Genomic DNA, 243,793 nt, shown 5'->3' with positions numbered 1-243,793 from the left:
AAGAATGTTTGCAACCAAACAGTTGCCGATAGCCATTAGCTTCCATAGTAGGCTATGGAAAAAAATACTATAGTATGGAATACAGTGGTGAGTAAATAATGGCAGAATTTTCATTTTTGGGTAACTTAAGGCCCAAAAAATGAAAATTCTGTCATTAATTACTCACCCTCATGTTGTTCCAAACTCGTAAGTCTTTTCGTTCATCTGATTAAGTTGATTATGTTCTGGGGTACTTTCCAAAATGGCAAAGACGGTAACTCGGGTAGAAGAATTGTTGAATAAATTATGTTATTATTGTTTTCTTTGCACACAAAAAGTATTCTCATAGCTTCGTAAAATTACGGTTGATAGCACATGGACTATTTTACCAATGTCCTTGCTACATTTCTGGACCCGGGAACATTGCAGTTGCATTGCTGTTTATGGAGGGTCAGAGAGCTCTCAGATTTGATAAAAAATATCTTAATTGGTGTTCTGAATATGAACTAAGGTCTTACGTGTAATTAACAATAGAAGTTTCATTTTTTTGGTGAACTAACCCTTTAACAGTTTTAATAGGAGAAAGAACTACAATCATTACGAATGACACTGATAATGATGGATAATATAAAACTTGATTTAACGAGGTTGATATATAGCCTATAAAACATATTTTCAATAAACCATACCATCCATTAGCAACCTCATAGCTCACAGTACATCTTAGAGGTTTATCAATTCCCCCTATAAAAATGAATGGGATTTTACTTTTGCAACTTTTGCACTCTATGGGGCACAATGTTATTTTGGACCCCATTGACATTCATGTATGGAACTAATAGTTTTGTATTCCACAGAAGTAAGATCTATAGAATTGATTGTAATGAACTGGAACTCAAATAAATTCAAATACCCCCAATAAATGTCATTTTTAACAATAAAGAGGAAAGTTTATATAGGCAAACACTGAATATGAACTTGGCATCATTGTGTGGAAGTTAAAAAAAAGTTTTTAAGGCCTTACTTAACCTCAGATTGTTTACTGCAGTCGCTGTTCAGCAAACATGCTGAAGATTCTAACAGATTTTAAAGAGATCCGACAGTTGAGTTAATCTGAAAAGTTTTAGGAGGGTTGAGATGAAAGACAAGGGGGCTGAATCCCCCCTAAAACTGCCCTAGCAATGCCTGTGGCTGGAAAACATCAACTGCTCAGAGCTGCTGATGCTGCTGGGCTAGAATAACTACTGCTCATGTCAACACAGTATTCAACTAAAAGCGCCTTTGGCTAGTACTTGACATCTACCCACAAGTAATCAGTGATGTGTCAAGGCTGGATCCTACATACATTAACTTGATGAATCAACAGAGCACAGATGTAGAAATAACTGCCTTTAATGCTAAGTGATACTGTGCTGCATTCATTCCCATTCCCAGACAGATTATTAATATTTTAAGACTAATACTCAAACATCAAAAGAGCAGTAGATTTTTAACAGAATACAGTGATATTCAACAGATTTGAACCACCAAAGAAAGGCCTTGGGAAGGTAACAGATACATGTGATGGGTAAAATAACGACCGTCTGAACATATATACAAACAGTAATTTCATTCAAATTATGACGTACATATAGTGTAACTACAAATAAATGTCTAAGGCAAAGAAAGCTACATTTACAGCAGCTCCAACGAACACTAGTAAATAAGCAGCAGCAATGTGAATAACAGAGAATTAATGCAAGCGGTAAAGAATATGTGCAAATCTGGAAAGAGTGTTAAAAAGAAACCCCAATTAGTGGTGTGTGAGCATGAAAGCATACTGAGATCTACTGTACACAGCGTAGAGTTTGAAATCTACACTGGCGAAGAGCCATTACGCACTGTAGTTCATTTATATATTATCTGAAATCCATTTTCACTTAATGTGTGCTGATATTATACATCAAATTAACATCCTGAAGCTATGTTCTTTTGATGGAAGGAATGAAAGACTTTGGTCCAAAGCAAATAAATACATAAATGAATGCCAATTTATAATTTAGCAGGCATAGGTGACTTCTAATGGTATCATGGTGTTATTGGAGATCATTTACAACTCAATCACAGCAGCTGACTACCACTAGAGTTTGGCACGTGAGCTAGTTCAGTTAAGACACTCTCTCAGGCCTCGGCTCCACCTAGGGGAGTGGAGGTCAGCAGGTGGGCGGCTCTAGTGTGGATGATAGGCAGACCTAACTGGTGGAGTCTCCCGTTCACTCCTGTCCATAATGAAGACATTCACAGTGATTGGCTGGATTGGTGCCAACCATCGCCTTCATTAGTTTTCCGTCCCTGTTGCGGCCTCTTGGCTGTCTTCTGTGGGCTTGTCAACTGAAATACAAACACAATATAATCAAACATTTCATAAATTAGATTTCCTTAAATGCATTGTATCTGATGCTACAAGACTGACATCACACTATGTAAGCAATCTGAATTTCAAAATGGTTTAAACTGCATTTGAAATTAAATAATAAAATGTACAACATTTTTTTATGGACTCTACCATTGAAAAATTTCAGGTCAATAAGATCTTTGAAAGAAATTAATACATTTAGTCAGCACAGATACATTACACTGATCAAAATGACAGTAAAGGCAGTAAAAATTCTGTTTCAAATAAATGCTGTTCTTTAGAGCTTTCTATTTATCACAGAATCCTGAAAAATGTAGCACGGTTTCCACAAAAATAATAAGCAGCACCACTGTCTTTAACATTGATAAGAAGTGTTTCTTGAGCATCAAATCAGCATATTAGATTGATTTCTGAAGGATCATGTGATGCTCAAATTCAGCATTGCCATGATAGAAATCATTTACATTTTAAGATATATTATAACAGAAAGGAGTTATTTTATATTGTACTAATATTTAATTTTTTTATTGTATTTTTGAAAAAAAAATGCAGCCTTGCTGAGCATAAGAGACTTCTTTCACGTAAAATCACGTAAAAAAAATTAACTGTACACTGCATCTTGCATCGGTTACCATAAAGAACTATTTCCACCTGATTTATCCCCCTTATAAATAGTTTTGTTTTTAAGTATTAAGGTGGATTCAGTGATGTTAAATAATACTTTTGACTTGAATAAAACCAGTTAATTTAGATGTTAACATTTTTAGGTTACCATTTTTTCAGTGTTGTGCATAAATTAATTTAAAGTTTTAAGTATCGCATATAGTATGACAAAGTTTTGTGTCATTTAAAATAAAATAAATCTAAATCTATTAAAATAAAAAGTAAAGTCATGATGTTTCAAGACAGTAAGCCAGTGTTTTGAGAATAAAGATATAACGTCACAAGTAGTAGCTATAGTAAAATTTATTGCTATAAATTTTGAGAAAAAATAAATAAATGATCAGATTAAAGAGAATAACGGTAAACTTAAATGGGACATTCTTATAATGGTTAACATGAGCTTACTTGCAGCCTGGGCCTGTTTGTCTCTAGAGTCGTCTGTAGGGCTCAGATCATCAGGAGGCCAGCGCAGTTCCCCGCTCTCCACCTCCCCGCTCTCAGTGGGTTCAACCACGATGGATGGCAAGCGTTTGGAAAGCTTTGGGAACCGTTCATGGGAGTCTGGGAAGATCTGTAACACAGAGGCCACAAGAGGCCACAGTACATGACCGTTCAGTGTGCTAAAATGTATCTTAAAGTCTGAAAGTTCTCAAAATGCCCTGACAGCTTTCAAGAAGCAGCATGATTTGACCTTTACTTCCTCCATTAAAGATCTAAGGACCTCATTAAACCATACTTTTGGAAGCAGTAGTTTTAATTTTAGCATTTTACCTCACAGAACGTCGTTTGATTTGTGCTTAACACAAAAAAGGAAAGAAAAATGTAATATTTCATGATACATTCATGATATGTTTTATCTATGCTTAGAAATATTTACTGGAAAACAAAACAAAAATGCCAATCAAAAAGAGTTTTTAAGGCAGGCTTTTATTAGGTCAATCTGTTTTAACCTTGGAAGCATTCAGCACTAAAGCCTACTTGAAACTTTTAGCGCATACCCCTTATAAGCAATCAGAGCGAACAATTATTATTATTATTAGTTTTTTTTTTTGTGGGCAATCACTTATGAGTAAATATATGTTTACAAATGCTCCCCTCCAGCGGTTCCATCAAAAACTCCTTGATGGGTTTTTATTAATGATGTGTTTGGCATTCACCTCACGTCTTGTGTGAGTCCTAATGCCTTGTTTAGAGTTCATGAGAGCAGGATGTGACTCACGTTGTGTATGATTATTTCTCCACAATTGCACTGAAGTGTGAACAAGAGCGTCTTGAGTGTGTGTCCGTGTGTTTGCAACATGTGGGCTATCAAGTGAGACATGAATTTTCTAAAAGCATCTGTACCAACAACAGTAGAAAAGGGTGTGCATTGCATGTTGGTTTACAAGCACAGAAAGAGCTTACATGACAGAGTGAATTACAGATTCAGACAGGGTTCATTCAGCCAGCATATAATGGCACTGCTCATCCTGTGGTAAAGAAAGGGTAATGATGATCGTTCTCTGAAAAGATTGTGACCTTTCGAGTCTCTCTTGAGTGTCTGAGCGGAATCTGAATTCATCCAGCAGGCTGTATGAACGAGCAGGCATCTGATTGGCTTTTCGTAGCGATGTGAGCAAAATGTAAGGGACTCCAATCAGGCTGAAATTACAGAGGAAAAGCTCCAAATAGATCCACGGAGACCCATCGCAGTCATCCATCAGGTAACCAGAAAAACACTCAGCATATATGTGTGTGACTTTCACTTAAAACTTAGAATGTAGCGCATATTCAGTGTTAGGGGTAACGCATTGCAAGTAACGCAAGTTAGTAATCAGATTAATTTTTTTGCAAGTAACTAGTAAAGTAATGCATTGCTTTTAAATTTACAAGAAAATATATGAATTACTTTTTCAAATATGTAACACAGTTACTTTGTTTTCCCATTTATTCACTGACAGCTCTTCTGTCTCTGTGTTGAGACTTGAGAGATATCAGGAGTGAGGTGCAGAGGCACTTCCTTCAGGCTGAGGCTTAATAATTTCACTTTTGGTGTGAAAAGGCCTTTACAGTTGCCAGAAATATAACTTTTGGGTTTTTTATTATTAAAAATAAATAAGCAAGCCCAGACCAGGTGACAAAATTTAACATAAAAGTAATGTAATGTATTACTTTCCATAAAAAGTAACTAAGGAACACGATTAGTAACTTTTTTATGGAGTAACGCAATATTGTAACACATTACTTTTACAAGTAATATTCCCCAACACTGTCTGTATTACATTCATACTGCACTCATTCATTGTGTTTTTTTCCCCGAGGCTAGCACATTTTTAAAAATGTTTTAAATGGGAGCGTTGTTTTGATGCTGAGTAGGGGTGGGAGAAAAATAAACGATTCTCCGATGCATCGTGATTCTCTCTTCAACGATTCTGAATCGATTCTGAGCTTGCTGTACTTAAATAATGATTAAATGAAAATGTATTGTAGCTACTTAAAAGTGAAATAAAAACTAAGTTACTGTACTTAAATGTTAAGTACGATACATTTTCATTTCATCTTTAAGTACAGTTTTTTAACATTTAAGTACAGTACAGTTTTCATAATTAAGTTTTTTATTTACCTGGAAGTAAGCACAGTGCATTGTTAATGTTCAAACTGTGTATTTACAATGTTTTAAGAGTCTGGCAATAATAAATATTCTTATTAGGAATAAAACTGACTTATTTTTTTAAAACTGTGCATAGTGCTACTGCACTTTAATGTTGGTCATAATGGTGGTACTTGGAAAGCCAAATATTTTCTGAGCTGGTACTTGGTATAAAAAGTTTGAGAACCACTGTTCTAGAACATACAGTTTATTGGTTGCAAAGTAATTAAATAAAAATTTTCAAAAATCATTTAAAATAAGTCAAACCAATAGTTCATGTCCAAGCATTCCCGTTGTCTTTCTATTTTAGCAAATAGCAATTTCATGTATTCAGAGGATCACTATCTGTATTAAATCCCTGTATTTGTAGTCAAAATGACCAGCTACTGTATATATATATTATCTTTTACATGTTTTTGTGTTTCATTAGCCTTGTTCCTCTTGAATAAATCACTGATATGAATTTCAAGAGAGCATCCAGCCAGATGACCGAGAAAAGCACAACCCACCTGAAAAGAGATGTTCTCCTCCTCAGACGTGCCGCTCACACTGTAGTCTCCCACCGCAGAGTCACAGCTGTTCATCACCTCCGTCATGCTGCCCAGTGACACCTACAATAAGTCAGGAGGAAGTGCATTTACACTCTAATAGTCACAGCGTCGCTCGGTCCACTCATTTGCCTATGAATGTGGGAGAGACTGATTCAGATGAGCCACCTGCAATAACCACAGCTGGGTTATTTTCTCATCTATGAAAAGATCCTGCCAAAACCATCCAGCCAATCCATGCACATGCACCTACCATGATTTTATGCAGAGCAAGTCTATACATAGTTTGTTATTCAAATCAGCTCTTCTACCATTTTCGAAGGAAATTACTTTCACACTCATCAGCTAAAATCAAGAGCGAGGATACATTCAGTGGGTCGCAATAATATCAAGGCTGTTCTCCAATTCATTCTAAATGCAAAACTCATCTAGGAGATGAAAATTGAATGGTGCTGAGCATCCAGTTGTGTGAAGTATATGAAGTTATTAAAATTTGTTCCCATATTAAAAACTCAGATAAACAGCTTTTCTGTTTTTGTTTAAAGAACCAATAAATAAGGTAAACCAAACAAATGTCACTTTTCAAATCTTACACTGTAACAACATAATATCTTATACATAATATCAATTTTAAATATAACTTTTGTTTGGTGTAACCTAAAGTAATCAAGTTTGTTCAGACATATTAAATGATATCTCTGACTTCAGTAAAATCGGTTACTGAAGATGTAAGCACATAAAGTACATTTTGAAGTTATCTGACAAAACATTTTTATAGTATAACAAATTGAATCTGTTTGGTAGAGCAGCATTCCAGACAGTGTTATTTACTAATACTAGTATGTATTCATTTTATGAATGAGCTTTTATTATTTTTATTTTCATATTTTTATGCTTTAATTCTAAATTTAGTTTAAATTTGAGAAATTTTGTTGTGTCCTTATGCCATTTTTATTTGTTATTTATAAAAATGTTTAAAAATTTATAAAATATTTATTATTTTAGCTTCAATTAATTTTTTTTATTTCAGTTTTAGTACGTCATTTTAAACTATTTATTTATTTATCTAAGCTTTATTTAATAGTTTTAGTTTAGTTTAGTTTTTTTAACAATGACACTTTATGGACAGACTGGGGATTTTTCATCGACTCTTTCTGCAGGTTACATTAGTATGCCAGTAGATGGTGACCAGTCACTGTATTTATGAGTAATTTATCATTCACTCAAATGATTTGTTCAGAAACACTGATTCATTCAGGAATGAAACAACTAGCTGTATTCATGAACAGTGTTGTGCAAGTTACTTCCAAACTGTAATACATTACAGATTACTTGTTACTGTTATTTAAACGTAATGCCTTACCTTACAATATTACTGTCTCAGAATTGTAATGCATTACATGACTCCTGTACTACTTATGAGTTACTTTCACCAAAATATCTACAGAAGTAGAACTTAACATTCTAAAATGACAAAATGTACTAGAGCCCTGCCCTAATGGCAAAGTGTTTATATTTCGTTCCGGCTTTTTATTAAGTTAATTTAGAAAAAACGTTTGGTGCATTTTTTGTTCATTAAATACGTTTTTTGTTTCTTAAAGTAATGACCAAGTGGCCAGCAGCAGACCGGCAGGCTGATCATAGCTTATGCTTGATAAATTTAGCCTTCTCAAATCATCACGACTTGCCTAAATCTATAGATATACTAAAACAGTTCAAGCATATAACAATATTTAAATGTTAAACCTAGATAAATGTGCGCTGCATCCAGTAGTTTGTGCAGAGAGTAGCTAAAGCGCAGGACATGGAGGCGCCAGCGCAATCAATTGGATTTTTTTTTTCAATGGAGACAACTTACGCCATAATTTTTGCTCATAAAGGTAAGAGTAATACATCATTCGTAACTGTAAAGGGTCTACTTTTATTTGTGTGCACACAATATCAACAAAACATCGTGCTTTTATCTTGAACAGAAGCGATTCACGAAAAGGAACCGAAAGACAGGGAATACATGCCTCAAAGACATGATAAATATATCTATAGAAAGCTTTAAATTACTACTTAACGAAATAAATAAAAACGAAAACTATTTAATATTATCGTTATCCCTGAAGATGCACTTCTCTCTAAAGGCGCGTCTAACAAGGAGATGGCAAATCCTTACTATTTCCCGCGGACACATTCATGATAATTACTTTTGCTGGGGCTTTTGCTTTATTGGTGTATTTGAAGCAGAACTCTTCAGCTGTGCTGATGGCTCGCTGCTGCTGCCGGACTCTAAACACCGTCGAGCCTTGAACTGTTTTAGTATATCAATAGATTTTATTTTAGGCAAGTCGTGATGATTTGAGAAGGCTCACTGTCTGCCGCTGGCCGCTTGGTCGTTACTTTAAAAAACAAAAACGTAGGACTTATTACTATATTTAACGAACAAAAATGCTCCAAACGTTTCTCTAAATTAACTTAATAAAAAAACGAAACGAAATATAATCATTTTGCCATTACATACAAAACTGAACTATTTTAATAGCCGAAACAGTGGTATAAACTGTTTTGGGAGAAGGGGAAAAAAAGACGGGCTCGGGTCGGTAATTCTGATAAGCTGTTGGACGTGGGCCGGGCTAGGGCCTGAGCGTCTCGGGCCAGTGGGCCTAAATTTGAGGCCCGTGCAGGGCTCTAGTCTCTGGCTGCCAGCCAGCGAAGTTGAGCGAACGCAGATTTTAATTTAGCAGCTGATGATGTGCCTCACTGAATGATCTAATCACACTGGTGTGATCGTTTATTAAATATAAAAAATATTATTCGGCTATTTTCTTTTTGTGTGTGTCTTTTGGATGCTGCATTCAAAATCCACTTGCCTCAAAAATCTGAGGGGGCACAGTTGAAACCGCGTTCTGGGAGTAGTGGTATTTCGACTGGGCCCCCCTCTGGTTCAGTGCCCTGGGCAGGTGCCCAGTAGGCCCGTGTGTTAATCCGTCCCTGCGTCGAGCCGCTCTTGACAGTCGCGGCAGCACGGACTCATGTTGTTTCCACCAGCGCGGCTAAAATATAAAAGATAAGGAGAAGCCTAAAACAGGCCCGAGGACCGGCCCGTATCTGAACTATGACGTGAATACTGGCCCGAAGCCCGGGCCTAGGGACATAAAAAAGTCGGAGCCCGACTTTAAATTTAAAAACATAAAATAAATTTAAAAATGGGGGCTAAAAGTGTGTTGTAACGCAAGCGTTACTGAACATGTAGCCTACCGAGTAAAATATTACTGAAAATTGATTACTAATGCCTTACACTACTGCGTTACATCAAAAAGTAATACGTTACTGTAATGCATTACTTTTGTAACGTGTTACTCCCAACACTGTTCATGAAGGAGTCAGTGAATTATTCACTCAAATAATTTGTTCATAAAAACTTTCATTAAGGAGCAAAAAAAAAATCAGTGTGTCTTGCTCAAAGAAGCTTTGTTTGAAAAAAAAATTAACTGGCGAAGCGAAAATAGCTAAAGTGACTGTCAATATTGCGTCTAAGGGGATGTTTAAATGGCAACAGCATTTTAGGGGCCTAAAAATGCAAACTTTTGAAAATGGGTTTTAAAGGGATCATATGATGCGATTTCAAGTTTTCCTTTCTATATGGAGTGTTACAAGCTGTTCATGCATAGATATGATCCCAAAAGTTGCAAAGACTAAAGTCTCAAACCCAAAGAGATATTTATAAAGTTTATAAAAGTTAAGACTTGTCCACGCCCTCCTAAAACGGCTCATTTAAACATGGCCCCGCATCTACGTCACTGTGTGGGACGATTTGCATAACACTGCCCAAATGTATACGCAAAGAAAGAGGGTGTGATTTTTATTCTCGCTGTAGTATTGGTGCTGCCGCCGGCACCATGTCCTGGAGATGCTGTGTTTCGTTGTGAAAGCGAAACTACTTTGTTTGGGCTTCCAAAAGAGGACAGAACTACTTTTACGGAGAACTGTTTCCTGAACCTGGGAGAGTAGCCTACAATGGCAGCTGTGCACAAAGGCTGTTTCTATAAAGTGGGGCAATTCCAACTTTGAAAGGACAGTCTGGCTCTTCTGACTCACAGCCTGTAAGTATGTTTTGATATTTAAAGAATTTGCCACTGACTATTCAAACGAGAGTTTTGAGCAGTGTAGAGTAGTGCTTGTCATTTCTCCGATCACAAATGCAGACATGGTAATGTTTACAGTAAAAAGACAGTATAAGTCATAATAATCAGTAATTATGTCCCCACTGGATGCAACAAATGCCTCGTTTATAATGGGTTTTATTGTTTTGGTCTCGTCGCGCCGGGACACGGTATCACAGTATGGTAAGGAGGCGTAACATTTCCGTCTCATGCTTGAGGTATTCTGCCAATCACACACTGGATAGCTGGCCAATCAGAGCACAACTCGTTTCTCAGAACGATGAGCTTTGTAAAAATCGACGAGTTTCAGAAAGGCGAGGAGCAACAATAATGTACAGTATGTATAGGTTTGTGAACAGGTGCATAGTGTTTCTTCATCAACTACTAGCCTGGCATGCATAATACAGCACTTTAAGTAGTTTTCACAGATCCGTGTGAAAGGGGAACGTTTTGACAGCATTGTTGACTGCACACTAAACTTTTCAAAAACACAACTGAAAAAAGATTTTAGTACATTGTTGTCATGTAAATGTACCCTAAAATGTAAGATATTGAGTATGAACTTTATTGAGCAGTATTATGCCAACACTCTCACTCATGTGATACTGCTTAAATAATACACAGGATAGACTGGATACATTTACATGAAGCTTACATGAGTACGGTTGGCTTGCATAATCTATCTACCGCATGATCTGTCTAATGTGACGTGGAGCAGCTGGTGGTCCTGAAGGCTGATTCCTCAGCCCTCCGCGTGCCACATATGCACACCGTCCTGTGTGAATGACGAAGGCTGGGTGACTAACATGGCCCTTTACCGTGAAAACGTGTATTAGCACACATGGTATTTGTTTGATAAAGAATCAGATTTTGGTATTTAGTTGTAGCATTATTATTAAATACTGCAAAAAAGATGCTTACAATGCTGCTCGTTCACAACATTGCACATTCACACAACAAACCTGCTTTTTTAATCTGATGACATGCATACTATCACCTGATCATTTGCATGGATAAAAGTAGTATCCAGGCTTAGCTGATCTGATATAAGGCTGTGAAGAGACCACAATGATGCTTCTTATGCTTTGATGTAATGAGATACAGCAAAGCTCTAAAGGTGACATGAAATGAGAGAGTCATTCACTACAGATCAGCCATTTTAAAGATATTTTTGTTTTATCTGAGAAACCAAAGGTCTCGGTAGAGAGGATATTATACTGTCATTATCATTGTAGTTTACCCTTGATTCCATTTGGGAACTGGGTGGCTCAACTGAATCAAAGGACGAGGGATACAGCGGAAAAACTGGGGGGGTTGAGCAGATGAAAGAAAGTAGAAATAAGCAGTACTATAAAAGAAAAGGATTAAAGGACGGTGAAAATGAAACAATGAAGAAATAAACCATTAGGACCGAAGAACGACGCCTATACGCCTGATAAAACAGACTCACAAGCTACAGTCTTACACACTGCCATCAAAGATCACAGCAGTTCAAAGTCAGACCATATAAAATCAACCCCAAATAAATAAATATTTTTTTTTACTAAAAGCCCCATTCAGATTAATTAGCAGCACACAGATGCTGGATGACAGACAGATAAAGAAACTAAGCTGTTTATGTTCTCTGCCTTTAATGCTGGTTGAAAATGGACTGATTATTCATGCTCGCTATTATGTTGATGGTGACCAGCACAAACGCAGCTCACTCCCCAGACCCTTGTTAGCATACAGGCTTTTTCACTGGTGAAAGTGAGCGACAAAGACAAAAGGGGCTTGAGTGAGGGATCAAAGGGCTGTGCGTGTGCTTGGTGCCATTTAGAGTGAGACAAAGCGCAGTGGAAGACCGGCTTTGTAGGCGGCCACACAAGGACTTCATATGCTCATCAAAATATTTTCAGACGGGCAACACTGAAAAACAGTGCAGGTGTTATTGTTGGACATTGCACTTTTGAGTATCTGTAGTTTTAAAGAAAACCCATGCTCAGTAAACTCCTGGGGGAGTGCATGGATGTTAGTTACAAATGCTATTTTCTACTTTTCTACCATTTAAAGGTGTCTCGCTGTGCATGGCTCTGTGTTTCTGTGAAAAATAGAGATGGTATCTGAATAATTTAATATGACTGGGTGCAACGACAGACCTCACCCCCTTCCTGGTCACATGGAAAATCTTACTCAAATCTAGGCAAATGACCGATACTGAACTGACTGGAGCTACAGTCAGCTTGGAACATTAGCAAAACTCTCTTAACCAAATGGTACCATCACAAACCACGTGCAAAACACACTTCAAAACATGCTATCTTTATAATAATTGACTATTGAGAACAATACAACAGCAAAAGCCGGAGATCGATTGCAAAACAAGTCATTTTATGTAACAAAAACACATGTGAAATTGGAAAAATAGATCAATGAATAAAGCACTGAAAAGACAGTGCTAGAATACTGCCAATAGAAATGATCAAACGTTAAAAAGACATTATATATCTGCTTATCTGCCCCTGAGAATTGCATAATGTAGCTATTAAATGAGTTTTACAAGGCTTCAAGTTGACTTTTTCACCTAAAAATGTAACATCTGACTAAATGTACTGACCCTGAAGTTATTCCAAACCCATATGGCTTTATTTCTTCTGTGGAACACCAAAGGAGACCCTCAGTCACCATTCAGTTTTATTGCACCTTTTTCCATACATTGAAAGTGAACGGTGAGACTAAGACTTATATTCGTTTTGTGTTTTAAATTAGCATAAATACTGCTAATTTACTATCTTAATGCAACTAGTTTCCTGAAAGAGTGTTGTTATGCACAAATTAGGCTATATCAAGGCCAGAGTCTCTTTTAATAATATTATTTATTTTTTATTTATTTATTTAGTCATTTAGCAGACGCTTTTATCCAAAGCGACTTACAAATGAGGACATAAGAAGAAATCAAAACCAACAAAAGAGCGACAACGTGCAAGTGCTATTACAAGTCTCAGTTAGCCTAACGCAGTACAGATAAATATTATTATTATTAATTTTTATTTATTTATTTTTAATAAAAAGACAGATAGTATTACATAATATTAAAAATATTAATAGCACCATTAAAGTGTATTTTATTATTTTTATTTTTATTACCTTTTCTATGAATCCAATTCCTCCGCCAGAATATAGTCCCTCGTGTAACAGAAAGTTATTATGCAACAAAATAACGATCCACGATCGGTGCTGCGCAGTGATATCCTGCACAGGTATTGACCAATCAGCATCCAGACCGGAACTATTCGTTGTTGTTATATCACTTTTTCCAACAAATAATTAGATTGGCCTACCTGAAAGGTGTCAGGTAAAAAAGATTATGTTACTGATTTCAGGGATACTCCTGTAACTTGTAGCCTAATCACTGCCAGGTTACATTTCAGAAACAAAATTACGTAGCACGGGAGAAAGAATGAGTTTAGAAAGGCGTGAGGGTGAGTAAATGACAGAACTATTCCTTTATTAATATAAAAATGATGGTAATGCATACTAATGGTAATGGTAACAGAAATAGGAATAGTAGGCTATCCTACTCTTGATAGTTATTTTAATTAGCGCACATCATTTGTCACAGCATATAGGGTTGAAATGAGTTACATGCATTAAAAAGCTGAGTAATCCTGAATTTCCGTTTCGTTCTCTAAATTCTTGCCTTAGTGCCAGAAACTTGCAGGCTAATTTACATGCGATAAACCTATTCGAACTTACTTAATCAGTCGCACAATGCAATGCATCTTTCTCAAGAGCATGAAACTAAATGCACTAAATGCTGGTGGTTTATCTTTTGAGTGTGCCTCAGGCAGTTTGAGTTCAAGCTCAAGCGCGCATTGTGCACGGTATTTGTACAGCTGGTGTGTAAAGTGCCCATACCTGTAGCCTTCCGAAGTGTTGGCACTCCGCGTAAAGCCCGTGACTGCTGCTCTTTCCAGTGGATGTGCGTCCTATAGACTCAAGTCAGATTCTCCCAGACTGAAGCGCTGCTACTGTTACCTCAGATAGCGACTGTAATTTCATGCGCACTCACCCGAGTCACAAGAGCACGACTGTGTGTGAGTGTGTGTGTGTGAGAGAGAGAGAGAGAGAGAGAGAGAGAGAGTGAGAGACATCTCTGGCATCCTCACGATGGTTTTAAGATGCAGATAGTTTAGTGTAGTTTACTATTATTGTACATTTTCCATAATTCAGATAGTAGATACCCCAGCTAAAATATGAATTGATGTATAGGGATCATAATATGAGATTGTGAAATGTTGAATGTTCTCTAACAATCTGTCCATGTCCAACAATCTCTTTGAAAGTAAATGGTCACCTATTCACATAGGCCTATAACCTCTCCAATTCAAGAATGATTTATTCTCAACCATGCATTTTTAATAAAAAAAATGGAACTTGTTAATATAGTATATTGATCTTGTTACCAGGGGTGTAAACTACAATATTAAAATAAAGCCTACTATAAATATGCCAACATTAACTGATTCTATGAACAAAATTATTAACAAAAATTGTAAGGGCCATAGATCAAGTAAAAGATTATTTTTTATAGAATACACTTTAGTATATTTTTTATTGACATAATATTATAAATCAAATATTTGTAGCCTACTTTTATTTTTAATTAAATGGCATTTCTCCTCACAATTTTATATTAGTCACTACAACAGTGACCCAAAAGCAATGCTTCACTGAAATTGGACAAACATGACTTAGTTTATAAACTATTTTATTCAGAAATCTAGCATCTATAAAATTAAGTGTTGATGAATTTAATGTTGTAACAGTTTCAGGGTGATATAATCATTGTGATATAATCACAACATTATGATTTAATAGGTTGCTTTACAAATTTTGTGCATCGAAAAGGAGTCTTGTGTCTTGAAAAATCTTTCCTCTCTTGAATACAGTTCAAGATTCAAGATTCAAGATTGATTATTTTAACAGCTCTATTTTTGTAGCGTTTGAGGTAGATGTCCTGCAGAGAGGGGATGTCCTGCAGTCAAACTTATGTTCATGAAATCTGTAATTCTTCCAAATAAAAGAAAAGAAAAAGGAAACATTTTCTGCTAGGACATTATCTGGTAATTCTACAGACTTTTCCAGTAACCTTAAAACACAATGCAATGTAAAATTCAAAATACATGTAAAACACCTGTAAAAAAAAATAAATACCTGTAAAAAAGAAAGTTTTTGTGGATTTTTTTTACAGTGTTGTATTATGTTGACTGACTACTGTCTGCATAATTGTTCCCTGTTATTATTTATCACGTGAAACTGTATTTACAAGTTATGGAGAATGACATATAGTAAATAAGTAGTTAAAAAAAGATAAGAATTGATTTAACTGATCTTAATCACAGCTGCCAAGCCATTAAACAATGCAAATCCAATACATACCCATGCTGTCTTATCATAAATGAGATTTTGTCTTGTCTTCTCTTCTCAGAAATTAATCTATATGACTATTCATGATTGTAGTTTCAATGAGTTGAACATAAACAGTCAAATACTATGTATAATTGTCACCATAATGATTAATAGTTATAACCAGACAATAATAATACATTTTGAAATAAAAAAGAAAGTCTTATGAGCAGGAAATAACTATCAGTTATGTGGGAATTGACTGTGAGAGATGCATTGTCTGGGGTATTTAAAGTAGTTTGCAAGTGATTGTGTTAGTGATATAAAAAGTCTTGACCTGTGGAGTTCACACACTCTCTTAACTATTAGGCTGGTATCTTACGCTGACATTTCTGTGTCAAATTACATCGAGTGAAGGAACGCACAGCGTGATGGAAAACAGGGCGAGAAGTCGAATGCCAGAGGTGCATTTTCTCACCTTCCTATTGGCTCAACCCTGATTCTGATGATGATGTCACTGCAAGTAATGGGTGAAAGGATACGCTGTCATTCATATAGAGATCATCTCACAACCGGATCCAGCAAAACCTAGACCTCAGTGTCTTGGCAGGCAGATTTTTCCAGTGGCTCTGTAACTTGACAAGGAAAGGTATCCATTTTGACACATATACCTCTGTGCATGTTAATTTTTAAACACAGAGTCAGTGTCAGTTCAGTGCAATGATCTTATACTGTGGCAAAGATAAGAAAGTATTTGTATTTTTTTTTAGTGATCACCAAAAATTTTGAACTCTAATTCTGACGGCACCCATTCACTGCAGAGGATCCATTGGTGAGCAAGTGATGTAATGCCAAAATTCTCCAAATCTGTTGTTCAGATGAAGAAACAAACTCATCATAGCCTGAGGGTGAATATATTTTCAGTAAATCTTCATTTTTGGGTGAACTATTTCTTTAATACTGCGATTAACAACAAACAAATGTTGACCTAAGATTTGACATCCAGAAATTTTTATCTTTCTGCTTCAAAATCGTGCTTTAGCTCACTAAAATATATGGCACTTGTTTGATATTTTGTTATACAAGACACAAGACATTCCTACAGTTTTAAGTATTCAGATACTTTGGCCACTGTATGTTCTGACATTTATTTTTCATTAAAAATACTAGACCAGTTTCTTTAGTCTCACATCAAAGGCAAACTGAAATGCAATTTCCACAGAGAGTTCAAGAGGTTCAGGCCCAGGACCGAGAAACCGACTTGCAGACTTTGCCGACTAGCAGAGTAATTGAGATGTAGAGCTCCTCCTCTCCTCTTCTTACCTCTTCACTTTATACGACTGCTGTGTCTCTTTGAATGAAGAGCTCTGAACTCTGCATGTGTGGAGGAGTGTAATAGACTGACCTTTCAGTGATTTTGCCATCTTGTATAAATTCACTTCAGGGCTGTTTTCTGACATTCTCTATTCATTCAACCAATTAGCACTTCATGCATCTGCCTACTCTCCCTCAGCTTTGTGGGAGCCTCAGATTGAAAGCTTCTCTGAGGAAAATAAGAAATTAACTGAAATTTCTTTCAATATCCAGATGTCCTCTGGCTGAAGAGGAATCTCTAACATCAGGCCGTAATGTTAAATTTGATTTAAGTATAAATAAAAATCTTACCGATAGTGTGCTGAGTGGCTTTTCAACATTGGAATAATTATCCACTCTATATCATCTTCATATAGCACTACATACATTATACCAGTCAAACGTCTGAAAGCACTTTACTGTATTTTGTGTGGTGTTAATATTCTTTTGATCAAAAGACTGGAAACTAATTTCAAGCATTTAAGCTTATGCTTGAATTTATAAAGATCAATTGTGCCATATGAATTTCAAAAAAATTGAATGCTAGTGTATGTTGAATGCATGGCATGTCAAGGAAGGAAGATTGTACCAGTAATCTTTTCAGTGAATCCTCACTCATGCAGTGTTTGCAATACACTGTTAAAGGGGAAAAGTGATGGTAAACATCTTTACTAAAGCATTAAATCAGCTCATGACTTTAAAAGCAGTTTCTAACTTTTATGTGCATTAATGTTTCCCAGATAGACTCAGCCAGTGGGCAATCCCACAACATGAATGAATGAATCCGTCACGCTGCTTGTGCAGCAGCAGATGCGAAGACCTGGTGCTCCCTCTGCTGCACAATGCATGTAACAAAGATAAAAATGAATGTATGCATGTCTTATGTCAAATGCAAAATGACAGAGTTTAATGTGATTTTCTAAACATGAACTTGAACCTTTTTATATAACCCCTAGACCTCCAGATCCAGAGTTCCAGTGTGACACAAAAACAACTGCAACTTACTTCGGCTGTCTGATGGTTTTATATATTAGAAGGGCTTTCTTCTGCGAATCCTTATCGCTTGGCAACAGAAGCTGTTAGGCTTGAGGGTGATTGGAGGAGAGGGACGCAAGGTAAAGCGTGACATTCAGGAACCAGTGAATGAGTCCATTCCCCCCACCTTCCATCAGTCAGAACGGATTGAGAGAATGGAGGAGACCAGACCAGAAAAGGGAAAAACGCAGTGTTCAAATAAACTCTACAGGGTATGCTTTTCTCCTAGCTCATGTGTCCCCAAAAACACCCCAGGGCACCAAAATGTAGGTAAAAGGCAGAAATTACTGTTGAGGCGGTAAAAATAATCCGTCCTGACACTTACAAGCTCCCACAGAGATTTGAAGCCCTCTGCTTATAAAATATTGAACAGCTTCTAACACAATTCTGTCTAACACAAAGCCGTCTGCAATTCATCTCAGAGAAAAAAAGCTCAATAGGAGGTGCAAATAGGCCACGACTTTAGGGGAACTCGTGGCCTAATGGTTAGAGAGTCGGACTCGTAATCCAAAGGTTGCGGGTTCGAGTCTCGGGCCGGCAGGGATTGTAGGTGGGGGAGTGAATAACCAACACTCTCTCCACCCTCAATACCACGACTGAGGTGCCCTTGAGCAAGGCACTGAACCCCCAACTGCTCCCCGGGCGCCGCAGCATAAATGGCTGCCCACTGCTCCGGGTGTGTGTTCACGGTGTGTGTGTGTGCACGATGGATGGGTTAAATGCAGAGCACGAATTCCGAGTATGGGTCACCATACTTGGCAGTATGTCACTTCACTTCACTTCGCAAAGAAAGACTGCAGGGAATGATAACATGTCTACTTGTTCTCACCAGCAGAGGTCAATGTTTTCAAAGCATTCACATGTGATCGATCTGCAGCAGCTGGGTTTGAATGGATATATGAATGTTATTTGCATAAACCAATCAACCACTTTTTGTATCATTTGAGGCCAGTTGACTTTTACAGTGCTTTGTTTTTGGAATGATGAATTTTGCCATATATTTCTATGAGAGGACACCATCAAACTGATGTTTAACTGATTCTATTTGGATATTTGAATAAGTACTTTACAAATAAAGTGTGAGTGTCTAAGTGCATGTTTTTAAAAAGGTATTTTTTCACACTTCAGATTATCATTATTAGATTATCATTATAATACAAAACATATAGCAAAGTATCACATAGCACATAAAAATTGCCATTTTCTCAAGGATTGTAACCTGTACATCGGAAACCTGTACTGTGGGTGAAAAAAAACACACTTGAACTTCAGAAGTCAGGCATCTAAAAAAAATATCTCAGAAAGACCTAATTGTGAATATATTTCCAAATGCAATCAAATTTGCAGATTTGTGGAAATAATAAAGTAGTGAAATTATCTTGAATTTTTAAAAATTATAAATATGATATATATATATATATATATATATATATATATATATATATAATATGATTTTATATACAATTGCACACACACACACATATATATAATTATATAATCAAATTATATTGCAAATATAATCAATGATAAAAAAGTTGTGAAAATATTGAAATATTAAGTAATTCAATATAATACAACAGAATATTAAACTATTATATAATATTAATCATATTAAACATTATTAATAATATAATATTATTATCATTTGAAATCTCCTAGTGTTACATTAAAAAGAAAAAGAAAAACAACAACTGAAAAACATAAATTGACCTGCAATTACAATACAACAGAAAACTACACAAGAACAGCAGTTACATTTGTGGAACAATAAAATATAACAAAATATTAAATATTTCAATATGTCACAATGTTAAACTATTATATAATATAAATCGTGTTATATTAAATATTATTAATAATACATACATACAAACATATATATATATATATTATACCAAATAACAATTAAACAGGTGTGTCTGTATATCCTGCCATGAAATTTAATATTATCATCGGAAAACAATTATTATTATTTGTTTTACAAAATTGCTATTATTATTACTAAAGTTTGTAATCTCTCACTTTTGTTGCTTAACTGAGTTTTTCAGTCTGGTGAGTGAGAGACTCCTGATGAGGTCAGTGCTAGCTGCCTCCCGGTGTCAATCAAACAATGGCGTCATATATCCCCAGCACTTCCGGTGCGGGTGGGCGGGGCACCGCTATCCCGGTCTGGATTCTTCACTCGGGAGCGCGAGACGAGCTGAACGCGAATGCAGCCATATTCGGCTTCACCGAGAAGCACACCGGCAGCGCAGGCTTACACGCAAGGATTCGCCTACTTAGAAAAAGCACCCAGTCCCGGTTTTCGGAGGGCGTATTTATGTAGGTTAAAGGCGCGTGTAGTTCTTCATTAGGGAGTTTATTATTGAAGATTTCCACTTGAGCGGAATGAGCGTCCAGTCATCCTGAGATTCGACGGGAGAAAAAGCCCGACACATCCCGCAAAGTGGAAAGTACAGATTTGTCCGGATTAAGGCAAATGGAGCCGACAGGGCCTCGGGAGTGAGGAGGGGGTGGAGACGCTGGAAGCCAGCGGACAACAACGGGGTTAGGCGCATTAGGTCTTCGTTTATCTGAACACAATGTTGGGCACATTTTGCTAGCTGGCTAGCTGGATGGCTGGCTAGCAGTTGGAGTCTGGGACTTCCGAGCTCCACACATATCAGCCAGATAAATACTATTTGTACATATTTATAACGCTAATCCCCGTTAAATTAATTCGACAAGAGTTGTTTTATCCTTTCTGGCTCTGGGAGTGGTAGCCAGGCCGCTAAATTGGTAGAAAATGTCTGCGAAGGTGCGCCTGAAGAAGTTGGAGCAGTTGCTGCTGGATGGCCATCAGAAAAACGACAAGTCATTGAGTGTGGAGACACTGCTGGATATTCTCATATGTTTATACAACGAGTGCAGCAGCTCGCCCTTAAAACGGGAAAAACACGTGACGGAGTTTTTGGAATGGGGTAAGTTGATGTATTTGAGTGTACTGACTGCATTAGGGAATATAAATCAGTGCGTGTCCCTTTAAGACCTGTTTATCCGTTATTACATTTGCCTTAATCGCCCAGCTGACTTCAGGCTATTGTCAAAATTGCTTGCTCTTGGGATTCCTGGCCTCGTTGTTTGGACAATACTTCTTGACATGTAGCTGTTCCACCTTTAATATTTATTTATACGTGTTTATGCATAGTATTGGCGAAATGGTGTAAAGTAGATACTGCTATTGAAGTTGCTGCTCTAACTTTTTAGACATATATATATATATATATATATATATATATATATATATATATATATATATATATATATATATTGTACCCAAAAAGTAAGATTAAATTCTGATCGCTTGTAATGTAGACTAGTAATGACTGCTTACATACCATGCATATATACATATCAGTTGTTACTCTATATCTTCAAAAAATATGTATTAATCAGATGATATGTAAATGCTGTTTCATTAACAAAAGTCTGTGGTATAATATTGAGGCAGAACATGACATAAGGATAATCAAGTAAACCTAAATTGCTTCAGTCCAGTAAATCTTCATCTTAAAATGTATTTGTGTCAATATAGGCTGTTCTTATGCTTACTTCATAAAAATTCTTAAAGGATTCACAGCAGAAAGACGTGAAGCACATCCTGAAGGTGGATGCTTTTACTATTATACTAACAAGTTTTGCTCATGTTGAAGATATAGAGACCTTAGAAATTCCTCAAGTATGACACAGTAGGCTTTATAGGGTTAATCAGATATTACTGGTAAATGTCAAACAAGTTGGACTTTGTTTTCAAGGGCAGTGTAAATGTTTCCCTTTATAAAGTCTGGGGACGTTGATTCCTGTTGATGTTCTTGCATTTATGGTACATTAGCTGTTGGTATTGCCATTACCATTTGCATGAGGGTGATGCTCATTAATTAGTCTGACAGGATTGTCTTTCAGTCATTGTGATCTTTAAGAGTCTGTTGCTTTCTAGTAGAGTTCAGTTTAAAATGTAAACAGGACTGCAGTAGGTGGGATGCCCCTTTTGGGCTCTTCCTGGTCCTGTTGATTAAGGTTGGCCTTCACAGTGAGTGGATTCTCTGTTCTGGGTGTTGGGTTGACGTCAGTAATGAGATTACACCCCAGCGTGCCTGTTCATCTAAAGACCTCCACTGTCCTCGTGCCACCTCACATCCCATCACTGTGAGTGAGCCATAGTATGACCCAATTTCCAGGAGTCTTAAACTCCTCTGTTCTTGTCTTACTATAACACTGGTAGGCCACTCGCTTTCTTATGGCGCCCTTGATTGTGGAGGTTAATGATTTACGTGGCGGATGTTATGCTGGCGCCGGTTAAACACCAGCAGTGCACTAACGTCATTGTAAAGTGCAGTATTGGCAGAGTGGTAGCTCTCAATACGTGCTTTCCATTTAATAAAGTGCTGCTCAAGTGAAGATCTTAGCATAGCCACTTTTAAATGTGGAATTGCTGTAAAATTGACAGTTTATCTTTTCCAGTAAATGCACCATATCTGCCGTTCGCTCATGGTTTTCTGTCTTTTAACTTTTATCGGCTTTGTATTTCTGCTGCTGACATGTCAACTCCAAACTGGTGTTAAATCTCTGTGATGTTTGCTAGAAGTGAATGATAAACTGCCTTGGTGGAAATATGGTAAGATAAGAGAAGCTTTAGCTGTAGTCTGTTGACTGAATTCTTCATCCGCTGATAGAGAGAAGCTTTGTTTCAGCATCTGTCTAATTTGATGGCATTTAGATAATCACATTTTTTGACTTCCACTGCAATCATAGAGTAATTGCATCAGCTCCTTCAAAACTTTCAGATTGACTGAAATACTCTGACTTCAGACTGCTTGTTTAAGAGTGTCCTGACCTTATATGTGCTTGAACGCATCATTTTATGGCTGCTTACAGAATTTGTAATTTGTAGCATGAATACAGAACCTTTCTTTCGGTGTTATTAGTGATGAGACAATATTTGGCCATTTTGAGAATATTGGCTGTTAAAGACACCATGAAATCAGAATATTGCGGTGTTTATTATAAATGATTCATTCATGCACATCACTATTTTTTCTCATGTATGCAGTTAGCAAACAACAACCATACAATCAATTTCCGCTGGATTAAATAAAGTCCTGCACTACTTTTGTTTTCTCGTTCAAGAAGTTGTTTCATTCAGAAATAGTTACAATTGGAAAGAAAAGATGACAGTTTGAGCTTTATGCCAGCTTGAAGTCATGGCACACCTAACCAACAAACAAGAATTAAGAGGCATCGGAAGCTGATTATGAATATGAATATTATTCATAAGTTTCTTTATTCCAGATAGCCATGTTGTTATGAAAGTATACACTTATTGGAATGCTCAATATCTGCACTTGTTTGCTAAGCTGATCAGCCAGTCAGAGTGATCTGTCTCACTGAATGGCCAACACCAAATGGCCAAAAAGCTGCCAGTGGGCCAACTAGTGCCAACAATGCGAAATACACCACAAAAACTGAACTCGCATCAGGGCCGACAGCTTTCTTGGGTAGTGCGCCAACATAAAGCGTCATTGCACTTTGGGCGTCCCAAGTTTGTATCCTGGCTGGTGGACCTTTCTCCCTCTCTCTCTCTCTCTCTCTCTCTCTCTCTCTCTCTCTTCCCCACTTTGCTTCCTGTCTGTCAAATGTCCTATTATAATAAAGGCAAAAAACACCAAAAAGAAATCTTAAAAAACCCTGAACTGACAGACTCAACGACATCCTGACATTCGACAATGGCTGACCATTCGTTTGGTATGTCATAGCCTTAAAAATTCCAATTGATCTGTAAATGTTCAGTTTTTAAACAATTTATTGGTCACACATTATTTTAAGGTGATGTTATTGCAGTGCTATTACACAAATAAGGATGGAGTTATATTAATCAACAACATCGGCCACGCTCCTTTATAGTTGTATCTGCCACTGAAAAACTCATATCGGTGGACTACTAGTCACAACTTGTTAAGTGAGCTGATTGATCGTCATTTTAACAATGGATGCTGTTAATACATGACCTTTAAATTAAGAAAGGTATTAAATGTACAGAAAAGTCTAAAAAGTCAGAAAAGTATTCCAAAGGTTTCAGAGGCATAAAACACGCTTTTGATTTTTTTTTTTCCAGAATAAGTAACATGCTTAACTTTTGCCATTCACAAAAAAATTTGTGTTCGAGATCCCTACGGGATCCGCACCTCATTATCGCTGACAGACATATTGACCGCACCTCACATTCTGCTATTGACCGGATCTGTTAGTTCACAGTCCATCTAGTCTCACAGGGGCACCTTTCCAAGAAAGGACGAGCTCTGACTGGAGAAATTCCTCCTCAGTGTTGCACAAGAAATCCTAATGAAGCTGAATTAGTGTACATGAATCCATTTTGTTATGTGTAAGAGCCTGACAGGAAGTCAAGCTTGGCTAGTTCTTGAATTTATTGCATGCTCCTAATAACTGAGTTTATAATATTGCTCTCTTGCAGAAGTATGAGTAGACCACTTATTAATCTTTGCAATGTCTTTCTCCATTGCTCGATTCCTGTGCATGTGAGCTCTCAAACACAGCGTAACGCTATGAGCTGGCTTGCCAAGGTCATTGGTGACAGAGAGAGCGGTATGCAGGTGTTTATGCCTGACTTCCTCCTTGACAGCAGACTGAAGACTAATTAAAGGAGAGGATTAAACAGAATAAACACATTGGCTAGTATTTACCCTCCTTGGCAGGTTTTAGCATGAACTGTCAATGTTGTTGCAGTTGCTAGATGCACAGAATTGCACTGCTCCATCTCCCACAGTGTTGCTAGCATGCAATTTGAGATCGTGTATTATATTTGCCTGCTTTGTTACAAATGAATGGCATATATGCTTGAGGCACATAAAACAGTGTTTATTTGGGCCAAATTTGGAATAGCACAATTTTGAAGTTTAATTTTCTCACCTTAAACAAAACATTCTTAGTTGTTTTTTTTATGCATTTGTCAGATGCTTTTATCTAAAGTAGGGATGCAGGGCTCTACAGTGCGACCAATTCAGTCTGTGTGCGAATATGAAAAAATATTTAGGAGCACCAGTGTGACTGACCCGATCAGCATATTTGTGTTTGCGCTGAGTGAGCTTTAAAGGTTTCTAACGTACTTACGTGTTTTTGCAGCGTTGAGTAATGCATCCCAATTATCCAATTATAACAAAAAAAGTGTAGAGCGTAAATAAGAGATTCATTGTGCAGTGTAAGGAGCTTCGTCGATTATAATGGAGTTTTGTGAGTTCGTGATGAACTAAGATGAGTGACAGCTTATTATTAAGGGAGTTTGCAAATGGGATATTGATTTAATACAACAGTTCTTTAAACAACAAGTTAATATTAAGTGACTTATATTGTCTGACTACAACACTATTGCCTTATTTTGCTCTGTATAATTACAAAATAGAGTTCTATATAACTCTATATAGTTATATAGAAACGAAAATAGTTTCAAACAAAATCCCTTCCAAGCCGCTGCACATCTCCATTCAGACACAGCGGTGTTTAGTTTATGAATGAACTGCGTTTAAATGAATCTAGTGAGTTAATGATTAAATTACCCATTCATAAAGACAGTCATGTGCTTCATTCCTGAATGAATCAGCTGTTCGAACGAATCAATTAAATGAATGATTCAGTGATCAAATCAGTGACATACCGCCACCTACTGGCAGTTTTAGTTAAATTTTTAATGTGTCTTTTCTGTTATTTAAATCATTTAATATTTCTACATTCGAAATTGTATATTTAAAACATTAAATGCATGAATTTATGAATTTAATTGCACTTATGCAACCTCTGAGCCTCATTGAACATCTGAAAATACACCTACAAGCCACTTGTGTGTTCTTCTGTGCCACCTCTGTAGTACAAATTTATTCCTTAAATACTGATTTCATTTGATTGGTATCTTATTCTACTTCTTATTCTACTTGTTTTTATTCTGTTGTTTTAATTAGAAATGATAAAAAGCTTATAAATATATTTTTAATTTGAAATAAAAGATGACATACTTTTAATAAAGTTAGAAAAATGCCATTACAAAGGTAAAAACAAAATTCCCAGTAAATCACTTTGAGTTAAATATCACCTCGTAATGGGAAGGTTCATTTTTGATCAGAATTTGATTATTGATTTGATTTGATTATTGATTTGATTTAAGGTGCTCCTAAATTTTTGACAGTGCTCCTAAATTCTTTAAATTAGGAGCACAAGCGCTCCTAAAAAGAAAAGTAAGCGTAGACCCCTGGGATGCACTGAATGGTTTTTAAAATTTGTCTAAATAAATGGAAAATAAATACTTAAACCATTTGTTTAAATGCTGTGAGTTAAAGCGTCATGACATTATAATCTACAGAAGGAAAAGTGGATATTAATTTTGTTTCCTAAAATATATTGAATAGATATATTTTTAATAGATATTTTAATAATACATATAGTTGTTTTTTATATATCTTAACTGACTTCTATTGCATATTTAATTCTGAAGTTATTTCTCATATTTATATATTAGAATGGCCATTGCTGCCAATAAATGGTATTATAACACAATCTATAACATTTAGCAAATCTCACAATTAATCTTGATTCCATACAGTACATTATAATGTTGTGATGCTGAAATTCACTTGTGGAATTTAAAAGATTGGATTTAATATAATTTCTTTTTCATTAATTCAGACAAAATTACTGAAAAAAAAAAAGATCTGTGTGCTCTCTGGGAATTGAACTTGTGGCCTTGGCGATGCCAGTCATGCTTTAGCAGTTGAGTTACAGGAAACACCCAGAACCTCGGCCTACTCCCAGTGTTTGTACACAAACATCCCTGCGCCGGTGTGTTCTCCCTACTGTCCTAATGAAGCTGCAAAGCAGGTTATGCCTCTCTATTGTATTTCACCCCTTCAATATAGGGAGTGGGGCTTGTAAACAGTACCTGGCTTCCCAGCTGACATCTGCTCGTGGGAACAGCACCGGTCCTCTCGCCTTAAACATCATAGACTCTTGAAGTATGCTTATAGTATATAAGCATACTATGTCCCAACAGGGGCTTTAAACAGACGATACTCCCCTCATGAGCCTGCTTTTCAAAAAGAGGAATCTTCAAAGTGTCTTCAACATGGCAACGGGGGAAAATGTACCCTCTTGATGAAGGAATCGTCTTGTTTGTTGCTGTGTACAGCAGACGTGCACTTGTCCTTATTTACAGCAGCTGCTGCCTTATTCCTGCAGGTTTTTGACTAGCCTACTTTCACAACAAGCAGCAAATAATCTAATAAGAAACTGCAGCGACTGGAGAGACTGTTTGAAACTCCTAGCCAGAGAGAAGGTGGAAAGCTGTGGGCCCTGCCATGTAAGCTCGGATTGAGTCGTGTAAGCTTGGGTTTTGGCCCTGTGCTCTGTTTACAGGCGCTCTTTGCAGCTTTGCAACTCTTTAAGTCTTGCACCTGCTGATATTTTCTCTCTGCCTCGTTTAAGACATTCCTGGTTGCCGTCCTGACACGCTCATAGTTTTAATGACCTTGCCAAGCATTTTTCTTTGCTTTTATGATATGTTGAATATCATTATCCTCATTAATGGGAATATCCTCGCGTAGAGCTGAACTGTAAAGTTTGTTGATCTTTTTTTGGTACTTTCTATAGTGTTGCCTAATTTAGACCCTCATAATGTTGTACATTAAACTGCTACTCTTCACAGCAAGATCAGCAGTTATATGCTAATTAGGCAGACAACTATTCATAGTTTGAGATGGTTAATTTTATTGTTCATGCTTCCAGATGTTCACAGATGGTTATTATGAAGTGCACATTTAAAATTATTATTTTTTTTTTAAATACACATTTTATGTGTATTTCAAACTATGCTATTGAAAAGTTTGATTTTGGTAAGATGTTATACTTAAAAAAAATTAAAAATTAAAATACAGTTAAAACCTGAAATGCTGTGAACTAGTATTACAATTAAAATAAATGTTTATTATTTGAACATATTGTAAAATGTGATTTTATTCCAGTGATGGTAAAGCTGAAACATTTTATATTATCAATGTTGAAAACAGTTGCTGCTTAATATATGTGTGGAAACTCGGATGCACATTTTTTTTCAGGATTCATTGATGATTAGTGGAGTTCAAAAGAGGCAACATTTAAACATTTATATGAAATAGAAATGTTTTGTAACTTCATAAATGGCTTTGCTGTCACTTTTGGTCAAATTAATTTGTCCTTCAAATCACCTGTCTGGTTTTCATTTAAAAAGGCAAAACGTACTGAAACGGCAAAGCAAAAGGTAACAGTTTAATGGTCCACTTTCTTACTCTGTCTGTGAGACATCTCAGACAGTTTCACCCCCTGTATGTCCTGAGAAGGCACATCCTTATTAATTGGGCCAAACAAACCAATTCGTCCAGCCCTGGGTTATGCTTCACTAACAACAGGAGAAAATCAGCAAGCTGCAACTCCCATTACATTGGAAATGTCTGGTATGTCCTCTGTCCAAAACGAGTCCTTTTGCCGCCTGTTAAGTGGCCAAATGGTCTTTACTGTGTGAGGAATCTCACTTTTCACAGCACAGGCCACCCTGAATTGTTGCGTACCACTCTGATATGTACTCGGCGTGCTTTAGGTGCAGAGTCAGGACAGGGCTTGTGTAAGGAATGTCTTTCAAAACAAATGCTGTTCACTCCCGATCTTTACAGATGTGCAGACCGCGACGCCAGGGATTTGAACGCATTGTAATCCACCGCACAGATTGCAGGATGAACATTTTCAAGGGTCGTACGTCATCGTGAATTCGCTGTCCCTTAGGACTTGAAGTCACCTGACCCAAAGTGGTGGCTGAACTGAAGAGAATTCCAGTCATTCCTGCTAATATCCTCCCCCAACACAAGGCATGTGTGGGCGATCTCCCCTCCCCCTCCTCTGCTTTCGGCCGACGGGCGCAAGCATGACACAGATTAGCCTGTAAATCCTGCCCTATAGGCATGAGGCCTCTACTTCACGTTGTGATGTTCCTTACAATTGCGCTTATAGCACAAGTTGTACTAGAAAATCAACCAAGTTTTTATTTTTTACGATCTAATTGAGGGTGAAGGGGAATGCAGAGCACGGTCTTCTCTTTTCCAGATTTAGAACGGTCATGCCCAAACAACTCCAATAAATGTCTTCTCGTCTCCTCCTTCAAGCTTTTTTGACTCGCCCAGAGAGATGATCTGCTGTTTTAGTCATAACCCCAAAGCACGTTCTCGCACTCCCTCTCCGAATTTCGCAATAATATGGCATGGACAGGATCCTCATTAGTTGAAGTGCCAACCCCTGAGGACATTTTAACTCCAGATGAATGTTTGTCTTTTATTCCTGCTCTTTTTTACATGTTGCAGATGCACTGTTCCTGTCAGCTTATTTCTAAGCACGCTTTGCACTTCAGGAGAATAAAAGCCGCTCCATTGAAAACTTGACTTCAAAATGAGTCAATACAGTCATCGTTCCCTCGTTCTCAGGTTTCACCTCTTTGCATCAGTTTTCGGCGAAGACTGTGGGATCAGTTTTTACGGTTGAGGTTTGCTAGGACTGAAGAACATATTTGATTGATTTGTCCATTGGAGGTTTGCATGCATGCAGCATTTTGTCTAGGCAAGAATTTCAAGCGACACACCTAGTCTTGTTTGATGGATGTGACTTTTGTAAATGTCTGCCCCAACAGCTGAAGACGCAAGTAAAGAATGACACAGAGGCTCCGTCCCTGAAACACGCTGCATTGTCTGTGTGGAAGTCACTGACCCATTCATGCCAATGGTGGTGACTGTTACCATCAGTCCAACTGTGGTGGGAGGCCACTTTTTTTTCCCCCTTCTACATCTTTATTATTGTGTAACGGCAGCTGAATTCTGGTTCAATGTCCATATAAGGATTTCAGCGGCTTTTGCTGGATCAGTTACGACAATAAATGTTGTAATCTTGATGACAGTGTTGTTTTAACTTTCAGTAGTGCTAAAATAAATAACTTTGCATCAAACGATCTTAGTATCAGCAGCTATTCTGGTTTTCTGCTGTTGGATGATAACGTTTGTGTGTAGTTATTTGCTCTCTGTTCACACTGATTAAATCAAGAGCCGTATTGTGTTATCCTTACTCTGGTAGGTGTGACTGATAAATCTGTACTTTGTATTAAAAGTAGTACTAGGCCTGTGACTAGGCCTCTTGTAATCTTTACATAATCACCTCATTATGACTGTTGAAGAAAACTATAATTATTTGATAGAATTCACTATGCATTTGTAATCCTTCATATTTTGCCATCCAAAAGGTACAATTTTAAATGATTTTATCTTATTTGTGCATAAGTCTACATAATGTAACACTTAAAAAAATATGAAAATATATTATAATATATTAGATAAAAATATATATTAAAATATAAAGAATACAATGTAAAATGTGCTTTCATTAATTGATGATAAAATGCACTATGCAATTTTCTTTGTTGATTTGATTAGTTATTGCAACATTAGTTGAACATTAGTTTTTTTGTTCCTATGCAGTGTGAACTTTAGGATCAAAAGGCTTTATTTTATTTCTGATTCACACATCTGCACTGCATAAATCTATGTCTTTTAATGTGTTTTCGATACACCCTACAGTGACATCAAATCAATACATCTGGTTAAAGTTACTATTTTAGGTTTCTGACTCTGTACTCTACACTCATCTGGCAGCTCCTCTGAGGAAGGATGATGGTAATCGTTCTTATATTGAACTTTCTCAGTGTCATATCTTATTTTAACCCACAAAAGGAGAAGTTGTGGACAGGGTCATAAGGGGAAGTTGTTTTTTTGGTTTGTTCTGCAGAAATCTGAGCTGACCTGAAGACAGAAGATGCTAATTGTATAAGATCAAGTGTGGATTTTTAATAGATTATTATTATTATTATAAGCATAAAAGAAGCATCAACCTTTTACCACAAGAGTAAGATTTCACTCTGATTTACTGGAGGAAGCATATGATGGGTAAAAAACACAAATCGGTGTATGAACCATAAAAATCATAAATACTAGAAATGTATAGCTGTTTAAAATGTATAAGTGTATTCTAAACACTCATGTCTTCCTGCCTGTGTGGGTTTAATTTAGGAAATGATTGCATATATTTGACTGTCTTAAGATGATGTGATAAAGAGCTGTTTTACAACAATTTCTCATCGCTTATGTCTTTGATTTTTTTATTTATTTTTTTTAATTAAATGATTAAAACTGTTTTATAAAGCTTTCCCCTCTTGTTTTATCTCAAATTACAGGACAGTGTGGGATAATAGACAGGCGGTCTTAGTGAAAGGCTTCTACAGGAAACGTCTGTGCATCTGTTTTTGTGTCATTTTCAGAGAAAATCTGAACCTGAAAGACAAGCCTAATGTTAAGTGTTTTTTTTTTCCAGAAATTGTATATGAGGAAATATATGATTCCCCTGAAGGCAGTCTTGAAGGAGATGTTGGTCGTAAACCCATGATAACCTCTCTGCCATCTAACTTGTCTCCATATCTAGTAGGGATGGGCGATATCTTATCGTTTGCGATATACCGTTGAAAATTCTCCTCACGATAAAAATTTGTCTCCTCACGATAATAACGATAAGTCTAGTTGATGACGTAGTTTTGTACGCGCCCGATTCACTGTTCACGTGCGGAGTGAAAACAAGCATGGCGGAAGGCGGACGTGAGGCTGACAGTGCGTTCACACCGGACGCGACTTGCGCGAATAAATCGCGCTATTCGCGCGTGGTTGGACGCGTGAACATTTTGGGTTTACTCGCTTCATTCGCGCGTGAAATTCACTGCACAAGAGATGCGAATTCGCGTCAGGGGCGGGGCTTCTGCCAGGCGCACATGTATGACTGCCACAGAGAGCATAATATAGAATTTCGCTCTAAACGCTCAATTCGCGCTGCGTCATTCGCGCGAATTGCGCGGCAGGATGTCTATTCGCGTCTTTGCATTGACTTAACCTGTTAACCCGCATCGGCCCGCGGGCGGGCCGGAAGGGCGTGGTCGGGCGTGGTCGGACTTTTTATTACCTTTGTTTTAGAACAATATTCAATCAATTATCATTAACTATATATCATTTGAAAGCTAAAACACTCAAGATTAACGATGTGAGCTTGTTTTTGAAATCAATACACCAGAGAGGAAAGGGTTAACAGAAATGCTGAAAGACCGGCCATTTAAAATGAACAAAGCGAACCGCAGTACTCACGTTTGATCGCCAATAGCGCTGGTCAGCTCAGACTTTTCCAAGACACACCAGCATACATTTCAAGAGAAGGGTCCACTCTTCAAAATGCATCCACTTTTTAATCAAAAACAACGAAAAAATAGGGGAAAACACGATAGATCCTCCTTTGTTTACATAAGCGATTCGAGTTATAGTTATCGATAGCGTCCATTTTCCAATAAATATCGATTATAATTCGTATTCCAGCTTTGAAACGCCATCTATTTCCAGCAGAATCGTCTCTTCCGAGTAAGAATAGCCCTCCCTCGTCTCTCTCCTTCAATCGCAGGAGCTGTTATAACCCGGGACAGTAAGCGCGTCCGTGAATGGGTCAGCGAGGTGTCAATCCGGACACATCACAATAGGGGTGTTTGAACCCAGCCAATGCCTCGCCAGCACAGTTTTGATGGATGGAAGTGTTAGCCAACCACAAGGACGTTTAAAGTGATTGACAGTTTGAATAGTTTACGTAAGATTGTTTAGAGAATAGCTCGGCGTATTGTCCGTGTGTTTTCGTGCGCTCTCGGGTTACGCATGAAGCGTACACATAATGGCGTCGCAGCGCTACACAGACTGGCTATCAGCGAACAGATGTTGTCCAAAGCTCACATCTGAATCTCTCCATCATGGATCTTCGACTTGAGAAGTGTTTCTGTGGCGTTTGGTGGTGTTTTGGAGGACGTGGGGAGAAAAATGGCTAATTTAGTAGCCGAATACGCGCTGAGATCGCTGGGAAGCGTGGATAGCATTAGCACGTAAGTGTCTCCACCCTCCTCTTGAATGTTTATGTGTCTTTATCATGTATTTGCAGCTTTTGTTTCATGTTAGCTGTTTTAGATTCTAAAAATGACAACGGAGAGGGATAATATGAGGGGATTACATGAGTTTTGTTCGTGTGGGTGGGTGGGTGTGTTTGTTTGTGGGTATGTCCCGGTTATTGTGTGTGTGTGCGTGCGCGCGTGTGTGTGTGTGTGTACAAAATGTAAACAGTGTTGCAAGTTTGATTTGTTTTGCTTACACACTTTCTCACTCTTTTTCTCTCACTCTTCCCTGTCTTTTCAGAGGTCTGGTGAATCCAGATGGTCAGAAAAAAACCATTTTAGTGGCTGCTAGAGCGTCTTCCTCCACTGTAAATACTGTAAATAGTTTTTTTTTTTTATTATTTAGTAATATTAGTAATAGTAATCTATTACTATATTAGTAAAATAGTAATATTCATAATATTCACCATATAAAATAAATAAAAAATACAAATGTTGTAAAAACAATGTATTTTGCATGTTTTGTGTTTTCACTAGTTCAAAAATGATCAAATCTGTTTTGGTTCACTGTTTTCATTATTGGAATTGTTCAGAATAAAGACTGTTTAGTTATGTTCAAATTCTGAAATAGTTTTGTGTTTTTTTGTGGTTTCATTGGTAGAGCAGTTCTGAATTGATATACATATGTAGTATGCAGTGTCTTATGGAGTCTCTAAATAGCATTTTTGAAAGGATTCCTAGACTTTTCTTGAAATAAAATATCCAAATGACTTTTCCAAAGCTTTTCTTGAAATGAAATACCATAAAGATGTACTTTCTGTAAGTCTTTACCTATAAAAAATTTATTATTTCATATTTTATTTCAGGAAATATTTAGGCGTTTTTTTTTCAAAAATGCCATTTGTAGACTAACCAAATGACTAAATGAGTCAGCACTACAAATGCTGTTCAGAAATAGTTTTTTATTGTGTGTTTTGGTGGGCAGAGCAGTTCTGAATTGATATACATATATGTATTATGTAGTTTTGACTCATTTGGACATTTGTTTACAAAGTGTCTATTTGGGGTCTCCAAATGGCTTTTTTGAAAGGACGCCTAGATTTTTTTTAAATAAAAGCTTACAGAAACTACATTTTTGGGAGTATCATCCTCAAATTTGAATCAAAACATGGTCAGATGTTCAGCTTTATCTTTATGGTGTTTTCAGGCCTTTGGCATGAAAGTCTCATCCATTTTTCCCTTAGTGAGCTTCATTAAAACATATCGCGAGTCAATTTCATGTATATTTTACCTTGTTTTACTCTATTGCTATACTAATTTTGAGTTATTATGACTCTAGAGTAACAAAGGATCAAGTGTCTAGTTTCAAACAACACCAGATTTTTAAATATAGACCTTAGGGTTCAAGAGCTACAGACATTTTTATTTGGTTATATCGTTTTTTACAAAATGCTCAAAAATAGGGGCGCAGGGTAACAGGTTAACATGTAAATCATTCGCGCTTAACGCTTCAGTCGCGTCTGGTGTGAACGCACCATGAGGAGGAGCTTGTTGTTACGCGAGGAGCTACCTCCACAATTTGCAACTGGTTTGGTTACAGAAAATCAGATGAGGAGCAAACTACCGTAATATGCAAAGTGTACAGAAAAATGGTGGTTACAAAGAGTGGAAAAACGTCCAATTTGAATTTGACATAAAAGATGCCATACTTTTAATAGTTAGAAAAATGCCATTACAAAGGTAAAAACAAAAGTTTCAAGTTAATTGCATTAATAATACTATATGAAATAATCTTAATCTTTAAAACTTAATTTATATATATATATATATATATATATATATATATATATATATATATATATATATATATATATATATATATATGTGTGTGTTTATATGTATAAATATATATATATATTATCGTCATTTGTATCGTTATCGCAATAATTACCTGAAATTATCGTGATAAATTTTTTAGGCCATATCGCCCATCCCTAATATCTAGATGAAAAACATCACCCCAGGCCACCTCTAAACTAGGTGAGCCATGAGCCGGTGTGATGATCCAGCCACGCGTCCAGCACTGGTCTGCGTGGCGGTGAGTCTCTCAGCAGGAAGCTGCCAGTAAATGGCTGTTTTGGTGGGGGCTGGGAGTGTGTGGCAGCTGGTGCAGGATAATGGATTAACCCAGGGCGAGGCCCTGATGCTTTTACCTCCTGCAACCAGCCAAACCGTCTAGCAGCCATCAGTCCCTCCGCGGCTGTCTCAGGATGACTTCCTCATCAATGTTTAATAGGCCATTTAATGGCGGTCAGGCTTGCTCACTGATTGGGCCCATCAATAGGGCACTCTTCATGATATTGACAACACCACAGTGAGTACTCCAAGAATTGTCTGAGATGATCTTCATTGATCTTCATTTGGTTCGTAATGTCTTCAGTCTTTGCTCTTTTAGTGAAAAATTAAGAGGTGTTTTTGGTCAAGCTCTCATTTTTATTCGACGTATCAAGCTATTTCCAGTAAACGTATGCATAACGTTGCAAAAGATTTCAAAGAATTCTTACAAAACTGGATCACAATTCCCACAAATGTTAAGCAGCGCAACACATCATCTGATGAAGAGCGTTTAAGCTCGAAACGTCACCTGTGGTGAGAACACAATTAAATACTTCTATATCTCTGGAGGTGTGGTGTGCCTACTTTGATGTTCTCGTCCCCATTCTTGTGTGGTGGAGCACCCACATTGAGCGCTTTTGGCCTAATTGATGTGCACTCTTGGACTGTTTTTTGTTTAACATTAGCTATGTTTCCATCCAAAGTTATGAATTAAACTTATGCGCAAAATTGGAATATTGCATAAAACATTTGTGAATAAAGTACCATTTCCATCAAGCGATTTGGAAGAGAACAAAATTGTCACTTTCTGATTATTTTTCACTAAACATCATGAAGAAAAATTTAATTTGCTGCAGTAGGAGAAGGTACTTTTATATAATAATTTTTGTATACAATAAATTACGAGCAAGAAATGCGGTCATGTTATCTTATTTTTGGAGCCTGCTGTTTATGAACGCAGTTCTGGGAGTTAATTATATAAAGAAGCACTTTGACGGACGCTCAAACAATTTATAATGACAACTAGCATTTCAGATGCTGCGCCATGACATGGTCCAGTTCTATGCTGTCCCATGGCAAAGGCTTATCTGTTTTGATGCGCATTAAGGAATTTATTCTGTAAAATTGTTTCCATTGTAGCGCATATGTTTATTTATTTTTTTCAATGCGCATTTTTAGAATTTATGCACATTTGCCATTTCTATCCAGCATTTTTTTATGCGATATCCCAAAATGTGCTTAAAAATGGGTCGATTGAAATGGATAATAAGAAATGTTTCTTGAGCAGAAAATCAGCATATTACAATGATTTCTGAAGGATCATGTGACACTAAAGACTGGAGTAATGATGCTGAAAATCACAGGAATGAATGGGCTTTATTAAATATATTAAAATGGAAAATAGCTATAATACTTTAAATTGTATTGCTGCTACAGTGACTTGGAGAGAATGAGACTTATTTGAAAAATATCACAGTAATAAAGTTATTACTTATTCATATGTCTAATAGCGACTCGCCACAATATTCACTCTTTATTTAAGCTTTTATTTTTTATTTATTTATGTTGAAAACTACAGCATTTTAATATCAGCCATTAATCAGCTCTAATATGAAAATAATTATTGTCTTCTGTATAATATCGGTACATTCCTAGTGCCCCACTAATTTCCCTGGTTTTTCAGTGCCTTTTTAACTGATGGTTTCTTGATTCCCTATTTTTCTAGTTTTAATTTTAATTGAAATGATCCAGCTTAGTCATTGTTCAAAAGGGTCATAATGTGTCAGTGGAATATTTCAGACTTGTCCAGTGAAAGTTTACACTGGGACTATGGTTGCTGTCATGCCAGAGCATGATCCAGGAAAGGTCTTTGAAGTTCAGCCTTGTCCTTGGCCAAGTGGCTTGAGCAGAGGATTACTGTAAACGTCTCTCATTCAGTCCAATTGATCAGGGTTAAAGTCATGAACCCACTTGAAAAATCACTGTTGTGCCAGTGTTTTTTCTCTCTTCCAGACTGTAATTGTGTTCCATTAAAGTCTAGTTTGGATTTTTAATGTGTCCCCCGGTGATCATTCCTTAAATGCTTGTTCAAAGCTACGGCACAGACTTGCTGTTGCATTTTAAGTATTCGACCTAGTTTTTCTTTGAAGGAAAGATGAGTTAGAAGTGATAATCTGTAGCTATGGATGTAGCTCAGAAGGGTTGTGTTCTTGGGGACCTGTGCCTCATGATGATAGCAGCCTCCATTTTCTGCTCCCTGGCTCCTGTCTGCGGTCTCGGAGTTAATATTGTTACTCACCGGGTAAAGCTTCATCTTCAGCAGCCACTGGATCCCTAGCAGTGCATGCTGGATTATTTTATTATAATTCACACCAACACATATTAGTTATACTTTGCATTAATTGTGAGAATCATAGGTTTAACCTTGTTTTATGTATGCTAGTCTATGGCACACTTGTTAAGATGCTCACCAGGCTAATCAATTAATAAAATATATGTTGCTAGGGAGAATCAGTGTCTAGAGCAGCACTTTGAGCTCCAGAGCCGATCAGGGTCTCAGAATCTGTCATTTTCAAGTGTCTGGTTCAGTGAAGAGTGTGTGGATGTTCAAAACCAGGAAAATGAGACGCAAATATATACTGAAAGCATCTTCACGTCACAAAGCTGTGACTATTTTATATCTCTGAACACTTTTGCTGTTCAAAAGTTTTGATCTGTAAGATTTTGTAATTTTTTTGAAAGGAGTCTTGCATGCTCACCAAGGCAAAATTTCTTAATCAAAAATAAAACTAAATTAAAAACGATAAAAGTTGTGAAATTATAAGTTTAAATAAAACTTGTTAATTTTTTAAAATGATTTTTTTTTAATGTGATGGCAAAGCTGAGTTTGCATTACTTCAGTGTTACATGATCCTTCATAAATCATTCTAATATGCTGATCTGGTATTGTAACAACAAAAATTACACACTTCATCTTTAATTATATTTAATTATATACAGTCATGGCTAGAAATATCGGCACCCTTGCAATTCTGTCAGATAATGCAACACTTCTCTCAGAAAATTGTTCCAATTGCAAATGTTTTGGTATTCACATGCTTATTGTTTTTGTTTGCACTGCAACAATACAAAAAAACAAAAGTAGAAAAGTCAAACATGGATAAAATTTCACACAGAACTCAAAAATGGACTGGACAAAATTATTGGCACCTTGTCAAAATTGTAAGTAATAATTGCTTTTCAAGCATGTGATGCTCCTGTAATTTGTATTTAGAGACACCTGTGCCAAGTAACAAGTTTGGAAATAGGCTCATTTTATAACTCTTTTATAACTTTATAACAGTTGAGTTTTATCGTTTTTGAATCCATTCAGCCGATCTCCGGGTCTGGCGGTAGCACTTTTAGCTTAGCTTAGCATAGATCATTGAATCGGATTAGACCATTAGCATTTGGTCATCAAAAATGACCAAAGAGTTTCGATAATTTTCCTATTTAAAACTTGACACTTCTGTAGTTACATTGTGTACTAAGACCGACGTAAAATGAAAAGTTGCTATTTTCTAGGCTGATATTGCTAGGAACTATACTCTCATTCCGGCGTAATAATCAAGGAACTTTGCTGCCGTAGCATGGGTGCAAGCAGGCGCAATGATATTACGCTGCACCTGAAAGTAGTCCCCAGCTATATCATAGGCTACTGAGTTGGGCAACGCATTCTTGATTCTTCCGTTTTCTCTCTCTCTAATGCTGATACACATATTTGGTACATAATGGCATTTTTCATGACTACACTAACCAATGGCTTGGTAATAAACATATTTTGTCGTCCCCTGATCGTAGTGTGGCCTCTCTAGCTCTGTGTTGTGACCTGGTGGGTATGGCAGAACAGTGTGGGCTGTGTTATCCTGAGCTGGAGAAAAGCGTTCGCTCCCTATTGCTCACTCTGAACAATAGTCTTATCTCATCAGTTGCAAAAAATCACTTCGATGAATGACTCCGTTAGTTGTGAATGTAAAACTAATATTGTCCTGTTGGTCCGACTGCTCTGGTGTCATATGCTTATTGGCTTACAGAGGTGTGCTGTTGGGAAAATTTCCATCCAGAGAGCCACAGTCATTCAAATCGCTGTTTGTTTGGAGGCGAGTGGCTCTACGGTAAGCCAAATTTGAGTGGTCTGATTGATTGATGCAATAAATCAACCCAACTGTAAATAAAGGTTAATGTCCTTGGTGCTGTAAGCATCTTTTGGTGGAAACTATTCCTGTTATTTGTGTGATGGGAAAAGTGTGATACTTTAACGACAATAAAACCACCTTTACAAATTGGACATGCATTAAACTGTGAAAAGGAAAAAAAAATTAAGTTGTAAATAAAGCAGATTATTGGAGTATGTGGAATATGAGTTTGCAAGAAAATACTATTTCAGTTTTTTTCTAATTAAAAATTTCAGTGTTATTGCCATTTCTTTGTAATTATTTGTGAAATTTACTAGCAATTTCTGATTGAAAATTGTTCCGCCACATTTTTTTTCTTTGAATAAGGTCACCCTAGTTAACTTTAGTTATTTAATGCATTAACTAATAAGCAAAGCGTTTGTTACAGTGATTATCAAAAAGTTCATGTTAGCTCAGGTTCATTAAATATGGGAACACTTTAGTTTAGGGACCAATTCTCACTATAGTTGCTTATTTACACTAATATTACCTGCATATTGGCTGTTTATTAGTCCTTGTAAAGCACATATTAATGCCTTATTCTGGTAACAAATGGAGGGAAATGGGTAAAATCCATGGAATAATAAAAAAATGTATTTGTTGTGCCTTTGGATGTCAGAATTGGAATGGAAAATAATTTTTATAAAATATTGTCATCAAAGACAGCATTTGAAGCGAAACGAAGACGTTTAAACGGACAGACGATGAATGAAACCGGCTATGATTACCCTACTTTTAAAGCATAAATTTAAAAGTAGAGTAATCATAGAGAGAATGATGAGTTGATTTTTCTAATCAGAACTGTGAGATTTGGGAATTGCGAGAAAAAATGGTAAAATTTCCTTTTTTTAAATTCTTTGATTCAATGGCTTCCATTAACTGCTCCGTTAAAATGGTCATTTTCTGCCACCAGATAGTCTCTGTCCACAAAAACACATCGTCACTGTTTGCAAACACCAAAATTGGTCATAATTACATATAAGTATTGAGTAATAATTATTAACGTACTGACTTTCAGTTTAGGGTTAGGCTTGTATGATTTACGTTTTAGAAGTATTTTTTTTGTTGTCAAGTTAACTAATGTAGTTATCAAATGGACCCTTGTTGTGAAGTGTTAACAACCAAATTAAAGAAATTTGACAAAATAAGGCAGTGCATTTTCATTTGGCTTTAGTTTTGCTGTGACCCATCATCATTGTTAAATATTTAATTGTGTCATATTGATTGGAGATGCTCCGCTCTGACACACATGGGATAATGCAGTCTATTTTAAACTCATAAAGCTGGAGCTTTTATATGTCAGGTCAGGCGTGTCCTTCATGAAGACATCGTTAAATGATGTGTGTGAAGGTATTAATGAGAGCAGCAGTTACAGTGAGTGTTGTTACAGTGTCCATTGCGTGAGGAGGATGGTTGGCTGCTTCATCCATCACAGTCTAATCTTTGTGCACAGGGCTCCAGTGTCATGTTTAATGGAGCGTGCATTCTTACTGCAACACTCTTCTGGATGTAGGAAGTGATGCAGCGTGGCAGGCAGAGACACTAACACAAAAACTAGTCATTTATATAATTCTCTCTCTAACAATCTAATATATTTAAAAAAATATATAATTCTCTGAGGTCAAAGCTGCAGTTTCAGCATCATTACTCCAGTCTTCTTCAGTGTCATACGATCCTTCAGAAATCATTCTATTATGCTGATTTGCTGCTCAAGAAATATTTCTTATTTTTATCAATGTGAAGTGTTTTTGTGGAAGTTTTTTTTTTTTTTTTTTTTTTTTTTCAGGATGCGTTGCTGATTAGAAATTTTAAAAGAATAGCATTTATTTGAAATAGAAATCTTGTGTAACATTATAAATGTCTCTACTGTCACCGGTAGATCAATATAACGTGTTCTTGCTGAATAAAATTATTAATTAAAAAAATAAAGTTTTACTGACTCCAGACTTCATAGTTTCACTTTTGCCTCTTTGTTTCTGTTGGCCGCAGAAACTTTTCTAGCGGCTTGTTTTCATATTTGTTGTCCTGCAGCTGGTGTTCTGATGTAGCCATAATCATTTAGTATGCAAGCGATGAGAGTTTATTGTAATTGAGAATACATGGACCTGGAGACTTTGAGAAATGCCTCATTATATTTAGGGGGCTGAGAGGATTATCAGATTACATGTATGAAAAACAAAACATACAATTTTGAATATGAAAGGCAGTTTTTGTCCCCAAAGAGTGATTTTAAAAATATTGTGTATGCTTAGTCTATTGTTTTTTGGGCCTGTATGTATGTAATTTATTATTATTATTATTATTATTATTATTATTATTAACAGAATTAGTTTTTTCAACTCATTTTATTTCATTTATTTTCCTGTAACATCATATAAATGATTGTTCAGATTTGTGGGTGCATTTTATGGATCTAATGGTTGGCAGTGGTTGAAAATTGAAATGGAGTTGCTTCAAACTCCTCTAAGATTAATAATCAACAGCAAATACCTCATGCATTCTATTTCCTTACGCTGGGAAGTTATGCATCCTAATTCTCAGAAGATGACAACTTGTATCACACGTTCCCTGAATGGCCCACGCCGTTTGCGTGGTCACTCAGTGGGTTGATACACAGTGGTGCACTACCACCGGTTTATGACTCAACATTATGAGCTTCTGTTGTCAGTGGTGCTGTTAATACTAGTAGCTTCCTAAATGAATTATAATATCGGAATCTTTTCTTTTTTGTTGTTGCTGTCTTGGGAGTGACATACCAGTTCGCTGGCCTTGTGCATGCTGGGCTATAAAGCTGTTGATAGATGCTGGGCCACTTTGAGGGATATTCTCATTAAAAGCAGATGATGTTCTTTCCATGCAGCTCCAAGCGTGCGGTTCCATCTGAACGGCTGAGGCGCAGGCCTGCCGTGTGTTTAGACTTTAGAGCCCTTATGAGTGATAAGTGTCTTTTGTAACTACATGAGACTCAGCGTATGTCCTCATATGGCGAGGCGTTCAGGCTGGCTTAGCCGTGTCTTGGGTGCTCGCCAGGCCCCCAGCGGTGCCTCTTAAAGCAAGGGATGACAGTTTGACAACATGAAATTTAATGCACACCGTTTAGGTTACATTGTTTCTTTAATCTCTGCTGCATTTGATGGAGTCACTGGAGCTCGGCTTGTATACAGATTGTGGTGACATTTTAGATCAAAATCCATAATTTCAGTAGCACGCTTACTTATATGTACTCATATTGCTACTATTGAGATGATCATGTTTGTACTATAGCAGTTTTCTGGCCTTTTTATTTTTTTTTATTTTATACTTAATTTACATTTACATTAAATTAAGCAATACATACACGAATACAGACATTAAAAATAGTACATTTACATAGACATTTACATAAATTAGTTTATTTATTATTTAATTGTTCATGTTCATTTTCCTCATTTCCATTCAGATGTTAATCTTTTGAAAACACTAATTTAATAGGCTAACACTTAAATGTGTATAAAATGAAAAATGAATATCCATTTTCATAAGTATACATTATTCTGTACTAAATTCCCTTGTAACATTTGAAACAACAGATCTTAGTTTTAGTGTTTTTTCCCCCCACAAAATGGTATCAAATTCTAGCTTTGGTCATAGTGCTGTCAAACGATTAAATGCATCCAAAATAAGTTTTTGTTTGCATAATATATGTGTGTGTACTGTGTATATTTATTTAGTATATTTAAATAAACACACATGGTATATATATTTTTTAAATATTTACATGCATATATTTATATTCATATAGTTTATATTATATATTAATATATATAAAATATATACATAACATTTTTCTTAAAATATATATGCATGTGTGTGTATTTATATATATACATAACAAATATACACAGTACACGCTCATATTACGTAAATGAAAACTTTTAATCATTTGATTTGATTTGGCATAATGACATAATTCTAAATTGTAATTATATATTATTACGATCATCTTATTTGTATCTGCCAACATTTTAATATTGGTGCATCGATGTCAAGGATTACTTGGCATGGTTGTGCCAGCCTCTTTGTCCATTGGCCATTTTAAAGATTATTTTTTTTCAAACCATTTCATAACTAATTCTCTCCATCTCTCTTCACAGTGAAGCCATTCACAACCACCGTGAAGGAGATGCGCCTTCACAGAGATGACTTCGAGATGCTCAAAGTGATCGGCAGGGGAGCTTTCGGAGAAGTAAGGAACCTGGCGAACCCTCGCTGGCTTTTCGGCATGTTTAAAAGTGCAGGGAAATCACCTCTGAATCATTGCAGCCTTTGCCATATTGTGTGGTTTGTTTTCGGTATTTCAAAGCTTTGTTTTCATGTCCCAGTTTGTGTGTCCAATGAAAACCCCAAACTATCAGCAAAAGTATTCATGTCCTCCTTAAGCATCTTATCAGCAGCCACAAACCAAAACCCCCTTCCTCTCATCCGAGTTTCCCTTCTCTCCCCCCTGCCAATTCCCCGGGGACCTCGGCCTGGCGTTGGACTGCTATTCTTGGGCCGGCACAAATCTAGGCATTTTAGATGGCTCGTTTGTTTTACACGGGAATGTGCTACTCATTCCTGCAGTAAAACACTTGGACTATTCACTTCACACACAGTGCACTTTTCTTTTTCTATACTACTGTCTTCTATCACTGCTACATTTTCCTTTTTTGCTTTTTCCTCTTCATCCTTTTCACCACAATGGAATTAGATTGCTCTCAGTGGAAAAACCTGTCTCGTGTTATGGCCCTTATATAGTGCTTTTAAGCTTCACTTCAATCAAAAAGTATGTTTGCATGCATGGTTATAATTGAAGTACAGAGTGCAGCAGTCGGGCTCTGGAATTAAAATTCTATTCATTCTCTCCACAAGTGAATTAATAAAAAAAACGTATAAACTGTTTATACTTCACTACTGTGAGTTATTAGGTTGTTTGTCGATGGTATATCGATTAAAAACCTAGTAGCTAAATATTTGTGTTTTAGGGTTAGTTCACCCAAAAATGAAAATTATGTCATTAATTACTCACCCTCATGTCGTTCCAAACCTGTAAGACCTTCGTTCATCTTCAGAACACAAATTAAGATATTTTTGATGGAATCTGAGAGCTCTCTGGCTCTCCGTAGACAGCAAGGATATTACCACGATCAATGCACAGAAACGCAGCAGCGACATCGGTACAATAGTCCAAAAGTGACATCAGGGGTTCAACCATAATTTTACAAAGCTACGAGAATACTTTTTGTGCGCAAAGAAAACAATATTAACGTAATTTATTCAGCAATTCTTCTTCCCGAGTTACCTTCTTCCGCCACTTTGTAGAGTACCCCAGAGCGTAATCAATGTAATGAGCGTTGTTTACGTTCAGAGAGCTCTCTTTTCATCAGAAATATCTTCATTTGTGTTCCGAAGAGGTCTTACGGGTTTGGAACGACATGAGGGTGAGTAATTAATGACAAGATTTTCATTTTTGGGTGAAATTTTCCTTTAAATACAGTCTTTTACCTTTGTCTTTTCAAATACGTTTTTGCTAAAAATTGCTATTGGAAATGTATGGGAAACCAAGGCTGCTAAAGAAGTGGATTCTTCAGTTGCCATCTGCCTGTCCAATTACAATGTGTGATCAGATATTTGAAGAATGAAATGTGTACTTGCTAAACGAAGCCAAGCTACAATCACATTATATAGGTCTGTAAGTCTGACTTGAAAAACAGATTAGTAAGATTTCATCTTTAAAATTACATTTTAAATAAATGAATTATTGATTTAGCACGAAACTTGAAATTCACAGAAATTCACAGTAAGATCGTGTGGCGACCCAGATGATCAGATATTTCTGAATTAGGAGAGAAACATTTTTCTGTGTCACACATTTCTGCTCTGTCATTACAGCTCCCTCGTAAATGAATGTTGTGTCTTTGACTCATTTCCTTGGGAAAATGCATCCAGTGTAAAACTTCTGCTTTTTCTTCTGATGAACGGAAATTAACTCGGCTTGAACAAAAGAATATAGGATGCATCACTGCCTGATTCAGAAGCGGAATAAGACTTTATTTTGGGGAGGTCTGTGGTTAAATTCCTGTGCTCACTTGAATTTAATACTTCCTAGTGTTCATCTAAGCTCTCTGTACAACCAAGTTCTCCTCCTTACCATAGATTCCTGTCAGGAATGTCACTTGTGGCACAGGAAGCAGGGCAGGATGGTGCAGCTTCCAGGAAAGGCTCAGGAAACCAGAACCGTCTCTAAGGAGTGACTTTCGTAAAAATAGTGTTTCACTCCGCATGTAATTTGTGCTGTTCATTGTCCCCTCCTCAGCCACCGAGACCTCAATAACCCTTCCTTCTCAGTCCCTTGGCTTTTTTTTTTTTGTGAGCGTCACGTGGGTCTAATGATGACTCAGACCTTTGGGGGGATTTGCTGTTATCATCAAGCCAGGCTATTGTTAGTGTGTGCTGCAGCTTGTGTCGGTTTCAGAGCACTCAGACTAATGTGTGAACATGGTGCTGCTGTTTTGTTCCCTCTCCCAGCCATTTCCTGTGGTTCTAACGTTACAGGATGTACTTCCAGATAAATATCTTGCATTTCCTGTTTATGATTGATGGCATGGTCCTAGCTGAAGGCCTGGAATTTGGGACTACTTAAAGGAATAGTTCACTCAAAAATGCAAATTACCACACTTTTTTTTTTTAAATCTAATGTCACTGCAAGCTTGACTTTCTAAATTCTGGCAAATAGCAAAGCAGATGTTTAGCAGAGTGTTCAGGCTGCTTTTTTCTGTAAAAATGAGTTACAAAAATAACAAAAAGCACCATTTTCTAACTGTAGTCAGAAAATGAACAGAACAGAAAACAAGTTTTCAGTCTTCAGTATAAAAGTGCCATAAAAGTACCTTTTAAAGTGGTCCATACAACTCTTGCACTATATTCCAAGTTGATGAAGAGCTGAAAAAAATGTAAGAGATAGTTCACCCAAAAATGAAAATTACCCCATGATTCACTCACCCTTAAGCCATCCTAGGTGTATATGACTTTCTTCTTTCAGATGAGTGCAAACAAATTTATATTAAAAAATGTCTCACATAGCTTTATAATGGCAGTGAATGAGGGTCAAGATTTTGAAGCCCAAAAAAGTGCATCCATCCATCATAAAAAGTGCTCTACACAGCTCCAGTGGGTTAATAATGGCCTTTTAAAGCAGATCGATGCGCTTGTGTAAGAAAATATCCATATTTAAAATTTTATAAACCGTAATCTCTAGATTCCGCTAACTGATGTACGTGCGTTCATGAGAGAGTGGCGTTCCAGCAGATGATGTAGCGTAGCATAAGCTCCATTTTAAAAAGTTTTCTAAATAAATGAAATAACTAAAATAATTTTTAGTGCTATATATAGGAATCTAAATTTTTCTTTATGTAAAATATTGATCATACCAACAAATGATCAGCAATACAAGGATGAATTTGCCAAAGTGAATGAGATTTCATAATGCATGATTTCAAGAGATTGTAAATAAAGCTCTCAAGTCATATAGCTACTTTTATGGTGCTTTTTGTCATTTTTGGAACTTGGCTGTCCATCTTGGAAAAGCAAACATCTGGGTTTGTAATGACATGATTGAGAGTATTTGATGCCTGCATTTTTATTTAGACTGTCCCATGAAAGACTTGCTTTTTGTGATAGTCTAGTGTTTGACGCATACTTTAATGGCACTCCTTTTTGCCTCACCTGGGACTAAGAATAATTATTCTGTTGAATAGAACACGAAAGAAAAACATGGAACAGGGAGGGGAATCAAGGAGAACTAGATTGAAGCAGACATTTTTTACATAACGTCACTGAGTCACTACAGGGCAAACAAAACCGCCTGTAATGAGATAAGAGTGAGAGCTCTACGTGTTGAGGATGAGTGCTGATCTCTTTATCTGTTGTATTGAGTGAATCACTCCTGTAAAGAATGATTAGGTCAAAGTACATGGCAAACCCCTGTCCTCAATATTGATTTAAAGAAGATGGTGGCTTCTGTTCTCTAAAGGTATAGGCCTACCAGCACAATTAAGATTGTTTGCAACTACAGATTGAAGATTCAGCCCCACACGCTGGCATTTCTCTGGCAGAAGTCCAGTGTTTTGTTATCGCAGGGCTTCTGATGTCCCTAAAGCATCTTGAATATTGTTATTATTTAGCGTTGACTTGTCCAATATCAAAAAAGTGAACTGTATTTATCTCAAAGAGCCTATGGATACTGATTTTGCTAGAAGTTTGTATTTAAAGCTATGAGACTATCTAGATCAGTGTTTTCAGGCTTTCACAGAACTGATAGTTCAACAAAAAATTACAATTCTGTCATTTACTCACCCTAATATTGTTCAAAATGTGTATGAGAATTGTTGAAAACAGAAGATGATACTTTGAAGGATGTTGGAAACCAAACAGTTGCTGGTAGCCATTGACTTCCATCATTTTTTTTTTTTTTCCCATACTATGTAAGTCGATGGCTGCCAGCACTGTTTGGTTGGGATGGGCTGATGGCCAAGGACCGGTTTGAGAGGTTGTCCAATTCATAGGACTGTCACTTGACTTATTGAGTGATCGTTTAGGCTCATTTCAACGATGTTGTATTCATTGGCCAAATGTTTTTAACATTTGTTCATTCATTTATTTAGAATTGTATTGTTTTGTGAATTTTACTGATGTTAAGTAAAGTTATCTATCTTATATTAATTTGTTGTCTTGGAATTATCAGGTTGAATTGTTTGAAAATTAGAAACCAATTTAATGATCATCTTCCCCATATTCAATAATTTTCCTAGGGATGCTCCGATACTACTTTTTTCAGTACTCGGCTGATACCAATAATTGTTTTTATTATTACTTGCCGATACGGAGTACCGATACTGGTATTTTCATTGTATTTGTACATTTTTTTAAATATTGGGTATAGAAACCAAAAGAATATGTATAATGTTAGTAGGGCTGCCACTAACGACTATTTTTATTTCGATTAATTGGTTAATCTAAACGATTAATTTCCTGCAAAAAAAAAAGCAACAGTTTTACTTACAAATATTTTATTAAACCAAATTAAATCCAAATTTCTATGAAATCCTTTTTTAAACTAAAAGTGAAGTGCATCATAGAGTGCAAGAAGCAAGTGTCCATCTCATAGTCCAAATCACTGAAATCAAAGTTCAGTATTATTGTGTGAGAATGACAACACATCCACGTGTTCTAGTCTAATAATAATAAAATTATCAAAAAACACTTTTTAAAGGAGTATTTACCCGAAATATCATTTACCAGAATTTATTTAGATGAAAAATGTAAATGTACAGTATTTCTGAAAAATACTTTTTTTATATATAAAATCAATGAATTGGAGATGCTTTAAAATTCAATGGAACAATTAAAATGGAATCCAGAAAATAATGGAAAACAGAATTTGCTACAGATAAAACTGTAAAACTCAATTAATTACACAGGCTTTTTGATTAATAAAATTTAAAAAACTGAATTTGGAAATCAAACGGATTTCATAGGGCCCTATAATTATAATATTTTTTGTGGTAATAAAAATAGATTTAAGTGAACAATAGCTTTTAAAATGACTTAAGGTACATATATAATAGCAATGATGCAATAATAATTAGTTCAAAGCAAGAAATCATATGGTTTTATTGAACAAAACTGTTAAAATACATAATGTATTAAAACAATAGAGCTAATGTAGATTACGCGTTACAACAAAGGCCTGCAGGGGCGCCGACGCCTGATGATTATTTTTACACATTACTGTTTAATATTGACCAAGCACCATTTAATTCAAACGTAAACTTAATCTTTAATATTTGGCCATTTCTTTAGGACAGAAATGCTACAGCCGCTGTAATTACATTAATATGTGGACATCAAACCGTGTAAACTCAGAGTGAGGGGTTGAGCTTTTATTTTGAAATCGCGATGTATTCTCCAGTGTATATTTATAAATGATTTGCCTTACAAATCTGATGAAATGGCGTACGTTGCGTTCCCAGATGAACGTTATAATAAACACAAACTCATAACAACATGCAGAGATGAGTATGAGACGCTCCACACATGTAAATGATAACAGTTTCTGTGGAGCTACTGTGAACGAAGCCATTGTGAGATGCACGTGCTTAACCTACACGCATGGAAATAATTAAAGCGCATATACTGTTTGGACTGCATCGCATATAATTATTTAATTAAATCATAGCGTTTTTGAATTCACAATTAGTCGACGATTTTTTTAAATCGACGATTCGCAAAAGCCCTAAATGTTAGTTGGTTAACTTCATTTATTAAATAGATATATCCTTCAGTTATTTTCACACTTAATTATGGCCATTAAAATTTTAACTGTTAATTTTTTGCTCTATGGTACATCATTAATTTAATCGCATTAGAGCTGCTCCATTGCAGGGGCTTAGTACTGTAATCACGTGTTTTGCTGTAATAATGCAGGGAACAACTCATAAGTTTTTCAGAAATATAAGTAGCATTTTTTCATCTGAAATGTGCTGCGATTTATATTCCAAAGCAACTCATGTAATACAGAAACAGTCATGAAGCAAGCAAAACATGCACAACGAGAGGGATAAGTACAGTACAACCTAGCACATTTGCACTGGCTGATAGTTTCACTTTCACCATAAAGACTTGTATGCTTAAAGGTGGGGAAAGCTATTTCTGGAGGCCAATGTTGATATTTGAATTCAGCAAAACAAGCACGCCCCTACCCCAAAAGGGTCTTGCCCCTATTTTGATAGCTCCGCCCCAGACATACGAAACCTACACAACCCAGGCAAGGATTAGTTAAAAATTAAAAATACTATAGAAGTCATTATAATCAGTGATGCTGTCTACACTGGATGCTGCGCGGTTCGACACGTCAAATCCCCGACAAAGAACTGCTGCCGCATTTTAATTATGACGTGCTGACACAAATTTCAAATGAATTTCAACCGTCGATTTATCGCATCCAGTGTGGGCACACTTTAGCTGTTGCGGCGCGCCATGTCCGGTGCAGACACGGTGTTACTCGCCTATCAAGAAGAACCAAAGCAACCTTGGCATCCGATCGCAGGCCTTCCGCTCCTTGAGTTCTCGCCAGCGTTCTGCAGATATCTTCCTCTTTTGGTTTTTTTTATCCGTCATCTCTTTCTGTCTTCCCCTCGGCTCAGCTGTTCACTGAACGCTCTCTCCTCCACATTATGAGTAGACACGCCCCTTACTGCTGATTGGCTAGTTTGGTACTCGGCCCCGACTCAGTTTTCTAAAGCATATTTGAAAAATTACATACCCCACCTTTAAGGTTGAAAATAAATGTTGTTTATAGTGAATGCCCCTATAAATGTTGTTTTATATTTACGATTTAGTTTTAATCCAAATGAAGCGTGTTTGAGCGAACATCAAAGATCACACAACAGAAGTTCTCTCTCTCTCTCTCTCTCTCTCTCTCTCTCTCTCTCTCTCTCTCTCTCTCTCTCCTCTCTCCCTCTCCCTCTCCCTACCGTTAACTCACATAACTTGTGCATTGTTTTACTTGTTTTTGACACATCCGACCGAACTACAAACTTTCCAGTGATGTCTCTGAGAAGGGGATGTTAACTCGACAACCTCGCACATGTGTGCCGCCGCGTGCTCAATCCACTCAGCGTGCTTTGCTTATCAGCTCGCGCACATCAGCTATACAGGCATTAATACTGAATGTTTAACATTTATATTAATTACATACATATACATATATCTTAATCTCTAATAATAACTCCATTCTGCTGTCTGTTGTTCTGTTAATGGTGTTTCTTTGTCTGGACTTATCACATGCGGTGTGGTATCGGGGCATTTCAACGAGTACAGGAGCTCAGTATCGTTACCGATACCAGTATCGGTGCATCCCTAAATTTTCTGGTAAAAGTTTTTTTATTATTATTTTATAATTGTATTAATTTTATTTTTTGCTTTTTATGGTATAATAAAAAATACAGATAAGAAGCAAATCTCCAAATAAAAAAAAAAAAAAAAAAAAATAAAAAAAAAAAAATAAATATATATATATATATATATATATATATATATATATATATATATATATATATATATATATATATATATATATATATATATATATATATATATATATATATATATATATATATATATATATATTTCCAAATTATTTTATTAATTTTAATATTTTTTTCTATTTTCAATATTTCGATAATGTTTAGGGGAAAGTGAAAATGTGGCAATTACAAATTAGGACTATTCATCCGACTGGACCAGTATCACAAATTTGTGTTATTGAGCCCTTACTCGCTCTCTGTGTTGCGCAATTAAGGCCCAAGGCCACTTCTAAATTTTACATTGCGTATTCAGAGTGATGCAACCCCTTCCTTGTCCTCAGGGTTGCACGGTTGCTAAGCACCCATCTCACTGTATAGATCTGTACATCAGAATCTCATCTGAACCCTGACCTTTGATCCCCTAGAACCTTAGCGCTTGCGTACATGATCTCTCCTTTGGACGCGAGTGCGTTGGTGACAATCGCATTGCAGTCTCCACTTTGGTTACCCTCTCCTTCTCCATGTACCTCTCCTGCATTTTCAATCAGGTCAAGCCGACTGCCTTTGTGGAAACGTGTGTCTAAAAAAGGAGAGTGGGAAAGAGGACAGGAGACACTGAGGGAGGAGGAATTGGGGGGTTTCTGAGCACTCAGGGTTCGGTTTGTTTTTGTAATGAGGTCAGTTATCTGCTGCGGTTTGGAGCCTTACAGATAAGAAGCATGTGTGTGATTAAGCCTCTGTTTGAGTTTGTCGTCAAAGTGGACCTTTCAGATACTTTGATTCATGCACAAATACACTCCAGAGGACATCAAAGGGGGTTGAAAAGCGGAGAACAGCAGCAGGGCTCATAATTTACCCTTAGTATGCAAAGTTAGCACTGTGTTCTTTGCTGAAGCAGCACATTGTGCTGTGGGCAGGTATGCGGGTGTGGGTCCACGTGAGGGGAACACTGTTCCTCCGCTGAGGGTAAACACACATCATGTGATGTGTCCCGAGCAGCGAGGCAAAGTACAGGGAAATTCATGACTCCACTTAACATTAGCCGACTGGACGATCACAAATAGCCAGTGGAAAGAAGATAGCAGAATATCATTGGTCACGCACAGAGGTTTATGTTTGAAAGTCATAGGGGAAACAATGAAATCTCACAGAGATGTTTATATTGTAGATTTATGAACAGCTCCTGCCCGGTTTAAAGGATTGTTTTCTACAAACAAAAAGTATTCTCTGTTCCAAACTCTTATGACTTGACTTCTTTAAAAGGAGATGTTTTGAAGAATGTTCATGCAGCTCTTTTTTATAGTGGCTCTCAGGCCTCCTAAGGGAAAAATAAATTATAACAATGGTCCACATGTACACTACAGTTCCCTAGCAAGGATGCATTAAATTGATTGAAACTGACTGCAAAGATATCTTATCATGTTGTGGATGATTTTTATTTCAAATAAATGCTGTTCTTTTGAACGTTCTGTTCATCAAGACTCCTAAAATCTAATGTATCACAGTTTCTACAAAAATATTTTGCATTAAATATGAACTGTTTTTAACTTTAATAAGAGTTAAGTAGCAAATCGGCGTATAATAATGATTTCTGAAAGATCATGTGACACTGAAGTCTGGAGTAATGACTGCTGAAATTTCAGCTTTTTTAAATGCATTTTAAAATATATTAAATACTATTATTAATGCTATGATATTAATACTATCGTCTATCGGCACAACCCCATTAAAATATTCTCTTGTCTTTCACATACAAAATGAAGTAATATGGGTTTGTGATTTAAACAAAAAAAATAATTCACTTTTCATAATTCTTTTTTGAGTGAACGGTTCCTGAATGAGCCTTCATTAAACATGCACTGCTCCTGTCTGTTTTTAAAGCTTTGGTTTTGGATCCTTGGTAACAAGTTAGTTGTTTATTTATGTCAGTCACCAATATCACAGTCTCTCACTGCATTATCACTGCATTCATGTGTCTCCTCCCTGACTGGTGTGTCTTCCTTCAGGCAGGGTGTTTGCTTTCCCCACCCCACATGAATAACATCCAACATGACACTCCTTTCCAATCTGTCCCTGTCCTAATATTGAGTCACTGCCCCTGCAGGGTAGACCTTAGTCACCCTTGACATTTTTTGATGTGCTACAGTCTTATGGCCTACATTAACCAGTTCTTGAGTGCCATCTCTTTTTTAATGCAAAAAGTCAGCAGTCTTGCATCTCAGCTTTTCCTTTTTCTTATTTTCAGAGGCATCAGAGATCAAAAGCATCTCAATCAGAGAGTTTCGTTCCCTGTGGGGTTTCGGTCTAAGTGGGCCACAAATGCATGCAATGAATAAATGAGGGAAATAAAAATGCTCAAATTCACCACAGCCTCTAAAATAATCATGCTGAGTTTTAATTTGTTTGTATGCATTGGCTAAATCCTTATATCATCTGTCTAGGTTGCTGTGGTGAAGATGAAACACACCGAGCGTGTTTATGCCATGAAGATCCTCAACAAGTGGGAGATGCTGAAGAGGGCAGAGGTAAACAGATTTCTGTTCATGGCTCATCATTATTTGTTACAATTTTCAGGGCTTCAAGCTGCAACTAAAGGTGTTGAAAATATATCTAGCATGTGTTCGTTTATGGTTTTATCAGATGAAAGCAAATATGACTAGTGTGTCATCTATGACGTGAATCACAAACAAATGACTCTTATGAACAGGTTCTTTTTAATGAGTCAGTCCAAATGATTCACAAGTCATACTTCCAAGGCACTTTAAATCAGACTCACTCATTCAGTGACTATTTTAGATCCATTACTGTATCCTTAAAATGAACCAGTCATATTAGTTAGTAATTGTTCATCTGACAAAGTGTAATTATCTAAACTGAACAACCAAAAATATCCATCTATATTGAGCAATTCTGTAATTTGGCAACTAAAGCCACGTTGTTTGTAAGAACCAGCGAGTTCCTAGTCTTAGTTTTCCATAAGATCTCCAGTGCGTTTTCCCATATAGTCAGTACCAAGCTACCAAGTCCTAATGGCTCGATGACTGCAATCAAACCCTCTCTACTGAAGTGTATAGGAGTGCAAGGTCATTTTCCTTTCTACTCCAGCTCTTTCTTGCCCCGGTTTCAGCCCAATCAGTCTTGACAGTGCCCACGGGCCTCCCAGAGGCATGTCAGGAGAACTTTTGTCACTTGGGCTTGTCAGTAATCCTCTTTGAGCTTCACTGGGCTCCTTTTATTCCTCTTCACATGTCCAGAGTCCCAATTCAACAGATATAAGATCTAAGACTAACATCTAAAATCGAATGGAATGCCATGTTATATCATCACTGCAGGTGGATGTAGCTTAATTTATTGAATGAGTTACCCATTCATTTCCAAACTAGGGCTGCACAATTAATTGAAAATGAGGGATATAGTAAAAAAAAAATTACTGTTTTTATATAAGGTTGTCAAAGCAAAGTGTTAGGAAATAACAAAAATAGTTTTTGAATGTTTTGATGTAATAAGTCCTCACATCTTATGTAGACTGCGTGTTTCCGGGAAGAGAGGAACGTCCTGGTGAATGGAGACTGCCAGTGGATCACTACCCTGCATTACGCTTTCCAGGATGACAACTACCTGGTGTGTCTCCATCTCTACATACACTTATTCTCATAGGACATAACTGAATGTTAGCTGTCATTTAGTGAGTTGCTAAACCTCAACACTCACAATCTTTTTACACCTACACATCTCGAACATGATATAAATCATAATCTAAATTATTAGCAGTAATGCAATGTTATTTATGTACTAAAGTAATATTTCTTAAGATTTCTGATGACTATATTTGTTAACAGAAATTTTTAAAATAAAAGCTTTCATTTAAATTTTTGTTTGATTTTAGTTTATTTGAATTTACATGATTTTGCAATGAATTATTATTTTAATAATTCTATGTAGCTTTCATCTTATTTCAGTTTTATCCATTTAAATATCCTAACAATTTGAAATTTTACTTAGTTTTTGAACTAATATTAACATATTTTTGTCTTTATTTCAGCTTTAGTTTAAAGAAAACTATTTTGAATAGTTTGTTTTAGTTAACAATAACAACACTGAGTGCATAAATAGCATCCATTTTGGGTGTATTTAATGTAAGCTATCTAGATAAAACCTCTAAGCCATATATAATGTAACTAATCTGTAATTATATGATGTTTAAATAATTATCAGTGAAATGATGGCCATGATGAAAATGTCATGTTTATCAGAGTGACTGATGATTATTTGTAGCTCAACCTCTCAACCTGTAGCGCAGCCCTCAAACACGCTAACACAGAGTACTGGAGGTTAGGGCACAGTGCATTCTGTGTAGTTGTGTGGTAACTATTTGTTAATCATGCTACTCTTTGATATTGTTCAGTTGATATTATGAAGTGCGGAGTCAGTGTTTGTGTAATTGAATGGTGTTGTGTGATAAGGGATGATGATGTTTCCTCCTGCAGTATTTGGTGATGGATTATTATGTGGGAGGTGATCTGCTGACTTTGCTTAGTAAATTTGAGGACCGACTCCCGGAGGACATGTCCAAGTTCTATGTGGCAGAGATGGTGCTCGCTATCCACTCCATCCATCAGCAGCGCTACGTGCACAGGTGACATGATTGTGTGTTTGTGTGTGTGAAGAGAGAATTAAAGAACAAGTGAGAAACAGACACAGACTTGATTCTTAGTTAGCTTTATCCAGCAAGACTTAGTTTACCACAAAGATCATGCTTGTAGGCTGGCACCAAACTAGCATAAACCAACCCAGACGTTTACTTTTATACATTTAGCTAACACTTTTACCCAAAGTGACTCAGCTCATGCATTTCCTGGGAATCGAACCCATGACCTAGGAGTTGGGATACTGGGATATAATCCTGCGCATTCATGCTGGTCTTCTCAGCAGGGTTTTGCTTTGTTCTAGGAGTTTTATAAATTTTTTGATTTACCATTCCCTAAAAGGTTGATCACTTTAAATATCACATAATCCCTTCCTGTCCAAGTGAGCCGTTTATTTAGCCAGAATAAGCTGCAATGTGGGCTGGACTTTGATGCTGATAGTCAAGTTTTTTTTTTATCGCAAGACTAGTTCCAGACAAAACGATATGCCCCAACAAGATATACCCAATGTAGGATTTGAACATGTACTCATAAGCATAGCAGAGTGGTTATTGGCCCTGTGTGAGTAATGTGCTCACTGGAGATCAACAGCACCTCACCCATATGTCCACTCCCACATGAAACATTTAATGAAATGACCGCAGATGGCTGTGGTGTTCTGGGCTGCAGATCTGTTCAGGTTCAGGGGCCTCTTCCTGGATGCTTGTCCTGGACTGCCATCTGGTCCAGCTGAGCCCCCTCTTCCTTCCTTCTGTGGAAGCTTCACCTCTGATACAGTAGCGATATTCAAATGGTAGTTTACCAAAAAATGAACATTTACTCACCCTCACCTTATTTACAACCTATAAAGCAGTGTTTAGCAGAATGTAAACACTGTATGAATAAAATAAAACCGAAATGGTGGTATGGCTTAGTGTGGTTATGGAACTGTTTTAGAGTGAAGCACAGCACTTACACACAAGCAGCTCATGATATCGTATTTTCAGTGTTTCCAAGCATTTCGTTTCACAGTAAATGCTGCTCCAAGCAAACTCTGCATTTGGGTTACTTATAACTTTGAAAATGCAACGTGCCAATAAAAATTCAATGGATCTTATGTTTGAAAATTAAGGAAATGAAGACATAAATATAAGTATTATTTTCCAGTTGATTTTTGTTGTTCTCTATATATTTTTAAATTTTACAGTGAAATTAAGGAGTATTTCTTATTTTGTGTAGTATTTTTCTTTTAGTAATAATACTTAGAATACTACTACTACTAATATTTATAGTCATATAAATATATCTTATAGTCATATTGATGTCAATTCCTATAAAAAAAAATATTAATTTCTTTTTTTCACCCAAATTGTGTGACCCTAGCAAAATGTTCACTCTCTTCTTTTCCCAACAATGGATATGAACGGCTACTGCTGTCAAGCAATATTTTTTTGGCAAAAAACAACCTAAATTTCAGTCTTTTTCTCTAAAATAAAAAAAAACTGTCATATTGCTTCAGAAGACTTGGATTATAGTGCATTAATTAAACTAAAAATGTGATTATTTAAACTACTTCTATGATGTTCCTATGGTGCTTTTTTGGGCTTTTACATCAGTTCCCTTGAGCTTTTATTTTATGAAAAAGGGCAGCATTAACTTGAGGGTGAATTTAATGAAGACATTTTATTCTGAGTCTTTAACTTGATTCCCCCAACCAATCATAACAGCCTTTTAAACACATCGCATCATTCTCACTTATAGTAAACAGCCTGCCGGGCCAAAGCAGCTGACTAAAGTCATGCTAGCGCTAGTAAACACACGTGTGTCCACGGGTACAACCCTTCGTGCTTATACTGACACCCAGTGAGGTTGTGAATGGTGTGGTGTGTGTGTGATGAGTTTTGACACCATGTTTACTCTGTACCCGCTGTGCTCGCCATGGTGCCAGGGCTGTGAATCAGAGGGTACTGTGTGTGTGGCCCAGTCGTCGAGAGACAGGGACTGAGTGTGTGTGAATGGGGGAGGGTGAACAAAGGCAGGCTGTTTACATGGAGAGCAGGGCATGGCTGGGCATGGAGAAACAGCCACCCTGGAGAGCAGCCGCAGGGTGGGTTGCCCACTGGAGTAATAACACCTCACAGCGCAAGGCAGTGTCAGCTGTGTGATGAACGGCGCTGAGTGCCATGTTTTTTTTTTTTTTTTTTTCACCTCTTTCAGAGCCATCTTTATAGAGGTGGTTCTTAACTGGTGGGTAATGACCCAAGAATGAGCCACAGGTCTGTGCTAAATGTGAATAATAATATGAAGCCTGCTAGAGGTGGGCGAGATGATCAAAAGCTTATCACACAATATAAGTAATTTTATTTCATGGTAACGATATATCACAATGTAGTTATTTTTGCTTTAAATAAGGTCTTTATATCATCAAAATTTGATACCATAGAAATTTCATAATTCTTGTCATCAGTGTCAATATCATAAAAAAACTAATACTAGCCAAAAATTTTAAAAAGCTAACTGAAGACAAGTAAACAGTCAGCGATTAAATAAGAATATAATTACAAGCAATAGGACAACAAGAAATGCTACATACTTTGTGTAATCAAATGTATAAAAACACTGCATATTCTCACTGTAAATTAAATATATATTTCTTTTTATGAAAGTTGCAATATTAGACTGCTGTCACTTTAAGAGCTGTCTGGATCCAATATACTATTACACGTGTTTTCTTTCTTTCTGGCTGTTTGCTTTCACTTAATACCTACATTACTGTGTTTGAGGATATTTGCAAATACAAGTGTGTGTATTTATCTGTTCAAGGCTTATAAAGCATCAAAAAATGACTCAGTACGTTCAGTACTCAAACTCATTAAAATAGAAAACAATTTTTTGGAATTGTAATAACTTAACAATTTTTCACTATATTATTGATCAAATAAATGTTTATATATATTTTTTTTTTAGCATTTATAGTCTGTTAATGTTAGTTAATAAAATACAATTCATTGTTTGTTCACAGCATATTAACAAATGTTACCAAAATTTTTTATTTATTTTAAATGCATTACTTGAAATTACAAACAAATAAACAGTCAACAAATGAAACCTTATTGTAAAGTAAAAAAAAAGAGAGATTTATCAGCCATTTAGTATATCTAGCCAAATAAGGCGGATGCCAACCTGAACAGGTTGCGTGATATACCCTCATCCTAAAAAAACAAAACTGCAGATGGTTTAAAAGAAAAATTATATGACCCTAGACTTCATTAAATACAAGTTAACATGCAATGAGAGTAAAATGGTTTCCGCTGACCACACTGAGAGCATGAAACCACAGAAATTTGACAGACATTTAGAAACCAAAATTGTCAGTTTTCCCAGTCATTCTAAGCGATGCTAGTTATTCTACATATTATTGGGGCTATGCTGTTAATTTTAATATTAATAGTTACCAATCTTTCATTTTTAATGGTATTTTTGTGTGCTAAACAATTTGGATTTAGGTCACCACTTGATGTCCAAGGTAAAGTCCTGAAGCAAAGCCGGTTAAGAACCACTGCTTGAGTTATTTCATGCTTAAATGTTGTGTTTCCTGTTCCAACAGGGACATAAAACCAGACAACGTGCTACTGGACATGAACGGTCACATCCGTCTCGCTGACTTCGGCTCCTGTCTGAAGATGATGCAAGATGGCACGGTATGTAAAGAAGGGCTCAACTTTGAACTCAAGTGCCGGATCTAAAACCAGAGTCAGTTTGTCATCCTTGCAGGGTGGTCTCCATCTGTTCGGTGAAAGCTCTGCCCCTGCCCTCTTTTCTCTCTCTCTTCCTGACATTAATAGAGCTGTTTTTGGCCCTGCTGCCCTAGAAGGGGAGGGCTAATTAGAAAGGCCCGTCGCTGCCCACTCTCTGGCTCACAGACTGATGAGTCACCATAGCGCACTGATAACAAGACCAAGGCCAAACAGCTTTTATCTACTGCTCTGTGGGTGTGTGTGTGTTCTCTGTGCCAGCAGCATGTAGAAGGGCAGAGCGGGACTTTAGTTTTTCAGCTGCACATGTGCTGTGTTCCACACCAACTGAGCAGATCCCTGCATATTTGTTGATGTTACTCCTGTATTTAGATGTCGAGTACAGGAGATCTTTGCAATTATTCAAAACAAAAGGAAAATTGTGATCAATTCAGTTATCACCGCTCCACACAAACTCATTTCTGCATGCGCTCTGAGTTTGAGGCACCTACAACATGTTTAAAAATGCAACATGCGCCAACTATCTTCCCAAACTTGAGAACTTGAGGAGTTCTTGTAAACCAGCTGTTGTCAGCATAAAAGAAGCTTTAAAGGCTTCCAGCAGTTTTCGACAGGAAATAAAATCTTGATGGTTTAACATGAAAATGAAGAAATTTAAAATAAAGCATGTAATAAATATGATTACATTAAATAATGTAATAAATATTAGTGTTGTTATTGTGTATATATATGAAAAGTTTTTTTACAGTGAAATATTACATTGCTAATATTTCTTATTTTGTCAGATTAAAAAAAAAACTTTTTATATAAATAAAAATATAATGTAAAATGAAATTAATTATTTTTACTCCCGCAGTTTAAACGTGGGTACCTGCTAGAAGTAAATTGTCTGTTTATAGTCACACTTACATAAAGGTGAGTTTTTGCAAACATTAAAGTAAAAGCCACAAAGCCTTAATTTGTTGTCATGGTGTCTGTAATGTTGCTTGAAGGCATCTTTATGCGTCTCTCAACATCTTTCGGTGTTACCTTAGACAGTCTTTACGTCTTCTCTGCAATTAAACATTCTTTGAAAATAACCGGAGGTCAAGACATGTTTTGAGTGCTTTTGTATGGTACATGTTTTGTGGGCAAGATTGAGCAAGTCTTGGCATGGTGAATATTATGTATCTACACCTTTTATAGTAGTGTTTTTGTGCACTACTAGTTAATGTGTCTATAGCTGTTGTCACTTATTTAAAGTCATCCAGACGTTTGGGGTCTGTAAGATTTTTTTATGGTTTTGAAAGAAGTCTCTTAGGCTCACCCAGACTTAATTTTTTGATAGAATCCAAATCTAAAATATGGATTAAAATATTTTAAAATGTCATTTGTCCCTGTAATGGCAAAGCTAAATTTTCAGCATTATTACTCCAGTCCTTAGTGCCACATGATCCATCAAAAATCATGCCGATTTGCTGCTCAAAAAATATTACTTATTATTCTCAATGTTGAAAACGGTTATCCTGCTCCATATTTGTGTGGAAACAATGATATATTTTTCAAGATTCTTTGAATTGAAAGACATAATGGAAATCTTTCCTGTCACTTTGAAAAAAGTATTAACTTTTTTTATGCAAATGAAGACCTACTCAGCCTTGTTTGTGACCTCACTTCCTGTAATCCGTTGTGCAGGTCCAGTCATCAGTGGCTGTGGGCACCCCAGACTACATCTCCCCTGAGATCCTGCAGGCCATGGAGGACGGCATGGGGAAATACGGGCCGGAGTGTGACTGGTGGTCTCTAGGCGTCTGCATGTATGAGATGCTCTACGGCGAGACGCCCTTCTATGCTGAGTCCCTGGTGGAGACCTACGGGAAGATCATGAACCACGAGGTGAGATGATCTATCATTGTGTTTTTGGTATTTGTCCTGTTTACATGTTCCCCACCACTGAAAAAAAAACACACATTTACAATTACACATTTGCATCTTGAGAAATTAGAAAAAGCATGAACCACAGTGAATCCGTTGATAATGTTTATTTATAGCCAGTAAAAATAAAGCTTAAGCTAATTATCATGACAAATAACATCCCGGCTGTAACTCCTTTGGGATGCATAACATGGTTCATAAAATCAGGACTGCCCTAATTTTATCAGCACATCTGGTCACCCCTGAGTAGTGGCTTAGGGTAGAAAATCTGGTAGTATTGATTTTTAAAGTAAACTGGTCTAATTTGCACTATTTAGGAGCGTTTCCAGTTCCCCTCTCACATCACGGATGTGTCCGAGGAGGCTAAAGACCTGATCCAGCGGCTGATCTGCAGTAGAGAGCGTCGGTTGGGTCAGCACGGCATCGAGGAGTTCAAGAAGCACCCCTTTTTCTCTGGCATCAACTGGGAGAACATTCGCAACACAGAGGCACCGTACATCCCTGACGTCAGCTCTCCCTCAGACACCTCCAACTTTGATGTAGACGATGATGTGCTGAAAAACCCGGTTGGTTTAACTCTTTTGATATTGGGGGGGGGGACATTTTGTCCCGTATAAAATAAGCCTGAAACCTTAAGTATACTAGAGTGCCCACTTGTTTGTATTCAACCATTGAATATTTCTGTTTCCCCCTGCAGGACATCGCTCCCCCAGTATCTCACACAGGTTTCACTGGGCAGCACTTGCCCTTCGTGGGCTTCACCTATACCACAGACAGCTGTTTCTCAGACTGTGGCAGCGTGAGTAGGGTGGCACTGGCAGATGGAGGCGCCGGGGAGGATATCCAGGATGGGGGTCTGCAGGTGGAAGCCTTTGAGAAGAGGATTCGCTGTCTGGAGCAGGAGAAACAGGAGCTCAACCGCAAGCTGCAGGGTAATAAATGTAAACTCCACCTGATATCTAAAGAGAGAAAGAAAGAAAAAAAATTAAATTGTCATCAGTTAGTCAGAAGACTTTTGTTCATCTTTGAAACACAAATGAAGGTGTTTTAAATGAAACCTTAATAGATTTCTGTTTCTCCATTGTGAGTCCATTCCACCGAAACTTCAAAAAGTTCATAAAGACATTGTAAAGGTATTCCATATGAATTGAACATATGAGAATAGAAGTCTGAATTAGTCTGTTCCTTATAAAGTGAAGGTGTTTCTTAATAAGACTTGGATTAAACTGCTTGGTTCATAGGAATTACTTTTGCAATCTCTTTAGGAACTTTTTGAAGCAACAAAAACAAATCTCTCAGGTTTCATATCTTCATTTGTCTTAAAAATGGTTTTAATGGCAGAATCATTTGCCAAAAGAATAATTTTTGGGTGAATTATCACTTTAAGCCCTTGTTATATAATCTATTTGGTGTTAGTAGTTTTGTTTCATTTTGTAAATCGATCAGTGAAATGCATTCTGATTATATACTGATTGTTTGTTCCACCCATGATTTCCTAGAATCCACTCAGGCTGTTCAGTCCCTCCATGGCTCTGGGCGTGGGGCTGGCACACTTGGTCGTGATAAAGAGATTAAAAAACTCAATGAGGAAATCGATCGGCTCAAAAAGAAACTGGCAGGTAATGGGTCTTCCAATCCTTGTCAATGGATATATGACATGATAAAGTCTGTTATGAGTCGTGTCAAAGCACTACGCACACGCCTACATTATAGATTAACTATGATCACACGTTCGTAGAAAAGTGCCGCGATAAGTCAAGATTGCGAGTAAACGCCACTTCCTCTTATTAGAATTTCTTAATTTGATTATTTGGCTGTACATTTGTGTCAGCTAATCAGTCACACCCAAGATAACTCTGAGTAACTTGTCTCTCTCCAGACTCTGATAGGCTGGAGCACCAGCTCGAGGAGGCAGTGACTCTGAGACAGGACTTTGAAAGTTCCTCCACCAAACTAAAGGCCCTGGACAAGCAAGTCAAAGCTCTCAAGCAGGAGAAGGAGGATATCCATAAGGTATGAGTGACTGGAGAGTCGGGTTACCAGTCATTCCTGAATGCAAGAACAGCTTTTTTTTAGCACGAGAAATTATTCCCACATATGTAAATATTACTAAACATTTTCAGTCCTGCATGGAAATCAAAATCAATTGTTTACAAATTTAGTTCCTTAAAAGTTCCATTAAAGGATTAGTTCACTTTTAAAAAAAACTTTTGCTGATAATTTACTCACCCCCATGTCATCCAAGATGTCCATGTCTTTCTTTCTTCAGTCGAAAAGAAATTAAGGTTTTTGATGAAAACATTTCTCCATAAAATGGACTTCATTGGGACCCAAACGGTTCAAGGTCCAAATGACAGTTTCAGTGCAGCTTTAAACGATACCAGACGATGAATAAGGGTCTTATCTAGCGAAACGATCGGTCATTTAAAAAATAAATAAAAAAGTTTAAGTTTCATAAGCACAAATGTGTCTGTTCTGTGATGCGCGTTCGTGATGTCACGTGATACGCAATTACGTGGAAAAGGTCACGGTTGACTTGGGCGGAAGTACCTAGTCAGTGTTTACAAGTGTGCAGAAGGAGGACCATATACACATATTCAAATGTCTTTGTGTCAGTTTATCGTTTAAAATGCCCATTGCGTGTGCGTATTCTTGGGTGTTTTAATATTAAAAAGCCTACTGACTCGGTACTTCCGCCTAAGTCAACCGTGACCTTTTCCACGTAGTAACTGTAGTAACTACACTGATACACAAGTCACACAAGCCTTAAAAATCATTTTTAATTTAATAACTTTTTCAATTTTATTTAATGTCTAATTTTGAATTTAATTTTGAATGATTTATTTGTGCATAAGTTGCTTTCGACCTTGTAATTATTCAAAATTCTAAATCCAGTCAATAACCGTTGGATATAAGTCTGCACTCTGTTATCTCTTTGTCAATAATCGTTCAGGTGTAGCTCAACATAAGAGAGAAAATATTTGCTGCATTGTTACCTTTGTTTGTTTGTTTCACTCAAAGGAAAATGCTGTATGGTTTAAATTCACTAAAATAAATTTATATATAAAAAAAAGCATTTAAGAACAAGAACAGGATCTCAGTTCTCAACTCTGCTGTAAAGGTGTAAAAATCTCTTGAACACCTTCAGTGTCGTCATACTGTGCATGAAACGCATTACATGCTGTAACACATTACGTGACTGCAGACAAAATTGCCAGGTAACAGTTCTCCTGTCCTCGTGCTGAAGATTACATGTCCTCTTCAGCTTTATTCAATCAGGAAGTTCACAAACACTGGCCCGCTTCATCAAGATTAATGTCATCACCCCCTCACACAGGGCAGGTCAAGATTCTCACCGCATATCGCATTTTTAGCTAATCGAATTTGTCGGGCTGATTCACTTGACTCTTGACCCAGAGTCTTGGCTCGTACCCACCAAAGCTCTGCATGGCTGCTTTATAAGAACTATTCCAGCCTGTTTTTTTGTCAAAAATACCTCCAGTAAGATTTCTGTGTGTTAATTTCATATGTGCCGGTTGATATCTTCCTTACGAGCGTGTCTTTTTCTTTTAGCACACAACTCCCAATTCTCTTGATGATTTCTATTTCTCACTCAGCCTCTTTTCAGTCCTTTCTCTCCTTCCACTGCTCCTCTCGCACACTCTTTCAGTGCTATCCTTTTCACATCAACTGATCTCACCCCTCCATCCCATTTCATCTGTTTCTCTTGCTCTCCCTTTCCAGCAACTGGTGGAGTCTCTGGATCGCCTGAAGTCTCAGACCAAGGAGCTGAAGGACGCCCACCAGCAGAGAAAGCTGGCCATGCAGGAGTTCTCGGAGCTGAACGAGCGCATGGCCGAGCTGCGCTCGCAGAAGCAGCGTCTGTCGAGGCAGCTGCGGGATAAGGAGGAGGAGATGGAGGTGGTGATGCAGAAGATCGACGCAATGCGCCAGGACATCCGCAAAACCGAGAAGGCCCGCAAAGAGGTGAGCAGCATGATTGAAGGGGGTCATGCGGCCCCTCTTGTAATGTTATGACTGTTTTGTATCTGTTTTTAAAGTAAATGGAGATGAATTGTCAGGGGCTTTCAATCAGGAAGACGTATTCACACTGCATGTGTCATCCTGGTACTCTGAACCGGTGCTGTGCCGTGTTTATTACTCAGCGTCATCGTGTTAACACCCCCGGGGCTGATGGAGGGCACAGTCAGATGAAAACAAGGCCTTGGAATGCGCCACATTTTTTAAGTTCATCAGTCACGCTCCAGAGAGAGACGGACTCAACAGCTCCAAATCTCCCTAGACGACAGCAGGAATGTCTTCACACCCCTTCCCGCCCCCTCCCGTCCCTGCAGACCAGCCTCGCGGACCCCATGACCTCCTCTGGACCTCAATGACTAACTCGAGCCAGATGGACGACACTGACCGCAGTGCTGACTGCAGCTGGATTGAGACCCTCCCCCATTTATACGCTCTTTTCTTTTATGTTTCTTCTGTTTCACTCCCATGCACAAAGCAGAAGTGTCTTGGGGCGAAAGAAATTGTTGTTCTTAATGTCAGGATCTTTTTAGTGCTCCAAGATGTAGCGTTTCACGGGGTGTGTGCAGTTGAAATTAGGCCAAGATTGAAGGGTTTATGAGAATGTCTATATGAATCCTAGTTTTTTTTTTCCTTCCATATTGATTGTTTTTCTTGTGTGTGTGTGTGTGTGTGTGTGTAATAGCTGGAGTCTCAGCTGGAGGATGCGTGTGCCGAAGCCTCTAAGGAGCGTAAGCTCAGAGAGCACAGTGAAGTCTACTCTAAACAACTGGAGAGCGAGCTGGAGACGCTCAAGGTCAGAGGTCACTCATTCATACACTGCCTCTTTACTGACTTCAGCCAATTTATGAATCTTTTATGGGTGAATCTCACGATAGCATGTCTGGGTCATATTTAACCACAGATTCGCAACAAAATATAAATAGTATAAATTGTTTTAGTAAAATAAATTATTTATTATAATACTTTATTTTATTAAATACTAAAATGAATTATATTATTTTATTTATATATATATAATAGTATATAAAAAAAGTAAAATCCATCACATTAAATCCTACAAGTGTATTTAGGCCTCACATCATTATTTACAGTTTAGAAAATCTGTATTTATTTTTACATTTAATAAAGGTTACATTTAATAGTGTTATTAAAGTATTAGTGTTTTAAAATAATTTTTATGAAGTTTCAGATGACAACAAAGGTAAACTACATTAAAAAAAAAAAAAAAGGTATGATATCGACTGATACAACAAACAAAAAAAACTCTCCCCAGATAACCCATATGGTACAGATATATTGTGCATGCCTAATTTCAAGTAGAATAAGATTTTGTCTGGTTTTTGGATAAAATCTAGCATGTTCTTGACAGCTTCTCTGAGATTCACCATTTTCCTTATCCATCATCTTTTACCTCTCTACTACCTTCCACACTGTTAACCTCATACGTCACCTTGCTTTCCCTCCTGCCTTGCGTAGGATATCCTGTCAGGTTGTTTTTTAGCAGGATGGTCCTTCTTTGTTTTTGTTTTTTCCATCTTTGTGAAAGTCAAGAAAGACTCCTTTGCCTCCTTGCTCACTCTTCTTCCTGTGCTCTCCATTATGTGTCTGTTTGTATGTGGTTGCAGGGCTGTATATTGATTAAAATGAATTGTGTTAAATTAAAGTGTTAATAGCTCAAATATATGTAAATCTCTGCTGTCTCAGGATATTTCTCACTTAGATTTGTTTCTTTCTCAGGTCAAGCAGGGAACGGGTCGTGCCTCAGGTTCCAGTTCAGAGACTCAGCAGGAGCTCACCAAGCTGAAGTCAGAGCTGGATAAGAAGGTGCTCTTCTATGAGGAGGAGCTGGTGAGACGTGATGCCAGCCACACTACAGAGCTGAAGAACCTGAGGAAGGAGCTCCATGACTCTGAGGGTCAACAGCTGTCACTGCACAAAGAGCTGCTGGTGCTCAAAGACAAACTGGAAAAGGCCAAGAGAGAGCGGTAAGCTGCACTGTCACCTGTCCAGGTCGTGGGTTGACACAGATTTGATTCCAGCTAGTGATAGTTGACAATGAGGTTGTCAGCAATGGCTTAAATCTAAGAAAAAAAAATGTATATGCATAAATAAATAAAAATAATAAATACATTTTTTGAAAAAGACTTGCTGTGTGTTTGAACATTTTACAGACAATTTTGAGCACCCAAACCATATTTTTTTCTCCTCTCTTTCCTCATGTTATGCTGTATTTCTTCTTCTTCATTGCATTTCGTTGCCTTGTACCTACATGTGCAATGACAATAAATTGAATCCAATCCAATCCAATTCACTATGAAATTCATGTTTTTAATTGAAAAAACAAAATATCACAATGTAGATTTTACTGCAGCACTGTCTTCAGCCTCATATCGATCACTAATTCCAGAACTATTTCTATACACACAGGCAAACTGAGATGGACGAGTCCATGGGTACGCTGAAGGAGAAGTTTGAACGTGAACGCAACCTTCTGAGTGAAGAAAACCGTAAACTCACTGCAGAAACAGACAGGGTAGGGCACCTTATTTCATATTGCAAGAGGCCACGTTGAGTATCAGTTTTTGGAGTAATATTCAGTCCTTGACTCTCTTCCTGAAATCTCTTCCCCTGCAGCTCTGCAACTTTGTGGACAAGCTGACGGCTCAGAACAGACAGCTGGAGGATGAGCTCCAGGATCTGGGATCGAAGAAAGAGAGTGTAGCACACTGGGAAGCACAGATCGCTGAGATTATCCAATGGTGAGAAAGACTTCCCTCACATTCATTTGTATGTGGCTCCTTTGTAGCCATCAAAAACTACAATTCGCCAAAATAAATGTTCTTGTGTTTCTTCAGTGATGCAATAAAATATATGTCTTGGATTGGTGACATTGTGGACAAATAGCCAAATTAATGACTGTATATATTTTCTAGGGTGAGTGATGAGAAAGATGCACGTGGCTACCTTCAGGCTCTGGCCTCTAAGATGACAGAAGAGTTGGAGTCTCTGCGTAGCTCAAGTCTGGGATCCAGAACGCTGGTAAACATCACTAATTTTGTTTCGATATTAAAAGAGAGGAAGTTACGTTGTTATCTGAGAATAAAAATGTAAGAATTCCAATTTATTTCCAACTATATCTGGAAATACCAGAGCTGCATAATCAAGCTTTCACCACTGAACTCCCAGTTAAACAGCTGATCTGCTGTTGTTCTCCGGTTTTAGTTTATAGGGATTTATAAGGCATCTGTTATGGCTTCAGATTTTGTCAGTGAGTGGAAAGCTCTCTTTCTCGCTCTCTCTCTCTCTCTCTCTCTCTCTCTCTCTCTCTCTCTCTAACTCCTTTGAGCCGTAGCACAGTAACATTAGATTTGCTTTAAATAGCAAATCTAATAGAAATTGATTGAAGGGAAGTGACATGTTAATGTTGTAGGTGTAGGAGGTCACATTTGATTTAATATCCTTTTCTAAGGAGGTTAAAGACTGACTGTAGGAGATTGGTATTAGTGCCTTTCCCTTTTGAAAGGGCTGTTTGTTATTGCCATAGTGGGATCTGCTGATGAAAACTATTGATTCACAACCCTGAAGGTTTGGGTTGAAGCCACTGTCCAAAGATGTGGTCAACATTGCTTATTCTCTTAATTGCAGGGTTGCTATGGGATATGGTACAAATAGAAGTCAATAGACTTTGGCTATTGAAGAAGTTTGCCATAAACTTCCTGTGTTTGGATCATAGAGTTAAAAAATTACAGATTGAATTCATTAAAATGCCATGTTGTGGTTTTTGTTGATTTTCAAAATAATTTATGTAAACAGAATTCAGACATTTCTTGTTGGAGTATGATTTAACATTACTTCCTACTTCCTTGGATGTGTCTCAAGGAATCAAATTAATAGGTCTTAAAATACACAAACGTTCAAAAGTTTGGGGTCAGTAAGATTTTATTAAAATATATCTATATTTTTAATATTTTTTTTTCAGCAAGGATACATTCAATTGGTCAAAATGCTAGAAAAGACATTTGTAATCTTAAAAAGATTTCTATTTAAAAAAAAAAATGCTGTTCTTGAACTGTCAATTCATCAGGAAATTTACACAAATGTTAAAGCACCACAACTGTTTCAACATTGGTGGTAATAAGAAGAAATGTTTATTGAGCAGCAAATCAGCATATTAATATGATTGCTGAAAGACCATGTGACACTGAAAACAGGAGTAATGATGCTGAAAATTCATCTTTGCATCACAGGACTGAATTACGTATTAAAAACTATTAAAATAGAAGAGAAAATTTAGAATTGTTATGATACTCGACAGTATTGCTGTGCAGTATTATATTATTTACAATATTTACTGCATATTTATGATTGAACAAATGCAGCTTTCAAAAACATTAAAACTTTTAAAAACATTCAAATAAAATGTGCTGTCCCCAAACTTTGGTAGTGTATACATTTAAATATTTGTGAGTATTATACACTAAAATCAAGATTTATTATAACATTTTATATAGAGATTTAAAAATATATAGTAATATACTTTTGTGTAAATTTGAATTACTATATCAGCAAGGCCCTGGAGTAAGCATGCCAACCCAGAGGTCAATGGTGGCACCTTGGGTCACCAAGCGGGTGAGTGTATCCATCAAACCTCCAATCAGTGTGGAGAAGTTCCAAAAAAGAAGGCGGTGCACAAGATAGTTTTTTTGGTTATTGGCCAGTCATCTGTCATTCATCTGTCCAGATTACTTAAAAGACGGTTTGCAAACCTCCTTAGGGTTAAAATATTTTTACAACTGAAATTTCAAAGGACAGATGAATGAAAATGCTGCATCAGCTATCCTCATTGCTGATCATAATTCATATAACATGGAAAACATTTCAGATAAGCTCGCTTCCATTGTTCTTATGAGGTCAAGTGTGTATACCCTTAACTTTCCGCTTGCACGCTATTGGATGACATCAAATCAGTCATGCTGAGAAGTCATTAACTCGATAAGCTTAAACAATAGAGTGAGTGCTGCAGTATTAGGTCTAATTGTGAGCATGTTTGAGAGCCGCACTGGAAAATACACGCAGCTCAAATGTAAAGCTGATGAGTTCTGCCAGGAACACTCCCATGAACGCCCTTCGCCACCTCTCAATTTCCATCAGCTGTGAGAGTGCAGTCAGTTCATGTGTTTAATCAATGAAATGGATGTAATCCTCTTCTTTCATTCCTCAATATTCAGCTGTCCTTCAGCCATTAACTGTCTCTTTTTTTTAGTAAATTACTGTCTCGTCGCCACATAGCTCATGGAGACAAATGTTGTCTTGTAGCCACACGTGTAAATAGGGGCGCATTGGTGACAGCTGAGATCAATAGCTATTAAACTGTTGGAGATCTAAGATAAGCCCTCACGAGCCATCGGATTTATGGGAAATGCATCTTAAGGGATTCCATTCCTGTACTAGAGAGGATTTACGGTATCAGTTTTTATGATGCAGTGCATTTTTTCCATGCATGATGCTGTCTCTGTGCTTTTGAAGAGCATCTTGTTTTTATGATCATCACAAAACATTGAGTATATACATCATTGCACTGCTTCTTGACATTGTAGAGGCAGCATTTTGCAGTCCACAGACAACTGCAAAAGTCCCTAAGCAAACATAATATGATCTATCTTTAAATAATAACAGCTTTAAATTAAAATGGTGTAAGCTGATTGATCGCAAAAGTTGTTTTAAGACCTGCTACATCATAATTGAGTATGCAAAGTCTCCTTTTTCTGGCTTCTTTTTAAAACATGCATCTCCTTTCCTTGGCAGGATCCTTTGTGGAAGGTGCGCCGCAGTCAAAAGTTGGACATGTCTGCCCGTCTGGAGCTGCAGTCGGCCTTGGAAGCTGAAATCCGTGCCAAGCAACTGGTTCAGGACGAGCTGCGCAAGGTCAAAGCTGCCAACATCTCTTTCGAGAGGTAAGTCTTTGATTCTGCTATAATAAGCAACCTTTTTTATTTATTTAGGTTGTTGTTCGAAGATTCCTTCTGTTTAAATAAACCGAGCAAATGCTTTTGGGGACAATAGCAGGTAGCCTGGTGCTCGCTGTGTGTGCTGCATGCGACTGGTTCAGTCTTATGTGCATATTACAAAAGGACACGTTATTAGTTAAAATGATCTTACTTTTTGGACTTTCTCGCCTACAGCAAACTGAAGGATACAGAGGCCAAGAACAAAGAGTTGGAGGAACAGCTCGAGAATATGAAGGAGATGGAGGAGAGCCGCTCACGATCAGACAAAGGTGAAAATGATGATACATGTTATGACTTTGCCCTTTATATGCGAGACTTACTTTATACAATAGACTTATTGAGTGTCTATAAACCATGAGGTTGCATATTATCTCATCTTTTTAAGGAACATCTGAAGAGAGCCTTATATAAATGCTGCCATATGACCTAATGTAAGAGCCTGCAATACTGCGCAAGACTGTAGTTCAGCCCTCCTGGATGCAATTCAAGAGAAGAACACGCACACAGCGCTTCAGAGAAAATGCATCCGAACTTGAGCGGCGTTTGGATGAATATGCAAATATATATTGCGCGCTTTCCTCTCAGTGACGAAATGAACACAACAAAAACTGACAGCAGTGTGAAAGCAGTAGTTAAAAATGCATCTAATTACAAAGATGTGGATGTTTGCATGAGCGCTACAGTTGAGTAACGTAACGTTACTCCAGTAAAGTACGGTCACTCCATGTTTATTTATATAGTACTTTATGCAATAGATGGCCTTCGGTGTCGCTTTCAGTTAGAATTACTACTTGTTTTTTCTGTTATAAAGCTGCTCTCCAGTGTGGAGCTAGCTAATGATAAAATATTTTTATTAGTGGGAAAAAAATAATTTCATTAGAGTGATAGTTTGGTTTACAGAGATCAAAGCTTGATCTAGCTAATGATTGGTTATCATAACCCTATAAGGTATTTTAAGACATTTTGTTGTGAATAAAATAGTTTATCCAAACGGTCTTTTCACTTTTACCTTTTATTTTGTTTCTTATCTTTATGACTTACAAAAGGAGATGTTAGGCAGAATTGCAAGTTACTTTTTCATGTAGCTAATTAAATGGTGAGAGAGTGTCTCTGTCATGTCATCTCATTTTTGTGTATAGTGAATTGGTAACGTAACCCTTTACAATAAGGTATCATTTGTTAACATTAGTTAATGTATTAACTAACATGAATGAACAATGCATTTATTACATTTATGAATTAATTTTTGTTAATGCTGGTTAATAAATATACAGTTGTTCATTGTTTGTTCGTTAGTTCACAGTGCATTTACCAATGTTAAAAAAACACAACTTGTGATTTTAATTATGCATTAGTAAATGCTGAAATTAACATTACCTAAGATTAACAAATGCTATAGAAGCATTGTTCATTCTTAGTTCATGTTAACTAATGAACCTTACTGTAAAGTGTTACCAATTAATTGTATAATAATTGTAATTACATAATATGCTTTTCTAAAGCTGAAGTGACCTTTATTTATGTTAGAATATGTATAACTTAATATTTTAACTAATTGCAAAAGCTGAATAATCAATTAAAGTCTGGAATAATCGACGATTAATCGTTCTAATAATCATTCGATTAATCGATTATCAAAATAATTGTTTGTTGCAGTCCTACTCCTAACAATTTTTTTTTACTCAATTGTAGGCCAGAAATTTACTGATTTCCAGGACTCCATCTTTGAGTACTTCAATACCTCTCCCCTTGCCCATGACCTGACATTCAGAGTAAGTGTTTCTGATAGTATCTGGCCATTTGCTACTACATTACATGCATTAACAAGCCATTCTCCATTCATTTCATCATCCTAATGACTTTCTGCCTCAGAAAATCAGAGACCTAATAGAGCTAATAGTTTATCAAAGCGAAAAGGTGACGTCAGTAGTATCCAGATTGAAACATTAGAGTATATACACGTTTATGAATGTCTAGCAGAGACTGGTTCTGATGTCCCTGATCTAGCCTCTGGCATCTGTATTCTTACACTGTCCTTTTTCTTTTTGATTGTTAGTTTGTTGGAATGTGTTGAAACGCATCTAACAGATTTTTCAGCATCTCACGCCATGAGTGCTGCTTTTCACATACCCTCAAACTCAACGCCTTTCGGCAAAATGTACTTTTCTGACGTTAAAATGGGAGATTCATATGATTCGTGCAAATCCTAGGAGAGTTTTCTTTTATTATATGAATGTGTCTCTGAAGGGAACTGACTCTCTTTAGAAAAGTATAGATGGCATTTCCTTTTCATCCTACCTCCATATGATACCTAATAAAGTGGTGTTTATTAGGTATCATATGGAGGTAGGATCACTGGTAGGACAACTCCAAGGGTAATTGCTGTAGTTCTGTTTTTCCATAAGCACCACCTACTGTCAGAAAGAGAATTTGCATTTTCATTCTGCCCGTCTGCTGCTTTTCAGACCAATGTGAAAAATAAATATAGTGATTAATATAATGTATAATAATTTGGCATTTTGACTTTTCTTAATTATCTAAAGGTTTTATTTAGGCCAGTGTCATACCAATAATTTTACTGATATCTCTAAATGAATTTTCCCTCCATTTTAGCCATTAATTATAGCCATTCAACATTACAGTATAATTGAAAGCCATTATTTTTAACACTTAATAGGCTCTGAAAATATATGACTTTTAATTTAAGTCAACTTGAAACCGTCTTCACAAACTATAAATTGTATATGTATAAACTATGAAATATTAATCTCTATTAAAAAATTAATCTTTATTCAAATTACAAAAGTGTATCAGTGACTAGAGGAGAGTGATTTCTCCTTTTTCTTTTGTTCTTTGATTTCCATCAGTGACAGACTTCATCAGGTTTCACTTTAAAAGCAGCGCTATCTCTTTAAAACCTGATGCCTGATTTAGGATTCATTTAAGACCGTGTTTACGAGGTAACTCGCCATAACAGCACATTTTAACATAATTGTGTGCGTTTTTGTCTGCTGAAGCGGCTCTGCAGCGTAACTTATGTGGAAAGTCGAACGCGCAGCATTCAAACTTATCTACTCCATTTGATAATCAACTTCGTCCAGTCTTTGCGCTATTTCTTGCTAGGAGATATGGCCGATAGCACTGTCATTATACTCTAAACTAGAGTTGCGTACATCTCATAATCCCCTCACATGAGCGCTTGTCAACGCTGCCGTCTATTGATGTTGCAAAAGCAAGTCTGGACAAAAGCAAGTGAACTATTGGACTTTTCTGGTGTGAATACACCCTAAGACTTGAGCGATGGATTTACTACAGTCACTGAGTCAGTTCAGTTCATGGCCCATCAAATGGTCCAACATACTTTAATTACCTCATCAGAGACCAAGGCAGCTGGACAATATTGCAAGTCTGATGACCATCTTTCAGGTTAATGAAACCGCTTCCTTATTGCAGTGCATTAAAGTCAGATCAGGTTGACAGATGTAGCCAGTCTGTATTTCTGGGACTCATGGGAATATAGGGAACGACCTAAAGTGAAAGGAAGTTCATAAAGACAAAAGCTGTTACCTGTCATCTTATTTTTGTCCCCCTCAAAAAAAGGACTCTGTCTCCTCCTCATCCGCATCTTCTCTGCTTGCATTTTGGGATGAAGTAAGTTTGCGGAACAAAGCTCCTCCCTCTGTGAACTTTAACCTTAGCAGGAGTGATCTGTCAGCAGACAAAGTGTCTCAATAGTCACATTGTAGTCAATCTTGTGCTTTGTTTGCCTAAATAAAATGGCACTCACATTACTTACTGTATGTTAATCATTCCTGACTCACCATTTAAGGCCAGACATTATTGACCATACAACTTATATTCAGCCTAACCAGCATGCCCCTCAGTTTGTTACACCTATTTTGTCTGCTGACCGTGTTCCTCTGCCATATTGCAACCAGACCCTAGATCCAATTCAGTCTAATTGTAGGTGCTAAAGGTTAGAGACTCACGTTTAGCATCCAGCAGTTAGTATTAACCACCTCCCCACTGCCTTCTAACCTCTTAAACGGCTAATGTGAATAACGTCACTGTCCATTTGTCAAGTCTGCGAATGCACTAAGCCGTTAGTTAACTCTTAGAGCCGCTAAGACCACAAACAACCATAATTTAAATTGAATGGTTAAGGCAACCAGCCATAAAAAAATTAATCGAATGAAACAAAATGAATGAGAGATTATTCAATTGTGGGGGTTGTTTTGCGAATATTTATAACCTAATATAGGTGATGATGGTAAGTATGTGCTTGTCAGCTAATTGAACATGAACGTAATTCTCTGAGGAAAAAGTGATGTCAATGAATCTTAATGATTTGAATTACCTGCCAGTCTTTGTGCATCTTAATTTTTTTGTATCACTCTTAATTGATACTGTTGTGCATTCACATGTTGCATAGATACAGTTAGACCATATCAGTATGCTTTGTTTAACAGTATTGTATTGTGCTTCGTAAGTATTATTTGTGCATAATTTTGGGGCTTAATTGCAGATAATGTTAACACAGGATGGTGTATTAGTGTTTACACATGCATCTTAAGATAAATTAGTTGGCATAGGATTCATTAGGATTCTTTATATATAATTTTATATTAATTTGAAAGAATCTGGAAAAAAAGTATCATGGTTTTCACAATGATTTTAAGCAGCACTGTTTCATCATTGATAAGAAGTTATTCTTGAGAACCAAATTCTGCTTTACCATGATGTTAATGCATCATTTTATTAATAGGTATAAACCTCATGCTCATGACTTTCACGAGTGAGCACATGACTTCTGAATGCTTATTAGTTATGGCTAATATTACATTTCATAAATGTCATCTCAGTCACATTGTGACATTGTTTGCGTGACTTGAATCTATTAGTATAGCTTTTTGAGGAAACTAAAGGATGTTTTAAAGCTTTTGACCTCATCTGCTGCCCATAAAGATACCATGTAAGTGGAATAAATATAGCCCCCAGCAAATGTTCCATACGCATTTTGAGCCGTTTCCCAACTGTGGTCTTTTCCCTCAGACGAGCTCCGTCTGTGATGTGGATGCCACACCCCAGAAGACAGACATCCCTACTTCCTCCCCATCAGTGGTTTCAGAACAGGATGTGAGTGTCCACCTAACACTTCCTATTACATTCTGCTGCTGTCAGACTTCCTGTCTGATACATTGGCCATTGATTTAGTCATTTCCTGAATGGTAATGGATAGGACGAAATTTAAAAAAAATAAAAAATGCTGTAAGGTTTTTTTTTTTTTTTTAAACAGACACAAGTACTCAAACATACTTGTTTGGTATTACACACTTATATATATATATATATATATATATAAATCACACAAATATTATTATTTTGTTAGAATTTGTAGCTTTTATTTATGGAACTGTTGTATTACCCATTTAGGAACCAGTCAAGCCTCAAGCGACCACCCCTGCTGCCCCTTCTCCAAGCTATCAGCCCACACTCATCGCGCCAAAGGTAAAACCACCATATGATGTGTCTGACTCATCATTAGCCTGTGACTTTAGGTCCTTTAAGTCTGTCAGCATATTATTATTGCCTTATCAACATGCATTCGTTACTCTAACTGTTAACTTGTTGTTTATATCAACAGCCTAAAGCTCATCAGCTGAGCATTAAGACTTTCTCCAGCCCGACCCAGTGCACTCACTGTACCTCCCTGATGGTGGGCCAGATCCGACAGGGTTATGCCTGCGAGGGTGAGCTGAGTAGTAATGAAAAATGAGATCAGAGACGGTGGCTTGGGGAAATGATAAGGAGCTTTTGATCTCTTGATGCCAGTTTCACTGAATGTTTGGTAATTCTTTCTCCCTCCCTGAATCTCTTTTAGTATGCTCTTTCATCTGTCACGTGTCCTGTAAAGACAACGCACCCCAGGTTTGCCCCATTCCTCCAGAGCAGGCCAAGAGGCCTCTGGGTATTGATGTGCAGAGGGGCATTGGCACAGCATACAAAGGTTTTGTCAGGGTGAGAATGATAATGTAGTGAAGTTTCTCTTCTTAAGGGTTGAATGATGAAGTGAAGTGTCAATTTTTATCTCACCTGAACACTTGCATTGAACTAGATTGTATTTCCTACTGAATGTTTTACTAAATATACACTGAATTGCAGTGTTGGTTTGCCCTTCTTTCAGATCCCGAAGCCCACAGGAGTGAAGAAGGGCTGGCAGAGGGCATATGCTGTAGTGTGTGACTGTAAGCTCTTCCTCTATGAGATATCAGAAGGGAAGTCCACTCAGCCTGGTGTGATGACCAGTCAGGTCCTCGACTTGAGGTCAGGATTAGTCATGTTCTTAAATCATATGTACTTATATGCTCACCAAGGCTGCATTTATTTGATCAAAAATCAGTAATACTGTGTGAAATATTATTACACTTTCAAACAACAGTTTTATTTTTGAATATATTTTATGATGCAATTTATTCCTATGGTGGCAAAGCTGAATTTTTCCATTTAGCAGCCATTACTCCAGTCTTCAGTCTCATATGATCCTTCAGAAATCATTCTAAGATGATGATTTGAACAAACAGGGGAATATAATATTAAGCAGTATTTTCCTTTTTTTGTGACATTGTTTCTTTCTTTTCCTGACAGAGATGAAGAGTTCTCTGTAAGCTCTGTGTTGGCATCTGATGTGATCCATGCCAGTCGTAAAGACGTTCCCTGCATATTTAGGGTACGCTCCAAAACATGTCCTGTTCCTTAAATGATTCATTGCTATATTTGCCTAATCGTGCATCCTGATCATTAACAGTATTTGCCCTGAACGGCACAGGTTACATCATCCGCTTCGAACTGTCCAGTCCGGCCGGTGCCTCTGCTGGTGTTAGCTGAGAGTGAGGCGGAGAAGAGGAAGTGGGTGGGCATCCTAGAGGGGCTGCAGAACATCCTGGCCAAGAACCGCCTGAAGAATCGTGTGGTGCATGTCTTGCATGAGGCCTACGACAGCAGCCTTCCTGCCATCAAAACTACACTCTCTGCTGCCATCGTAGGTGAGTACAGCGTTATGGAGCCCGTAGTTGGTACTAATCAGTTAAACGAAGCAATGTAATGTTCCACTTTCCCCCATTTTCAGGAGAGCAACAAGCATTTCTTGACACTGTTTACATTCATTTATGATTATCAAAAATGCTTTTTTTGTCCATTATTCCCCTTATTTGACTCTGTGATTTTGGTCAACATTTACTATTTTAAACCATTTCTAATTCTTGTTTAATTATGACCTTGAAATTAGTACTTTAACACTTAATACTTTAAATCTACTTAAGTCAAATTAATTTGTCACACCAGGGGACCATTTAAAAGAAATTGGCGAATGTCAGAAGGTAATTACAAATAGCGAATAACTTCTATTTTAATAATTTTATATAGGTTTTTAACATAATGTTCTTGCAGGGTTATTCTATAAGTAATCATTATTGAATTTCTGTTTTGTCATATGTTTTAATTTCCTCTGAATATATCAATATAAATGCCATTACAGTTGTGCATTTGGACATTATTTTGTCTTTTTATAATATTAATATTTTAAGAATAATATCCAGTATTAATATTTGCAGTCAAATAAAAAAATTGTAGCTAGAGCCCATTTTACCTAGGAGTAACTTTATGAACAAATTTATGAAGGAAAGGACTTTCAATGGAGGGGCAAAAATTGCTCAGTATATATATATATATATATATATATACATATAAAAATCTTCATTGGTTTTGAATAAGAACGAAAGTCTTATGAGTTTGGAACACAATTTTTATTTGAATTTTTGGTTGAACTATCACTTTAAGGGTTGACACATCGTATTCACAAATAATCCATTCACAAATAATATCTTTCCTGCTTTTGTCTCTACAGATCGAGAACGAATTGCGTTGGGGACAGAAGATGGCCTGTTTGTAGTCGAGATCACCAGAGATGGTATGAGTATTCTGTATATCACAGATTTAGTTCTTCAGCATTATTTTCACTATTATTAATTCCCCATGATCCTTTTTTCAGTCATTGTTCGTGCTGCTGACTGTAAAAAAGTCTGCCAGATTGAGCTCATGCCCAAAGAAAAGATGGTGGCCCTGCTTTCTGGCCGTAACCGCCATGTCCATTTATACCCCTGGGCGGCACTGGAGGGTGCGGATGTTAATTTCGATGCCAAGTTGACAGAAACAAAAGGCTGCCAGTCTATCACCATAGGTACCCTACGCCCCGGTGGCTCAGCGTGTCTCCTAGCAGGTGTGAAGCGGCAGGTCATCTGTTACGAAATCACTCGCGTAAAGCCCCATTACCGTAAGCTGTGGGAGGTGCAGGCGCCTGGTACCGCCCAGTGGCTGGGTATTATTCGTGATCGGCTGTGCGTGGGTTACCCGTCGGGCTTCGCTCTGCTGGCCATGCAGGGGGAGTCGTCACCGGTGAGTCTGGTGAGCCCAGGAGATCCCTCGCTAGCCTTTTTGGCCCAGCAACCATTGGATGCGCTGCACGCAATGGAGGTGGGGGCCAATGAACTGCTGCTGTGCTTCAGTCAGCTGGGAGTGTACGTGGATGCAACGGGACGACGCTCTCGAACGCAGGAGCTGATGTGGCCCTCCATACCGCTTGCCTGCAGTAAGTGTTTCTAAAGAGATTGTGTGGGAAGTAAAACCTAATTAGTGAATGTATCTAAGCAACGGTGTGTTTTCAGCCCTCCTGAAATTCCAGTGTTTTTCATGTGTGGACATGGAGGAAGGGAGGAGTAGGAAAGAATAGAGGAGAGATAGCAAAGCGAGGAGATAGAGAAGACCGATGAGAACTAGAGGTTTAAAAGAGGTGCAACAACAAAAAAAAGTGTTCAAGTGTAGTTGCTGAATTGTTTTAAATGTGTAATTCTCATAGATTCTTTACAAAATCTTATGAGTCAGCCTAAAATACAGGTGCCAAGCCAGTGATTCTAGTCAATAAAGATAAGCTAATAATTAGTTTCATGTTATGACCAATAAATGGTCTATACGGTTTTGTCTTAAGTAAATAAAGCTAAAAAAGGAAAATCAATTATTCTAAATGCTACAAGTGAATGTAGGTGTCTCAGCATTATAATGTACACTCAGAAAATGGATATTTATGGATTAAATTTAACAGTGTTATTCCATTCATTAGTGTTTTTATAGGTTAACTTTGAGTGATAGATGAGAAAGTTCATCTCATCTCTATGTAAAAATAGAGGACATGTAATGTGAGTTTAGCCTTAAGTGAATTTATTTGATCGTAACCATTTCAACCTGTAATTTGACATGAAGGAAAAGAAAAGAAACCAAAACTTGAGTAGGCAAACACTGGCTGTTCTCATTAAGGAAATTAGTGCAAGGCTTTATCAAACCGGAAAGCTGTGGCCAATGCCATTAGGGATGTGAGAGGAAAAAATGGGCGGCAGTGAACAAACGTAAGCAGAAAGGTCAAGGGAGCAGATAAGGACAATATTGTAGAATGTAGATATAATGATGTAATGCTTAATATGTAAAACAATCCAATCAATCCATTAAACATCCTGAAATTTAGGACAAGCGTGAGGCCCTCCTAACTTTAAGAAGTTATTTATTTATTTTCAATTAAAAATTATTTATTTATTTTCAGGAATTTGAATTCTGAACTTTTAATTAAATATAATGCAATTATTCTTAAATCTTTTCAACAATACATGATATTTCACTTTTTTTCTCAAGTTAGACAATAAAAAAAATAGTACTTAAAATAATTTTATTCTTAGCACTATTTTGGGAATCTGGCCCCAGATGTTTCAGTCAGAATAGTGAGCAGCTATCCAGCCTCTGATCGGATCGTCAGGCAGTCCTTTGAGAACAGCATCTTGAATGATTTGCCCAGTGCATTCTTCTGATCATGAGCATGAGATCTCAAACCCATATTTGTTATTTTCAGGCTCAAACTTGAACTACCTGACGGTGTACAGTGATTATGGAGTAGATGTGTTTGACGTCCACACCACAGAATGGGTCCAGACCATCTCATTAAGAGGAGTAAGTGAAGGATCCTAATTTTAGGGTTTCTGAAAGCTGTTTCAAATTTAATTGTTTGTATTAATGATTTCAAGCTCATCAGACTTTCAACTGTGTCTGTAGATTCGGCCCCTGAATGTGGAGGGCAGTCTGAACCTATTTGGCTACGAGCAGCCCCGCCTCATCTACTTAAGCAACAACTCCTCAGGTCTGATCCCACACACACGTCACCATATCAACACGCATATCTCCCACACACTGAACCTTGTGTTTGCTTCACTGCTGAGGGCGAGTTTATTTCTTCACTCAATGTTGCCAGAGTCTCTGATTACAATAGTCCACCTGTGAAGAAATGTGTCGTCCATAAAGTGGTGTCAATCACTCCCACCTACACAGACACTGACACACACGTTTATATATACTAGCAAGCCCATACATGCTTAGAGCTCAGCAATGGTGGCGATTTTGATTAATCTCAGTGGCTTGAATTTATTTTAATCTGTTCACTAGAATTTGTTCAGTGGCCCTTACTGCCGATTGCATCATTATGCCAGTATGTGATGACAGTTAACGTTGAATGTTATAAGTCACTGAATTATTCACTCAACCAATTTTTTAAAACACTGCGTTCGTGACTAAACTCTTAAAAAGTGTTGAGCATCATAAGATTTTTTTTTTAATTAGACGTCTTGTTCTATTCTTATTCAGACTCGAAGATGAGCAAGTGGTGGTATTTGTTGAGTACGTTCAATGCTTCTTGACAGCACGCTCTTGAATGCTCTTTTTAGTCATATTTTGATAACTCTCCTCTGTGAAGCACATGCTTGTTTTCCTGCCTTCAGTAAAAAGGGTCTATTGCTTGGAAGATTTTTTTCAAAAACACTGAATGAGTCAATGTGTATAAGTAAATGAGTAAATTTGTTCATGTACAAGATTTGTTTTAAAACACTGAATATGAGTCGCTAGAGGGAAATGAATGACTTATTTACAAGATTTCTTCAAAAACATTGAAAGAATCAGTACATAGAAGTGAATGAAAATGATTTGTTTGAGATTTGTTTGAAAACTCAATGTGAGTCAGTAGATAGAAATGAATAACAAGATTAATTCAGTAACACTGAATCAGTGCATAATGGTGAATGAGAATTTGTTCATTTACAAGATTTGTTTAGAACATTGTGACTCAGTGCATAGAAGTAAACAAGAACTATTTGTTCACTTATGGGATTTGTTCAAAAACACTGAACAAATGAACCAATGATTGAGAATGATTTGGTAGTTTATGAGAGTTGTTTAAAAACACTAAATATGAGTTAGTTGATAGAAATGGATGAAAATGATTTGTTCATTTACAATATTTGTTTAAAAGCTCAATGTGAGTCAGTAGATAGAAATGATTAAGAATTAATTGTTCATTAACAAGATTTATTCAGTAACACTGAATCAGTGCATAGTGGTGAATAGGAATTTGTTCATTTGCAAGATTTATTTAGAAACATTGTATATGAGCCAGTACACAGACGTAAACAAAAACTATTTGTTCACTTTCTGAATTTGTTCAAAAACACTAAATGAATCAGTGAGTGAGAATGAATTGTTCATTTATAAGAATTGTTTAAAAACACTAAAAATGAGTCAGTAGATACAAATTACATGAATGAAATGACTAATTGTTCACTTACAAGATTTGTTCAAAAATACTGAATGAATCAGTACACAGAAGTGAAAATGAATCGTTTGTAAATTTATAGAATTTGTTCAAAAGCTCTGATTTGTTCATAAACAAAACACCGCTAGGTTTCTCCATTAGATCAGCCCAGGTAATGAAATGTACAGCTCCACCCTATGTGGTCCATTTACAATTCACTTCCTGCCCACTTTGGCAGATTGCCCTCTTGATAAAGATGCTTTTGTTTGGTAAACTGGAATGACCTCATTTGTCACACCTCCTCTAGGTCCGCTGCCAACAAGTTCCACAGTATGCTCAGACACAGCGGCTTTAGAGCTCAAAAACCCAGGACTGCCATAGTTTGAGCCACAACCATCTTTCTCAACCTCATTCACACTCTTGTTTCCACAGATGGCTGTGATCTGGCCATCCCTGAGACCTCAGACAACAGCAAGAAGCTGATGGTGAGGACACGCAGCAAGAGGAAGTTCCTTTTTAAAGTACCAGAGGAGGAGCGGCTGCAGCAGAGAAGGTGAGGTGGCTTCAGGAGTAACTCTCTCACACTGCTGCACTCCTGCGCTGCTCCTAATCCATGTGACGTTGTTTCCATTTTCTTCAATAGGGAGATGCTGAGGGATCCTGAAATGAGATCCAAGCTGATCTCCAACCCCACCAACTTCAACCACGTAGCTCACATGGGCCCAGGCGACGGCATGCAGGTCCTCATGGATCTTCCTTTGGTAATGTCTTAAAGCTGGCCATTGGGAGATCAGCTTCAGCTATTTTGAGTTTGTTTAAATGTATAAACACACTTGGTGATAAAAGCTAAGGGCCCCTGCTTGGTAACATACAGTTACTGTTTTAAAATCTGGATGGGACGACCCATCAGCTGAAGATTTTTTTTTTTTTTAAATCCCCATCCTGCCAATACCAGTGTCACCATTGTGCCCTTGAGCCTGGGTTTCTGAAAGGCAGTGTTTCTGAACTCTGCTGCCTGAGTTCCCTCCACACTCTCACACTGGAAGTGTCTCACTAATCTGACATCCAATTCAGGTCATGAAGCCGCTACTAATAAGCCAGTTGCTTGAAGCAGTTGTATCCGCTAAAAGATTCAAAATGTGCCATGCTAGGGGATCCCCAGGAGCAAATTTGAGAAACACTGGTCTAATTACGAAAGGGATCCGAGAACCGCTTTTTATTCCGACCATTTTCATTTTTATTCATACCATGGAGCAGAACATCATTTTACTTTGCTACTATTCAACAGTGTCATAACACCACTAATGAAAATATAACATAAAACATACAGCATTGCAATCTAAATCCTGAATCTAAAAACATGAGTCTTATGAGTCAGTTCTTGTTAGTGAATCAGAACCATATAGTGTGAGCAGCTTAATTCAAACAGTTCCCAAGCAAATGACTCTTATTAACTAATTATTTTTAGTGAATCAAAGACATTGTTCGGCTTGGATTAGTGTAATTATTGTATAGTGACATTGTGTAGTTAAAAAGAGATGTATCTATCTATCTGTCTGTCTATCTCTCTGACTATCTGTCTATTTTTCGTCTGTCTATCTCTGTCTATCTTTCGTCTGTCTATCTCTGTCTATCTATCATCTATGTGTCTGTCTGTCTCTCTGTCTGTTTGTCTGTCTCTGTCATCCATGTATCTGTCTGTCTATCATCTATCTCTCTGTCTGTCTGTCTGTCTCTGTGTAGCTCTCGTCTATCTATCATCTATGTGTCTGTCTGTCTATCTCTGTCTGTTTGTCGGTCTCTGTGTATCTCTCGTCTATCTATCTGTCTATCTGTCTGTCTGTCTATCATCTATCTCTCTGTCTCTGTGTAGCTCTCGTCTATCTATCATCTATGTGTCTGTCTGTCTATCTCTGTCTGTTTGTCTGTCTCTGTGTATCTCTCATCTATCTATCTGTCTATCTATCATCTATGTATCTGTCTGTCTATCTATCATCTATGTATCTGTCTGTCTGTCTATCATCTATCTCTGTCTGTTTGTCTGTCTCTGTGTAGCTCTGGTCTATCTATCTGTCTATCTCTCTGTCTATCTATCATCTATGTGTCTGTCTGTCTATCTATCATCTGTGTGTCTGTCTGTCTATCTCTGTCTGTTTGTCTGTCTCTGTGTAGCTCTCGTCTATCTATCTTTCTCTGTCTATCTATCATCTATCTGTGTGTCTTAAGATTAGCATTATTTAGTAGTAGTTATTATTATTTTTATTTTTATTATTAAGGCCAAATAATGCACCTAAAAAACTCAATTTAAAATGTCGTCTCACAATTTCCAGGAAGACTGATTATGCCATTGTTGCTCTGTAAGTGTTTTTAAGAAGCGTTTCCTAAATGGGAAAACCAGGTAAACTAGATCAATTTAGATTTAGTCTTTCACCTAAATCCAATTTAGTCCCTCAGCTTTGTGCAAAAGATGCTAAATGAGCCATTTAAATCCTGAGTCTGAGAACTTGAGAAGGATATTAAAATCAGATTGGGTCTTGAATGCGCCTCTGGGGTGCAGTTTTGCACAGCTGGGTTTGTGACGGTTTATAGAAGTGCTGTTTGGACACTCCAATAACTTACTGACTCCCAGGGCTTTATTCCTCATCCTAACATCCTTTTCTTACATTTTTTTACTGCACAGCACCAAGTCTTTCCCTTCTCTCTGCATGTTTCTTCTTCTTCAAAGCCAGCCAGCTCCACTCTTCCACCCTCACACCCTTTTCTCTGTCTCTTTTTCCTCTTCACGTCGCTCCTTCTGTTTTCGCTCTGGTCGTGGATTTGCTCTGTCCTCTGGTTGCCGTGGCAGCAGCAGAGCGAGACTCCCTCCCCCTCATCCTCTCGCCACCATGCCCTGATCTCCCCTCCGACCAACTTTGAGCACGTCTATCACATGAGTCCCGTCTCTGCCGGGCTCTATCTGCAGAAAGAGCCTTCTTCCCAGCAGAGCCTACTTCAGTTCTCCTCTTCCTCCTCCTCTCCTTCCACATCCTCCCTGGGAAGGGTAGGCTAGCAACACCCCTCCCCACCCGCTTCCTCTTCCTCCCCGTTCCCCATCCCTCCCCCACCACACCCTCCAGGCCCTCGACTTCCTTTCCTCCCTGTGTTATACCATCCCTGTCCTACTGAACTCTTTGTTCATGCTTGAGTGAAGTGATTTTTTTTTTTTTTTTTTTTTTTTTTGGGTGAAGACCCATTAATGAACGATTTTAGGAGAGTTCACCCCAAAATGAAAATTGTGTCATCATTTTACGCTATCCATTGTCTTCCTTGAAGTCAATGGGGACAGCAACTGTTTGGTGACCTACATTCTTCAAAATATTGTCTGTTGTGTTTAACAGAAGAAAGAAACTCGTACAGGTTTGGAACAACATGAGGGTGAGTAAATGATGATATAATTTTCATTTATGGGTGAACTTTTAAAATCTGTTTGAAAATATATAATCGTATTTTTTTTTTAAAAAAGTGATGTTTCAAGTTAAAAAAATTAAATCAACAGTTTTAACTGTTTGTGTGTGATTTGAATTTTATGCTTGTTGTTGTTGTACTGTTGAGGTGTCAAACTAGCAGTTACATTAAGGCTCTTACCATGAAAGTGGGGCATGATAATAAACATTAAAATACACCACTTTGAAAAGATTGCCACTAAACTGAAACTTCATACTTCAGCATGAGACTAGCGTGATACAATTGCTCCATGCAAAATTATTTCCAGATTAGGGCTGTCACAATATCAGATTTTTACTACACATTTCTTTTGTTTAAAATAATTATATTAAAAAACTATTATTATTATTAATTATTATTGAAAATTTTGGGACAAAAGTTAATCTATCAAATATCTAAGTTTACTTTTCTTTTCTTTTTTGAGTGATGAAATACACAAAAAATAAAAAAAAAAGATTATAGGGAGGCAGAGAACCATAACTGTATATAAAAAAGTATTTTTACAGAATCAAAAAAGCTCCCACACTGTTGTACGGTGTTATTCTAGTTTTGTTCATATACTATTATCATATTTATTTATTTCAGTTTTATTTAATAGTTATTAATAGTTTTATTTAAATTAATAAATGATTACTTGTGCATACTTAAATACTTGTGGCTACAATAAAAACACTGCATCGTTGTTTCTTTTTTTCTTTTTTTTGTGTGTGTTGGAGTGGCAACTAGCTGCGTTATTTGCGATACTATCATAGGTAGTCCTAACATATTAATATATATTTCTTTTTAAACATTACGATTATTGTCAGTGACAGTGTCAGTATATTGTGACAACTCTATTCCAAATAGTGCTCAAAAATGCTGTTGATTGAGGTTGACATACAAAACATTCCTTGAAAAAAAAAAAAAAAGACAAATTGTTGTATTCTCAGGTTTATAGAAAGCATATAAATAATTTGTGCATGAAAAATATTACCCAAACCAAATGTTTGTTCTAATAATAGTTTAAAAGAAAGTCAAAAAGTGTGTGTACATGCCTCTTATTACACAAGTGCATAACTGTGGTGTACTCTATATATGTGTCTGATGACTTGTTCCTCTGCTGCAGAGTGTGATGCCCTCTTCTCAGGACGACCTATCTAAAGACAAGCCCCGGCCTCTGTCCAGCATCTCACGGCAACAGAGGAGTAAGACCCACATCACCCGCACTGCCTCAGGTGGGTGCCGTTCCTTAAATGCAGACAAGCTGATACACACCTAAAATTGTGAAACCGCTCTTCTAAATGCCTGAAATGTATACCTTATTTAAAGGAGGTGGAGATTTTGGAGGAGCAGGGTCATCTCGCAGTATTTCTGATCAAGATCAGGAGTTTGAGAGAGAGGTAAAAACATCTATCATCTACCTTAATGACCTCCCCTGGGATGTCAAATATGGTTTTATTTCATTCACCCCACATTTTGAAGGCTTCTTGAGATACATGATGGATGATTAGAGGAGCTTTGAGGTGCTTTTGGCCGCTCACTGAGTTTTCTTGTGTCCTGATTTTGTGGTCTGTAATAACTGCCCCAGTTCTCACAGTAAAACCTGCTAAAGCTGTAAATTAGTGTTATTTTAGTTGTATACAATTATTTTAGTATTTCAAAGTATATCATGTATTAATATTTATCAATTATATCAGTTTTCATTTTCATTTTAATATAAGATTTAGTAATTGTATGTGCTCATTGTTTTTTCCCCTGTTTAGCTGTCATTCATTTTAATTTAGTATTATGTATATACTATTTTTTTTTTTTTTTTTTTTTAGTAGTTACATTTTTTTTTTTTTAGTTTCGTATAAGAGTCGGTAACTTTGTGCATATTTTGAATGAGCTTTTCTTTTCTTTTTTTCTATTTTTAATTTATTTACAAATTAAATGTATTGCTTTTCCCCAATATTTAAATTTAACAATTTAATTTAAGTAATATTAATACTTAAACTTAATTTGTTTATAATTTAGTAATTTTGTGTTATTTATTTTTTGTTTTGTTTTTTCCTCAATATTCAGCTTTACTATTTATCTTCATTTTTATTTCTGCATTATGTACTCTTAATACTTTAACCATTTTAAAGATTTAATACATTTTTTATTCTATTTTTGTTAAGTAATCATAATTCTTCAACTTGAACTTATTTCAGTTTTTCAGTAATATTTACAATATTTACATTTTATTTCAGCTTTATTTCAGTTGCCAAAAACAGTTGTTTTAGTTAACAATAATAATACTGCTGTAAACACTCACTTGGGCCTAAATGCATGTATACTGTGCAAAATTTTAAAAACCAACTAGACAACAAGCAACTGATCTGTTAATTGTTTCTTTATCCTTTCAGCCCGACTCTGACTCCACCAAACATTCCACCCCCTCCAACAGCTCCAACCCCAGCAGCCCCCCGAGCCCCAACTCTCCCCACCGCAGTCAGCTCACTCTGGACGGCCTGGATCAATCCCTGGACGGCTGAAAACAGACAGCTCCCTGTTTTTTCACCCGCGCACACCCCTAGACACATCCTCCCATATCCATCCGCTCTGCTAGGTCTCACTAAGAAGTGCCAAGACTCTTATAAAAAGTCACCTGCTCATCCACCACAAGGGCCAAAGGTTTACCCCAAATGCTGCTGCTGGGTAGATGCCTCAATCGCCACAAGAGCAGCCTGCTGGCTGTGTGCTGACAGGCATGGGTGAAACCACCAAAAGATAAAAGCCTGCCCCCTGGTGGACATGTCATGGTATTACACTAGCTAGGTCAGATTAGCTGTATGATGGACTTTTATTTTATTTTAAATCTGAATATCATGCCATGCTCCTGCAAGTTTTTTTTTATTTTTTTTATTATTGTTATTTACTTTAGTAAATGAACATGCATTACATCTGCTGTGTCAGAATTGCTTCTGGATTCTTAGATTCCCTTCAAAGTACCGAATTGATGGGAAAAGAGACTTATTATGCTGTTTTTAAATGTATATTATCAGGAACACTCATCAAGGGGGCCGAAGAGAGGAGCGTATCGGGAAGAAAGAAACCGAGGACGATATAGAACTTGGACATTCTTGGACCAGTAACATGATGAAACGTCTCATATGAGCAATAGATCGGTGACAAGAGACTTTGGGGGTTTAAAGCCAAACCAGAGGGCACTTTTATTATGTAATTTCTCTCTCTCTCAAGTTCTGCATTTAAACCAGCCTTTATAATATTCATGTTTTAACTTGGATGTTTCCCACAAAGATATCTAGTTCCGCTTATCACAAAAAAGAAAGCAACAAAAAGGAAGACTTTACATATAGATAAGTGTTTTAATAAAAATACAAAGCAGAACGGCACACAGCTACAACTATTCATAGGATTTCAGTAGTTCCTCTTAAGCTGCTACTGCTGCTTTGTGTGCTCTATTTAAAAATGAAAGTTAAAAAATATATGTGATAAGGTTATCTCACCATAGCCATGCTCTGATTCTGGTTTATGATGTTTGACATGCGAGCAGCCATGTGTGACTGTCACTGTTAAATATGAGTTTGTTGACATGCTTAAGATCCGCAGGCATGGCCGGCATATCCATTATCACTCGAGTGTGCCTTCAGTGCCAACTTTCCTTTCCGTAATAAACTGTCCGCTAAAGCATTTCAGTGGTTTTGACGAGGCTGATGGTAATGTATTATGTTTTCCCCCACCCTTCTGAAACACTGTAAGACACTTGCACACGTTTTTAGTCTAAGGAAATGATTTGTGTGAATGGTTTTTCCTGTACCTCCTTTTCTCCCCATACTTCACTTGTCCGCTTCATCAGATGGAAGTTTATCTTCGGAGCACTACTGCTTTTACTTTAAAAAAAAAAAAAAAAGAATCACAGGTTGAAATCTTTGGAATTATTGACTTGTTAGCCACATAATTTTGAGCAAACAATAAAAGAGTACCTGTTGTGCTTTTGTTTAATTTTTGTGTTTGGGGGAAATGCTTTTCTTATTTGTATCTACATGGAAAGAATTTTTCGTCATTTTGAGTCAAAATGAACTGTGTACACTTCTTATGGGAATAATACTGACGGTTCAGGGTAAATACAAGTGTTTTTAAAATGTATGTTTTTTAAGTTTATTTATTAGATTTAAGTGGTCTGAACAGTTTCTAAGAATTTCATAAACCAAGTTTTAGAACAGTTTCTATTTTAAATGCAAGTAATTTAAGTAATCATTTGAGAATGATTAAGAGTAGATGATTTTTTTTTTTTTTTTTAACAAAAACACATTTTTAATCTCTTAATGGGAAAACTGCATCTAGCTGTTTATTTTCTAACCGATATCACTTTATTATTGGTCAAGAACTGGAATATATTATTTGACGATTTGATACATTGGTATGAAATTAATTGCAATTACGAAATCTTTGGGATGATGCTGTATTTCATTAATTAATTACCTACATATAATACAATACTTTATTAATATTAGATTTGAATATGCAAAATAAAATGGAGACGGATGCAGAGTGTGGGAAATGATGAGCGGCATAAAGTGTAAAGGACTATATATTTAAAATATATAGTAAAATCATATTTGTTCAAAAAGTTGCGTTTTTACATTAGTTTTATTTTTTGTTTTTTATTATTATATAACTAATAAGCTACTGACTAATTTGTAATACATACTATATAACATATCTAAAATATCAGCAGTAAAGAAAAACACTTTGTAGGGCTTTTATTTTGGCGACATGTTAAACACAGGAAGTAGTAGGAAAGAAATCTGACGTTTCATGAGTCGATTTTCACTAATATTTCGAAGGTAAGTCTGCTATAGCGTTGTTATAAAATCATATTGCTGTTTTTGTTTGTTTTGGTCCAAGCAGCAAAATAATATCGATGCGTATGAAATGGATACTTCTTCCAAATGTCAGTCTTCGCGAATCTCAAATGCCACAGTGGCAGCTTTTTAAAGATCCTCAGGGATGTGTCCTGTAGCTGAGAGCTTCTGCCACAGATCACATGAAGCACATTAAGGGACCTGCAGCCCACTGTTTACTGCTATTAGTCTGAATTGTGGATGTTTTTCAGATGTCACGGGCCAAACCGGAGGATGATGAGTACTGGAACAGCTCCAAATTTAAAGCGTTCACATTTGATGATGATGACGATGAGTTTTCACGGGTAAGTTCATTGTGTTTCTATTGAACTCTATGTTTGGTGATGAGTTTTTGGCCGCATATAAAGTCAGCTGGGATCAGGACTTGGCTTTCTGCAGACCAGTCAAGTTCTTCCACACTGACTCAATCAATCATGTATTTTTGAACCGTGCCTTATACACAGAGGCACTGTCATGTTAGAATAGAAAAGGGTCCTGTCCAAACTGTTGCTATAAAATTAGAAGCACACAATTCCCTAGAATATCATTATATGCTTAAGCATTAAGATTTATACTCATAGAAATTACTAAAGTAGTCAAACATGTTCATTAGAAGGGGGTGACCCAGTACTTTTGGCAATATAGTGTATATTAGTGCTGTCAAACGATTAATCGCATCCAAAATAAAAGCTTTTGTTTATGTAATATGAGCGTGTACTGTGTATATTTATTGTTTATATAAATACAAACACATGCATGTATATATTTAAGAAAAATATGTTATGTTTATATATTAAATATATTTATATAGAATATAATTATATAAATGCATATACATGTAAATATTTTCAAAATACATACTGAATGTGTGTTTTTATATATACATAATAAATAAGCACAGTACACATATTATGCAAACAAAAACTTTTATTATATATATATATATACACACATACATAGAGTATATATTTCTTTCACATTGTCCGCACATTTTCTCTAGAACCACTGTGTGACCCACAGTTTAAAAAGCTCTGATTTAGCCTATGTTGTGTTGTTATTTCCCAGCTGAAAGAATCCAAGCGGGCTGTGAACAGCATCCTGGTGTATGATGATGATGATGAGGATGAGGATGATGTTCAGAGAGTTAGCTGGAGTGGGGAACCTGTGGGAAGTATGCAGTCCTTTCTCTGATGTCTATTCGTTTTTTTTACTGTCTGTCCTTCATCTGGATGCTCATCAGTTTTTGTTTGTGTGTAGGCATCTCTTGGTCTGTGAAGGAAACCGCCTCCAGTATCCGCTCAGGCAGCGAGCAGAGCTTTCCCAAAATAGACACTACTCCGTCACTGTCCAAACAGGGGTCTGGATACTCCCTGAGCTCCTTGTTTAAAGGTAATCTATAGTGAAGAGTTCTCGAATGTTTTAGTTCAATCATTTTAGACTCACCAATCTGATTCTGTTTATATTCCTTCAGCAAAGAGTAAACCTTTCCAGTCCTTCTCCGAGTGTAAGTTCAAGTCATAGAAGCATTTAGAATGATTTGGGTCCGTATTCTCATTTGTCTGAATTAAGTGTGTTTGTTCACTCTTTTCTAGCTTTTAGCGACACATCTGTTAGAACATACGCACCTGAGTTGAGAAAGCCCAAGTCAGATGGAAAGGTAATACATATGGACATGTTTATACCACTGTTTAAACATTTGGGGTTGGTAAGATTTTTAATGTTTTTGTTCTTTAAGACTTAATTTATTTGAGCAAAGATACAGTATAATAGTAATATTGTGAAGTATTATTACAATTTAAAATGACTGTTTTGTATTTGAATATATTTTAAAATATTATTTATTCCTGCAATGGCAAAGCTGAATTTTCAGCATAATGTGCTGATTTGATGCTTAAGGAACATTTCTTAATATTTCACAATATTTTTGTGGAAACGGATAGATTTGTTTTGTCAGAATTCTTTGATGGATAGAAAGAATGATCAAAAGAACAGCATTTATTTGAAAATATAACGTTATACAATTTTTTTTACATTCACTTTGACTTAATTGTTGCTGAATTAAAGTATTATTTTCTTTCAGAAATACTTTTGAATGGTAGTGTATGTTTGGCCAAAAGTTTCCACTGTGTAATTTAAGATTTTTTAATTTGTTTTCTAAATGCCATAGGATTTTGTCAGTGACCTGAGTCCTGAGGAAACCGTGAGGAGAATGCAGAAAGGACGGGTAGGGGGCAGCAAAGAGTTTTATATAGAAAGTGTTTTCATTGATAAATACTAGATATACAATGCTAGAAAGGCAGTTTAAAGGTGAAGTCAGGAGGTCTGATATAGCAGAATAAAGCATTTGTTTATTTCTCAATAGCAGTAGGTTCAGGCCTCTTGCTTCCCATTTCACATTTTATAAAATATCCACACACTGGTAAATATCTGCTGTCATATAACAAAATATTAGTCGCATGTTTTTATGTTGCTTGCAAGATGGATTTCATCAGAATATATGGCTACTTTTGAATGGCTGTAATTGAATTATTTCTTTTACAGGCATTCTCCTTAGAAAAGTTCCGCTCTCTGCAAGACAAACTTCTGCTGCTAGATGAAGCAGTTGCTGTTTATGATGGCAATGTCATCACTGCTGTGAGTCACACATTTCTCACATACGCTCTATGACTTTGTGATGATTCATATCAGTAGGAACTGCTTGTTCTTATTAACTGATCTTTTACATTTGTCTCCTGCAGGTCTTGATATATTTAAAAAAGTCATTAAATAAAGGTGAGATGTATTGTGATCTGTCATGGCTCACCAGTTCCTTCTATTTTTTTCAAAATAAGTAAAATATTTTCTAGAAAGTCTTTTTTTTTGTATTTTTTGCAGAAATCCTCTTTCGCGAGTTAATGGCGAGAGATGTGGCTTTGCGTCATTATGTTCATTATTTAAAAGAAATGGGAGAACAAAAGCTTTTGCTTGAATTACTGAAGTAAGTTTGCTGTTTATATACAGTCCCCTCCATAAGTATTGGAACAATAAATACAAAATTGCTCTGTTGGCTGTGGAGTCAAGACATTTGCAAATATGATTAAAAGATGAATATGAGACAAAACTACAGAATGTCACATTTTATTATTAGTCGTTTCAACACATACATGTTTTACCAAATAAAAAGAACAGCACTTTTAGAGTTCATCCCACTCATTGATGTGAGCATAAGTATTGGGACAGTTGAACATAAGGCAGATATAAAAGATTAAAAGCTATTATTTAGTTGCAGATCCCTTGCGCACAATCACAGCAGTGAGTCTGTGACCCATAGACATCACCAGACTCTTGGTCTCATCCTTTGAAATGCTTTTCCCAGCCTTTAATGCAGCCAATTCCAATTATTGCTTGTTTTGGGCAGTTTCTGCCTTTACTCTCCTCTCCAGCTGGTGAAATTCATGTTCAATCGGATTTAAATCTGGAGATTGACTTGGGCAATCTAAGACTTTCCATTTCTTTGACCTTATAAATTCCTTGACTGAACTGGCAGGGTGTTTTGGGTCATTGTCCTGATGCAATATGAAGCACTTCCCAATGAATCTGGTGGCATTTTCTTGAATATTGGTAGGAAAGATGGTTTTGTACCCTTCCAAATTCATTCTGCTGCTGTCATCATACATTAAGTCATCAGTAAAGTTGAGAGGGCCTGTTCCAGAGGCAGCCATGCATGCCCATGCCATGACACCACCTCCATCATGCTTTACAGATGAGGCTGTATGCTTGGGATCATTTGCAGTTCCCTTTTTTTCTCCACATTTGTGCTTTCCCATCACTTAGATAAAGGTTCATCTTTGTCTCATCGGTCCATAAACACAGTTCCAAAACTCTTCTGGCTCACCTTTGTGCTCTTTTGCAAACTCCAATCTTGCCTTTCTATTTTTGGTGCTGGTTGGTGGTTTGTATCTTGCTGTGTAGCATCTGTAATTCTGTGTCAAAGTCTCCTGAGGACAGTAGATTGTCAGAGCATCACCCCAGCTTTCTGGAAGTTGTTGGTGATTTTACAGACACGTCTTTTAGGGTTAATTTTCACAGCTTTTATGATTTGTCTGTCATCAACTGCTGTTGTTTTCTCAGCCGATCAGGTCGTTGTTGGTTGCTGGTAGTTTCCAAACTCTTGATTTCTCCAGGCCCTTTGTTTTTGCTAGAGCTCTAATTGACTTCCTCTTTTCTTTTAGCATCCAAATTGCTTGCTTTTCTCTCAAAGTCAGCTCCCACATCTTCATCCTGGTTTGTGTGTGTCATCAGCGATTGCAGGATTCAGAATGCAGAAGTAATGGATATAACTGATACGACACATTCCCTGCTTTTAATATCTGAAGAATTAATGCAACAGGACACAGCTGATCACTTAGAAAGACCTGTGAGGCAACTGTTCCAATACTTATGCTCACATCAGATAGAGGGATGAAACTCTAAAAGTGCTGATCTTCTTAGCTGGTAAAGCATCTATGTGTCAAATCACCCAATAATAAAATGTGACATTCTGTAGTTTTGTCTCATATTCATCTTTTAATCATGTTTGTAAATGTCTTGACTCCACAGCTAACAGAGCAATTTTGTTTTATTTTTGGGCACTGTATATAACTTCCTCTCTTAGTAAGAAACATGTTAAAAATAGTTGTGTCTACTGCAGTGTTTTTGTGCGAGGGTGGTTGGCATCTCTTCATATATTAGCATTGCTTATTTGAATTGAAGAGCTGGCTTGTTGTGTGTTTTATTGGAATAACTGTCTTTTTCACGTTGGTCACCTGCCTATATTTTAGGGCTCTTGGCAGGACAGAAGATATGGCGGTATGTACTAACTGCACTTACACACTCAACTGTCATTATACTCACAGCTTGCACACACATGACCATATATATTTAACCCTCTATAGCAATGTCATCTCCAGGTCATATGACTAAATTTGTTTTGCTTCAACAAAATGCACCCCCCAATTGAGTCCTTTCTTAAAGAGGAGGGAAGAGCCCAGAATTAACTAATAGAAATGCAATCACTTTCTCTTTTGTGTGTACACATGTCCAGCAGTACCATATTTTTTTCTTGTAAAAAACAAGTAAACCTGTTTTTGTATTAATTTATTTTTTATTTGTCTTCCACTTTAAGTAGAAAAAAGAAACTGTTCATACTTTTACTAAATCATAGAGGGTTAGTGTCAGCAGAAATAAGTGAAAAGAGAAATGTTGTGTTCATGTTCTGATGAACATTCATTGACATTATTTGTCTTAAATGAAAGTGAAAAGAGAGGAAGTTGAACATTCTAATAAAAATTTTGGTAACACTTTCAAATAAGTAGATTTACAATCAATAGAATTGCTAAAGTATTTATTCGTCTTTGTTAACGTTAGTTAATAAAAATACAACTGTTCGCTGTTAGTTCATGTTAGCTCAGGTTCATTAATATTAGCAGATGCAGCTTTTGATTTTACTAATGTATTATTAAATGTTGGAATTAACATTTACAAACGTTAATAAACGCTTTAAATAGTTGTCATTGTTTTCATTTATTAACAGTGTTAACAGGTGGAACCTTATTGTAAAATAATACCAATTTTTTCCTTCTTCAGTAATTTGTAGTAATGTTTCTGTTTGATCACACATATGTTAAACTGGCTTCCCTTGTATCTTCAACAGTTGATGCAATACAAAGAACACTTAAATATTAAGGATGAAGGTCGAAGGAGAGACTTCCTCAAAAGTTGCCTCGGGTAAAGATCTTTCAGAGGAATTGAGTAGAGAGTTCAGATCCATGTCCTGCTGACATTTAACGATCTATGTGATCTCTTTGTTTGTTCTCAGCCTTCCTTTCTCTCAAGACGATGCCACTCACGTTCAAGACCACTATACACTCCTCGAGAGACAAATCATCATAGAGGTGAGAGAGTCCAACCACTAAACTATTGTTTAATATTCCCTTATACACATTTTAGAATAAGAGTCAAAAACCTTTGGCTGGAAGTGTAAGAATATATGAATAACTGAAACAATTTACTGGATAATGTAATACTGTAATATACTACAACTACATAATAATTATGTAATATAATGTAGTACAATAATTTCTGTACTGCTAGCAAATGGAATTGGAATAATAATGCCAAACCCCATCCCAAATGTCACCTGAAGGAAAAAGACACCATGACAGTGCTGAGTCTTTGTATATTAAACAAAGATACAAGTGTTTTAACGTCACAAAAATATGACACAAAAGTTGTCTATTTCTGCCTCACCTTACCATGCTGTTAAAGAGATATTTCCTCTGCACCGCCTCACTCTTCCTCTTTCCTGAGGGTGGTGTGGTAGGTGACGGGTTTCTGTGTATAGAGGATGGACTTCTCTCAAACTGTTACATGCAGATGTTTCCTTAGATTATGAAACAAGTGAAACGTGTGCCCGATTGTTCTTATGGCATAATAGCACATATGATCAAGTGCGTTTCAGTTTGCATCAGTCAGCTGTATAATGTGAATATAGCCTTGTTAGATATTTCTTAAAACATCATTGTCAGGCAAGGTCTTTACTCTTGACATGTGTTTTCTTTTGCACACATTCTGTGGCAGCTACTTATTATGACTCAGTGCAAAAAATAATGTGACTTCTAGGTTACTGCATTGAAAGTTTCTTTTAATAACATGACAATTAAATGTACGGATTTACTGAACAGAAATAGTTTTTGTAACTTGGTTGAACCCTAGACCCGTTTTTCTAACAATGGCAAATTAGTTACCATTGTAATATGTTTTTTCATACAGCCTGTATTACACAAGATTGCGTTGATAAAACAATTTGTAGTGCATTTTCACTGTTTTCCATAATGTTCATAATATTTGGCAAATATAATAAGCTGAGCTCAGAAACGTGACTGTCATTGTTGTATCTGATACAAAGTGCATAGCTTTTCACACTTGCATTATGAGTTTCAAAATCTTTTAATATGATCACTGAGATGAATATGCGGTGCGCAACCACAGGTTGTGTGAAGCAGACCTAAGGCCTAAGTACTTGTCAGATATGAGAAAATGGCTCCCAGCAAAGAATATCCTAATGTTAGGGTTTATCAATTCATTTAATTTGTGTGTTCACTGTATTTTTTTTATAGGCTAGTGACAAGAAGGCAGGTGCAGAAATCTTTAAGAAGTTCCCTAGAAAAGCATCCATCCTTAATATGCCAATCATCACCACATTGTACTACTCCTGCTTTTACCATTACGGAGAGTCGGAGGTACGAGCTCATGCTTCACATATTGTTAAATATTATGTAGACAAACTGAATATTTACAATATATATAATCTAGAAATGTAATATCATCAAGTATTGTCACATGATTCTTCCGAAATCAATCTAATATGCTGATTTACTGCTCAAAAAATAGGGAACACTTTATGGTGTCCTTGTTACATGTACTTACAATTATAATAACAATACATTATGCATAATTACATGCAAGCAACCCTGAGCCAAACCATATGGTAATATTACTCAGTACTTAAATGTATAATTACACTGTAACAAGGACACCTTATAATAAAGTGTAACCAAATATTATCATCAATGTTAAAAATATTTGTGCTGCTTAATATTTTTTTATAAACCGTGATACATTTTAGGATTCTTTTATTAATATAAAGTCCAAAACAGGATTTATTTGAAATAGAAACATTAAATTTAATATTAGAAATGTCTTTACTGTCATTTTTGATCATTTTAATGATCATTTTAATCATTTCCATGTCGCTGCTGAATAATAGTATTAATTTCTTTCCAAAAACTTTAGAAAAGTAATGTATACAGAGCATTTTCATAAATATATACAATTATTGTATTATATCGAGGTTAATTGACTAATTCGTTTTCTTGCATGTATTAATTTCCCACAGTTGCAGAGAGCTTTTAGAAACTTAAGTCACACTTAAAAGCAATCTGAAACTGAACAAGCTTTATTGTTTGATTTTTGAAAGGTTTTTAAATAAATGTCACAATGGTTTTTATGTTTATACATTTTAAAAGTGTTTAAATAATTGTTGGGCAGCTATATTTCAATCATCTTTATTTTCTTCTTCTACAGGGAACTTTTAGCAGCCCTTCGAACATTAGAAAAACTTTCCGGGTAAATCAAATTACTTGTATTTAATTACATTTATATGTAATATTATTGTATATTTTTATTTTAACTTATAGCACCATGAAATAGGGGTGGGCGATATGGGAAAAATATCATATCACGATTTTTTATAGAAATATCACGATTCACGATTTTTATCCCGATTCTTTGTTAGTTTTACTATTTTGGTTTTACAAGTTGTCTGAGCATTACAGCCAAACTAGAAAGACAAAGATGCATGGCAGATATTTAGGCCAAAGTGGGTGAAGATAAAAAATCTTTGTCATTATTTTATTTTTCTTATTAAAAAATAAGAACAAAGATACACATTACAAATACACATAATATACAAATAAAACAAACAGTGCTTTATTTTCAGGTACAATAGGTGTATTTAGCAGGAGCATTCAATGAAATTGAATGAACAAATATAAAAATAAAACACTAGATAGACTGATTCCTAAAGCAACTGTATTAAAGTTTTTCAGTCAAGAATAGGGAGTGATTTTTCTCTTTGTGTTTTGTTGTTTTGTTAACGTTAAATGAATAGTTCCCCCACAAATTAATATTCTGTCATCTGTCTGTCAATTCTGTCATAATGTTGTATTTTTATATCATCATTTACTCAAAAGTTGTTTTAAACCGGAATGAGTTTCTTTCTTGTGCTGAACATTTATAAATGCCATTTTGAAGAAGGTGGAAAACCAAACAGTTGCTGGTCCTCAGTGACTTCCATAGGATTTTTCTTTCCTACTATCAAAGTCAATGTAGACCAGCAACTGTTTGGTTTTCCACTGAGTAAATAATGACAGAAATTCAATTTTAGGGTGAACTATCCCTTTAATGACAGTCGACAGCATGTTTAGTGTCCTGTCCCTTTAAGAGCTGCACGCATCTAATATACAGTACAGGCACGCATCCGTTTCTCTCTTAACGATTTACTTTCATTTTAGAGATAACCAACTCAGTCTGTATGTAAACCTTGTGTGTTTTGACAGTATTAGCGCAAAATATAACTTAGTTGAGTAATCAGGCGCTGTTAGACAGGCGTTTTAGTGCGCGTGCTTCAGGTGTATGCGCTCAGAACAAGCGCACGTCAGACCAGCGCGCGAATTAAACATTTAACCAGCAAGGCTTGTATGCAAATAATGTACTTTTGCGATCGCGAATAAGTGCAGTGTCCTGTCAGAGTAACTCTACTGCTGTATGTCGTGTTGTACAGTACATAGAGAGGGCGGCGCCAGAACTGTATTTGACAATGTGCGCGGTAGCGCGATACTACGATATTTCTTCAAAAGCAGATCGTGGAGACATTTTTATCGTCCACGATCAAAAATCGTCATATCGCACACCCCTACCATGAAAAGTCTGGACACACTAACTCACTCTTTACTATTATTTTTTTTCAATAGGAAAGCCATTAAAACAACGATCAGTCATTAAAATGGAAATAACACAAATTACTAAAAGAACTTTAAACAAATCAGGACTATCATATACTTTAGATTCTTCAAAGTCATCTTGATTATGACTTTTATAGTATAGTTTTCATATTTGTCTACATATTTTGATGTTTCTACAGTCATTAGAAACGAATTAATTCAAGTGTGTCTAGACCAATAGTGTATAAATAGCATATGCACAAGTCTGTAATAACGGTCTGTGTCAAAGACTTTCTAAACTATTCATGTTTGCTGTGGCAGATTTCAGAAAAGCAGTATATTCTCACAGCTCTTGGCGCAAGAGCAAAGTTGAAGTCCTGGTTTGATGTGGATAGTCTGTTCAACACCACAAACTGGCTAGGATACACCAAGAAAAGATCTCCCATTGGCTTTCACAGAGTGGTAGACATCCTGCAGAAGAACAGCGCCCCTGTAAATGTACGTCGGTTTCCATGTTGTAATAAACTTGCTTAGTTTCCTCTCTGCCCATCCCAGCATGCACTTCACTGGGCTTTCCCATGATCTGCAGGTGCTGCAGGAGTATGTGAACCTCATCGACAACCCAGAACTCAAGCTCAGCGTGGCTCTGAAATATAAATGCCATGACGTCGTCATCAATGTGAGTTCATTCTCGAATCACTATGCCAGTGTTTTCTCAGTCTAAATCACTGCCTTTGTTTTGTTCATTCAGACATACAGAGACCTGAAGGACCGGCAGGAACTTGTTGCCTACAGAGAGAAGCTGGAACGAGACTCGCCCGAATACAGGAAGATCCAGGAACTCCTCAATAACGTGGTAAGAGGAAGTGAGCCTCCAATCTTGAGTCATTTTCGGATTTACAGTATAGTATGAGTAGGTCTGAGGAGAAATCTTGAGAAACATCTTACAGTAATTTATCAGTGTCTTCTACAAGTCATTTCATTAGTTGCAATGCAATATTGTGCTTGCATGAAGTAATTTTTGTTCTTTTTTATTTGTTGTTACTTCAGCAAATCAGATGGAAAAACTGACACTTGGATCCTGACACGAGGCAGTGGTGGCCAGATGTGTGTCAGAGCTCTTTCATAGACAATGTTACACAAAGAACACTATGAAGCTGCTTAATATGGAGTTAATCCTAAACAAACACGACCTCACAGCCAAATGTATGTATTCTGTATGATTAAACTGCCAAGTGTCCTTCTGCCAGCTCTACAGGTGAACATTTCTAAAGGGAGGCCATCAGCGGTTGCTGATGATGAACAACATACTCTTTCATCCCTCACACCTTTTTGTTTGCCCGTGTATGAATTTCTGAACATTCCTCACCCTCTCTCTTTATTTTATATTAAAAATAATATGATACTGAATTGTTTATACAGATTTCTGGTAAATATCTGACTGTAGATTTGAATAAGACAAAACAAAGTTGTTTTAACAATACAGAATTGACTCGATTACAGGGTAACCACACAGTTTCTGTAAACGGAGGCTGATTTATAACCACAAATTGAGTGCACAGTAGCAGTATGAGCCAGAAAGTTCCCCCGTTGAGTCATTTTGGATCATAAAGTAAATTGTGCGTCACATAAACTTTTTCATTGGATTTCCTTTTAATAAACCTATACTTTTTTTTTACCTATAATAAACCTATTCCTATACTTTCATGTATATATATAAATATGTGCATACTTTATTCAGCTTAAATTCTGTTGTATTTATACGAGAGCATAATATCCACAGGTGAAGCCATTAATGATAACAGTGGTTTCCAAAAAATAAAATAATCTGGTATTTAAGACAAACAGTAGAAAAACACATTTAGAAACTAAAATCACAAGTGTCATATTTATGAACAAATATAGTTGATTTGCTCACCCCGTTATATTTCAGTTGGATCTACCAAATTCGCACTAACTTTCAAAATTTCAAAAAACATTTATAATGTTACAAAAGATTTGTTAGAGAATATTGGGGGAAAAAAATCATGATTTTCACAGACATATTAAGCTGTTTTCAACATTACTAATGGCAAGAAATGTTTCCTGAGCAGCAAATCAGCATATTAGAATGGTTTCTAAAAGATCAAGTGGCACTGAAGACTGGATTAATGATGCTGAAAGTTCAGTGTTGACAACACAGGGGAAAAAATGACATTTTAAAATATGCTCAATTATAAAACATTTTTTTTTAAATGGCAATGTTTCAGAGCATTTTTTTTTTATTAAATAGTTGGTGAGCAAAAGAAACTTCTTCCTAAATAAATGAATAAAAATTTACCAACCCCAAACTTTTTATTTGTAGTGTATATTTCTGCCAAGCACCAATACTAGGTCCAGATCCAGCCCAAGACAGTCCAGGAACAAACCTGTCTCAAAATAGACAATTTTGTATTGTAGGCTATTAAAATATCTGTACGTTACTGTGGTAATGTGATACAAGAAAACTAATATTTCAATCCTGACACATTGTAGGTTTAATATAGCCTACAAGTATTTAGGCTAATATATGTCCAATAATTCGAGGTATGATCGTGGACCTGAACAACTTTTTGAAACTGATAGACTGTTTCAAATCCTAAAGATAGGCTATGTATCTTTTGAGTGCCCTCGATTCTCTCACCTACACAAACCCGCAACGCGCCGATGGAGCTCAAATACGCGTTCTATTGGCGGATCACTGTGGTTTGCGTCGGAGGTTTCTCCTTTTTCATTCATTTGAAACACCTTATTTGAGTCTGCTGTCACAAAAAGCAGAAGTGTGATGATCACGTGGTCGTGTGTGGTTTGGAGATGTGCACGCGCTGCGCTACTCCACTGTCAGGGTTATGGATGAAGAGTGGACGCATTCTTAACACCATTTAGAGGTAAGAGTCACGCGATTTATACGTTACATTTATAGAAAATATTTTCTTTTACACATTGAGAAGCACCAATGTTTTTGTTGTTTATGTAGAAAACAGGATGTATGTTTGCACATGTGCTATGTGACCTGATTGGCCATGTGTTTTAATTATCTAAAGCAGGAATTTTCAATTTTAACATAAACAACTATTTTCTCTGAAGGGTACAATAATAACTAATATTAATACATTAGCAGATCATTAGTTCGAAAGTTTGCTGATAGTTGAAATTAAAATATCAGTTGGTTTCGTCTCTGCAGATTCACCTCTAACCCTATCTTCAAGGAACCTTATGAGGTTTTAAAAGCAGAAATCTAAAGTGGTAAATGTCATATTTAACAAACAAATACAATAATAATCATTTTTACTTGAGAGGTTTGGTGTGGAATGAGTAGTAAACAAAGCAGTCATGAATATTTAATGAAGATGTCAGTTTCATTTAGACTCATGAACTATATTATTTTTCTGTTCTGATATATTTGAAATGCATCAATAATAAATAAAATGCATTTCAGATAATACATATTTGTATGCCTGGCATCTTCTTGCTGTGGAGCATTATGTTTGAGCTTGTTTCCCCAAATCTGCCTGGAGCGTCTAAAAATAAAGGTCTGAGCATCACCTGTGTCTGGACACTAATGAGATAAAAGATTTCATCTGATCCAAAAGTCACAGTGTCTGTCTTAACACCCGTACAGTGATTTAATGACTATAAGGAGGTCACGGAACACAATGTGGTCTAATGCTGTTCGTATTCTTCTCCACCCTTCACTGTCTTTGTATCCGTGTCTTTCCATCAGTGCCAGTCCAGCTGTTCTTGTTAGTGTCATTATAGGTCAAATTGAGGACTTGCATTATTTACTTGGACAATTCTCTGTAGAGTTTATGTGCAAGGTTAGGGCTTTTTCTCAGTGTGAAAAGCGAGAAATTTGTACAAAAAAGGGAGTGACTCTTAGTCAGCTATATCTGTAGTTTGCATAAACCTATGGGTTGTTTAACTGTCATTACTCTCCTGAACTTTAAAGCATCTTACTCAGTTACTGTGCCTAATGTATTTTGGTCTCATTAACTACGCATGTTAAGGTTATGAAATGTATAGGGTGAGACCGTTATGCTATGATTCATATAATTCATTAAACAGCAAATGTGGTTTCCTCTACACTCTTAAGAAAAATGGTTCTAAACATTACCAGAAAAGGGTTCTTCGGCTTGTAACAATAGCAGAACCCTTTTTAGTGCTAAACAGAACCTTTTTTATAGAGTTCCATACAGAACCATGCTTTGCAAATGCAATATAGGACTTTAATGGTGTTATAAATAACCTTTTAATGATAGTTTTTCATTAATAGTAGTATGTTAATATTATTAATATTAGTATTATTTATTAATATTGGGTTTTTTTACCCCTCTATCTGTCTGGTCTTATATATTACCTATCTAATATCTTACAATATAAGTTTATTGACGTGAAATTGTAGCAAAAATGACAGTGTTCTAACAACAGTTATCAGTAGAATACATTAATGAATGACAATGGATATTGAACATAAATAAATGCTCAAAACAGTATATAACAAAATAGAACATAAAAGTATAAACAAAATAGAACACAAATTAGTGCATTGAAGACCAAGCTCCAGTAAAATATCTTCACAATCCTCTGACGCCTTTAAGTTAATCATCATCTGTAATTTGGTGTGATTGATTGGCAGTTTCTCTATGCAGATGATGAGGTTGTAGCATCTGAAAAATTGAGTTTAGTTATACAATGTGTCTCCTTTCATTTGTTTATGTGAAAACAATTGTTTATGAAGGCCAAAAGTAGTATGTGAGCACTTCACAATGTTAAAAGGAAAAAGTAATATAAAGACATGGGATAGCTGGATATGTTTATGCATAAACCCTAGTAATAAAAATATCTAACAAAATGGATCATAAATTCAATATCTTTGTTACTTGATAGTGAAGAAGAGGAGAATATCCTTAACTGAATAGAGCTGGTCACATGTACGTGTTCTCTCAAACTAAAAAGAGAAAAGACAGAAAAACCAATTAGCATTTGAAAGTTATAATGTATAGAAAATCAGTAATGATGCATCTTAGAGTGTAGCCTCGGTTAGCGTTTCACATTAAAACAATAACCACAACAGCAGCATGTTGTGTGAATTATGTTTTTATTGACATTCACAATCTTAAAAGAAAAAAGTGATAAAAACTCATGGGATAGTTTTAATATTTTTTGTGACTAGGTATGTTTATACATAAACCCAAGTAATAATTTAAAAAGTCTATCAATATGAATTATAAATTCATTGTCTCTTTTACTTAGTGGAGAAGAGGAGAGAAGTTTCCGAAGCTTAGCAGAGCTGCACACACTTAGGCTATGTGACCAAAAACTAAACAAAAAGATAAGAACATGTTTGTTTGGAAACCGGTTACAATTTTAAAGTATTATGTATTTAAATTGAAGAATGAAATCATTTACCTGTTGAGAGTGTGTTGAAAGTCTGTGTAGTTGGATCACTGAACTCCAGAAAATCAGTAATGAAGCGCTTTGACAGTTATAGATTTGAAAAACAAAATGGTGGGAACAAAGAACCCTAAACTCTAACAAAGAACCATTTTGGCATAAAAGGGTTCTTCAGAATGCTATGGTTGTAAATAAAACCATTACTGCATGTAAAGTACCATGTTTTTTTAGAGTATTTTTTTTAGAGTGTAGCATGTTTCCATTCTGATGCACTTGTTTTCCCCCTCTCCCCGAGGATGATGGGGTCTCTATGAATATTTCAGTGGCTGTCTTGTCTAGTTGGGGCAAACGTAGGGAGTGGTACAATGTGCTGTATGGAGATGAAGGGGAGTGGGGATGTTTTACTGTGGATGAGACATGGGAGGAACACTAAAACACTACATACAGTGTCATGCGGTTAGATTGGAAAGTTTTTGCTCCTTATCAGTGGTCACGTCAAAGGGAAACTACTTTTATCTGTGCCAAATTGTCACGTTAGTTGTATAATTCCGTGCCTGTGTGCATGTTGGATGCCTCAAAATGATTTTTGAATCAAAAGTGAAATATTGATTTAAGGTACAAAACCCAGAGAATCATTGCAGAAAAAAGTGGCTTTGACTGGATATTAATTTAGATTCTGATCTTTGACAGATACCAACGTTTTGGCAAATACCACGTAATATACATAAACAAGTGAAGAAAAAAAAAGCTTGGAACTATATATATGTATATATATAAACAGTGGAGGAAATATGTAATCAACACTTGAACAAATGTTTTATTAAGCACATTTCCAGTGCAGCAATTCACATGAAATTTTGACCAGAAATTTTGACTCAAGAAATCTACACAGAGAAAAAATATTGAATATTACAATCCATAAAAAAGTTATATGTAATGAAGTGAAATAGGAGATGAAAAAAGTATTGAACACAAAGAAAAAGCAGTACACCAAGGCAAGACAAAGCAAGACAACAGCTGATTTCACTAATTAGTTCAACCTCCTATTTGTGCAAATTAGAATCAGCCAGGTTATTGCAGGTTAATCAGTTAGAAAAAGCCTTACCCACCTCTGAATGCAAGTATACAAACATCTCATGATGGGTAGAGGCAAAGAGCTGTCCCAAGACCTTCGCAACAAGATTGTTGTGCTGCTTAAAAATGGTAGTGGTTACAGATGGATTTCACAACTCCTAAATGTTCCTGTAAGCACCACTGGGTTCATTATACACAAGTGGAAAGAAAAAAACTCCACCATCAACCTGCCATGCAAAGGAGCTCCTCGAAAGGTTTCTGATCAGGGAGTCAGAAGGTTAATCAGAAGAGTAATCCAAGAGCCAAGGACCACTCGGAAAGAGCTACAGAGAGACTTGGAAGCAGCAGGTACAATTGTCACAGAGAAAACTATAGGCAATGCACTCCACCGCCATGGCCTCCATGCACGCTCATCTCGGAAGGCTCCATTTTTGAAGAAAAGGCATGTTGAAGCTCGTTTGATGTTTGCTACGAAACATTTGGACAACCCTGTGAATTACTGGGAGAATGTAGTCTGGTCAGACGAGACAAAAATGTAATTTTTTGGCAAAAATACCACACGCCATGTTTGGAGGAGAAATGGCTCTGCGTATGACCCTAAAAATACCATACCAACAGTGAAGTTTGGAGGTGGAAGCATTATGGTATGGGGCTGTTTTTCTTCTCATGGCACTGGCAGAATCCATGTTATTGAAGGGAAGATGAATTCAAGATTCGGAACATTCAAGATTTGAAGACAGTCTGTTTAGAAGAATGGCCCAAAATCCCACCTGTGAACGATTAGTTTGTTCATACAGGAAGCGTCTTGAAGCTGTTATTGCAAACAAAGGCTTTTCCACGAAGTATTAAATCTAATCTCAGTTAGTGTGTTCAATACTTTTTTCCTGTGTCATTTCATTTTATTACACACAACTTTTTTTATGGATTGCATTTTTTTTCTCTGTGTAGATTTCTTGAGTTAATACCAACATCTGGTCAAAATTTCATGTGAATTGCTGCACTGGAAATGTGTTTAATAAAATATTTGTTCAAGTGTTTAATACTTATTTCCCCCACTGTATATTTATTTATTTTTTAGACATGCCCAATGTAGTTGTAGTAAAAATGTAGTAAAAATTCAAAACCTATTTGGTCCCACTTTATATTAGATTGCCTTAACTACTATGTACATTTAAATTAATCATTTGATACAATGCATTTATTGTGTACATACATTTTTTACACTGTTACATTTATAATTACACTGTTGACCCATACTTATACCTTAACCCACCCTTAAACCTACCCATACCACCAAACCTGTTCCCAACCTTACTTATATCCCACCTCAATAGCAGCAAAAGTGTTTTTCAATACAATATGACCACAATAAGTACATTGTACTTATTTTTTATGTAAGTACACAGTAGTTAAGGCCACCTAATAGAAAGTGTGACCACATATTCTATTTAACATTTAGTGTGTAGAAATAGGCAAATACCTTTTTGTGTTCTGTTATTTTTATTTTACTTTATTTTTATACGTTGCCATTTTTATTTGTGAAACTCTTCTTTAATTTTTTAATTTTTAATTTTTTAAATGTGTACATTGTCTACAGTTTTAACTGCACCTATACTGTATTTTTTGTTTATTTTTTAAATGTTTTAAAATGTGTACAAGTTTAAACTTTTTTTATTTCATTTAAATTTTACAGAGCCCTACACATGCTGGAGAAAAAAAAAATATTTTGAAATGTGAACATTTTCTACAGTTTTTACTACTGCATACTGTTTTTTGTTTAGCTATTTTTGTTTTGTTTACATAAAATGTATTCACATGACTTATTAACTCATTGACTCATGCCAAATATTTAATTCAATTCCAATTAAAACAATGACCTACTACAATATACCATGGTATTTAAATAAACAAGGGGACAAAATAGTACGAGGTGGCCAGGATTAAACTAAAATTAGGGAAGAAATTCTTAAAACATGGCCACAAATTGAATGTTTTTTTTTTCTTCCAATGTCAAGTGTTGGCTCCCACAATTGTGTTTCACCCCTCATTCTCATTTTTCTCTTTATTTTCCCCCCCAGATATAATGCATGCATCCACTGTGGCACCAAGCATCTTGATGACCACGAACAAGAGTAAGAATGTGACCTGTGAAATATCCTATGAAGATGACCGCGTTCCTCTGATGGTGCTCTACATTGTGGTTTTTATCATCGGCCTGCCAGCCAACCTGGCCACGGTCTACCTCACCCTCCACCAGGTGTGTCGTAAGAACGTCCTTGGCATCTACCTGCTCAGCCTGTCCGTGTGCGACCTCACCTACCTCTTCACACTGCCTTTATGGACAGTGTACGTCAATCAAAACCATGAGTGGCCCTGGAGTTCCTTGGCCTGCAAAGTGACTGGCTTTGTGTTCTTCAACAACATGTACATCAGCATCTTCCTGCTGTGCTGCGTGTCCATCGACCGCTATGTGGCGGTGGTCTACGCCATCGAGTCTCGCGGTCTTCGCCAGAAACGCATCGCAGCTCTTGTGGCATTTTCGATCTACATGGTGGTGGGCTTGGGTCACACGCCCGTCTTCATCATGTCTGAAGGCAATGCTGCCCAAGGAAAACGCCACTGCTTTGAGCCCAGCCAGAGCTCAGCGATAGTTACGGGATTCAGCTACGCTCGTGTTTGCATCGGCTTTTTTATCCCCCTTGCCATCCTGATCTTCACCAATAGAGCCATTCTTGCCAACGTTCAGGCCAGTACTGGACTCCAGCCTCATGAGAAAGAGAAGGTGCGCTACCTGGCTGTGGCTGTGGTGACGTTGTTTTTGATCTGTTTCGCTCCGTACCACATTATCTTGCTGTTGCGCGCCATCACCTTCCACTTCCCCAACCTGCAAGAGGATTGTCACTTTGAACAGCACATCTACACGCCCTACAAAATCTCCTTAGGGTTGTCGACATTCAACAGCGCCTTCAACCCCATTCTCTACGTGCTCTCCAGCAATAATATCCATCAGGAGATCAGAAGAGGCATGGCGTCGTTGTGTAACAAAGTCAGCTTTAGTCAGTGCTCGACGCACAGCAGCCAGCACAACATGCACAGCTCCAAAAGCAACTCAGACCCCGTCCCAACAAAGGGCGGTCAAATGAGGACAACTTGTCCCACTGCATGCTAAAATTTTAGATGCATTGGTCATGTTTTTGCTGATAACTTGGAAGAAAGAGACAAATCAAGGTTGTTGCATGATCAATATAACAAGAACTTGAAGTGCGACAAATCTTGCAAAAAAGGGGAATTTCCTGTTATTACTGTGGTCTTTTCACACCTCCTAATCTACTTCCGTCACAGAATGTTTCTATAACACCCAGTCTGAGCTGCAGCTTCTGAATATCTTGGACTCCTATCTAGAGCACATTCTCCAGATTGTGTTGATAAGCACGAACAGGAAGAGGCAATCTGACCCACTTTTAAAGTGATTCACGTTCACGTTTTGTTTTTGCATGGCCTTTATCTAAAATCAATCATACCAAAATAACTGATACTGTGTATGAAAGAAGTTCACAAAACAAAATATTAGCAGAAATTGAGTATAATTCTCAGAATTTCAGACATAATGTGGGATAACATTCTATTTACTTGCTACTAAGTGCCTCAAAACTGATCACAGATTTGGTGCTACAAACTGGGCAAATTATGGCAAATCCGGTGACCGATTTATTGTTGCAGCTCAGTACTTTGTAAGCATGATTTCTGATTCCAAGTGGACTGGTGAAAATGTGCAGCTTCAATCTCATACAGTGTATCAAGCCAGCCAATCAGATTAGAGCTTACTGTTACGCACTGTCAGAAAATGTTTTGCAAAATTTGTACCTTTAGGGGTACAATGGCTTGTCACTGGGACAGAACCCTCAAAAGGACACCTTTGTACTATACTAAGGTGTTAATATGCACCCTTCAGGGGTAAAGAAGGCCCCAAATTGTGCTGTACCTTAGAGTAGTAACACTTGATGTAGGAATATGTACACTTATGGTACTATTATGAATCCTTTAGGGGTAAATAAGTTGCAAAGGTGTCCCTTTAAGGTACTGTCTCAGTGACAAACCATTGTACTCCTAAAGGTACAATATTTTTGTATGTTTTTTTACTCTGAGAGTGTGGCAAGTGATTGCCTTTTGTGTGCAATAAAGCTTCAAATGGTGGATGGTGTGTTGGCTAATGTCTGAGACTGACTGTTTCAAACAACAGCATCACTTTTTTATGCTCTTACATAATTTACTGTAATACAGATTCAGTGTGTTGTTTTGTAAATTGAATGTCAGTGTTAAACTGCATGCCGTTTAGTGATGACAGTGTTCTTTGGCAAGTTTTTTATGTACAAAAATATTTCCTTAAAATATTTTTGTATGTGTGTGTGTTTTTATAAGATTTTATAATGGACGTGTTTTGCATTATGATTACTTTTGTTTTAATGTTATGAATTCTGGCATGAATTTTAGAACAATGGCTTTTATTAGGTGTAATAAAACTTCTTATTTATATTAAAAAATCTTATTTTGCTTGATTTCCCCATTTGTCCTATTTTCCAAGACCATAATAAATTGCAGTCAAGCTTTTCTCAGTCACCAGTAAATTATGATTGATAATTTGCACATAATGCTACTCTTTTAAGAAACTGTAAATAAACTCAAGCTAGATTACAAGAGAAGCACAACGTTTTTCCTATGAACTTGTCATGGACTAATTATGGTTTTAAGAATATGATAATAAATTACTAAATAAAATATTTCAACAGACACTGAAAAACTTGTTATTGAAAAAAGTGATAATCTGTCATTTCAGCATTAAATATTGAAAACTATTGCTTTCTGAGGTCTGATCATTAAAATTTGGGTTGCTGAAAATCTCTGATGTGTTGACCTATTTGTATGCTCTTTTAAGTACGAGAGATGTGTATAAATAAAAAAAGAAAAATGCCGACTACTGTAAATCTATTTCTGATTACATGTTAATCCAGTGCAATAGTTCAGGATGCTTCCTCCTTCACACTTTTGAGTAAAAAATGCATAAGACATTCTTGGTGTTTTAATGCAAAAGCTAAAAGCCAGACAAACTCATGGTCATCTGGTATGTCTGCCCTCTCCTTCCATTGTAAACATCATGAATAATTAACTCAGTTACCAAGACAGGCTCCTAATTGGCCCTTCCCTCAATTAATAATTAAGCAGCCAGCAGCTGTCCTCAGCCAATAGCAAACAATCATCCCATTGGTGTCCGCCCCTGTTGTGATCCGCTGGGCATTTGTCTGAGATTGACTGCACTCTTAAAAATAAAGTTTCCAAAAGGGTGTTTTCACAGTGATGCAATAGAAAAACCAGTTTTGGTTCCCCAACGAACCTTTCAGTGAACAGTTCTTAAAAGAACCATTTTTTTTAAGTGTGACCCTTTTGTGGAATGAAAAGGTTACATGGATGGTTAAGGTTCTTTGCGGAACCATTGATGCCAATAAAGAACCTTTATTTTTAAGAGTGTGAATGACTAACTGTATGTGTAAATAGCAACTTATCTGCGGTCATGCGTTCATAAATTCCACTTGGCACATCACTCATCACAATCTACAACATTATATTTCACAAAGGGTGTGTTTCTGTGAAATGTGGCTTAGGCCTACACTAATTCACAGAGTAAGACCATTCTTTATCTTAGTCCATAGACGATGTACGGTAAAAATGGCAGTGAATTATTAACTTTGTTTGGCCTACGACTGAGACATTACATTGATCTAGCGACTGTAGTTCTCTTCAAATCTATAACAAATTGATGTGTGTCTGTAATAGTCGGCTAGTCATGATAGACTATTCCTTTAATAAAGCAGTAAGCCCCAAGAAGCCGTGGTTTACAGTGAATTTACAACAGCTGAGGGGTGTTGTTAGGCTTAAAACCCCTTTAGCTGTTATAAATTCACGGCTTCACGGGGCTTATTGCTTTTATAAAACAGTTATTCCATATACTTAGTAAGGTTTCACAAAATAAAACAAAGCAAATAAATGTAATGATATTAATAAAAACAGTATTCTTCCACTAAACAATGTAGTTCCTCAGAAACAGTTGTGGTTGGAAGTGTGTAGGTTTATAGTGTAATTTACAACAGCTTCGAACGTGGCTCAACCAATCAGAATCAAGGACAGGAACTATCCGTTTTATAACTTGTATTTTGGAATGAATGAGCATGTCCTGAAACAGGTACCTCTATGGGAAGTATGGGTCATCATAACGAGAAACAGCTGACTGCTGGAACATCTTTCATTTCAATCCCACGTGATGACATGGCCTCACCCTGAGGTTTGAGTGAGAGATAAAGGGAAAATGTTGATTTAACTTTGCCACTGAAGTATTTAAACAGAAGCTTGACAAAATATTGTAGTATATAAAATAATATGTCTACTAAAAGACATTTTGGTTTCGAAACATTCGTGTTTATTCTCGCGGCTCCATCTACTGGTCATTATGTGAACATGCGAAATTATATGAAAGCTTTTTCATTGATTTTAATGTGTCCCCCTCTCTTGAACCGCAGAAGCCTATATACTCTGTTTTTGATAATACTACAATATTTTATATTACCTTAAATTATATTGTATTGTGAGTGTGACATCACATAGTATACTTTACACAATAGAATGCAATAATACAAGTACTAGAGTACAATACAGATGTATATTAGTATTTTAACTAATGCCCAATAATGTTCCAGTATTTGACAACATCGTTTAAAGGATAAGATGAAAAAGTCTACTTAAAAACAAACTAATCGGGTCTTGTAGTGTCACATACTTAGCCAATAGGGGGGATTATTGTCCCACTTTCACCTTGTAGTCGTGTATGTAATGTTTCTCCACTGTCTAATTTAACACTTATTAAAAAACAGAATTTTACTAGGCAAATCCTGACACTTAAACGCCATGTACCGACATAAACCCAAAACTGACATCATTTTCTCACCCGTTTCACTGCCTGACCTTTTCAGGTCATGTGAGCAGTTATTTGGACCCCATCCCCTAGACGAGGGCCATCCCGGATCCCTTCCTGTTTACTCATTTTATACAACAGATTTTAAATACAACATTGGATAGTCATTTACGGGAGTACTCAGATGATGCATATGTAATTGTTGGATATGTGAGACGTGTGAGAGAAAGGACAGTGCAGAGAAATTATTAGTGACTCAATGTGGGGGGAGGGGGGAGAAAAAAAAGAGAAAAACCCGAAAAACAAAGGAGATGATGTTGGATATCAGTAGGAAGAGGAAGCTTTCACCCTGGTTTCCATCCATCCCGGGAGGATGTTGACATGGCATAGTCCTACAGTTTCTTGGGAGTGCACCCGGACAGCAGGTCAGTCTGGTCAGCTAACAGCTAGAACATAAAGGATCTTAGTCAGCTGTATTTTTTGATAAGGCGTAGGTAACACCTTTCATACACAACATGCTCATTTTTAGTTCTAGACTTGTCATGCCTTGATTTATATTCACTCTTATCCCTTTAGGAGAAAGAGTAATATTATGTATATTTGCACTACTGACACTTAACTATGGCACTGTGTTGTACCTAATGTACATCTTTAACCCTGCAACTTGAAATATTTGGAATCAAAACTCAATCTAACTGCACTGTCTTTTTAGTCATTTCTCCTCTGCACTCGACCCACTCGAGAGGCGCTTATTGACAGATGGTCCGGGCATTACCCGGCATCATGTTTTCACAGCCGACTTTATCTTGGCCTAAAGCCTGGACACACAAAAGGAAAACCAAGTTCATGTGTTAACCCAAACATTTTCTGGGATGATCGCTATGTCTCTATAGCATACAAATAATAAATCAACATTTGTATTGTGATTATATAAAATCAGACTGGAGTTGACAGTTCATTACCCTGTCAAGTTTCTGATACAGACTTCTGTGTTCTTATATGAACTATTTACAGATTTGTAACACCCTACACTTACTGGTAAATGTTTGCCTGGGTGTATTTATAATTTTTTCGGAAAAAGCATTTTTACTGCACAGGCGTGCCTAAAATGATGTTGCTTTTCCTTCCTGTGTCTACGGTCAAAGCCCAGCTGCTGTCATGGTGATTGAGGGGTATTTCCAAATGAGGCAGCATTTTGTCCTGGTGGCTTCTAGCTTTAGGGCTCCATTACCTAATTTTCCTTCTCTAAAACATGGACAGACGTCACATTGTGATCCACTGCTTCTATTTAGTTGTATTTTTAAAGATCAACAAATCACTTGTTAATGAAATGGATAGTTGTACTGCTTATAAAATGATCAGCAAATGCACAAACACTCTAGTGTGAGGAAACGCCATAGTATGGAGGAAGTCAAATCCTGCCATCCAATTTTATTGTTCTCTCAAAGGTAGATCTTTATTGCCCATATGTATTACTGAACCTTGATACCATACTTAATATCAAGTGAAACACTGCCAACCTCTCTAAAAAATGTAATTTAAGGAGTTAAGAGATGTTAAATATTTTTTTTTTCAACTGAACAACTTATTAAAATGTTTTACAGAAGACAAAAGAAAGCATTAATGTTACTACATTGGTCCAGTAACATACCATAGCATTTTTTTAATCTATATGGAGATCTGAAAATACAAACACATTCCACTTACACACACACATGCACATTTAAGCATTAAAGCAATTCAATTTTCTGCAACAAAACATCATATACAGATACACAATTAACAAGACACAAATAAAATTGAGTCAAAATATCAAAAAGGCAGAGATGCAGATATTTTACTAAAAAGACATAATACAAAATAAATATACATAAAATTTAAATTGTTTTGTGACTATCAGATGTCATTGTCCAAAAGCCCTACATATAATCCATAAAGTTTACCAAGAGGCCTGCTTAGATTTCAATTTGATTAAACACTGCTAATGACTCTTTCCCTCAGAACATCAAGTCCCACTGCCCACATCTCATCCTCTTTTCTGCCCCTCTGCGCATCTGCAGTTTCAGTCATCAGCAACTCATTACTGCCTAGATCCACCAAGATCCAGTTCCATTTCTTAACACACGGATTTATCTTAAACACAACAAAGATACAGGAAATGATCCAAATATGGCAGTAAATCTGAGCTCAGAAGTGTCCAATGAAGATTAGCCTCGCATTTGGGAGATTAAGTCATTTGCCAAGCATCTCAAAACAAAAGAGACCACTTTTAAAACCGGACGGGAGAAAAAAGCCTCTCCCAAACATCTTAATGTCTTCACACATTTAAGGCATAATACATAATACATGACTGAAAACAGATACTCCAGATCACAGGCAATCAAAAGAGTACATATATATTGTCATTTACAAGTGATATCTTTTATTAAGGGTTTGCCGTTGGCTCAAACTGTTGAGGTCTGGGTGAGAGCGTTCTTATTGCCCCTCTCCTCCGGTATGAGAGCCGTAGCCGAACAACAGTTGACTACAGAAATGCTAGTCTTATTGTCGAATGTATTGATGCTCATAGTCACAGTTTCATGCTGAGCAATGCTTGAGGAGGTTTTAAGGTCAGGATTAAGGCTGGAAGGATCCGTGCAGCTGTTGATCAGATCATCACCTTGGACCTTCTGCATATGGAAAGTTCCGTGAATTTTCAGCTCAAGAGTGGAGGTGACAGTCTGCATGCACACGACACAGCGGAAGCCTGTCAGCGAGTTGTGCAGGTCTGGGTGCCTCTGACAGTGTTCCAGAAAGTCCTCCTCACTGTGAAGCGGAAGCTTGCAGATGCGGCAGTTGCCGGTGTCCAAGCTCCTGCTGTGGGTGACCTTGTGTTCAGTCAGAGTTAGCAGTGAAGGGAAGCGCTCTCCACAGATGGGGCATTGGCAGTGCTTGGTGGGGCCTAGATGAGTCTGGACGTGCTCCCACAGTGCCATCTCAGTGAAGAAGGTCTTGGAACAGTCTTTGCATTTGTGGCTCCCTTGGATTGCCTCCACTTTGCGCTTGAGAGTGCCACCCTCCCCGGGCTGGATGTGGTGATCTCGCAGCTGGTGGTTGGCGAGCAAGGACTGCATGGTGTAAGAAGCTCCGCACATTTCACAGGCAAACATAGGATCGTTCAGATTCGCCTTCCCTTTGCTTTCGGTGGGAGGGCCGAACAGTGATTCCACCTTACCGTCTCTTATTTCACTATTCACTGGCAGCATTCCAGCGCTGTCCTTGGCAACTGGTTCGGAGACAGGTGGAGGGGTCATGTTGTTACCTTCAGCGTTCTGGCTCTTGGCACGGAGTTTCTCGTGTAAGGGCACCTCGAGGGGAGATCTGGTCTGGGTACATACACAGGGACTGCTTTTGTCGCTATGTGTTGTGATATGACACTGCAACTCAATGTCTGTGGTAAAGGACTCTGCGCAGAAGATGCAACAGTACACCTTGCATTGTTTGTTGAGATGCTTCTGTTTGACATGCAGGTGCAAGTCATGCTCTTGCTTGAAGTCCCATTCACAGGACGTACAGTGGAACGTGGTTCTCTTGTTACTGTGCTCGGAGGCCAGGTGAACCTGAATAGACATCTTGGAATTGAACACCTTCTGGCAGAGGGAACAGCGATAAAACACAATGGTGTGCATCTCGAGTAGATGTCCATGTAAGTCTTTGACACTGGTGAAGGTCTTACTGCAGCTTTCACAGATGTAGAGAGTAGAGGTATTGCTAAAATGAGAAACAGTGTGTTCCTTAAAAGATTCATGGTTTGGGAAATCCTTGAAGCACTCTGGACACCTAAGTTTTGGAAGCATACTCTTCAGGTGGGAACTCAGGTGAGTTTGAAACAGATCCAGATCGTTGTATTTGGCTCCACAATGATCACAGATAAAGTCAGTTGAAGGTAATGCCGGTTTTTTGGCTGGACTCTTGATAGACTGGGGAGACGTTGAACCCATTGTCATCGTTCCATCTTTAAGGTTCATCAAGTTAATGTTCTTATGCGTCTTTTTGATATGCTGCATCAGTTTTAGCTTACTGTTAAACATAGGCAAATTAGTGCAGTACGGACAGAAAATCAAAGACTTCCGTTCTGCTGTTTCTTCCAGATCAAGTTTGAGACAGTGGGTCTGCTGCACGTGATTATCTAGTGTGTCCTTTGTTAGGAATCCTCGGAAGCACTGCGAGCAGAAGAAGACGTTGTTCTCGATTAAAGCCGGGTTGTGTGATTGGCGAACATGCTCTTGAAGGGCATTCAGGTCTTTTAACGAAGTGGGACAGAAGCTACACTGAAGAACCGTTTGAACGGCCGCCGTGATTGCGGCTTCAAGCAAAACGGAGTGGCCTAGCATCACATTAGCCTCTTTTTGGTGCTCCGATATTTCAGATGGAAAAGTCAGAATCTCAGAACTAGAGCTGATCTTGTTTTCCATGTGTTGGGGCTTTGGGTGTGCTCTGGGGTTCATGTGGTTAGGACAATGAACACAATTGTTGAAAGCCTTGAGCTTTTTGGAGATTCCTAAACAACAGTTTGAGTCAAAATGAGACTTTCTCTTTTCTGCAGAAGGAGCTATTGTCCTAAATGCCATCTCTGCAGTATTTGCAGTGGCTGGATTGGACATGTGTGACACCTCACAGGTGCATTCTGCCATTGAGAGGGCAGGCTGATCTTGTGCAGCACAATTTGGAGGTTGTCTTTTCTCAGTGTCCTCCATGTTATTCGGTGGATCATTTGGAAGAGAGAGATGTTGGGAGGACATAACACTACCCTGTTCATATTGATTACTCAAGCCCTGTTTGCAGTTTATGAAGGCCTCACTGCTGTTATCTTTTTGGGATATTTCAAGAGGTACTGAACTGTTGCCAGGCAAAGGAATGTTTGCCTTCCCACACTGACCAAGTCTCTGATGATCTTTACATGTGTCTCCCTTGAATCCAAGGTCACCTCCATCTTCATGGTCAGAGGAGGAAGGACCAGGGGAAAGAGGCAAAGCCAAACAACATGGTTCATCTTTCTCCACATTAGGATTTGCTATAGACAGATAAGAGAGGAAAATATGTTAACAACTTTTGAAAAAACGTTTTTGCTGAAAAACAAAACAACAACAGAAAATACACCATCACTGTTGGGGAGTAACAAACTGAAAATAACTAATTTAGCAGTGCTTCTAAATTAAGTACATTTGCAGTAATTGTCAGATATATACATATCTAATTATATAGTATAATTACAGTATATAATTAAGACATCACCGTTTATATAACGTTAATGTAGTTTGCTATGTTTTATTAAATTGTGGTATAGTTAACTACTTGATAGTTAAATGACAAATGACACCTTCAATTCTAACTAATTTAAATTATGAGTAACGTGTAGCTTCTCAAACACTGTACACTATAACCAAAACTGTTATGTTATAGTTAAGAATTCTACTCTTTTATTTCAGGAGGTCTTGCTGAAGTCTGGTGGGTTAAAATATAATTCAGCCTCATAAGAGCAGATTAAACACCAAAAATATGAATTGGATGCTCTTTTTCACACTTTTTTAGATCTAATTAGCTCGGTATGTGGCCACATAATGAGCAGTCCCACTGTGACTAAAATTGCTGTCAGTGTGAGAGGACCAGATTCACAGTTTGAAAAAATGGAGCGCTGCTACTTTAAAGTACTGAACATGTACAAGAGAAAAAACAAAACCCAAATCATGGTACCAAATTATACACTGAATCAAAGGATTAATGTAACTGCTTTAAATGATAAAACATATTAAAAACATACAAATGTGTCTTCACACGTTTAGCAATTGCAGTTTCATAAATCCAAATTCATTTGTAAAGGCATGATTCATTCTGTAAGTGTGCAGATAGGGAATTGCAAATATACCTAATTCAAAGGTCACTCAAACAGACAGACACACTAAACCCTGAATATAAAACCCTAGAGGTATTTATTCCTTTTAATCTGTCTGTGAAGAGATACAGAGCGATGGATATATTCACAGTTTATCAATGTGAAGGATAATATAAAATGAAAGACAGTGTGGAGGTGTGTACCTGTATCGTAGCAGTATTTCAGCCTCTGTTGGGTGAATGATTCTGCTTGCTGTAGGATTGCACACTTGTGCTCTTTAGCGTCTTCATCCTTCTCTTTTTCAATTCTTTCCCTCTCCTCCTCCTTTTCTTTTCTCCTCTCCCAGGAGCAATGTTTCTTCCCCACTATCATACTATCTTCCTTTGTATTTATCTCTCCTTCTTGACCTGTGGAGTGACTGGTAGTTACAAAGCCATTCACATTTAATGTGCTATATTTATCAGCTAACCAATAATAGCGACAAAATATAACAGTACACTATAGCACCCCTTGCCAAAGGGCAAAGTGTATACAAAGATCAACATTTTGATCTATTTTTCATCCAGCAGGGGAATACTCTGTGCATGTTTGCTCTTTAAATAAAGGGTGCACTGAAGACAAGTACTGTTTGAAATGCTTAACTGTCATTGGTTAAGTTTCATGGTGTCTTAGTTTTTAATAATGTACTATAATAAGTGGAGAAATGAATCATCTCAATAGGGAAAACTAAATAAGCAAATAACTCCTATAAGTGCATAGATAAAGAAAGAGATTCAGAAACCGATCCACACCAAGCTCAGTTCTCATAATTTATACAAAATGCTAATTTGTTCTTTACTCATTCCATTTAGCATCTGTTTTCTGTGATTTCAAGGTGACAAAGTCACATGATGTGATGTGATAACGTTTATTTGCAAACATAAAAACCTCAAACAACTTTAAAACACACATGCTTTTTTATGCTTAGGACTTCCCTTTGACCTTTATCGGTTTTATACCAAGCTAGTAGCCTAATACTTTCCGTGCCCTACTAAATGTAATCCTCACATAAATCTATGGATGTTTACAATTTCATTACAACATTATTTAGTATGTTTATTAAGCCGTTTTCCACATTCAGATTTTACCATCATTGTTGGCACATTTAGTTTTACCACAAATGAGACAACTTTGTTGTTCTAGAAACCCAATACTATCACGGTACATTGATTACCATGATAAATGAATCTTCAAAAAATCAGTATCGATGTGCACCATACAAGAATGATGGAAAACCCCTCTCAATGAAATTAGCCTACTGAAAAACGCAATGAAAGTTCTGCTCAAAACAATTTAGATCCGAAACATTGATCTTCAGCCTAATGATCTGCAAATAATGACAGTCTTGTCAGTCGATTTGTCCCGCGGTCGGATTTCAATCAAGACAACAAGGAAGCGAGTGGTTAAATAAATAAAAAGCCTTTCGTACCTTTCAAAGATCTGGGCTTCGCCTGCTTTCGACGAGACATTGCGAAGGACTTCGGCAGCTGTCAACACAAGCGGATTAAGTTGCTGTCCAGTGTTTGCTAAGGCAGGACAACACAAGCGGCAAACAAGAGCAAATACTTGCGTACTGTTCCGGGGATTGGGATAGCGGGAAAGCACATTAATATGACGGGCAAAGGGGCTCGCCCCCGCCTACAGCAGCGGGATGACTCCATACACGCGCTGCGCCACCGGGGGCTCGCGAGATGCGTAATCACTGTTCACACACACACACACACACACACACACACACACAGTTCTTCTTCTTCTTCTTCTTCTTTGGTGTTTATTGGCGGTTGGCAAACCAACTTGTAGGTGCATTACCGCCACCGACTGGACTGGAGTGTGGACAGGATACATGTTTATAGGATTAACATAATATGATAGATGGGGAACAAAAAAAAAAAAAAAAAAAAAAAAAAAAAAAAAAAAAAAAGAAAATAAATAAAATAAAACAAAAATTAAATAACTGTCTAAATTCTTTTACTTAATTCCGTTTCTTTAATAAACTTAGTAATAATGTCATATATAGCCTTTTCCTTTAGTATACCTATTATTGAAAAATCTTTATGCTCAGCTTTAATTAGTGACTGAATAAAATTATGTCTTTCTTTGTTGTATTTCCTGCAGTGAAGTATTACATGTTCAACTGTCTCTTGCTGACTACAGTGATTACATTCCCCAGTTGGATGTTTGCCGATTTTAAACAGTGTACTATTCAATCCTGTGTGACCTATTCTCAAACGGGTTATTATATTCTCTTCATTTCTGTTCCTGCTCTCTCTCCTCCCAGTACCAACTTGTTGTTGAATATTATATAAGTGTCTTCCTGTTTCAATACCATCCCAGTGTTCCTGCCATATAGATTGTGCATATCTCCTAATGAACACTTTAGCTTCTGCTTTACTTAATGGAACTTGTAAATCTATCTGCTTTAATTTTAAAGTTTGTTTAGCCATAACATCCACCTTCTCATTTCCTACCACACCAACATGAGCAGGAACCCAAATAAATTGAATTGATATACCCATAAGCTTTAAGTTATACAATTTATGGAATATATCATTAATTATATCCATCCTAAAAGATGAGCTACCAGATTTTATGCTTTCCAGTGCTGAGTAGCTATCAGATGCAATAACTATGTTATTCATTTGCTTTTCTTCTGTCCACTGCAGGGCCATTAAAATTGCCAATAGTTCTGTAGCATAAACTGATAAATGATCAGAAACTCTTTTCTTAATGTAAGAATCATTCATTGGAATATACACAGCTGCACCGGCATATCCTGTCTTCGGGTCTTTTGATCCATCCGTAAATAAAAACACTGAATCATGGAAATGTCTCTCAATATACTTCCACACTATATACCACACTGGAAGTTGTTTGGATTGATCCTTTATTTCCTGTTGTATACTGAGGTCAACGGTTGGTAAGGGGAATAACCAGGGAGGGATGGAGGATATTGAGACTGTGTTGCTGTACTGTACTTGATTTAGTCCTATATACCTCGCCTTTGCGTCACCTATCCACCCAAAACTCATAAAATTTGTTACATTATGTTCCCAACAGTCTGTCAATACACTTTTGACAGGATGTAAAACACTTTGTCCCTGGATATTAACCCAATATGCCAACATTAACTTCATTCGTCTTATACCTAAAGGCATTTCTCCCATCTCCACCTGCATAGATGATACCGGCGATGTTTTAAATGATCCACTGCAGATTCTTAGGGCTTGTGCTTGCAGTATATCTAATTGTTTGAGGTTTGTTTCTGCTGCTGACATATAGGCAATGCATCCATAATCAAGGACAGATCTCATGAGTGCCCAGTATATACTCTGTAGGGATGTCCTACTAGCTCCCCACTCCCGTCCTGATAAACACCTAAGAATATTAATAATATTTTTACACTTGTCCTTAATTTTATCCAGATGAATTTTCCATGTAAGTTTTTCATCAAACCAAACTCCTAGAAATCTTATAACTTTAACTTGCTCAAGAGGATTCCCATATAATTTCAAAGAGAGGGGTATGCTTTTAAGTCGCCTTGAGAAACAAATGACCTGCGTTTTTGATACAGATAATTTAAACCCCCATTTATTAGCCCACTTTTCAACTTCCTCTATTGCCTTTTGCATTTTTTTATGAACATATGATATATTGCGACCTCTAGTCCACAAAGCCCCATCATCTGCATATAAAGATTTTCCAATATTCTGTTCAACTTGTGAAAAGATGCCATTAATCATTATGTTGAATATTAATGGACTGCACACACTACCTTGTGGTGTTCCATTCTCCACTGTATGCATTCTAGAGTATTCTTCACCTACTTTAACTTGTATTTTTCTGTCAAATAAAAAGTTCTGAACCCAGTTATATGCTCTACCACTAATTCCTAAAGACTTTAACTTGATTAATAATCCTTCTTTCCAGAGCATATCATATGCCTTTTCCACATCAAAGAAGATAGCTACTACTACTTCTTTGTTTGTCTGTGCTTTCCTAATGTCTGATTCTAGACATAATACAGAGTCCATTGTATTCCTGCCCTTACGGAATCCACTCTGATAAGGAGACAACAGATTTTTACTCTCTAAAAAATATGTTATTCTTTCTGTAATTATTCTTTCCATTGTTTTACATAATTGAGAAGTAAGTGCAATAGGCCTATAACTAGAAGGATCTGATGGGTTTTTTCCAGGTTTAAGAATAGGTACTATTATTGCTTGTTTCCATACTGAAGGGAGTTGACCAGTTTCCCATACTAGGTTAAATAATTTTAGTACTTTTTCCAGTGTATTATCTGTCATATTTGCCAGCATTTTATAACACACTCCATCTCTTCCTGGAGTGGTCTGCCGAGCAGTTTTGATTGCTCTTTTTAACTCAAACATGTTTATAGGCAAATCTAATAAACTATCTGACATCTCATCTTTCTTTACCAAATTAGGATAATTCATTAATGTGTTACTCCTACACTGTTTTGCTTCTTCTGAAAGATTATCTGCGCTATGAACTTTCTTAAATGTTTCTACTAGAAGTTCAGCCTTATCTAAATTGGTGACAGCCATTTTGACTTTGCCTATAATCACTGGTAACTCATAATTCCTTCTAATCCCCCCCATTTTCCTAATCATATTCCATACATCTGACAGATGTACTGTTCTTCCAATACTATCACAGTACTGTTTCCAAAAAATACGCTTTTGTGTTTTTATTGTTTTCCTTACTACTGCCTGGGCGCTTTTATACTGAATCAAAGCCTCCATAGAATGCTGCTTTTTAAGTTTCTTAAATGCTTTATTCCTTACTTTTATAGCTGCTTTACAATCATCATTCCACCAAGGTACATTCTTTACATGTCTTATTCCTGTTGTTTTAGGTATAGTTTGTTCAGCCGACTGAATTATTTCATTAACTAACTTACTATTGAATATATTTACGTCCATCTGGTTTTCTTCTTGCAGAGTCATACATCTATCTTCACAAATTACTCGAAAGACTTCCCAATCTACTTTCTCCAACTTCCATCTAGGACTTCTATTTTCTTTTTCATGACATATTTTTGTACCAACCGTAGTCACTACCGGATAATGATCACTCCCTATTGTAGTATATTTGTTTACATTCCATGTAGTAATCCCTGCAATAACAGAAGACACAAATGTTAGGTCAAGTGCAGTTTCTGTATTTTGTATACTGTTATATCGTGTTCCCTCTCCATTATTAATACACACCAAGTGATTATCATCAATGAATTCTTCAATTATTTGTCCATTCACATCAGTATTATTACTTCCCCATAATGTATTATAGGAATTAAAATCACCACACCACACTACTTTGTCATGCAAATAACCTACAACAGCTTCTAAAATAACTTGACTTAATTTTTCACATGGATTATAATAATTAACAATATCTATACTCCCTCTTTCGGTCCATATCTTAGTTATGATTGATTCATACTCTTTATTTATTTGTTCTACCTTATATTTCATCCCATTTTGTATAAATGTTGCTACTCCTCCTCCTCTGCCAGATTCTCTATCTCTTCTAATTATACTATAACCATTTATTATATAATCCAACTGTGGTTTTAACCATGTTTCCTGAATACATATTACATTAGGTTTCACTGTTAACATATCGATGTATTTCTTAAGCTCTTGGCCATTTGCAATTAGACTCCTTGCATTCCACTGTAGTATGGTCAGTAACATTAAGAAAATCCAACACATGCCTGAGAAGATTGTGTCTCTTCAGTAAGGGAGTCTCTTACGGTCTCCCATTGCAGCCCTTTAACATCTAGATATCTCTCTGCAGATTTAACAATTATTTTAATCCTTTCATTTCTACTTTTTGTCTGTGCAGAGCAATTTATTATTTCTGCCATGAACATTACAAAATCATTCTTTTTCACTATCAAAGTTTCCTCCTTCAATTTATTACATCCTTGACATTTCTTTCCTTGATTAATTTCTTTCCTGATAATTTCTGATTGCTTAACTACTGTCACATTCCCTGAGACTTTCTTTGCAGCTTCTGCATAACTGATTCCCTGAACAACCTTGATTCGTTGCACTTCGGTCTGCCTCTTACTAACTTCACATCCTCTGTAAGCGGCACTGTGTTCCCCCCCACAATTACAACACTTCAGCTTTGTACCCTCCTGGCATTTTCCATACTCATGTTCTCCACTACATTTTCCACATCTCTGCTTTCCCTTGCATACCGCAGCTATATGCCCATATCTCTGACATTTAAAACATCTGATTGGAGGGGGAATATACAATCTTACGTCATAGCACATAAAGCCAATGTACACTTTTTCTGGAAGTTTTTCCTGATCAAAGTTGATCATCACCGATAGACTATCCTGCATATTACCATTTCTGTTAATTTTAAGACGTCTAACTTCATTTACTCTAGCATTTGTTATGTTTCTCTTCACATCATCAACTGATACGTTTACCGGAATCCCAGTAATGACTCCTTTTGTAAATTTCTTGTAAGTCTTGGAACATTCCACTTTCTTTCTGTTGATTATGTTCATTTTGATTGCTTTCCCTTGCTGTTTCTCATCCTTACACACAATCATCAGGGCTCCATTTCTTAGTACTTTAGCACTCTTTATTTCACCTATTTCCTTATTTAACGATTTTGTTAGTTGAATTGGATTCATACCTCCAAACGAGTCCCCTTCGTCCATAAGTTTTGCAAAAATTACATACTCCTCCCTCCGCTTCTCCTCCGTATTTGATCCCCTGTCTGAATCACTTTCATCGGTTTTGTTTTTCCTTTTCTTTTTCCGTTTATTATTCCTAACCGACTCCCAGCTTTCGTATATCCCGCCACCTACTTCCATCTCTCCTAGTTCATTTCCTGATCCGTCACTTCCTTCCACACGCTCCTGTCCATTCACAGTCCAGCTGTTGCCAACCACCCTGGGAATCGACATCTCCCCCTCCTCCATCTTCCGCTCCCACACGCTCTTTCAAACTAGTTTGAGTTCAGGTCAGCGCGGCGAGATTCAGACCGTTTGTGAGTCACTCTAGCCTACCCACACACACAGTTACCCCCAAAAGACATTTTTAGCGTTCAGATGTTGATAGTTTATAGCTCATGATGCTTAAATAGTTCCCAGTTGTGTTTCCCTTAAATATTAACTTTGTCTAGTTTTGTTTTTACTGGAATGCCTCTAATAGTTTGATTTTTGAAGAATTTTATGAGAAATGTTTAAGTTTGTGTTGAAATGCAACTTTTTATTGACACTCGAGAAATCGGAGTTTCAAAAATGGTTGAGATCTCTTCTGAAAGAGACACGTGATATGTCATTTCCTCAGAAACAGAGCCAGTTGTTCATCAAAAAATGAAAATTGACTCACCCTCAGGCCATCCAAGATGTAGATGAGTTTTTCCTTCATCGGAACAGATTTGGAGAAATTTAGCATTACATCACTTGCTCACAATGGATCCTCTGCAGTTGAATGGGTGCCGTCAGAATGAGATTCCAAGCACATGTGGATTACAATAATACACACAATTCCAGTTCAACATCTTGTGAAGTGAAAAGCTGTGTGTTTGTAATAAACAAATCTAAACTTTTCACTTCATAAAACATTAATTGATGGACTGGACTTGTGTTGATCATTGTTATGTTTCAGTACATTTTCAGCCATTTTTAATTTTTTTTTTTTTTTTTTTTTTTTTGGGGTGAAGTATACCTCTATACTTAAAAAAAAAAAAAAAAAAAAAAAAAAAAAAAAAAAAAAAAACATTACATAGAATCTCTTGGATTACAATTTGCAACTAGACGGATGCACTGTTACGTCCTCTAAAGTCAAAAATCTGGGTGTTATATTAGACACTAACTTGTCCTTTGAAAATCATATTTCCCATGTTACAAAAACAGCATTCTTCCATCTTAGAAACATTGCCAAGCTTTGAAACATGCTACCTGTTTCTGATGCAGAAAAGCTAGTTCATGCAGTCATGACCTCTAGACTGGGCTATTGTAATGCACTGCTAGCTGGTTGTCCTGCATCTTCAATAAACAAGCTACAGATAGTCCAACATGCAGCGGCTAGAGTTCTTACCAGGTCAAGAAAATATGATCATATTACCCCAATTTTACAGTCTCTGCACTGGCTACCTATTCAGTTCCGTATCATTTACAAAATATTATTACTTGCCTATAAGGCCCTAAATGGTTTAGCTCCTGCGTACCTAACTCGTCTTCTACCACGCTACAATCCAAGGTCGCAAAACTCTTTTGGTAGTACCTAGGATAGCAAAGTCCACTAAAGGAGGTAGAGCTTTTTCACATTTGGCTCCCAAACTCTGGAATAGCCTTCCTGATGACGTTCGGGGTTCAGATACACTCTCTCTGTTTAAATCTAGATTAAAGACACATCTCTTTAGCCAAGCATTCACATAATGCATCTTATAATCTTGTACTGCAGTTATATCTGATCAAATGTACATTTATTATTATTCTTTAGCTTGGGTTGAACAAATCATTTTTGCTTAGACGGAACAGCAGCTACGCTAATTATGTCTCTATTTGTTTCTCTGTTTCTGATTAACATCCCGTGGTAACTAGGAATTACAGAAGCTTCAGTCTGGATCCAACCCTTAAATGATCTGAGATGACCGAACACCTGAGAAAAGATAATGCCAACCCCTCAGAGGACCTCAGAGGATGCCAACGCTCAGACAACATACAGAATTACCAAATTTTGCCATAAGTTAAATATATTAAGGTTCTGCAGTATATAAATATATTGTGGAAACTTAATTTCCTGTAGAGCTGCTTTGCAACGATTTGTATCGTAAAAAGCGCTATACAAATAAACTTGAACTTGATCCTCTAAACGTGCTTATATAGCCTACTAAAATCCCTTTACATAAAATTAAGATATTCTTGCCTTCTTGAAAAAAAAAAAAGTGGTAGCTGGTCCACATGAAATTTGACTAATTTTATTCAGTTAATTGTTTTTGTTTCTTTTAAATCAAAAAGAATTACACAACCTATCAAATACAAAATGCTCCTTTAACATTCTCAAAATCTATAATATGCCATCAAACATATGGTACTGTCATAATGAAATCATCAGAGGAGCGTCTCCTTTCATAATGACACCTCTGTTTAATTTCTCTGTGGAAACGTTAGTTATGAGCCGCCCCGTTGGATGGGCTTTGCAGTAGGGAACGTTGATTAGAAAGCTGGATCCCTTTGGGAGTCTGCTCTGCAATTGCATGTTTCTAATGAGTTTTGAATTAGCTGCTGAGACACTTGTCTGTGACTGTTTTGTGAATAAAGGAGGGGATGTTGCGATGAAGACACACAACAGCATAGCATGTCGGTCAGGTTCTGAGGTGGTAACATTTTGGGTCACTTATGTATAGTTTGAGTTGACTTTACCATTAAGTATCCATGTAGTGATTTAGACTGCATGTCTTAGGTGACAACATGAATCTACCTCACTCTCAACCTGAATAAGTCGTATAAAGAGCTAGGCCATTTGTGAATATGTGTATAGTTGTAGCTTTAAATAGATGGTATTGACATGCAAAAGCAACCTTTGCGCAAAGGAGATCCTGAAGGAAATAATGTATCAGCCAATCAGAGCATCTCAGGGGAGGAGAGCTGTTAGTTCTGATTCATATCCTCAAGCATGCAGTTGGTTTTATTAGACTGTCCTAGAACAAATTGTTTACAGTGAAACTACTATAATTATTAAAAAAGTCAATTTCCCAAGATTGTTCTTTTGATTGATTCACGTTTGAAAAAACCTGAACAGAGAGAAGCTTGTTTAGTTCTGAGAGGGAGGCAGATGGTTTTTCTTCTGAGGATTAAAGATGAAACATCAGAAATGACAGATAAGTCTTCCACAGAAGTATAGAAACAAATTCACAGTCAGTTTCCAGTATCTCATATCCATATGTTATTCCAGGACCAGTACGGGTATATACACTATCATTTATTTGATCTATAATACAGCAAAAGCCTTAATATTGTGAAATATTTTTACTATTTAAAATAATTGCTTTCTATTTGAATATATTTTAACATGTAATTTATTCCTGTGATCAAAGCAACATTTTCAGCATCATTCCAGTCTTCAGTGTCACATGATCCTTCAGAAATATGCTGATTTGCTGCTCAAGAAACATTTATTATTATTATTATCAATATTTAAAACAGTTGAGTTTTTTTGTATAATTCTTTTATTATACAAAAAATTTGTAGGGGTGGTTATAGAAATGAATACTTTTTATTTAGCAAGGATTCTTAAAATCGAAAAGTGATGATGAAGACATTTAATGTTACAAAATATTTCTATTTCAGATAAATGCTGTTCTTCTGAACTTTCTATTTATCAAAGAAACCAAAAAAAAATGTACTCAAAAGCTATTTTCAACATAATAATAATCATAAATATTTTTTTGTACTGCAAATCAGAATATTAGAATGATTTCTGAAAGATCATGTGACTGGTGTAATGGTGCTAGAAATTCAGCTTTGAAACCCCTTTCAATAAATTCCATTTAAAAATATATTCAAATAGAAAACAGTTATTTTAAATAGTAAAAACTATATTTTAAACTTTTACTGCTTTTGCTTTATTTTGGATCAAATGCAGGCTTGGTGAGCAGAAGAGACTTCTTTAAAAACCTACACAAAGAGTATTAGCTCTTAAAGGGACAGTTTAGCCAAAAAATTCAGCTCACTCTGATGTCATTCAAAACCTGTATGACTACATTTATTTTGTAGCACATAAAAGGAGATGTTTTGAAGAATGTTCACAACGTTCCATAGAATTCAATTCAATTCCATAGAATGAAAGTCCATTGTACAGAAAAGCATGCCCTCTGTTATATAAACGTTTCCATCTGTGACAAAGAAAGTCATAAGGTTGATTTGCTGATTTTCAATTTTTGAGTGTCCCTCAAGAGATTTCATAACACATTCCAACAGAGGGTGCTCATGAGGGGCATGATTATCTACAGTGTATTCAATCTTATGAGCCAATTATCTTTATGAACATTTTACCGCTGCCAATTCAAGAAAATTAAAAAAAAAAGAAAAAGAAAAAGAGTTGGGGCATTTTTAAATCAGGACATCAAGATTAATTATTGTGTGATATTAATGAACTTTGAAGGTTAATTTTTATTAATCAGATAATTACAGAGCCAGCGATGAAGCTGATTGCTAATGATGATGATCCCAGCTCAGTCAGTGAACAAAACTGACTGATCTAGAGAGGATGAGAAATGAAAAAGACTTCACTTCAGTTCTACTCTAGCTGAGGTCAAGGTCAAGCAGTTGTAATAGGGTTGTGTGGTATAAGGTACCTTTAAAAATTTAAATTTTTAAAATTTAAAATGGAAAAAATTAATTACGTGTGTAAAAAAACAAAAACAAAAAAAAGATTTATTTTAAATCACAGGCTGAGCAGCATGTGTAAACCCATGCAGATTTCCACAGTAACACAATATGCAGTAAACATCAGAAAAATCACTCTGAACAGACACTCCCCAATGCACTTTTCCATATGTTCCCCACAACCTGGTCTACTTCAGAACAGACCTAATATGTTATTAGCTAGGTCACACTTGCTCAGAGACCCCTTATGTCCCACACAGGTGACTCCCGTAAGAAATGCTGAGGTTGTGAACGTTAGCGAGCACCACAGAAGGTCCTCATTAGCTTGGTTTGAGGGAATACACAGCTAAGGAATACTAGTGGGTGGGCATTTCTGTCTCTTTGAACACTGCTCCATGGTCTTGGAACACAAACCCCTCTATTCCCAGATGCATCATATTTAGTTTAATGTATTCTTATTTTTTGAATTTAATTAAAAGAAAATTTTTAATAAGGTACGGGAGACTTGTGGCCTGTTCTCTGCAGGTTTACCATGCTCTTGATGAAGCATTGATGAGAGGTTTGGTGGCACCAAAATGGCCTTTGAAGTAGAAGCATGAAAGTGTTGGTATGTACTTGTAGGTATTTGTCAAAGACATCATGCTGTCTTCCATTTGTTTGAAACTATTGAGGACTTGTAATATAACAGTTAAATCAAGTATCTAAATAGCTCTGGAGTGGTCATGTCTTTAATGGCAATTTTTTATTTTCAGCTTCTTTTGGTTAATAACAATTGAAAAAAAAAGAACTAAAATAAAATATCTAGATTTCTAAAATGTCTATATTATTTGTTTAAATGGGCACTGTTTTCTATTATATATACACACATACATACATAGAAACAGAATGGAAGAGAAATTCAAACATATTATACAATTCAGACATTTTATTTGAGAAAGTAAATACACACTTCCATTCCCTTAGAATACTAAGTAATTTTTATTAAACAAAAAAATTATTAATTACAGGGTAACATTTTTAGTAGTCAAAACAAACAAACAAACAAACAAAAATAAATGAATAAATAATAAATTTGTTACTATAAACAATTATTATTCAAAAAAGAAAGAAAAACAGGGGACGCCGTTAAAGAAAGTCACACGAGTTTAGTGCATTGAGAATTACAAGTCCCACCATTCAATGCGCGCTGTTCCTGCGCATGCGCAAATCAAATTCGAAAGCTCCTGTGCTGCGAGTCGAAAGTCACAGGCAAATATTTCACCCTAATTCGTGCGTTTGTTTCTAGTGTGCAGAAATGGCAGCTAGATATGACAGAGCTATAACAGTTTTTTCTCCCGATGGTCACCTGTTTCAGGTGGAATATGCTCAGGAAGCAGTAAAGAAGGGCTCCACAGCTGTAAGTGTGTTTATTTGGTTACATCTGAGCCACAGCTTTAGCGCTGTGGCTAACGGCTACACAAATATACATTCATGACCGATTGACGGATGATTATAGCGAACGAGCGCTGGATACAGGAATAAATATAGTGATAGATTAAGGCTGTTATGAAGCAGCTGGGTCGTTGGCTTTATTTGCAGCGGTTTTCATTGATATGCTACAGCTAAGCGTGACTTGCATGTTGCGGCTAATATTAGCATGGACTATCCTTATGTTAAGCTAGATATATTCTTTGATTTGATCACGTTATGAATTTTAAATACTGCACCAGTACACTCCTACTTTTATTAAAAAGAAATGGGGTTTAATCATTTTGCCGGTTAACTAATCAATGAAATTGCATGTCCAGGTAAACTTCATGTAACGTTAACTGTACTGGGTTTGTTGTAAAAATCACTGTTAAACGATCCTTAAATAATTAAATGCAATTTTAATAGTTTATTTCTGATATTACCTTTTATAGGACTTCTACTGTAACTGTATGATTCATGTAGTTTCATTCTTAAGACAAAAAAATCCGGTAGAGGGCGATGTGCCCATAGTTTAGATTAGATATAATGAATATAAAAGTTGTTTTTGCACAATTATTTTCTTTTCTGTAAACGTTAGAAGTATTCAAATACTAACCCTAACTTTTTATTTATTGAAGGTTGGCATCAGGGGGAAGGATATTGTTGTCCTGGGTGTTGAGAAGAAGTCTGTGGCAAAGCTTCAGGAGGAGAGGACGGTCAGGAAGATCTGTGCTCTAGATGAGCATGTGTGCATGGCCTTTGCAGGCAAGATTTATTCTTCTACATCTGTGCTCTGCTTATAATCAATGTCATGAAGGGATGGTTCTGTCATTGTTTGTCAGTCGCCATTCCCTTTCATTCATGGAAAAAGATCCCTGAAAGTTGTGGCATCAATTGCTTTTCATGTTTTAAGGCTTTCAGCTGCGGCCACTAGATATTTGATTAAAATCTTTGACAGAACAGGTGCATTTGAATAGTTTATAATCTGGACTCTCCGGTGCATATGGGTGATTTGAGCATGCTTTTCCTTGTTACTGTGTTTGTCCAGGTCTGACTGCAGATGCCAGGATCGTCATAAACAGAGCTAGAGTAGAGTGCCAGAGCCACAGACTGACAGTGGAGGACCCTGTTACTGTGGAGTACATCACCCGCTACATCGCCACACTCAAACAGGTGACATCCCTCCCTCCAGTTCACAAACAGGCCATTTATTAGAGTTGTTCACTCACATTGTAATTTACTTAACCCCATGTTGTTCCAGACCTGTATGGCTAAATGTGTTCTGTGGAACACAAAAAAAGATAGAAAAATTATGACTAAATGTTTTTTCTCTGTATGGTGAAAGTCAGTGTTTGGAACCCAGTGTTCTTCAAAATATCATTGTGTTCTGCAGAAAAGATGTCATACAGGTTTTGAATGACATGAGGATTTTTTTCTTATAAAAATGTGATAGCAATTTGAAAATGTTATTATTTTTAAATAACTTTTTGTTCAGTGTTCTTGCTTGTAGGCCTGCACATTTTGGCCCAAAATTGGGGGAAAAAAATCAATAATACATTGACTATGTAGTAATAATAATAATAATAATGTTATTTCATTTTTATTACTGCATAAAATATTAAACCGTTTACTATTAAAATACTGAAAACGTATTTTAGAAAAATTATTTGAATGGAAAAGCTATTTAAAAACACTATACAGTACAACTGTAAAATTACAATTAATTGTGGATATTAATTCATTTTCGAATGTTAAACCATCAAGCTTTTATTTTGGCACTCTTATTTTATCACTCTGAAACACACAGCACATTTAATTAAGTTACAATGACTCATTCTGCTAGATATATATCTCTGTGTATTCATTGTTTTGCTCATGCAATAGCGCTACACTCAAAGCAACGGACGCCGCCCCTTTGGCATCTCAGCCCTGATCGTTGGTTTCGACTATGATGGGACTCCACGTCTATATCAGACGGACCCCTCTGGAACATACCACGCGTGGAAGGTAAAGTGAGAGCCGTTTGTTCCTGTAGCATTCAGGTGTTACTCGTTTTGTGACTCTATTGACCCTCTTCTCACCTGTGTCCTCAGGCAAACGCTATCGGACGCAGTGCAAAGACGGTGAGAGAGTTTTTGGAGAAAAACTACACAGACGAAGCCATCGCGAGTGATAACGATGCCATCAAACTGGCCATCAAAGCCTTACTAGAGGTAAACACAATGTTACCATAATCACATGTATTCAAAACAGACTCTCAAATCATGAAGTTGACAGGATGTAACATGTTTGCGATTGTATATGATCTGTGATACACAGGTTGTGCAATCCGGGGGCAAGAACATCGAGCTGGCTGTGATCCGAAGAAACCAGCCCCTAAAGGTAAAACTTTTGATTTATGATTTTTGTATATTCATCTATTTACAGTTGTCTTGACACAACATTCTTGTCATCCTTCTAATGTTAGAACATTCTTTTCATCTCTCTTTTTTTTTTTTTTACAGATTCTGGAGTCCAAAGAAATCGAGACGCTGGTTGCCGAAATAGAAAAGGAGAAAGAGGAGGAGGCAGAGAAGAAGAAGCAGAAGAAGTCTTCGTAAATCACTCACATGATTGTGTAGCTCCTCTCTTAGTTTTGTTTATACGGGCAGACGCACTTGGCTCAGGCCCACACCGTACCCTCCTCCTCTCATCCATTAAGAGCACAGTCTCTCAGTCTTCTGCTGAACACACAGTATCTGTGAATATGTTTTTGTTCCAGGAAATATTTTTAAAAATCAAAGTAATAAAAGCATGTTCAGGTTTTGGGGTTACCAAGCAAGTCATTTGTCAAGCATGTACTAGTACGACCTGGTCAGTTTTCACACTCAGCTCTTTACCACTGTGGAGAATTCTGGGGGAATGTGCTCTGACTGATGTTTCCTAATAAACTCTTTTGGTTTGTACCAATGGACTGATGTCTTTATATTGATGTGATGAAAACCTAAGCACTCCTTTTATTGTAACAGGTAGCAGTAAATGATTTTAATTTACAATATTATGAGATGTAATTTTACAATTTCATGTGCTTGTTACGATACATACACACACACATATATATATATATATATATAGGCGTTTTAGCAGCCTCCAACCTTATGGGAATAAATTCATACAACTTTTGAATAGTCCCCTGTTGAATGTTGTCTATAAAACATATACCAGTTCTTTTAGAGACGCTGAAGAAGGGAGTCTGCCTCTCCAAAACTGCCCAAAGCGTTTTTTGCCCAGTATTCTTCTTTGTTTAAGTCTTGACATGCTCTGTGCATAGTCATAATCGTAATAGTGATAGCTTCTGCATTCAATAACACTTAGTTTAAAAGTTAATATGCAAAATATGCTTATTTTTTTCAACGTATTTACTTTTGACGGTGGAAGCAAGAGATGCATCCCAACATAAGCATCTCTAAACATGTTGCACATATCAATCCAAAACAACTCCTTGATGCATAAACGTTCCCAGTATTCCAGAATCGCTGAGAGATGAAAATATAGGAGCAGAATCACGGACGTAATATCTGACATGATTACATTTAAACTCTTTATCGGCCAAAAAGGAGTAATTTTCTTAATATTACTTGTGTTGTGTGACAAAATGTACATGTTTATTTCTGACGCCACTTTTACCTCAGTTAACCTCCGCAGGGAGAAGCAGTCCCGTCCGAATGGGGCTTTAGAAACTCAACGGGTTCAAATGTTGTTTACAGTGTTCAGCTGCTCTGCCTGAGAGGAGTTTTGGAACGGGCGGTTTGGGATGGAAAATGACTGTGTGCCCAAGAGTATGAATGGAGACTAGGCCTCAGATAACATTAAAAACATCTTTGTTTTCACGAGCGCACTCATGCATAATAATGACGGGTAAATCACCTCTGTCTTCCTCCATTTGACGTGCTGTCAGAGGGACGGAAACCTAGAACGCACACATACTCTCTGCCTTTGATCTGAGGCAGTTAGCAGCGCATGCAGATGATGATCCAATCAATAATTAATTGAATTGAAGAGCTGCAGTCTGGAACAATTTTACTGCCTGTTCAATGAGTCTAACGAGCATGAAGTGTTCATGCATTAGTCAGCATGCAGGACCGTGAAATACTGATGTCAAACATCCTTGACTGGAAAACCTCAGTCTGAGTCACCGCTAAGTACGTTTACATGCACTTTGTAGGTTCGATTTCAGTCTTTAGTATTACTGAAAAGCTAAAAACCAGCCTAAGCTGGTTGGCTGGTTTAAGCTGGAAGTAGCTGGTTTCAGCTAGTCTCCCAGCCTGGCTGCTTTCCAATTCATTAGCCACCATAGGTAAATAACTGCAAACTACTGCGTTTATGATTACAATAATAACAGATTATGATAACAAATAGTGACCGAAACAATGCCACCTTAAAAATAAGATGGATAGTATGAATGTAGTCCAGACATACTACACCCTTATTGAGTTCAGGGCCATACACACCAAGGGTGAAAGTCATAATTATAAAGTTTTATTGAGCTTTCTAGTTCTGATGAGTGATATTGTTGGAATCACTTTCATAATGTTTTTGGTTTTTTTTTCCAGCTGATTAATGACACAAACATTAAGCAGAATCAGAATCTGACTTTAATGAGCTCAAGTATTTAAAGCGGCAGATGGCATCACAGCAGCATGTGCTTATAATAAACAAAATGTCATGATCCATTGGTAGTTATCGTTATATCAACAAGTATTGCGTCAGACATGTCTTTTTCCTGCCATTCACACGTCCTCTCCCATGGCCTCACAGGATAGTAAAATGTCCATCAGACGTGCAAGTCAGAATAGGAACTAGTAGGTGACCTGGGTACTTTTCGCCTACTGTTTTTTTTCTTCATCCAGCACATATGTTATTCGGGATACAACTGGCTTTGACACGGTGCATGTGTTTCGAAAGAAAAAGGTATTGCACAATTTTTCTAAAAACATCTGATTATAGGCATGTACAAAGCGGAGTCGGAAATATCATAATTATGATTCCGAGCACATGACTAGCCAACAAGTCATATTTATAAATAAATAACCAACTTGGAAGTACAAGTTTCAGCAATAGTTCATCCAAGAATCAAAGTTCTGTCATTAATTACTCACCCTCATGTTGTTCCAAACTCGTAAGACCTTTGTTCATCTTCAAAACACAAATTAAGATACTTTTGATGAAATCTGAGAGCTTCCTGACCCTCCACAGACAGCAAGGGTACTACCACGTCATTTTAGCTGTTTGTCGTGGACCCCGAAGAGAAGAAATTGTTGAATAAAGTCTTTATTTTTATTTTCTTTGCACACAAAAAGTATTCCCGTAGCTTCATAACATTACGGTTGAACCACCGATGTCACATGGACTATTTTAAGGATGTCCTTACTACCTTTCTGGGCCTTGAACATGTCAGTTCTGCTACGGTCTAAGGAGGATCAGAAAGCTTTCGGATTTCATCAAAAATATCTTAATTTGTTTTCAAAGATAAACAAAGGTCTTATGGGTTTGGAACGACGTGAGGGTGAGTAATTAATGACAATTTTCATTTGTGAACTATCCCTTTAATTGAATTGTGACTATGCACAATAGATTTCAGTAGTTCAGTGTTAGCATGTAGCGTGTATGCAACTGAGTCACTAGCACATTGCTTCTGAATTCTAACACTCAAAATGAAAATCACTTGTAAATCACCTACAGGTGTGAATGTAAGTTGACAACTGGGTGAACAAATCTGAGAAAATCTGTTTTAAATTAAGATGAATCAAAAAGTATACATGTTTTTAAATATTTTTTAAACATTTTGTGCTTAAAAATCTTTGTTACATTCACTGAGTTTCCTAATCCTGTATTGGCATGTGAGACTGTGTACCTCTGAATAGCATGCGCTCGCACTCTCTGAGGGGACTGTGAATGCTGCAGGCATATCAATATTTAGCTCCCAGCTTCCCATTCATGATTATTCAGAGGTAATGGAATATTTCAGAATCCTGTACCTGAGGCAAGCACACAGAGTATTTAAGTTTCTGAGGCTGAGGCGAGGCATACATTAAAAGCAGCTCTTTTTGAGAACTTCCATTCACCTTACAAATGCAAAGGCATGCATGACAGTTGACTGGTGATGCTAATGAACCGAGGTAAACTCTAGAATTATGACATTGTTGGTTACCCTTTATTTAACCTCGGTTTAAATCATTTAAGAGTGATGATCGGTCAGCAGCTAATCATGAGACATCCTGCCCCTGATCTGTTGATTTTGGCCCTTGTTATCTTGATCTTGTTGCACAAGAGTTCTTGAGGCTATCTATTGTCCTGTTTCTTTCAGCTTGGGACCCTCTGGCTGTTTGTACTTTCTACTGGTCCGCTCTAGTTCTTGTGTCATGATCTGATTGGTTGGACAGTCTCAAACTGATTTTGGTTGATTTGGGCTCTTAGGAAAAATCCTGGTTTGATTGGTCAGAATTGTTCTCTCGACCAGTGTCTCGCTGTGATTGGTGGATTTGGATGCTTAAGGCTGTATGTGTGTGATTAGTTAGTGGTGTTTTGTTCAGGGCATTCACTGCTCCAGGGGCTTATACACAGACCTCTGTACAATCCCCAAACAATCCCCTAGTGCAGAAAAAGTTCAGCATGATTGCATCAGCAAAAAAAAGGTCATTTGTAAGGAGAATAAATTTAAATATTGGTAATTTGGACAACATACAAAACTGTGCAGGTAAAATATACAAGATCCACACACTGTGTTGCTGCTAATAGTGTGTAAATTTATTCATTTGTGCTTACTTACTAGTCAATATATATAAACAGTTTATTCAGTCATCAAAACAAGGATAGGAACACAGAAATATAACAAAAAGAGTTTCATTTTGAACAATGGTTAAGTATTATGTAATCTAAAGAACTTTTCCAAACACAGCACATACCTCAAAAGTTGTGTTTGTGTGGTTATCTAGCCTAGAAATGCTCTATACAGCATGAGAGTGTGTCTGAATGTGGGATCTTGCTCCATGCAGAAGGTCAGATCTCTCAAAGTCACTCGAATCGGTGCTCGAGTAGCAAACTGCCCACATGAATCTAACAACTGGGCAGACAGACGTAAAGAATAAATTTTTTGAGCCACATGGATCTAAAAATGTTTTTTCTCTTATGAAATAATTCATGATAAAATGATAGCACCTGCTTGATATCATCACAAATTCATAGTGAAAAAGTAGTACACTTCAGTATACTTACACTGATATTACTTTAGTACACTTGTACGCACATTAGTTGCAAATAAATTAAAATTTATTATAGATTAAATTAAATTAATAAAAGTTAAAGTCTGTGCGAACCAGAAGTTGCTGCCGACTTTCAGTATGGTGATGCATTTCCACCTGAAACAGAATATTGAATAGAGGGTGGGGTTTTATTTTTGCACTCCTCCGCTCATCTTTCACTCGCAGCAAACTAACGGTTGGAGGGGTGTGGTTAAGCAAATTCTGCCCGAGCCGTCAAACTGCCGTCATCAGAGCAGGAGCCATTCCGGAGCGGAAGCAAATGATCAGATTTTGATTAAAGATTACTAAAACAATTGTTTTTTTTTCAGAGGATTAACTTGCACGGATTAATTGTTCACCTTAAAGGAACACTCCACTTTTTTAGGAAATAGGCTCATTTTACAACTCCCCTAGAGATAAACATATGAGTTTTACAGTTTTTGAATCCATTCAGCCGATCTCCGGGTCTGGCGGTAGCACTTTTAGCGTAGCTTAGCATAAATCATTGAATTGGATTAGACCATTAGCATCTCGCTGAAAAAATAATAAAATAAAAATTTTAAAGAGTTTCGATAATTTTCCCATTTAAAACTTGACTCTTCTGTAGTTACATCGTGCACTAAGACCGACGGAAAAAAAAAAGTTGTGATTTTCTAGGCTCATATGGCTAGGAGCTATACTCCCGTTCCGGCGTAATAATCAAGGAAATTTGCTGCCGTATTACACAGCGCCTGAAAGTAGTCCCCAGCTATATCATAACTAGTTACCTGGCTGGGGACTACTTTCAGGCGCTGCGTAATATCACTGCACCTGCTGCACCCATGGTACGGCAGCAAATTTCCTTGATTATATATCTACATATATCACTACAGTTAAAATATAATGAAGTAATTTACATTTGCCTTAATATGCTAGTCAGAAAAAATAAAACAATGGTTTAAAATAAAACAAATTGAAATGGTAAAGTGCACTGTTTAAAAAGTTTACTTAAGTGTCTTCTATTAAAAGGTGTGTAAAACTCATTTACGCCTTGGCCTAATTATTTAATTAATATGAGAGTACAGTACAGTTGAAATTACAGGGCTTTTTTAGGGTGCTTTCACACTTGGTTCGATTGTCTGAGTTTGGTTGCTCCCCCCTCCCCCTGCCCCCACTGGACTGCGTTCATGTTTTATTTGGGTCAGAACCACGGTTCGTTTGCGTCATCAGGCTAGCAGCTGTTTACCCCATTGCTTAGTAACGACAGCACAGGAGAAGGTGGCAGAATGCACAACATTGCTCTCTTCACTTGTATATATTTAAACGGTTTGTTTTGTTTTCAAAGCTTCAGTACATAACGGCGCTAACGTCTGTCTTACGAATGTACTGCAAATGCTCTAAAGGATGCTGAAGGCAAACAGAAATGAGATATACAACTCTCTGCTTGCAGCGCGTCAGTCACGCTCGTCAGGAAAGTGAGTGAAACACAAACACATTTTTATCAAATAATATGTAATTAATAGCAGTTCACTTCTGTTATTTGGTGCAATTGCATTCACATCAGAACTGAACTGTACCCCAGGCCACCTTTCTTTAGCAGACTCTGGTACGGTTCGCAGGTGTGCACCCGAGTTCGGAAGACAGCGTTCACATCATCCAAACATATCGAACTCTGGTGTCAATCGAATTCAGGTGCGCACCAAAAGTGCTAGTGTGAAAGCACCCTTAAATATACCTTGAAGTACACTAATCATGCATGACCGATATAATTAAGTGCTTTTTCACAAGGGGAGCTAAAAATAGTTAATTATCCTTTTGAGAAATCATTCAATCAATCAGAATAAACTCACCTTACTTCTGGAACAAGAAATACAGTATAATACAGAGAAACATTTAGGCATATACATAGATATGAACAAATAAATGCTGCTGCAGATAATTTAACTTTGGAAACACAAGGTTGGCGTCTTTTAACCTCCGTTCTTTTTCTGCCAACTGCACTGGCTTTTTATAGAGATACTCATTCTACTACAGAGATGAAACCTCAAAATGAAGCAAACACTAAACTTCCCTAGGCAGAGGCGTTTTTTCTAAAAGGCCTGTGTAATTTAAGCACACAAAAACTCAAAACCATCTTTTCACTTATTAATATCGCTCACTGCCTAAAGGAAAAAAGAATTCACAAATGTAAAAACTAATTAAACTAAGCTAACATAAAATCCTCTAGTCTTTTGTTCAGTCTTTCCTTGTCCTTTTTTTCTCATATATTTTATATAATCACTAACAATACCATCCGGTATATATTACAGGTAAAGTTAAGTCCTTCCCCTTTAGGCATAAACAGTACATTACCATCAAACGTTTGGGGTCGGTAAGTATTTTAACTGTTTTTGAAAGAAGTCCCTTACGCTCAGCAAGGCTGCATTTATTTGTTCAAAAATACAGTAATATTGTGAAATATAATTACAATTTTAAATAACCATTTTCTGTTGAAATATATTTTAAAAGATCATTTATTCCTGTGATGGCAAAGCTGAATTATCAGCATCATTACTCCAGTCTTCAGTGTCACATGATCCTTCAGCAACCATTCTAATAAGCTGATTTGGCATTTTTAATATTAACATTTCTCTTATTATCATCAATGTTGAAAACAGTTGTGCTGATTAATATTGTCTAAACAATTATACATTTTCTTTCAGAAACCTCTGATGAGCAAAGTACAAAAATAAAAAAAAAAACCTTATTATAAATGTCTTTACTGTCATCTTTGCTGAAAAAAAAAAGTACTAACTACTTAAATGGGGATATTCACATTGACTCCATTGTCAGGAAGGCCCAGCAGAGGCTGTACTTTCTTCGCCAGCTGAGGAAGTTCAACCTGCCACAGGACTTACTGAAACAGTTCTACTCTGCCATCATTGAATCCATCCTCTGCACCTCAATAACTGTCTGGTTCAGCTCAGCTACCAAATCTGACCTCAGAAGACTACGGAGGGTAGTCCGGACTGCTGAGCGAATCATTGGTACAACCCTCCCCACTCTCCAAGAACTGTACTTATCCAGAGTGAGCAAAAGGGCTGGTAAAATCACTCTGGACCCCTCACATCCAGCACACAACCTCTTTGAACTGTTACCATCTGGTCGACGCTACAGAGCTCTGAGCACCAGAACGACCAGACACAGGAACAGTTTCTTCCCTCAGTCAATACATCTCATGAACACTCAATAAATAAACGTAGAACACACAACTAATACATTATCCATTCACCACACTCACTTATTTTATTTTCTCATTTCTAATTTGCACATACTTCACCTGTACATACATAGTCGCCTATATTATATATTATATATTGTGTATTTTTTATTTTTTTTGCTGCTTTGTACATTGGTTATTGGCTATTTCCTGTTATTTTGTTTCATTACCTGTGTCCTGTCCTGTTACTGTCTTTCTGTTGCACTGTGGAGCTTCTGTCACTACAACAAATTCCTTGTATGTGTAAACATACTTGGCCAATAAAGCTCATTCTGATTCTGATTCTGATTCTGAAAAGAATCTTACCGACTCAAAATCAATGAACGGCAGAGTATCAACCGATTTTATAGCATGAAAAAGTCAAATCAAAGAGATTGATGTGTTTGGTTGACAGTTAGTGGTGGCCTCAACATACCAATTCCCTTTCTAAAGGAGTTTACTAATATTTAAGTGACATGAGAGCAAATGCGTAATTTCATACAGCCACACAGGAAGACTTGCACATGAACTTAATAAAAACCAAAACAGCTTGTCTAAATACAGCCAGAAATATAAAAATGACCAAATGCTCTGTACTAAAGACTGTTTATATATGTGATTGATTTTGAACACATATGTAAACATTTCCTGCACATCTGCACAGAATGAAGTATTAAGACAGTATACAGGAAAACTCTGAACAGAGGTGACTGTATAGACATGTGCAGGTACCTGGTTGGCCCCTGAGCCGGGAGCCTCCAGAGGTTTCCTCTTACGTGGCCCCAGGGCTGCCAAATTTGCATCTCTGTGCTCCATCTGTGCCAACTCCAACTGCTGCATCTAAACAAGGGCAAAAGAGAGAGAATGTGCGTTTGACAGGCATTCAAAAATAAAATAGATATTTCCATTGGCTCACCCAAATCCACGTGGAATGTTTGTAAAAAAAACAGAAAGCTGTTATTGGTGATGACTCCATTTTAGCACTATTGATTTTACTGATAGACTATGACAAAGAACCCAAGTAGGAGGCCTGTGCAAAAACACACAAACATGTTACGTGCTCTCTAACACACGACTAGATGAGCGTTACCTTGTAAACAGACACACAACTCATCCAGAGGGCTTTCATTACATTCTGTTCCCTGTTTAGCCGCAGGCTTCAATTCCAGACCCAATATTAGACTCAATTAAAATGAGCCCCCAATTAGAGAGCCTTGTCTCCAGGGTATGTGTATGTATGTGTGTGGATTTGTCTATGTGGGGCACAAATGGGACTTTATGAAGAGTATTGATCGTCCTCATTGCTATACAAGGGAGCAGAAGGAATGAAAAACAGGTTGTGGAGGAGGGACGCATGTATTTTTATTAACACCAACATACAGAAATCCTTCTACCTCTTTGGCTCGCTGTTTCAGATGCTGTTGCTCTGGGTCTTCGCTGTTTGTGCGACTCTGCACGCAAATAGAGGGGGGAAAAAAAACAGTAAATTTTAAATGGAGACTGATTCCTGGTGTTTTTCTCCTCTTTTGTTGTGTCTGCTGGTTACCCGAGCAATGCTAAGCAAGGCTTCTCGCTCCTCTTCCTCCCTCCTTTGTTTCTCCAATCTTTCCAGTTGCTCCAGGAACTTCAGCTGAGAGCATGTGTCATTGGTCTGACTATAACGCCAATCATCCTCACCACAGGAGAAACACACCACAGAAAACGGAGCACGACAAGACAAATTTTAGACTGTGGTACGTTGGTTTATACAAGTCAACATGAAACAGCATTACCTACCCATTTTACATCTATATTGCAGTTATTGCCTAAAACAATTACTGTATCCAAAACCACATACTTTGCAGCCTTAAAAAAGTATGTTCTATATGAATCTGGATGTACATTATTGTTATGTTGTCACAGTCATGTGACTTGAGGTATCAGTTGTGTCGCTTCAATATCATTCACAATTGACCGTTCGCAAAGAGCTTGATTGACAGGCGATCTGACCAATCAGAATGTGTAATCCTAAGACCTTGTTTCATATCAGAAGTAACCTGCTCGGTCTTCTCTGTCGGTGTGTTGTCAGTTCCTTTGCAATGTATTTTTCACTGCGTGAGAACGTGTGTAGCAGTGGCGGACTGGCCATATGGAGCACCGGGAGTTTTCCTGGTGGGCCGCCCCTTTGCTTATATGTATACATAAAAAATGAATTGTAGTAAATGTACGTATAGGCTATCCTTCCATCGGCCCAGACGAATGGCCCACGCAGCCCAATTGATAAAAAAAATTCTACTTAATATAGCGTGCTCTGGCTCAGTGCAGCCGCAGTTCAAAAGCGCTCAATGTCAAAATGTTTGAAATAGCCAATCAAATCGAAGGCGGCGGGGATTTACGGTTCACAGACGCTGAGCTACGCGCGACTTGAATGCAAGCTGAGGTAAGCAAGCAGCTAAACATGACAATTCAGCAATATTTGCCAACCATTTACAATAAAAAAAATTCAGGAATGCAAACTACTACTGGCCTTTTCAAATTTCTCAGATTTTAATGCCATTTACGTTATTCGTCAATGTAGCCTACATAATATAGCAGTTTTCAGCAGACATGAGATAAGAGTTAATGTAATATCTCTATATAGGCTTTCTTCCATGATTTCACATGCCTAAGAAAATGTTTAAAGATCTATAAAAATCATGCTCAATCTAAAACATTGTAAATCTGAAGACTTTTGCTTTCGAGTGCTGTGCATTGGAAAGTGATTTATTATAGGCCTAATGAAAATATAATTTGCTAATTAATTCACATGCATTATTTTATATGGTTAAAAGTTTGAAATAAGGCGTTTTATTTATTTGAAAGAATATTACATTTATTCGATCAAAAATACAGTAAAAAACAATAATAGTATCAAATATTACACTTAAATGGTTTTCTATTTAGGATATTTTAAAATAAAATGTATTCCTGTGATCAAAACTGAATTTTCAGCATCATTACTCTTTCAGTGTCCCTTCAGAAATCAGTTTAATGCTGCTTAATTATCAATTATTTGTGATCAATTCTTAATAATGGTTTTTATTATTGGTATATATACACCAATAACCAATCATTTTATTAATCGTTCTGAGTTAAAGAACAGCATTTATTTGAAATATAAGTACTTTGTAATAAGTGTAAATATCTTTACGGTCACTTCAATCAATTTAATGCAACCTTGTTGAAGAAAAATATATATATATTTTAAATCTTACAAGACTGAATGGTATCACATTTTCCACAAAAAATATGAAGCCGCACAACAGTTTTCAACATTCATAATAATCAGAAATGTTTAGAATGCAAATCATCATATTAGAATGATTTCTGAAGGATCATGTGACACTGAAGACTGGAGTAATGATGCTGAAAATTCAGCTTTGATCAGTAATAAATAATTTTTTACTATATATTCTCATAAAAGGCAGCTATTTTAAATTGTAATATTATATATTTCACAGTACTGTTTACTGTATTTTTCATTATCAAAAATTTGTATATACTCTTTTCCACAACTGGAGCTCTATTCCTTAAAATGATAGATGTCAAGCTTCTGCAAAAGGACAAATACTGTATATGATGACAAATAGAAAGGCCCATAGAAACAGTCAGCATTCTGCACTATTCAAGTCTTAGACGATACCAGAGCATTGTGTCATATGGACTGATAATATTGGTATTTAACTTTAGTGATATTAAACTGCCCCCTTAAAAATTATGTACTATTTGCCATATACACCAGGAAAGACAAATTATAAATGTCAGGAATATGCCACTCCTTTATGGTGTGATGTGGTGTGTTGCGGACCGGGTTTGGTGGGCCGCTCTGTGCCAAAAAGTCCAGGGCCACTTTTTGGCCCCAGTCTGCCCCTGGTGTGTAGTGTGAGAGCGGCATTGTTTGTCGGTCATGGCAACAGTAACTAAGGGTGGGCGGGTTTTACGAACGGTCAATTCCTCTCCCATGGCCTCATGGGATACACTAAAAAATAAATTAAAAATGGTGCTATATAGCACTAAAAATGGTTCTTGGCTCATAATCATAGGGGAAACACTTTTGGTGCTATATAGCACCATATCTTCAAAGGTGCTATACAGCACCTTTATCAAATGGTGTTATGTAGAACCATGAGAGGTGCCATATTGCACTGTATTTCAAGAAAAAAGATGCTAAATAGCACCAACAGTGATTCTTTGGCTCGTAAATAACCTTTAAAAGGAGCTTAACAGGTTCTTTGTATGGCAGTGATGCTATAGCACCTTAATCACCCCAAAGAAACACTGAAGAACCATAAAGGAGCTTAACAGGTTCTGTATATGGTAGCGGTGCCAAAGAAGCGGTGAAGAACCACTGAAGCACCAAGATTTGGTGCTATATAGCACCAAAAGTGGTTCCCCTATGATTAGGAGGCAAAGAACCACTTTTAGTGCTATATAGCACCATTTCTTTTGTGTAGTTAAGTGTCCATTTGATGTGCACTTTGGAATCTTAGTGGAGGTAGTAGGTCATCATTTTACATACTGTTCTTTGTGTACTACATAAGGAAGCAAGCATATTAAGATCAAGCCATAGCATAGATTTGACTATTTTTTTGGTGCTGATTCCAAAAACAGCCTATCACACTTTTGTGCATTTCGTAGCACTTTTTCTTTTGACAACCATTTGTAAGGTAAAGAAGTATTTTATTATTCCTTTAAAGGGGTCATATGATGCGATTTCAAGTTTTCCTTTCTATATGGAGTGTTACAAGCTGTTCATGCATAGATAAGATCCCTAAAGTTGCAAAGACTAAAGTCTCAAACCCAAAGAGATATTCTTTATAAAAGTTAAGACTTGTCCACGCCCTCCTAAAATGGCTCATTTAAACACGACCCCACATGTCTACGTCACTGTGTGGGAAGAATTGCATAACACCGCCCAAATGTATACGCAAAGAAAGAGGGTGTCATTTTTATTCTCGCTGTAGTATTGGTGCTGTCGCCGGCGCCATGTCCTGGAGATGCTGTGTTTCATTGTGAAAGCGAAAGTGTGTGTGCAGCGCATTTTACAGAGAACTGTTTCCTGAACCTGGGAGAGTAGCCTACAATGGCAGCTGTGCACAAAGGCTGTTTTTATAAAGTGGGGCAATTCCAACTTTGAAAGGACAGTCTGGCTCTTCTGACTCACAGCCTCCAAGTATGTTTTCACATATAAAGAATTTTCCACTAACTATTCAATAGAGAGTTTTGAGCAGTGTAGAGTTGTGCTTGTTGTTTGTCGTTTCTCCGATCACAAATGCAGACATGGTAATGTTTACGCGGTGCGATGCAACGCGACACGTAAAAAGACAGTACAAGTCATTATAATCAGTAATTATGTCCCCACTGGATGCAACTAATGTCTTGTTTATAATGGGTTTTATTGTTTTTGTCTGGGCGCGCTGGGACACGGAATCACAGTATGGTAAGGGGCCAATCACAAAGAGGTATTCGACCAATCACAACGCACTGGATAGCTGGCCAATCAGAGCACACCTCGCTTCTCAGAACAATGAGCTTTGTAAAAATCGACACTTTTCAGAAAGGCGGAGCTTAGAGGACCAACAATAATGTACCGTATGTGGAAAATACTGTTTTTTGAACCTTAAACCACAAACACATTGCATTACACAAAATAATGTTCTTTTTAGCAACATCATATGACCCCTTTAAAAAAGCCATAAAAACATCTTCCTTCCTCCTTTGATTATTTTGATAAATGCATTAAAGCTGATAAATACCCTCATTTTAAATTCTTATTTTGTGGGGAGAAGAAAAAACAAAAAAAAAACAAAAAAAAAACTGTACATTATGGAAAGTTTCTATTGAATTTTTTTAAGATACAGGGCTATGTTATTATTCCTGCTCATGCAGCCTAGGTGATGTCTTAAATGAACAGTATCTAACAAGTTGTTCTAGAAAGACTGATATAATATCAAATTGCACTGAGCAATGCTGCATGATAAGGATCAATTCTGGTATCTTCTCTGAACCCAAAGTTTTGGTCCCACATTACATTCAGGTGTTTTGAACTATTATATACACGTCAAAATGTAATTTTAGGTACAGTTTACCAGTTGTGTTATTGAACACTTTTGTTGCTATTGAGGTGGATACGGTTAAGGTTAGGGACAGGTTAGGTAGTATGATTAGGTTTAAGGTGTGAGGTAGAGTCAACAGTGTAATTGCAGATGTAAGAAATTGGTTACACTTTATTTTGATATTTAGACTTTAGACATTCTACTATCTATAAGTAACTTTGTAACTACATGTCAATTAATTCTCATTAATTAGCAACTACATGTCTACTAACTCTCAGTAGGGTAGGTTTAGGGTTTGTAGAATAAGTTGACACTTGCAAAGTTTCTCATAGTCGGTATGTTGTGGACCCATCAAAATAAAGTGTTAGAAGATATTAAGCAGACAGTCTACTAATATTCTAATGACTGCTAGTTGACATGTAGTTGCTGCAATATTTAAAGGGCGAAAATGTGCTGTTGGAAAATGTTAAATGGAGTTCAGATAATTCACTTTTAAATTGTAGCTTAACGCATAATCAAATTATCTTAAATATATTAACGTGTCAGATGCGGGACATAGGTACAAATTTGTGAATGGCACATTGAAGTTCTGTGGGCACAGATTGTGTGTGGGCCTGATAATCACAGTGTTCTTCAAGAATCACATGAATGCCCCTCTAATTCAGCATTTGTACAGACCTATTTACTGCCTGACAGAAATGGAGATTGTGTAAAATTAGAGGCAAATGTCTTCATCGAGCTGGCATCCAGCGATTTTGTTGTTTTCCTCCGATGTTTATATTGTATTCACATTTCCATAATGTCAGACATGCTTTGTTCCCGTTGGTCTGTTACGCTTGCCGAGTAGACAGACATCTGCAAACACTCCAATTCCATCTCATTTTTGCCCTTTCTGCTGATGCGGACCGAGTTCCTGCAAGGCCAAGCCTGTCTCTTTCATTTCCACATTTTCTCTTTTCGTCTCCTCCTCCTCCGCACGACTCCCCCTACCTCCTGGCTATTTCCCTCTCTCCGCCTCTGTCGTCGTTTCTCTCCCTTGTTCCGACGCTTTTTTGATCAGTGCAGCAGAGTGGATTCCTGCCACTCTGGCAACTTTGTGCGGCTCGGCAGTCATTAGCATACTGATTAAGCAGAACAGGCTCGTCAGAGATACCACTGATCAAAGACGGAGACTGCACTCGTGTGTCACAACACAGCGCAACATATGCCCAAAAAAAAAATACAGACAGGATGCATGCCGTAGAGGCAGAGCTGAGGGAGGTGAACAGACTTTGACAAACAGAGACGGTGGGAAATGCAATATCACTTTGAGTAAAGACACTGACGTACAACAACAACAAAAAAAAAAAACTGTTAATGCTACAGCTGAGGTCAGTGAAACGGAGGAATACAGCGATCAGGAATGTTAGTTTTAAATCATTTTGCAATATCGAGTTAGTAATTAGCAACTAATTACAGTAGATGAAAAGTAATTTGTTAAAGACTCTTTTGTGTCACATTTTCTCACTCTTAGAGACTCTTTCCTTTCTAAAACCAGCCAAAAATAAGCAAACTGGTTTCGGGTAAGTGGCAAAATCATATTTGACATGCAAGTTAGTAATTGCTATTTAATGCGTGCATTTGAGAAATTACACACACACATATACATATATATCTTTATAGAAAGAAATTAAGTGGGTTGGTTGAAGTTACCGATCTGCAGCACTCGTGACTGAAGGGCTGATGGGAATAAAAAGGGCTCCTCTTGACAGGAGCGGATCACTGATCCCACAAGCTCGGAGCCAGAGGCCAAAATACGAGCATTCTCCTCACTCAGGTTCACACCGGCCATGGAGGCCACATCATTAATGTCATCGTCATCTCTACATGAAAGTCTGTCAAGAAAACGAAAGGACAGGATTTCACTTTTTTGTCTTAAAATGAATATGCTAATCGTATAGCTCATCTAGACATCTTAATCTATAGCGACACTGACTGCCTTCTGTTCACATTCATCCTATAAAGAACCAATATGCACATTCACCCGCTGTGCAGCAGCGAATGGCCGCAAGTCAGAGCTATTACCGGAAAGAGCCCGAGGTGCTGTCCTTGAAGCCGTGTGCCTGTGCTGGAAGGGGCAGCTGGGAAAAGTGTGTTTTAGATGCCTGAAGGATGGACTGCTGCGCAACAGCACCTGTGGGGACAGAATAAAAATACAGATATTTTTATCAGCCTGAAATGAATTGGGACACTTGGAGGTGAAAGAAGCACAAAAGTAATAAAAGCTCACCTAGTCTTTCAGTGTATTGAGCTTTGATCAAAACGACGTTCATGTAATGAGCAATATCACACGAGTAACGGTGCGATATGGCTTTATATAAGCTGATATGGATCTGATATACAGCCATATTGCACCGCTACGAGTGTGATATTGAGTTTATACAACAGATGGGCAGCACAAGTGTGTAAAATACAAAAAAACAAAACAAAAAAAACCCCCTCTTTTCTATGGAACTATTTCCTTCCGCCACAGGTTCAAATCTCAGTTTGACAGTTCTAAATAAAATCTAAATATTGAGAAAATTGCCTTTAAAGTTGTCCAAATTAAGTCATTAGCAACACTTATTACTAATCAAAAATTAATTTATGGTAGGAAATTTACAAAATATCTTCATGGAACATGATTTTTACTTGATATCCTAATGATTTTTGGCATAAAAGAAAAAATTATCATTTTCACCCATACAATGTATTGTTAGCTATTGCTACAAATATCCCTGTGCCTTATGGCAGGTTTTGTGGTCCAGGGTCACAAATAGGCACTGGATAGTTTGCCAGATCTGTTTTGCAAATATGCTATTACAGCTTCAACTGCTCCTGCATTTACCTAATACATATTTAAAAGATCTGCGATCCACTAGCATTGCCTCTGTGAGCGACTGGTACATTGCAATCAACCTATTGGGTACCCCTGATGTAGAGAATTATATGAGAGAGATGGACTGAGCGAGTGTTTTTACCGGCGTTATTTATAAAATTATAGTGGATCTGCCATTACACTCACTGTGAGAAATATTTCAAGCAGAGTGATACAAACGGTGAAATGGTTGGAGATTTGTTCTGAGAACAAAACTGTCACTAGAATATCACACAGCTTGAAAAGGCTCTCAGCCAATAAGATTCAAGGACTGGAAAAAACTGTTGCATAAATATATATGGCTGTTTCATTGATCAGCAGTTTAATGGAAGTGCCTATGTGTTGAGAATTATAATGACCCCCTTGTTAAAATATGAGCAAAGGAGGTTATGATAAACTCTTACATTCAAAAAAACAAAAAAAAAAAAAAACTATTGAAAGTGTGTGTGTGTGTGGGGGGGGGGGGGGGGGGGGGGGGGGTGTTACATTATGAAATAAATATTTTTTCTCCAATACATGTTGGTCAGTTATTAGCACCCTTAGAAATAAAATATGTATAAACTATCCCATACTGTACATGTAAATGACCAGCTATGACTCAGGAATATAAATATGAGGTTAACATTCCCTTAATTATGCATCACAATGAGTAAAACCGAAGAATAGAGTTCGGATGAGCTGCACAAGATTGTTGAACTTTACAAAATAGAAAGTGGCTGTGAGAAAATAGCTAAAGCATCCCATTTCCACCATCAGGGCAATAATTAAGACGATTCAATCAACTGCAGATCTGCCTGGAAGAAGAAATGTGCCTATATCATCCTAATGCACAGTGACGTGTAAAGTTTGAATTGACAGACTCTCCAAAGATCACATCTGGAAAATTGCAGGAATTAGTTGAGTCTTGGTGTCAGAAAGCCTCAAAGAAATGGTTGCCAAATGCTAATGGGACTTCAAACAGGACCTGGAACTGTTTTAACTGCATTTTTTGATCAAATAAACACAGGCCTGATGAGCATAAGGGACTTATTTCAAAAACATTGAACTGACTTCAAACTTTTGAATGGTGAAACTATAGCTTATACCTGCTGGATGAGTATTGGTTTGAATGAGCATCTTTTTAGTTGGAGTTTGGTTTTGTGCAGGTAAGCCCGTCTGAGCTGATGTCAAAGACTGTTTGACGATTGCTCCTTTAGGCTGCTGGATCACCTGACAAGGTAAAAACAAAATCAATACAAAAACAGAATTCCTAAATAAATACAGCAAAGATGCAAAAATTATGCATATGAAAATATTCAAAGAAAGTATGCTGGGTTTAGTCCACCTCAAGGACACTGTTAAAACCATTTTAGACAGGAGCACTTTCTGCAAACCCTCAGAGCACTTTCTGATTCTGAAGTAATCAAAACCTCTAAAGTCTATTCAGGTATATGGGAAATGAGCTTCTGTATTTCACTGGAAATCCATCAAGACGTCCAATAAAATGGTGTTATTAGATTACAGAAAAACAAATCATGACATTATTTGAATATGATAACATGACATTCCTGGTAAGAAATCGGGTAAGACTCATGCATCTTTGTCTCTAGTGTAAAACTAATTTGGCTCTGCTTGGGCTTGTGGGATACTGGTGGTTTTAAGTGAATTAGCCTGTACACCGTGGGCGGTGGTGAGTTAACCGGGAAATGAAGACAAAGTGAAGAGAGGCTGTCATAAAAATGAACCAGTGCGCTGGGAAGGAGGCAGTGTGAAATTAGAGTGTTTCACTCTCACACAAACACACACACAGACAGTCTACCATTACATAAAACATCAAAACGCTGTATTCAGGATCCCCAAACACACATACCTGAATTCCAGACACCATATGGTAGTCTAACTATTGATAGAGAAATCATACATGCAGATTAACATTAAATCAATGCACATACATAATTGTTTCCATGGTGAAAACACCACCACTGAATGATCATTTGTTTTCCTTATTATCAAATTACTCTTCCGTTGTTTCATATAGGCAAACCCCTGAAATCATCATGATAAATTACATTGCCGGGACTAAAAATGGGCCGGGGTTTACCAGCTGAGCCATTCTGGTTGGCTGATTGGGCTTGAGGGAGGAGCTGATGGACAAAGTGGACTTCTGGTTTGCGGCCTTGGTTGGTGCTGAATCTGAGGGCTTGAGTTGGTCGCACTGCTGAATGAAGAGCTGTGAGTTTGGGGTGAGCTGACGGACAGCTGGCAGGCTCCTCTGAAAGAATTAATACATCAGCATCTCTGGTTGTATGTCTCTAATTTAGCTCATACCAAAGAGGTCGTGTCTCATTCATACAGTACATGAGCTATGAAGGTCTGATAATAGATTTCATCTTAAAAATCAGGTCAAAAATGAGGTCAGTACCCTCATATATACCCATATGACTTTGTTGAAGTTGCTGGTAATATCTGAATGAGTTTTAACTGCATTCACCTTCAGGAAAGGCACTAGATATGGCTGAGGGGATGATTTGAGCTCCATATAGAGTTTTTCAGTAAACTCTTTTGCTTCTAGTTTCCCATCCTACATGTAAAGAAGAAAACAAAAGCCCTTTAAAACACAATGTACTGTAATATATTGATTTTAAAAGCAGCAAGTGACATCATACCAGCAGGCCTTTGACAAGAGCTTTGACATTCTGAGCCATGTTGGCCGAGCGAGTGCCGCTCGATGCTAGCTTCATAAGAGTGACCAGAAAGTTTTTACACTTCTTCACATTCTCCAAGGTCTCCTGATGATAAAGAAAATTAAACATTATCAGTTTTGTGATGCACATAGTGAAAATATATAAAAAAATACTGGTATCAGCTAATATTGGATATTTAATTTTAAATATCAAAATGTACTTTTAGTACATTTTTAGCAAACACACATTTTTCATACTGTACATTATAAAGTTGTGATGCCTTAATTCACTTTTTAAACAACTGAATAAAGGTTTAAGTGTTTTTTTTTTAGCTTGTTCAGACCAATAAGAAGTTTTAATAAAGTTTCATTAATAAAAATTTTCTGCCATTTATCGGACATAACATGAAAATAATCTGCTTTTCCATATTAGTCAAATTTACAAAACAGTAGTACACAGTAGTAAACAGAGGAATAACATTGTATTGTTATTTAATAAAAAGTTTTTAAAAGTAGCCTATATGTTTGATCAATTTAGCCTTCTCAAATCATCATGACTCGCATAATGTAAAATCCAATACTACAAAACAGTTCAAGCATATATCACAATGCTAGTTTAAACGTTTAACCTAGACAAATGTGCGCTATTAGGCACATATCCAATTGTTTGTGCGGAGAGTGGAAGCTGAAGCGTGCTTTGCAGGACATGGATAGCCAGCGTGATCACTTATAACAGTGTCAACAAAACGTGCTTTTGTAAAATAAAGAAAACAGGATGTGCTTTCTGCCATCTCTGTCTTGAAAAGGAGCGGTTCACAAAAATTAACCGAAACTCAGTGAATACTTGCCTCAGAGACATGATAAATATATCTATAGAAAGCTTTAAATTACTACTTTAACGAAATAACTCCAATCAAAAACAAACTCTTTAATTAATCAGTAAAGATGCATTTCTCTCTACTATTTTCCCCCGACTTGTGTTGTCAAAAGACCCGGTACTTCGGTACCAAGTCGGTACTAAAAAAATTAAAACATCACGGTACCAGGTGTTTTCAAGTACCGGTGGTACAGAGTACCTGGTCAACCCGGTTCTTGAGGCGTAAGGCCCTATGATATCCGTGATGCAGAAAATGCGGACAGAATCTCGGAATTTACAGTTTAGCACGGAATGTCACAGAATTTGTCAAAGTTTGGATGAATTAATCAAAAGTAGGTCATTACACTTAAATCAAATCGCGACATAGACTATCTGTAAATATTAAGCCGCAAAAGTTGTTCTGCGAGTCTCTCTGTATGAATGAATGGAGCAGACTAGGGGTGTGCGATATGACGATTTTTGATCGTGGACGATAAAAATGTCTCCACGATCTGCTTTTTAAGAAATATCGTAGTATCGTGCTACAGAAAACATATCAAATACAGTTCTGGCGCCTCCGTCTCTACTGTACAACACGACATACAGCAGTTGAGTTACGCTGACAGGACACTGCACTTATTCGCGATCGCAAAAGTACATTATTTGCACACAAGCCTTGCTGGTTAAATGTTTAATTCGCGCGCTGGTCTGACGTGCGCTTTTTCTGAGCGCATACACCTGAAGCACGCACTAAAACGCCTGTCTAACAGCGCGAGCGCCTTATTACTCAACTAAGTTATATTTTGCGCTAATACTGTCAAAACACACAAGGTTTACATACAGACTGAGTTGGTTATCTCTAAAATGAAAGTAAATAGTTAAGAGAGAAACGGACGCGTGCCTGTTTATTAGATGCTTGCAGCTCTTAAAGGGACAGAACACTAAACGTGCTGTCGACTGTCATTAAAGGGATGGTTCACCCTAAAATTTAATTTCTGTCATTATTTACTCACTCACATGTTGTCCCAAACCTCTATTAATTTCTTGTGCTGAACCCAAAATAAGGTATTTTGAAGAATGAGGGTAACCAAACAGTTGCTGGTCCACATTGACTTTGATAGCAGGAAAGAAAAATCCCATGGAAATCACTGAGGACCAGCAACTGTTTGATTTTCCACCTTCTTCAAAATAGCATTTATGTTCAGCAGAAGAAAGAAACTCATTCAGGTTTAAAACAACTTTTGAGTAAATGATGGTATAAAAATACAACATTATGACAGAATTGACAGACAGATGACAGAATATTAATTTTTGGGGGAACTATTCATTTAACGTTAACAAAACAACAAAACGCAAAGAGAAAAATCACTCACTATTCTTGACTGAAAAACTTTAATACAGTTGCTTTAGGAATCAGTCTATCTAGTGTTTTATTTTTATATTTGTTCATTCAATTTCATTGAATGCTCTGCTAAATACACCTATTGTACCTGAAAATAAAGCACTTTTTTTATTATTTGTATATTATGTGTATTTGTAATGTGTATCTTTGTTCTTATTTTTTTATAAGAAAGATAAAATAATGAAAAATATTTTTTATCTTCACCCACTTTGGCCTAAATATCTGCCATGCGTCTTTGTCTTTCTAGTTTGGCTGTAATGCTCAGACAACTTGTAAAACCAAAATAGTAAAACTAACATGACAAAGAATCGTGATAAAATCGTGAATCGTGATATTTCTAAAAAAAAATCGTGATATGATATTTTTCCCATATCGCCCACCCCTAGAGCAGACGCGCGTTTTTTTTTTACTGCATACTCAATGAGGACATGAATATATAAACAACATCTCCAGAACTGCTCTGAGTCACTTCACAAGCATTTTACCATTTAATTCGAGTAAAACCAGCGTTGTATCATATAGCTACACACACACAGAAATGTAAAGGTATTCAAGGCAACCCGTCAAAATAAACGTTTCTTAAAGACATTGTGCCAGAAATATATTACTTATTTAGTAGAATGTATGTGGTACTATTACTACTGTTGAAAACAATTAATAAATCTTTATTTTTAAAGAAATAATCACACAACATTTCTTCCATATTTTAATTTTAACAAAATAAAATGTTTAAATTTCATAAATTAAAAGAAATTAAAATTGGGTGAAACTTGCATACTGTTTTTCATACTTTATTACTTGCGAAAAAAACTTGAAAATTTTACATATAAAGAATGGCATTGATTTTTGTACATTTTATTTTTGTTTGACTTTATTAATAAAAATAGTACGTTTTTTAATTAGCATGTTTTTGTGTTTTGCTTTGGTACCGAGAACCGTGGATTTTCACTGGTATCGGTACCGAATACTGAAACTTTGGTACCGTGACAACACTACCCCCGACACATTCATGGTAATTACTTTTGCCTGTGCTTTGCGGCAAGCTTTAGCCTATTGCGTGCACTTGCCCATGGAACTCTTCTAGCTGCGCTGCTGAAGGCGCACTCGCTGCTGCTGCTGCTGGCGGAGACAATACACTGTGCGAGCTGGTCTCGACAGTTGCTTTCTCGTGCCGTTTAACACCAGCGCGGCAAGTATTTTTCATCATCATAATTTTCTAAAATGTAAAAATAGGGAGAAGCCTAAAACAGGCCCGCATCTGAGCTATGACAGGAAAATTGTCCCGAAGCCCGGCCCTAGGGGCATAAATAAGGGGCTGAAAATGCAGGGCTTTACTTTTTATATCAGAAAGCTCCATATTCTCTTATATAATACTATATGAACCATAAAAGCCTGATGTACCACATATCACTCATAACACATTTTTAAAAAATATATTTTGCATAAAGTTTGTTAAAAAAAATTCTGATGTTGTATCATATGTCAGGCTTTCCAGGATTAGTATTTGTGTACCCGTACACACATAATTTTTAACAAACTTACAGCTGTAAAAGTGACTGGGGTTGATGATGTGTCTGTGCTGGATCTGGCTGGTACATTAGGAGACACCATACGTGGGGCATTACCCTGGGTGGAGAGAGCACCTTTGCCCACAGACTGCAGAGAAATTAAGCATAGACATGATTAGGTAGATGAATGCGATACGGAATGACCTACATTTCTATTTAAATCACTGAGGGAAAGCTAACAATGCATTTCAGTCAACATCTTGCCCTGAAGTCAGAGTATGAATCATTATTTTTGTTTTGTTGTTTGGATCAATAATTGATGCAGCCAAAGTGAGTAATACCTTTACAGCAGAGGTATTAATTATGGTAGTTGCAGTGACAGAATTAGTCCTCTGGTTAAAGGTCCCTAGTGTGCTGCTGTTTGGAGTCATTTGACTGGCTTTGATAACAGGCCCCATGGTAGAGCTGGGCTTTCTGATGGCTGTCCCTTTAACACCGGCTGGTTTAATGATGGTAGCTCCTGTTGTACATGATGGTGTGAAAATAGCAGTCCCTGTAGCGGTGGGTGGATTCTGAATGGCAGTCCCTGTAGTGGGGTTAAGTTTAATATTGGTAGTAGCTGATGCACTGGAAGGTGGGAAAGAAACTCTGATGATTGGTGTAGTGGATACAGTTGCCTGTAAAAAAAAAAAAAAAAAAAAAAAAAAAAAAAAAAAAAAAAAAAAAAAAAAGATAAATGAAATAAAATGGTGCATTTCCATAAATCAAATGCTTGTAAGATATCTTATAGGATGGCTTTTCAAGATTTTGGTATTGTCAGTGACTGCCAAATATGGTTAACTTACTTTGTGAGAGAAGGCTGCTTCATGTTTTCATATGCATACAGATGCATTTATATTACGACAAATAGTAAGCATTAAAGACTGTACATTTTTCAACATAATTAGCTCTTTTCAAAATTAACATATTTTCCCCACAAGACTTTAAAAATATATATATATGGAATTTTCTCTCACAATTCTGACTGTTTTCTCTGTATTCTGACTTCTAATTGTTCGTAATTGTTTTGCCACACATGAAAAAATTAGGTAATTGCTACTTCTCTCACAAATCTAATTTTAATTCACACACATTGTGACCTTATTTCTCGCAATTCTGAGTCTGAAAAATCAAAGTCTGAATTGTGAGATAAAAGTTTATTTATTTTTATACTGAGGCAGAAACGATAATGTAAATGTTATCTAAAAAAAATGTTATCTAAAAAAATTTTTGCATTAAATGTATTTTTTTACACAATTAAAATATTCAAATTAAACTATAATTGAATTATTAAAAAAATATATTTTCCGACAAATGCAAATATTTAAAATATGAATGAATATATAACATTTCAAACAAAGTATTAGTATGACACTTTTCATGATCAAAGATAATTATATAGCCTAATCATACATAAAATCTGGGGGAAAAAAATAAAAAAATTCTCAAAACTGCATATGCATAAAACAAGAAAATTGTCCACTGACCCAATTTTGTCCCTCTGGTGAGACTGTGGGCTAAAAGACCATAATCCAAATATCACGTGTTTATATCACTGGGTCTTTGTTTCTATTCCCAGCATTAAAAATAAGTGACCAAAATAACACACCTGTGAGGATGGGGGTCTAACTATAACAGAGGCATTGGCACTGGCTGGTTTTGGCAACATTCCCTGAGCCTGAGCCAGAGCCTGCTGAGATACCAACATCAACTGCCCGCTGTCACTGCGGATTAACACCATTCCTTCAGAGGCAGGGGAGAGAGAGTAAGACATCGCCAAGACTGATAAGTAGGCTTCATGATTAAGTACAGTATTACAGTTAGAATACCCTAACAGTCCAAGAAATGAAACAGTGGATCCTGAATCCACACATAAAGCTCACCTTGTGGGACCTGGAAGTTGGCCGGCAGCTGCAGTGGCACAGTTTGAGGGGTGCGTGTCATTGGTACACTTTGTGATGGGGTGGAAATCCTTGGCAATGTCACGACTGCCCCTTTGGCCGTGGTCAGTGTGGTGACCCTTGGCTGGCTTATGGCCACAGAGCTTACCGAGACCCTTCCAGACTCAGGAGCCAGTGCCAAACTGGTGGCCCCTGGTCCCTGAGCACTAGACGTCACCACCCTGGCCCCTACAACCACTGGTGTGGTGGATCTGATCTGAGCAGGGCCTGCTATGACCTTTGGAGCAGCTTCAGATGAGGCTGAACTGGAACTCATAACTGTTACAGGCCGCAGACTAGCAGAGTTTGAGGAATCAGCCTGTCTTTGGTTTGGGCTGCTCTCCTTCCCCATTAGAAGCTAAATCTGTTTTCAGAGGTGTTACCATTAGCGTTTGAGTCTGACACCTCTTTTTTCTTGTCTAATACGGTTTGTGAAGTTTCCAGTGGCTCCTCAATTTTGCTCGTCGTCGTTGTTTTCTTCGTTTTCTGTTGGCGCGCGAGACTGATCATTGTCTAATTTGTCTGAACCCGATGTTTCCGACATTATTTAGTCTACTTTGACGATGTATTAAACACAGATTTAGGTAGAATTCGGTAGAGAGGATAAACTTGAAACGTTTTTCCATCTATATGTTCGATTAATCAAATTTATACGTACAAATACGCAGGAGGCACGACTCAAATACAACTTTCGCCATTTTAACAGTTGGAGTTTTTTTATTCATTCGAAAGATTCGAATCATTTGAATTCATCAACACGATTCATGATTCATCGGTTCGTTCGTTGAGTCTTTCTGTACGCTACACAGTTACGCCAGCAGGTGACGACATGTCTTTTGTGTGTGTGATCGAGTCAGTGAATCACTCAACCGATTCGCTAAAAGCTAAATAGTTCATGACAGTTATGATGCTTCGTTCAGTGCTTTTCCAGGGGGCTGTTTCATAAAAGACGCTAAGAAAAGCGGTATTAAAGTCCAAAACATGACTTGAAATAACCTAACAAATCAATCGGGACTAAAGCAGTTTCATAAACTACAATTCAAGTTAACACAATCTCGCTAATTGATCCAGGTTCAATGAGTCAGGGTAATTTGACGTGCACGCTTATTCGTGAACAGCCCTTAATGTCGATCGTGGATTAAATCGATCCACCATGGCAAAAAGGGAATATTTGTGCTGTTTAATGCATTTGAGACATTGTGTTTTCCTCAGTGCATAACTGACACGTCCTTGGCAATGTCACGACTGCCCCTTTGGCCGTGGTCAGTGTGGTGACCCTTGGCTGGCTTATGGCCACAGAGCTTACCGAGACCCTTCCAGACTCAGGAGTCAGTGCCAAACTGGTGGCCCCTGGTCCCTGAGCACTAGACGTCACCACCCTGGCCCCTACAACCACTGGTGTGGTGGACCTGATCTGTGCAGGGCCTGCTATGACCTTATATTCTGACCTTATATAGACACGTATATTCTGCATCTGTATTCTGTAAATGTTAGAAAGTCATGCAAATATATCCATTTTGCAGCCAGGAGTGGGCGGGGCTTACGCGTGCATGCGCGCTACACAGACGGAGCAGGATACAATAATAGCGCAAGAATTCTGAATAAAATTTACATTCTGCGAAAATATTTGTTGTTGGACATTAAATGTGATACGTAGAATTTTAATCCTACATATAAGTGTCTTTTTTTATGATAGCAGTAACTAAATCAAATGTAAGATGCTAATACAGCCATACTCTCTCAAATGAGTTAAATGTGTGTTCCTCTTATCAGTTAAAATGTAGTCTGGTTTCTATTTTTTTTTTTTTTTTTTAATTCAGTGATTTTAACTTTTGATTTCGTGTTTTTAATGCTTTAATACTTTAAAGAGCAATTTTAGATTGTAATGTTTTAATGTTCTAATAACCATAAAAGGTACAGCTGTCATAAAATCAGAGAGAAAGGCTGCATGGCTACACTGTAAAAAATGAATCATGGGTCTTGTAATTTTCATTAAAAAAATTAAGGTGATACTTTAAAATAGTGTGTATATTTCATTAAAGAAATTGTGATTCAGTGTTGTGTAGAAAATATTGAGGACTTTTTACTAATAAAACCAAGAGATGTGTTTTCCTCATTTTTTTTAAAGGAATCTTCAGCAGTTTTGAGGCTTGAATTGAGGAACTGATTAAACTAAAAAAAAAAAAAGGAAAGAAGGCTACCTGTTTATTTTAAGAGAATTAGCTCAATTTTGCGGTTTTATTTTAGAGGTGATTGTTAGTTCTCAGCATGCTTTGCATATAGCTGGATGGAAAGTGAATTTTGAAATTAAATGCTATTTTATGTGTTTTTGAGTGAAGGGAAACATCTATTAATGTTTAATGTTCAGTTATGTTTGACATTTGAGAAGGTTTCTGTTACATTGAAGATTCCATTGTACAGTGCAATAGTTACCATTGAGCAGAAGAGTAGCGCATATGGTTCTGGATACTACACCTCTAAGGCATCAAACCTTGTTCAACGAGTAGTAGCTTTGCTAGTGCTAGTGCAGTACTTTCCAGTATTTCTCAAGTATTTTCCTACTTGAGCTGTTTGGCTGTATACAGTCTTTTAAATGTACAAAATAACTCAGTCAACAAAAACTCAAATTTTGAGAATCAACTTAAAATAAATGAGCACATTTCACTAATTATAATAAATTCATTGTGTCATAGATTAATTAATTTAGGAGATTTTACATGTTTTTTTCAGGTAGATTCCATTAAAAAATCAAGTTGTAAAAACTACTCAAAAATATTAAGTGTAATATTGTTACCATAATTTTTTTAAGTAAATAGCCCATTCCATTTTTTACAGTGTAGAAACTTCTGATCAACTGAATGCACAAGTAGCAACTATGTTAAAATGTTTTCATATATCTTAAAAAAGGTCATTAGCCTACATCTTGGGCACAATACATTAAATACATTTGGTTGTAGCCTATTTTTTATTTATTTGATTATTTAAGGTGTATTTTCTGTATACTTTTATTTTTGGACCGATAATAAATTCAACTGATTGTATGTGAGAGAGTCAGTGGTAATATTGATGCGTTCCTATTGGTCAGTGTTAGAGGAGCTCAGCTTAGCCTGCCCCGGGCCAGGTTAGTTTGCCAGCATAAGTTGCCACAGTGACTGAGCTTGAGCTATGGTAATATTTCTTTCAGAAATAAAATCAAGTAAAAATAAATCAGAATTACTGACATAAGCCTGGCTTATTTGGCAAACTTGTTTCATGAAGCAGTCCCCGGGTCTCGCTGAGATTCAAACATTTTAATGGACTCTTTCATTCAAGGGCGTATTGGTTCAATAGTTCCAATCAATAAAATGCTAACTTGAATACCATTTGGTTTTGAAACAGTCAAGTTATTGAAATGTGCGCGTGGAAGTTAAGTTGATTCACGAACAAAACGTCAATATCAAGAGGACATCTAGCTAGTCGAAGTAGTTTAATACCCGAGCCCATGTCAGCATGTTGCATTCATTTCTTAATGCAAGTTCATTTAATGACAAAAAGGCAAAAGACAATCCCTTGAAACTTGTGCATTCGGTTGAATGCATATTTTCCATGTTAATAAACAACTCTTGGTGATTTTTCAAAACTTTTATTAACAATGTCACATTACATTCTTCTCAAACTTTAATCTCATAGATTATAAACCAGTTTTAAGTGTAACCAGACACTGTAAATTTATGATAAAAAAAAAAAAATCAATCTTCATTTTTTGTGTAGTATTTAAAATAAAAAAATACTGCAATTTACAGCATAAATTCGTCAGATTGGCTTGACAGTTTTGTATTTGAACTTGTCTCTTAAAATGATAAAAATGAAGAACAGTTGGGGATAGAAATATACTTTTTAATGAAATCTTTCAGATCATTCAGTTTCATGACTGCGTTTGACAAAAGAAGGGTTCTTCTAGTCATATGATCCCTCAGAAACCCATAGCTGTGATTTATCCTTTATATGTGTGTGTATTTTTCTAATTAGAGCTGCTATTCCTCTCTGGTGTGATATGCTATTTATGAGAGAAACACTTGAAGATTAGCAACATAAATTATTCATCAAACAGCTTATTAAATAAGTATGGCAGCTGAAATTCTTTACAGGATGTCATATGTAGAGTGTAACATTAGTTTAGCCTCTTCCACACCTAGCTGTCATGGTGAAGACAAATCCAGCAAAAGTGCTGCCTGGCAGTCTTGAAGTTTTCAAATAAACCTTCACACAAAGAATCAAATGGAGACCACTCAGTATAGCCAGAGACGTTCAGATAAAGTTCCCATTTGAATTTCTAAATTATTTTTCCTTATTTGATTTTGTTTATTTAGGGACAGTACCAATGAAAATATGTCTCAGAGACATTACAACATAAATCAAAACATCCCTTATATTCAGTTAAAAATACCATATCCAGTTTATTGTTTGTGAGAGAGGGCAGCTAATCCAGCGGTTCGTGTTTGATTCGAATGACGGAGGTCGTGACCCCACGGTGACTTCGTTTGATCTCTCTCTTCAGAACGTACTCACTGAACTGGGTTGAGTCCACACCACCTCCACAAGAAGCAGCAATCTCAAAACCTCTTTGCTGCAGTCGCTCCAGAACCTGACGAACACAAAAATTCCCAAACACACATTTGGGATCATTATCAATTGGGATTATTAACATCATTATCCTTTCATATTCTACCAGCAGTGCACAATTAATATACAATAGTGTTCAAAAGTTTGGGGTCAGGAAGGTTTTTAATGGTTCTGAATGAAGTCTCTTATATTCACCAAGGCTGCATTTATTTGATTAAATTAATTGATTATTTCTGTGATGGCAAAACTGGATTTTCAGCAGCCATTATTCCAGTCTTCAGTGTCACATGATCCCTCAGAGATTATTCTAAAATGCTGGGGTTTGGTGCTCAAGTCATGGTAAAAATAGTCCGTTGTGCTGCTTAGTTTTTAGTGTCATGTTTGGTCATTTTAATGCATTTAATCAATCAATAAATTCTGACACCAAAAATTTGTGAATGTATTTTTCTTCATACAAATAGTTCAGAAAAATAGTTGAGTCTTTTGGTAAAGACATTGCCTCTGAATCAACATCCTCTTGTCAACCTTGTCAGGCTGTGCTTACAAATGTGTTTTATAATTTTCAAAAATGAAAATTCTGGCATTAATTACTCACCCTCATGTCGTTCCAAACCTGTAAGACTTTCGTTCATCTTCAGAACACATATTAAGATATTATTAAAGAAATCCGAGAGCTTTCTGACCTTCCATAGACAAGGGAACTGGCACGTTCAAGGCCCAAAAAGGTATTAAGGACATCATTAAAATAGTCCATGTGACATCAGTGGTTCAACCGTAATGTTATGAAGCTACGAGAATACTTTTTGTGTGCAAAGAAAACAAAAATAACAACTTTATTCAACAATTTCTTGTCCTCCGTGTCATTTTTCTTTGTGTATTCACAAGAGTACCACGATGCATGCGTGAAGTGCTGCTGATGTAGGAGCTGGCATTCTGACGTAGAACCCGGATGTGCTGCGGCTTGTTTACAAGAAGAGGAAGGCACACGACAAAGAATGACATGGAAGAGTAGAAATTGTTGAATGAAGTCATTATTATTTTTGTTTGCGTTGCACACAAAAAGTATTCTTGTAGCTTCATAACATTACAGTTGAATCACTGATGTCACGTGGACTATTTTAACGATGTTCTTACTACATTTCTGGGCCTTGAATGTGGTAATTGCGTTGCTGTCTATACAGGGTCAGAAAGCTCTCGGATTTTATCAAAAATATCTTAGTTTGTTCTTAAAACAAACTAAGATATTTTTGATAAAATCCGAGAGCTTTCTGACCCTGTATAGACAGCAAGCCTTTTTAAGAAGGGGGACCGGAGGGTGTGTTCCAACTACAGGGGGATCACACTTCTCAGCCTCCCTGGGAAAGTCTATGCCAGGGTACTGGAGAGGAGAATACGGCCGATAGTAGAACCTCGGATTCAGGAGGAACAGTGTGGTTTTCGTCCGGGCCGTGGAACACTGGACCAGCTCTATACCCTCTACAGGGTGCTGGAGGGTTCATGGGAGTTTGCCCAACCAGTCCACATGTGTTTTGTGGATTTGGAGAAGGCATTCGACTGTGTCCCTCGCGGCGGCCTGTGGAGGGTGCTCCGGGAGTATGGGGTCCGGGGTCCTTTACTAAGGGCTGTCCGGTCCCTGTATGACCGAAGCAGGAGCTTGGTTCGCATTGCCGGCAGTAAGTCAGACTTGTTCCCGGTGCATGTTGGACTCCGGCAGGGCTGCCCTTTGTCGCCGGTTCTGTTCATAAGTTTTATGGACAGAATTTCTAGGCGCAGCCAGGGGCCGGAGGGTGTCAGGTTTGGTGACCACACGATTTCGTCTCTGCTTTTTGCAGATGACGTTGTCGTGTTGGCTTCATCAAGCCAGGACCTTCAGCAGGCACTGGGACGGTTTGCAGCCGAGTGTGAAGCGGCTGGGATGAGAATCAGCACCTCCAAATCCGAGGCCATGGTCCTCAGTCGGAAAAGGGTGGTTTGCCCACTTCAGGTTGGTGGAGAGTTCCTGCCTCAAGTGGAGGAGTTTAAGTATCTTGGGGTTTTGTTCACGAGTGAGGGAAGGATGGAACGGGAGATTGACAGACGGATCGGTGCATCTTCTGCAGTAATGCGGTCGATGTACCGGTCTGTCGTGGTGAAGAAAGAGCTGAGCCGCAAGGCGAAGCTCTCGATTTACCGGTCAATCTACGTTCCTACTCTCACCTATGGTCATGAGCTTTGGGTCATGACCGAAAGGACAAGATCCCGGATACAGGCGGCTGAAATGAGCTTTCTCCGCAGGGTGGCTGGGCGATCCCTTAGAGATAGGGTGAGAAGCTCGGTCACTCGGGAGGAGCTCAGAGTAGAGCCGCTGCTCCTTCACATTGAGAGGGGTCAGCTGAGGTGGCTCGGGCATCTGTTCCGGATGCCTCCTGGACGCCTTCCCGGGAAGGTGTTCCGGGCGCGTCCCACTGGGAGGAGACCCCGGGGAAGACCTAGGACACGCTGGAGAGACTATGTCTCCCGGCTGGCCTGGGAACGCCTCGGTGTCCCCCCGGAAGAGCTGGAGGGAGTGTCTAGGGAGAGAGAAGTCTGGGCATCCCTGCTTAGACTGCTGTCCCCGCGACCCGGCCCCGGATAAGCGGAAGAAGATGGATGGATGGATGGATGGATCTTAGTTTGTGTTTCGAAGATGAACAAAGGTATTACTGGTTTAGAAAAAAGAACTTTCAATTTTGGGTGAACTATCCCTTTAAAGATGGTATGTACTATAAACAATCACTGTTTGAAAAGAACAGAGTGAAGACTCTTCAAACTTCTGCATTTATGTCCCACAGAGAGGAAAATGCATCATATGGATTTAGAACTACATGAGTAAATTGTGACAATTTTCATGTTTGTGTGAACTATCCCTTTAATTGATAGTCGTCTTCAGTTAGAAAAACAACACAGCGAAAGTGTTATAAACCATCTGTCCAGCAGCTCTCTCAACCGAACAAAATTAAATACTTAAACCACTTGCTTATTCTGTCTTTCTTTCTGTCTGTTTCTCCCTCTCACTCTCACTGTTTCTTCCAGTCCTTGCAGATATTCGCTCCACAGAACTGTGAGATCACATTCCATTAGTGTGCCTTAAGGATGTCCCTTCCTCTTTTTCTCTCCAGCACTGCGTCACTAAAATTCCCTTCACTCCCTCCTTCCATCTTCAGTTTTCCACCATCTTTCTCTTTCTTGTTCCCCCCCCCCGCCAACCTCTCATTTACAGATCAAAGTTTCTGTCTGTCTGCACTGTGTGACTTTCCATCATGCTTTTGTCCTTCAACCCTCTTTTTCTCTCATTTTTCTTTCCTGTCTTCTGCCTCTACTTTTCTCAATCTCCTGCTTCCATTAGTGTGACGGCAAGTGCCAGGGGCCAAAAGATTTAATAAGCAAACAGGATTAGACAGCCTCTAGACACACACACACACACACACAGTATGAAATGGTTACAGAGCACAGTATAGGAAAAATTGAGTTCATATTGTACATTCATTCCTGGCATGAATTATGGACCAGTGTTTGTAGTTTCTAATGCAAAATCAGTTGACGTTTCTGGATGAAGTTGTTTCAAAAGACTTGCAGATTTCATTTGAAGTGGTTACATGTGGTGTAACCATCAAGTAAAAAAAAAATCTTTACACTGTAGATACATGCAAGTATACACTCCTTGATCATTATTTAAAAGAAAGAAATATAAATAAAAAGTAAAATTTACTTATTAACTTATTCAACTATCATTACAATTTTGTAAAGTGAACAAGCTGAATTAAACATTTTTTCCCTAAGAAAAAAAAAAATGTTTATTGTGTAAAAAACTGAAATAGTAATTTCTTGTAAAACGTACTCTAATAATCTTTATTTACAACTTTGAAAAATATTCAAATTAAAACCCCAATTTTTTTACAGTGTACTTAAGGTTTTCTTTTCAAGAATTTCATTCTTTAAATTACAATTTTTTACTTCATGATGTCAGGACAGCTGTATCACATTTTTGTGTAACATTTTTGACTTTGCATGGCCCGCGAATTCTCCAAAAACAGTAAAAAAGTGGTCAGTACTTCATAAAAATGAATATTTATTATACAAATAAATAAATAATTGGTATTGGCTGGTGTGTGAGTGGTGTTTAAGGTGTCACCCACCTGTACAGAGTTGAGATGGCAGTATCCGTTTAGAGGAAAGCGTATGACGTGAGTGGAATCATGGTTCCAGCCTGCATTGACAGAGTTGCACATGACGTCTCCTATCTCTGGGAAGATGTCCTCGATGAGGGCTTTATCGCCGCTGAGCGTTATCCTCTCTCCCAGCTCGGGGGCCACCCGCACTACCACACACTCACACATGCGTGATGTGTACCTAGAGTCCTGCTCCGAACGCCAGCGCTCCAGCTCAGCCTGCAGAGGCTGCAGCTGGAAATATCGGGCCTCCTCGTATAGCAGAGAGTAGTCCTGCAAACACACAGATACACAGATAGATGGCACAACTGATACTTAAGGAATGATTCACCTAGAAATAAAAATTCAGTCTTTGTTTATGGCTGTTACAGTACTTTTATTTTGTTTTTGGACATCTCCTGATCACTATGAACTGTTGTATGGCAAGAGATGTGTATTGACTGTGTTTCAAGAAAAAAATAACAGCATGGGTTTGGAGCAACATGATGGTTATTGACAGAATGTTAATTTTGCGGTGAACTATTCCTTTATTTTTTTAAACAATCGGACTATAACATCAATAATAATGCATAAGTGTAAGTGTAAGATTTAAATACCTTAAAGTCATCTGGGATGAGCAGTTTTGAGGTCCTGAGGAAGTTTAATATATAGCGGAACATATGTCCATCCCGATCTATAAAATAATGCTGCTTCAGGCTATCCAATACGATGGGCTCCGTGCCATCAAACAAACGACCAATCCTGTGAGAGGAACAGACAGATATTCAAATATTCAGATGTAATCAAACAACAACAATGATTTGCTTTCTTATAAAAGGTTTTTCTCACACACACATTCACTGGTATTCCTATCATTATGGGGACACATTAATGGTTTTTACACTGTGCAAACTGTATTTTCTAGCCCCTTACCCTAAACCTACCCCTCACATAAAACCTTCTGCATTTTTAGATAAAAAAAAAAAAAAAAAAAAATTTTAATTTTCTATGATTTCTAAGCTTCTACACTCATAGGGACCAAAAATGTCTCCACAAGGTCAAAATGTACTGGTATTAATATCCTTGTTGGTCCCCAGAATGTAGGGAATACCAGGTACACACACACACACACACACAATTCTATATAGTCTATTTACAGTTCAAAAATTTGGAGTCAAAACGTTTGTTATGTTTTTGGTCCTCAAGAAACATTTTTTTGTGATTAATTTTTAAAAAGTTTGATATTTTAATGTTAACTTAACGTTTCTGTGAGTTTTAGGATTTTTTTTATGAACAGAAAGTTCAAAAGAACAACATTTATTTTAAAATGACATTTATTGATATACCTGATATGACAGACAGGAAAAGCAAAGTTACCACACCACAGCTCCAAAGGACAAAATCTTTTCCTGTCTGACATTGTTTGTGGTTGAGCACCCGCACTGAGTTTTTGGCCTGTTGGATGTGATTGTAATTGATTGTAATCTTTGTATAACTGATATGATATAAACTGATATGATTTTTTTCATTTTTGATATTTGTATACTTTTCTATTAGTTGTTTTCCCCCCCATGTTTCCCCCACATTTATTTAAGTTCACATTCTAACATACAATCAGTCTGACAGCAGGTTCATGTGCTTCAAGACAGAGGAAGTTATAACATTAAAGGGATATTTCACCCAAAAATTAAAATCATGTAATTAATAATTACTCACACACACTCATGTCGTTCCAAACCCATGCGACCTTCGTTCATCTTCAGAACACAAATTAAGATATATTTGATGAAATCCGAGAAATTTCTGACCCTGCTTAGACAGCAACTTAACTACCACATTCAAGGCCCAGAAAGGTAGTAAGAACATCCTTAAAATACTCCATGTGACATCAGTGATTCAACTGTAATTTTATGATGCTACGAGAATACTTTTTGTGTCCAAAGAAACTGCTTTATTCAACAATTTCTTCTCTTCCATATCAGTCTTCGACATACGTTCATGGGAGTACCACAATGCTACATAAAATTATGGTTGAACCACTGATTTAATCAAAAATATCTGAATTTGTGTTCTGAAGATGAAAGAAGGTCTTGGGGTTTGGAACGATATGAGGATGAGTAATTAATGACAGAATTTTTGGGTGAACTATCATTTTAATAACTGCACTAACCCACAATATTCTTATATACAAATGTTGTCATGTGAAATTAATACATAGTGATCCATTCTACATGTGTTTTAAATGGTCAGTTAAAGGACTAATGTCTCTTAACTACAACAATGGTATTATCAATGTACTGTTTTTTTTTTGCTTGCATTTACATTGAAACAATCTGAGGAAAAATCGTTGTGACTAGGTGCTGCTAGGATGTTCTTGGATTTGATGGAAGTTTGAGAACCACTGTGCTAAAATATTCATTAAAAACAATCATCTGAGTGTGCTCATGTAAATATATGACTGTCCGACAGCAGATGTGACAGTTCTTTCGGTCAGCACAGTCGGCCTGAACTGTAGCCTGCATCTGCATCAGCATCACAGAGGGCATGGCTGGAGGCGGTGACCATCATTGCTCCTGACTACGCAAATGTCATCATACAGCACCCTGCTTCCTGGCTCCATGATGAGTGCGTTGTCATATTGATGTTGTTTGTGATAAAGTAGCCAAAGGGGGAATGGATCACAACTGTCACTGATGCCAATACTCTACTTGACAATTACAAAGGCTTTCCAAGGCCTACCAGACCCATTTGATACTATATGGGAAAATATGTGTTTTTCCTAACCCGGAAACTGTGTGAGACATGTGAGCAGTTGTGAGACAGGATGCTAGTCTGGCTCAAAGCGCTTCAGGCTTCTTTTGGCCTGTGCTCTTATGTTTGACTCAGTCAGCAGCTACAAGACAATAATGCTCTTTGGCATTGCAGAAATATACCGGTCAGTGAGCTAATGAGCACAGACAAGCCGCACACACACACACACACAGAAAACACACACATATAGAGCAAACACACTTCATGAAGGACTTGTGTGTGAACAGACACGTTCAGAGGATGACATGCGTTTTAGAAATTTTAGGCTGACTACCAAACAAATTGGAATACAGTGGAATAAAATGTCATTTTGATTGGTAAAAAGAACACCTTTGAACACCTCCCTCATCTAATACTAAAGCAGTTTGTTTCCAAAATATTAGGAATTTCGATTCCTGGTTCTGGAATCAACTCTAGAATCGATTCCTCACTGTTGCTTTCAATACTTTTTTTGCTTCTTTTCTTTTCTTTCTTTCTTTTAAAGATTGGAGATGTTCACCCAATCTTACTGTGACTACATGAAAGCTTACATCCTTTTAAACTTCCTTGATAATGGATGAAATGTAGTGCTGTCGAACGATTAATCGGGATTAATCACATCCAAAATAAAAGTTTTTGTTCACATAATATGTGTGTGTACTGTGTATATTTATTATGTATATATAAATACACACATGCATGCATTTATTTAAGAAAAATGTTATGGTTATATATTAAATATATTTGGCAGTGGCTATTTGCACTAAGTGTAAATATTGATAGATGCTATTTACACTAAGTGCAAATAGTGATGGATTCTATTTACACTTTGTTAAAATAGCAAGAATTTCTGCTATTTATTAATTAATTTCTGCACCTCAGTATTGTAGTACATTATAAAACAGTACGCAATAATAACGTATTGAGTGTAAATCATAGTTTTAATTCAAATTATTAAATGAATGCCACCTTATTGGGACAATAAAACCCTCCTTACAACTACCCTAACCCTACCCGATACTTTATTTTCAACTTTTTGATTATTTCCTTAAATTTTATTGAAAATAAATGCCTTTCTGATGCGATATGAGATTTGAAAAGGGAGAAAAAAAGTTCGGCAAAAGGCGAGCTCGAACTCGGGTCAATCACGTCTAGCTTGCACCTTACCATCTACGCCACTGAAACTGATGCTGAATTAGCGTCTTCTTTTAGTGTTGACTAACCCAATCACAGGTTTGTAGGCGGAGTTAGTGTAAATAGCCTTTGCCAACAAGACGGGCTATTTGCACTTAGTGTAAATAGACACTCCGAATATATTTATATATAATATAAATTATATGAATAAAATAGGTGCTGATATTAATAATTTGTTGATATATTCATGTTGCGGTGCTCAAAGATCATAAGATTATTTTATTCTTTTTTACTTAAAAAATGAGAAAAACCTAGAAAAAGCCAAAGAAAAACCTAGTTTACCTAGAAAAAAAATGTGTGCATCAGTGTCTGTACAGTGTAAAACTTTAATGTAGGAAACTTATCCAAGATATAGGCATAGGCTAATCATTATTCTTCAGTCGTATGCTTTTCAACATGCAGGATCACAGAATGAAACAACGATAACAAACTTTATTAAGTGAAGCAAATTAAAGGTAATAATCAGCAATATGCTTCATTTAAATGTTTCAGCGTGACTTACAGTACCATGAAAATTAGTGGTTAGAAATAAGTCAAGTTTCTATTCGCAATTCTTTTTGTTTTTGGAATCAGTTCCCGGCCCTATCTATTACACTACGGTGTCCATTTCTATATGGTTTTGTGTCTGTGTGTGAAATTTACCTGGACTCTGGGTATTTGGTTAATGTAGCCAGGCTGCTGGTGTACATGTGACCCCCTACATCAATGTGGACCGGCGCGTTGGCCTTTGTGAGCTGTGCGGGTGTGGGGATGCCAGCTGTACCCAGCGGGGAGACCGGCGAATGCGCCAACATCGGCCGAGTCGACATGCCCACACTGTTGCTGCGATTCTCCTGAGAAAAAAGATAGGTAAGAAGCAATTTCAAGATTAATATTTATGACAGGAGGTCAAATGAGTCAACATGAAGTGGCATTCGAAACCAATTTTACTTGAAAAAAAGTTTATGCATCAGGATTTAATTGGATTGCAAAAAGCGGAACATAGCGATACAGCCTTAAGGAAAATATAGCAAACAAGTTGAACTTTTTGATACATTTATAGAGAGTGAATTTATTCATCAAGATTTGATTAGATCATGAAAATTGGGCATTGAATGGACCAGAATGGAGTCAGGTGGTTGGAAGGGAGGGGTTGAAGAAGTAAAAGGGATTTGTGACGTCAGCAAAAAAAAAAAGAAATTTCTCAGGCCCATGGGCGAAAGCTGAGGGCCTGTTATGGTATGATTTGGGCTGTCGTGCCGTGTCATATTACAAGATAAAAAACATGCCACTGAAGCATTTATTCATTTAACTTAATCCTTAACATTTATTTTTTGGCATTAAAAATGCCTATTTTAATAATATAGTTGGATATAATGCAACATTTACTTTCAGCCCTTCATAGTAAACGTTTGGGCACCACTGGTTTAAATTTTACAAAGGCGAATTTCTTTTTTCTTTGGAATATTATGTCGATGTATTGTACAAAAGGAGCATGCATTACATAAACAGGTGTCAATTTTGATTTCATGTGGACTTGATCTCTGTCACTAGCTGAAACCAAACAGAATCGCAAGCTTCCTGAACACTCCTACAAGCTTACTCAAACTCCCACCATCCATTGTCCAGGAAACAGGTAGTTTGGTGATTCAGACAAAGCATGGTTTTAAAACGCCACGGGGCAACAGTGTTTCTGGGAATCAACTTTTAAATGGCTCGCTTATAGCACTCTCTAAACTAGAAAAGGAAAGTATTTTAACCAAAACAATTGAAGCAGCCTCTTCATTTGGTTAATGTGTCATGAGTGTGGAATGGGAGCACAGCCTTAAATGGCTTACAAAATAAACACAGATAATCATTTCTACCTTGACAGCTACATTACAAAATAAGTTGAAATAATTAAATTGACCCGTTATGGCATTAATGGTGATTTGGCTGTCAGCACTACACAACATTACTGTAGCGCCACTTTCATTAGCATCAGTAGGGGCTCGTTCCATGGGCTTTGTCTGCTTGTGCTGGGAAATAACTGTTTGCTAAATCTCAATGGTCACTCTCTACTGAGGCGCAATGAAACAGCCATGGGCAGAGTTTCCTTTAAAGATGAAAAACTGAAAAAAGTAAACTGTAACATAAGTATACTTGTGTACTTAGTGCACTATCAATGCATTTTTCGCCCAGAGCGGAGTAACAATATCGGAGTCGACTGTCTTACAGAATGAAACATGCTGGGAGAATGAGTACAGCGGACTGGCTTATACAGCGACCTGAAAAACAAGCATTAACCCTTGGTAATACACAGAACATGTGCAAGTAGGTGGTGAGGCGCAGTGGATAAGACACATGCCTTTGGTGTGAGAGACCCGGGTTCGAATCCACTGTGAGACACCAATGTGTCCCTGAGCAAGACACTTAACCCCTAGTTGCTCCAGAGGTGTGCGACCTCTGACATATAGCAATTGTAAGTCGCTTTGGATAAAAGCGTCAGATAAATGTATAAATGTAAATGTAAGTGAACATGTATCCAGACTAGCACATTAAAGCACTAATGATAAACATCTCTGGCACAACTGGGTGTTTTAGCGGGTGCAGTTTTCTAATGGTGGCTGAATGGGGCGTTATGCCTATGGGAAGACTAACTTGGGTCAAAAAGGCATTTTCTTATGCATCACTTAAAAAAAAAAAAAAGTATTTCATTTTCTGACTAATTTTATATTTGCAGTGTAGACAATGAGGAAATGAGAGCATGGGTGGAAAATGTTTGCTTTTATTGATTTGGCTTTTGACAAAAATAAGATTGTACAGTCAACTTTTATACACACGGCCAACACGCATATAAAAAACGTAATATATTTGTGCCTTAAATAACAAAGCTAGTTCAGCGACCTTTGCAGTAAATAGGTACAACCCAATAAAGTTAAAACAAGTATGAACATAACCTATTTATTATTCCACTGTCACGGATGGTGCCGGGAGCCAGAAAAGGGTGAGCTATTGGCTCTGCCATTAGCTAATTAGAAAATGTTGACACCAACTTAAAGTATACTCTGGAATTGTGGATACTCCAAATAAACAAGCAGGGTAGGTTAATTATTGCAGTATAGTGATGTGAGAGAGTTTAAATGGAGCTGAGCTCTTTGCAGTATTTATGGTGAGGAGTAAATGAACATATTGGAATATTTCTGTATATTATTATTAGGCAGAAAGAGAGTTGGTAAGATATAGACAGGTCTATAGAGCTAGTCAAATACATCAGAATAAAAGTGCATGAAAATGTTGCAATGGATATCTATATAATTGCAGAGCTTATTAGTGAGTGATAAATAAATAAACAAACAAATAAATGGCCATACTTCATTGCTTGCTTTTGTATATGAGTATGAATACTTCTATTATAATGTGTCGTCAGCGATTTCTTGAACAGTTGTCAGTGTTATAATTGAGTATTATATAAGCAACATGTGACAGAAGCTACTACAGCGTTGGTTTGATTGGTGTACATACTATCTTTCTAAACTTCAGATGACAAAATAATACATTTGTATACAAAATAGCTTTCAAAGTTTGTGGTTTATATATTTTGATACTTTATGCTTTTTTTTTAAATTGATTTTGAAAGTGACATTTATAATGTTACAAAAGATTCCCATTTCAAATCATTGTTGCTCTTTGGTAAATGCTGTTCTTTGGAACTTTTTATTTATAGAATTCTGAAAAAATTATTGCATCACGGTTTCCATAAAAATATTAAGCAGCTGCAGCACAACTGCTTTAAACATTGATAATAATAAATGTTTCTTGAGCAGCAAATCAGTATATTACAATGATTTCTGAAGGATGATGTGACACTGAAGACTTACGTAATGCTGATATTCCATTACAGGAATACATTCAATTTTAAAATATATTCAAATTAAAATAAAAAACATTAAATATTTCATTATATTACTGTTTTTACAGAATTTTTGATCAAATAAATGCAGCTTTGTGAGCATAAGAGACTTTTGAATAGTGTACTTGTAAATGCAAAATATGTCAAAACAATAAGCCTAAATAATGCATATGACTCAATGGATGCATGAGATAAAAAGTTTCCCAAAGTTTCAAAGCCTCTGACCCAGACTCTTGATTGTTAAGTCATCTCACCACACCTCAGCATGTACAGCAACTGAGGACGATATGAAAGCAAAGACGCACTTTACATCAGTTAATTAGCAAGGAGGATGCATGTTATAATTGGATTTGAATGTGAAATTACCAAGTGTCATAATTGACCTTTCAGATTTTTTTCCAGGATGTTTTCAAGCACTCTCTTCCCCCTCTAGATGTCGCTAATACATACATACCCCAAACTTTTTAAAGAGAGATACATGCTGTGATTTTAATGGATGGCAGCAAATAGAAAAAAAAAAAACCTTGAACATTCATAATGACAATATTGCTGAGATTACATTAAAAAAGCACAGGTATAAACTCTCGAGGATGAATATTTAGGTACTGTAGAGAACTGTTTAATTCTGATCATTAATATAGTGTAATGCAGCTGAAGAACACACTAAACAGCTCATCTCAGGCATTATATTTAGGAGTCAATGTTTTTTGCTGGAGCCCTGCACAGGTGCAGTATTAGCTCATGCCTCCGCAGGCAACGAATGCGTTTATTTTTCACACTCACCTTCATGCTGAAGGGTGAAGAAATCAGTGCTTGTTTTAGTGCAGCCTACTTACAAAGCATAATAATATTCACCAACGTATGAACGAATCGATCTTAATGACATCCCCAAATGGACCACCGCTGGCAATTTGAGCTGCTGCCCCTCGGCAAAGATGGAAAAGATGGACTTGTTTATAAAGACGGGGAGTTAGTTAGAAAAAAGGACGTAATTAAAGGCGTATTAATCTAATAACTGACTTCAAACACACATATTAACTTTATTCCGAAATGAAAACGTACAACTCACTTGCTTTGTGTGGGGACCAAGTGGCACAGATCAAAGTTAAGTTTCATTCTGAAATCACACTTTGTCCCGAGATACACCAGCAGAACAAAATTGGTATTATGAAGAAGTAAATCAGGGATTTGCTGACAAATGTTCCATGCAAAATGACACACACGGATGAGTCAAATTTGACATCCCACGTTGTTGTTTCAAATGATTAATTTGCATAAATAGGCTGGGTGTGAAAACCCAATTGTCCTCTGACTGGTGTGATTGACAGACAGCAGGGCCGCTGGTAAAACTAATCTGAAGCGCTATTCTAAGCGCTTCAAAAACGTTTCGACGTGCTAAAGACATGAAATCACCGTTACCTGTGAGGGCAGCATACGAGGACTCTCTCCGTTGGTTTCGCAACGAGCGGAGACTAGCGCGGTGACAGCCGGAGTGTCCGCGCGCGCGCAAAGTCTTTTCGGCGATGCCCCCGGTTCCGCAACGCTTACCGGACAGACGAGCGTCCGCGGGCGCTTGATCACCTTCTGTGGTTTGAGCTCGAGCTCGGCCTCGCAGCGCAGCACGTGCTGCAGGTGCGCTCCTCCGTTGACCGTTTCCGGAGAGACGCGGAGAGGCGCTAACTTTGACCCTATGCCCGCAATGCCGTTGAGCGTTGCTATGGAGACGGCGCCGATGCAGTGGTTGGTGTAGGTCTTTGACAGTTTGGCGGCACGCGACAGCATCTGCATCCTCGTGCCCAGCAGGTTCTTACCGATGGCTTTATTCTCGTACCACGTCGTGTCGGTCTCGCTGCAGTGATCCCGTGGGCGCTGGAAGAACGCCTTGCAGAGAGGATTGCGCTTTGAGAGGTACTTGACGAAGCTCGCGTAGGGACAGAACTCCGTGGCGGTCTCGTACATGCGGGGCAGGTTGTCGTCGTCCGTGTCTGTTCTTTTCTTCGTCCAGGACGCGGAACGGGACTTGTGGTACGGCCCGAGCGCTTTAAAGTAGACAAACTTGCGTCCGTCCTCGTCCGCGGCCAAACCGAAAGAGTCCTCCTCGAGCTCGCGCTGGTTCTCCCGCCCCCGCGTGCAGAAGTACATGCAAGTCTCGAACCAGACTTTGTTGAGCAGCCCAAACGGAGAGCTGGCGCTGAACACGGCCGACGTGTAGAGCTTTCTCAGGTCGGAGCGCGTGATGGCTTGCTTCTGCACCACGGGACCGGCGCCCTGCTCCTCCAGCTTGCGTATGACCGCGGCGAGCGCGAGGTTGGCGCTGCGCAGCTCGGGGTCTTTGGTGAGGTCCAGCGTGCGGCAGAAGGGGGGCTCGTTCAAGTAGCGGTTGAGCGAGCTCCGGATGCTGATGAGGGAGGACTTGCTGTACAGCTGTCCGCTTTTGGAGCGCGCCTCTGAGTAGAAGGAGCGCAGCACTTTGCAGAGCGCGTGCTTGTCCATGCTCTCAAAGTCCGTACTTTGCGCCTTCTCCGTCAGGTACTCCCGGAAGATTCGCACCGCGTACCGGGTGGCCAGGCGCGTGTTCTCGCTGAGCCTGGAGCGGTGCACGTCTCCCTCGGGTCCCGCGTCCAGAGCGGCGAAAAGCGGGTCCCCCGCCGCCGCTGAGTCGAGCAGGTCCGTGTTGCGCATAAGGACCGCTTCCCCCGTTTCCACGGCAGCAGCGCAGCTGTCGGGCTCCCCGCACTCCTCCCACTCTAACTCGGCTTCCTCTTCTGACACTTCTCCCTCTTCCCCTGTGATCTGGATCTCCTGAATCTCTTCCTCCTCTTCCTCGCCCGAACCTCCGTCTCTCTCCCGTTCCCCCGCCATCGGGTCCGGTTCATCATCGCTACAGCAGTGGTCCCCGCTGCCAGGCATTCTCGCCATATTGCAGTCTGACAGTGTATGAGTCCCGAGGCACTGCGCATGCGCTATATTGGACCGCAGAGCTGAGAGCTTTTTGTGCGTTTTAGTGACCTTCAGCTACGAGAACAGGCACGCGCTCTTAAAGGTGCAGGGAAAGGGGAGCCAAATTGCACAAAATTAAAACACACACACTCACACTTTCGCACTTCAACGGAGAGATAAAGCGAGAGAAAGAGGCAAACGGTCAGCTATACTCTGTATTGGACTGCACCAGAATTAAGCACTAAATTATGCCTTTAATACACCCACACAGACACACACACCTGCTAATTATTAAAGGGCTATGCAGCTCAGGCAGGCTGACTTGATTTGGGAGTTTCCAGTAGCAGCTGTGATCATGTCTAACCCTGAGGCCATCCATACACTTTTGAGTGTGTATATACAGCCTTTTGTGTATGTGTGAGAGGAATAGAGAATGTGACAGATGGGAGGGAGAGAGATGAAGGTGTGATGTGCTAATTGATATTTCTGTGCATGGTAAGAATAATTTCGACACAGCATAAAAGTACACACCGTGGGTTTGTGTGTGCAATGATGGGGAAAAAAAAACACTTGAAAAGGTGAAAACGCACACAAAAGGAACAGTTCATGCAAAAATCAGAACTGTGTCACTACTTTCACACTCAAACCTCATATTATAAATGTAAAAATTATTTTTCAAAGTTGTAAATAAAGATTGTTAGAGTACTTTGTACAAGAAAAAAGCCCTTTAATTTAGTCTTAGCCATTCCTTTTTGTTGTTTGAACAGTTTACTAGCAAGTTTACTAGTTTACTTTCTGACTGAAAATGCACTATTTTTTTGCAGTGTACCTATCATGTACACTTTTTACAATATAATGAAAGTGAACGAGGACTGGTGTTCGTACACATCTTTAAAGTCTTTTGAAGTCATAAAATACCTTTGCAGGTGAAAAAGACTAAATATAAATTGTTATTTACCAAAAATCTTGAGAAGCTCTCATTGGCACATTTATGAGTAATTTCAATAAACCAGTTGATCCAGTTTACAAAATGCACTGACTGGAAGATTTTTAGTCAACAACAACTTAAATTTGTCTATTTGTCCCATAAGGCTACTGTACGGCTTGCAATATAGGACTTGAGTCATATGGACCATTTTATGCTAATTTTATGGTGCTTTTGCATCTATTTTGAAGCTTCAAAATTCATTGTCATTGCATGGAAAAGAGTGAACATCTCAAAACGCTGCCTTTTGTGTTAGGCATTAGGGTGTCTAAATGACGACTGGTAGACTCACCCACAGATTTTCATATTACTTGCTATTTATGATGTGCCACTGTACCGGGACTGTATTTAACTTCTGCTGTTCTGATATGCATTTATGTGCTGTGATTTGCAAATGCAGCTCAGCTGGAGCTCACTGCAGACTTTCTCAGGTTAAAGCAGATTTCCATTTTCCTCTCTTACACTCCTCAGTCTTGCAATAGAGGCTATTGTAATGTAAACAGAGCCCCTCTGAATTGCATCATGGCTTACTCATTTATGCATTGATATTTTCATGTATGAATGATTCTAGAGTACTCAGTATAAAATTGCTTTCGGCCCTGTGGATAAAGAGCCATGCGCCATCTCTAAATCTATATGGCAAAATATGCCAGTTTTCATTTGATTCATTACATTCATCCATTAATACGAGATCATCTTCTATAAGTGACCTTGATCAAGAACACATTCCTAAGTGCTTCTACATTCACGCCTCTCTCCTCTCCCCTGTGTTTGTGTGTCGTGAGAACCCTGAGGCAACTGCTGTCTCAGTATGAACAGCACAGAGCTGAGGTTTGGCTCTGGAGAATAAGGCAGATGTTTGTCTCCGGCGCTGTGCCTCAGAGAGAGGCAACGCATGAGGAAGCGGATTTTAGTGCTCAGTAGGGCTCAAAGCTAGAGGAGGGATGAAAAAAGCTCTATTCATCCATCAGCAAATCAACAGCGATCATCTGACTCATTAACTTTATACGGTCAGAGTCTTTCCACAGTCTTGTGAACATTTCTTTAAGGAAAAGTTATGAGTCAGTGGCAAGTAAGAGTGTCTGCGATGGTTTTGAAAAATGCTTACACTATTTTTAAAAAAGTTTAAATAAAGACCCTAATATATCACATAACGTAACCAATTACAAAAAAAAACATATCTTTTCAAAAGGCATTGAACACATAATTTATAAATGTAATATATTAGAATTTATAATGTACATTATCATTGTATAAATATTATAAATATCATAAATTAGTAATTAAAAAAAGTTTAAATAAAAAAAAAAAATGACCCTAATATGTCACATGGTGTAACCAATTTAAAAAACATATATTTTCAATAAGCATTGAATACATCTTTTATAATATAATGCAATATATTCGAATTTATAATATATATTAGAATTGTATAAATATTTTAAATATAATAAATGACTAACAAAAAGTTTAAATATTTTTAATATATAATTCTATTTTAAAAATGTTATTTATATTACAAGTATCATGAATCACTAATTATAAAAAAGTTATACATATATACAATTTTAAAATATAATTTTATATATATATATATATATTTTTACATCTTTTTTGATAATTTTATACATGTAAAATTATAAGTTTATATGTCTTATTTCATTATATCATGAATTGTCAATGAAGTCACACCACATGACATTTTACAAACTGAATTATCCTTGCCTTGTCATAAAAAGGTCAATTTATTTGATATTTTAAGTTTTATAGACGTTGACACACAGTCATGAGGGTCTGAAGAAGTCCTCTCAATAATATCATTTCCTGTTTTATTTTTTTCTGCATGTTGGTTGCACCACATGATTTTACTCATAAATGAGTTTTTATGCCTTTTTGACTTTATGCAATTAATTACAATTCATTTAAATTGAGAATTTAAAAACGTAAATTTTCTGCATGTAAAAATTGAAGAAAAAAAAAGAGGAAAAACTGAGAATGAGTGTCATGTCAACAGAACTTTGAGAATAAACAAGATGACACTGAACATGCAGACTCAGACTTCTGTTTTGTAGTTAGTTTTAAAGCACACCATGTACGGCCAGACACTAATAGCAGTGTTCTGCTCCTCCAGCACTAAACATTTTGGATGTCTTTCTCAACTAACACACTCGATTGAAGTCTTTGCTCATTAGTAAAGTGCTCCATGACCTGAAAGAGGTCAGTCAAATGAGAAAGACCTCAAACGTGCAGCACCGGAGTTCTCTGGGAGAAACCTGCCATACAGTCCCTCGCTCGAGGCCACAATGCCAATACAACCGGATCGTGATCTCGGTAACTCGAGTCCTCAGGTTACCCCTAGCTAGAACTAAACCAGCCACCTTTGTGTTAGATGCCCAAATCCTTAATCATTAAACTCCCAGCGTTCTTTTCACAGGGCCGAGGTATAACGGCGGACCCGTATCTCATTTCTCTCCTCCACACAGCACACATATATCCCTGTGCGAGGATGAGCCTCCATTTTGAAACGAGAGACCTCTCTTCTTTTGTCTCATTCTGTCATTCCTGCCCACAGGCATGTCACCAGAAACAGCTCTGACATCTCTCAAAGGAAAGAGAAGGAAAGGGAAAAGACAGAGCGAGAGAGCTGGAGCAGAAACGGAAAAAAAGAAACCCTCCTTTCCACATTTTAAATTCTCGTTAGCAGAGCCCATTTCACACCTAGATACCCAATTAGCAATTAGCAAAGCTTTAAAGTGCAGTCCTGAGCCGAGGCCCTGATCCTGGCCTGATTTGTATGCGCTTTGTGCAGATAGCGATAAGAGAGAGGCTGAATACATGTATAGTTTTAAATTTAATTTCATAATCATTTGCATGGCAGGGTAGCCTGCAGGCGAGAGGGAAAATAACATGCCCACTCTTCAAAAGGGGGATCAGGCTCGTTACATGGCTGTGCGGAGGATTGGAGAGGGGCTTTTTATGTGCAGGCAGGTAATTTGTTCCCTGACTAATCTGAAGAGATAGAGAAGTTCAGAGGAAGCACTTTTTAAAAAACAGTGTGAGCGCAGCATCACAAATCGCCTCTACCTCCGAGGCTTGGGAGAGAATGAAAGCGAGCGAGAGAGGAACACCAAGGTGCGATATAGCTGAACCTACTGCTAGAGCCCCGGGCTGCCAAAAAAGAGTAACTACTGAATGTGCGAGTGTGTGTCTGGGTATGTACGGCTTGGAGAGAGATAGAAACCGTCTTTGATCACGCCAGCGTTGTGTGCCATCCGGTATGGGGGAGATGCAAATCGCATCGAGCACCTGTAGTATGTGTCTGTCCTCTTTGGCCGCTGCTTCAGTATATATTCATCAGTCAGTGTGCTGGACAGTGCTATTTTAGCATCAGTGATTTGATAATAATATTTTAAATTTTACATTATTTAATTTTTTTTAAATATTAATAAAAAAATTTAGTTAAACTTTTAGTAATTTTATATTTTTTTTAATTTTCGTACTTAAAAGTTAATGATTGAGAAATTTTGAAAAAAGCATACTTTTGTAATATATATAACAAATTATTATTTTAACACTTTTTTATTTTTTATTTAATGATAAAATAAGTTTACATTTTATGTATTATACATATTATTATTGTATATAAATATCTACAATGTTATTTAGAATAATGTATTAGAATTATAATATATTTACATATATTTCATTCAACATTTTTTTAATGGTTTTATGTTTGAACTAAATTAACCCTTGCACTGGATGGTTCCCATTTAAGTCTGACCATCAGGCTACAGTTAATTTCACATGTTTGTGGCACAAGGGACTCGGAGAGAGACAGTAAGATGGAAAGACTTGCATGACATTCTGCTCTTAATCTTATCCATATTCATGGGCGCATATGCAAAGTATGGATGTGTCGTGAAGCGCTGAAGACAGCGTGAGGATTAGTAACCTGTGTTTGAGGTGATTCCAAGCCCACATTAACATGTTGAATATTCTACAAGAGTGAGTCAGAAAACTCAGCAACTCTGCCCTGTCCGTGGGCAGCAATTCAGCTCGCTGCATGCGATCCGTTGTGTGTGTTCTAGTGGGTGATGGTGTTCTGTACAGGAATGCTTGTGTTCTCTACGAGAACAATTACATTTGTACTTTATGATACCCTACAGTTATACAAGACTCTTTCCAGATTTAACAGATGAGGCTGGTGCCGACTGTGTCGTCCTTACTCGCCAATTCTGTCTGTGCAAAGTTTTCTCAGAAGAACAGGAACCTGTATTTCTATAGAGCTCAAATCTGTCTTGCACATTTCCACCATGACAGTATTGATTAGCATGACATTTTGTGAATATAATGTCAAATTCAGTTTTATTAAATGGTTAGGATGTCAAAAACCTTTCATGAAACAGTAGGTGTACAGGATGACGCATTGGATCCACTGGGATTCTGAAATAGATACTTTGCTGAAGGCAACATGAACTAAAAGGCCCTGAGATTAGAAAAAGGTTGAACAATTATAAAAATGTTCAGAATTCACAGAACAACAGAATTCAGACAACTGTATCAAAACTACTTTTTTTCACCACTTTGACTTCATTTTACCACATTTCAGCAAATCTATCTATCTATCTATCTATCTATCTATCTATCTATCTATCTATCTATCTATCTATCTGTCTGTCTGTCTGTCTATCTATCACTGAAAGAAAGTTACTAAATCTGTCACTGGGATGGTACCCTATGTATCTTTAAGATACTAATATGCACCTTTTAGTGGAAAATAAGATACAACGGTGTACATTTGGAAAAACTACCATCCCAGTTAGAGCTTCTGTACCTTTCTTTCTGAGATAGATGGATGGATGGATGGATGGATGGATGGATAGATGGATAGATGGATAGATAGATAGATATGACTTGATATGACAGATGAATATGGACTTGGGCATGTGTAAGCATACAGCACAAAACACAGAAGCTAAGCCCCCTCTAGTGCACACTAGTATGCCCTATTCGATACCTCACTTGGACAGGTAACCTAATTACACCGTAGCCTATATCTAAAGATTTAAATGCCAGGTGACAGTACCACACACATCCACTTGGACAACAAATGGCAATTCAACGAGCTGGGAGCATGTGGCTGAGGCAACAGAATAGGCTACAACTTAAAGGATATGATACACTGGTCAGTTAATACATTTAAAGCGAATCACGCTTCGATCGGTGCACTTAAAATGCGATACCATTGTAACTCGTGCACGTGCGTCTTGTTCCTCTCTCGCGCGCTCTGAGCGTGCAGCAGCTGAGATGTGTTGTATTATACGACGAGAATGAAGGAATGCTCCACTTTAAACAACGCTGTTAAAAATAACAACCGCCGCGAAACACAAATAAACAAGAAAAACATCCTCAGCACCATTCAAAAAGTGTTACAAATGCGTGAAAACGCATGTCACGGCTTGGTCACGATCAAACCTGCCATTTGGCAACAAAAACCCTTGAATACAAAAGCAGCCGCTGTGTTAAACAACAGATTTTCATAATCGCTTTCCACGTTCGCCTCGCGTTAAAAGAGCGTGCGACTTATCGTAGCGCATCGCGAAACCTAATCGAGGACGCCATTACGATATCAGTCAATTATTCGAGGCTTCGCTACAGAACAGTTTTACATGTGACAATGCACAAACTGCTTCAGGTGTCGTTTTGCGCTGCCATTACACATATCGGGAAGCGACAGGATGTAAACTGGGAGAAGATAAATATTTTTGTCCCAAACGCGCTCATCCTCTGGCACATGCGTACATGCAGCTGCGCTCTGAAGACCCACTGCCTCTCTCTGTAGAAAAAAACCCACAAAGCCCAATCTGGCGCTCCTCACCTGGTACATGGGACATCCAGCGACGTGTCACCTCTCCGTGTTTGGGCTCCTGTCCGCGCCCCTCGCTCAAGCGCTGAGGAATGAAGCCCAGCTGAAGCTGAATTCACAGAGAGTCGCTCCAGGGGTTTCACAACCCCTCTGGGCCAGACCCGGATAGAGAAAGAGAGAGAGAGAGAGAGAGAGAGAAAGAGAGAGAGCGAGCGCTCTCTCAAACAAACGCCCCTGCAGATCTCTGCTCACTTCAGGACAACTAGTGAATTAACCGATCACAAGAATTAGCTATTTTTAATACACAAAAATGTGCAGTTTCTCTTATTCTAGGCTGTAAAAATGGATCTGGTGATTTTTTCTGCGTAAAACAGTCGTCCTCTTCCTACATCTTGCAGCGGGGAGGCAGATTTGAATGGTTATGATTAGTTTTGATGGAACACTGCCGCAGGCACTTCCTGCAAATGGATGGTGTGCGCGCGCTCACAGAGGGGGAGAGGGCCATTAAACAGATTGAAACCTATGTCACGGCTATGCAAAACCTGTAAATATAAGGGAATTTTAAAACGGAGATCGTGAAACGCAATGGAAATTAACTGCTTATTCTGAAATCATTCTTATTTTTATATGCATCAATATGGTAGCCTGTTTTTTTTAACTAGTTTTGCCCAGCTCTAAAATATTGCATTAGCTAGAAATGGCCTATTCTGAGTGCAGTTTCTGTAAAATACTTTATTATCCAGTTCAACTAACTGGGAAGGTCACAGAAATGTCATGAAGATTCATTGTTCAAAAGGTGTGGAAATGCTGCATGTCAGTTTTTGTGCAAAATAAAAGCTGTGAATCAAAGTGTTTATTTCTTATTAATTCAATATTCACTCTCACAGATTCGCGACCTTGATAAAATGACTGTTGATGTCAGATGCTATATTAGCTACACATTACATGCTTTTAAGAAAAAAAAGAAAAAAGGGAGTGGAAAAGATGAATAGTGAATGACAACAGGACATTTTAAATCGTCGTGCGCGCACACACACACACACACACACACACACACACCTGAGGCCAGAGCATTATGGCTGACTCCACTGTTCCAGTCTTTCTCTATGGAGACAGACTTTAGGTACCATCAGCATCTTATCTTTAGTTAAACAAATGCAGGCAGCTATCTTTCTTTCTTTTTCTTTTCTTATTCGTCTATGCTGTCTATCTCTCTGACAGAAGCAGGGATGATAGAGGGTATTAATCTCAGTCCATTCTCATTGAAAGTGCTGCCACTCTTCCGCGTCTCCGGTAATGAGACACATCATTTATCTGCCTGTTCTCTGCGTGTCAGGCAGAGTCACGAGAAACATTTGTGTGTGTTTTAGGGAGATTTGAACGTTGTGTGTGTCAGGAACGCGTGGCAAAGAGAGAGAAGGTATGAAGGAGTAGGTGTGCTGCGAACTGCGCGAAAAAGTGTGTTTGCATATGTTTATGTGCGCGTGTGGCACCTTCTCAGTTCACTCCAGGCACTGTGAGAATCAAACAATTTCATGCAGCGAGCAGAAGGGGAAATGAACTGAGCCGTGAGCCATAATAAAATTATCCAAATGTTATTATGGCGCCGGCTGCCTCTGTCCTACTTTAATACACATTTCAGCTCCTCCGGGTCTCCTGCTGGCACTAGCCCTGCTGAATAAATCAACATTAGCTTATGTCTAAATTATTAAGGAAGTGACTTAGGCTCCTGTTTATTGTATAAATTATTAGGAGGGTGAAAGTGTTAAATGCTTTATTTGCCATTTAAAATTCAAAATTCCCTAAGAAACGGCTATTTCTCGGAGTTTGCGCATAGTGTGCTTGTGTGATGCATGTATGCGCGCGCGCGTGCCACACAATGAGTGTGTGCGTGAATGTGTGTGCATTTGCAAGAATATAAATCCCGGAGGTTGACATGATACGGTGAGAATGAAAATGGCATTGTTTTTCGTCATTTTAAAACTTTAATCATAAAACATATTGAGGTGACAGAAGAAAATAGCTTTCTAAGAAGTCCATAAAACAGTTTTGAAATTTGTAAATTGTGAAAATTACTTTATATATGACCTTTATACGATATATGATCTTTCTCACAGCCTCATTTTCAACTATGTTAAATTCATTATGGTGTCTAACCTGACTAAGGTCTATACACTACAAGTTAGGTTAATGAACTATTGCAGATATAAGATTTATGAATAAACAATCAAATTTACTATTTTTTTGCTACTACAATTTACTTACTTTACTATCGTATTGTATACAATACAATATATGAAACTTTGTATTGTAAAAGTCATAAAGACATAAAGTCCACAAGGTCAAATAAAAAAAGATTTTGTTACATGACACAAAATTTCAGTTGAGGTGACCTGTCCAGAGACAGAAAGCAAAAAAAAAAAAATGAAATCAGGTAATATTATCAGGGCTTGAGACTGGCCCTGTTAACATTTGTACCTGTTTTCTTTTATTTATGCTTTCAGTCACTCAAAGAGACTTTCCAGAAAGTTTTGCAGAAGAAGGCATCTTTTTAGGCTAAATGAAGTCCTCAGACTATTTAACACTAAAACCCAGGATTGTGTAAAATCAGGAGGATCAGAGTGGCATTCTTGAAGATGTAGACACAACCTTACACACACAGCCCATCACTTTAATTTGTCTCCAGGAATATTCATTGGGCTGCTTAATATTATACAAAAACAGTGTGAGCTTGCATGAATATTCATTGTCAGATTGTTTATTGTGTTTATCCTCGGGCCCTGGCTTCAACTGTCACTGCATCAGACATTTGTGCGTGTGTGTAAGTGCATACACATGTATGCTTGTGTGTGTGTGTGTTTCTTACGTGTGCATCAGCCTAAATGACTGACTGTGCTTTTGCAATTTTCATCACTTGTTTTGGTGTTTAATGTTTGCAATGACTTGTGAGTCTGTGAAGTTGGATTAATGCACACTCAGTCCAAAAGGCTTTGATGCTGGTAGTCAGTTTGGGTAGCTTTCTATGTGCGTTATGATGGAGAACCTCCTTTTTTAGTCACATGGGAAAATAAATATTTTAACAGACTAACTGCTGAGTTTTTTTCTTTCTCCAATTAATTTAAATGGAGCAATTAAGATTTAAATTTCCATAAATAGCTGAGGGAGGGATTGAAGAGTGTGGGGGGCTGCCTCTGTTACAGTCAAAAGCCTTGGGATTAACCACCTTCTTAATTATAAATAAAAATATAAACAGTGCACACTCTTCCTCACTCCCTCCCATTCTGATTTATACACATACACAGCAGGATTCCAGCACCTTTTAACCAATCAATTTGCAGGATTTATCCATGATTTTATTTTTTGAAGTTAAAAATATATAAAGAACAAACTTTCGTCAACACATTTTAAACACATTATATTCAACATGAAATTCCCATTACTTTAAAAAATTGTATGGTTTTATTTCCCCCTTAGACTTAACATCAAACCATATTAAAATTATTCAAACAAAAATTCCAGTTACCATGACCATATACACACAAACTCATGCTCCAGGAAGTGAAAGAAAGGGAGTGCTGTAAAAGTGAAACAGGCCAGCAGAAGGAGAATGACTTAGCAAACTGCATGTCTTCTGCATTTTATAAGACAGTCTTGATTTGATCATTCACCAGAGAGAGGAGCTAAACACTTCATGAAACAATATCAGCAGAAATCTGGCGCTTCTCACTAACAAATGTGCTTCAGCATTACTGGAGTTTCAGGTTAAAGACGCAATTTAAGGATGTGCTGCTCTCTGCTGGTAAAGAGATGTAAACGCAAATAAGAATTAGAGAAGCTCTTTATTTTTTAACTGTTGAGGGTTAAATCCCTTTATATACTTTATATTCTATAATATGTATATATATAATTCCCATTTTTAAATAATTATGGAAAAATGTATATACATAACATGATAACTTTAAGTATCCAACACATTCGTTAAATAATAACTTTTTATAACAGGTTGGCAATTAATATGAATGAACTGAGACAGTGATTATGCTTAATTGCATAAAAACAAACAAATAAACAAACAAAAACTTCTGAACCTAAAAGAAAAAATAATCTAAATCATTCACTAGTAACATTTTTCATTGATTACATGTTTTCTTGATAGTATGAAAATAAGTAAACGAGAAGGACACAATGTGTGTGATTGTTTTTGCGAAGTCATAAGTGGAAAATTATGCATTTTGGCCTAAAAAATTCAAAGACATAACATTAATAGTCTTAAAGACAAACATAAAATATAAAAATACTGAATACAACATTAGATTTAAAAGGGAGAAGGTGAAGACAGAATTAAAATCACAAGCAGACAAATCATGCATTTTTGTCTCAAATAGAAAATAAAACTCATTCTGGGATTGCAATTGTATAGATTTCTGACAGCAGCACTGAAAGATACAACATTCATAACCTTAAAGAAAAAAAAAACTATAAAAATACTCTAAACAACATTAGATTTGAAAGGGAGAAGATGAAGACAGAAAGGGTTAATTCATAGTTAATTCATAGAGTGCACTGAGAAGGAAAATGATCTGCATTACTATGGTGATGATCTAATCTCAACCCTGATTGCCAGGTAATAACCCATAGACCAAACAAAAGCGTTACATTTGCTTAGATGTGAGAATCCCATTTAGTTATTGATTCAGTAGTTGATGAGGTGCATCTGCTAAAGGATGTTCAGTGACTGACTAAAATCTTCAAAGTGGATTCTATTGGATATGAGATCTATGGCCTGTGACTGGCATACAAGGAAGAGCGTTTTAAGCGGTTCGTAGCTCATTCTTAATGATTAAAGTCAAGTGTTGCGAGCCATTCCGTAGAGGATCTGTGCACAAACACACAGTGTGACTAGATCAGATCTGTCTCTTTGAGCTCATTAATGCAGTAAGTGTTGTGCTGTTCCTCCTCAGTGCCTCGCACTAGTCATACAGACGACAGCACCTCTCCAGCCAACTCCCTCTCCTTCTGTGCCCTCTCCAGGTCCAGCACTCTGATCGCTGCCTGCTTGGCCACAAGCTGAGCTTGATCACTGGGGTACGAATCTGTGTCCACCACCCGATACGGGTCGATGTGGAAGGGGCTCTTGGAGAGGACGTCAGCATAGCGGCGCTTCAGGTCAGGGTCGGGACAGAATAGATATTCATACACAGCTGCAGCCAGGATGCCCCCTATTAATGGGCCCACCCAGTACACCTGAGAGAGAGAAAGAAAGAAAAACAATAACTCTTGTTCAACACTGTGGGGTCTGAAAGTTTGAGACGACATTCAAAACCATTAATTTATCTAATTTAAATAGAAAAAAGTAAATTTAATAAAAAATAGTACAAATATATAATTCGTTTTTAAGGTAACTTATTTTAATTAAATTTATTAGTTAAACAATTTACTTAATTTGTTTTAGTATTTTGAAAAAAAAGAATGTCAATAAATGTCATGATTTTAAATTAATAACAAATATTTCAGACTTAATAATTTCTTTTAATTTAATGCAATTAATTCATTATAATCTTTACTCAAATTGTGTGTCATAGGATTTTACAACAAAAAAAATTAATTAAATGAATAAACAAATATTTCAGATTTTGCACTAATATATAACATTTAAGATTTCTTTTAAATGAAATAAAAACATTAACTCAAATTCTGAGATAGGATATTGAAAAAAACCCTGAAAGAAATGTTATAATGTAAAACACTAATATATAATATTTAAGATTTCTTTTAATAATTTCTTTTAAATAAAATAAAATAAAATAAAAAGGATACTTTAGGATGCTGAAAAAAAACTAAAGAAATGTTATGATGTAAAATTAATAAGATATATGTATAATTATGCACCAGTATATAATATTTAAGATTTCTCTATTCATAAATATATTATATATTATATTATTATTATTATTATTATATACTTTATATATATTTTTTATTTTTATAATGAATAAAGGAATTAATTAAACGCTTCACTCAAAATGTGAGAAAAAAATATTATTAGATAAAATGAATAAGACTTTTATAATATTTAAGATTCTGCACAAATAGGTAATATTTAAGATTTTGTTTTTATGAATTTATTACATTAATGAATGAATGAATTAAACTTTTTACTCAAATTGTAAATTTTGAATAAAATGTTATTATGAATGAATGATGCATTTATATAGCGCCTTATTGTGTATTGCTGTACACCCAAAGCGCTTTACAATCATGTGGGGGGTCTCTCCTCAACCACCACCAGTGTGCAGCATCCACTTGGATGATACGACGGCAGCCACAGCACAACGGCGCCAGTGCGCTCACCACACACCAGCTACAGGTGGAGAGGAGAGAGAGTCAATGAGCCAATCAAGTGTATGGGGATTATTAGGAGGCCATGATTGACAAGGGCCAGTAGAGGGAATTTGGCCAGGACACCGGGGTTACACCCCTACTCTTTACGAGAAGTGCCATGGGGATTTTAATGACCACAGAGAGTCAGGACCTCGGTTTAACGTCTCATCTGAAAGATGGTGCTTTTTGACAGTATAGTGTCCCCCGTCACTATACCGGGGCATTAGGACCCACACAGACCACAGGGTGAGCACCCCCTGCTGGCCTCACTAACACCTCTTCCAACAGCAACCTAGTTTTCACCAGAGGTCTCCCATCCAGGTACTGACCAGGCTCAACCCTGGATAGTTTAAGTGGGCAACCGGTCTTGGGCTGAAGGTTGATATGGCTGTGGGTTATTATGATGGTGTTATTAGGTAAAATTAATAAGAAATATGAAAGATTCTGCACTAATATATAATATTCAAGATTTTTTTAAATTTCAATTTAATAATTAAACTTTTTACACACATTATTATGGTAATATTATAAGTTTGTAATGAAAAATGTATTAAAGTAAAATTGAGAAACATTTTCGCTCAGACTTCTGGGCCCCATGTGTATAATTATTATTATTTTATTTAAATCTCTGCATTATTTTGTAAATATTACAGTATAATATGTCTTTCCTTTCCTTTGCTATAATGTCAGCCCAGTAAATAATCTGCTCTTCTCTTATATCCTCTTATATGTCTGATAAAATGCATGTTATCAGTGTTTACCAGGATATCGACTTCAAAACTGTGCCAAAACTGGATTAGTAACTGCTGTGATGACAGAAATAGAAGTGGGTGCAACCCACTGCATAGCACATGACAGATACGTTTACCCTTTACAACCCTGGAGAGTGCTGTGCAAAACCTGTGCCCAAAAATGCAGTTCATTTGGTTTATCTCATTATTTCCAAACTGTTACATATACAGTGTAATGATCACCAGCAGCTCTTATTAGTGTAAGAGTCCCACTTTGGCCTTCATGTGGCTTCACCCCTGATGTATTTCTTTCATTCATAATCTCTAAAATCTCTCATTGATGAAACTCACACCAACACTTTGAAAAGGGCACAGTGTGTAGCCTGCTGCAAGTGCGGTAAACACCACATGAAAGAAATGTTTTGACCTTTCTAATGTTACAGCGCCAGTGAGGAGACCCTGTATCAAACGTGATGACAGCAGCAGTCACTCAGACGCACCACTCATGATGATACATAACGCTCATATGTGCATGTAGGGAGCACACCAGCCAGTGTCATGTACCGGTGTCATTTTGAATGCCACATCTGTCTGGCTTCTGACCGCTGTGCAATGTTTCAAGCAGAATGACATTTAAACCCACAAGCTGCAGTATATACACTGGGCGCTGGCAATCAAAACCTTTCTGATATTCAGTACAACAGCAGGATCGAGATTATAGTGCAGTTCAAGAATTAAGATACTCTGAGATATTCAAAATTAATTAAGCCAGTATTTCAAATTTTATGCCAAAGGTCTGTGGTCGGTCAGAGATAAACTCCTTGTTGTTCCAAATATAGTTCAGTCTCCTTTGCAAGAGTGAAACAAAGCCAAAATGTTCTTCTTAAATAAGTTTTGGCACTGAATCAAATTCTTGTCAGCTTCACTTTTATGAACCACAGTTCTAAGGGCCTTGCTGACCTTCAATATTTATGCACATAAATATCACTGTAGGAATTAGCAAGAACTTAAGAGTCTTCGCATTGTTTATCTACATGCAGAAGATACTGTGTAAATCTTACCCAATGGTCCTGCCATTTTACCATGATGACCGCAGGCCCAAAAGAGCGAGCTGGGTTCATACTGGCTCCAGTGTACGGGATCTGAAACAAACAGACAAAACTTGATACACTTGTTATGAACTTGCATGAATTTTGAAACATAGACTCAATGAAAAACATGCCAAAACTCCAAAAAGTACTTATTCTGCAGTTTCCATCTGAAATGAACATTACTGTCAGTAAAACACTAAAAACCTTTATCTCTTTTCGCAAACATTATGATTATAGGGCAGATTGCTAATTAATATGACTTATTTTCATGGGTTTCTTGCAAAATACTATGTTATGAGCTCAAAAGACTTTTACTATGTTTTGTAAACTAATACATTTTGACATTTGCATCATAACCAGCTCCATATGTATGGCTTTTCTGACATAGTAAACTTGCTTGGTAGCACACCTGGTGCAGGACATGTGTACAAGTCCTGTCACTCAATAAAACTAGAAATACTTTAGAAATACGAGATGTGTATCTCACATTTGCCTATGTTAATACTAGCCGGGTTTACATTACTGATTTGTGCAAAACTTATTTTATAAACGTCTATGAAAAAACTATTGCAAAATGATGGAGTTTCCATTAATCAATGTTATGTGACTAAAACATTTTTTTTCTCTCACGATAAGTCATGAAAAGTCATGAAAGCTTTTTATACTTGAAAGCGGCCACATATGAGGTGTTTCTTGGAGATTATAGTACATTAAAGAATGATCTTGTGACATTTACGTATGACAGGTGACCTGTAAATTAAGAAAGAAATTCCATTGCAGTTTAGCGAAATATTCCTTTTTCGAATTGCCTGAAAAAACACCTCAAGCAAGCGTAAAAACTTTTTGTGATATATGGGAGTTTTAGCAAAATTGATGTGTTTTCATTGGGTGCATTTTCAATTCGCAATTTCAATTTGCGCATTGTGAAAGGTAATGGAAACGCGGCTACTGTCGGTTAGTTTGAAGGTAGAGTTTTGTGTAGGTGCTACATTATTATCAAACGTGATAGAGCATTACATTTCAGAAATGCCAATGTAATAAACCAACTTAAGGAAATGTTGTTCATCTGAACATGCTTTTTGCACCACTCACTGGAGATTTCACATCAAAATTATTGCGACCATTATATTTTTACAGAAATGTCCATTTTGCCAATCGGAAATGCAAAGAAACGACATGAGAGAAGATGAAGCATAAAAAGATAGGAAGAAAGAGTGAGCTGAGTGAAACGGTTTGCCTTTTTAAATCATAAATCTGCTCTAAAGGGTCTTAAATACTGTTTGTACCAGTGCCAGGCCTAAATACATGAGGACACGTAGAGGGCATCCCACTGTCATGCCAACATCCTTAGCAACACAAATGAGCTTTCATATAAACACCTCATCTGCAGATTCTGCTGGGACTATTGGCATGGAAATAACACCATCACTTGGGATTGTAGCTAGGCTACAAATTCTCCAAAGGAGAATTAAGCCGATACACCTCAAGAGGCTAATCTTTATAGGATAAAGATCTTCAAGTACTGCTTACAAATGTGCTTGACAGTGCAGGATTTAAAATATTATCTCCATATAGTTAAAGCGCTCACTAGAAACATGCCTTGGAAAGCAAATGATATGTATAGCAATGCACTTTTCCACAACTGTTTTCTAATGGTGTAAATCAGAAAATACTCACAGCAAACAGATGGCCGATGCACACCGACAGCCCAATAGCCAGGGCTGCCGAACCTTTGAGATCATTGCGTTTGGGGTCACAGGTGGCAAAGACAGTGAAGACAAGCTCAAAAGTGATTATGAGCTCTATCACAATTGCATGACCAGTGGAGATTTCAGCATTGACCTGCAGGAGGTGATAGTGAGTTATAAGTAGAGTGAGTTTCATCGACTGCTTGCTCAACACAGTGTTTTTCAATTATTCTCTTGGAGGCCCCTACCAATTACAATTTTTAGGGGCCTCACTAATGTGACATGCTTAATTTGGGCTATTGAGTGCTTTACTAATGAGTTTAATTATGTGTAAAATGTCTAATCACGTCTTAAAGGTATAGTTCACCCAAAAATGAAAATTCTGTCATCATTTACTCACCCTCATGCCATTATGTATGACTTTTCCTGTCATATAAGATGTTTGAAGTTTGTTTGAAGTGCTTTTTACTCATACAATGAAAGTCAATGGGGTCCAAAACAACAGTGGACCCTATTGACTTTTGTGTTCCACAGAAGAAAGAAATAGGGAGTACATAATGACAGAATATTTGTTTTTGGGTGAACTATCGCTTTAATTAAACATACTCACAGAAGTCACTCCCATTCCTCCTCTCACTGATGCTGGTGTCACTCCGTACAAGATGGCTGCCCCCACCACTGCCCCCAGACACTGTGCCAACAAATAAAACACACCCTTTGCCAAACTCAGCTTCCGTGCAGCAACCATCGCCGCAGTGACGGCCGGGTTGATGTGGGCACCGCTGATGTGCCCAAAACACTGGACGAGGGTTGCGATGGATAAACCAAAGCACAGAGAGATGAGGACGAGGTCCGCAGGCGGAGGGTTTTCCTGTGTTGCTGCCCAATTGATGGTGGATCCCAAACTGAGTAGTACGAATATTATCATGGCTAAAAACTCCCCCGAAACCGCTCGCCAGAATTCCTGAGTCCACACACCCTTGAAGGCTGCCATGATACTGTTATTGCATGAGCAAGACGACACACACCTCCTTAAAGGAACAAAAATGAGAGCATATATAAGAACATGAGTAAAAATGCTTCTATTTTGCTTTTTTTTTCAATACATATTATATCTGCATTGTTAGGTAAATTACTTACAGACTGTAGTTAAATTACATGGCAAATATTTTAGTTATATAATCTAATAGATTAATCTATTTGAGTACTTTTAGATTACTTTTTTCCCTAATTCATTTATTACATAGATTTAAATAGGATTATTTTGTATCATACTGGTATAAAAACACAAATGTATTCTATTTTTTTGTTATCAACATAAACTGGATTAAACATTACATTATGCCAGTGTTTCCAAAAAGGGCTTTGTGAATGGAAAAAAATAAAAGCGAATTGGAGAAAATAAATAAACTCATTGTGTGAATAATAAGTAATCATGTCATCAACAACTGTAATCTTATAATAGGCATTTTAAAATGTAATGCAATCTAATTACAGGTACTTTATTTTTGGAATCTGACATGCATTACATGCATTACATATCGCAGAGTACTTATTACCACCCAGCATTGATTAACTGCATAATAATTTCAATAAGATTTTGAATTTCAGAATTATTATTTGGTTTGTCGCTCGCATTTGTGCCGCATACAGCATCATAATAGGTAAAGCATTCACCTCTTAAATTAAGAATAAATTTCCATCCTTATCACATAATGATGATAAGCCACATATAAACCTGATGATTATAAGATCCGCCATGATTTTCAATTACCCAATGAGCATCTTGTGCTTCTGACCATCCATTCAAAGAGGTGCACGGTCAATGTCACAAATTTACTAATTTGACTTATAAGAACAATGCATTATCTGAGATAATTTTTCAACATTTCATGTCATAATCTTTCTTTTAAAAGTTTCAAAATCCTAAAACCTGCCCCCCTCCCCCCAGAACAAAAAATGATTGCATTTGTTGATAACAAATGAGTAAGAACACACACGAGAGAGAAAATGCACAGGAAAACTATTTTCAATCATGCATTATTAATGACAAAAGTAATAGTGTTTTTATCTCTATCTGCATGGGTTTATCTGCATGCAATTAATCTGTGCGCTCTTTCCAAGTGGAAATTCATCCAATTAGAGTGGCCTCAGTTTCCTTACAAAGATTCCATAGAGCACAGGCTCGGAAAAATTCCAGAAAGAGTCATAAACAAAGTGGATCTATTATTAATACAGCAGCTTTTCAGTATACATCAGAAAAACGCATATAGAAGCAATGTAGACATCATTAGCAACTCAAATTAAAGCGACATTATAAACATCATGAAGAAATAAAGATCAAAATAACTTGTGGTTAAAAGTGTTGAGGAATATTATAAATGTTTTACTATGCATTTACAAAAAACTACCATGGCAACCATGGTTTCTAACATCTACAAATATTACTACTGTAAAACTTTCACAACTTTGTATTACCCACCACTGTCATCAACGTCAATTTAACCATATTGCAGAAGATTCAGAAGTTTTTAAGACTTTTTGAAGAATGTCTCATATTAATTTACATTCCAATTGGGGGAAATATTTAAACTAGCTTGACCAGCTAAAAAGTAAGCAAACTCCCTGTTAAACAAGCCAACAGACCAGTCAACTCCAGCTAAGACCAGCAGACCATTTTAGACTGGTTTAAGATGCATGCAGCTATGCAACAATTGCAGCTAAAGTCAAATAATAATAAACATTCTACGATGCAGTTTAAAATGTTCTCTAGATGATGGAAATCCGAAATGAACGATTATTTCGGGGATCAGGGATGTAGCCTGGCAGGTGTACCCAACTGAATGTCATGTAAACATTTAAACTGGTGTGCTGGAAGAACCTAAACATCACTTTGCAAGCCCAAACAACTTACTATCAGAGCCAAAATCGACAAACTTACCGAAAAAAGCCACAACTTCTGTTGGGAACCGAGACCTGCGATAACGCTTTTCTCATCCCTGAACAAGCATCCTTTCAGCGGGAGAAGTCGACCTCAAGACATTTAAAGCACGGGATCTCGCTGTAGGCGTGATGATCTATTACAGCGCGCACTCTTTTAATGATCAATAAGTGTGTGGGTCTGAGTGTTCAGCATCTCCTCCCTCTGATTCACACACACGCGCTTCCCCCGTGTTCTGATCAAAACGATTAAGTTCAATCAACACGACAGCATTAACTATTGCTTTTGTTAATATTTCCCTCCATGAGCGGTGAAACAGGTAGACTAACGCGTTAGCACTTAATAATAATAATAATAATATATACATTTATGAATTTATTAATATTGTACAAATACTACATCTACAGCAGCAATATAAATTAATAAATAAATTAAAATAACTGTAAGACTTCAAACAATAATTGATGAATATGATAAAATGGGCTGAACTTGTAAGCCCAGGTCATATATGACACATCATATGATGACATTTCACACTCATCTAATAATCCTTTATTAGATCAAATTTATCTTTGATCTATGAAGGGACTTTTGTTTGAACCTCATAACCAGAGAGCTCATAATAAAACGTTTTTTATAAACTGGCCAAACATTGCTATTCAAATCTATGTTAGTCTATAAAAAGTTTCAAGCTTCTAAACCACAGTTTATAAAATTTCTCGAAAGAGATCAGATCATGCACAGTTTATTCTACACATTTTTATACATTCAACATTTTTTGGAAGCTTTTACAAGAAAACACTATTTCACTCTTTCATGTTAAAATTAATACATATTTTGCCATTTCTTTGTAATTCGTTCAGAAATGTACTAAGTTTCAGTGTAAATCCAAAGACTTTTTTTTCCAGTGTTGAACATATTTTTCAAAGCATTAATGATTTAGGTGTTCATAATACAGACTCTACAAATAAACCAACCAGCTAAACAAATAGTACAATAGTGACAACTTTAACACACAATAATAACATAGTAATCAATGGAATATCTAGCACCTTTCCTCTTGAACTCACCTGAATCTGTCCAGGGCTCCACAGCTTGTCATTCCTTCCTCAGACTGAATGGCAGCTCAGTATGCTTCTCTCTCAGTGTCGTGTTACCAGCTCTTCATGGTCAAATCAGAGCTGAGAGACCACAGCACAGAGATATGAAGAAGCTGTACAACTGATCTGACAGCACTGACAAGACCAGAGACACGTCTCCCACAACTCATTGTATAACACAGCATAGATATACAAGGCCCTATCTGTCTAATGGCCCTATCTATCTATCTATCTATCTATCTATCTATCTATCTATCTATCTATCTATCTATCTATCTATCTATCTATCTATCTATCTATCTATCTATCTATCTATCTATCTATCTATCTATCTATCTATCTATCTATCTATCTATCTATCTATCTATCTATCAGGATTTACAGTACCATAATAGGTAAAACGTCTGCCACCTCTGAAATTAAGAATCAATTTCCATCCTTATCATCACATAATGAATTATACTGGTATATCTATTAGTCATAATTAAAGTTATAATATGAAATATTGTCAAAGGTCAACATGTGATTACATTCTCAGTGATAATCTACTTAACATTAATTTATAATTTGCATGTAAAATGTCACATTAAATTAATGAAGGAGTCATTTTGTAAATTTCAAATGTTTTTGAAAGAAGTCTCTTATGCTCACCAAATTAAATGTAATTTATTCCTGTGCTGGTAAAAAAGCTGAATTTTCAGCAGTCATTACTAGAGTCTGATTACTATGACTAGAGTCATTACTATAGAGTCTGTCACGTTCCTTCAGAAATCATTCTAATATGATGATTGTTTATCAATGTTGAAAACAGTTGTGCTGATTAATATTTTTGTGGAAACCATGTTTTTTTCAGGATTCCTTGCTAGAAATAGAAAGTAAAAGAGCAGCATTTATTTGAAATAGATTTTTTTGTAACAACACAAATGCCTTCAATTGGTCAATTTAATGCATCCTTGCTAAATAAAAGTATGCATTTCTTTGAATTTCTTTCATTTCTGTCCAGTTCAATTTAATAATAGCACTATTTTAATTGCAAATAAGTCCACTACTGAAGTTGCCATTCGGCAGTGGTTTTGTATGTCAAAATTCTTACATCGTTTACAGTATTTACAGTGCTGACAGAAAACCCCATCTCTGATAAGACATTTTACTTATACTTTGGATAGATGTTAGGAAACGTACTTTATGCCAGTTTGGTTGGGTAGTGTATTGCCTAATGTGCCGTTCAGCACCTTGTTAACACTCACAGATGAGGTCAGCTGCAGGTCACACACTACAGTCTTCCACACCTAAAAATAATCAGTCAGTTATTACAACATAATTCTTTCATTTTCAAACGAGTTTTTAAAGGTCCACCCAAATTAGTAAATTCAGCCTATGCAACATCTCAGGCCAGTGTGAATTTGACTCAACCTCTGAGGCATCCAAGAAGTCCAGTCCTGTAGATGATGCAAGGATTTCCTATAATGCATTGCGCAGTACCCAGGCTATGTATTAGACGTGTCCCCTGCGGATGAAAAAAGCTCTTATATTTGTTTCTTAGGCCTAGAGTCAGTTGTAACCACTTCAGACACAGTTCAGACACAAAGCACCAGTCCATTTCCAAGCACAACACCTCAGAATGCTGTAACCTCACAGAGCCACAGTTTGGAGAATGTGTAAGTGAAGAATACCTCCCACCTGAGTCTTACTGCTAAATCCTCAACACATGAATTCATGTGATGAAACAAAGACATTAATATTGATGAACTAAACACGTGACTCTAAAGGAGTGGTGTATATGAATAGCTGTTGTTCATTTGCAGAAAAAGTCAGTGTCTGCCTGTCTGTCAGGATCCAACGGATTTCCTGGATGAGGTTGCCTGTATTTGTTTAAACAGTTTTTGAAAAGCCTTTGGAGAGAGGAAAAGCCAGTGCAGAAAAGGCTGAAGGATTTAAAGTGTTGGTGAGATGCCAGAAAAATTGCCATTGTAGTGTGGAAAGCAGCTGTTTAATACTCTTTTTTTGTGATTGGCAGGATTAAATGAACATGTGTGAACATTCCCTGGGACATCCGTCGAGTAAATAATGGAATATTATTGCTGTATTTTACAGGCAGTTTGTGAATGTGTTATCAAATCTCAGCACTTGATGTGCTCATTAGCAGAAGACTCAGAAACAATTCCTCATTGTGTATTTGTGTGTGTGTGTGTCACACACAAGAGTAAACAGGATTTCCATGCAGGTTCTGCCAGGATCCATGTTTGTCCTGCAGTAATGATGAACAATTAACTAACTCTGCTCTCTCTCTCTCATTCCCTCTCTGAACTGTTCAAGCATATGCTCTCTTGCATTATGGCAGATGGATTATTACATCATTAAAAGTCATCCCTGATAATATTCAGACTCAATCCAAGTTGTGAGAAAACAAATGCACATAAATACACACTGGTAATCTAATTGCAGCAGCACTGATCTAAAATAAAGCCAAAAGCGCAGGCCATATAGGCACTGTAAAGTAATTATGCAGTTTTCTCTTTGTGTTGTAATTTGCGATGGACTTTGGTACGTGTATGTGCGTGTTTCCCATGTATGTGAAAATCCTCCTTCTATCAGTATGGTGTAATTACACACATGAATGAATAGCATTCCGCTGTTAAATAATAATACAATTCAGAGCTCCAGGAAAAGACACAACAGAGACTCACAGTGTGGAAATATTTATTTTCTGATGGTCAGATTTGCCTTCATCTGCTACTGTCTATTCTGGCATTTATGCATAGTAGAGAAATAGATCAGAAAGGAAAAAAAAAAATATGGGCTTACTGGTGTAGTGGAACCATTTTTGTGTTTCCCTGTATGGGAAAAGTACATGGAAAACAAACTGATGCCAGATCATTTAATTTAGTTTATTTTCTTAAAAGAGAAACCACATGCATTAAAACCAAAAGCACAAAGGACAATTTAGAGAGGAATTCCAATAAAAGCAAATAAAAATCAACATGAATTAATTCAGACTCTATTTGCTTGCTGAAGAAAAGTGTGGTATTTTTGTGATATTATTTTAAAGATATTCAAATATTCAATGAAATGTTAGGCAGAGTTGTAAAGACTATCTGAAAACCACACTTAATTAAAAGTGTCACCTTAAGGTCATTGCACACTAAGTCCGAAATTTCCGCATGCGTTTTTCCGTTTTTTCATATTCCCCATCCTTTCCTATCAAAATGCATGCTACGGATGCGAAAACGTAGAAAATCTAACCTGATCCAAAAAAAATTTTGACCGACGAAAGTTTCGGAGGCAGTGTGCAAGCGTGATTGACACAACGTGAGGTTCTATATATTTTCTAAAGTGAGAAAATTTTGGACGAAAATTTCGGACTCAGTGTGCAGAGACCTTTACAGCGAAAATTAGTCAACAATAACCACATTTGAGCAAAAGAGGGTCAGAATAGAAAGTTTTCGGATTTCATCAAATATATCTTAATTTGTGTTCTGAAGATGAACAAAGGTGTTACGGCTTTGTAACAACATGAGGGTGAGTAATTAATGACAGAATTTTCATTTTTGGGTGAACTATCCCTTGAAGTATTGTACATGAATATAGACTCAAAGATCAGAATCAGAATGAGCTTTATTGGAATTTGTTGTAGTGACAGAAGCTCCACAGTGCAACAGAAAGACAGCAACAGGACAGGACACAGATAATAAAAGAATAATATACAAATATCCAAATGGGCAATGTACAAAGCAGCAAAAACACAATATATAATATAGACAACAATGTATGTACAGGTCAAGTATGTGCAAATTAGAAATGAGAAAATAAAAATAAAATAAGTGAGTGTGGTGAATGGATAATGCATTATAGTTGTGTGTTCCACGTTTATTGTTGAGTGTTCATGAGATGGACTGCCTGAGGGAAGAAACTGTTTCTTGTGTCTGGTCGTTCTGGTGCTCAGAGCTCTGTAGCGTCGACCAGATGGTAACAGTTCAAAGAGGGAGTGTGCTGGATGTGAGGGGTCCAGAGTGATTTTACCAGCCCTTTTGCTCACTATGTATAAGTATAGTTCTTGGAGAGTGGGGAGGGTTGTACCAATGATTCGCTCAGCAGTCCGGACTACCCTTCGTAGTCTTCTGAGGTCAGATTTGGTAGCTGAGCTGAATCAGACAGTTATTGAAGTGCAGAGGATGGATTCAATGATGGCAGAGTAGAACTGTTCCAGCAGCGACTGTGGCAGGTTGAACTTCCTCAGCTGGCAAAGAAAATACAACCTCTGCTGGGCCTTTCTGACAATGGAGTCTATGTGAATATCCCATTTCCTGAGAGATGGTGGTGCCCAGGAATCTGAATGACTCCACTGCAGTCACAGTGCTGTTCATGATGGTGAGTGGGGGGAGAGCAGGGGGATTTCTCCTGAAGTCCATGATCATCTCCACAGTTTTGAGCGTGTTGAGCTCCAGGTTGTTAAGACTGCACCATACAGCCAGCTCCTTAACCTCCTGTCTGTAAGCAGACTCGTCACCGTCCTGGATGAGGCCGATCAGTGTGGTGTCGTCTGCAAACTTCAGGAGCTTGACAGAGGGGTCTTTAGATGTGCAGTCGTTGGTGTAGAGGGAGAAGAGCAGTGGGGAGAGAATGCAGCCCTGAGGAGCTCCAGTGCTGATGGTACGAGTGCTGGATGTGAATTTACCAAGCTTTACTAACTGCTGTCTGTCTGTCAGGAAGCTGTTGATCCACTGACAGACAGAGGTGGGGACGGAGAGCTGAGTTAGTTTATTCTGAAGGGTTTCCGTGATGATAGTGTTAAAAGCGGAGCTGAAGTCCACAAACAGGATCCTCACATAAGTCCCTGGTCTGTCCAGATGCTGCAGGATGAAGTGCAGTCCCATGTTGACTGCATCATCCACAGACCTGTTTGCTCTGTAGGCAAATTGCAGGGGGTCCAGTAAGGGACCAGCGATGTCCTTCAGATAAGCCAAAACCAGTCTTTCAAATGATTTCATGGCTACAGACGTTAGAGCCACAGGTCTGTAGTCATTAAGTCCAGTAATTTTGGGTTTCTTTGGGATGGGGATGATGGTGGAGCGTTTGAACCATGAGGGGACTTCACACAACTCCAGTGATCTGTTGAAGATCTGTGTGAAGATGGGGGCCAGCTGATCAGCACAGGATTTCAGACAGGCTGGTGACACACCGTCTGGGCCTGGTGCTTTCCTTCTTTTGTTCTTTTTGAAGACCTGGCACACATCTTCTTCGCTGATTTGAATTGTAGGTGTGGGGGAGAGGAGGGTTGCTGGAGGTGTTAATGGTTGTGTGGAGAGGTGTTCAGGGCGGGTGTGGGGTGAATTTTCAAAACGACAATAAAACTCGTTCAGGTTGTCTGCCTGTTGTTGATTCTCCAGAGTGCTGGGGGATGGTGTCTTGTAACTGGTGATATCCTTCATACCTTTCCAGACTGAAGCAAGATCACTGGAAGATAATTTGTTCCTTAGCTTGTCAGAATAATTCCTCTTTGCCACTCTGATCTCCTTTTCCAGTGTGTATTTGGCAGTGTTGGGGAAGCTACTCTGAAACTGTAGTTTGACAAGCTACAAGCTACTCGTAAGTTAAAGTAGTTAAACTACAGTCAAGCTACCCTTTTGGAAAAGTAGTTAGCTACACTACAAGTTACTATCAAAAAGTAGCTAGCTACATTGAAACTACTTTTGATTTTTTTGAGCAACGTATATTATAAATAACCGAATAAGTGTCTGAGGAATGGTTTAAGTAAAATATTTAGTGTTTAAAACAATGCAATACAATTATGATTTCAAAGAGTATTGTTTTATTACACACAACACTCAAATATCTCAGACTGTTACAAAAAGTGTAACCTTTACTTGTCGTTTCTTTGAGAGACATGAACTTGGACAAATAAGGCCATGGGTAATTAACGTTAGTTGTTTCTCCATCCTCCAAATCTGCCGCCACGTCTTGCTCCATCATGGATAATATGGGTGTGTCAACCCACTTCTGTACGTCAGTGAACCGTTAGCCGCAAGATGCGTGATTAAACAACAGGTGGCGGTAATGGCAAAAAATGAGTTTGTAATCTAACAAGAAGAATATCCTTGCATCGCGCTGATTCGCGCAGGCTCGACAAAACGCAATGTAGCTTTTGCTCGCGCTACACCGCTACTTGCTGCAAAAAGTAGTTAGCTACTGGAAAAGCTACACTGTTTAAAAAGCAACTGAGCTACTGCCAAGCTACTGAAAAATGTAGTTAAGTTAGTAGCGTCGCTACTTGTAGTTAACTACTCCCCAACACTGGTATTTGGCCTGTTTGTACAAGACTTTATCCCCCTTTCTGTAAGCATCTTCTTTGGCCTGACAGAGCTGTCTGAGTTTTGCAGTGAACCATGGTTTGTCATTGTTGTAGATTAGATGAGTCCTGTTAGGAATGCACATATCCTCACAGAAACTGATATAAGATGTTACAGTCTCTGTGAGCTCATCCAGATCGGTGGCAGCAGCTTCAAAAACAGTCCAATCAGTGAGAGAGAAACAGGCTTGTAAATCCCGCTCTGTTTCATTCTTTTGATTGCACTTTTGATGTCGTCCTTATCTCATGTCATATATGAAACACCTAGGATTCAGCAGCTAATCACATTTACTGTATAAAGTAGCCTTGTGGACGAGTTGGGATGCATAAGGGCAAAACTCACAGAGCTAATAAGGTCAACACCCTGTATGGCAAAATTGTCTCTTTTGTAACAGAAATAAACTGCTGCATAAAAAGTTAGGTGCCATGCAAAATGTAATGAGTAATTACTTATTATAAACATAGTGGAGTAAAGAGTATACATACTTATTTTAAAAGTTAAAAGTTACTTTTAAGAGATTAAAAGTTACTAATAACAAAATATGGTAATTTCCTCAAATACTTTACACTGCAGATTTTAGGGTTAATCATCCATCTTCCAGATCAACAGGATTTTACACAACCCAATCTCATGAGAAAACATAACTATTTTACAAGGTGGTGATTTTGTATGAATTTGTACTGCTTCATATGAAACCATACTATTTTTTTTTACAGTAAGTTTGAAAGCCCACCCTTAACCCCAAACCTAAACATAACTGTTAGTGTAAGCAGAAGCGATCATACAATTTCATAAGAAGTAACACCTTACTACACTGTAAAAAGTGATAAGTTGACTTAACTTAATCAGTCCAAAAAGTGATAAGTTAACTTAACTTAAAAAAAATGAGGAAACCCCTTGCTTTAAAATTATCAAGTAAATAATAATTTAAAAAAATTAAGTTAAGTGAATTGTCAGGTTAAAATGATTATTTACTTGATAATTTTAAGGCAACGGGTTTCCTCGATTTTTAAGTCAACTTATCACTTTTTACAGTGTAGTTACAAATTGCCATGAGATTGTGTTGGTTTTGAGTCTCATATAATTGCACATTGAATATATGCGGCGGTAGAAAGCATTTTGTTACATTTTGTATATTTTGCAACATTTCCACTCTATGGTCTACAATAGTATCACTTCACAGTGGATCTGGCTGTGTGTTTGTGGAACATCATGCTCTATTCATGGACATGTAGCTTTGTGAGAACAGCTTGTGTGCAAGTGTGTATGTTTACTCACTCACTCCCAGTGTCCCAGAGCAGCAGCAGAACAATCAGACAAGCAGGGGACGTCAACACCGTGAACACATCTAAAAACATCCAATCTGCCACAGGACTTTACAGACATAGCAATGGACACTTGGCTGGAGCATTATGGTCCAATACATTATGATCCACTGTTGAGATATTAGACTTAAATTTTGAATCCCAGAGACACTTGCTCATGCTGGCAGGAAATGTACCTTGCTTGGAAATGGAAGAAACTCCCTTTGATCCCGTGGCAGTGGGCTGATAATGAATCGCAAAATAATTAGAAGGAAATAACATGGGCCTCCAAAACATGAAATGTTCTGTTTGTGAGAATTAAATGCCTGTTTAGGTATTTAAATGCCTGAGATGGTTCATCAATTGTTATTTCTCCATATTGCATTCTCCCACACTACAATTAATATCCCCCCCCCCCCCCCCCCCCCCTCTTCCCTCTCCACTATAATCAAGTAGTTATATATGAAAAACAAAATGTAATACAAATTACACAAGTAATACTAAAATAAACACTAAAAAACTGAAATTGTAAAAATAATACTATTGTTAAATAATTGTTAAAGAATAATTGGTAAGGAATTTCACATTTCTTCTAGTTTCACATTTCTAATAGTTCTCATAGTTGGTCAACTTCTATGTAAACTAAAACAAATATATTCTTTGCATTCCCATTTGACCCATAAGTAAAAAAAAACAAAAAACATTAATAGTGTTTTGACTTTACAAAAGAGGAAAAAAAGGACCTTTCTTTATGATTATAAAAAAATAATAATAATTCAGCTGGATCAAAATGCATCAGAGAGTCAGTGTAAAATACTATTTAAATAAGCTGTTTGTCAGAAGCAAAATTCGTTAAATAAATTTTGCTTAATTTGTGAAATGGGTTAGTTTTAGATAATAAATAAAATTATTGTATTATTGATAACAGTTAGCTTATTTTATTAACTTTTTCCTCTCTATTAAACATTTTGAGATGTCTTTTTTGAGATTTTGAAATTGAATTTCTTTTTATTTATTTTCAAATGACAATGAGTAAGAAACAGGTCAACACTTTTAATGCCAACCTCTGCTAATAGCTGAAGAGGTTTGAAGGAACCAGTTTAAAAGTGGCTGAAGAGCATTTTGAACTCTTGACCTCTGCCTTAGATTATATTTAACGTTATGTACCAATCTGGCTTTGATCTGCAGTAGCATTATTTTTAGACACAGAGGTAGGTTGGCACTCTGTAGGGGGTGTCATATCCATCAGAAGACCACCTGGCTGGAACTAGCCGGCTAACTGCCACAACACAGCTCATCTGATCCACTCAATCAACACTCTCTGTCTCACTCTCTTTGTGTTCATCTCACAGATTTCAAAACAAGATGTCTGAGCAGATTGCAGAGTTGGGATGCATTCCATATCAGTTCAGTTGATGCACTGAAACTGAATTCACCAATTAATTCACTTTTATATTTCAGCATCACTGTGTCATGGATATAACAGAAGATGCCATGTGTTATCAAAGCGATAAAACACATGCATACACAACAAACGCATGTGCTTAAAAAGCATCTTAAACCAGCTTACTTTTGTGAAAAAGAAGTACACTTTAACATATAAGAATATTTATTACAGAAATAGTACACTTTAAAATATATATATATTTATGTGTGAACTTAATATAATGCTTTCAGGAACTTAGTAAACTTAATTACTGATTTAATTGCAATAAAATGCTAATGTGTTATAATTATAGTAAAAAATATATATTAAATGTATTAAGCTGTTTGACCTTTTTTAATCCAATTAAGACTTAAGTACATTTTCATATGTAATTTCATAATTACTTCAATTGTCTTTGAAACATTGTGTACTGGTGAATGTGATGAAAAACATTTATGGTAAATTAAAATATACTTAAATATAATTTCCATTTCTATTGAAACTTGTATGTCATTACAAATGTATATTTGCACATTTGTAATAAAGTTGCGATTTAGTACATTTAAATTATATTAACTATAAATGTAATATCAAGTAACATACTACAGTTAAAATTATAAAGTAGTTTACATGTGCTTTAGTATGTTAGTCAGCACATCAAAATAAGTTTACTTCTTTCAAGCACAGTAGAATATTATCAAAAAACAATGATTTAAAATGTACCTAAAATAAAAGTGTAACATGAAAGTGTTTTAAATACACGTAAGTAGCCATTTATTTTATGAATAATATGTGACCCTGGATGACAAAACCAGTCATAAGGGTCAATTAAAAAAAAAAAAAATTGAGATGTATACATCATCTATAAGCTGAATAAATAAGCTTTCCATTGATGTATGGTTTGTTAGGATAGGACAATATTTTGCCGAGATACAACTATTTGAAAATCTGGATTCTGAGGGTGCAAAAAAAATCTAAATATTGAGTAAATCGCCTTTAAAGTTGTCCAAATGAAGTTCTTAGCAATGCATATTACTTGATGTATTTATGATAGGAAATTTACAAAATATCTTCATGGATCATGATCTTTACTTAATATCCTAATGATTTTTGGTATTAAAGAAAAAATTATAATTTTGATCTATACAATGTACAGGTATTGTTGTCTATTACTACTACTTTTGTGCTTAAGGATCGCATATATTATTTGTAAGTATACTATATTTTTTAAATATACACTTAAGATATAAAGTACACTACAAGTGCACAATCAGTATAATGAATTAATAAATTATTACAATTATTTTTAACAACGGTATTATAACAGAGTGACAGAAGCATGAGGTGTGCGGATCCATGTGAAAGCTTTTTATTGACAGACGTGGTCAACAAACACAGGCAGGGTCGAAACACTAGCAAACAGGTATGGCACAGGCAAAACACAAGAATATTTCTAGGGCTGGTGTAGGTCATCGATTGGCGAACAGAATCCAGAGGGCTTGACAAGAGGAGTAATCCAGAAACATGAGCAATGGTCCAGACGAGGTACAAAAAGAGTCCGAGCGGCGAGACAAAGGTTAATCCAAGGTACCCAGGCAGGAATCAGGAAACAAGAAACAAGGCAACACGAAAAGACTAGACTAAACTAGAACACGGCTCTGTAAGGCAGCTATCACTAGGAGAGTGATACACGCAAAACAATACAGGAGACTAAACACAAAACAAACATGGAAAGGCTTGGTAAGTTAGCTAAACCTAGGAGAGTGCTAAACTCTAGAGTATAGACAATACTCGGCGATCTGAACAGGATCTGAGTAGGTGTTATATAGTGTGTGTAATAGCTCTAAGGTGAGCGTGTGATTGGTGACAGCTGTGTGATCAGTGAAATGGATGATGGGAAATGTAGTCCAGTGTGAACTATAACAGTCTGTGTGGTGTAAGAGTCAATATGAAGGAAGGGCGACCTCTGATGGCAAGTGAACGGAAGACCATGAACCGGATTCGTGACAGAGCCACCCCCTCAAGGAGCGGCTTCCAGACACTCCATACTCAGTACAATCCAGGAGGGCAGTGGAGCGGAGGCGGAACGGGGGGAGGGACGGAGGGCCAGGTCCGTGAGGAAGTGAAGAGACCAGGGACTGAGGCCGAGCCGGCAAAGCAGGAAGCCAGGGCAGAGCAGACGGAACTGGAGCCCACCAGGGCTGAGCAGATGGAGCAGAAACCCTCCACAGCGGAGCAGAAGACCACCACGACAGAGCAGATGGGGCAAAGTAACCCCACGGCAAGCCAGACCGACCAGAAGACCACCAGAGCCAGACAGCAGACCACCATGGTAGAGCAGACGGAGCCTGGGAGGAGACTGGGACTTTGGGAAAACAGAGACACAAAAAACAGAGAGAGCATGTACGGACTCAAGGACCAAGGCAGGGAATATAGGAAGTCCATCAATATTTTCCCTGGTGGCAACTGATCGGGCAGACAGTCCATAAGCAAACTCCCTGATCAAAACTGGACAGGCAGACAATTCAAAATTTAACTCATTGACTGAAACTGGACAGGGAGACAGTTCAAAATCTGACTCATTGACTGGAACTGGACAGGAAGACAGTTCAAATCCTGACTCATTTACAGTGACTGGACAGACAGGCAGTTCAAAATTTGACTCATCGACTGGAACTGGACAGGAAAACAGTTCATAAGCAGATTTGACTGCAGAATTCAAACCAACAGACTGTTTACAATTGGATGCATTGGCTGGAATGGGACTGGCAAATAGCTCACAAACAAAGGCATCGACAGAGGCTGAAGCAGACAGTTCAGTGACAGAAACTGGAAAGACAGATTTCAGACGAGGTACAAACAGAGTCTGAGCGGCGAGACAAGGGTTAATCCAAGGTACCCAGGAAAGGCTTGGTAAGTTAGCTAACACTAGGAGAGTGCTAAACGCTAGACAATACTCTGCGATCTGAGTAGGTGTTATATAGTGTGTTCAATAGCTCTCAGGTTAGCATATGATTGGTGACAGCTGTGTGATCAGTGCAATGGATGATGGGAAATGTAGTCCAATGTGATCTATAACAGTCTGTGTGGTGTAAGAGTCAATATGAAGGAAGGGCAACCACTGATGGCGAGTGGACGGAAGACCATGAACCGGATTCGTGACAGGTATAAGCAACTATTTGCAGGTTAAAGCTGGATGCTTATGATGTCTAAAAGTGCCTAAAACCCCTCTAAACTAGCCAACACACCAGCTAAGACCAGCAAACCAGCTTTAACTAGTTTAGATGTATTTTTCAGCAGGGTTCCTGACATAAAGTGTTTGTGCATTTGTGCGTTCATGCATGCAGAGGAAGTGAAGTATGACAATGCTCTGATTTGTTGAGACACAATGAGCCACAGCAGGGGACACAGAGACAATAAGCAGTAGCGTCTCTATTGGGACAATAAGCAGTAGAATCTCTCTCCTCAGGGTTTAAATGTGAAGTAGGACAGATGACTGAAAGAGTCTGTTTGAAAGGAACAGAAAGAATACTAACCAATATGAGATAAAATCCAGTCTTTCTGTGCTTTGAAAAGGCCGTACTAATGATTTGTCACACTGACTTAAAGTGACACACTTTTTTTCCTGCAAAACAAAAGCCTACAAACAAAGCAAGAAATAGCCAGAGGCTTCAATGATGCTCTACAGCGGCCCCTAGTGACAACAGAGTATTACACACTTTTATTATTAAGACTTCAGTCAGAACTGCTAACAGCAACCTCCAGAGAGCAGCAGCACACTTTAACACTGACACAGAAAGATAGAGATGAACACACACACACACACACACACACACACACACACACACACACATACATGATGGTTTTTGTGGTTTATGGGGACTCTCCATAGGCGTAATGGTTTTTATACTGAACAAACTGTGTGTGCTATTGCCCTCCTCCAACCCTACACCTAAACTTAGCCCTCACAGGAGACTTTATACATTTTAAAATTTTCAAAAAAACACCATTTAGTATGTTTTTTAAGCCTTTTGAATTACGGGGACATAGGCAGTGTCCTCATAAACCACCTTCATATTGTAATACCTCTGTCATACCCATGTCATTATACAAATTTGTGTCCTCATAAACCACATGCACACACAAACACACACAAACACACACACACACACACACACACACACACTAAGTGCAGGGAACTTTCGAGATAAGGGCTAAAACATATTAGAGTCAGGACCAAACTCTAAATAATAAACAAATGCCACAATAAATTATAGAGGAGGCCTGTGTTTTTGTGCCTTTGCATTTATGTGTGCATATTCTGTGAAGTTAATGAGTGAAAGGTAAATAAATAAGATGTATATGTCCTCTGGGTTACAGAGAAATGTGTTTGTGTGTGTGTGTGTGTGTGTGTGTGTGTGTGTGTGTTAAATGCAGACATAACGCACCTCCACTGTGATGCATACACTTTTAATAACCTTCTTCTCACCCATAAAAACTATCTTGGTAAAAATAAATAAATCCGTTCAGAACTGAGAGTGCCTTATTATTACAGAAAGTAGGAGCATACAGATTTATAACTGTCCTTTGTATATATGCTATAATATTCTATAATTAAAATGGAATGTTTAAAATAAATTCCATGTATTCATTACATTTAGTAAATATAATTATATATTTTATTGTATTAATTTCTATTTTATAAATCAACATTATACACTCTTTATATTGAATTATAATTTTTAAAGAGTATACAAATTAGAATGATTTCTGAAGGGACAATGAAGACTGGAGTAATGATGCTGAAAATTCAGCTTTGATCACAGCAATAAATTATGTTTTAACATATTCAAATAAAAAACAGTTCTCTTGGATTGTAATATCATTTCACAATGTTATTGTTTTACTGTGTTTTTAAATTTTTACAATAAATGCTGCTGTGGTGGGTATAAGAGACTTCTTTCAAAGATGCAAAAAATCCTACTGACCCCAGACTTTTGAACAGTTGTGTAAATTACAGTTATGATGTTCCTCCCACTTCAATAATACTGTGGCATATGTAGTCCATTCCATAGAGACTTGGCTGTTCTCTGAATACAGAGGACAAATAACATACTTAATAAAGGACATAGAATAAAATCGGATTACGATTTAACCAAATTATAGCACAGTAAGCTAAATAATGGCACACATCTCTGGACTACTGATAGTACCCAGGATATCAAAGTCTAGTGAAGGAGGCAGAGCTTTTTCGCATTTTACTCTTGAACTCTCGAATAGCCTTCCTGATAATGTTTGGGGTTTAGACACACTCTCTCTATTTAAATCTAGATTGAAAATACATATTTTTAGTCAAGCATTCACATAACACATCTCATAACCTTATACTCTAGTAATAAATGCACATGATCATCTTTTGCCTGAAATAATATGAACAGCATCTATGCTAATCCTTCTCCTTTTGTTTTCCTGTTTCTCTCTCAGGTTGCCCACCCCAATGTTACTACAGCTTGGATCCCAGCCTCACTTGTGGTGACTTCAGATGATGTCAACACTCATGAAGACTCCAGATGATGGCAACTATAGATGAACATACCAACCTGACAAATATTATTGTAATCATTGCATTTTTTGTGGTTGACTTTTGTAGGGGACAAATATGTGAATTGAATGCTTATTTGAAAGTCACATTAGATAAAACCATCTGATAAATATACTGTAAATGCATTTGTATATTTAATCTGTTAATAGGAAATAAATTTGCAATTGCGATTGTACATTGTTTTTGATCCATTATTGTGTGCAAGGACATTTTGGTTAGCGTAATCAAACTGATTATGAACCACGGACCGACCTTGGACTGCCAGCAAACAGTAATTATAAACCAGCGGCTCGTCAGCGGACTGCTGTCTGAAAAGCGGCGGCTGCTGCTGGTGGTCCACTGGAATAACGATGAGCAAAACACCAGTGAACCGTGGGCAGCGTCCGCCGGTGGGCTGCCGACTTTGCCTTCAGTGGGCCTCCAGTGGCCCACTGGTCTTATGTTAGCTGGGTAGCAGCTCCCTGGTGCCCGCAATTATATTCAACACAGTATAATTACCCAATGAAATAACTGAGCGAAAGTATTGAAATATGTATTTTCCTCCTATCTCATATTTATTCCCTTTAGGGGTTCTGTAGTACACGTCATTTTCTTTCCAATTGGGATGAGGCCGATCGCGGGGGGTATGGGGGGGGATCACGATGTTGGCTCAACATTGTGATGTCTATCAGCCATCGGCGAGGGACGATGGCATCGTCTATCGGCCCAACCATATTCGTGCAGACAGTTCATAATTATTGGTATAAATAGGAGCAGGATCGGCAGAAAGTTCATACATTAACTCACAAACAAAAAATGACAAGGCAGATAGTTCACAATCAGACACATTTGGGAAAAATGGGCAGGTAGACATCTCACCATTAGACTAGAACTGGTGAAGCAGACGGTTCAAATTCAGATACACTTGTGAGAACTGAATGGACAGATAACTCATAATTCGAATCACTGACTGAAACTGGTGGAACAGATGATTCGGAGTTAGGCACCTTTTGGATAAGAAAACAGGTTGACAGTTCATGAGCAGTATCTATGTCAGTGACAGGGTTACTGGGGCAAAGGTCGAATGCATCTTTAATTTTTGAGCTCATGACAGACAGGCTCGAGCTTTCAGAGGAAGGTTCCCTGGATGTGACAGACAGTTCAAGCTTATAATTGATTAATAAATGATTATATGCATTTTATCTGCTCCATAAATAATTATAGACAACTTATCTGAATTGTTTAAATGTGTAGAATCCACATAAGCTTGTTTTTCCTCAACCGGTCAATATTTACAGCAGGGCATGCAAATTCAGTCAGTTTTTGGCCAGACAGAAACTGCACACATGACTGAATGTACTGTAAATATAAGTCTCTGTAAATCCACTCTCTGACACTAGGTGGCGTTGATGAAAAAGCTGAATTACAGCTGTTTCCTGTAAACTCCGTGGACAAAGCAGTATTGTGATTAAGAACAGTTCCTTTAGGTATTACATGGAGCGAAGATGAAAACAAAATACCATCGAATCCTTTCTGAAGACAGTCAGAAGTTCAGAACCTTCAGAGGTAACATTACACTCATTTAATTAATTAATTCATATATTAATTTGTATAATTTCCTTAGCACTCTTTTAAAACCTCCCAGCTTTTCCGCCCTAGTTTCACTCAAAATGAAACTACTCTGTGTGCACGTCAGACTGTTACTTAAAACTGTGCTTTGTGCTGGACAGCATTTATTTATCGTGAGTTTTTCAAATCGCGGTAATCAAATACGGTTTTAACTAACCGTGGGGAATTTTATCATGAAATATCATCATAATCATTACATCCCTAGTGGTGATGTATGTAACCCAGACATACCAATAAAGCAATCTTAATTATGGGAAGTGCTACATACAGGGGAATCAGTTCAGCAACAGTGGGGCTCGAAGGGATAGGTGCTGGTTTAGGAATACCAGCTGCTCTACAGCGGTGGAACCTCCATGCTGGATGTCAGTCTGGGATATTGGAGAACTGATCCAAATGCAACAGACAGGAAGTGACAGGACTTTGGACGAACAGCTGTGACGTGACAAGACTCAGGACAATCAGCTGTGACATGACAAGATTCTGGACAAACAGCTGCGACGTGATGAGACTCTGGAAGATCAGCTGAGATATAGCGAGACTCTGGAAGTTCAGCTGAGACGTGACGAGACTCTGAAAGATCAACTGAGACGTGACAGGACTCTGGAAGATCAGCTGAGACGTGACAGGACTCTGGAAGTTCAGCTGAGACGTGACGAGACTCTGAAAGATCAACTGAGACGTGACAGGACTCTGGAAGATCAGCTGAGACGTGACGAGATTCTGGAAGATCAGCTGAGACGTGGCGAGAGTCTGGAAGATCAGCTGAGACGCGAAGAGACTCTGGAAGATCAACTGTGACTTAACTGGACTCATGAAGATCAACTATGACCTGACTGGACTCAAGAAGATCAGCAGTGACTTGACTTGACTCCTGATGAGCCACTGTGACTTGACTTGTCTCATGAAGATCAGCTGTGACTTGACTTGCCTCCTGATGATCCACTGTGACTTTACTTGACTCAGGAAGATCAGCTGTGACTTAACGAGGCATTGTTATCGCCGCCATTTTGTGAACGAGCTCCGCTGTCATTATGTTAGTGCGCTCTGGTGCGTCCGCCATTTCACGAGTGGGATTAATCACCACAGTAGCGATCAGTATACTCGAATGTCTCTGAACTTGTGGCTGACTAAATCTCGCGGCCGCCATTACCGGTCCAGATGCGATATCACGTTCCTCCTCCGTGACACCCACAGTGAATAGAGAGCCAACAGTCAACAAAGCAAAGTCCAAAAAACAACTCAGTGACGAACGCGGACCCTCGTGTCTAAGCTTAAACTGAAGAGGTTGATTAATGCCATCACAGAAAAACTCTATCAAAATAATGTCTGGTAAATCTGTTACGGAAGGAACAGAGGAAGCGTGCGGATCCATCTGCAGAGCTTTATTCATTAGCATGGTCAAAACAGGCGTGGTCAATTCACAGCAAACAGACATAACGAGATGAGGTAAAACAAGAGTAATCCTAGGGCAAATGTGGGTTTTTGATCGGCGAACAATATCCAACAGGGCAAGACAAAGAGAGATAATCCTGGTATACAGCAATAGTCCAGGCAGGGGCAAACAGAGTCTGAAACAGCAAGGCAAAGGGTAAATCTAAGATACACAAGCTAGAATCGAAACACGGGAAACAACAGGCAAGGCATGACTATGACTATGATTAAGAAAACTAAGACCGGCTCTGTAAAGTGGCTATCAGCTATCACAGTGATAAAGACTGAACAATACTTGGCGTTCAGAAAGAGGAAGTCCAAGGCTTATAAAGTGTGTCTGATTGGAAATAATAAGAACTGTGTGTAAATTATTATTGTTAGGGGTTCAAGCATGCAGTGCTGAAACCGTATTGTAACTGTTATGATTTTTATTATTATTCTTCTGCCGTAAAACTGATCATGCAGACCAAACCGTAAGGCCTAGAAACTTGGCCAAATGATAGAGCTCAATTTGGAGAGATCAAAAGACTCACCCCAATCGGACAATAGGGGGCACTACAGCGATCAAAAACGCGAAACTGCCCATAACTCCTAAATCGCTTGTCATAGACTAAAAACATTTATATTTTTGGAATCCTTGGGTCAACACAATTAAAAACCTAACAATCAGATTCACACTGCGATGTCCGTTTTTTCAGCAAAATTGAGTTATGTCCAAAATCTACTTTAGCAACTAGTCCTATGTTTTTCACCCAATCTAAACCAAACCAGTGCAGAAACATTCTCTGGACAGTGAATATGATAATTATCAAAAAAAGTTGAAAGTTCGACTCACTGTCGCAATGGGGTGCCAAAACGTTCGAAAGTCGCTGGCCAATTTTACGAAAAAGGCTATAACTTGTGAATGAAATGAGATATCTTCAGCAAACTTGGTATACATATATATGAGCTCAATCTTTGGTCAAATAAAAAAGAAATTGCGCAGATCTGTCACTTGGTGGTGCTATAAAACCGAAAAAACTATATCTAGGTAACTGTTGGTCTGATCGACTTGAAATTTGTTATGCAGTGTCTTTGTCCAAAGTACCATAAGTATCTATGAGGACATTTGCGTATCTCAAAAATCATGGCCACCATCGACCAATGAAGTTTAAGCACCTATTTGAGAAGGTTAACGGAGGTCGATTGGAACGAAACTCGGTGGGCATGTTTGACTCATGGCCCTAAAGGTCTGTAACAATTTTGAAAAAAATCGGCCACTAGTTGGCACTAACAAGATTTATGGCTCAGTAATCACGTGGCCTAATGGATAGAGAGTTGGACTTGTAACCCGAAGGTCATGGGTTCGAGTTTCAGGTCCGGCAGGGATTGTAGGTGGGGGAGTGAATAACCAACTCTCTCTCCACCCTCAATACCATGACTGAGGTGAGACCCTTGAGCAAGGCACCAAAACCCCCAACAGCTTCCCGGGCGCCGCAGCATAAATGGCTGCCCACTGCTCCATGTGTATGTTCACTACTGTGTGCACACAAATTCGGAGTATGGGTCACCATACTTGGCCAGACACCACTTTCCTTTCCCTTTCCCACATCAACACAATATGCATATCATTTGATAGATCTCCTCATAATGAGCAACTTTGCCTCAAGAACTATTGCTGTGAATCAAATCGTTCATTAAATATTCACAAATATGTTTAAAACCTACTAACTAGTCTCTGGTTTTTCGCTCAATCTCGATCAAACCACTGTAGTATTATTCTCTGTAGATCAATAATTATCAAAAATGTTGAATTTTGTTCTCTAGTTAGCGTTAATGGGGTCATTTAGAAAAGGGGCGTGGCCAAATATAACCAATGTTTATGTTCATGCTTGCTTTAGTTTCTGTTTAGTTCTGTTATGCACGTGCTTTAGTTATTTAATGTGCAATTGATGTAACATTGTGGTTGCCTTGTACCTTATTTAGCATTGTTTACTGGTAAATTAAACATGCATATCTATTCTCTTTATAGCAACCACACGCACACTTCCTAGGATGTACAATAAACTTTCCTATACCTGGTTTGACTAGACTGGACCTGTTCTTAATGACAGCCCCACTCAGCACTCCGCTACCTCCTTTTCAGTGGTTCTATAACAGATGAAAAAGTATTTGAAAACACAATTTCTGTAGAAAATGTTCTCAAATGATAGAATATGTTAAAATATTTACACAAACACTAGATCTTCATATCATATGATAGAACTCCTCATTCTGAACAACTTTGTCTTTGAGACTAATGCTGTCAATCAAATTGTTCAGTATATATTCTCAATTATGTTAAAAACCTACTTTTGCGAACTAGTCCTAGGTTTTTCGCTCAATCTCAATCAAACCACTGTAGAACAATTCTCTGGACTCTCTAGATCAATAATTATCAAAAAATGTTGAATTATGTCCTTTGGTTAGCTATAACGGGGCCATTTAGAAAAGGATCGTGGCCACTTACACACAAAAGCCTATAAAACCTAAACGAAAACTCAAAACTTTATGAAACGTGGTGCAAACGTGTGTCAGATAACTCTTAACAAGCATGGAACGTTTCATGGAGATCTGACCATAGCTGGCGCTATAACAGTTAAAACGGCCTGAAAAACACAGTATTTCTATAGTAAATTAGCTCAAATTGCAATAAAATGTTCATATATTCACTTATACACTATATCTTCATATCATACGATAGATCTTCTCATTCTGAACAACTTTGTTCACTTTGTTCAACTGTTCATATTTTGGTTTTGGAGACATTATAAAATCACTGTTATAACATTTAAAATCACATTTAGTTAAAGTTTACTATTTTGTTCATACAGATCTGTCAGTTTTTTACAATTTTGCCATATTATGATAATAGAGAAACCTGAAAATGACATATAAACTCTTAAAAAGAGAAACTTGCAATAAGTATTGTCACCTATCATTTATTTCAAATATCTATATCTGCAACAAAATGTGTGTGCATGTATGTCCGTGTATATGTGTGTGTGTGTAAGCATGCTTACTAATTATTAATATGATAGTTTAACCATTTAATTTCTATGTGTGTGTGTGTGTGTGTCTGTGAGCCTATTGCCCATTTTCGATGTGTTTCACTGTCAGCTATACATCCAGGTTGGCCTAGACCATGGTTCCTCAAATCTTTCCCTGGAGGGCCAATCTGCTGCATAGTTTAGCTCCAACCCTGATCAAACTCAACTCCCTGTGATTTTCTAATGATCTTGAAGACTCTGATTAGCATGCTCAGGGGTGTTTGATAAGGATTAGAGCTAAACTCTGCAGGAGTGGGCCAGATTTGAGGATGCCTGGCCTAGACCCTAAAAGCATACCACCTTAAAGGCTTTAAAGTGCTTGAACCCCGGTAATCGCTGCTTGCAGTTATATTTATTTATTGTATTTACTTCTTTGATTTCAAAAGGAACATGCCAGAAGAAAATGCCATCTATTTGCCAGAATACATTAATTTACATCATATAGATGTACAGTGCCGTGAAAAGGTTTTTGCCCCCTTCCTGTTTTTTGTTTTTTTTTGCATATTTGTCACACTTAAAAGATATAGATCATGAAACAAATTTTAATATTGCACAAAGATAATGCAAGTAAATACGAAATGCAGTTTGTAAATGATGATTTCATTTATTAAGGGAAAAAGCTGTCCAAACGTACCTGGCCCTACGTGAAAAATTAACAAAGCGCCGTCTATCAACGCCCTGTCCTTCTAGCCTCGGATAGCGGGAGAGATGGTGAGTCCCCCTCTCTAAATCCTAATCTTTTATTTGATGTATTCCAACAGGTGACAGGAGGGGGCTCATTTGGCCGGGAACAACGGGAAGACGACCGGCTGAAGCATTGTTGGGCCCAGGTACGGATCCTGGACGGGAAAGAAGTTCAGCCTGGGCCCCATCCTCTCCCGCATTTTGTGGTTCAAAAGGGCCTGCTATACTGTGTCGCACAGCGGAGGGGGGAGGAAAAATTACTGCTGGTGGTGCCTCGTACGAAGACGGAGACCGTGTTGGAGTTGGCACACTCACACCCCATGGCGGGACATCTTGGGCCGGCCAACACGATCCAACGGATTCGGGACCGGTTTCACTGGCCAGGAATGGAAGCCGAGGTGAAACTGTTTTGCCAGGCCTGCCCCACCTGCCAAGTGACGTCACCCAGGAAACCTCCCCCCAGCCCGCTGATACCGCTGCCCATCATCGAGGTGCCCTTCGAGCGCATCGGGATGGACCTGGTAGGGCCGTTGCCTAAGTCTGCCCGAGGACATGAACACATCCTGGTGATCGTCGACTACGCCACCCGGTACCCAGAGGCGATCCCCCTGCGGAAGGCCACAGCAAAAGCCATCGCTAAGGAGCTCTTCCTGTTGTCCAGCCGAGTCGGCATCCCAGCGGAGATCCTGACCGATCAGGGAACCCCCTTCATGTCCCGGCTAATGGCTGACCTCTGCCGGCTGCTGAAGGTGAAGCAGTTGAGGACCACGGTCTACCACCCCCAAGCGGACGGGTTGGTCGAACGTTTTAACCAAACTCTAAAGCAGATGTTAAGACGGGTGGTGGCTGAAGACAAGCGTGACTGGGACCTCATGATCCCCTACGTCCTCTTCGGCATCCCCCAAGCCTCAACTGGCTTCACCCCATTTGAGCTCCTCTTTGGTCGACAACCACGGGGTCTCCTGGATGTGGCAAAGGAAGCCTGGGAGCAGCAGCCGGCAGCCCATCGTTCAGTCATCGAGCACGTAAGGGAGATGAGGGAAAGGATCGACCGTGTCATGCCATTAGTCCAGGAACACCTGAGCAAAGCGCAGCAGGCTCAACAGCGCCAATACAACCGGGCCGCCCAGCCACGGGAATTCCAACCCGGCGATCGAGTCATGGTCCTAGTCCCCACAGTGGCATGCAAGTTCCTAGCTACCTGGCAAGGGCCGTACACTGTGCTGGAGAAGATCGGGCCGGTGACTTATCGAATCCGCCAACCAGGCTGGCGAAGACCAGAGCAGTTGTACCACGTCAACTTGCTGAAAAAGTGGGTTGGGACTAGGGACCAGCTCATCGCCCTCGCCTGCACAGAACCCGTGGTTGTGGACACTAATCCCCACCTCTCGGCCGCCCAGAAGGGAGAGCTGCAGCACCTGGTCGGTCAGTTCTCAGATGTGTTCTCCCCTCTTCCCGGGCAGACCAACATCATCCAGCATGATATCCAGACGCCTCCCGGAGTTATCGTCAGGCAACGGCCCTATCGTGTCCCTGAGGCTCGTCGGCAAGCCATCGAGGAGGAAATACAACAGATGCTGAAGTTAGGGGTGATCGAGCCTTCACGCAGCCCATGGTCCAGTCCGATCGTACTGGTCCCGAAACCGGATGGCACCCTCCGTTTCTGCAACTACTATCGACGCCTGAATGAAGTCTCCCAGTTTGACGGCTACCCCATGCCGTGAGTGGACGAGCTTCTAGATCGGTTGGGAAGGGCCCGGTACATCTCAACGCTGGACCTCACAAAGGGTTATTGGCAGGTACCCCTTTCAGAAAATGCCAAACCTAAAACTGCTTTTTCCACCCCTAGTGGCCACTGGCAGTACCGGACCCTTCCCTTCGGCCTCCACGGGGCACCCGCCACGTTCCAGCGTATGATGGACGTCTTCTTACGGCCCCACCAGGCGTATGCTGCGGCCTACCTGGATGACGTGGTGGTCCATTCCATATCTTGGGAGGATCATCTGGAGAGACTGCGGAGGGTGCTTTCCGAGCTCCGGAGGGCTGGACTCACTGCCAACCCCCGCAAGTGCCATCTTGCACTCTCAGAGGCAAAGTACCTGGGGTTCCAAGTAGGCCGGGGTCTAATTCGCCCACAGGAGAAAAAGGTGGAAGCCGTACGCCACGCGCCGAGACCGACGACGAAGCGCCAGGTATGAGCCTTCTTGGGGTTGGCAGGGTATTATCGCTGCTTCATCCCTAACTTCTCCTCCTTAGCTGCCTCCCTGACATATCTGACCAGGAAGGGGCAGCCGGAGAAGATACAGTGGTCGTCAGCATCAGAAGAGGCCTTCAAAAGGATCAAGGAGGCGCTCTCATCTGAGCCTGTCCTCCGAGCCCCAGATTTTAGCTGCCCCTTCCTGCTGCAGACGGATGCCTCCGATACAGGACTGGGAGCCGTCCTGTCACAAGTTCAAGAAGGAGAGGAGCATCCCGTCCTGTATATCAGCAGGAAGCTGACCCCAGCCGAGAGAAACTACGCCGCCGTGGAAAAGGAAGCCCTGGCCGTCAAGTGGGCAGTCCTGGAGCTGCGCTACTACCTCCTCGGCCGGAAGTTCACCCTGGTCACGGACCACGCACCCCTCCAGTGGATGGCCCACGCCAAAGACACCAATGCCAGGGTGACTTGTTGGTTCCTCGCGCTCCAGGACTTCCACTTCGTTGTGCGTCACCGCGCTGGGGCCGCGAACGCCAACGCCGACGGTCTCTCTCGGATCTGGGCAGCTTTTGCAGGTCTGTCAGGGGTCACTCCCCACCCACCCCCTGTTAATCCCCTACTATCTCACATTTCCAACAGGACCAGGACAACGCTTGGGGGGGGGGGATGTGTGACGAGCGTCCCGGTATTTCATCAGCGTCGCCCTGGAAACGGAGGCAGAGCACCTGCACTTCCTCATTACCGGCTGATCCGGCCCAGCTGCAGCTCGTCAGCCGGCAGCATTATAAGCCCAGCAGATCTTGCCACTGCTGAGTTGGACCTCCAGAAAGACTGCAGCTAACCACTCTCTCTCTGATCTCTTTGCTCCTACAGACAGCAGCGTGTGACCGGACAGCCCACTTAGAGCACGAGCACCCTGCACAAGGACCGAGGAAGAGAGCACAGACTGCACGAGCGCACTATTACACCTGTTTGTTACCTTTTTTTTTTTTCCTTTTTTGGGACAATAAATCCACCCTCCGGGGCATTTATTGGAATGGTCCTTGTCGTGTGATTCTTCACCCCGTGACAATATATATATATTTATAATCAAAGTTATTGTGATTTTGTGATGTATCACAAAATGAAAATCTGTTTTGATGTTTTTTGCTATTTGTTTTGACAATATTGAAGTTTATAGTAACATGCCTACTCCGTTTCATAAATAGTATTTTACAATAATCTTAACAGGCCAACAGATTGAGTTATTGATGCTTTGGCTTTCTTCTAGACACTTCAGTAATTAAATGTGTATATTTTCTAAATACTATATTTTACCCAGCAGTGCATTTGTGTGTGTGTTTATGTGTGTGTCAGCAGGACTGATGCTGTTCCTCCAGTCTAGCTTGATTTGTTGCAGTCAAGCTCTCAGAGGACAGAAAGACCGATAGAGAGGTGCCGAGAGGAGGGGAAATAAAGAGAAACAGCCTCAATTAAATGATAACCATTTACTCTTGAGCTTTCCTTCACAGAACGAGAGCGACTGAGATTGTCCATAAAGGTGAAGCGCAGAACAGGCAGCAGGCAGTTAAAGTTAAATTTCATTCAAGGAAAATATGTGCAGAGGTTTATTTTGGGGAATAACATAAATTGCTGGCCAGAAAGAATGGCACAATACAAGCTAGTCTATGTGTGATTGTAACACAATCACAAACGACTCATTTTGTGGATTTTACCTATTATACCTGACAAAAAAAATCACACAAAACGGGCGACGTTTATGTTGTTTTTGTTTGTTTGCTCATTACGCTGTCCTCTCCCTGCTCTCGTGACACTTGCAACACATATATAAATGTTTAACTAGGGCAAAAAAGTGCACTCATATCTGTATAGAGTCAGAAAGGCATTTCAACAGAGCCTGTCCTATTTCAGAGTTTCATCATCACTGAATCTGTCTGTTGATTAAACAGCCTGTCCGTTGCTAGGCTACAGAGCGACACTAATAGGAAAGGAAGAGGAAGTCTGTAGGAGGGCCAGAGATAACGAGAGCGAGAGAGAGACAGAAAGAAAGAGAGATTTTGACTGAACTATAATGACTGTAAGCAAAAGAGACAGGCATCTAAAGAGAAGGGATCAGGAGAGTGGGAGGATGGAGATAAAACACAAGAAAGCAGAGGATGAGTAGAAAGCTGGAGCTGAAGTGAGGCACCCTGCCTGCATTCTACACGTAAATGAAAGACGTGTAATGTAAACGGCAGCTGAATGAAATATGGTGAGACATTAAGAGATCTAATGAGAGAGCACAGCTCTCACCGGTGCATGAGATCGGCACGCGTTCTCTAGCATAAAGCTTAATGAGAGTCACCATTACCCAGCATGCCTCATAGGTGGCATAATTCAACATGATAATTTACAGTACAAAACGACCACAAGTGATGAATACTTTAAATTGCTCTACATTTTTAGGTTTTCACTTGTTTTTATTATGCTGATAATTATGGGGTTTCTACAACAGTTTGGACTTTTGAAAAACACATTTTACACTAGTTTATTTAATTCGTCCACTAACAATGTCCACGAAACAAGTGCACAAACATGCTCTTATTTTCGATTCTGTCAGGAGAATTCTGTCATTTTACTGAAAGTCATAAATGTTTCCACCAGATCTTATTTAATGTATATAGCTTAATTACATTCTGTGATCGAAATGTAATTTTAAACAGTTGTTTTTAATAAATAAACAAATAAATAAAACCAACTCCTACACTTGTACTCCTATACTCATACACTATAAAAAATATTTAAAGTTTTAAATGAAAATTACTGGAGTATGTTTTATGAGAAAATGCTATTTCTGTCATGACAACTCTCGGAGAGATTAGCATGGTAATATACACGACAATGTTAATGTGTTTGGGTCTTGGCGGAATACATCTGCTATGTTGCTGAGACTTGCTTCTGCAAACACATGCTGCTGTGAGCATATAAGAAAAACTGCACATATATAAAAAATAACCCCCATATAGCATGCATGAATCACTCTGTAGCAGATCTATACAGGTGGAGCTGGGGAAGGTGGAGGGTTTCTGATGTGTGATGCAACTGCTACAGCAAGCACAAGCTCTAGAATGTTGAGCAGCAGCTCATTGGCAGAAACCAATTAGCTACGCCATGTGAATGATAATGTGATTAGTGAGTTAGAACCTATTGGCCTTCACCATCTACAGTTTCATGACAAAACTTTGTATTTCAGTCTTTCTACTTCACAATTTAATGTTTAACTGTGTGAAAATTGCTTCTACACCAATTTATTTCTATTATTTTTCTGTGTAAAACAAAGTTAAAAGGCATTTAGAAACCAGCAAGAATAAATAATGAAGGTTTTTATAAATAATAAAAAGTTTTTACTTTTAACGTCACCTTTATATAAAAATAAAAAAGTTTCAGTCTGAAACCATAAAAGCACCGGCTCTCACTTTCTCACTTTGCATTTTTTCTTGCTTTGCTGTTTTGGTTATCTATCAGTAACCATCACACACCACACCACCATCTGCAAATGGGACGTCTTCTCCCTCACAGGTTATATTATTCCTCGATTTGATGAGTGCTGAATGAATTTTTTTCTCATTTTGCAAACATGTTTTTAGACTATTTCTTTCCATCAGAGATGAGTTTACAATAATAACCTGAGTGCTAACCGCTGTGAATCAGAAACGAACAATCTCTGTTTGTTCTCAATATGATCATCGTTTGCTGTTTTGGTCTCTTTTCTATTCTGTTGTTTGTTCCTTCTTTCATCCGCATCCTCTAAACCTCTCGTTCTCCTTGTTTTGATTCCTTCCTCTTCAATCCACTCTCCTTCCCTCCAAAATCAACACTCACACACTCTTTCTGTCACACACACACTCACGGTTCCTGCCAACAGTGCAGCCCATGTCCAGAATAATTTCATATTTCAGCTCAATCTGTCAATGCAAAATAAATTGTGTGTGTGCGTGTATAAATCTGCCAGCAGCTCTGAGAGTGAGCATAGTCCTAAAGCAGTGACAACTCCAAGCATAACAATACCCATCTCCTCTGATTTATGCCACTCTCTATCCCTTAACAGACCTGCAAATGTCTGCACACTCTCCAGCAACATTCATCCACACTTAAGCTCAAATACACTAGAAAATGTCATTGTTCAAATTGTACTGGCTTCTATATATATATATATATAAATTTATATTAATATTTAAAATAATTTAGATATTTTATATATTTATTTTTATATATATATATAATTTTGATTACCACAAAAATTAATTTCCAGTTATGATTGGGTTACAGTGAGGCACGCTATGTAAAAGTTAAAATACTCATAAGTTCACCAGTATAACAATATGCTTGTTAACATGATATTAGTGTGAAAAACATCACTGACCTTTTTTCATGTAAAGACATATCCAATTTTACAACTTAGTTTCCATGACAACATAACAGCTAAAACCACAACATGGCCATAAAATCGATGATTTGAACAGTGTTACAGCTTTTTTTTATCAGAAATAATGTGTGTTTTTATCAAATTATACACTGTACATTTATACGTTTAAATGCTCAAAAAGTGGCCCCATTTACTTCCATTATTATAAGTGTCCCACTATAACCTCTTTTTAAAAAAAGAAAAAAAAGAAAATAAGGGTTATGTTGAAAATGAGTACTGCTCTCCTTCCCTCATATTTCTTTGTTTTTATGGTCATTTTGTGGTTCTAGCTATTAAATTGGGTTAAAAGGAAGGAAACGTTTCTTGAGCACCAAATCAGTAATGGCTGCAATAATACACATACGTTTGGAATAATTAGGATTTTGTTATGTTTTTGAAATCTCTTATGCATACCAAGGCTGTATTTATTTGATCTGTAAAAACAGTAATATTGTGAAATATTATTACAATTTAAAATAACTGTTCACTGTTATAAAATATTTTAAAATGTCATTTATTTTTTGTGATTGCAAAGCAGAATTTTTAAAGACTTTTAAAGAGCTCTGATTTATGGTGTTATTATATCATCACTTTTAAAAGACAAGTTTCCATCTAGATAGTATCTAAATAGAATTGGAGACAAGGTTTCACTTTTTTTTTTTTTGTAAAAGAAAATGAGCACAACCCTCCCTCTACTGTTTCGCCTGTTGTCCTGTCCAGGATGGTTTAAGAAAGAGCCTTGTAGATGGAGATGGGTCGCACTGCCACATATACACAGACTGACCCATCACTCACACACCCCCACACACATGTATACATACACACACTTCGCACGCATGCCTTGCTGGCTCTGGCAGCTAAGACAAGCTGTTGACAGGTAACAGGCACACCCGTCACTAACTTCATTGCACCCTCACCTTAAATTCTCTCGCTTTCTCACTTTGCCTCTATTTTGGCTCCGTCCTCCACCCTCATTCCTCCTCCTTTTCACCCCTTTCCCCTCAATCTTCCCAGTTATAAAATGATAGGTAGACAGGTCCTGTGTTGCTGTAAACACTAGCCAATCCGCCAGCATTCTGTGAAGAATCTTTTCTGACTGACACACAAAAACATGCTCGGACAAGAGCTGTCAATTTACACCCACATACGACATATGGCTAAGATAGATGAATCACGATATATCTATCAGGAGAGATGTTTTAGATAGTTGAGTGACATGTGGGCATATAATATCTACTGAGATTTAACTGAATAATCTCCATGTTTAACTGCCTCTTGATATGATATGACGATAATTCCAAAGTACAATTAGTACATTTCATTTTGGTTTCCCAATTGAATTATATCTTAAACATTACATTTTGTGAGTAATATTTTACTATTTGTAATTAATACCATAATATTTTACTGTTTAATAGAGGTATCACCTCATTGGTTAAAAACAAGCGCAATTTTATATGAATGTAAAAGTCTATATAGTACATATTAATTAGTAATCATGAATATACTTACAGTACACATTAAATCCTCAAATTAATGTTGTTCTTCATGTTGATTCAACAAGAAGTATTTGAAACAATATTTGTTTAATGCATGAAAATTTTTATTTAGCATGGATTCATTAAACTAATGATAGTAAAGAATTTTTCTATATAGTTACAAAACAATCTGTTTTTACTGTATTTTTATACACTCTACACTTTTATACATCTTAACAGAGCAAACCATCTCAAGACCATGGCTCTGATCTTTGGTGTTGCTATGATATCAATCACCTTTAACAGACGAGATTAGATAGGATCTAAATAGGATTGGAGACAAGGTTTCACTCACTTTAGCGTGAGATAACCACATCTTTGCCTGAAATAAATTCACAGGAGCATTTCATGGCACTAAATCTGAATGTTTTGAAACTCAATGCAGCTACAGTGTTTTTGTTAACCTTTGACCTTGATTAAGATTCAAAACAGTTTGCCATGTGTCTCCATCATTGTGCTGTGTACTGTGCAGCATTATGTGTGGTTTAGCACTCAGCACATAATGAGCATTGATTAGACCCCAAGTTCACTACTATGATTTCTTGAGGCTTGGTTAAAGTATTGAACCAAATCCTGCTGGAACTTTCTTGAAAATACTCTTTCAGAAACATACAGAGCCTAAGCCGTTACATCTCCAAGAGGCAGAACAACAACTACGGCCATAACTTTGTTGAGTCAAACCGACACCGAATCAAAACTGTCAAACAAGCTTCTGTGTGAATTTCACAGCTTCATTTACTCATTGACACATTTCAAAACTCACATGATTATAAGCGCTAATCTGTACTACGACCGAGGATTTTGGGTTTGGTCTTCTGAGAGATGTTTTGTTGGTTTTACTGATGAGAATTTTGGAGAGAGCACACGTCTGCCTGGCGGGCTTTTGCTTAAACCTTATTCAACTCACAATTTGTACGCAGGACGTGTGCCCTAGAGCAATGGAACGTGCTGATGCAAATATAAGTGAGATAAAAATAATGACAAAAGGAACAATAAACTCATAATGAATACAAATAACTTCCATGCGCATTCACCCAAAGTGTGTAGGTTTGCGATTAGAACTTCACTCCTTAAGGATTCACTCAGTGAATAGTTTCTATCACAATTTACTGCATCAGTTATTAATTGGCATATAGAGAATCCAGCTTTATCGAACGTAGGCTATAAATGTTTTGTCAATATTAGCCTATTTAACGCAACATTTGCTTTTTCCATTACTCTTTGAATAAAACCTTTACTATCAGATGACAGATAAAAAGTAAAAGAACATATTTATTGACGGTGTATGAATCTTGAACAGCTCTCAGGTCAGTTGAGTGGAGCAGTTTAGCACAGGGAGTTCTGGGCTATATGGTCTGTTTTGAGTCTCTGCTGGAACGCTGGATATTTAGAGCTCATAAATTCAGCCTGATGACTCCTCATTGGCTCACTATTCATGAATTAAATCATTTATAATGTTTGGGCACAATTAGATAATCCAATTAGAAAATTAGAAACCAAATCATTGGGATTAAGTGATTATTCTTGATGAATGACAGATTAACGGAAATAATTAATTTTTCATCACCTATGCAATTTTGTGTGATTAGACATTTTGTACGTGCACACTACAAAGAATAATCAATCAGTCATATATTTGGGAGAAAGTTTCACTCATAACTGCACTGAAAGTTTCTTTGATTTATCCCACACACTTACATCCTTGTACCTAATCTGTATTTATCAACCCCAATAAAGCTATATATATATATATAATTACATGCTAAATATATGCTGCAAACAGTGAAGCTCAATGAAATATATTTTTGAAATACAAAATATATTTAGTTAGAACATAATGTGAAAGACCTTCTAGAGATTCAAAACTAGATTTAGAATCATTTAATAATGTTTAATATTTTTATATATTGCAATATTGCATTTTTTGGAGCATTTTAAATGATATGTTCCTTGTTGAAGTTTAAAAAATGTGTTATGTGATCACACGTTATAGACAACAAATAAATATTTTCTTCAAATGTGACATGTGAATATATTTTCTTGCACTGCAATATATATATATATATATATATATATAGAGAGAGAGAGAGAGAGAGAGAGCGAGAGAGAGAGAGAGAGAGGGTAAAATACAATATATTATATTATATTATCTATCTATATGTTTGTTACCCAATATGACCTGTTATGAATGATGACAGCTTAACTGAATAATAAAATTTTCATCACTGAAATGCAATTTCATGAGATGAGCTATTTTTCAAAGCACAAACTGATCAAACAATCAGTCAGCCGTATATTTGGCAGTTTGCTTTATAGATGAAAGTACCACTCACAAACTTTCTTTTAACTATTCCACCTTCACAGGTATATCCTTGGACTTTCCGCATGATTTTCCCCGAACTGTCCCTGTATCTGAACACTGTTGAGAAAAAAAGACATTGATTCGTTTATCAAAGCCACATTCTCTCATGTGATATCACACTCCTTCCTTTTATCCACCTCTCCAGGCAGTCACAAAATCATGAGTGTGTATGTGTGTTTCAGCTCAGGGAGCTGTTTATCTCTGGCGTCCTGTGATATCTCTCAGTGTGTGTGTGCGTGTTTGTGACAAAATTAGTCCTGCAAACACACTGGACCAAATGACACGTCCTCACACACTTTTATCTAGGACTCATTATCTGTCGCACACACACATGCAGGACCCTGCCCATCTACCCTGGGCTCAGCCACCCCCACACCCTCATTGATCAGGGTGTTTGTTGGCGTGTCTGATGTTTTATTCATTTTAGATTTACAGTGTGTTTGCAGAGCTGTGGAAAGGGAACTGTTTTTATGCTGATAGCTTTTGATGAGACAGAGTCCTTGTTTGCAGGAGGAGGCATAAATACATTCTCTTCGGTAGGGCTGACTGGGCTAAACCGGGCCACTCCAGAACTCGTCTGTTAATGCCGTGTGAGTGTATATTAGATTAGACCTGGCCGGTGCTGTATCAAAGTTCAATACTCCATTAGTTTTGTTTATAAGCATTGGCCTGCACCATTATTGAGGTCGGATTGTATTTCGCAGAAGTCACTCAAACCAATCAGAAAGCAGAGTGATTTATACTGAACTTCTCACCCGCAGGGAAGGAGGTAAATATTCCACCCACAGGAAGGCATCATGTTCACATCACATGCAAACACCAGCGAGTGCGATTGAACGCACACACACGTATACAGTACAGCATAAACACGGCTTCTATAATCTCTGTTACGTATCTTAGATGCACAAACAGGAGCCGCACAAGCACACAAGCATTTGAAATGTCAGCTCCTTCAGGGAGCGCTTTTGTGTTAGAGAAAGATTTTTTTAATGTCACACTGTCGCACTGTAAACAGCCTTGACACGGCCTCTGAAAATCCAGTGCGGCTAATTAAAACCTTCATTTTGGAAAATACAAATCAAAAACACATGTATGATTCATGTAACAGCCTTATATACAGTCATACTCTCAAATCCATCAACATAGTAGTTTAGAACGGTTTTGGACCATTCACTTGTTTTCGCTTAGGTGCTTTATCTGTGCATATTTCTCTCCTGATTCAGACCAGATGACTTTATCACTGAATCAATATTATGGATAGAGGACTCATATTTTTGTTGGCCACAGCGGTTTGAAGTTAAAAACATCTTTATGATGAATTTGTTTGTCAAAAACATGCAGTTTTTCTCTTCACAAGACATCAATTGATGGACAATTTGTGGATTATGGTGATGTTTTTATTAGCAGTTTGGACTCTCATTCTGACGGCACCCATTCACTACAGAGGATCCATTGATGAGCAAGTGATGTAATACATTTCTCCAAATTTGTTCCTAAGAAGAAACAAATTCATATACATCCGCCTGAGGTTGAATAAATTTACAGAAAACTTTCATTTTTGGGTGAACTATACATTTAAGTCATTCATACGACTCGAGATGGCGGGAGCTGCTTTTGAATTAAATAAAAAAGGACAAGTCCACGGTGTGATACGAGAGACATGAAAGTAGTGTAGGTTTTGCTTAGCTAAATTAGAGGACTGATATGCAGTATTGCCACTGACAACAGAAATATGTGATAGCAGAATTCAATGATTGTCAAATCACAATCAAATTTTCCAGAAAGCAATGTATTATAATATTTCTAAGATTTAATTGGGTTTCTGCAACCAGGGAAATCTACAACATAACATCTGAAAATGATTCATGTTCTAAATGTACTTCAAATGTGGTTTTATTCAAACAGAACGTGAACTTAACAGAGTACATAATTATCACAGTAGGCACTTTACTTTATTCAATATGACTAATAGTGGAGCCCATACTGAGAAACTGAGATCATCCATAGAGCATATTTGGAAAAAAAAGCAAGCAGCAAATAAATATTTTGTGACACAAGCGCCAGTGGTCTAGAGGAGCAGAGGAAAATAATCACAGAGATTTGGCACTAGAGGGCAGCAGGATTGTGGGATTGTGTCAAAAGAACTTTGTGTTAAAATTTAGATGAAAAAAGAAACAAGAACTTTTCCGTCTTTCACAGCTCACTGCCTGAACAACTTAATTACTGTGACTTCTCTTCACCTGAGGGGCTTTGTGTGAAGAACGCATGTGTGTGCTTTGATGCACCCGTCGGAACAAGTGCATCATATCTACACAGCTCACTTCAATTATTTGTTTATGATTTTTGTCATTTTAACATTTTTTTTTATTAAACTATCAATTGTCAATCACAGTAGTGCTATACACAATATGAAAAGGGTAATCCGAGGTGTAGAAATCTCACTGTCTTACAGTTGGCCTTTTCTGACGTCTGTTCTCCTTGTTCTCTTCATATCAGTAGGGCAGGAGTTGGCTCTATACAATCCACCCGCTTATTAATATTCCATATGGTTCTGAACCCGCTTCTCTCAATTCTTTTATTAAATTATATGTTCTTCTATCACTGCTTAACCGCATGCATTATTGACAGCCTAAGCAACTTTCACTTTCAAGGCCCAGAAAGGTATGAAAATGTCATGGAAGCAGTCCATGTTACTCCAGTGGTTCAACTTAGCGATAGGAATGCTTTTGGTGCGTCCAAAAAATAAAACAAAATTACAATTATATTCAACATTCTCTTCACTTTCGTTTCAATCTCCAATGCACGTTCACGAGAGCTGCTTCTTCTTCTCCACTGGAGTAACATGGACTACTTTCATGATGTTTTCAATACCTTATTGGGCATTCGAAGTGAAAGTTACTTAGGCTGTCAATGGAGGGTCAGAAATCTCAGATTTCATTTAAAATCTCTTCAATTCCTGTTAACATTTTACTTGTTAATGGAAAACACAGATGTGCCTAACTTAAATAGTAGCTTTCAATCCATCCATATTCCCTCATGAATTTATATCTTTACAAATCCCACAATGTTGTTTCTTGGAAACATATTAAAAAAATTAACAAATTCCTTTTAGAAAACACTATACTGTACATTTTATAACTTGTTACCCATATTAATAAATTATGAATCACATATTACTTTATCTGGAAAAGCTTATTTTGTTCATTCAAAGTATTATTATTATTGTTGTTGTAATCAAAAGCTTTATTATCATGTTATGTGCATAATGTACCTGCAAAGTGATGGGGGAAGCAACAATGAAGAGAGACATTTTTCTCAGGTTTCTCTTATTCTTTTGCCTCTTTTTTCCACACATAAAAACAACAGTAACATTATTGCAAAGGCATGAGCCATTAAATGGCCCAACGTTTTCACTCTTAACATATCTGAAACGAAATAAACAAGTTCAACTATTTGAATGCTGGATATATATCATCAAAAGATGTAGCACAGCCAATAAATTCTATATATAATCCTATAGTCTCTTTTGTTTCAATTGAATATAGTGAGTAGTCTGATGATTAATGATCTATGCTGCTAAGGTTAAAGGTTCAATAACAAGCAGTAGTCACCCTAGGAGAGCTAATTATATCACGGTCCTGTCACTATCTGCTCCTGTTTTCCATCATGCCCTGCTGCCGTGAACCTCTTAACCCCAGGTTACTCCACTGGGAATGTTTTTACAGTTGGTCACATGGGATGAGAAATGACTAGTAAATGTAAAAATGTAAAGAACAAGAGGTCACAGGCATCCAGGAAACAAATGCTATACTGGATAATAAAGCTATCAGCTAAGCTAAAAGAGAGAACCATATGTTTGCTACAAGCTGCTTGTGTCGTCATGTGAACAAAAATTATTAATTACCATTTTGTTGAAAAGTACTTTACTGTCTGTATGTTTGAGGTCCCAGAGACCCCCAATTATGTTAAAATATGTGTAAAAATAAGCTTTTTTCAGACACCAAACAAAACGTGAGAGGCAAATATGTCTTGTGCATGTTTGCTCATGAGGAGAGAGAGGGAAAAAGAAGGATTACATACCATTTAAAAAGACAATATGCTCAGTGTCCCTTGGTCAGTGATAATCTACTCAGTTATCAGGCTCACAGTGGATCAGCTGTGGACAGATTAAAGACAGAGGTTATCCAGACAGACTCTCATGTCTCTATCATTTGATCATCATCCTGATTTCATTCCTATACTCTAGCGGATTCATAATCAAAACAGAAACATGATAACAGCATGCGAGTCCTGATGATGATGGCCTTATTTGCATATCCATTAACATACATCTACATACTGCTCACTGTAAACGCAAACACAGTTTTTCCAGTCACGCAGACATCGAAATTATGTATCTGGCAAATCAGAGAGACTCCCGAAAAAAGAAATGCACTAAATTATTGAATCACCATCGGTTATGCAAGATTACTGTTCCATAACATGCCTATTTCTAAACATGCTTCTAAATACTCAGTCTCTAAAATTCTCCCAAGTGGAAATATTCATAATTTTAAGCAAATCTGCTTTGTATATACAGTATTCATGCCACAATAATACAACAAAAATGGCTCTGTAACTGTTATGAAATAATTATCAACCCAGGCTTCGCTCTCTTACACTCTTTTTGATAGTCCTTCTTTATCAATAGACACTGAATTATTGACAGACAAAAACAATAAAAATTCAATGGAAAATTAATATATAATAACACAGGGATCAAAACTCTGGCTAGAATCTCTTTCTCTTTTTTGCTATGAATTCATGTGTGTTTCTCCTGGAGAGGGAATACTAATGTTTTGATACTGAGATACTGGCACAATATGCTTATGAACATCTGGTCTCAGAGTCTATAAACTTATAAATATATTTCAGGACACGGGACAAGTCATAACCTACTTAGTCTCATGTATTCAATTCAATTCAATTCTCTTGTGTGATTGATCTCTTAATAGGGTTAATTTGAATAAGTATGAATGCTGTCATACAAACCTCGGTCCGCACCAAATAAGCAGCCTGAAACCCCTTCAAAATGTGAGTCTTTCAGTTCGTTCCAAACCAACTCTGGCGAGGTTTGACTGAAATATGAATGTAGACAAACCAAAAACAGGATGTCATGGTCATAAGATGTGACCCTAAAATAGACAGCATACCTGGTTCTTCTCGTCATAGGAGGTATTTTGCTCCTTGCAGCAGATCTTTGTTTGTGTGTGCAATTTTTTGACTCCTTTACACATTTTCTAAGCTCTAAGTGAGTTACAAACAGGTAAAACATTCCACAATATATACACACAATGAGTGCATTTAGCACAGCACATACCAGCAAAACTGTCTAACCAGGTTGTGACCGCAACCTTTTGTAACTTTAGGTTCATTGATAAAGATTACAGTGAGAACGCTAAGCAAACCAGACCAAATGGATGCCAAATGGATGACTGGGGCAGTTGTGGCCTAATGGATAGAGAGTTGGACTTGTAACCCGAAGGTCGTGGGTTTGAGTCTCGGGTCCGGCAGGGATTGTAGGTGGGAGAGTGAATAACCAACACACTCTCCACCCTCAATACCACGACTGAGGCGAGACCCTTGAGCGAGGCACCAAACCCCCAACTGCTCCCTGGGTGCCGTAGCATTGAACTTAAAAAATGGTGTATACTGACGTCTTTCCGCGGTTGAAACAAGATACCTTCTCATGTTCATTCATGTTTATGTTTCATTATAACTAGTAAAGCAGAAGAGATGTCCAGTTCACATGCCTAATCTGTCACGACGTATTAAAGGGCCATAAAACGGTATTTATTGATTGAATTTCTTAAAAAAAATGACAAAATTTGAAAGCTAAGAATTTATTTTATATCAGAAGTAACCTGCTCTGTCATGTCTGCCGGCACAATGATATGTCCTCTTTACGCAATGTATGGTCACACTTTATATTAGGTGGCCTTAACTACTATGTACGTATTGTGGTCATATTGTATTTCAAAACACTTTTGCTGCTATTGAGGTGGGATATGTTTAAGGTTAGTTCAGGTTTGGTGGTATGGGTAGGTTTAAGGGTCGGTTAAGGTGTAAGGGATGGGTCAACAGTGTAATTATAAATGTAATTACAGAAATTAATTACAGATGTAATTACATATAAGTATTTTTAAATATATAAGTACAATGTAAAAACATGTATGTACACAATAAGTGCATTGTATCAAATTATTAATTTCAATGTAAGTACATAGTAGTTAAGGCCACCTAATATAAAGTGGGACCCAATGCATTTTTCACTGCGTGAGAACATGATGGGTGGCATGAGAGTGGCATGGCTTGTCGGCTGTAGCAAGGGGGCAGGTCTTTTTTCGAAGGGTCAGCTGAATTTTTTTTTTTAGATTCTGATCCCACACGTGGATTTGTAATTGCTCCACTGAGCAAACTCAATCATCTCAGCAGTGATCAGATCCTCACAATCTATCAGGTATTCACTGTATAATCCCTTATAGTCACTGGGGCTCTCATGGTCATGTGCCCTCCCAGTTAGTAGGTTCTTAAGATTCAGCTGTCATAAAAATAAGGTCATGGAAAAAAATAAATAAACAGATCACAGCTCATCAACTATTTATGCCGCAGCTATTCAATCAAAACTTTTCTGGGTTGTTGGCACAGCAGCTCCCTAATGGAAAAATACAAAAAAAAAAAAAAAAAAAAAAACAACAACAGAGAAATATGATGAAACATAGAGTTTCACAGACACTAAACAAAACAAAACAGACTGAAACAGAAAAGTATTCCTAGAGGTACCCCTCATTAACCAGTAGTTTTAGTTACACTTGATAGATGTTGGGTAGTGGCTTGTACATAATGGCATTTTATATTTGGAAAAACAGTTTAACAGCTTACTGTTTCATATGCACATGCATTTTACAAATGAAATATAAATGTTCTAATAATCACATCATAAAATAAATTTTATAGTACTGATGCTAAAATGTCCCAAAATGGTAAAATGTACAAAATGGATGGATAGATTTATGGATGTGGATGATTTAATATTATAGGTGCAATGCAAAAAAGCAAGCTATTTATTTCTTCCAGATCACACCAACATTTCTTTTGCATTGTATATTGAATTATCTTGCTTGTGAAATACTTCAGGCAGCCTCATGCAGCAAAACAAATGCAAATTTTAAATTTTTAAATTTAAACACGTTGGGTTGGGATTTGCTTTCACATTTTTGAAAACCCCAGCAGTGGTTTGTGCATATCTTAACTTTTGGTTTGTGACTTCCAAGTACACAAGCTACTTAGAGAACAGATGGCAAAGTGAGACACATTTAGACTGTGATAAAGCACGTCCAAGTACCACATTTCTAGCAAGAGATGTCAGGTGTTTGGTATGAATGGGCAAAAAGTGTGATTTGCAAACAAAACATTCAGTTTAAACACAATATAAACCTCAAATCTGGAAAGAGAGAGAAAGTAAACATTGGCAGAAGGCACAGATTCTGTACAATGTGCACACACAAGTCTATCCTTGCTAATGATTAGACTCAAGGTCATCATTTGAGTATATGAACAAATCAGTCAAACAAATAGCACAGTAGGACATTTTTTAACCACACACACACACACACACACACACACACACACACACACACATATACTGTATTTTACATTTTAAGGATATTGTAAGGACCATTATAAACTGTTTCTCTCTTTTTTGTTTCTCTTCTCCTGTTTCTCCTGTTTGTCTCTAGCAGATGAAAGTATCATCCCTATTAAAACCTTGAATACTCTTGCTATAGAAAGTGGCTGCTTTCAGGTTGCCAAAAATCCTTAATAAGTGCATATACATGGACAATTAAGAAAGAGAGACAGACTTAGTAACAGAGAAATTGGTACAATGGTAAAGTCAGAGGGAACTGCAAGCGAGTACTTCTTTCTACAAGACAGATACAAAAACACACTTGAGCATAATTGGCCCATCTGTGAAGGTGTATGAAGTCAGTCTCACAGTAATTAAAGTCAGGGAGTGGGGCACAAGAGAAACATGGATAGAGAGAGATCACTGAGGTCTGAACTCTGTTTTTCTGGTGCCTTATAGTTGTACACCTATGGCAGATGAAAGCACAAGCTCATGCAGTATGTAGTCTGTGTTCACACTACAGACAATTTGTTTTTTTAAACCTAATTGGAGTTGTGTGCCTGGCAGTGTAGTAAATTTTTGGGTATATCCAAATTGTTGCTATAGTGGTGATGTAGTACGCTGCCAAGTGACTTTCTTCGTTGCAACAACTGGGTGCAACAAGAGATATGAAGAGAGCGTATGATAAATTGGACATATTTGTCTCAGTGGCTCACGATGTGTAGCTGTGGCGCATCATTTCCATCACTAGCACCCGCTGTGTATCGTGACCTGAATGATGAAAAAACAAATATTAGTATGATATTTATGTAAATGCAGCCCTCAGAATGAATCCATCCATACATCCATTGATTTTTTTTAAAACCCTGTACAAAATAGTTTATTATTTATTAATGCTGGAGATCGAATCATTTCAGTCTAATGGATGTATAGTCCTCAAGGATGAAACGTTCTATAAAACCATGAACTAAAAATGAAATGAAATAAAAATAATCTACATAACAATAGGACAAACAAAATAAAGCAGTATATTTTCTCAGCAAGAAAATCTCAAGGCCTCAATACACTAAAAAATGTGTATTCAAAATAAAAGCTGAATTATGTTTCACACAAAAGCCCTTTCAGATGTCAATGAAACGAGGACTGCTGAAACTCATGGAGATGGAATGTGCCAACAATTGACAGTTCTAGTGACGTTAGTCTTGAGCGTCATTAGAACTAAATGTTTATTCACGTATGTATGTGAAGCCAAACATTCCCATGATTTTTGTGACGCGATGCCTCATAAATGAAGACTGGGATGCTTCCAGGCTCTGGTATTGGGACTGTTAAGAGTGTCTTCAAAATCTATTTCACTGAGTTCCAGCTTTCACTCTAACGAATTCCATCTTTCAATGAGTTCATTGAAATGAACAATGGACAGAGAGCTTGAGTACAAATTAATGTCCCCTTGAAGGACTGCAAAGAGCTACTTGAATTGTGATTAGATAAAAGCACTGATACACATTTCTTCATCAGTATTGAAGCATTTTGAAAACTCTCAATCAGCTCACAGAAACTCAAAAACGTTGGAGCCTTGTGATGTTTTCATGCACAGTTATTTTGAACACAAATACATCATATTCATCTAACCGGGAGGTTTAAGATAGGCTTTTTCCTCAGAAACCACTTCAGATTTCAAGTAATAAAACAACTGAGCCACGGCTTAAGCCACAATACATCCAAATGGTCAATTACATCACTTGTATCAGCATTCATTTCCGACAGGAATTGCTGGAAGACTTTTTTATTATATTCCTACAACAACAAATTCTTGGAATTTAATTAAACACACACAAACACACGCTGATCTCTGAAGATCTCCGTGTGAAAAGGTATTTATTTAGCCAACATCACATTATCAAACCTTTCCCTTTAAGAAATACATTTTTGATGTAGAACAACTGGTAAAAATGGGTAGCTAATCCATTTTGGTTTCGATTTACTGCAGTGGTGGTCAAAACTGGAACTGCATTCTTCCTTTCTCCTAGTGGGCCAAACCTAATTATATTTCTAAATTAACCTGCGGGAGGAATTTAATAATGCTGGTGGGCCGCAGGTGGTCTGCAGTCCATTTTGGACACTCTGCTCTATTTTGCTATTTGATCAATGTTGTCATCAGTCTTCTTTT

The 243,793-nt window shown here is 37.5% G+C and overlaps 9 protein-coding genes across 11 annotated transcripts; 4 read left to right on the top strand and 5 right to left on the bottom strand.

The window, feature by feature from the left end:
• Positions 1-912: 912 nt before the first annotated feature.
• Positions 913-14,458, bottom strand: LOC306843682 (protein LBH-like). The gene is made up of 4 exons (XM_079375298.1): positions 14,263-14,458; positions 6,176-6,277; positions 3,443-3,608; positions 913-2,349 (listed from the first exon to the last, which is right to left on the bottom strand). The coding sequence occupies exons 2-4, from the start codon at positions 6,260-6,262 to the stop codon at positions 2,297-2,299; spliced, it is 306 nt and encodes a 101-aa protein (XP_079231424.1). The 5' UTR covers positions 6,263-6,277; positions 14,263-14,458; the 3' UTR covers positions 913-2,296.
• A 5,829-nt stretch (positions 14,459-20,287) lies between these two features.
• LOC306843988 (serine/threonine-protein kinase MRCK beta-like) lies at positions 20,288-91,108 on the top strand. The gene is made up of 36 exons (XM_079375770.1): positions 20,288-21,101; positions 43,671-43,762; positions 54,083-54,166; positions 55,167-55,262; positions 56,129-56,277; positions 59,874-59,967; positions 61,696-61,896; positions 62,253-62,501; positions 62,633-62,867; positions 63,435-63,554; positions 63,815-63,948; positions 65,680-65,922; positions 66,659-66,769; positions 67,714-67,961; positions 68,404-68,509; positions 68,611-68,735; positions 68,910-69,015; positions 71,782-71,930; positions 72,159-72,253; positions 73,677-73,756; positions 77,037-77,120; positions 77,418-77,492; positions 77,629-77,734; positions 77,866-78,002; positions 78,169-78,308; positions 78,630-78,711; positions 78,811-79,027; positions 79,888-79,950; positions 80,032-80,628; positions 81,934-82,031; positions 82,134-82,218; positions 84,091-84,211; positions 84,302-84,419; positions 88,247-88,355; positions 88,450-88,520; positions 89,511-91,108. The coding sequence occupies exons 1-36, from the start codon at positions 20,927-20,929 to the stop codon at positions 89,637-89,639; spliced, it is 5,124 nt and encodes a 1,707-aa protein (XP_079231896.1). The 5' UTR covers positions 20,288-20,926; the 3' UTR covers positions 89,640-91,108.
• Positions 91,109-91,878: 770 nt separating this feature from the next.
• LOC306843390 (spermatogenesis-defective protein 39 homolog) lies at positions 91,879-103,860 on the top strand. Of its 2 annotated transcripts, XM_079374861.1 has the most exons (19): positions 91,879-91,955; positions 92,225-92,317; positions 93,078-93,183; positions 93,270-93,401; positions 93,484-93,516; positions 93,605-93,669; positions 94,180-94,236; positions 94,554-94,646; positions 94,751-94,784; positions 94,887-94,989; positions 96,812-96,839; positions 97,684-97,757; positions 97,849-97,924; positions 99,149-99,271; positions 100,116-100,157; positions 101,855-102,031; positions 102,123-102,212; positions 102,285-102,389; positions 102,584-103,860. In XM_079374861.1, exons 2-19 carry the CDS (start codon positions 92,225-92,227, stop codon positions 102,602-102,604), a joined length of 1,452 nt encoding a protein of 483 aa, XP_079230987.1. In that variant the 5' UTR covers positions 91,879-91,955; the 3' UTR covers positions 102,605-103,860. The 2 variants fall into 2 exon arrangements, with proteins under 2 accessions (XP_079230987.1, XP_079230988.1); XM_079374862.1 differs by lacking the exon at positions 99,149-99,271 and having other exon boundaries at positions 91,890-91,955.
• A 478-nt stretch (positions 103,861-104,338) lies between these two features.
• On the top strand, positions 104,339-112,998 carry LOC306843797 (putative G-protein coupled receptor 132). The gene is made up of 2 exons (XM_079375470.1): positions 104,339-104,439; positions 110,098-112,998. Exon 2 carries the CDS (start codon positions 110,103-110,105, stop codon positions 111,186-111,188), a length of 1,086 nt encoding a protein of 361 aa, XP_079231596.1. The 5' UTR covers positions 104,339-104,439; positions 110,098-110,102; the 3' UTR covers positions 111,189-112,998.
• A 3,610-nt stretch (positions 112,999-116,608) lies between these two features.
• On the bottom strand, positions 116,609-122,566 carry LOC306843444 (zinc finger protein 521-like). Its single transcript, XM_079374960.1, has 3 exons — positions 122,321-122,566; positions 121,056-121,259; positions 116,609-120,033 (listed from the first exon to the last, which is right to left on the bottom strand). Exons 1-3 carry the CDS (start codon positions 122,358-122,360, stop codon positions 117,425-117,427), a joined length of 2,853 nt encoding a protein of 950 aa, XP_079231086.1. The 5' UTR covers positions 122,361-122,566; the 3' UTR covers positions 116,609-117,424.
• A 10,593-nt stretch (positions 122,567-133,159) lies between these two features.
• LOC306843742 (proteasome subunit alpha type-7-like) lies at positions 133,160-136,680 on the top strand. Its single transcript, XM_079375390.1, has 8 exons — positions 133,160-133,525; positions 133,632-133,673; positions 134,365-134,491; positions 134,775-134,899; positions 135,611-135,733; positions 135,820-135,939; positions 136,046-136,108; positions 136,231-136,680. Exons 1-8 carry the CDS (start codon positions 133,457-133,459, stop codon positions 136,324-136,326), a joined length of 765 nt encoding a protein of 254 aa, XP_079231516.1. The 5' UTR covers positions 133,160-133,456; the 3' UTR covers positions 136,327-136,680.
• A 6,443-nt stretch (positions 136,681-143,123) lies between these two features.
• On the bottom strand, positions 143,124-162,369 carry LOC306844209 (transcription initiation factor TFIID subunit 4-like; the record flags this gene model as incomplete). The annotated part of the gene is made up of 15 exons (XM_079376176.1): positions 161,544-162,369; positions 161,270-161,403; positions 159,963-160,298; positions 159,656-159,769; positions 155,839-155,961; positions 155,664-155,753; positions 155,274-155,444; positions 154,279-154,402; positions 152,362-152,470; positions 151,990-152,171; positions 151,805-151,824; positions 145,770-145,895; positions 145,618-145,674; positions 144,956-145,063; positions 143,124-143,147 (listed from the first exon to the last, which is right to left on the bottom strand). Exons 1-15 carry the CDS (start codon positions 161,950-161,952, stop codon positions 143,124-143,126), a joined length of 2,127 nt encoding a protein of 708 aa, XP_079232302.1. The 5' UTR covers positions 161,953-162,369.
• A 2,845-nt stretch (positions 162,370-165,214) lies between these two features.
• On the bottom strand, positions 165,215-188,441 carry LOC306844291 (BTB/POZ domain-containing protein KCTD1-like). Its single transcript, XM_079376298.1, has 5 exons — positions 188,027-188,441; positions 174,995-175,185; positions 170,986-171,130; positions 170,357-170,662; positions 165,215-166,224 (listed from the first exon to the last, which is right to left on the bottom strand). The coding sequence occupies exons 1-5, from the start codon at positions 188,033-188,035 to the stop codon at positions 166,060-166,062; spliced, it is 816 nt and encodes a 271-aa protein (XP_079232424.1). The 5' UTR covers positions 188,036-188,441; the 3' UTR covers positions 165,215-166,059.
• Positions 188,442-191,348: 2,907 nt separating this feature from the next.
• Positions 191,349-202,023, bottom strand: LOC306843436 (aquaporin-4-like). 2 transcript variants are annotated; one of them, XM_079374942.1, is made up of 5 exons: positions 201,917-202,023; positions 198,516-198,936; positions 197,895-198,059; positions 196,188-196,268; positions 191,349-193,258 (listed from the first exon to the last, which is right to left on the bottom strand). In XM_079374942.1, exons 1-5 carry the CDS (start codon positions 201,946-201,948, stop codon positions 192,989-192,991), a joined length of 969 nt encoding a protein of 322 aa, XP_079231068.1. In that variant the 5' UTR covers positions 201,949-202,023; the 3' UTR covers positions 191,349-192,988. The 2 variants fall into 2 exon arrangements, with proteins under 2 accessions (XP_079231068.1, XP_079231067.1); XM_079374941.1 differs by lacking the exon at positions 201,917-202,023 and adding an exon at positions 200,847-201,007 and having other exon boundaries at positions 191,995-193,258.
• Positions 202,024-243,793: the final 41,770 nt, after the last annotated feature.

Source organism: Barbus barbus (genome assembly GCF_936440315.1).
Source record: "Barbus barbus genome assembly, chromosome: 24".
In the NCBI taxonomy this organism is placed as follows: Eukaryota; Metazoa; Chordata; class Actinopteri; order Cypriniformes; family Cyprinidae; genus Barbus; species Barbus barbus.
This window is presented reverse-complemented; position numbering and strand designations above follow the sequence as displayed.

Excerpts from the sequence above, each read along its gene's own strand:
- LOC306843436 (XM_079374941.1), bottom strand. The coding sequence starts at position 200,902 with ATGAGAAAAGCGTTATCGCAGGTCTCGGTTCCCAACAGAAGTTGTGGC. Across the intron at positions 196,269-197,894 it reads GCATCGGCCATCTGTTTGCT|ATCCCGTACACTGGAGCCAG; the intron begins GTGAGTATTTTC and ends TGTTTGTTTCAG. Across the intron at positions 193,259-196,187 it reads TAAAATGGCAGGACCATTGG|GTGTACTGGGTGGGCCCATT; the intron begins GTAAGATTTACA and ends TCTCTCTCTCAG.
- LOC306843390 (XM_079374861.1), top strand. The coding sequence starts at position 92,225 with ATGTCACGGGCCAAACCGGAGGATGATGAGTACTGGAACAGCTCCAAA. Across the intron at positions 94,647-94,750 it reads ATGGCAATGTCATCACTGCT|GTCTTGATATATTTAAAAAA; the intron begins GTGAGTCACACA and ends TGTCTCCTGCAG. Across the intron at positions 97,925-99,148 it reads AGAGACAAATCATCATAGAG|GCTAGTGACAAGAAGGCAGG; the intron begins GTGAGAGAGTCC and ends TTTTTTTTATAG.
- LOC306844291 (XM_079376298.1), bottom strand. Across the intron at positions 170,663-170,985 it reads TCATCCCAGATGACTTTAAG|GACTACTCTCTGCTATACGA; the intron begins GTATTTAAATCT and ends GTGTGTTTGCAG. Across the intron at positions 166,225-170,356 it reads GCCATCTCAACTCTGTACAG|GTTCTGGAGCGACTGCAGCA; the intron begins GTGGGTGACACC and ends TGTGTTCGTCAG.
- LOC306843444 (XM_079374960.1), bottom strand. The coding sequence starts at position 122,360 with ATGTCTCGTCGAAAGCAGGCGAAGCCCAGATCTTTGAAAG. Across the intron at positions 121,260-122,320 it reads GAAGCCCAGATCTTTGAAAG|GTCAAGAAGGAGAGATAAAT; the intron begins GTACGAAAGGCT and ends GTCACTCCACAG. Across the intron at positions 120,034-121,055 it reads GAAATACTGCTACGATACAG|CAAATCCTAATGTGGAGAAA; the intron begins GTACACACCTCC and ends ATCTGTCTATAG.
- LOC306843797 (XM_079375470.1), top strand. The coding sequence starts at position 110,103 with ATGCATGCATCCACTGTGGCACCAAGCATCTTGATGACCACGAACAAG.
- LOC306843682 (XM_079375298.1), bottom strand. The coding sequence starts at position 6,262 with ATGACGGAGGTGATGAACAGCTGTGACTCTGCGGTGGGAGACTACAGT. Across the intron at positions 3,609-6,175 it reads AGGAGAACATCTCTTTTCAG|ATCTTCCCAGACTCCCATGA; the intron begins GTGGGTTGTGCT and ends TCTGTGTTACAG. Across the intron at positions 2,350-3,442 it reads CAAACAGGCCCAGGCTGCAA|TTGACAAGCCCACAGAAGAC; the intron begins GTAAGCTCATGT and ends TTTGTATTTCAG.
- LOC306843742 (XM_079375390.1), top strand. The coding sequence starts at position 133,457 with ATGCGCGCTGTTCCTGCGCATGCGCAAATCAAATTCGAAAGCTCCTGT. Across the intron at positions 134,900-135,610 it reads ACATCGCCACACTCAAACAG|CGCTACACTCAAAGCAACGG; the intron begins GTGACATCCCTC and ends CTCATGCAATAG. Across the intron at positions 135,940-136,045 it reads CCATCAAAGCCTTACTAGAG|GTTGTGCAATCCGGGGGCAA; the intron begins GTAAACACAATG and ends TGTGATACACAG.
- LOC306843988 (XM_079375770.1), top strand. The coding sequence starts at position 20,927 with ATGTCTGCGAAGGTGCGCCTGAAGAAGTTGGAGCAGTTGCTGCTGGAT. Across the intron at positions 67,962-68,403 it reads GAAAAGGCCAAGAGAGAGCG|GCAAACTGAGATGGACGAGT; the intron begins GTAAGCTGCACT and ends CTATACACACAG. Across the intron at positions 84,212-84,301 it reads GAGCGGCTGCAGCAGAGAAG|GGAGATGCTGAGGGATCCTG; the intron begins GTGAGGTGGCTT and ends TTTCTTCAATAG.